Genomic DNA, 253,125 nt, shown 5'->3' on the forward strand with positions numbered 1-253,125 from the left:
CACCAATACTATTCCTGTTCTGCTTTTTTCAAACTCCTTATGTTTGAACACTGTCCACTATTTGCAACACATTATAAAACAGCTAAGACACACTTGTAGTTATTCTGATGCTGCCCAAAAGACAGTCTGTTACTTCAGATTGTAGGAGAATGTCACCTATATCATTAGAAAGACCTTTAACCAATAGGCCTCATCAAAGCTCTGGAAATGGGTAAGTCTCCACCCTGCTTCATTTGCAAATATACAAGAAGTCCATAAACCTTTGATTTGCAATCATATTAACACAGGGATCCAGAGGATAATCTGAATTTGTCAAAAAGTACACATTCCAAATCATCCACAAACCTGTCTCCAGTCTTAGTAATACAATTAGAATAGAGTTGGAAGGGACCTTGGAGGTTTCTAGTCCAACCCCCTGCTCAAGCAGGAGACCTATACCATTTCAGACAAGTGATTGTCCAGTCTCTTCTTAAAAACCTCCAGTGATGAAGCACTTACAACTTCTGAAGGCAAGTTGTTCCACTGGTTAATTGTTCTCACTTAGGAAGTTTCTCCTTAATTCCAGGTTGCTTCTCTCTTTGATTAGTTTCCATCCATTGTTTCTCGTCTTGTCTTCTGGTGCTTTGGAAAACAAGTTGACCCCTTCTTTGTGGCAGCTCCTCAAATACTGCTATCATGTCACCCCTAGTCCTTCTTTTCTCTAGACCGGCCATACCCAATTCCTGCAACTGTTCTTCATGTTTTTGTTCCAGGTAAAACAAAGTAAATAAAACTCTTCTAATAAACAAAGCTGCTTGAGTAGATGCCTAGCATGAGCCATTGTTTATTCAGCCTACCTCAAAATGGAATTCTGACTATGTGCTTTCTCCTATGGGATATGCTGGAGAGCCACCTAAAACTCCAAAGGTATAAAAGCTTAACAGCTAAAAATGCTACTAATGCAAGTTAAACTATGATTACATGTTGGCTTTGTTGCAACAAACACTGTAAAAAACGACAAATAATTAAAATGTAATTAAAAAAAAAATCGAACGGGAGCAAAAATTACTGGGTCTCTCCTGCAAATTCTTCAAGGCTTTTGCTCCTCTCCCATCAGTAAACACTCCGTAAAAGAACAAAAGTATAACTCTTCGCACACGCGCTATGGGGTAACTCTAGAACAAGAAGAAAAAACCACAAGTCCCAATATGCACTTCTCTAAGCAGACGCAATAAATTCAAGTTACGCACCCGTGATGCATTCTGGGATGCTCAGGAAAGCTGCAAGTTTTCACGAAGTGCAATATCCTTCCGCTGAAAACTAGAAAACATATAGTCCCATTCATAAATATATGAAAATATATAGCCTCAGTGTTATATCAAGAAATCAGAACGAAACTTTTTTTTATTTTTGCCGTTAGAAAAATATTTACTATGTCGTATTATTCTCACTCCTCCTGAGAGAATCAAAGAGTTTTGATGGTAGGAGGAAGTAGGGTGAAGTGCTTCCGCTTCGCGGAGGAAAGCAATATAAAAATCCCAAGGAAAGAGCCGGACCTTCTTTCGCCTCTTCACCGTCAAAATGGTGGGTACCGCGCGCTTGAGGGAGCGGGCCGCAAAGGGGAAACGCGTGAGACAAAAAAATCAGTCCTGGAGAACCAGAGGGCGGAATTTGAGACATCAGTGAAATTACCTGAGGGAGGGGAGGTGGCTGTTCCATTAAATCCTGCCCCACGGTATACGCGTCCCATTTAAGCAAGCTTGGCGGAAAGCTAGAGTCGCCCTTCTCTGGTGTTTTGGGGCTCCTGGTACAATCATCCTCCCCCCTCCCCCCCTCGCCCGTCACCTTAGTGGTAAAGTCCTTGTCTCGAGGAGTTCGCGAGCCACGGCTAACGTTCTTAGCTCGCGGTTATTACACCAGGGGGAGGGGGGCTCTCAGGGTCCGTTGGCCTCCTCGCGTGCTGGGCTGCGATGCTGTTGCCAGTTGGGAATGATAATGGGGTTCGCACTCGGAAACATCTGGAGGTCCCCCCGTTTAAGGGAGATCATTCCAGTAGGGCGGGCCGGACTTAAATGGCGCCTGAGACTAAATTGGGTTAGGATTTGGATAGCACATGTTCTTCCCTCCATTCTGGCTTCTCCTGGGGCGGGGAAAAATCCCAGTGAAGGAATATTTAGCGAAAATACTTTATACAAACAAGATTTAGTGTGAAGTTGACAGTCTGATAGATAGTTCAACTGAATAACCCAAGCATCTTTTACGTGGGTTTTTTTTTTTTCCTGGAGTGGCCCAGCCGTTTTCTGAAAGGCGCCAAAAGCACCTTACTCCAATTTAAAAAAAAACGTTTGATTACTTGATTATTAGTAGGATTTTATTTTAAAAAGTCATGTGTCAGAGGTAAATGTTGAGACTGTTTTGCTGGGGTGGACGTTAAGAAATAAATTAAGGTGTGTAGAGATAAGATGTGCATCTTTTCCAGTTTGTGGGTTTAAATACTGGCCTCTCTATTGGATTGTGTGATTTATTGTATTTATAATAATAGATCCCAAGAAGCCAGTGTTTAAACATACTAATTGGAAAAGATGGACATCTTTGCTTATCCCTCATATACATATATGTGTATTTGCTGCTGTTTACATTTGACTTTTTTAACTGGGAAAAAAGGCAGAAATAGTTCTCTTTGAATGTGTACACACATAAAGAATATTGGTGAAGATATAAATTTATAAAACACTACAATCAATCTTTGGAAGCTTGGAAAATATCAAAGCTGTATGCAAAATTTACCTTTGAGTTAGAGGTGTTGAGAGTTAGTGACAGGATAGCAATGCTTCCTGGTTATCCAAGCAAGTACTGTCTGTAACAATATCATTTGCTCTTAGAAGAAGATATTTTCTAGCTTGGTTCTAGAATTACCTGAGCTACCACAACATGTTCTCATATCTATCGCTTTGCTTTGCAGAGTCTGTTCTTCATTGATCAACATTGTTATATATTTTTGTTCCTTTAAAATAGACAAGGAAGAGAAGAAACAACGGCCGTGCCAAGAAGGGTCGAGGACATGTCCAGCCTATACGCTGTACCAACTGTGCCCGTTGTGTCCCCAAGGATAAAGCTATTAAGAAGTTTGTCATCCGAAATATTGTAGAAGCAGCTGCAGTCCGAGATATCTCTGAAGCGAGTGTCTTTGATTGTAAGCCCTTTCTCTTGCTATGCCCCTGGTTTTAATTGCCAATGTAAAGTTAAAATTAGAAAATTTAAGGATTAGGAGAAGACATTACAATGAACAGTCATATCTTCCTTTGTATTTGAGATAGTGTGATGATTGCTGTTATGGCGCTTATTGTACATCTCTGTGTCTGACAGGAAGATTTTCTTAATCCTGTTCAATAGTTGTTCATCCAAATTTTTCATATTTGTAGCATTGTAATTTTGACTGATCCATTAAAAGATAGGCAGGAAAGAACCAAAAGTAGACTCTGGATGAGAGTTCTCTTAAATTTCAATTGGAGTTTAATGAGAAAGTTTTCTTTCGCCATCAAAAATAATCACTCCATTGATTTTAGTGCAATATCTGAAGTACTGTAATAGAATTTGTGTGTGGGGGGGGTGGTTTCTTTCTTTACCAAGACGTTGCAAGGTCTTGCAAGGAGATTAAGTTGTGTTGCTAAAAATATCTTGTTTATAATTGTTCATTATTGTTTTATTTGGTAAAATAATATTAAAGCTTATTTTTCTTCTTCTTTTTAGATTCCATAATTTATTCTTTTATGATAATGAAAGGAACCCTGGGGCAGATTATAACAGATTTTCAGGGGGAATCAGAAATCTGGCTGTTGTGTCTAATTGGATCTTTGTAGTCTTTTCCAGTAATCTTTTGTTTTTCCCTCAGCCTACGTGCTACCCAAACTCTATGTGAAGCTTCACTATTGTGTTAGCTGTGCTATCCACAGCAAGGTGGTGAGGAACCGATCCCGTGAGGCCCGGAAGGACCGCACTCCTCCTCCCCGGTTCAGGCCAGCAGTAAGTATATGATCAACTGCAGATTATTGCATTATTACTAACTAAAAAATTAACCTAGTTGGTAGAGTACGAACACGCCTTTTCTGCATGATTATATAAGTAGTCTTTACAACCACAATTGGAATCAGAATTTTGGTCACTAAGTGTGTTTGCTAAATGACTCAATATGTGACTGAGCCTGATTTTATGACACTTTTTACCATCGTTGTTGGGTGATTCTGTCTTCCTCAATTGATGTTGCTTGTCAGAAATAGGGTAGGGAGGTCACAAATCGCAATCGCATAGCAGCAGGATGCTGCAGCTGGTCATAAAGCAGGTTGTCAAGCGCCTAAATCGCAATCGCACAGGTTATGTATGCAAGGATAGGATGGAAATAACTGTGTAGCTTTGAACCATTGTTACAACCATAAATTGAGGGCTGCCTATATAAGCCAGGGGTGTATAGAGAACTAGGGTGTTAGTTGGTGACAGGGACTATTTTAGAAAGATTTCAGGAGGTTTGGGGATGGAATGATGCCGAGAGCATCTGCATATAGTAGCATGCAGCCACTGGGCTGCATTTTTTATGTTCCTCACACAAGCAGATATGCTAAGGATTTGTCTTTTTAAAAAAAAAAAAAAAATTTTTTTTATTTATATGCTGCCCTTCTCCGGAGACTCAGGGTGGCTTACAATGTGCTCAGCAATAGCCTTCATCCTTTTGTATATTTATACAAAGTCAGCTTATTGCCCCCACAACTGGGTCCTCAATTTACCTACCTTAGAAAGGATGGAAGGCTGAGTCAACCTTGAGCCTTGGTGAGATTCAAACCTGCAGTAATTGCAGGCAGCTGGTCTTAATAACCAGCTTAATAACAGGGTGCCTTAGACCACTGTACTACCAAGGCTCTTTCTGCATTAACATGATATGCTACACATCATGAGGATTGTTTAATTCCAAGTTGGAATGAAGTAATCCTGATAGTTATAGTTTATTGTGCTTTCTGTTATTGGCATAGAAAAAAGCCTAAATGAAATGTGTTTCTAAAAGCTAATAATTATCTGCAGCTTTTTAATTTAATAGGAAATGAAAGATTATAAATAAAAGGATTGAATATTATCAATGAACTGTTGACAGCATTTTGTTGAACTGGCAGAGGCCACAGGTATTCTTTGTTATACAAGGCAGCCATATTTTAAATCTCTGTTGAGATAGAAATGAGAATGTTCTTAGTTTGTTATATTTATCATTAGTAATAACTTTAGATGAATGTCTTCTAAAACACTTCTTTTTTTTCTCCTCCAGGGTGCTGCACCGAGACCACCCCCTAAGCCTATGTAAGGAGATGTTTTAAAAGATGTCAATTCCAAATATTGAGTCAATAAATACATTTACAAGTGATGGTTGTTTGTGTTAACCCTAGAGTGTTTTTAAAAGGGTGGGTCTTAAAAATGATAGGGGTGCAAGATTAATAAATACATTTTAAGTATGCTCCAAATAACTTTAAAAAATAACTTGAGTGATGCAAGTAGCCTTGAAAACACAATTAGTTTGTTCAGCTCTTAGAAACCATCTAGTATTGTTTCATGAAGCAGCTTTGAGAGAGCTCTCAAACTTTCATCAAAACTTGATAGCAACTTTTTTTTCTTTATGGGAGTTCTTTTCATATCTGAGAGAGTGGGCTTGCCATACCCATCCTCTTGCATACTATCAAATCAAAAAGACTCAGTGGTTTGCAAGTATTTTGTCCAGTAAAATGTTTTTAGCATGCCATTCCAAATGCTATAGAATAGCTATTACAGCTTTTAATCATTGCCTTCAAGAACTGATATAACAAGCAGCAATTTGAAAGGTGAACAGCTGGTAGTTATGAATCAAAAGCAAACCAAATATTTTTCTGGATTTTTTTTTCCTCTCATGGAAATGTGTATGAAATACGTGATTCTGTAAGAATAATACAAGTGCAGCATATAAAATTAATTTTTGAAAAGGACTCTGTGTACGAGACATTCTGAGTCTCAGTTCCAATTTATCTTGTGCCAGCCAACTTGGATGATTCCTTATGCAACTCTCTGCTGTTGTGTTGGCACCTAAGAGAAGCTTGTTTACCCATTTGGCAGGAGATGGATTTATGAATATGAACTCATAGTACTCTTACTTGGAAATACTGAAGTAGTTCAGCGTGCACAGATGTTTCAGCCCCTTCCCTAATTATGTTAGACCTGTGAGTTATAGACTAGTAATTTTTATCATTCTCAACTGAATCATAAGGTGTCTGCCTTCCTCCTTAAGGCATACTTTTGGAGTTGTGTATCCATGTTTTTCTATTAATAAGTTCTGTCCAGCTAGTATTAGCTTTGAAAAACTAAAGTTGAATGTAAAAACTTAAAATACAATCAGAAAAATCAGAATTGTGGCTATAAATGAAAAAGATTCCTTTTATTAAGAGCTTGTACTTTTGACACTTGAGATGTGAAAATGAAAGTTTGTTTAAATCAAAATTCTTTGTCCAGTAATTAATATCCTTTTGAGAAACTTCAGCTGCTTTCTTGTGTACATGTAGTTGAAGTAAATGCTTTGTTCTTTGTAAAGGAAGAAAAAGTAAATTAGTTCTAACGTATAATTTCAAATGCTGTTGGTTTTAATCATAATCTTCAAAGGCCTCAGCAGGTGGCAGCACCTGGCTTGTCTAGTTTAGAAGGTAAGGTGGGTCAAATCAAGTTAATTATTGATTTTGGAAGTTCCAGGGAATCAAATTGGTTGTAGTCTAGAGTGGGGGGGTGGGGGAGAGAATGTTCTGGTAGTGGTTAATACAAACCATTTACATTGGCAAGAAAATTGCTTCTTTATTACATCCTTGATTTAGCTAAAAGATTCTGTTTAAATCTTCAGAGTTATTAGTCATAATAATGCATCTTTTTAAAAGTGCGAAAGAAGCAGTTGCAGGCTTCTAGTCTCTAGAACAAAGGTGGGGAACTATGACCCCTTTAAGACAGATCCACAATATGGAGTGTGGATTCTTTGGTGTAGCCAAGGCTTCAGACCTATTGTGGCAATTGCTCCATTATAGTAACTAGCAACTGCAAGATGCTGCCAAAATGTGCCCACTGCTCTAAAAATTTAAATTATCTCTGGATTGGACCTGGAAGGGTGATTTGTTCTTAAGAATGTTCATTGTCCTCATTTTTACCACTTGACAATATGATGGCAATCCTTTTTTGATAGTCTAAGCAGCCGTATAGGGTTTATTACTATAATTGCATCCAGAAAACCATAATGGGGAACAGCAAATGTAAGGTTCCTGCATTTCAGGAGTATGTAGCTGGTGTTAGCAGAAGGTCTGCACACCAAAAGTAGGGGTAGATTCTGGAGTTGGGGGTAAAATCCATGCCTCTAAGCACCTTTTGCTCCTTCCTCCATTGCAAAACAATGACCACATGGTCCCATTTTCCTGAAAAAGCTGAGCAAAAGGTCTGGCAAGCGATGGGTTAAGCCTAACCTCAAGCTGAACTCTTAACAATCCTGTAATTCCTGCTAGCAACTCAAGGGGGCACCAGCAAATAGTGGAAGCAAGTGTCAGTATTATTCATTAAGAAAAGGAGGTAGTAGGGAAGTCAATAGGTTCTCACAGCACATTAGTACCATTTGTGGCTTAGTATATCGGTTGAGATGGAGAGAAATCTTACTAAAAGCAAAGATGTAAGAGGGTCAGTAAGCTTCTAACTGGGGTATCAGATGGGTAGGGTTGTGGATTGAGCTAGATTAGCTCTAAACTGCTTCTGAAAGCTGCTACAATTGAGGGAAAGACAGGGACATTAGTTTTATCTAAGTAACTATTAGATTGTGCTTAATTATCTCCTATCCACCATGATAATGCCAATTTGGGGGAGAAATATAGTGGATTGAATCAGAAATTAAACCTGCCCTTACTGTGATTTATATCAAGGCAGATTATAAGAAAAAACATCAAAATCTTTTGGGTTATTCCATCATAGCTCTTCATCTAATGTCTGGTTTTTGGTCTGTGATTCTTACCTCAAAATGGGATTACCTTGGGATTGGAATTAGACCCTTCCCTTCAGTTCATTGACTTTTTGAGTTCCCTTTGTCTTTCTTCCTCCATTGGAAACATGATTACAGATAAAGAACAGAGGACTCCCTTTGCCAAACAACTAGCTTGTATGAAATCAGACCTCAGTGCTTCCACTGAGTATTGCATGTCCAAGGATGTCTTTGGCTGGATTTCCTCAGGATATTTTCCTTGGACTTAAAATAAACAATTGCTCTTGGTTAACTTCAGAATTTTATATTTTAAAAAAGTAGGACAGGTGCTTCTGTTGCCTTTTCCCAGATGCCCTCTGTGGAATCTCAAATCTCCTCCCATAGCATAAAATAATTCAATTATGTCTGCCTGACACATCTGGCACTCCATATGAAGAGATACTGCAGACTTTGGGGCTCCACCATCATATTCTCTGCATCTTTCACACAGCCATTGTACTGTGACTGGCTCTGTCTCCTGACCTACCCTTCCAAAAAGGAGTGGAGGTATAATATTCCTTTTTCAGAGCTGGACTTCATGTATCTGATGAAGTGGAACAAAATCCTTAAAAGCTCATGGATGATACATTGGGTAATCTTTTAAGGTACCATAAAATTATGGCAACAAGCTGACACATCCCTCCTTGGTGACGTGAAATAATTTTAGGAAAGGCATATTGAGGGCATTTTTTAAAGACAGGCAACGGTAGTTGTCTATCATGGTCATTCTCAGATCTCTTGAATCTGTAAGGAAGAGGCAAGGGGTGGCTACTTCAGACTTGCTCCTTTCTAGTGGAAATACAGCATGCCGCTTAACTTGATTCAAACCATTGATTTGTCTGGCTCAGCAGTGTCTCTGTACTCTTTGGCAGTCACCTTGCAACATTTCCATAATAGAAAGTTTCCCAACCTAGCTTGTCTGGAGATGAGATGATGAAACCCGGGATCTTTTTTGCATGCAAAGCATGTACTTTCCTATCTAACTATGGCTTTTCTAAGGAAGGACATTCCCAACAAGCCCAGTCATGGGAGCATTCTTAATACGTTCTGATTCCTTTTCCTTTTGCATGCTGCTTTTTGCACGTCTTCATGAAAAAATTAGAGGATGAAATGTCCACCCACCCCCAGTAACCCCTCAGAAGTTACAGTCAGATTCCAGTAATTCGCAGAAAGAAAGCAAAGAACACAGTCCTGGTTTGTTACTCCGGCACGAACTGACAATCACCATGTGAAAACAAGGTAAGGGCTAACCACTCAGTGCTGGCCATCACCATTTAAGCCTCTCCCCAACCCTGCCCAACCACCCACACGCGTACTCCACCCATCATACGGAAACCATCAGGCTCCAAATGGTTAGGCACACCCAGCGCGCAGGTGCCCACCCTGCTTTTCAGCTGTGTGGCCACTTCACAGTTCAGCTGCGGATTCAGCAGTGGCAACCGGGTCTGGCCTGTCCTCACCCATCTGGCTGGTGGCAACCGGGTCTGGCCTGTCCTCGCCCATCCGGCCACATTCTGGCGTGAGTCCATCGGTCATGTGAAGTGGTATGGCAGCTCCCAGAGCCCCGCCAGAATGGCAGTCCCGGCCTCTCCTTCCCCCACCAGAATGGCAGCCCCGGGCCACCAGGCACATCAGGGCTGACATACGGCCCCCCCACCACAGAGACGGCACCTGGAAAACAAGGCACAATGAGATGGTTCTTGGCCACTGACTGCCGCCCCCCCCCCCCCCCCCCCGGTTTGGTTGTGTTCTGCCAGTGGAATCTAGCAATCAGCCAGGCTGCTCGCACATCTGTGCTGCGCACCTACGATGCCTCTGATAATGGGTATCCCTTCCACAGGATGAGATATTGTAACTGGCCTCTGTGCCACCCGGCGCCCAATATTTTGTCAATCTCATAACACTGCCCCCCCCCCCCCCCCCCGGCTATGGGTGGGGTTTTTTGTGGACAAATATACCTGTTGCCTGATATAAAATAAGGTTTGTGGACTCTGTTTTTTGTCTGCCTGGCATTTATAGCTCTCATGAGGAAACGGGTGCACCCCGAGTCAAAGAAATTAGCCAGGGCTGCCTTAGGACCAAGGTGCTACGATTTCTTAGTGGCTTTTCATTCCTTCAGAATAGCAGAACCTTTTGGAGGGTCCAGTCATTTCCAACTTGGGGGGCTTTAGGCATGTTGGATTTCGGGTCCCAACACCTCTGTATAGTAATGTCTGAGAACTCCAGAAGTTGTACTCCAATGACGCAAAGCCAAAACAGGTCAGGAAGAGGTGGAGACTTGCACAGAATCAAGTGGTAGGATGTGGCTTTGTGGAGGATGTGGAGATAAATGTCAGCTTTCTCATTTTAGATTCAGCTATGCTCATTTAAGGAGTAGTCTGTGAGAAGCAATTTTCTATGATCCTGCCAAAAGAGCCAAACATGCAAGGGGAACAATTAATTAAAATACTTCAAAATACAAAGGAATGTGTGGTAGAAACAGGCCACCCATCGCTCGGCTGCTGTTAAAAAATGCAGAGTAAAACACGTTTGGTTAGTGGGGAATACTTCCTGCCCAATTATGCTTACTATTTAGTTCATTCCAAAATATCTGTACTGCTTTCTTAAACAACTTTACACAGTGTAAAATCTGTAAAAGAAAAATCCATCCTTAAACTAATAAAGCCATCTTCATAAAATAAAGAATAAAGTAAAATAATAAATCCCTTCTGCACTGAGAACAGCTAAAATAGCCGCCCACTTGTCATTAGACAAAGTATCAAGCATTCCATAGTTTCAGTTATCTTCAAATTTTGCCCCATGTAGAGCTCATTGCAGTGATCATATTGTATAACAATGAACTATGAACTCCATCACCAAGACTTTTTGGTCCAGGTAGAGTCATACTTGGTGTACAGCTGAATTGGGAAAGGGTTCCCTGGCCATGACCTCCACCTCCTATTCAAGTAGGAGCACTAACTCCAGAACAACTTCCACATTGCAGAGTTGCTCCTCCAGGGGAGCATAACCTTCTCCAGAACTAATACTGGAACCAACATTTTTGGGAAGTCCATCTGTTTTAAAGACAAGCTTTAATTTGGTTTAATCTGATTTTTTTTCTCCATCCAGTTTTTCACAAGATGTATAGCATTTCTGGCCCAGCTTGGGATAATAAGGTACAACTGAGTGTCCTTAATGTAGCAATAACATCTCATTTCAAAATTGTAAATGACCTCTCTAAGTAGTTTCATATACATGTAAAATAACATTGGGGAAAAGACTTAAGTTTTGTGGTAGCCCATAATCACAGACCAATTGCTTCTCTTGCACCACTGGAGGAGCTGTGCAGTGTTGTCCGGTCAAGTAAGAGCAGAATCACTGTAAAACAGTGTTCTCTGAGAATACCATGGTCAATAATATCTATTACCACTGAGAAATCTCATAGGGGCAGGAAAGCACATTTCTACCAACTGATGAAGATATCTACCATAAGGAACTAATTCTGTTCCATCTATGTCTGTCTGGGGCTGAACACTGGACGGAAGGGATTGGTATAATTTATATTTTCTAGAATCCTCTCTAGCTGATTCCCCATCACTTTCTCAACAACTCCCAAAAAGAAGACTAGGTAGAAGTTGTCTAATACTGGTGGGTGAGAGATTGCTCTTCAAAGAGAGGCACCCCACTGCCTCATTCAACGTAGGTGGCAACTCAACCTACTACAGTACACAGAGGCATTAATCACCAGCTGCACATTTCACCCATCAGTTGCCTGAGTAAATTAGATTGGGAGTGAGTCCAGTCCACAGATGGTGGAGGTCATACTACAAAGCATATTTTCTACCACCCAGGATCCATAAACTCAAAATAATTCCAGTTCACAGAGAGGTAACCATTACCATTCCCTTTCATAAGTCTGCCCAGTTGGCTAACTCTGAGAAAATATAAATGACTATATTAGCATGTAAAGTGTGTGTGTCTGTACATGTGAATTGCAGCAGTCTTGCCTTCCTCCTCCACCTGCCCATCTTTGAAGGAGTGCACCATGGAATGATTTCTTTGATTTCAGAATTGAGGTTACTTTCAGTGATCTTCAGTAGGAATGGGAAGCTACTTTTAACTCTCCAACATGAGATGCTCCTCTGGACTTAACACATATTCATTCATGCAACCGAGGAACTGATGAATAATCCAGATGACGTTTCTGAGGTGGCTGCCACCAGGGAGGAGCACACACATCCGGTCTCCTTTTATGATGCTAATAAACTCGGCATGTACAGTAATCTAAAGAAAAACCAATTCTTGAAGTCTCTGAAAAGGTACTCCATATTCGGGAACACCAGACACACTCCTGAAGTAGCAGAGCAGGTACTACTGCTAAATGGATGATTTGTCAGACAAATATCTGCCACAGAAGTCTGAATCATACCTGGCTGTGACAGTAGAGAGGAAGGACTTTGCTTTATCATGAGCTGACTTGTTGACATACTGAATGGATTATGCTACAACCCCAATTTGCCTTGCAGAAATAAGGGTGGTGGACAGAGTCTACATTACCTTCTTTTGCTTAGGGAGCATCTTACTTGAATGTTATTGCCTCAGCTTGTATCAGATCTGTCTCGGCTTCTCATGTAAACAGATGCTCTCAGACAGGATGACGATATGCTTCTCGTTCTTAAGGCCTTGGTTCAATCTGAGCCCATTGACGAAACATGGGTCTATTGTGCAGACAAAAATGCCATTAGAGTTACTTGAGGTATCTACTACAAAATGCTTACATTTACAATCTTTTGACCTGCTAGATTGTGTTGAGTTCCACTTGATTTCAGAGCCAGTGACTTCTGAAATGAAAACATTCCAGTCCTTTAACATGCAGGCCACTCCTAGGATCAGATATGCAAAGAAGCATATTTAATATCTGAATACTCTTTGCAGTGAGCGCTGGAAATTTTTCATTTGTTATTGGTTAAAAAGGTCCCAAACCTCAGTTTGATCACTATTATTCGCCACAGTTCTGCAAAATCTCTTCCAGAAAAAGTAAATTCAGGTGTATGTATCTACCATCTATTTTCTTTAAAAGGCATAGATAATTTAGTTAATTTGGGGGCGATCTCCTTATTTCTTTGTCACATCTCCACCTTGGTATGTAAATAGTCCAACTATCTTATGTATTTCTGACACAATTGTTCCATTGCAGATCTTCAGTGTTATATACTTTCCCACATTTTTAGTTTTGAATTTTTTAAAATATATGTCTGCTTGCTTTTGGGATTCTTTTCTGATCTTCTCCTTTGGGCAATCCTCTAACTAGGGAAAATTTCCTCTTTTAAAATCAAATGTGAGCACAGCAGACCAATGTCATCAAATTGCCAAAACAACATTTCAATGATTATTTAAAAGGAGAATGTCTATACAACAATAAAAAATAATCAAGATTAATCAGGTAGGGGGCAAAGGATAAAAATCAATTGAGAATTGTCTCAACAATACCCAATGAACAGAAATTAAAAAGGAAGAGGGGTCCATAAATATTCTAAAAAATAACTACTTCCACATAGCAAAGATGCAGCAAAGTTAACTATTTCTTTTGCATATCTTACCCAGCTGCACTTAAAAATATACTTGAAGTAACCTTGGTATAATTCAGAAATTTGATATATTTTTGTTAGGAATGAATGAACTTGGTACAGTTGCAGTTTTTCATTACACGTTGCACTTTTTCTCCAAGATAGCCTGTACTTTCAGCCACAAGGGGGCGCCAAACGGCAACAGCAGAGTGTACTTCTTCCACCTTTCTAAAAGTCTGTAGATTCTCAGTCATGCAGGCCATGGTTGTCCCAAAGGTGCCTTTTCCGAAGGCAACTGAACTTCCTTGTTTTTTCTTTGAAGACATTTTGCTTCTCATCCAAGAAGCTTCTTCAGTTCTGACTGGATGGTGGGAGTGGAAGGATTTACGTGGAGGTTGGAGGAGACAGATAAGCATCCAAGTGCTTCAATGACCCTCAAAAAAGATGCAAATGACCAGCCCTCTGCAAGGAATATAAATCCTTCCATTCCCCACTATCCTATCAGAGCTGAAGAAGCTTCTTGGATAAGAAGCAAAACGTCTTCAAAGAAAAAAACAAGAAAATCCAATTGCCTCCTGAAAAAGCACCTTTGGGAGTTCCACCTTTTTAGTTTCCTCATTCTTCTCAAATATTGATCTTTCTTTGGTGTTAAAGTAACTATTTGTCATGACTGAGGATGTGTTTCTGTTTTGATTCAGAATAAAAGAGGGGGGAAAAAAACTCCACAGGAGAAGAAACAGTCATTTGGGGGCAAAAATGGAAACTGTTTCAAATATAAAGGATTAAAACCACCTAGGAAGTCTTGAGTAGGAAGTACAGAGAGGTTCCATATTATTTACTAAAGTTTGCCTAAAGCTTGCTGGATTGGCTTCTAGGTCAAGACTCAGCCAGGGGCTCTAATTAGTTAAAAAAAAAATGATCTTTTTTGCTGCCACCTATTTCCGGTGTGATTCACCTTTGGGTGGGGTGGAGAGAATTCTGTCTTTAAAACTCAGCCATGCCTAGAGAAACAGACTCGAGTGGCAGTTTTAGAGTGGTTCATTTCTGAACCAAGTAGGGAGGGCGTTGGGTTCCCCTGCATTAATTCTAGGCCATACCTAGAAACTGCTTTAATTCAAGAATTAATGTAAATATGACTCAAAGCTGCTCATAGCTGTTGTGCCTGTTGGTGAACGCAAGGAGTGTCCCTGAGGCATGGTCAAGGCAAGGTGGCTGTATCAGTGAGGTTAAAGCTTCACCTATTTTTTGATGTGACACTGATAGAAAATGGAGAGGTTTGATTGCACCATGGCAATCACCATATTTTGACCACACCTTGAGGTCACCCCTGCAAAAGCTCGTAGTAGATGTGATGGAAGGTGCACCTGGAGGAGCAGTGAAGGAGACTTTTGGCAACACAAAGTTTTCCCATATCAAGAAACTATGCAGTCCAGAGCTGGATAGGGAGAGGAAAGAAGTTCAGTGAAGCCACATTCTAGAATGTTCAGGCTAGATGTAGTAAATTAGAAGGTTATAGCTTGTGTCTGGCAAGATTCTGTCCATTGAGCAAGAAGCAAGTAAAGGATTGAACTTGATTGAATTTTGAGTGTTGTCTCTGGGCTTGGGGCTGATAATAACCTAACTGAGGGCACGCTGGATTTGTGGCATATCCTAAAATTGTTTGCACTTCTGCTTTCACTGTGATTAAAACTGAGATTGATTATAAGCGGGTTTTTAAGCAGAGGCATTGGCATATCAAGTTGTAGCTCTTATATGCAGTGGGGGATTTTGTCTTTGCCAAGTTTCAGTATCTCAATAAAGCTGAACTACCAACTGACTGGGGCAGGGTTTAATCTCTCCTTCCGCATTTGTTCTTTAAATTTTGTCCTTCCTTCTAGTAGCTACTGGAGTCTGGTGTCAGTTCAATGTTTCAATTTTGGGTGCAGAAAAGAATAAATAAATAAATAAATTCTGTTCTTAATTGCTGGGCAGCCACAAAGAACACTTAATTGCTGGGCAGTTTATTCATGATTATGCTTGGAAACAATTCAGGGAGTTTACAAGCTGTAAAGTGAGTTGGATTTAACTTCTAAACACCTAACTTGGGTGGTTTGAAGCATAAAAACAATACTCTGCACCTTCCTTAGATGATCCGCCTGTGTTGTGTGACTTTTATCATGAGTCTAGAGTCTTTTCAGCAAAATGGTGTATCAAACAGGTGAACCTTAATCTCTTTTGTGGTGTGGAGTCCTTAGCCAGCCAGCATCCGTGAACATTGCTTTCCCTCTCTGGCTACACTGATCTCATTTCCTCCCACTCGCCTTTGAGTATGGCCATTGTTCAGGGCGCCCACTCCTGAATCTCTGCCATCATCTCTGCATCATGTGTTGTGACCTTGCCAATGGGGACACTCTCCCAGCTGTATCCTCTAGCTAAAGATCTTGTGATTTCATAAATATGAGGCACAATTCCAGCCCTCTTGCCAGGATGCCAGAATTCTGAAAGTTTGTGAGCGCCCAGGAGAAAATAGAGGGTAAATTGGCTACTTTTAATTGGCTACTTTCCCCAAAGTTTGGAACCCTGAGCAAAACAACCCCCAAACTTGCCAGATAGATAGAAGGTCAACCAGCTGAGATTGAGCGCCACAATGGTAGAGGAAAACAGAAATATTATATTTTCACACTCAGCAACTCTGTTGCTGACTTCCTCAGATTCCTACACAGTCAACTCCATAGTCATGGCAAGGAGAGAATGGGCTATTGAACCTTTGATCAAATCCATAATTGGGAATGAGATCATCTACTCAATTTAAAAGTCAATATTTCTAATTCCTAGATTAATTTGTACGTAGGTAAGGCTGGTCTAAATGCCCTTCACTAGTTCAGATGCTACTCCCTTGGGGGTTGCATTAGGCAGGGTGGGACTGTTGGAGAGTGGAAAAACTCATGCTTAAAATGAAGAAGGTCCCAGGTTCAGTCTCTAGCCATCTTCAGGTGCTAGAAATCTTGGGATGAAGTTCAACAGTCCAGACAGAATGGAGCTAAGATGGACTAATTTGTAGAAGGTACCTTCCTATGTTTCTTCTAATATGTTCAAATTTCTGCCTCTTCCTAGCTTCCAACTATTAACCCTTTTGGAGATTCGTTCAATAAGCACATTACTTTCCACATATTCCTCCAATAATTTTGCAAGGCAGGCCAAGTTAAACTGAGATAGCAAGCTAGCTACCTAAAATCTTTGGATGAACTTTGTGTGTCTAAGCAGGGACAACAAATGGAAGTGATGGTGGTTACTGTATGATTATGATCTCATGATACACTGGGCGATGAGCTAGTCCACCAAATGTGGATTATGGGTCATCAATTCCATATTAATTGCTAGCAATCAAAATCACATTTTCTCCATAACTATCAGTCCCTAAACTAGTCTTTCTGGTCTTCCAATGACCATTGTAACGAAGTCCAACCACTTTACAGCTGCTCAACCACCTGTTTTTCCCTTCTACCTTTCCTAGTGTTTGGGGGCTTTTTCAGAGTATCACGTATCTGAATTAGGTTACATTAGGAAGGATTCAAAATAAGATCCCAATGTTAGCCTAAGAAATACTGTTGACCCAACTCTTGGGGCTAATGCAGATCAGATTAACTTTAGTAAATATGCTAAATGAATTTACTATGGGGACAGATGTTGAACATTAATTTGGGTGAAGTCCACGGGTGGTGATAGAAAAAGGTGCAAGTGGGACAATGAAAGACACTTTTAAGTCATCCATGAGGAAGAATTCATTTTGAAGGTGGGCCCATGAACGATTTTTGTCACATCCAGTGTGACAAAAATCGCTTTTATTTAGCCCTCCTCCGTGGCTATCCAACTTCAGGGACCAAGCAGTGACTGCTGTACCGATGCATCCTTAATTTCTTTCGGGACAGAGACGGCTGGACGACCCTCCAACAAACTGCTTAGCCGGCGTCGACTTTTCTCTCTCGCGCGCGCGCTTTCTCCTTCTCAAAACAAATCTCCGCTTTTCAGTCCTCGTTCCGGAGTTCTCTGGCTTGTCCTCTGATTGGCCGGAGCGCGGCGCAGCCCCGACCAATGACGCCCGAGTTTCTCGTGAATGAAGTGTGTGTAATTTGTGAGTTGTGCCGTGAGTAAAAAAAAACAGATCAAAGCGCTACGAGCCGGAGTTCGTGGCTCCGGTAGGGGGGAATTGGCCACTTTGGGAGGGGGACCAAAAAAAAAAAAGAAAGAGAGAGAGGCGTCGGCGGATTCGCCAAGATCCCCATGAAGCAGGAAAGAAGCAAGTGATCGCCCCACCACCACCACCACCACCACCCCGGTCAAAGCTGACTCGTCCGCCTTGGCTCTGGATCAGGTGCTTCTCCTTTTGCTCCGTCTTTCCCATCCCAAAGCGGAATGCTGTAGCCCGGGATCCCGCGCGCGTCGCCGGGGAGAAACGGGGAACGGGGCTCTCTCCTCGAATTCACGACATGAAGAAGCGCCAGATCCGAAGCTGCCTGCCCGCCCTAACGCTGCTCCTCTGGTGGAGCGTCCGCTCGGCAGGTTCTCAAGCAGGTAAGCCCCGGCTCGCCTCTTGCGTTCCGCGGCCTCGGCTGGGTGTGAGCCGGGATCGCGCGGGAGGAATGGCCCTTTAACAACCAAGACGATCGAGGATCTGTTTAGCCCCAAACAGGATCTGAAGCTATGGGGCGTGTTGAACGCGGACGCGATGCTGGCTTGCTCGCTCCCCTGGGGATCGGATTCCCCTCGAATCGGGAATGAAAGTTTTCCTCGTGTTTTGCTCACGGTCGGGGAAGGGGAAGCGTGCGAGAGTTTCGCCTCACCCACCGACGCCTTTGAACCTGCGCGCCGCCGCCGCCGCCGCCACGGCGAGGCAAAACCTGTTTGTCTCCCTCCCCGGACACCCCCCCCTCCCCCCACACACACACTTTTCCCGTCTGAGGGAGCGGGTTTAGTTTAGGTTGAGTTGTGCGTTTTTGTAACTTTGGGAAGTTTAGATCGCCGGCTGATGCGGCGGGCTTAGGAGGAAAGGCGGAGTGTCCCCAAATCCCGCGAAGGGAAAGGCGAAACTGAATGGCAGAGGAATTTGGGAAATGTGGTTTCGCCGGCTTCGTTGCCTAAATCGTTCTCGGCGTGAAAGGCGGCGAAGGGCTGGGCTTCGCGGAGTTTTCTTTACCAGAGGTGGGTGGGTGGGTGAGCATAAGTCAAAAGCGGTGAAAAACTCCGGCGTGTTTCTAGAGCCTTCACTTTGAGCGTATGAGCTAAAAATTCATTAGTGTCTCAGAACATGCACAGAGAGCGTTTACTCTTCCTTATATACATAACTTAAATAACCGAAACCTCTTATACTATACAACTGAGATTTGAGGTCTAAAGGATGCTAAGAGCGGTAAAACCTGGTTTGCAAGTGATTTTGAACCTTTTTAAGGATTAAATTTTGTTCAGAACAATTACTGTTGTCCTTAATAAGCTTGTTTTCCAGAATCCTTTTGCCAGGCGCAAACATTTAATTTTTCTGGGGGGGGAACCAAATATCTGCATACACACATACACGCACAATATACAGTATGATATACTATTTTGTAGTATATTCAAACTATAAAAGGTATTTTCAATTGCAGCTTCCATAGGATCTATGTGCCCCCGGCTAGCTGAAGAAGAAAAATATGCTTTTGCTAGGCATCTTTGCTGCTATTAAGAGAGGCAAAAAGAAATTGGTAGTGAGATGGGTTGGGCACTTCCAGGAGGTCCTTTATTCATAAACTATTTAAAGAGTTTTTTTTAAATCAAAAAGCAGTGGCAAACTTTTCTCTCAAGAAAGCAGGAAATTTATTGGATTGGTACTCTGGCATTTCTGTGTCTTTGACAGTCAAGGCAGCTGACATGAATAAAAAACATCAAAACACCATAACAAAAAAAAAAGACAAAAATTTACACATGACAATGAAATATATTCAAACTTAAGAAATGCTTGAGGAAGAAATGCGATGGGCTTTCACCAACCTCCTAGATACTGCCTGGGCACAAATTATGCAGAGGAGGCTTCTGATTAAGCTGCATCTCTTTGTCTGAGGACTTCTTAGAAACTTTTCAGCCTTCCCATCATCCACTGCTGAGTTGCACCACCGAAAGGAGAGGGAAAACTTATTTTGCAAACCCTGACTCAGCCTAAGCTGTCTGTATGTTAGGGAGGAAGGTGCCGATGATAAGAATAAGCAGACACCAGTAAGAGAGGAAAGGGTTTGATTTGCGAAGGACTAAGTCCACTGGGTCTTGTTTTATGGCTTCTTACACCAACCGTCAGTAATAAGGGGGAGGGGAAAATTGTTTAAACAGATACTGTTCAAAAGGTTAAACATGCCTTCTAGGCATTGTACAACTAGGCATTATACAACTTCATAGGTTGTATAAGGTTGTAACTTCTTCTTTAGATTCTGGACGTAAAGACACAAGCAGTAACTCTCCTCCTTTTGAATGTCTTGCTCCCTCTGGGCACCTAAGACATGATTCCCATCATTCCCAGCCACCATGACCATTCTTATTGTTTCAATTTACCTTTCCAGGTTGTAGATGGTTTCTTCAAATTGATAAACTAGCTTCACCAGTCAGTCTCCAGCTGATGAGGATTTCTGAACTAAACCAAGTCAGATCCATTGGATTACCAGATTTTGGAATTGATTTAGAAAAATCAGTTTGATCCTGCCTGGGCTTTGGAAAAACATGTTTTTCCAAAGCCCAGGCAGGATCAAACTGATTTTTATATATTCCAGTTTCTCCAATGGCCCAGAATTTTTCCAAATTGATGTCTGATCCAGTTTGACGGTTCAAACTGTTTGGAATATGTTTTTGGGGAAAAAAAATCAATTCATTGTTTTAATTAATCTTCAGATCCAAATCTCTGAATGAAATAATTGCACAGCCATAATAAATTATGCTTGAATCACTAAAGTATTTCCCAATGAAGCAAAATTTTGTAATATCTACCTTTAGGATGACCAAAAGCCCAGTTTTTCTTTTCAAAAAAGTACAGAAAATAAACCAAAACCAAAGAGAAAATAATTTTCTTTACAATGAAGGAATTATGGCAGATAGAAAACCAATTCCAACATTTCTCAAAGAGGGAACTCTTCCTTTGGCAGAATGAGGTCATGGCTGAGAGGGCTGATCTTGGGTGTTTGGGTTAGAAACTCCCATGTGGGACAAGAATACATCATCAGGACGTTGAGGTTTTTTAGGTACAGATCAGTAATGAAATCCAATTTTTTTTACTACCAGTTCTGTGGGCATCGCTTGGTGGGTGTGGTGTGGCTTGGTGGACGTGGCTTGGTGGGCGTGGCAGGGGAAGGATACTGCAAAATCTCCATTCCCTCCCCACTCGGGGGCCAGCCAGAGGTAGTATTTGCCGGTTCTCCGAACTACTCAATATTTCCGCTACCGATTCTCCAGAACCTGTCAGAACCTGCTGGATTTCACCCCTGGTGCAGATGGTCCTCATTTAGTGACCACATTTGGAATGGAAACTCAGTCATTAAGTGAAGCAGTTGCTAAGTGAAACTGCAACTGTGCTTATGATCCTACATCAGCTTTCCTTTGCTTTACAGATCTGTAAAGGTTGTGGATACAAGAATTGGTTGTGAAGTTATTTTTTCATCGCTGTTGTAACTGTGAACAGTTGCTAAATGAGTTGGTCCCTAAACAAAGACTACTTGCTGCTAGAAAAGGGAAGATGGGTTCTCTTTCAGGTGCCAGAATACCTGAGTGACTTAAGGGACAAAGTACTTAAGAGGGGCAGCCATCCTTGCCTACTCTGCCTCAAACAGCAAAACTTTAATTCTCAAACCAAGACCAGTTTCTCAGAAGGAAACTTTCTTTCTCCTCCTCCTATCTAAAGGAGGAAACTTGAAAGTCCATTTTACTTTAACACATTCCTGGTGCTTGAAATAAAGAAAACAACAATTCTTAAAAAGGAGGGTCCAGAGAAGCCAGCTGCTAGTCTGGCCCAATTTGGGAGGGTTGTGAGTTGAAATGGAATTGCAAGCATTCAAGTTTAATTAGGATGCAAATCTCGGAGGCACTCATCCGATTAGCCCCAGCCTGACTTCCATTGCAGACAAATTGGAACATTTCTCCACTTGCAAAAATGCCCCCAGGAAGGAAGGGGAGGACTGGGGGGTGGGGTGTCACTGAGCATTCCTCCTTTGTCCTGGGCCTGGTTCTCCAGAATCCAGCTCCCTTCAAAACTCATTTATTCCCATCTAACTACGGTATTCCCTTTGGGGGATTGTTGCTGAGGAGTAAAGGGACATTATCCTCCCAGGAATGCCGCCGATATGTTTTTGCTTTCTTAATTTAGGGATTAATGGATTAGCAAACTGCCAAGTGCATGTTCAGCTGAAAAGCAATGCATTAAATCACAACTGACAAACAAGATGTCACTTGGTCGTTGCCAGTAGCCAACTGCCAAATAGGCAGCAGCGTCTGTAGGGCACGGTTGAGTTAGAAGGGCTGCTGCCATCGAAGCTCTGTTTTTGTGTGCGTGTGAAACTTTGCTTGCCCTGTTATGGCAAACATCTTGACTTTTTTGACTGTGGACACCTCAGGTAATGGGAAATGATGAGAAGTGAGAAATGAAATTGTTGGCTTGAGTTCATCAATTACATCAATTCACCATCAATGACTTGAGTTGTCCTGGACTCTCATTTGCATCTGCTGATGGGCTTGTCTATTGTGGTACTTCTTTGCTTCTTTCAGACTGTTTCTAAGAGATGCTTGCTGGAATGGTCCTACCTGTTTGTCCATGTATCAGGCACAGCCCGTCCCAAAGTTGCTTTTACAAAAGGCAATTGGTCTTTCATGGGGTTTTTTTCTAACGTTTCTTTAGAACTGAAGGAGCTTCTTGGATGAGAAGTGAAACATTAAGGGGAAAAAAAAAAAACAAGAAAGTCCAGTTGCATTTTGGAAAAGCACCTTTGGGACAACCATGATTTGGATGATTGAGAATCTCCATAACCAGACATAGCCTGCCTATTAGGACCTCTTCTGATAAACCATTGTATAAATCAGAAGGGAGGGGTGAAATGATAAGAGGCTGATTTTGCTCAAATTGAACAGAAAAATAAAAATAAAAGAATGTATTCCCACAAAAGATTAACTTCCCCTAGTAAAATACCTAATGGGTAAATAAGCTACACATTCCAAAGTAGCAAAACAGCATAAACATAAGATGCAAGGCAGAATAAAACTAGTGAATGGAAATTAAAAATATACAAAGACACAAAACCACAGGGATAACATTCTTTTGTTATCTCTGTAGTTTTGTGTCTTTGTCTTTGTATCCCGTATTAGTGGAAATTCGGAAACGGGGCCCAGTTATCCCCATCAAACAATATCTCTGCTCCAATTCAAGTGCTTCCCTTCAAGCTTTCTAAAGAATACGCAGGCCTTTTAAAATGGGCCTGAAAACTTGTATATGTGTCATGTGTGTTTCTGTTAATGTCTGCACTTTTGAACGCGGTTGTCCTTAACAGTCATCTTTTTTACTAAGCATTTTGCTCATCATAATGTGATTCTTGCTTGTTATTTGATAAGAGTACACCATGAGTACACTTTCTGGTATTTGTTTTTCACCGGAATAATGCGCAGAATCCAGAAGATGGCTAATACCAAGGCATACATGTGTTTTAGTTCAAGCCCTGCAAACAGGTGTTCATTAAAAATAAAACCAGACGTGTTCCCTCCCCTTCCCTATAACTGCTTGATTTGGTATTTCATGTTGATGCAGAGCTTGATTTTCGGTGACATTTTTTACCTAAATCTTTGCCTTGTGCTGTGATACACGTCTGCATCGGCGATTCACCCCTTAAACAGCTAAGTGATTAAGTCATCAGATAGAGAGGCAGCTGCACGTTTAAGGGAAGGCGCCTTTTCTGCGGGGAATTATAATTCGGCTGTGCCTGTTTCTGCAGCCAGCGTTAGAGAGTGGCAATCCTGGTCTCCCCTTCAGAATTTCTTCTGCTTGCTTGTATGGGAATGATTCCAGAGGTAGACTGGCCAGGATAGGTATCTTTGTAAAATCTTCCTAATTTGTCGAAAATCCCACCAATCCTCCTTGGCTTAATTTCCTTCCTTCCTTCCTTCCTTCCTTCCTTCCTTCCTTCCTTCCTTCCTTCCTTCCTTCCTTCCTTCCTTCCCTCCCTCCCTCCCTCCCTCCCTCCCTCTTTCTCCTCCTAATTCTTGTTCTTCTTCTCCCTAGGTTAATGAGCTGGTCTCTTCTTTGGTGGCAGCTGGAGGACAAGTGCAGTGAACTTTGTTTATGTTTTTGCAAACAGGGTTTATACTAATGAGCCCTCTTGCTCGCCTCTCCCTGGTTTATAATAGAGGCCAGGTTTCCCTGGTTGCTTGGAACCAGTTTTGTGTCAACATTCTTGACCTCTGCTAATTGTTTTCCCCTTGTATGCCACAGTGATTGTCAAATGGAGAGAAAAACAAACAGTGCCTGTCGGAACAACAGGGAGGAACCCTCCCCTTCTCCAGTAGTCCCAGTTCAAAGCATACACACACCTGCCTAAGACAAACTGGGACTAGGGAGAAACCAAAGCTGCTTTTAGAGTCCTTGAATCACAATTCTGCTCTCACACAATGGCCTAAAAACTTTCCTTTAACAATAACAAGAAGTTTCACCTGAAACAATATTTTGATAAATACATGTAGATGAGTTTCCTGGTATCTTTCATACATTTAAATGGACAGAAAACAACTTTTTCCAGAGTCGGATTTATAAACTCTCTACCAAACATCATCATTCTAATGCCTTGATGTTTTCTTAGGCTTAACGCAGAATGTGATTTCTTACCCACATTTACTTTGGGAAGATGATATCCAAAAATGATACACTTCATGTGATCCACTTGGGCCTAAGATAAAAGTGGAACACTTTTGAGTTGCGTTAAGTGCCTGCATTTTTCATTTTTAAATGTCCCACCCAGTTGCAAATAAGGGGTTTGGTTATACCTTTAATGCATTGCTTAAGATGCAAATCAAGATACTCATTAAATTATAAAGCCTGACCTTCGGCTGTTGTTTGGACTCATTCTAATTCTTCTAGGTCAGGGGCCTTCAAACTTGGCAACTTTAGTCTTGTGAACTTCAACTCCATGCTGGCTAGGGAATTCTGGGAGTTGAAGTTCTCAAGTCTCAAAGTAGCCTCTTGTCCTAGGTTAAATGTAGCTTCTCCAAGGACATCCTATCTTGATCCAAAGGCTATGAAATCCATCTCAACTCCCCTGGAGCCCTGTCCCAACATCTCCTTAGCACTCTCTTCCACTCAGCATTGCTCTTTCCAGTTATCAGCCTCTCTCTGTTCACACTTCCAATGTGTGTTGTATTCTTTCCATTCCAGAAAGAACATTGTTTAGGGAGTACAACTCTTAAGATGTTTTTGGTTTTCTAGCGATTCCCTGCTCTGTTAATAGACCTAAGCACCTCTGCAAAGGTCCTCTTTTTCAAAGTTCTTGCCCAATGATTGTATCTTAGTTAGGGACACAAATGTACCTGGTTCCTCCCAATTGTGTTTGCTCCAAATTACTTCTCAGCAGGTCAGCCTGCAATCAAACCCCCGAGCAAGAGCAAACAAAATGCACTGGCCCAAGCAAACCCTCAACTCCAATCCCCATCATTAGCAAATGAGTCAAGCCTCATGTCACCAGGAAAGGGAAAGCAAACGCTAAAAAACCTCCCACAGTCTATGGTGTCACTGACTTATGTTACCTTTTCCCCTAGACTAGGCCTGTCAAACTGGCGACCCATGGGCTGGATATGGCCCACACAGGCCTCACCCACCCCAGCTCAGCAAAGGCAAAAAACAGCACTATCCGGCCTGCAACGCAGTGGTGGTTGCCCCCGGTTCGGTCTGGTTCTATAGAACTGGTAGTAAAACCGGCGGGAGGCTCTGCCCACCCGCCACGATGTCATCACCGGTGATCTGCACATGTGCAGAAACTTCTGCGCATGCGCAGAAGAGTGCACATGTGAGTGAGAGAAGCGAGTGCGCATGCACGCTCCCGTTTCAAACTGGTAGTAAAGGTAAGTAGAACCCACCCCTGCCACAACGCTATCGGATTTGGCACCCGTGTCCGAGACTGCAGGGTGGCTTCAAGGGATGCTACTTCTTTTTAGATTTACATCGGAGTGCATATTGGAGTGCAAGATAAGCAATAGTGAAATCTAATAATGCATCTGCTTTCATTTACTACAGATTCAACTCTCTCTCTCTCTCTCTCTCTCTCTCTCTCTCTTCCTCCCTCCCTCCCTCCCTCCCTCCCTCCCTCCTTCCCTCCCTGTGTGTGTGTGTGTGTCCTTTTAAATTAGTTTTGGACTCCTGGAAACTACCAGGACTAGTCCCTGCAGTTTTATTGGCACCATTTTTCAGTTGCCCTTGGCTGCTTCCTAGGGCTGACAGAGAGGGATTGGCCCAAGGTTACCCAATTGTCTTTGGTCTAAAGCAAATCCAGGGTTCATGGCCTTAACTGCTGTACCAAGCTGGCTCTAGAAACTGGATTTCTCAGGCCGAAATGCAAAGGTATGTTGTTAAAGACAAACCGTTTGGCCCAATGTTAAACACAATGGGTGGAATTTGATACCATCATAAATCAAAGACAATCAAACCACATTCTGACTTGGGGTTCTTGATAAGGCACCTCTAAGTTCGGGTTTGTATGTTTGTCTCTTTGTGTGTTTGTGTTGTACGTATGCATTTGTCTGGAGGAGGAGATCTGTGGGCTGAGATGAAGATGTTCAAGAGATAGTGGCCCACAGAGGCAATTATTTCTCAGATACGTTTGTTTCTCATTGGAATGTCTCCAGTTTCTAACTCAGACGGAGTTTCTCTCTCCAAGATTAAAGACCTCTTTGTTGCCAGAGAGTGCCTTTTCTTGTTTGCTAAGTTAAAGAGGACTAAAGATCTTAGCTCTCACGCTTGGTGTTTCATATGAAAAATGGGAAGAGTTCAGTGACTTCACAACGGTAGTGTTTACCTTCACTGGGACTTGATTGTGGATGCCAGGAAGCTATAACTGATAAAATTTAAAGGAATAATTAGCAGGTGAGTTTTAATTCTAATAATTTTTAGAAGTGGGCAACCACCCTCACTCTGCCAGAGATTAAAGCACAAATACAACTGGTTGGAACCGAGTCTTCCCTACATGAACTTCCAAACTCCTTTTTTTGAGGCTCCCAAGTCCTTTCCATCTCCCTCTAGTTTACCACATTTCAGAGCCCAGCTACTTTGAAAAGGGAAGTAACAGCAATTAGGTACCCCTTAAACAGGAGAATCCTTATTTTAATAAGAAATAGAGAAGACACCAATTTCAGCAAAGACCTGTCCCAAAAGAGAACATCTCATTCCCCAGCCATGAGAATGATCCCCATACCCAATACAGAATGTCCTATTTCCTATAGCTCCTGCCCCTACCTAAGGCCAACAAGTAAATGTTGGTCATCCTCTACCTACTGCTTTTCCAGATGTGTCACACCTGTCAGGTATAGTGGGGATGGAGAGAGTAGTAGTGGATCGGGGAAGGCTCTACTTCAGATAGTCTAGGACAGGGGTCTCCAACCTTGGCAACTTTAAGACTTGTGGACTTCATTCTGGGAGTTGAAGTCCCACAAGTCTTAAAGTTGCCAAGGTTGGAGACCCCTGGTCTAGGAGACTGAGTTGTGGCATTGATCGCCTGGCTTGCTTTCTCTGTCATCCCTCCAAATTTTCAGCGGAGGTGCCCTCAGACCAATCTGCCTGGTACAATGGCAGGCCAGGCCAAGGGACCGTGCCCCAGTCCTTCCCTCTGCACAGGGCTTTAGGCTGTCAGAGAGATACATAGCCAGGCTGGGAAGGATGGTCCCTCCCATCTGTATCGCTCATGAAGGGACCTTTCATAACAGGTAGGGCTGGCTGAGTAAACAGCTCCCAGCAGTAACAAGGACTGCTGGCCATGAAGCAAGCCAAACTGGCAGCAAGACAAGAGGGAAGATATTGGAGGGAGGGTCTATTCTGGGGGAAAACACCTGTGATGGGTCCTCTTATTTCTAGCTGGGTTTTTTTTTTTCATAGACAAGTGGTGGAGGTCCTGAGATAGGAAGCAAAGTACTTGGAGAGAAAAAGAGGGAGCTCTCAAGGCCCTACAAGCGCTGAACAGCTCTGGGACATGGTGAGAGTTTGAGCAGAGAGAAACTTTGTGGAAGCTCACCATGGAGGGACTCTATCTCAGGGGTCTCCAACCTTGGCAACTTTAAGCCTGGCGGACTTCAACTCCCAGAATTCCCCAGGCAGCTGCCTGGGGAATTCTGGGAGTTGAAGTCCGCCAGGCTTAAAGTTGCCAAGGTTGGAGACTCCTCCTCTATATTACATCAACCAGATCTGGGCAGCAAAAATCCAGGCAGCCACTAGATGGTAGCAGGTAGTCTGCTTTTTCTGTATCTCTTGGCTGCCAATTGGCTAGGCACCCCAATTTTGGGTGCCCAGATGTGATAACCCTATTTACTCATTGCTGTATTATTTATACACGCACCAAAAAATGACCTATGTTTTGTTTAATCGTGACTTCTTAAATGTCACAATTGGCTGGCTTCCCTCTACATCTAAGCCAAATCAAACAAGCCACATTGAAGTTTAATGTTCTGCGTGAACCCGGTCACCGTCAGCTTTGTTCTCAGCCCGCTTCCCAGAACCCTCCGAGCTGAAGAAGGCTCTTCTAAGTATTTTGATTCCTTGCTCTCTTTCAACGATTTGAGTTTCCTTCCCTAAAGAAAGGTACGTTAGGTCAAAAGAGAGGAAAGCTGCGTTTGCCCATTTCCATGGGAGTAAATTCTGAGCGTATTGAAACAAGGCTTTTTTTTCCTGGAAGAGACACCTCTTCTGCTCCTTCTCTCTTTTTTCTCTTTTATGTTGTGCTAAAATTAATCAGGATCTGGGGTAAACCAGGAGGATCTGAATGCTTGCCTTTCTTTCGGGGTTGAGATGAGAAAGGAGGAAGTGGTGGGGGAGCAACCACCTGTGCCCTCCAGGGCAGCTGCCTGTGCTAATTTTAGACCTTTCAACATTGACCTTGGCCCTTGTAAAAATACCTTCCAGAGTTTGCCTTCTTGGACATTCTTGCACCTCCCTCCTGACCAAGGATTGCCCTTTGCAGCTTAGATCTGGCAGGAAAAGTTCTCCCTACAAGAGAATTGCTATTTTGCTGCATTCTCTTTGCCGTAGGGCCATATTCTCTTCGTTTTCCATTTATTCTCTTTGCCATAATGTGAAAATCCAGGGTGCCTGACACCAACAGACGCTCAGCATTTTATGCTTCTGACATTGCGATGTCTCTAGATCAGTGGTGGGTTGCCCCCGGTTCAGACCGGTTTGCAAGAACTGGTAGTAAAATCGGTGGGAGGCTCTGCCCACTGACCTGGACATCATCAGGAAGCTTCTGCGCATGTGCAGAAGTGTGTGCGGCCCCATTGCGAACCGGTAGTAAAGGTAAGTAGAACCCACCCCTGCTCTAGATAGCTCTGATGTCTAACTCTCCTTTTTGTACAATAGACCCGAGACTTCAAGGGAACGCAGATGAAGTTGAACCAAGGTTTCCAGCATACACTTGGTGTCATGATGAAAGGGAATTTATTATTTATTTACTAATTAATTAATTCAATTTGTATGCCGGCCCTCTCCGAAGACTCAGGGCGGCTCACAATGCATTTAAAGTCATTATAAAAAACATTTAAAAATTAAAAACATTAAAACTCATTCACACCATTCATGGCCGGATCTCTTTCCCTCTCAATTTGGCAACTGCTGAGAGTCCATCACAGATGATTTTGCTCAAAAAACATGGATAAATTCAGTCATTGTTGATTAAAACACTGTTTGACCTGCCTAGAACTTCTTACCTTCTCCATGCTGGAGTGAAGGTGATATTATAACTGGGCTACAGGCGGGTTTTTTTCTTTTCTTTTCTTTTTGAAGTCTTAAGGGTAGACTTAGTGAACTGCCTCCATATCAGCAATAGGTACTGGGTAGAAGTACTCCAAGATGTTTCCATTTGCTGGAGGACAAAACTTGGTGTTTCATTGGGTCTCTTAGCTGAGATGGAGGATGTTGCATTCCTCACAGGAGGCAAATAAGTTTCCGGTACTGGCCTGGAAAGCATTTTTAGGGGAAACCCATGGATTGGAGGGGTCTTGCTTTGTCTAGGGCTTCAGCAAGTTGTTTGGATCCAACCATGTTGTAGCTGGTGGGTCGTTGTATAAAAAGACTCTGGGTAGAGATTAGCGAGAGAACCTTCTGCTGCTTTACGTCTAATTGACGGTCACATTTAATTATACAGGAAGGAACTCCTTGAGTCAACTAGCAAATGACTGTCACTCCTTTCTTGGACTTGAGGAGAAACTTTCTGGTCTGCATGTTAATTTGTTGACTTCTGAGTCACCATGGTGTCACTGGAAAGGGCAGGGTTAAAATTTCAGCCCCTTGTTTGGTGGGGCTGTGTGAATTCAAGAGGCAAATAAGTGCCCTAAATTCCATCAGCCCAATTTGGAGCAGGTTTAGGGAGTATTAAAAGGAAAAACATGGTGCTTTAATTGTCCTCCACCCCAGTATATAAGGATACGGAAATAGTTATTTTTTTTTCCCCAAGAGTCTGCCATCAAAAGCACAGTGACAACGAGGCATGATACAATGCAGAAATGTACGTACACAGACAGTCCCTTCCAAGCTGTCTCTTTTGTTCCTAACAAGCTTACAATTGCATTTCCACCATGTCACTGACAGTGCTTTAAAAGACAGCTGCCTGCTTGATGCTCTAGAGATGTTGAGACATACGTGTCATCAACAGATCTAGAGGGTACCATCAAAGGAAAGCGGGTCAAAGGCAAACTCTGTTTCTCAAGTACTTGTGAGCTGGAGGGACAAACTATTTCTTTACAATCATCACATCTGCACGAGTTCAAAAGTTGTAGGAGTCTTGCCAAACGGACGGTCTGGAACCAGTCGCTGTTTGTTGCCTCTGAGCTCTTATTTTTCAGGCTGCAAAAAACATATTTTGAGAGAAAGGAAGATCTTGGGGGTGGGGGGAAGGAATGGCTGGATATTTACTCAGCCTTTGGTTTTCCACCTGCCTTATAGGAAACTGTTGACATGTTCTGATCACAGTGGGCTCTGATAATGTGGGAAAAATAGAGTGACTGTTAATCAGGTCTCTGCTGCTTTCATTTCCCCTAAAAGGCAGCTTAGACAAAAAGCAAATTCTTTTGCAAAAGTTCTTAGCAATTGAGGCTCCAGCAATGGACCACATGACTTCGCAGAATAGAATAGAATAGAATAGAATAGAATAGAATAGAATAGAATAGAATAGAATAGAATAGAATTCTGTATTGGCCAAGTGTGAGTGGACACACAAGGAATTTATCTTGGTGCATACGCTCTCAGTGTACATAAAAAGAAAAGATATATTCATCAAGAATCATAAGGTACAACACTTAATGATAGTTATAGGCAGTAGTGGGTTGCCCCCGGTTCGTACCGGTTCTATAGAACCAGTAGTAGTGGCGGGAGGCTCCGCCCACCGACCCCGACGTCATCAAAATGCTTCTGGGCATGCGCAGAAGAGCGCGCGCACAGCCCCGTTGCGAACTGGTAGTAAAGGTAAGTAGAACCCACCCCTGGTCATAGGGAACAAATAAGCAATCAAATAATATTAGGAAAGAGTCAATATAAATCGTAAGGATACCAGCAACAAGATTACAGTCATAATTGGGAGGAGATGGGTGATAGGAACAATGAGAAGATTAATAGTAGTGCAGACTTAGTAAATAGTTTGACAGTGTTGAGGGAATTATTTTTTTAGTAGAGTGATGGCATTTGGGAAAAAACTGTTCTTGTGTCTAGTTGTTCTGGTGTGCAGTGCTCTATAGCTTCGTTTTGAGGGCAGGAGTTGAAACAGTTTATGTCCAGGGTGTGAGGGGTCTGTAAATAGTTTCACAGCCCTCTTTTTGACTTGTGCAGTATACAGATCCTCCATGGAAGACAGGTTGGTAGCCATTGTTTTTTCTCCAGTTCTAATTATCCTCTGAAGTCTGTGTCTGTCTTGTTGGGTTGCAGAACCAAACCAGACAGTTATAGAGGTGCAGATGACAGACAGATCCTCCTTGTTTCATAAAGGTAGTCTCTGGAGATATCCTAGGGGACATAGGAGAGAATTATGGGGGATTTTTTGGGGTGGGAGGGGCTCTTCTGTTCAAATTATAGTTGGTCCTTGACTGACAACTGTTCACTTGGTGATCGTTCAAAGTTACAGCATTGAAAAAAGTGACTTCTACAGGTCGCCCTCAACTTACAACAGTTCCTTTAGTGAGCATTCAAAGTTACAATGGCACTGTAAAATGTGACTTATGACCGTTTTTCACACTTACGGCCATTGCAGCATCTCCATAGTCACATGATTAAAATCCAGCTGCTTGGCAACTGACTCATATTTATGACGGTTGCAACCTCCCGGAGTCATGTGATCACCTTTTGCGACCTTCTGACAAGCAAAGTCAATGGGGAATGGGGATTCACTTAACAACCATGTTAATAACAACTGTGATGATTCACTTAGCAACGATGGTAAGAAAGATCATTAAATGGGACAAAACTCACTTAACAACTGTCTTGCTTAACAACAGAAAGTTTAGGCTCAGTTGTGGGCGTAAGTAAAGGACTACCTGTACATTAACCTCAAAGAGATGAATCAAAGCAGAGGTCAGCTAACGATGGGGCTGCTTTTTACCCCGGTTGACCAAAGAAACTTCTCCTCTTATCCATCTGCCTCCTCATCTGTTGTTACCGTGGATGAGAATTAGAGGAATTGGTTTCCACACCCCTAGAGGTTGCTCAATTGGGGAAAGCTGCAGTAAAGTCACCCAAAAGCCGAACCTAAACTAAATGCACCAGGATTTTGGCACTGAAAATCCTGGCTGGGCTGAGAAGGTTGTTGTGGGAAAACCAGTGAATCTCAGAACCCTTGTTGACGGCATGGAAGAAATTGCAGAAAATGCCTGCTGCTTTAAACCAGCTCTTGAGTCTTCCTTCTCATAAATCCCGTTCAGAATCAAAGCGTGTGATTCACAGAGACAAGAATGGTGGTGGCTCCCGGATGGCCCCGCCTGGCCCCATTTGGCACCAGGAGGAAAAAGCATGGCTGGGATTGGCACAGTTTGGTAGTAGTTGGCCATGGCAGAGCGCCAGGTCTGAGGTCATTGGCAGCCAGTGAGTTATAGAAAATGGAGCCAAAGCTTTGGAGACGAGAAGTTAGTCAGGACCTACAGAAAGAGTCAACACCGTCCTGGGCTTGGCCTTGCAGGCAGACTTTGAACTCAGCCTACAGAAGTAACAATCATATTGCATGCAAGACAAACAACCGCTATCATTATTTCTCAATAAACACCTGAAATTTATTGAGTGCCGTGCAAAGGTTAAACACAGGCAGTTCCTGCTCACAGCCTTGCAATTTAATGGGTGTAAGTTAACTTAAGAAGAAAAAGGAAGAGGAGGGAAGAGGAAACAGTCGTAGATTGTTGTGGGCTGCATCAATGAAGGTGGTTGCTTTTTTAGATTGGAAATATGCAGGTCAGGTTTAATTTTGTTTCAGGCTCTGCAGTGTAGAGCTTGAAAGGCATCAAGAGGGTTAGCCTGTTGACTGTTCTTTTTTCGTTTTTTTTATATATGTTATAATTAGATATTGGGTCGATTTGATTATTAGACAGAGATCTCATCTGAAATTTGTTGATATGATTCATTTTTTCTTGTTAAATAAGGATGAGAAAGCTTATAATTATTTGTAGACTCATTATGTAAGGGGAAGAGAATTTATCAGGATTTTTTTTTTAAAAAAAATTTCTTTCCAGGATCCAGCCGGGGTGGATCTTTTTGTATATTCAACATTAGACTTATTTGATGTACACCATTTTTTATTGTTACTGTTGGACGTATGTTTTTCTGTTTTCTCTATTTTGCATTTTATTCCTGTTGATAAAACATAATAAATGCATATTAACGAAGAGGTGCTTTTATAAACTGAAGTATGTAGAGAAGATGTGAGAAAGAGTCCTCACTGTAAAGGGACATATGTTACCATGGTAAACATCTACCACCATTGGAATATCCAGGAATGCAAAGTTCTATGCCAGGATTCTCCAAACATGGCAACTTTAAGACTTGTGGACTTCAACTCCCAGAATCCCTCAACTAGCCAATCAGAGCACCCATATTGATTTGGCATTGATCATGGCAGTTACCTTTAACAGAAGAAGCTCATACAAAACTCAAGAATGAAATGAATGAGTCTTGGGCATTTCAGGCATCCCCTGTGAAATTGGTGCGAAGAACAGAAGAATGCATGATACAGAAATGGTATAGGTTTCCTGCCTGAGCAGGGGGTTGGACTAGAAGACCTCCAAGGGCCCTTCCAACTCTTGTTAGTCTATATTCTGTAGATTTCAAAGCCCAGCTCAACGATCTGCTCTTGGATATGTTCAAGCTCATCTTGTGAGACAAAACAATGCATCTTAAACAAATGCAGGGCTGGTTTTAAATATCCAGATCAACAGAAGTAGAAAGTTTCTATAGGATAATTAAATACATTTTGAAATGGGGAAGAGGGCACAGACGTTGGTTGCACCTTCTCTAAATATTATCCCTGATTGTGAAATTCTTTCTGAAAGAACAGAATCTTTTGCTGGGAAGTTCTTTCCTGTAAGCATTGAAGAAAAAAAAAAACAAAACCTTTTGTGCTAATTTTCATGAATTCAGCCTCTCTTCTTTTTCCTCCTCCTTGTCCAAATGCTTTATCCCTCTTTGTTGAAGTTTTTAAACTTGGCTTAGCCAAGCTTGACCACCTCAGTATGCAGTCTTTTTCAGTCTCAGTAAGAGGGCGAGGGACTGAAAAGAGTCTGGAGACTGAGGCACAGTTTTCCCCCAAAAGGAGGAGATAAAATGTTGGGACAGCAAGCCCAAAATGGAAACGGTGGTGGCGGCACTGTAGCCAGAGGCAGGCTTTGTGGATATGTGTTGCTGGGCGTGTAGGAATGTGGCTGGTGCAGTCCTTAGTTTCACGTGGCAAATACCAGCTCCGCGCAGGAATGTGCAAAGATTGCACTGTATGAGGACTAGAGAACTGGTAGGTTTTATCTAAAAATTGCCCTGGGCCACCTAGAATGTAGGAGGCATTTAGCAGGTGGGCTGGTGTCATTTTTGAAGGTATGACTCAGACTTCTAAAACTTTTACAAATGTAAAGGATGGGTTTTATTAACCTGCCTCTGTGCTCTCTATGCCTTTGAAAGAATGGTGGGCCCTCAAGCTCCACATTCATACCAATTCCGAACTGTGAAAAGCTTTGCCACGTTTATTCCCAATTTGCATATATTTGCATACCCTTTCTTCTTCTTAATTACAGAGAAAGCTTGCATAGATTTGCCTATCTTTTTTTCCCCCCTCCTCCAAATCTGGGGAAGAAAGCTCAAGAGTGCCTGTGCGGAATGGCTCAGGTTTACTCCACTCTTCCTGGGTGCATCCACCTGCCGTCCTCTTAAAGTCCGTCTTTTTACAGCCTTGAGCATCCCTTGGTAAGGCAAGTTGACCCTTCTCACCAGGGTGAATTCAGCCCAGTTCACAAAGCGAATTCAGCTTGCTTGGGCCGTGATGGCAGCAAAGACCCCCCAAAGTATTGCCGTTTGTGCTGTCTCCGGCTATTTCCATCTCACTGCCACCCTGGCAACTTCTCCAGTCGGGAGGGAGCTGTCTTCCCTGCTGAGAACATGGATTTCTCTCCCCTCCCTCCCCTTTCCTCCCTTTTTTAAATCTGGGGACATGGGGCTTTCTGTCTCTGTAGCTCTTTTGTTCCAGGCTTCTGGCTGCTCTGACAAGCCAGCATTATGGAAAAGCCCCTAATGGGCTGCCGCAGCAGCAGCAAAATGAAAGGCAGCCCTACGCCTTTTCCATGCAAGGGCATAAAGGCTCCTCATTGTGTAGCCATGGCAGCCTTTTAATTGGAGGGAGCTCTGGGTCAGGACCCCAGGGCGGCCTGCAGCTCCGAAAAGGCCTGCCTCTTCCCTACTCACCCTGGCTAGACAGGGAAAGCAGAGGCCAGCACTGTGGGAAGGAAGCAGAGCCCCCCCCCCATTTTGGGTTGGTTGCCCCCTCCTTGGAGAGAAGCGGGGAGTCCCTTCTTTCTATGGGAGGAGAAAAGGCAATCAGGAGGTCATTTATTTCAGGCCTGCCCGTCTGGGGGAAAAAGCAAGACAGGAACATGGTCACCCTGACAACTTCCCCTCCATTTTTCCTCCGTTTTTTATTTCTTTATATTTGTCTCCTGCCTTTCTTATTTTTTACAATTAACTCAAGGTGGGGAACATATCTCCAACACACCTTCCTCCTCTATTTTCCCCGCCGTAACAACCTTGTGATGTGGGTTGGGCTGAGTGAATTTTGTCCATCTTTTAAGACTTCTCCGTCCTGTGTCATTTGTTTCTCCAAGAGAGGATTTATTTCTCAGAGCTCACCGGCAAAATGTGTTCCTAAATATGCTTAGTTTTAGGTAGCTCTCTGATTTCTGAATGGTGTTTGGGTAGCTCTGTGAAGACTAGAAACTTGTTTTTGAAAACAAAAATAAAACATGAGATTGTTCCCTCTCACGCCAACTGAGACCCCTGGGAAGTGTGGGCCAAATACATCCTAAGTGTTGAACAGGAGAACTGATTCAAGGGTCAAAATCCGTAGCATGTGGTACTAGGGGTAGGCCCTATCCTGGCTGAAGACACCCAACAGTAGAGACAAGTGACCTGCTATTGTGTCTCCTATAGGAAAGAGTTGAATTTAAATCAACCAATCATCTATTAGATCAGGACTAGGCAACTACAGTCAATTTGCAACCCATAGACTTCAACTCCCAGAATTCCTGAGCCAGCATGGGTTGGCTCAGGAATTCTGGGAGTTGAAGTCCATAGGTCATAAAGGGCCCATAGTTTCCCATCCCCTGTACGAGATGATATATTCTGCCAATTAGCAGCAATGTGAGAAGCTATTAGATTCATTATTTGGCCAATTTAGGTATTAGATTGTCATATTCTTCTTGGCTACGTGGACCAAGAATTCTAGAAGTTGTAGTTTCACACACATGGAAGGTGAAGGCCAGTGGTGGGTTGCTTTTGGTTCTGTCCGGTTCTTGCGAACCGGTAGTAAAAGCGGCGGGAGGCTCCGCCCACCCGCCCAGATGTCATAATGGATGATCTGCGTATCCACACTTTCCTTGAGAACCGGTAGTAAAGATAAGTAGAACCCACCCCTGGTGAAGGCTAAGATAGATTGCCCAGCTGTGGCTCCAGATTTCCCACCTACAAACTTGCAAGGAGCCCTAGGCCCATCAAGCCTTAACCCATACTTTCCAATGAAAAGTCAGCAGTCCTAGGAGAAGAACTTGTCACAGGCACTGACTGTTTATACCCATCAACCAGGAGCTGAAGCTGTGAGATGCTTTCCAATGTCTGCCCAAAGTTTTACTCTTGTGCAGCTAACATGGCTGTTCTGACAACCATTCCAAGCCGGGCTCATCTTCTGAGAGATTTAGAAGGAAGGTGGCCATTGAAACATCTGCATATTTCTGGTTCCTTCAGAAGCCCCCAGGAAGGCACCTGTTCCCTGAAGGGACTATTTCCTGGCTGTTGTAAATAATTTCCTCTGTCAACCTCAGAGAGTCGGCCAGCTTCCTAGCCTCACCGCCTAAAGCCAGTGGGATTTCCTCTGTCTCTACTTCACCGGCCTATTTTCGGTGAGAAGGAAAAGTGGTGGGCAAACAGACAAAAGGAGCTTGCAATCAACTCTCTCCTCCCTCGGTACATAAACTTTCATCTGGTTTTTGGAGAGCACTTAGTCAAACCCTTGGGCTCCCAACATTTGTGTTTTTGCACGTGGGTTGGTGGGGGGTGGGAGCGTATTTAACAACTCATTGTTTGTTACCCTTAAACCGTCTTTTACACTTCAGTGAGCAGGTGGGAGGATATAAATATAAAATGAACAACAAAAAAAGATAAAACCCAGTGCAACCTGCAGTCCTCAACAGATCAGTAACAGAGTTGGAAGGGACCTTGAAGGTCATCTAGTCCAACCCCCTGCTCACGCAGGAGACCTGTACTAGGGATTTGAACTGCCGAACTGCCAACCTTTCTGATCGACAAGCTCAGTGTCTTAGCCACTGAGCCACCTAGTCATAACCTGAGCTATGGGAAAAGCCGGCAGTCAGTCAGCCCATTAGCAGACACCGCCCCCCCCCCCCGGGCATCACATTTTCCAGAGGAAAACTGGGAAGGGTCTGTGCAATTCTATGTCATTGATCTAAATGGAATTACAGAAGAATCTTTCAAGCACAGAGGTCTTGTGTGAAGTTTCCTGTGGCTGTGGCCTGTCCATCTCTTTCCCACCCCCCAAAATGTATAGCCTTGTCCACCTCTTGGTGTGTTAGATGTAAATGCCTTATTCTCTAATGTGTAAATAGTGTATATAAGAACATCAAGAGTTAATTTATTCTATGGTCCCTAATGTATTCATGACTCATAACCCATCTTCATGACTCCACCCCCTATGTATATAAGGAGCTCCTCTCCACAAGCTCCCTGCTTCTATCTATGAATATTCAGCGAATATAGAATGCCTTTGTGTAAATAAAAGGAGTTATATTTGAACTCTTAATTCTTTAATAATTTATTGAGTCTGATCCAGAAAATATCGCAACAATCTGGTAGCAGAGGATGGTTGGATTGACTCAATAAGAACTTAAACATGTCTAAAAAAGATAGGCCCAACACCAGGGCATACAGCAAAGAAATGGAAGAAGATCAAGAAATAATAGATGAACAAAAAGAAAAGGAATTGAAAAGCAGTCCTCTCGGGTCTGAGATATTAAAACTGCTAAGACTCAAAGCAAAAATCAAAAACGTCATAAAAAGCGAAGGAATGACAAAAGGAAAAGAAATTCACACAAATGAAAATAAGGACTCGAAAACGGTGAGCGATTTACCTACAAATAAAATTACAACGAAAGAGAGAAACACTGATCCCGCGCAAAATTTTGAATGGCAGCCATCTTGTTCTCAACAAACTTCCAAGATGAGCGAAACTGAACCAATCAAAGGACAAAATTCAAAATCTCTGGCGCGAAAAGATCCTCTCGATGCTGAAAACGAAAAGGAAAGACTTTATAACTCAGAAAAACCAGACACGGAAATTGAAGAAACACCAACAGAGATACAAATAGAATCAGCAATAAAAACACTCTTTACTATATTTGGGCCAAAATTAAAAATCACCAGGGAATCGCCGAAGAAGCAAGCGAACAAATCGATGCCTCGAGACCTGCACGCCTCCACCCCAACTTCAAGAGCGACGACGCCAGAGCCCAGGGAACCTTGCCGATTCCTTCCTACTCCAAAAACAGAAGCAAGCGACATATCCAGAAAGAGAAAGAAAAGGGCGATCGCAGTTACCAGGACACCAAAAACCGAGCCAGAGACCGACTCATCGGGAGAGGAGCCGAACGAGCAAGCGGCAATGGAGAGAACCTTCCACGACGGAGTCAAGGGCAGAATGAGCAGTGCGCATGCGCGAAGTCAGGAAAACAATCCGGGAAGATTTGAATTCGTAAAGGAACCACACAGACTCGTTGCTGACATCCCTACACCATTCTGCGAATTTCTACACTTGCAAGACCACGAACTGCCTCAGATTGTAAGTAATGGTCAAAATAACACAGGAAACTTGCCTAGTGACTTCCCAAAGTTAAGAATTGATGGTATTAATCTACAAGAATGGTACCAGCAGCTTCAAGTCATTTTCATGAAAGAGAACTTATTATTTTTTATCACTAATCCTCCAAGAAGACCTTGGACTTTAAAAATAGATAGGTTACACCATAGAGCCTTTTTTCTAATAATAGCCAGCATATCTCCTGCAATGTATTATAGCATCAAATCTAATCTGACTGTTTCAGAAATTGTTCAATATATGTTTAATTTATTCCACAGTGACAGTGTAGCCACTACAACAAGGATGTCCAAGGAATTCTTTTCATCTAGAGTAAAACCAGGGGTTTCTATAAGTGAGCATTTAATATGTTTAAACAAAATAAGGGCTGAACTGCATTTAAGGGGAGAAGTTATTTCAGACCAAACAATGAAAAGTGTTATTATTAACTCTCTTGACCCATCATGGGACAATTTCATGTCACATCTTGATACCATTAACTTAGGATATTTGTCAATAGAAAGTTTATCCAACAAATTGATAGCTGAAGACAATTCGAGAAAAAATCGATCTAACAATCACTCAGAACTTAGACCTGTTAGGGAAGTAGCTTTCCAAGAAAAATATAATGAAACATATAGATGCCATAATTGTGGGTCCAAAGAACATAACAGAAGAGATTGTCCCAGATTCTCAAAAGAAAGGCACAGACCAGAATACATGAACAAACACAATCATAGACAGTCTTCTATAGAAAGGCATAGATATAGAAGCCCACCAAATTATAGAGAAAATAGAGGGGGCAGAGAAAACTTAAGAGATAAAAAATCTGGTTCACTAAATGGATTAAATAAACATGACAATACAAAATCCCAACAAAATGAAAATAACAATTGGCTCATCGATTCTGGGGCTACAAATCATACCACTAACAATAAAGATATACTGTCTTCTTTTACAGAAGATAAATTTGTAATAAAAGTAGCCAATCAAGAAAAGGTTCAAGTACTAGGCAGAGGAAATGTGATTTTATCTGGTTTAGGAAAAATAGAGGGGGTATTGTTAATACCCGAAATACCTCATAACATATTGAGTGCCATAAAACTAAGTAAAGACTCTGATATCAATATAACTTTCTCAAAGGGAGAAGCATTCCTAGAGAAAAATAAAAATAAAATAGGCACTGTGATAATTAAAGGGGGCTTGCCCTACCTCATAACAAAAGAAGAATGGTTACATAATATTGATTCAAATGTTAAAGAATGTATGGAAATAGATGATGAAAATGTTAACAATAGTGAGAATGATGATTGTATGATACCACATGATCAGAATGACGTACCCAACATAAAGAAACCAAAGATAGGTAAACCAATCCATGATGAGTGTGCTCACATCTTACATAGGAAGTTAGGTCATGCCAGTTTTCCTGTAGTACAAAAAATGACTGAACACGCAGAAGGTGTCAAAATAAAAAATTGTGAAAATTATTTGGAATGCTCAGTATGCAAGTCTACAAAACTAAAAACTAGCCCTAGACCAAAAAGATCTGCCAGATCAACTAACAAAATTTTTGATTTAGTACACATGGACCTAGTAGGACCACTTACTCCATCAATCACATATAGGAAACGTTATTTTCTAACAATAGTGGATGATTATAGTCGTTATGGTTTTGTTTACACATTGAAACATAAAGATGAGACTTTTCAAAAATTTAAGGAATTTTATAAACGCATAGAAACACAGCATAATATTAGAATAAAGCAAATTATGACAGATAGAGGATGTGAATTTATGTCTAGAGAATTCTCTCAATGGCTAAAGGATAGAGGAATGCTACATTACACTTCCAGTCCATTTTCTGCATTCCAGAACGGAATTGCAGAGAGGAAAAATTCCACACTACAAACTATGATTAGATGTACATTAGAGGATGCTGGTTTAAGTAAACAATTTTGGTCAGAGGCATTACACTATTCAAATTATACACAAAATAGAACCTGGTCCAGTATTATAAATAAAACACCATACGAAGTAATGTATAATAGAAAACCAAAATTAGCACATATGCATATTTTTGGGGTCACTGCAGACGTACACATACCCAAACAATTGAGAAGAAAGGGAGAAAATGTATCCAGGAGACTTAGATTCATGGGATACGAAACTGGTACAAAAGGATATAGATTCATTGATGGCAATAATAAATTTATAGTTTCCAGAACAGCCGTGTTCCATGAACAGGCCAACTGGTCTAAATTACATTTAAATGAAATATTTCCTAATCAACACATAGAAACAAAATATCACAAGGAAAGAACTGTAGATAAACAAAGTACAAATAAACATGAAAATAAGACCAAAACCTGGACAAATAGCCAATACAAAATAAAAACTGATACACTAACAAAAAAGGAAGCAAGATACATGCATGACAACAATAGTAAACCAGAAAGAACAATTAGGAACAACAGGAACAAAATGCCAGACAAATATAAAGATTACGTAATGAATGTAAATAATGAACCAATAACACCCAATACATACGAAGAAGTACTAAAACTTCCTCGTGAAGAAAAAGAGAAATGGGAACTAGCCATGAAAAAGGAAATGGAAAGTTTAAAAGGATTAAATGTATTCACTCCCACAATCGCACCTAAAGACAAAACTGTTATTGGTACTAGGTGGATATATAAAATTAAAAATTTAGAAGGAGGCAATAATCTGTACAAAGCTAGATTAGTTGCCCAAGGCTACGCACAAAAATACCCAGAGGACTATACAGACACATATTCTCCTACTGTGAGGACAGAGAGTGTCAAAACAGCTTTGGTGGTAGCATCAGCACTTAACCTTGATGTATTTCAATATGATATACAAACTGCATACCTACATGCAGAGTTAGATAAAGAAATCTATGTAAGGGCCCCTCACAGCCAATACACAAATAAAAATGAAACTTGGTTGTTAAACAAAAGCTTATATGGATTGAAACAATCCGGTAAAAGATGGTATGATTGTTTGGTAAAGGTGCTCAAGACTATGGGTTTTAGCGCCACATCTGCTGATAATTGTTTTTTTGTCAAAAGGGATAATGACTGTATAGAATTTGTATTAATTTATGTAGACGATATTTTATATATTGGAAAACACAAAGAAAGTAGAGAAATCTTTGTGAACTAGTTGAATGAACACTTTTCCCTAAAGTCTTTGGGTAAGGTAAATAAATATCTTGGTGTACAGATCAGCAAAACAAAAAAGGGTTTCCAACTTACTCAAAAAGATAAAATTGTAGAACTTCTAAACAAATGTAATTTAAATAATGCTAAGACATGTGATACTCCCATGCAGACTGACTTCCTCAGAAATACTGATGAATCATCTCCTGAATTTAAGGACAACACATTTTATAGATCAATCATAGGTTCACTTCTTTACATATCTAATTGGACTAGGCCAGATATAGCTTTACCACTTAATTTACTGTCCAGATATGTCAGTAAACCAACAATGTATCATTGGGAAGCTGTCAAAAGGATTTTGAGATACCTGAAGGGCACTTTAGATTTTTGTCTTATGTTAGAACCAAATGATAACAAGGAACCAAAACTCATATGTTATGCAGATGCGGATTGGGCAGGAGACACATCTTGCAGAAAAAGTACATCAGGTTATATTTTCCTTTTAAATGATTGTCCAATTTATTGGTATACCGGCAAACAAGAACTGGTATCTACTTCAACTACAGAAGCAGAATATGTCTGTTTATCCAAATCTGCTAATAACCTCGTGTGGTTTAATGACTTAATTTCAGAAGTTTGGAAGAAACCTATTTTACCTTTTATCATAAATGAGGATAACAAAGCAGCTATTGAAATCTCCAGATCTGATGCTATTGGACAAAGGTCCAGACATATAGATATTAAGTTTAAACATGTAAGGCAATTATCCCAAGACGGTTTTATAAAAGCTGTGCATTGTGATACTTCTGAACAGATAGCTGATATTTTAACAAAGCCTTTACCATCCAAACAACATAAATATTTAACTTCTAAATTGCATGTATTGTATTGTCCTGAATCTGAATGTAATTGATATTGTATAAATAATCGGCATTTAGAGGGGGATTTGTTAGATGTAAATGCCTTATTCTCTAATGTGTAAATAGTGTATATAAGAACATCAAGAGTTAATTTATTCTATGGTCCCTAATGTATTCATGACTCATAACCCATCTTCATGACTCCACCCCCTATGTATATAAGGAGCTCCTCTCCACAAGCTCCCTGCTTCTATCTATGAATATTCAGCGAATATAGAATGCCTTTGTGTAAATAAAAGGAGTTATATTTGAACTCTTAATTCTTTAATAATTTATTGAGTCTGATCCAGAAAATATCGCAACATGGTGGTTGGGGGGGGGAGAGGAGAAGGCCTTGCTTAGCAGCTGTGTTCTATCCCTCCCCTCTTCCCTGGTGAAATGCCTCCCCCTCCTTCCCCCATCCCTGCAAGCCCTATCAGTGCAGCATGCCATAGATATCATCCATATTCCATACATGCCTTCGTAACCCATAGCAGCCCGGCCTTCTGATAATAGATGACAGCTTGAGCTACTGTTCATTGCCGGACAGCGAAACCTTTCAGCAAATGTCTCTCGGCTCCTTAAAACTTTGGATGGGGGTGAGGGTGGCGGGGACAAGCAGCCTTGCTCTAGGCAGCTGTTGAGGAATAGTAATGGGCCAAAGGGTTGTGATTTTGAGGAGGCTTGCTTCCCCTCCCCCAGGATTGTCCATTAATGATTGCTATTGTGATTTGCCTTTAGAACATCAAAGTTGTTAAGGGTGTGTGAAGAACTTTGCTTCTCATGCAGGACTTGTGACTCAAGTTCTTTCTTTCTTTGAATTGTTATGCCCTCCTTCAAGGAAATATCTACACTGGGCAAGCCCTATGTAAAGTTGTAACCTCAAAGAGTGGAAGATATTTTAAAAAGTACCGTATTTGCCTGGTGCCAAGCAGACGTTAGTAGTGAAGACAACGCAAACCTTGCAGAGAACAAATCCCAATGAGAAGACTATCATAATCAGAAAGAATCTACTTGACCTGGCACCCCCAGGTGCTCATCTCAGATGCTAGAGGCATCTGGAGCAGAGCTTCATTGGATAGTTTCAGTCTACCGACCAAGCAATTCTACTTGTCTTCCAAAAAAGTGAAGTTGATTCTGCAATTTAATGACATTACACAAATGTCCACTCTTTGTTATTCCTGCCCTGTTTATTTCGCATAAGGATAGCTGTGAGGAATAATAAAGAATGACAATTCTTTTTTTTTTCTCTCTCTCTGGGTCCTGGTTCAGCTTTTGTTGTTTCTGACGTTGTTTTCTAAAAATGCCTTCTGCATTTTTAGGGAAATCAATGCTTGCTTTTTGTTTTTTGTTTTTAAACCAATGCAGAGATCTTCTGGATGTTAAATTCCAAACTTGATGCCAAGCTGCCTGCTTGGAGAAGAACACAATAAGCCCCTCTTACTACTGCTTGTTTTGCAAATGAGGGGTTGAATTGCAGGCCAGTGACTGGTCCTGAGTGCTCTATAGTTCTTTTTCAACCGCATCGACCTCATTCTCTTGCTGATTTATTCCTGAGCAACCTATTTATGTGTTCAAAGTACAATAATGCTCGCCCTCTCACATCTTCCACTCAGTTTGAACTATTTATATTTCATTTTGACTGAAATTGCTTTCAAAGGCGCCTAATCACAGGCTCACCGTTTCAGTTGGCAAGGTGCAATTTTGGACACAATGAGTAAAAGTGCATATAGCCTGTTTTCACCTGTCCAGTCCTAGAAAGGCAAATGCCTAAAAGGCCCATTTCAGCCCACCTGAATTTCAGTTCTCGTTTTCACTTCAAACCCTGTCCTGTGGATACATGAGCCCTTTGAGCACAACAAGGAGACTCCTGAATTCTTCTCAAAGCCAAAACAGCTGCAGCCTCCAAAGGGAAGGAACTCCCAGGCTCTTTCAAAAGAGTTAACGTCTTGATCTCTTTGAGGGTGGGAGAAAAAAAAAGAAAAGAAGGAAGGAATAGAGCTGAATTTAGCTCTTTGCTCTTTCCCCCCCCCCAAACAGCTGACTAGTAGCTTTCTAAGGTAAAGGTAAAGGTTTCCCTTGCACATATGTGCTAGTCGTTCCTGACTCTAGGGGGCGGTGCTCATCTCCGTTTCAAAGCGAAAGAGCCAGCACTGTCCGAAGACGTCTCCGTGGTCATGTGGCCGGCATGACTTAACACCAAAGGCGCATGGAACGCTGTTACCCTCCCACCAAAGGTGGTCCCTATTTTTCTACTTGCATTTTTTACGTGCTTTCGAACTGCTAGGTTGGCAGAAACTGGGACAAGTAACGGGAGCTCACCCTGTTACGCGGCACTAGGGATTCCAACCGCTGAACTGCCGACCTTTTGATTGACAAGCTCAGCATCTTAGCCACTGAGCCACCACATCCTTGATTATAGACATGGAACTTGATTATAGACATGGAACTTGAAAAAAAGTTCCATGTCTATAATCTTGGCTGTTTGGAGGACCAGATTGCAGCTGACAGGTAGAGGGAGGGAAGAAAGTTAATATAATTTGGGGAGAACATATGCCCATTTTGTGCCCTTGAAATGCAATGAGAAGAAAGTATAGAATTAACCCTGAATAGCATTTGGACAGATTTACCAGCTGGTAGTTTTAAGAACATGGTAAATAAGAAATGGTGTCCTGAGTTGGCTTTTTTCATCCTCCCTCTTAATTCTTGAGGTCATTGTGGTTTGGAAACAATCTACAGCTTCACTTACGAGAATTAGCCAATAGTGGTAGTAAACATGGCATAACAGTATGGGCACATCAGGATTCAAACCAGAGTTTCTTCATCTTTAGATTAAAGCTGTAATAATCACTAAATCATATTAGTTCTCTGATTTGTTTTTCAACTACCCACTCGAGATCGCTAAACTGGGTTAATAGTTGTTAACACACCTGAGTTAATTTTCATATTAATAGGGAGCTTTTAAAGGACAACAATGTGGCTGTCTCTACACTCCTGACTCCAGGAAATCATTAGGAAAAAAAATGTGTGAGTTATTCAAATGTTAATAACTTTGGGCTGTTGACATTAATGTCCTCAATTGGATATTCTTCTGACATTGAATGATGTGGATCTGCATTCTTGGTTCAAATGGCATTGATACATTCCCCTTTTCAATATTTGCAGCCTTCATTAAAAATGTGGGGTCCATGGTGCTCTCCGAGCTTGGTTGTTGATCGAAAGGTCGACAGTTCAGCGGTTCGAATTTATTTATTTATTTATTTGTTTATTATTATTTATTAGTCGCATTTCTATGCCGCCCAACTCCCTAGGGACTCTGGGTGGCTTACAGCAAAAAACAATGTGAACAATATTCCGTAAAATTTTTTTAAAAGAAAACATTAAAAACCCATACACTCCATTCTATGGCCGGGTCTCGCAAGATCGCCATAACGAGATCAACGGCCCCTGGCCTGCCGGAAAAGCCAGGTCTTCACTGCTTTCCGGAAGGCCAATAGGGTGGGGGCGGTCCGGACCTCAGGAGGTTATTGGTTCCAGAGAGCTGGGGCAGCCACAGAGAAGACCCTCTCCCGCGGGCCCGCCAACTGACATTGTTTAGCTGACGGGACCCGGAGGAGACCAGCTCTGTGGGATCTTACCGGTCGCTGGGAGCTATGCGGTAGAATCCCTAGTGCCGCTCAGGGTGAGCTCCTGTTACTTGTCCCAGCTTCTGCCAACCTAGCAGTTTGAAAGCACATAAAAAATGCAAGTAGAAAAATAGGGCCCACCTTTGGGGGAAAGTAACAGTGTTCCATGCACCTTTGGTGTTTAGTCATGCCGGCCACATGACCACGGATTCGTCTTCAGACAGCGTTGGCTCTTTGGCTTTGAAACGGAAATAAGCACCGCCCCCTAGAGTCGGGAACGACTAGCATATATGTGTGAGGGAAACCTTTACCTTTTACTGATGATGTTACGTAGTTTGGTAATGACTGGTAATGTCTGCAAGAAAACAACCAAGCTCATAGCGCACCAAGGATCTCTCAGTTCAACCCTGAGCTACAAATATGCTAATGTTAAAAGTAGATACAGTAGAATTAAGGACACTGAAAATAATGCAAGGGCTGGATTGCAACAGCACTAAACATTTTTGAAGGGTTAAACTACAAAATTGTAAAGCAGAATGAAAAAAAGCAATAGTTTATTTTGGAACACTAATTATGACTGTACAGGATATAGTTTTACCCTCAAATTTCAGAATTAAATCAGGCAAATTTCTATGGATGTGCTGAAACTCCCTCCAGGTGCTTTTGATATTATCAAAGCCTTTGTGAGTCACCTGATTCTCTGTGAATCAGGATGCAATAAGGCTTAGGTTACCTGGTCGTTGAGAAATTAAGGACCTGGTTAGAGTGAAATGAGCAAAAAGTACTTCAGAAGTGAACCCAGGATAAAGTCCATACTGATAAAATAGTCCGTTTGATAGAGCAAAGGACAAAGTAAAAAGTAAAGGCAACTTTTAATTTCAGTATCTTGCATGTTTCTGGAAAAAATATTCTCTCTTCAGGCTAACAATGAGATACTGTATAAAATACCTGAAATGAAAATGCTTTGGGTGATTGAGAGAAAAAAAATCTTACTATATAGAGACTCGGTTTTATTTTATCTAATTTTTATGAACATCTTAATTGGCAAAGGCCTACCTGTATTTCTATGGTTAGGCTCCCCCCCTCCCCTCCATTAAGAATATTGTTAGATGAAAAATCAACCGATTGGATAGTCCAATTCATAAATTCCAACTTTAATTTGCAAGTGTGTTTTCAGAGTCTGTCCCCGGCTCCCCCAATTCAGGTGTGGCTTCTAAAATGAATCTGTGATTCTCCTTTTTATTATTTCCTATACTCTTCTTTTCCTGATCTATTTTACATAACTTCTTAAATCCACATCTAATATATATAGTCTATTCTATTTGAGAATATATCCCCTGAATCACAGGATTACTTCCAAGTAAATCCAAATGGGATTGTGCTATTAGTTCATATAAATGAAACACATGTGAGTCATGTTTATTCCTGTTATTATAGTCCTTTGCTTTTCATTGTCTCTCCCTAAATTGAATGTTGTTTGACAATGAGATGGACAGCATCAATAAAGTAAAATTATTCTCACATTCTCTGCCCATACTTTGAAGAGTGGTGAGGTAATGATGCTACCCTGTATGTAGCAATGATCCTGCTAACAGGTGGCTTTTCAGAACAGAACAGATTTTGAATTCCAGAGTAACAATTTAACGTAATTTTCCCATCTTGAGTAACAGCATACAGTAATCAATTTATGGATCCTAAGAAGCATTGTAGCTAAAGACATTTCATCCTGTATAGGCTTCCTTGGAAGTAAAATCTTACCCAATGAAACCAATCTCCAAAAAAGGCATGTGGAGAATTTAAGGTTTTATGGGTAAAATTGCAGGCTTACTTTTAATCAAGTTAAAGTTTAATTTTAAAGTTACAGTATTGATCTCCCGCTTCTGAAGTAAACTTACCAAATGAACACAAGGAAGCTTACAAAAAGGCCTAGAATTTTAAGCGGAAGGCTAGAAGGTGAGCAAGGGATGCGGTCTAATTGAGGCTCCTATCACAGCAGGTCTCCCTATAGCTTGGTCATCTTGAAGCTGCGGAGATTATAAGTAGAAAATTGATTTCACAGTACAGGGTGCGCTGTGAAAGTGACATGTAGCTTTCTGGACTTCACAACAAGCCCTTTTGTGGAATGACGGGTTCTCGAACTCTTGGCACACAGCCCAGAAGTTTCCTAATTTGGCTTTGATGAATTTGCTGAAAGGCTATTTTCAGTCCCCACAGGATCAGTCAGAAAACAGAAGCTACCATTCATGTTCAGGTGGCAGGTTACAAATAACCATTTCGGCCCTCCCTTGTGTTTGTAAGGGGGCCTTAAGGTGATTAAAATGGAGAAGAGTCAAATACTTTGTTTATGCCTTATCTTTCTTATGCTCCCAGTTTGACCTTTCTAAAATAATTATTCACAATGAAAACTCGTGTGCAGAGTTGTGATTGTTATCTCGAAACAAGGCTGCTGTGTTTGAGAATTCTGGATCTCCCATCATATGGATGTATTTTTGGAATTTAGCAGGGTGGTTTGGAAGTTATATATCCCAACATGCACACTTTTAACTGGTTGTGCTCTCCAGGAGATGCTAGTTAGTGACCATTTATTTATTTATTCATGGTGAAATTTGTGAAGGGCATTTTGTAGGATATCTTCTAAATTAGGGTTACCGTCCGGCATCTGCAGCTGGCCATAGGGATGCCAAAATGATAAAAAGTGCATTGTGTCATGACAAATTCCATGGATTCAGACTTGTTTTGTGACATCACAATGTTATGTTTCACATTTCAATGTACTTCACTTTCCTGGGGAACTTCTAGTTATCACATAGCCTCAAAATGTCTTTCAATGCTTTACAAGCAGTATAATAAGCAGAAATTCCACAAGAATGTGTTTCTGATATTATTTTCCTTACGGGGTTTTGAGGAGGACAATCTCCACAGTCCGTGATCTCAAATTTATCTGCAAAACTACCTCTGGCTTTCTATCTGGAACAGATGAAGCACAAGTTTCCAACTTTGTCAATCGATGTACTTGAAGCTGTTAACAACTTTGGTGGGTTTCTGATTTAGATCCAAGGTAGTTCAAAATAACTGAAATGTTCTAAAATGCATTAGAATTATTCATGGAAAAGTTGCATCGGTAATGTAAATGATGCATAAAAGAATTCTTCCTGCTCAGATTTCCATCTCTATATATCATAGAGTCCAGGCATTTTCTATCTACTGCATAGCAAAGACAGGGCGGAATTCAAGCCAGTCAAGTCACTTTTTTTTTTTTTTACTGCATCATGGAGTCATATGTACATCCATCCATCCCTCATGCTTTTCCCCTTTGGCATAAGCAAGGATACGCAAAGTACTAAAAAGAGCTAGTCAAGAAATAAACACATGAGCTAGAAAGACGAAAAGCAAATGCAGCTAACTCTACTTTGCAATGCCATTCACTTATTTATTTAGTTACAGTTATATAGGCCACCTGAAGCAATGGGCAAAGAAAGCAAAGAGAAAAAAAATGATATGTGCCCCCTTCCCCATCCCAAGGATGCTGCTAATTATTGAATTTTATTTATTAGGTTTTTATCACGCCTTTATTACTTTATAAGTAACTCAAGGCAGAGAACATACATACTAATCCTTCCTTGTCCTATTTTCCTCACAACATCAATGAGTGTTTTCAGTGGCCTTGTGAGAGTGGAAGCTCCTGGGGCAAATAGAGAGCTCCAAAGTGTGTAGTTCTCCACAGATCATCCCTATTGTCCTATCCAAGTCCCACTGATTTAAGATTTAGGTGAGACTCTTAACAGAACTTCTGAAAACATTCTCATCAGATCCATAGATTCAATACAGGTAGTTCTGGACTTATGACAGTTCATTTAGTGACCATTCAAAGTTACAACAGCACTGTATAAAGTGACTTATGACCATTATTCACACAATTGTGTCAAGAAAAGTCATAAAATATGGCGAAATTCACTTAACAACTGTCTCACTTAGCAACAGAAATTTTGGTCTCAATTGTGGTCGTATATTGTATTGTATTGGCAAGGCAATGACTGATACTTTCAATGCTTGAGAATTGTTCCTGCCTCCAGACTGTTGGTTTTAATACTTGGTACACTGACATTTGTTCTTTAAACTTCTCTCTTCTCTCTGTTTGAAAATCGTACTAACTCCATACACTTATGTCTTTCTCCGTTTTTCTCTTCACCTTGACCCCTTCGCTCTGCTTTTATCCTTTTATTTAGTGATCTGATTCTCAGCTCATTCTCTCATTCTTTATGACAAAATCACTGCATTATACTTCTTTCATACTGTTCACTAACTTTGTATTCAGGCCTCATTCATTTATTACCTGTTCATTTTTAATCCTCTTCTTATTTCACCATATCTACTTGTGGTCAAGCTATTTTTCAACGTTTCTGCCATTATAGCCAACTCTCGCTTCTATATAACCACTTGGCAGAAGCACATTCTTAAGCAGTTATTCTAATTTTTTTCAACAAACAATAATCCCTGCAAAAGGCTACACTATCTGCCTTTCCACTAGCACGTACACATCTTAAAATTCTTTAACTTTCTCCTTTCTAGAAAACACGGAACCAAAACATAGAAATCTACCGTTTATGTGAGCTTTGCAATCATTCACTCTGGTTTCCCTGTCATGTAAAAATACCTTGATCTTTGATGCATTAATTTTCAGATCTACGTGTCTCACTGTATTGCATAGTCTGTCTCATGTTCACAGCAAATAATCAGGTTTCTCAGCCCACCACACAACATTGTTTGCATACAAAAGTACTGAAATATTCACTTCGCCAACACACACATCTCTAATGTCACCACAAGCATTCCTTATATATTTATATGTTTGTACATTAGATATCGGGGTACATCATACATCCAGGCCTTACTTCCTGCGTAACACTAAAAAGGTGTAAACATTGCATTGCAACATACATATTTTACTTTCATCATCTTATCACTCTTGCTGCGTTCAACAGTCAGCTTTCAATTTCATGTTTTTTACAGAAGATTATACAATTCAAACTTATTCACCACCTTACACTTTCTCTACATCAACAAATTTGAGGTAGAGAATTTTCTCACATTATATGTTGAAGCGCTAAAATCTGTTCTGTACATTCATTGTCCAGCAGCAATTCCCACCATATTTTCAAATTTTTTCACATTGTCACTTCTTGTACAGTTTTGATCAAAATACCCCAGTATCATTACCAGTTAATGATTACCAGTTAATTACCAGTTAATGATCTATAGGCTTTGTATCTGCTACTTTTCTTTTTGGAAGAAAGTCATTATTATTCCCCATATATGTGGATTCAATATGCATGCATGTTAAATAAGTTTCTAGCCCCTCCATAAACAATCCACATACATACTGTATTTCAAGATTTGTTCATTCCCACTAGTTAAATTTGCACCCTTACTCTTCAATATTATCGCATTTATTGCTTTTTATTATTTTTCTCATTTTTTCAAGATTTGCCATGACTAGCTGGGTATTGGATTCATCCTGTGTTTAAAGAAATTATATGCCAGCATAGAATGGCAGATGAGAAAATCTATTGTGGAAAAATATAGGGCACAACATTTGGAGCTAGATACATTGAGAAAGAAGCACTTGAGAGGAACACAGAGCAAACACACAACACATGATCCTTGATGAATATCCTGATGTGCAGCCAAAGAAACATGCAACTCACTCCTTCTCTACTTTGAAACTCTTTGAACTCAAAGACGTAACCTTCCTATGCCACAAGGCAAACATTTTTTGAAACTGTGAAACAATTTCAAATCAGTGGTGGATTGCTCCCGGTTCAGTCCGGTTCTATAGAACTGGTAGTAAAACAGTTGGGAGGCTCCACCCACCCACCACAACATCATCATGAGTGATCTGCGCATGTGCAGAAGCGCTCCTGCATGCTCCTGCTGCGAACCGGTAGTAAAGGTAAGTGGAACCCACCCCTGCTTCAAATTTAGTCTGCTATAAACCTGAAGAATGGGGCAGTCAGCTATTAAAAGTGGGAAAAACTTAATTTCTCCTAGACTGTCTCAAACGTAAGAGTTTTTTTGGAACTCCGCTTCTATTTAGTAGAGCTGTGACAGAGAAGAAGCAAATAAAACAACCATATATACAAAAAAAGAGGATATACAGGTAATGCTCGACTTATAACCATTTGAAGTTACAAAAAAAACTGACTTATAAAACTGGTCCTCATACTTACAACTGTTGCATCATCCCTATTGTCAAGTGAACAAAATTCAGGCACTGGGTAACCGGTATGTATTTACAATGATAGCAGCATCTCAGGCAGTAGTGAAATCCTGCTGGTTCTGTCTGGCTCGCACAAGCCGGTAGCGCCAGCGGGACATAGTTCGGCGAATCAGAAGGCTTTGCGCATGCGCAGAGGGTCAAAAATCGGACGTAACGATGGCGCTCACTTCCGAACCGGTAGGGAAGGTAAATAGATTTCACCCCTCATCTTGGGTCCATATGATCGCCATTTGCAATCTTTCCAACTGGCTTATGACAAGCAAAGTCAACAGGAGAAGCTGAATTTGGTTAATCACAACGTGATTCACATAACAACTGCAGTGATTCACGTAACGAATGTGGCAAGAAAGATCATAAAGTCAGGCACGACTCACTTTAAAACTGCCTTGCTCAGCAATGGAAATTCTGGTACTAATTGTGGACTTCAGTGGAGGGCCACTTGCATGATTTGTCATGTCCTTGTCGTAAATTAATTTATTTTAATTTCCAGGAAAGCAAGAATTGGCAAAAGATTGTCCGTATACCATGACTATGGTATTTGACATTTATACACACATGATATTGTAAAACTCAGGGTTCTCAAGTTACATATTTTGAGACTGAGATTTTATTTTTAACTTTCCAAGGGCAACAGCTGTCCAAGTTCTACCTATAGCTATAGGAAACTCAGTCTTCACTATGTAACACATCTATTTGAAAGGCCACATGGACAGAATTTTTGGTATCCCTAACCTAATATTTCTTAACACACCCTTTTGAGGCAGTAGCTGCAATCGAGCACTTTCTCTCATGTCGGTTTAATTTTTAAGAGTTATATTGTTAAAAGCAATTGGATGGCCGCCTGCCTTAGAACAGTAGCTCACAGCAACAATAACAAAAACAACAACATAAAACCATATAACAAAACCTAAAAACTGGTGCGTAAAGGATCCCCTTGGGATGCCCCAAAAATGAACCACAGACCCATCACTATTCCCCAGTCCATGAGTAAAGAGCCAAGTCTTGATGGACTCCGGGAAAATTAAATGGGTGGGGGCTGCCGGATCACCCAAGGGATGTTGTTTCTCAAGGTAGGGGCAGCTGCAGAAAAGGTACACTTTTGGGGACCTGCTAGATGGCAACATTTCAGGGACAGGACCCGAAGTGTGCCTACCCTGTATAATCTGGTAGGACAGGCAGATATTCTCAGGGAGAAGCGGTCCAGTTGTATGTACTGAAATAACATCCAAACTCTTTAAGCTATTTGTGGCAGGGACCTGAAAAGTACCATGCATAGATATGATCCCATCTGTGGTGCAACTGGTTTTTTGTTTTTAGGGGAGGATTTCAGGGAGCCATAATAGTAAGATTGTTGTTGTTGTTGTTGTTGCTTGAAACAAAGGACAAGATAGTGTCTGTCCCCATCTTGAACAGCTACCAAACAGTTTAGCAGCCAAGTCTTATTTCATGGCTGATAATGGAAACAATAGTGCAACCAGAATATATTACCCACTTATAGTACTGTATTAATGTTTATCCAAAATTTTATATGCTTTCCCATCTTGAGACTCTAGCTGGTTTCCAGTAACACAATCAAATAAAATCAACCTCCGTACAGGTTGAAAAACAATGTATGTAATGGAGCATAGCAGAGGGCATGCTTTTCTTTCTGGTTTACGAAGATCTATCGCCTACTTGGGTGTAAGTACAGTAGCATTGTACTGTGGGAAGGAAAATGCATTGTTAATATAAAAATAATACCATGAGCATCGGTAACAGTGGTGGGTTTCAAAAATGTTTACTACCGGTTCTGTGGGTATGGCTTGGTGGGCGTGACATTGCATGGTGGGCGTGACTTGGTGGGCGTGGCAGGGGAAGGATATTATACAATCTCCATTCCCACCCCACTCCAGATGAAGGTTACTGCAAAATCCCCATTTCCTCCTGATCAGCTGGGACTTGGGAGGCAGAGAATAGGTGGGGGTGGGGCCAGTCAGAATTTTTACTACCGGTTCTCCAAACTACTCAAAATTTCCGCTACTGGTTCTCCAGAACTGGTCAGAACCTGCTGAAACCCACCTGTGATCGGTAAGTATATCTGCTCTCTGCCATCTGCTCCATGATTATAAATATTGGGTGTACACTTCTCCTAAAAGGAAGAAAGAATTTTGGGTTAGAGTTTTGGTCCCAGTGCTCTTGTGCGTGCGCGCACATGTGTGCACATGACTTCAAGTCAGTTTCTGACCCCTGATGACTGACTGGACTAGTCCCTGCAGCTTCTTGGCAAAATTTTTCAGAAGTGGTTTGTTTTCACCTTCTTCCCAGGATTCAGAGTGACTGTCCCAAAGTCAACCAGCTGGCTTTGTCCCTAAGGCAGAACTAGAACTCGCTGTCTCCTATTTTCTAGCCTGGTGCCTTAACCACTACACCAGACTGGGCCTTGGAGTACACTTATTAACTCAGGGATAGCTATCAAGCCTCTTTGGAGCTGCCCCCATCACCTGCTACTCTCTGGGTGGGACATTTGGGCCATCCTTAGCTGCACCCTAGCAAACACATGGCATGGTTGCGTCCCTGACTGCATCTTATGAGCTCAAGATGCTTCCTTCATGGGTTTTCTGGCATTTCCCATCTGTCATTCTTTGCTTCAATTTCTAGCCTCAAATCTAAGATGGCTGCTTGATGGTGGGGCTACCCTGTTAATCGTTAATAACAGTAACTGAATGTTTTTATAGTGCTTCTGTCAGGTGCTCCAAGCATTCCTTCACAGCAATGTTACACCTGTAACTGGTTTTTTTTCCTGCCTTGTAAAAGTGGGGTGGGGAGCAGAAGCCGAGCTGAAGAGACCTACATTGTTCCTGAGGAATTCTTGTTAGAGGAGTAATTTCTGTGGAGATTTCCGGGTTCTTGAGCCATTTTCTGTGTCTTAACCATTATTCTTATACTTATACTTTCGTCATTAGAAGGCAGAGTTAAAAACAAAAACAGAATTGGGAAAACAAAGTAGAAGCAGTTGGAATGGAGAGGTATGCACGTAAAAGAATTACGGAGGTGTGTAAACATCAGGGTTGCGTTTCAGGTTGGTTGGGTCAAGGCTAGTCTGTTTGTGCTTTTAATCTGTAAAGGAGCATAGTGGGTGGATAATTATTTACACGGCGATGCCTGTATCCCAGGGCACCACAACATCCAAACACTTCATCGCCAAACTGAAATCATTGACTACCTTGGCAGAACCAAAATAAAAAGTCCTAAACGTGACCCCAGTATTTGGCCGGGAGGGAGGCTGAGAATTGTTCTTATGGTTAGAAATGGAAGAAATGCAGGACAGTTTCATTCTGTCCTCAAATCTTCCATTGGAAGCATAACTTGGAAAGAAAGAAAGCTCAGCCAGAAATCTGCCTGAAATACCCAAGCCAGACTTTGTATATGACTTAAATTTACTCTGATTTGTTGATTTCAGTAGCTACCCACTTAGCTTGGTAGCCCTGTTGCTTTTTGATTGACAGGAACAGGGTTGAAATGGCACAATTTTAATGCTTTTTGGGTAGCTGTGATCTCAGAGATCTCCTGGAATAAAGATGGGAAACAGGTATAAATCACAGGAATGGTGTTTTTTTTCCAGATGTAGAGAGGAGAATCCAGGATCAGTAATCCATGGTCTCTGCTATGTTTTGTACTTGGCCACAAGTGTCAAAGAGCTGCAACCACATTTATCTCCCTCCCAGTAGAATTTTGTTTTAAAATATTGATTTTCCATTTCCTATTAGTGAAGAGAATTCTTCATTCACTCCCAACAGTTCACTCTATATTTGTCCCCATTCAGATGAATAGTGAACAGCTGGATACATAATGAAGTATGTGTTTGTAATATGCAACATCCAAAGTACAGCACACAGTCTTTCAGCAAATGAACATGCAAAGAGGAAGAGTTAATTGAAACAATAGAAGCTGAACAGGTGATATTTTTAGAACCTGCTAGAACATCTTTGAGGGAATCTACCTGTTTTATTGCTGGTTTGCAGAAGATGAAGGAATGAAGGAGTGTTGATTTAGTTGGGGGGAAAAGTAAAATAGAGGAGTAGAAAGAATGATTGATCCCGCAGCATGATGAAGTTACTAGCTTCCTTTCATTGCAGGTAATGAGGAAATGTGTTGATTATTGGACCTGAACAATGTATGTAGTCCTCCACCTGAGAGGCTTTGAGTCATCTACTGGAGAAACAGGGAGTGAACTGTTGGGTGAATTTGGCTTGATGCTATAGCAATTTGTTGATTGAGATTTCTTGTCCAGATTTGCACTTCCTATACTTCAAGTTTCAACTCTTACCCATATTCTGTGATTTCATCTGAAGTGGTGAAAAGGTTGATTACTTTAAAATAATAGATGACTTCATTCTGAATAGCCTTGCCTGAAATGTAAGTTCACTTCTCAAAGAATCATAGAGTTGGAAAAATGTTATTGAGGCCTATCTTTGCTTTGTTCAAGCCTATGGTTGAAGCTGTTAGGATAATGGAGAGTCTACCACTTCTCTGGATGAGTGCTCTTACTGCTAGGAATGTAGTGTTGGAATCTATTTTTCTATCTAATGATTCAATATTCAGTGTCCTGCACTCTGAACGAGACCAAACAAGCCTTGATCCTCTACAAGACACCCTTTTAGGAATATAGAAAGTGCCATCTCCTCTTCATAAGGATAAGCATTCCCAGTTCTATTCTCTTTCCTTAGTTTCTTGCCCTTTGATCATCTTTTATGAACACACTATTTTAGTTCCCTGGTCCTCCTTAAAACCTTCATAGCAATTTGTTAAAAATTATAATCACAATGGTTAAAAAAGTTAACACAAATTTAAAAAATGAAAAGAAAAAAATTGAATGGGCAGAAAATACAATGGAAAAAACCCAGAATGAAAAAATAAAAATAAAATAAAAATATATAAAGAAATTACTTTCCCTTCATCACAAGTATATATTTTAGTAACTTATCATCTTCTCTTAAAATATAGGAAATGATCTCTTCTTCCCTTATCTCATCTGTAAATAAACCCTTAAAACCTCACTGTCTTGTGGTTTCCTCACAAGGAGTAACTGCCTGGAACATTTGTGGGTGATCTCAAGTCCTCTCCTAGTTTGGAGAGAAATTACAAAGAGCTGGTCTATTTATCTCATTCTACTTTGTTCGTCAGTCTACCATTTGTTCTCTGAAAATCTGAGTCCTCTTTAAAATGTGATGTCCAGAGCTGGACATAGAAGTTGAGATGATGTCCAATCAATGCAAAATAATCTATACTTCTACTGATGCAATTGTATTTGTATCTAAAATTGTATCTAAAATTGTATTTCCCTTTCTTGTAACCGTATCACATTTTTGGCTGTTATAGGTAATTCTCAATTTATGATTGGTCACTTAGCAACCATGCAAAGTTATGAAAGATACTGTATCAGCAAGGGTACTTACAACCTGGTTCCCATGCCCACTCCCCTGAAGTCACATGACCGCTTTTCAGGTGCTCAGCAGCCAAACCGCATTTACAGCCATATGCAGCTCCTGTGGCACCTGAAAATGTGTTTTATGATATTTTGCCAAAAACAAACATTTACTTCTGGTTTTCAGCAACACCAGCCCATAGCAAACAATTGGTTCACTTAATGACATGTCATTCACTTAACAAATATGGATTCACTTAACAATCGCATCCATTATGCTCCTGAGCAGAGGACTACTTGTATTCAATTTATAATGAACCACTATCCCAAGTTCCTGTAATCTCTTATCCCATTTCTACATCTGTCATTTGATTTCCATTTATAAGTTAATTTTGTCCCTGTTAATTTTTTGAAAAAGTCTATTTATCTTACCTATCCAGGTGGTTTTAAATTTTTTAAAGTATCCTATTCAGTTTTGTGTCACGTGCAAAGTTAATAAAGATTCTTTCCATGTCCTCATCCAAATCATAAGGATAACTATTGAATAATTCAGAATCCAAGATTGGACCTTGTGATACCATCACTAATATCCTATTCTAGTTTGATTAAATGCCACTGACAAGACTTTTTGAAGGGTGATTTTTGAGCCAGCTATGGATCCATCAACCAATCATTCCATCTAGCCCATACTTAATTAACTGTTAAATAAAATGTTAGGAAGTACTTCCTGAATGCTTTGCTGAAGCAAGATATATTAATCTTAAGCATTTCGACCATGTAATACAGAAATTAAGACCTGAATCAAGCTAAACTCGTGTCTTCATGGATGTGATCATGTAGTTTTCAGGGCAACATTATAGAATTTACTTGCCACTGCTTTTTTTCAGGCTAGCTTTATAGCCCAGTTACCCTTTTTGGTCTCCCATCCAAACAATAGTTTGATTCAGTGTTGCTCAGCTTTCTGAGATCATTCAAGGTGATGGTGCTATCACCTTAATCAGAATATGAGGCAAGGTTAGTTTGGCAAATCTTGTCCTTGACATATCCTTACTGACCTGTGGCAATCAGTGTACGTACAGACTGACATATTTACAGAATTATCTGCTCTAGAATCTTTCCAGTACTTATGTTATGTAGATCCCTGGATTATTTTTTTCTCCTATTTGAAGGTAGGAATATTTGCCTTCCTCCATTTATTTGTCGCTTCACTCATTCTCCAGGATTTTTCTCCAGAAATGTTCAGCCAAACTACAAACAGCAAGCTTCTTCAGTACCCTAGACTGCAATTCCTCTGGTCCTGGAGATTTAAGGTCATTCAAAGGAAGTAGATGTTGCCTGATAATGCTTCTGTCAATCTCAAATTTCAGTACTTGTCCTTCTTTTCACAATTGTCTAGTAAAACATACACCTTCTCCTTAAAGAAGATATGGACAGATAGAATACAGAATAATAGAGAGGACCTTGGAGGTCTTTTAGTCCAGGGGTCTCCAACCTTGGCAACTTTAAAACTTGTGGACTTCAACTCCCAGAATTCCTCAGCTAGCAAAGCTGGCTGAGGAATTCTGGGAGTTGAAGTCCACAAGTCTTAAAATTGCCAAGATTGCCTGTACTAGTCCAAGTGGTTGTCCAATCTCTTTTTAAAAACCTTCAGTGAAGAAGCACCAACAACTTCTGAAGGCAACCCGTTCCACTGGTTAATTGTTCTCACTGACAGAAAATGTCTCCTTAATTCTAGGAGGGAATTAAATAGGATGTTTTCTTTGTGATTTATTGGATTTTGCTATTTTATGCGGTAGCTGACGTACTTATTTTCTTTAAAGATCATTTTCACTAATTCAAAGTGAACTTTCCTCACACAGTTCTGAGCTACCCAGCTTTCATCTCCTAGACAATGCACGTGAGAGCCTTTCTGATCAAGCTATTCATCCTTCAGCCAAACACTTTTCTACCACTTATTATGAAGCACAAGTCCATCTTATACCAGCAGTCCACCATAACTCTCCTGTATAACCAATCATTAGTTTGCAATGGATGACGACACCACCCAATTTCCCAGGTTCTTGAGCTTCCACCCTAGATCTTCAGAGAACAGGGCAACATGTTTGCAGCTGTTTCTTGAAGTATCATTTGTCCTCACATGGATTAGTAGGAAGGGATAATTGGAGTTTATTCTGTCATTTTCCTGAGCCCTGCTCCAGGCAGACAGCACATTTCACAATCTGAAGGGTCCACTTGGAAAACATTTGTTTCAACTTACTATAGTAAAAAATGATCAACTGTTAGTTAGGACTGTTCATTCTCTTATTGCAAGGAACAATAGCATCCCCTCTACTCTTGAAGAAGTTCCCATCCCGCCTCCTGTTTCATAGTGTCTCTTTTTCCTCCTCTGAAAACTCAGAACCGTTTCCCCACCCCCAGCAACTAATTGTCAGGGTCGATGGGAAATGTTACAAAGAATCTATGGATCTAATGGGTTACAATTAATTTCTTCTCCTTGCCTTTTCTTGTTAAAGGTGTGTAGAGTTCATGTTCTTCTTTGTGATAGTTGAAGTAAACCAGGAGTGGCATTCACTTACCTTTGCTACCTGTTCGCAAATGTGAGTGCGCGCACCTCCTCTACGCATGCTCAGAGCCTTCTGTGCATGCGCAGAGGGTCAAAAATGGGACGTGATGATATCCGGGCGGGTGGGCGGAGCCTCCCGCTGCCGGCGCTACCGGATCACACGATCCGGATAGAACCGGCTGAATTTCACCACTGAAGTAAACCCATTTTCCCTGGATCTGCAAAGTGGAACTACAGACTGGAGCAATGAGAAAGTAAAATTTAAACACCGGTGGTTAAACAATTTTGTTTTTACACAACTTCTCTCAATGTACAGTACATGATTTGACACACCCACTCAAGAAGTCAGGGTTATAATTATATTGTCAAAATATAAGTTGATTGTGACCTGCCAAAGGAATCAAAGTTGATTTAGTTATGTAAAATTGCTTTAGTTGGGTCCAGATGACTCTCCAGTGTTCAGAGAATAAATGAGGATGTGTGGATCTTAGTCGACTTCCCTCTTACTTGAAGGATCTTAGTACACATATTCAAGCATATATGGACGGAGCCTTTTTTAAAAAAATGCATGCAGAATACATGTAAGTGAGACTGGCTATGTTCTTTCAGAGCTCCCCATCGACTTTTTATATGCCAAAAGGAACACATCAGTCTTGCTTTTTGTGTGTGTGATTCCTTTGTGGAGCCATGTAGCTGATGGTGACTCACAAGGTTTCAATAAACAGCTTTTCTGGCATTATTTTTTTTAAACATTGAAATGGTTGGGTCCTCTGACTTCTACAGGTGAACCTTGTAGAATTAGAATTAGAGTCAATTTTGCTTAGTGCTTATGGTGCTGGCTTAGAAACCAGGAGACTCTGAGTTCTAGTCCCACTTTAGGCATGAAAATTGGCCCAGTCATTCTCACTCAGCTAACTCACCTCACAGAGTTGTTGTTATGGGGAAAACAGAAGGAGGAAGGAGTATTAGGTATGTTCTCTGCCTTGAGTTATTTTTAAAAATAATAAAGGTGGGATATGAATGGGGGGCATGCAATGGCTCATTCGTTAAAGATGCTGAGCTTGTGCTTATCAGCTGGAAAGATGATAGCCTGAGTTTGAGACCCAAGCACTGTGTGATGGGGTGAGCTCCTCTCCGTGCCCCAGCTTCTGCCCACCTAGCAATTCGAAAGCATGCAAATGTGAATAGATAAAAAGGTACCACTATGGTAGAAGGTAACAGCATTCCATGCGTCTCTGTCAGAGGTGGTATTCAGCAGGTTCTGACCAGTTCTGAAGAACCCCTAGCAGAAATTTTGAGTCGTTCGGAGAACCGGTAAGTATCACCTCTGACTGGCCCTGCCCCTATTTATTCTCTGCCTCCCGAGTCCCAGCTGATCAAGAGGAAATGGGGATTTTGCAGTAACTTTCCCCTGGAGTGGGGAGGGAATGGAGATTTTACAGTATCCTTCCGCTGCCACACCCACCAAGCCACGCCCACCAAGCCATGCCCACAGAATTAAAATAATTTGAATCCTACCACTCGACTCTGTGTATAGTCATGCTGGCCACTTGACCATGAAAATGTTTTCAGACAACACTGGCTCCCTTGATTAAGAAATGGAGATGAGCACTGCCCCCTAGAATTGGACATGGCTGGACAGGGGAAACTTTTACCTTTATGAATAAAATAAATACAAAATAAAATCCTGCATTTCCATGTAAACTTGGCAGTGGCTCTCTAGAGCTCAACCCTGGAACCCTCCAATTCCCAGGGAAAATCAGGGCCTACAAGAAGCAAAGCATGGATCCATTTCACAGTGTGGATGACCTACCCAGTATTTCCAGTGCAAAATTTGAAAGAACACTTAATATATCTGATGACAGTCTCTGATAGGGCATATTTAGTGAGAGTCTCTAGTTTCTATGCCTTCTTTTACAGGAAGTTACTGTTTCCAGCAATGGATTGTATACGTACGTATTAGGAGAGCAATAATTTCCACCTACCAGAGCTAACTCAGGTGTCCTTGCTTTGATAGGACAGAGACCCTGAAATTATGGCAAAGTCTTTGGGGGCTGGCGGAGGAGAAGTCAGTTCTTATCTCAGCCTGGGCAGAGACAAAACTGCTCTTTTTTCTCCCCCTCCACTGCTCAGCTCTGAGTCACGTCTGAGATGTGAATAGCGGCCATGCAAAGGACTTGTCACTATGACAGGGGGACAAAACCCAGTAGGTCTGGCTCCTAGCCCTCGCTGGCTTCCAAACCACTACTTGTCACTTCCTCCCCGCCCCCTCCAGCTCATGCTCAGCATAGACTAAAAAAAAAAAAAAAAAAAAACAAGCACCACCACCCTGGGCCATCCTTGATTCTTTCTTTGTAATCCGTGTCTACGCCATTGAGGCTTGCCACCCAGGGAAAAATATTAGGCGTTTTGGCCTTAAACGCTTAGAGTTGTTCAGAAGGGGGAGTCCGAACGGGGATCCTAGTCTCCAAGGCTGAAGTAGGAAAGGGGGGGAGGGCAGATGATTGAGAGGTAGTAAACATTTCTTCCCTCTTTTCCTTCCACCCCTCTTTTTTGTACCCCCCCCCCTCCTTTGTACTGTTATCTCTTCAGGAAGTGCCTCCATATGTCTGGCTGTGGCCTCTCTCCCAGGCTGGAGCCACTGTCTGGATTAGAGAGAAGGGGTTGTGTGTGCAAAGTTGCCAGTGCTCTCTGATTCTCTGCCTATTTTGCCCACTGAGAGAGGAGGCTGCCAGCAGAATGGACTAGGACGGATGTGTCACTCATGTCTGGGAGTAAGAAATGGACTCTCAAAGGCGAGCTTCCCATATACAACACCGCATCTTCCTCCACAGTGCCAAGACCATTCAACCTCGACTTACAAAGAAAGTGTGTGTGTGTGTGTGTGTGTGTGTGTGTGTGTGTGTGTGTGTGTTAACAAAGCACAGGCAATCCTCGACTTACGACCACAGTTGAACCCAAAATTTCTATTGCAAAGCAAGTTAAGTGAGTTTTGCCCCGTTTTGCCACAGTTGTTAAGTGAATCACTGCAACTGTTAAGTTAGCAATACGGTTGTTAAGTGAATCTGGCTTCCTCATTGACTTTGCTTGTCGGAAGGTCGCAAAAGGGGATCACATGACCCTGGGACATGGCAATCGTCATAAATATTAGTCAGCTGCTAATTGCCAAATTGCCACATGACCATGGGGATGCTGCAACAGTTGTAAGTGTGAAAAATGGTCATATGTCACTTGTTTCAGTGCCATAACTTTGAAAAGTCACTAAACAAACTGTTGGGGTATCACTTTGAGAGATTCAGTTGCATGCTCTTGAAAACTATTTGGGTGTTACAGCTACTCTTCTTGCTTGGCTTGACCAACTCCTGCTTAAAAAAATCTACAGCAGGGGTTCCCAACCTGTGGGCTGCGGCCCACTAGTGGGCTGTGAGGGGTTTACAATCGGGCTGCATAAACAGCCAATGAGCGCACGCACATCCTCATTTGTGCAAGCAGCGGGCAAGCACGCGCACACATTCTTCATTTAAGTGAGTGGCAGGTGTGTGTGCACGCTGCTTGCACAAATGGAACTGCAGATGCACTCTTGCTAGCCTCTCGCCCAGAACCATCCCCTCTCCTCCCCCGCTGGTCCGCAAAGCCGGAAATGTTGGGGAACTCTGGTCTACAGTATATGAGGGAAGAAAAGAACACGGCTGGCCAACCGCAAGGCCAAGGCATTAGTTACAACCTGGTGCACTTCACAAGATCCCTGTGAACATGAATCTACTTGTGAGGACCTACCTGATGAAGCTGTCTTGAGAAAGCAAGTTCTAGTAGATCTGGCCGCTGCTTAGAGGTGAGACTAACCGGAATACCTGTGTGTGCTGCTTTTCATGGATTCTGTGAAAGAAAAAAGGGGGCTCTTAATATGCAAAATAAACTCCAGGCTTTCCAAGGAGATGCTAGTTGCTATAGTGGCACCTCAGGGACTCTAACTTGAGAAAGGATAATAACAACTTTCATTTTCTAATAATCAAATGCATTATATATTTCTGCTGCAGAATGCCTGGACCCGGTCTTCCCTGACACTTTATGATTGCCTTGACCGTAAGGATGCTAGTCAGGAACTGAAGTTAAACTCAGTTGGAGAGTACCATATTGTGGAAATTAGCAATGTAAAGCTAACCGAAGGCAAAAGGATATTTTAGCAGGTTCACTTTTTCTTCTCTTGTAGCATCCTTAGATGCACCTACCAGTCTTTCTTCTGCATAATGGACAGATGCCCGTTTTCATTTCTGAAACGCTAGGATGAGGATAAGGAACCTTTAGCCCATCAGACAATGACTCAGTGTCCCTCACCCTTGGCCATGATAGTTGGAGTTGGGGGGGGGTTTGTAGTTCAGGGACATCAGGTGGCTACCGCTACTCATTCCTGCCCTAGAGCAGAGGTGCCCATTCCTTGTTATCCTTGCACTGTAACTTAAATTTATTTATTTATTTATTTATTTATTTATTTATTTATTTATTTATTGGTTCGATTTATATGCTGCCCTTCTCCAGAGACTCAGGCCGGCTTACAATGCGTTATGCAATAACCTTCATACTTTTGTATATACCTGCTTAGTAGGGCTTTCGCCCCCCCCAAGCGGTGTTCTTTTTTATACAAAGTCAGCTTATTGCCCCCACAATCTGGGTCCTCATTTTACCTACCTTGAAAGGATGGAAGGCTGAGTCAACCTTGAGCCTGGTGAGATTTGAACTTGCAGTAATTGCAGGCAGCTGGTGCTACTTAACAGCACTTTAGTCTGCTGTGCCACCAAGGCTCATAGGATGGATTCCTTCATGAGATTATCAGTCATGTTAACCTTCTGCAACGGAGAGACTCTTGAACCAATTGTATATGATTTCTTGGATTAGCCAGATGACATTAAAATCCAAGTATTGTCTGTTTCTGTGGGTCCTCAAAAAGTTACACACACACACACACACACACACACCCCAGTGTGCTAATTGAGTGGCTGTTGTGCAGCTGCCTGATAGCCCTGTGGGTTCATTGGAAGAATACACCCAACAAAACAGAAAGGAGGGATGGGAGCAAAACCCAAGCCAGTCCCTCTGCAGGGGTGGGGGAAAGGGGGTCCTTTCAGAGCAGATCCACTTCTATGTCTTCTTGTAGCCTTGGGGTAAGATCTTTTATGTCCTTGCTAGGGTGGAGTTCTTAGCCAGGCCTCCAGTTCCGTCCACCTTCCCGTGGATAATCAACCCGTTGTTGTCCAGCCAGGACATTGCCTAAAGCAGCCTCTTCAGAACACAGCAGCTCCATCCAAGGACAATGCAACCCCTGTGACTGGACTTCCCGCTCTTTTCAGATCTGGCAGGGGTTTCTGTCTCCACACCCAAGAGGCCTAATTCTTCTGTGAACGCTTGGACCCTCTGGATGATTCATGGGGTGAAAAAGATTTGATTTACGAGAGCGGACAGAACTGATTTTAAATGATTGAATGGACTTCTAATATGTCTCTCAAGTCAAATTCATCAAGCGGGATCAGTCTTCTAACTTGACTGGAGATGCATCAGAGAAGCAGTTAATCATTAAACAAGGAGTTGCGAACTTCTAGATGTTGCTGAACTACAAAGTCAGGGTAGTGCAAGGGTTAAAGTGCCAGGCTGGCACCAGGAACACGTGGCCATTCAAGCTCACCACTTTGGGTCTGTCTCTCTCTCTTAGCCAAGTTGTCGCTGCAGAGAAAAATTGGAAATGGGTTGAGCTCCTTATCACAACAATAACAATAAGATACGCCAGCATCCTTTCTGACTCTCCTGTCTGGGGCTGCCAAGAGTTGTGGTGTAGCAACATCTGGAGGCCCATTACTTCTCTCCCTCTTGCTCAAGAATTCTCTGTTGTCATTTCTAGCCACAACTGTATCTCTTTGTCCTCGTCCCCATGGTTGAGAAAGTTGTGATACGTGTTTGGAAAGCCAAATCCTGTTGTGTTCTGGGTACCAACCTACCCTCTGAATGTCACGCACTCTAAACTCCTGATTGGTTGAGACTGTTGGTTCAGCCGGTTGGTTAGTGGGTTGTGCCACACTTGGCAAAAGAAGCTGCCCAGCCAGTTTGGCGGTGTGTCAGTTTGGAGGCGATAGGAGGAGAAAGCTTGTGGGCTTAGGAAGGTTTGCATTTAACTCCCGTAAACTTCATAGATGTTAAACAACTGTACACACCCAAGCTAGGGCCTTCAATAGGGCAAACAATTCAATAGTGACAAGCCTAGCATTCTCCCCTAAAAGCTTTATTAATTTCTAGACGTTCCTTTTTATGAATTGAATTGCTATCTTGATTATGTGGAAATAAACCCACTGAACTTAATAGGGCTTTGTTCTGAGTGTAAACAAAGTTCTCCATTTCTTAGTTGAAGAACAAGAAACAAGCAAGATAGGTGTGTGTATACATTTATCTCCTAGAATTTATTTTCTAAGTGTTGAAGAATACAGCTTTTATTATTCAGTGACAAGGCTAAAATATTTTTACTCGTTCTATCACTGAAATTGCTTCTTTACGCACCTACAAACTACTATTTATTTCCTGTATTTGAGGTGGGGTTTTTGGACCAGTAACTTATTTATTAGTTACATTTGTTTGCTGGCCACATTGCTCCCAGGCCTAGGATCAGAGGTCAACCAGTGAAGCGACTGGAAGAATTAGACAAAACAAAAGAACACTTTTTTACACAGTGTATGATGAACATGTAAAGTTTGTTTCCATAAGAATAAGAACTTGGATGGCTTTAAAAGGAGATCCTTTTAAATCCACAGAGGACCGTTGTTTAAAGAGCCATGAGTTTTGAAAAGTCAGTCTTCAAGAGAGCTCCGTGAGTATTATAGGGCCTAGAGACATCAACAATATTCTGCAGAAGCTAATGCATCCCTGCAAATATTTCATATAATGAAAAAATTAACATGGGGGAAAAGGGAAGGTCACTTTTGATGGCTAGCTCTAATTTTTAAGCAGAGTGAAAAATTTGGGGGAAAAAACCCATAGTTTCAGCCACATGTTCTAGTTATAATTTTTGGGGGGAAAGAATGCAGGGGCCTGTTGTAGAATTCAGTGCTCTTTGCTAGTTCTCTTTCCTGAGAGCGGAAACAAATAATTTTGGTGGAGTCTGTAGACATGAGAGGCTGCAGATTGGATGTTTGTTTGGAAAGGCTGGATGTTCAAGTTCTTCTTGTGTCTTCATATCCATCATATGCACTGACTATAGTTTCAATTATGTGATGACTGCTTTTCACGCATCTTAATGTCCCAACCCAATACTTACCCTTCTGAAATTTTGCAAGGTCCCTCCCCTTAAATGCCTTTCTGATGTAACTATTTTTCAAATTGATTGCTAAGGTGCAGGAGGTCTGTGGGTCTGTCTTGGGATGGGGCTGCCAGAAGTGCTTGTCAAAAGCTGCTAGGGAAAGTTGCAGATAAACCAGTTGCCGAGTGCTCTAATCAGATGACTCTGGGGATGTTGTGACAGTTGCAACTATAAGAACTTGTTCAACACCATCATAACTTCAAATGTTTGCTGAATGATGGTCACTAAACGAGGATGACCTGTATCCTTTATCACCATATGTTAACTGGGCCAGTACTTCTGTAACAGAGAAATTATGACAGCCTTAGCAGATAAGCAGATTCCATAATTTTTTATGGAAACATAGTTCTGGAGAAGATAGAAGTAGACCATTTTCTTTCTTCTTAGCAGGAAATCCAACTGATTATGTGCCATCAAATTGTTTTTGACTCTTAACTATCACATAAATAGATTTTCTCCATGATGATCTGTCTCTAACCTGGTTCTTCAGCTCTACTAATGGTGTACTCATCACCACTGTAACTGAGTTCATCCATTTTGTTGTTGCTTGTTTTCTTCTTCTTTTTCCTTCCAAATTTCCCAGCATTAACGTTTTTCCAGAGAGCTGAAATATGGTAGGATAATTTGACCCACAGACCTGTACCTTAGCAATCAATATGAAATGAGAACTCTGGGTTGATTTGTTCAATGATCCATGATTTGTTGTTTTGGCTGTCTAAGTTATTCTCAGGAGTTTTTTCTAATATCATAGTTCAAAGGTGTCAATACTCTTCCTATCCTGCTTCTTTAAAGTTCATCTTTTGCTTTTATAAAGTGTCACATCACAGCATTTGAATATCTTTTCCAAGGCCTTGATGCCTGCTTTAGCAAGTGCTGGTCTGCAGCATATTTCTTGACTAAGCTGTATTCATTGAAACCTTACTTCGCATATTTGATTTATTTATTTGTAAAATTTATTAGCCACCCATCTGAGATTTGATCCCCAAAAGCAGTTCTGGAACTAAGCAGGAAGCTTTTCAAATGTATTTGCCATTCTGTTTGTTGACTATGTATAACAGTTGATACTCTTGCCTTAATGGCTATGAAAAGTTTACAAAAATCGACATCCAGGGACGCAGGCAATATATTACTACAGAAATATTCAAAATGCACTATCTAGCTTGTTTGTCACTCAAATCACCCAATCTACAGATTAGAGACAAATGCAAAATAATGGCCAGTAAGATGGCGGCGTGTGCTCAGCCTGGGAATTTGTTTCAATCCAAGAACAATTCTGTTCACAGAGAAATCTATCCCATCTCCTCCTGCCAAGTTTTCTAGATTTTAATTTGGGTGAGAGAAAATGCTTTTGTTTCTGCTGCTACTGTGAAATCTTTGCTGACCTGCCGTGAAGCTGTATGCAGCAGGCCAAATTCTGTTGCAATTCCCTTTCACTTGTGTAAGGATATATTAGAAATGACAGAGGGTTGATGCAAATTCCATAATTGGGGACAATTTGCATCCTGTCATCATGATACAAATGGTACAAATACATACAAATGATGGAATTTGCATCATTTATTTCATCATGTAGATTTACTCTTCATCTCCCCCCAAATTGGGGGGAAATGGGTTCTCTCCCTCCCCACTAGTTCAATAAAGTGAGGTGTCACTACTGAGGATCTCTGAAGGTGTTACAATAAACAGCTGTTGATGTTGTGCTTTAATCCATTCTAGCCAATTAACAAAGATGGGGTCCCCACCCTCTAGTTATTCCTCCTATAGTGTATTTATATGCAGGAACCTGATTTAAGAATCTATAGTACTTGTGCATAAGAAATAGGAGGTGAGGTATGCATTTAAAAGCTGAACAGGACGTTCTCCTTGGTTATTTATTAACTCTGAATCAATGCACTCATGGAAAACAACCAGTGGGTCAAAGCTCCCTTAACCTATGATTTGTGACCAGAGTGTGGACCTGCAAATACCAAATACTCACGGCTGTACTGTACCTCTGTTTTTAGAGCAAAATAATCCAGTCCAGAACCTTCACTGAGGACTTCTCTGCTTTCTTTTAATATGCCTGTATCCAAGCTGGCCTCTCTTTCACCTTTGCCGATAAACATGATTCAGCACAGTAATACTCCGCCCGTGTACAAATTAATCAATATTGAAACAGCTTTGTAAGTGTTTAGTCATAGTACTCCACCTATCTTCATAGACTCCTTTAATTAAAAAGGCACATGAGTTTAAAGAATCAGGCTTTAAAAATTTCAATTACTGTACAAGGGTGCCTTTTGGGCCTCACAGACCTTCTGTCGGAAACAAGCTGTGGGGAGAATTTGACTGTTTTGATTTACCTTCAGGGAGAGGACACTGAATGTGCGAATGCTCACAATTTTCATTCATGCATGTCACTTAAGACTGGTTGACTTTGGTCAAAGCTAGGAAGTAGGACACCAGGATGACAGTTTTCTACCCCTTTCTACGCTTTTGGTAAGACCTGTTTGTCATCCAGTAGAGCAGCATTTTCCAACCTCACACCCTCTAGGTAGGTAGAGACTGCGCGTTTTAAACATTTCTAGTTAGCATTCATATCTTGAAACTCGGAGGCTTCATTGTAAAAGTGAATTATAGGCCTATGCTCCATATTCAGGGGTTGACCATTCTTTCTTGATGTGATGGATCTTCACATTGTGTGAAACTAAAATGTTTTGGCTTTCCTAAGAAACATTGAGCTTTTTCTGATTGGCTGGGACTCCTACTCCTCAGGGTAAATGTTTAGAAGTTAGGGAGAGGGAAGAGTTAATAATAACTTGTAAGTGGGAAAAAGAGGAAGAGGAGGTGGAAGAGGAGGAAGAAGAAAACAACAACAGGTACAGGATAGGCAGTACCTGACTGGACAGTAGTGCCTGTGACAGGAATCTAGCTGTGCTAGTAGACCACCACTTAAATATGGATCAGCAGGTTGGTGCAGCTGCCAAAAAAGCCAGCACAGTCCTAGGTTGCAACATCAGATAGTATCGCTCTGTACTGTACTAGTGAGACCACATTTGGAATACTCTGTCCAGTTCTGCGTCCAGTTTCCACAATATAAAAAAGATGCTGAGGCCCTGGAAAGAGTGCAGAGAAGTACAACAAGGATGATAAGGGGTCAGGGGGCTAAATTGTGTGATAAACAGCGAAGGGAACTATCATAGGTATGTTTAGCCTATGAAAGGAAGGCTTAAGGGAGACATGATGGGCCGTCGTAGGGAAGAGGAGTTGATTTATTCTCCATAGCATCTAGAGTAGGACAAGAAGCAATGGGTGGAAGCTCATCAAAGGGAGAGCCAACCTGGAAATAAGGAGGGATTTTCTAACAGTGCAAACAATTAATGAGTGGAACAGCTTGCCTCTTGGAGTTGTGGATGCTCCATCACTAGAGGTTTTCAAGAAATGACTGGACAACCGAGATGGTATAAGAACTCCTGCCTTGGGTAAGGGGTTGGAGTAGAAGACCTCTAAGGTCCCTTCCAGCCCTATAATTCTATGAACAATGGAGAATATAAAATGTTCTAGTTTGTACGTCACACACTTGAAATTTCTCTTTGGATATTAGCCAACATTACATTATCCTTCTGAGGAATTCACAGGTAGATGACTATCTCTAATGTTAATAGTTCCGAGAAGGAAGCAAAAACAACAACAACAACAACAACAAAAAAGAATTTGGAAGAGCTCTTATTGGATTTTGTCATATCATCTGATTTTTCTTATCAGTTTAGATTAGCGGCAACCTATTTTAGGAAAAGCCCTTTATGGATTATATCTCTGTTTCTTACATATTTTTGTTTTGTGTATCTTTGTTCCTCTGCCTTGGAAGCATTAGAGTCCTTGGGAAATATTTAAGGGCAATAGATTCTCTGCTTCTTAGCTTTTCAAATGTATCTGAGATTGATGCAGGGTATTTTGGCAGTAGATTTATTCCCAGTCTTCCATTCCTTACAGTTCCTCCTACCAGTTAAAATAACCTAAGCAAAGTGAACAGGGACAAAATTGACCAGAGTTTGAACTGTCAATTGCCTTGAAATGGAAGCTTCCCATCAATAGAAACTATAGAGAGATAATGAGATTTTGCGCAATTACAAGCCCTTGGTCATGATGCCATTGGATCACCTAAGAACTTATTCCATCACAAAGGGAGGATGATTAGACATCCTCCCTTGTCCCAGAAGAATTTTTCAAATAATGCAGGAAGGGATAACAACAATATCTTAGCACCTTCATAAAAATCTAATTCATGTGTTTTTAGATGGAACCCATGACAGTGAAGCTAACCTCAGACTGATAATTTTTTTTTTTGCTTTAATTTATATGCCGGTCTTCTCCGGAAACTCAGGGCGGTTTACAATTTGAAAGAATAGAGCCCTGTAAGAACTTTGATTGGACTGTAACACCTTATCTGCTCCATTCCTGATATTTACTAGTGCCATGCTCTGGTGGAAATGGTTGATCAAAGCAGAAAGTGATGATATATGGATGATTTTGCTTTTTATGATGCAAACTATTATAGAATAAGTACTGAACTATGTTATGTCTGGTGGGCTTCATGAATGATTTATGCATTCCTTTTCTTTTCTTTCTTGTTGCAGTTTGTGCAGGCACCCAAAATGAGCTCAGTGTGACAGGAGATGCCCAGCAACGGTATCAGACGCTATATAAAATGTACAACAACTGTGAGATCGTCATGGGCAACCTTGAGATAGTGCTCATTGGACAAAACCAGGATCTTTCTTTCTTGCAGGTAACTAGATGTGGTGGACACATTTTCCTTTTTTCAGCAGGTGTGAAACTAGCGTAGAAAATGTGGGAAATCTTGGCTTCTTCCATCTACGTTCACCAGACTGAAGTTATCTATTCCAACTTTCTGTTTTTATTAGTGATTGTACATAGACCTGACAAATGATGGTCATGCTCTCACTTGCTCCTGGCAGATTTAAAAAAAAAAAAAAAGTGATAGACTACATCTCACTTTGTTATATTTTCCAATAATCTTCTATTTAATTGGATAGATTGCAGGGAAAAACCAGAAAATGCTTACATGCCCATTCCATTGTGTCTCATCATTCTTTTCCCTTCCCTAATACCTGAATCATGAGACACTAATGATTGTGAATAATTTAAATAATTTATCCAAGGGACATGCCAAATTTTTTTACCCTAAAGAGCTTTACTCAGAAGTAAACACATTTAGGATTAATGCCTCATTATATAATGTTTTGAAGTCAGTGTCAACAATTTCAGTAGATCTTAGATTATGACTTATTCAGCAAAGTAATATTTTTTTTTTATAGGTAACCCCAGATATAGGAAGGAAGTCTAGTTTGGTTAAAAAGAAAAAAGAGGAATTTGTTTGGTTAAGAAAAACATAGAATATGTGGATAGTAGTTGGCTAAAAATGTCTCTGTTGGGTTAATTTGTTTTCATTTCGTGATTGAGGCAGTGGAGGTTTGGATTATGCTCAGAGAAGTGGCTACAAGGGATGACATACCCATCTCTAAATGGCTAGATGGTAACATTAATCTAGACTGAGCTTGCCTATGGAATGCGGGCTCCATGGCATCACCAGTAAAAAAAAACAACAACAATTGGGGCAAAGTGATCAAAGTTAACTTTCTGTCCTTCCAATGGCACAATAATCTGTCAATTATTAACCCAGTGGCTGTTTTCGAAATCTTGGAGGTCCTTTCCGTGCCCATTTGCTGTCTTACAAAAACATTTCCTGAAGGTAGCCAACTCCTGACTCCAATACTGCCACATAGTTAACCAAAGAGCTCATCATGTGGTGAAGATCGCCACGCAATATGGCAGCTGGCTGAAAGAGAACTGGTTACGTATATGGCCGATAGGCCTGTTATTGCATCAGTTATAACAACCAATGTCAAGCCCTGATTATTCACACATTATGTATATCTTGGTTATGTTTAGAATTTTCTGGATTTATTTATTTTACTTCAGATATTGTATTTTTCAAGAAGATAAAGACTTTTACGTTTTACTTATTTCTTTGTGACTTCATGAACCCATCTGTATATGCAGATATATGGGATACGCATGAGTAAAATGCATCTCTTTACATCTACATTTCTGGGGGAAAACTGAAATTTAATCATGATTTCTCAATCCCAAACAAAAGCAAATACTAATAAAATGAGAGAGAGGATAATGGTGGAGGAGATGTGGCAGGATTGATATAAAAAGTCTGAAAACTATTTCCTTAAATAAAGAACTGGGAATATAAATGTAAGCAATTGTAGCAAGACTTAGCTAGCAGTGAGAAATTCAGCACTAATTTTTATGAAAATAGAATGTAGAATATAGAGTATGATATTCTCTATTGGCCAAGTGTGATTGGACATACCAGGAATTTGTCTCCATGCAGAAGCTCTCAGTGTACATACAAACAACAAAATAATATAATTATAAGATACCAATAGGAGAAGGTAATAGAAAAGATGAGAGAATATTGCAAAGAACTGGGTGTGTGCAGCAAAGGAATTATGAAAGTATGAAATGTTTAATATACATTTACATCAGGGGTGGGTTCTACTTACCTTTACTACTGGATCGCAACGGGGCCATGTTCGTGCGCTTGCTTTGCTCGGGCGCGCACTTGCTTTGCTCGCGTGCATGCTTGCGTGTGTGCTTGCCTGATGACATCGGGGTCAGTGGGCGGAGCCTCCCAACGGTATTACTACTGGTTCTATAGAACCGGTCCAAACCGGGGGCAACCCACCACTGATTTACATGTTATAGGGAATATTTAAGTTTTTAGATATGGATTATATCCAAATAACAGTGTAATATAAGGATATGGAGTCTACCTGAAAGCATGGGGTGGGAAATGTTTTTGTCTATATCCCACATAATTTCTGCCAACTATACTGCTTCTCAGACACAGCTGGCTGGGTAAAATTAAAAAATGAATGGTGGTAGCTCTCCAAGATCTAGCCCTCTTTCCTGTTTGGCACATTTCAATCAGAAATCACTCCCCACTCCCTTCTGATTTATTGCTCCTTGGCAGTGACCTCTATTTGAAGATGTGAGTCTGTTTAGCTTCACTCTACTCATTGATCCTTTCCACCAACTGTTCCTTCTTGTAGTTCATCAGAACTGCGTCCAAATGTTTGTAGAGCCCGTGATGCCAATGGAACAACTATCGTATCAAATCCAGCTTTTTTAGGCTGCCATCCATTGAGGAAGAACAGAGGAAAACCAATTACAATCACATACATTTTTCTCTTCCATTAAGTCACAGCATCCTAAGATGGCATCAATTTTACTTGGGAGCCTGATTGATTAACAAAATGACTAGCCACATATTTGATAGTGAATATATGCAATGAATGTTATGATAGTTTTCCCTGGCTTGTTTGCATTTCTGACAATTCCCTGCCAGTATGGTAATAATCTCTGATGGGTATGTTAAGTCTGGCTGAGTTATGGTGAGTTTTATGTTTTCATTTCATCCTTCCTAGACTATCCGAGAAGTAACAGGCTATGTTTTGATCGCCATGAATGTCTTCACTTACCTGCCACTGCAGAACCTCCGTATGATACGTGGGACCCAATACTACGAAGACAAGTATGCCCTCTATGTGGTCCTCAACTATGAAAAAAATGTTACACACGCTCTACACCAGATGGGTTTCAATCAGCTCACAGGTAAGATGATGATAGAGTTTGAGCTCCAGGCAAACTAGACTATGTTCTTTTACATGTGAAGCAAACCTCCAGGTAGTTTGAACAGCTTATAGCATTATGGAGAGTTGTTGAAAATCAGTGGTACATATACAGTCAACATAGGGGAGGTAGTTGCTTTGTGGTCCTCAAGCACACAAGGCCAAGCATTTGTCTAGAGTGGCACAATCAGTGAGAGCTAAGTGGCAGCAGGCAACAAGTAAGAGGGGTGACCTCTAGATGGCAGCAAAGAGTTACAGAAAACTCTAGCTCTTTGCTACTATCTAGTGGTCCTTTGGATTTCTGCAGCCCCAATCAGGCAGTTCCTAGTACTGATGCAACTTGATAGCACAGCTCCACCCATAGAGTGTCCTGAAGTAACACTGCTGGTGTTCCTGCTTAAGAGCAGCTTCTGGACACAGGACCAGAATCCTAGAACAAGTGTAGCCACCGGCTCCTTTAAGTAATGACTGATGTTGGGATGACATCTGAGAGGCTTGTCTTGAGAGATGCTTGAGAAAGGAGCCCAGATTGAGCTACTTCCTTTCCTGATGAAAAGGATTCTCACACCAGAAAGAAGGAATGTGTGAAGGGCACGGTCCTCTCCAATATTCTGAACACATGATACCCTGTTTCCTGAAAACAAGACCCTATCATATCTTTTTGAACCCTGAAATAAGCACTTGGCCTTATTTTCAGGGAGGTCTTATTATTTTGGGGCATGTGGAGCAAGACGGGGCTCCTCTTGCAGTCTTACCTGATTTCCAGCTCTGTCTCCCTAACCCTAACCAGAGGAAATGGTGGGAACTGGCTGGGCATGCATTTAAATATTTTTTTAAATGCATGCACAGGGGTTATTTTAGTGCATGCGCTCAAAAGCCCAATTGGGCTTATTATCAGGGGATGTCTTATTTTCGGGGAAACAGGGTACATCTTAATACAGTCTGTTATGAAGAATACCTTTTACTTAGTAGCAGAGTTAGTAAAAAGGAAGAAGAAAAAGACGAAGAAGAAAAGGGCCCACTGCATTGATCCAGCTTCCTACTTCCCATGATGGCAGCCAAGAGCTCCTGTAAATAGCCTTTTAGCAACTTAAATTCAGCAGCCCACTGCTGGACCTAGAGCTCTCACCTAGCTGCTATCAATGAATTTGTCTGATTACCGTTTAAATAGAAAGCCACCATATGCTCTGATAATAGCATGTTCAATCAATTAATTCTGGATTGTTTGAGGAGATTGGTCTAATTGTATAACTTTTGAATGCTAATATTATGAAAGGAAGAAAAAAGAGGGTTTCCTCTACACCAAGGCTGTCAAACTTGCGGCCCATGGGCCGGATGCATCACACGCTGGCCACACCCATGCCCGGTTTAGCAAAGGGAGGGAAAAGTCCCGATACATCACATGACGCTGCCATGATGATGTGAGTTTGACACCCTTGCTCTACACCATCATATTTAAGAATGAAAAGTATCATTTGGACAATATCCTTGGTCTTGCCAAAGGCATAGCCAGGAGCCATTTAGATAAAGGGAGTTGTTGGGTGCCAAAGAGAAGCCTACAATTTGTCAGGATTAAAATTCCTTTTCCCTCTGATACCTTGATGAAACCATCAACAGGTGAATAATTGTTAGGCTTGTGACTATAAAAGATGTGTACAAAGAGACACGTGCGATTTTAAAAGTACGTGGTGAGAAGATCTATAGGTTACATGTTATTAAGCAGATAACAGAAGCCTTGTATTGCAGTAACTAGACCTGAGACGATGATAAAGCAGTCTAGTGGATAATATCTATAAAAATTCTCAGTCACCCAGTTCATGGTTGTCCCAAAGGTACTTTTTCAAAAAGCAACTGGACTTTGTTTTTCTTTGAAGAGGTTTTGTTCTGAACTGAAGAAGCTTCTTGGATGAGAAGTGAAACGTCTTCAAGGAGTCAATGTCCAGTTGTCTTTTGAAAAAGCACCTTTGATAATGTTAATCATTAATTTTCTATTCAGTAGATGAAGTTCAGTGATGGTTGGGAGTTTGTTTTATTTTGAACTGAATTATTATGAGGCTCATCTGAAATTATCTCATGGACTTCTTCAGGAGGGTTGAAACTTGGAAAAGAAAACTGAAAACAAGAGCTTGAAGACCAGATTGTTACACCAAATGCAAATTTAAGGAATCAGCTTCAAAATAGCTTCCTCCTTTTTGTAATTTGTGAAGTTTATTCCAAAAGAATTCAAAAGGCTCTTAAGGCAGAGCTAGGGAATAATATCTCCCTTCTCCTCACCTTCCACTAACTTGGGCTACGTCTCAGAAGGGACATTGTAAAAGCATTATATATTTATGCTGTGAAAATATATTGGGATTGTCCCCTTCCCCAGAGAACTCTAGTAGAAGTTTTCTACTTTTATAATGAAAGCTTAGATCTCAGAGCATCTCACTGGAGGTCATAGGATTGTTGACAGAAACCGAAACAATTACCCAATATGAATGTGTGTACAGGCAAGATCTTACTTGTGATTTTTGGGTTGTCGTCTTCATTTTTTCTTGCTATCTTCATTATGATTGCACTTATCTGAAAATAAGAACTGAAAGCTGAAAGGAAGTGTAATTGGATCCAAATATTGCCTCAATGTGACAGACAAGTGGGGAGGAGAGAGAGTTCAGATCTATGGGATCTGTTTGGCTTTCTTTTTAATTAAAATCCTTCAGCATAAAATCGTTCCTTCAGGAAAGGAAGCTACATTGACTTCTCCTACCATAGGAAAAAAACACTCTGGACTTACCTGTTCCCCCTGCTGCAACTTTTGTAATTTCAGCAATATAGTTTTGGGATGAGCTCATTCTGCTGTTACTATGGTAAATAGTTGGGTGTCAGAAATTACTGACTTCTTTTAACTCAGCCAGTTATCTACCAGTAAATATCCCTTCGGCCTATTCCAGATATTCAGGAAGGATTTTGAACTGTGTGGGTTTAATAGCACATGCACTTGGACTTTAATGAAACTTGCTAAAGTAGAAATAGTGTACATAAACCAATTCTCAAACCAAAGCAGTGGGACTTAGTGGCATTCTTGATGGGTAGACAACCATCAAACCAGAGTAGACAATGATATTGGAAGGACAGAATTGTAATCCAGCAACATCTGAAAGGCAACACATTCCATGTGTTATTCTTAATATTTATTATTCTCTGTTTTTTCAGTAGCAAATTTAAGTCACTGCTTAATTAACTACAGGTAGTTCTCAACTTACAACAGTTTATTTAGTGACCATTCAAAGTTACAAAGGCACTGAAAATGACTGTTTTTCACACTTACAACCGTTGCAGCATCCCCATAGTCACGTGATCAAAAAATCAGATGCTTGGCAACTGGTTCATATTTATGAGGGTTGCAGTGTCCCGGGATTTTGTGATCAACTTTTTGCAACTTTCTGACAAGCAGAGTCAATGGGGAAGCCAGATTCATTTAACAACTATGTTACTAACTTAGCAACTTCAGTGATTCATTTAAAAACTGTTTCAAGAAAGGTCATAAAATGGGACAAAATTCACTTAATAACTGTCTCACATAGCAAGAGAAATTTGGGGCTCAGTTGTGGTTGTAAGTCGAGAACTACCTCTAAAGCAAAATTTCAAGTATCTGAGTTGTACATTGAACAACAACTTGATCATCTTGAAACTCTCGGACAGACGCCTTTGAGAGTCAACTTCACTAATTCGTTTTAGAATATAGGTAGTCCTCAGGTTATGACAAGTTGTTGCTTGTATCCTTACAATTTATATTGACTGTTTCCTAATATGATTTGATTGCTTATTTGTACCCTATGACTATCATTAAGTGTTGTACCTTATGATTCTTGACGAACGTATCTTTTCTTTTATGTACACTGAGAACATATGCACCAAGACAAATTCCTTGTGTGTCCAATCACACTTGGCCAATAAAAATTCTATTCCATTCCATGACCACAATTGAGCCCAAAATTTCTGTTATTAAGCAAGGCATTTGTTAAGTGAGTTTTGGCCCATTTTACGACTTTCCTTGCTACAGTTGTTAAATAAATCTCTGCAGTTGTTAAGGTAGCAACATGATTGTTAAATGAATCTGCCTTCCCCATTGACTTTGCTTGTCAGAAAGTCATAAAACGGGATCACAGCAAGTGACATAGCAAGTCATAAATAGGAACCAGTTGCCAAGCATCTGAATTTTGATCACATGATCATGGGATGCTTCAAAGGTCGTAACTGTGAAAAACGGTCATAAGTCACTTTTTTCAGTGCCCTTGTAACTTTGAATGGTCACTAAATTAACTGTTGTAAGTCATTCTCCAAACCAATTTTTTAGCTCTCAGAAAATTTGTGCATCTTGAAATGTACTGTATTTGATAAGTTTGTTGGTAACTGCTTCCAGGTTAAAAACTAGATTAGGGCTCTGATGGGGAGTTCAATCATAGTTCAAATTATTTTCCTGTGATCGACATATAAAAATAAAACCCAACAAACAGATATTTAAGTCCATAAGTAATGAGCATAATGTAGCCTTTTTTGGTGATAGAACTTAGGAAACCTATTTGTCACCCTGCCAGTTCTAACAGCTTTTTCAGTCCCAACCACAAGATTCGGAAATTAAACTAAGAGAAAATTCAGGAGAATAGAAAGCGAAAGAGAAATTCTTCAGCAAGATATATAAGATAAGGTGAAAGGGGTTTGTTTTGTTGTTGTTTTTCTGGGCCAGTTTCCATTGGTGTGGCTTTGTTGCAACACAGAGTAGTTGTTTGTGACAGTGGTGGGAGTATTAAGCATGGCATGGCATGGATTCCTCTGTAATTAACTTGTGGGTTTTTTATAAAGCATCCTGTCAGAATTACTGTCAGAATTAGGAATTAAAGTTGAACGTTCTACCTACAGATCATAATTCTAAGATAGCTTTAAGGATGTTTATTGGGATGTTTTCCCATGTTTAACTGGTAGCACCCTGTCCTCTGGGCAGGATAAGTTACCTGCACCAAAGGAATTCAAACTTTGAATTCTGCAATCTATAAAATCACTGGGGGAAAAAAATAAATATATACACACAGGTACATATTTACACAATTCATTCTACTTCTGATCTCCCTACTTCTGGTCTTCCCTTTTCAAATTTAAGGATTCTATACAGGTAGTCCTCAACTTACAACCATCCATTTAGTGACCGTTTGAAGTTACAACGATGCTGGAAAAAAAGTAATGTGACCGTTTTTCACACTGACTCATATTTATGACCGTTGCGGTGTCCTGGAGTCATGTGATCACCTTTTGTGACCTTCTGACAAGCAAAGTCAATGGGGAAGCCAGCTTCACTTAACAGCTGCCTTACTAATTTAACAACTGAAGTGATTCACTTAACAACAGTGGCAAGCAAGCTCATAAAATCAGGCAAAATTCACTTAAGATCTGTCTCGCTTAGCAACAGAAATTTTGGGCTCAATCGTGGTTGTAAATCGAGGACTACCTGTATTTGTTACATTTTTCACAGCTGTCCTAATAAAGGGATGGTTTCATGCTAAAGAAAGAAAACAAGCCTGTGTATCTCTTATCAGCCAGCGAGTCAGGTATTTTAAGTGGTAGGCTACACCCCTGTTCCTCCTATGGCTATCTCTCTGAACTTCTGATTATATCTGAAATCAGATCTCCCATTTGGAGATTTATGAGTGAAAGTCCAATCCTCCAAAAGAATTTATGGATCTACTTCTTAGACAATAAGCTTTTAGGGTTTAACTTAATTGCATTTTTATCAATTTCAAGAAACAGGTTTATCAGCTAGTCATATTATGCTGTCTTCTAGCTGGCCAAGCCTGAAGTTGTACAGCAAGTAAAAGTCTAATAAACAAGAAGCATATACAGTAGTGGCCAAAATTGTGAAAACCTTTTGGGAAAAGTGTATTTTCTAAAACTAGCTAATAACACCACTTTTTTTGGGGAGTAGTACCATAAAATTATATATCAATGGAAAGATAATTTAATCAAGAATGTAATGCAATATGAAGGATTTGCTATTAGAATAGCAGTTATAAAGAAGAAAAGTGAAACGAGATATACAAAAATTATCACCATGTCAGTTAATACTTAGTTGGGTAACCTTTAGCATGAATTGTAGCCTTACAACATCTTCCCATGGAGTGAACCAAGTCTTTTAGTTCTGCAGCTGTTATAATGTGAAACCAAGATTGAATGATTGCTTCTATTAACTGGGTTTTATTGCTGGGTCGCTTCTGACTAACAAGTTTCTTTAGTAGGCTCTATAGATTTTCAAGTGGGTTAAGGTCTGGGCTATTCCCAGGCTGTTCCATCAGTGGAATATGATCATCTTGAAACTCCAAAAAAAAAAAAGTGGTGTTATTAGCCATCAAACCTCAAAATATACTTTTCCCAAAAGTTTTCCATAATTTTGGCCACTACTGTAAATGCCTGATTCAAGGTCAAATCCATAGACAACAGAGTACCTGGAATTCACTGATGAAATAGCTTGATTTGGCTCTATAATTTGTGGACAAAACTTTTAGGAAGACATATACCAGCTAATTAGCTGAGAGATGCACTGCCCCTGCTTGTCTTAACTATGACAAACTGGATATTGTGAAAGATCTTGGGATTAATTTGCAACATAAGGAATCATCAACTATTTTACACAATAAATGCATAACGCCATCTGATTAAGTAAGTTCTAGGGTCCTAAAAGGAACTTTTTCTGATTCCTGCTCGGGATTATAGTATACAGGTAGTCCTCGATTTATGACTTATGACAAAATTTCTGTTGTGAGACAGCTGTTAAGCAGGTTTTGCCCCATTTTACCACCTTTGTTGCCAGAGTTGTTAAATGAATCCCTGCGGTTGTTAAGATAGTAACATGGTTGTTAAGTAAATCCAGCTTCCCCATTGACTTTGCTTGTCAGAAAGTCACAAAAGGTGGTCGCATGACCCCAGGACACTGCCACCGTCATAAATATGAGCCAGTTGCCAAGGCTCTGAATTTTGATCACATGATCGCGAGGATGTGGCAACGGTTGTAAGTGTGAAAAATGGTCAGAAGTCATTTTTTTTCAGTGCCCTTGTAACTTTGAATGGTCACTAAATGAACTGTTGTAAGTCGAGGACCACCTGTATAGCCACATTGGAAGAAGAAATGTTAGCAGTTGATAGGGGGTTTTTTGGGGGGTTTTTTTGTGGGAGGGAATTTTGCATTTCTTGGGATTTGGTAAACTCCTGAGTCTGCGCCGGTATGGAGGTTAAATTTTAGAAAAGTAGAACATTATTTCAAGAAGGCAGCACATATGTTTGCAAATCAGTTTTCTGGCCTTTTGCGAGCTACGGTAGAAGAGTTGGTGAACTGAGTATTTTCAATGCCTGGAACCAAATATGCCTGATACAGGAAGGTACTTTTGGTTTCCTTGTGGACAAATCAAATGGGAGGAGAACACTAAGTCCAATTTCATGGATTGCAAAGTATGTACAGGTAGTCCCTGTCTTATGATCTCAACTGGGACTGGAATTTCAGTCACTAAACGATGCAGCCATTAACTGAGTCCTACATGACCAGACTCAATGTTGGGACCATTTTTACCACATCCATTAAGCCAGTATTTCTCAACCTTGGCCTCTGGACAATGTGTGGACTTCAACTCCCAGAATTCCCCGTCCAGCAGCCAAGGTTGAGAAACACTGCATTAAGCGTTCCGTGTGGTCTTTTAAGTGAAACACTTAAGCCAATCCTGCTTTCCCAATGACTTTGTTTGTCAGATGCTGGCTGGGAAGTTTGCAATTTGCAATCACATGACTACATACGCCACAACCATCATAAGTGTGAGCCGATTGCCAAATATCTGGATTGCTATCATGTGATTCAGGGGTGGGTTCTATTTACCTTTAATACTGGTTTGCAGTGAGGCCGCGCACACACGCTCTTCTGCGCAAGTGAAAAAGCTTCTGTGCATGCGCAGAAGCATTTTGATGACGTCGGGGTCAGTGGGCGGAGCTTCCCACCAGTTTTACTACCAGTTCTGTAGAACTGTTGTGAACCAGGGGCAACCCACCACTGATGTGATTGCAGGAGTGGTAGGACAGGTCGTAAATTGCTTTTTCAATGGCAGTTGTAATTTCAAAATATTGTTAAACCAACAGTCGTAAGTTGAGGACTCCCTGTATTTGAAAAACATTTCAGGAGGATTCTTTCATTACAATTTTTTTTTCTCTAGAAATCATTGCTGCAATATGATATTTGTTCTATGATTCCCTTTTTTAGTGACTAGACAGGATTACACTATCCAGATTCTGGAACAAATGCTAAATAGTTTGGCTGGTTGAGGTTCCAGATCAATCCTTATATTAAAATTGCTTTGTACACATAGAATCCCAAAGATTAATTTATATTTTGCACAACTGTCAAAGGTATAGCTTACCTTCTGAAAGTTTTCTGGTCAGTATTGTTCTTGATCCCCATGCTAGATTAAAACAAACCACAGGGCTATCTCCATGGTGATCAACCTTCTACTTCTGGTGCCATTTTAAGCCTGCTTAGAGATCATGAAAACCATCCTGAGAGTAGGTTTAATTGCCCTAGCAGATACTCAGGTAGTAAATCCTGCTGCAGATAAACTCTTTCAGAAGTTAGGAAAATGAATCCAACTTCTCATCCTTTTTCCCCAAGCAGGCAAATTTGGATAAGGTGATTTAAAATGTGCTTAAAAGTCCCACAAGGGTTCTTGGGTGCTAATAAATTTGTCCCTGTAGCTGAGCTTTAATCTAATTCAATTTTTGCCTTCTGTGGATCACAGCAGCTGCTGCTTCTCTGTTTGTGTGAAATCTCGGTTTTGATTGGTTACCTATATGCATTAGCAAAGAGTTTCCCAAGTCTGGTTTAACATTTAAAAAAAAATTAAACTCAGATGACTAGAGACTGGCTGTCCGTGTTATTGATTAGCAAAGAGTTTTCCAAGTCTGATTTAACATCTCTATTAGTTAAAAACGCAGGTGACTAGCTGCACAAGAGCTCTTGGGATCGTGTCAGCAGAGTTAGAGTAAGGCAGAAAACCTGCAACAGGTCTGTGCATGTTGTAGATTCCTGCCCAACCAACCTGTTTGGTTGATATTGATGTTGTTATTGTTGAGCTACCATGGCACCAGGAGACAACACCTGTCTGTCTGTATTCCCATCACTTGATCTTTCTCTTGGATGACAGAACAGCCTTAGCCGGAGAGATACTACATTATGTGTTTTTAAAACGTAACATTGCTTGTTACATGGAAATACCTTTGAGAATTCACATCAGTGGCTAGTGCTCAGAGTGTATTTCATGTTACCAACAGTATGCTTGATAGAATAGTAGAATGCAGGATGTACTGTATACTTTCTAATTAAAAATTACTTTAGTAATTGTGGGTCAAATTCTAGTCTACATGAATGAAGAATATGCTAACATCTGCTACTTAATCTTGCTGCCAGCAGAAGTGTCTACATTAGCAGACCGAATTTCATGACTCTCCCGCTGGGGCTAAACTACAACTCCCAGTTGCTTCAGCCAACATAGTCAACGTTAGAGATGATGGGAATTCTCCATTCCCACCAAAGCAAATTCCTGCCAGGATTTTTCTAGTCTAGTGGATGTTTCTGCTGACATTTCTAGCTTCTCTCAACCTGAAACCTAAAAGCTTGTGGAGAACAACTAGAATTCTTAGTCTGCAAATTTCAATAAATAAACAACTCGTGGAAGTGGTCTATGTGTTTTACTTATCCCTCCCAATAGGGGGTGTGATTGAGTAGTATATAGAAAGTTGTTACTGATTCTTTTGCAAGCAACCTTTTAGAAGAAAAATTCATATTGGCAGTGTCAATTAAGTGTAAATATTGCTGGCTTTTAATGATACTTGCTTATCTTTCCCCATTGCATATGCATTTTAAAATTATCAAAATATAACCAACTTTAGCAAATAATTTGGGCAATTCGATAGCTATCTGTCTGAAAACTTAAAGCATTCAAAAAGATCCAGAATAGCTTCCATACATCTTTACACAATAATGAAGTTATTTCCTTGGTAATCCAAAGCAATCATTCAGGGAAGCAGTCCAAAGATAGGACTGTGGACCCCATTTGGTGTGATGTCTTGGCAATCTAGATTTTTGTATTTTAAACAGTTAGAAGTGCCTGAGGAACTGTGCCAGGCAGGAACTAAAGTATATCAGTAAATAAGAAATATTTATACTAGGCCTGCCTACTTCAGAAACTTCCTCCTACAGCCATTTTTAGACAACAAATACCGATAATCCTTTCTCCACCTGAAGAAATCCCTGTGGCCTCAAAGATATAGAGATAGTACCCACTCCAAACTTCTGGTGAGGGCAGTGATATATTTGACCTGGATTCAATTAATTATTTCAGTAAGGCTCCAAGAACCAAAGATGCTAATTTAGTGTATATATACAGTATCTATATGTATATAAGTGTCAGGGGTGGGTTCTAAATTTTTTTACTACTGGTTCTGTGGGTGTGGCTTATTTTGTGGGCGTGGCTTGGTGGGGGTAATATGACTGGGTGGGCATGGCCAACTTTTTTTTGTTTTACTTTTAAAAGCATTTTTTCAGCCAAAGAGGTTGTAGAAAAAATGCTTTTAAAAGTAAAAAAAAAAAAAAAAAAAAAAAGCCTCTGATGAGGTGGGCGGGGTAAGTCCTGGTGGCACAGCAGACTAAAGCACTGTTATTAACATCAGCTGCCTGCAGTTACTGTAAGTTCAAATCTCACCAGGCTGAAGGTTGACTCAGCCTTCCATCCTTTCTAAGGTAGGTAAAATGAGGACCCGGATTGTGGGGGCAATAAACTGACTTTTTATAAATATACAAAAGTATGAAGACTATTACTTAACGCATTGTAAGCCGCCCTGAGTCTCCAGAGAAGGGCGGCATATAAATCAAATTTTAAAAATTTTTTTAAAAAAAGCGAGCGGCGACCGTGGCCAGCCAATGTTATTAACAGTTCTCCGAACTACTACAAATTTTTACTACCGGTTCTTGCGAACCGGTGCGAACCGGGAGCGAACTGGTAAGTGTGCATGCATTGATGTATATTGTCAGCTTGAAAAAATACCAAAAGAGGAATGGGAAATGAAGCCAAATATCTGTAATAGCATTTTAGAGTGGAGATGGAATAAGTAGGTATGTATGTTTGTAAGAAGAATTCAGACTGCCTTTTTGTGAGTTCATTCTATACCCTTTTTGATACTGTATTACTGCACATGGAGGAAATCTATGTGACCACCAAGAGCTGACACCAATTTGATGGCACATAGTAACTAAACAGAGAGGAAGATCTATACACATTCATAATACTGTCTGAAAAGAGCCCTTGGATACAGATGTTAGATGCCCAGAGCTTCTGTTTGGCCCAGAAAAAAGTAGGAGAACTTTTTGCTTATATAGAAGTTATTTCTAACTTATCAAATTATGGGAATTGGATGTTCAAGATCCCATTTCCCGTTCTTGTTCTGCTTTCTGAAACAGGCTTGGTGGAGATACCCAACACAGTTCTTGCCTGTCAATAATTTTCAGCAGGAAGCCAGGAGAATAGCAGATATGAAACGGTATCTTATACAGGCTTAGCGCAGCTCTAAATGTATAAGAGGAAATGATTAGAAATAGAAATAGAATAACAGAGTTGGAAGGGACCTTGGAGGTCCTCTAGTCCAACCCCCTGCCTAGACAGGAAACCCTACACCACTTCAGACAAATGGTTATCCAACATCTTAAAAACTTCCGGTGTTGGAACATTCACAACTTCTGGAGGCAAGTTGTTCCGCTGATTAATTATTCTGTCAGGAAATTTCTCCTTAGTTCTAAGTTGCTTCTCTCCCTGATTAGCATCAATTACAATTTTTGTTTTTCAGAAATCCTCTCTGGGGGCGTCTATATTGGAAAGAACAAACAGCTATGTCACATGAACACAATTGATTGGGAAGACATCATCCGAGATCCAGAATTCCATGCAGTGGTCCATGACAATGGGGAGAAATGTGAGTATTGGCCACCTGTTCACGTCACCTCTCGCTGGCCTTTCATTTATACAGGAGATTTTAAAGATTGTGTGCTTCTTCTAGAGCAATGGCTTAGTTTTACCCAACCTGTTGTTTACCAGATATTTTAGAATGGCAACTCCTAAATGTAGATTAGTGGATACATTGCTGGTTGGAAATTTTTAGAGTTGCAATACCAATATCGGTAAATCCTGAAACTATGAACATTTGGTCAGCAAAGTCTGGTTCATTAGCTAAAAGAAAGCATAGTAGAAGAATAGGAACAAAGGTTGGAGAATCAGAAATTAAACAAGAAAGAGCTGTTTTATTTAAGAATATAAGTTTTATTTAAGTGACTTCGGGCCAGTCACTCGCTCTCAGCCCAACCCACCTCAAAGCGTTGTTGTGAGGAAATTAAGATGAGAAAGGAGTATAAGATATGTTTGCCATCTTGAGTTGTTTAAAAAAAATAATAAAGGCGGGATATAAGCTAAATAATCAATAAGTAACTTAGGACAGCAGTGAATGAAAGATAGTTATGACTGGTCCTTGGAGTTCCAACCATCACAGCACCTGTGTAGTCACATGACCACACGTTGGGTGTGTGGCAACCAATTTGCACTCACAACTGGTTGTATGGCCCCATGATCATGTTTAAAAAAATTTAAATTAACCTTTCGTAGATTTTAAAGGATTCAGCCTAAAGTTCCAGAAGTGTAAGAACAGCCTGTTGGTAGAAGGCTAGCATTCATCTGGCATGGTAACCCTGCTTTTAATCCATCAAGCTCATTATCTCTCTTGTGATGCTGCATGTCTCCCTTCCCCCACCCTCATGCAGGTACTCCATGCCATGAAAACTGCAGTGGCCGCTGTTGGGGGCCTGGTCCTGAAGACTGTCAAAAATGTAAGCATTACAAAATATCTGGCATAATTCAGCATAAATCTTTAATTAAAAGTTGGGTGTCAGCATTTTTTAGCCCTTTCAGGGCATTTTCTAGTAGCAGTGTAGTTCTATTGTGAATTCTCCAATGAACAAATGGCATTGAATCCGGAAGCTTGAAATCATGATCCATTGCTGCCTAGCCCCATTGTTGTCATAAACAGGAAAATTTCCTTTCAAGGCAATTGCTTATAGGCTATGCAAAGAATTTGAAAGCTGTGTTTCATGAAGCATCTTAGCATAAGTGTTGGTCACTGCCCAGAGTCACTTTTTGTGAGATGGGCAGCTATACACATTTGATTAATAAATAAATAAGTGGCATGTCCCCTCTTGAGGCAAGCATCTTAAAGCAACTGGGGATGGCATTCAAAGCAGCCACATCATCTTTGCAAAGGATGGGACTGCTTTAAAACTTCAAAAAGATGTTCCACTTCTGCTAACTCACTTTCAAATGCTTTGCTCAGCTCTGGTCCCTTGTGGGGAAAAAAATTGTACAAGCTTTGCCTCAGCTGAATCACGGTTAAAGAAAAGGGGGAAAAGACCAAATATCTGACAACTTCAACCCTTTTTTTTTTATGGCTGAGCTACTGTGATTCAGAAAGGTGTCAAGAGTCTGCAAATAAACTAGGCCAGATCAATTTAAAGTGAAATCAGAATATTTGGGCAACAAAACAGATGATTGTCTGAACATGCTATTAAAAATAGATTTTAGGTCTGAGACTTCCCAACCAACATGGGCAGTTGTAATGCTACGTGGGGATTCTGGGAGTTGTAGTCAAGTGTTCAGAAAGTTGATTTTTCATTAGCAAAATTGCCCATGTATAGATAGAAACAAAACCCATTTTGCTGTTTCAGAATGGTTTACTGTGTAGAAAACTGTTGTTTATTTCCTTTAAATTACCATATATATGTTTTCCACTTGTGGAAAACCAATGCAAAGTCATCCTTTAAAAAAAACACAAGCTGGAAATATAGCAACCTTCCCATTCCCATTCATGGAAATTCAATGTTGTTTAAACTTTGGGATTAGAGTTTGCTAAAGTTTGGTTTTTTGTTTTTGTTTTTTTAAATTTGATTTATATGTCGCCCTTCTCCGGAGACTCAGGGCGGCTTATAATGCGTTAAGCAATAGCCTTCATACTTTTGTATATTTATACAAAGTCAGCTTATTGCCCCCATAAACTGGGTCCTCAATTTTGAGCATCATATCAATGATGGCAATAGCAGTAGCACTTAGACTTATGTCCCGCTTCACAGTGCTTTACAGCCCACTCTAAGCAGTTTACAGAACCAGCCTGTTGCCCCCAACAATCTGGGTCCTCATTTTACCAACCTCGGAAGAATGGAAGGCTGAGTCAACCTTGAGCCGATGAGAATCGAACTGCCGAACTGCTGGCAGCCGGCAGTCAGCAGTAGTAGTCTGCAGTATTGCATTCTAACCACTGCACCACCACGGCTCTTAATATATGATATATATGATAACATCCCAAAGGCTTGCACTTTTCATTTTTATTTAGAAAGCTTCTGTGTTAAAGGATCAATATTAAATGTGTTCATGTAGATACCCAAAATCCTTAGATTGGAGAGAATGAGTGACTTTTAGAGGGCTACCAGGACACTGATCAGCATTTTTTTTCTATCCCAACCTTAGTGACGAAGACCATCTGTGCTCCTCAGTGCAATGGACGCTGCTTTGGCCCCAACCCCAATGAATGCTGTCACGATGAGTGTGCAGGAGGTTGCACTGGGCCACTCAAGACAAAGTGCTTTGTACGTAACCAGGACCGGTTTACAGGCTGACCTTCACAATTGCCATTACCCTGTTTACCCCAAAATAAGACATCCCCTGATAATAAGCCGGATCGGGCTTTTGAGTGCATGGCAATAAGGCCAAGTGCTTATTTCAGGGTTCAAAAAAATATAAGACAGGTCTTATTTTCGGGGAAACACGGTACCTCATCTATCAACTCTGCCTCTTTTTCTCCATTAGGCCTAGTTTCCTCATTTCTACCCTTGTGCTAATTCTTCCAAAACGTCATACCGTCTCAATCCTACCACTTTCTTTTGATTTCTGGAGCTTTGTTGCCAGGGTCTGCCAGCCAACACCATCCTCCTCCTTGCTAAATCTTTGCATTTGTATCTTTGTACAGTCTGGCCATCGCTAGTTCTTGAACTTTAAGGCCTTTTGTTTTCATCCCAGAACCAGCGTATCCTGCCTTTCTGCCTTTCCTGCGTTCCTTCCCACATTTTCTGTCTCTGGTTTCCCTTGATCTACCATCTTTTGTGAGGTGAATTTGAAGCCCTTGTTGTGCAATATCCATCCTAAATCTTGTCTCCTTTTCATTTGTTCAGGTTCTGTGGTATGCTATCAGGAAGGGTGGGGGAGACTCCCTCTTTCATTAGGAGAAAATTATCTCAGCCTGGGATGATGGGGACAAAGTCTATTTCAACATCTAATGACTTTCTTTCCTCCACTGCAGGCCTGCCGTCACTTCAATGACAGTGGAGCCTGTGAAACCCTCTGTCCTCAGCCAATGATCTACAACAGACTCACTTTTCAACTCGAGCCCAATCCTGATGCTAAATACCAATATGGTGGTGTGTGTGTCAAAAATTGTCCACGTAAGTCCTAGGTCATGAAGACAGTGATGTACTCAAATGAAACAGAGATAGATGAATTCCTGAGGGCTTTTCCTTCTGCTCCATGACTTTTTACGTTCCCTTTCCAGAGATGTTCTATCTCCCAGCCTTTCTTTGATTCGTAATATCTTACTCTCCAGCTACCAATTTCTTACAATTTTGTTTTTCCCACCCTTTGTTTTGCCTCCTCACAGATAATTTTGTGGTGGATCGGACCTCCTGTGTCAGAACCTGTCCCAACGACAAAATGGAAGTTGAAAAAAATGGCCAGAAGATCTGTCAGCTTTGCGAGGGACTCTGCCCGAAAGGTATGAATGGGAACAAGCACTTCTGACTCACAGACTTTATATGGGATTAGTGGATACATACTTGAAAGTCTCATGCAAGTAGTTTGTTAATCTTAATGATGTTAATGCACAAAATTCTTCAAATTTAAGCATTAATAATTTAATTCCCTTTGAAAGATCTTCCAAAATTAACTCCAAATCATCTGCAAAAGGTCTTAACTTTTAAGTCCTTTTAAAAATCTTTATGCCCTCAATCCTCAAATGAAACTTAAATTTGTCAGTAACTAAAACATCAAAGGTGCTTTTTTTTTTTTAAATCATCCTTTGAAATTGAGCAGGATTCATCCGGCTTCTTATTGGTCCAGGTGAAACCAGTTTCTAAATTACTAATTGGCCTCAGATGTAATCTTCCAGTTGGTGTAACTTTAATTTTTGATTCTCCCAACTCAAATTATTTCCTGGGTGAAGAAGTAAAAAGAAAAGCCACAATCTCAAGGAACCTCTCAGTGAAGTTTGAAAAACTAAATCTGTATATATGTTCTGTATGGGGTGGAGCTGTTAAAAATTATTTCAATGTACTATCAACTTTTGCATGTCAGCTTGAGCATCCAGCAATGAATTAAACACTACTCTTTATTCTATTGTACTAAATTAAGGGGAAATGGGGAGGGGGAATGAAAGCCATCTACAATGGCCACCCTAACCACTGATTTTACCAGGATCACTATCTATCATATATCAGCTATCCCATTCAGTTACTCCAGATGCCCTTGACCGTACATGGCTTGTGCATGACAAATTAGCTGCATATTATTTTAGAAAAACTTAAGTGGATTTACTGGGAATGCAAAAACAGACACTCTGGGACTTTATACTGTACCATAGTCCTTGGAAATATGCATGCTGATGATTACAGAGGGTAAAATTGTATGACCCTAACTTGGAGCCACTCCAAAACCTGGGAGAGAACCCAATCCCCCTAAACCTCTCCTTTTCCATTAACTTCATGGGGATATATGAAGTGGAAGGCTAAATTAGAGTCATTTACCAACTGATTGTTGAGCTCATATTTTATGTTCTCTACAGCTTGTGAAGGGACTGGTATTGGAAGTAAATATCAGACAGTGGATTCCAGCAACATTCACCGATTTATAAACTGCACCAAAATCTTGGGCAATTTGGATTTTCTTATCACTGGTCTAGAAGGGTAAGTACGTGTCTCTCGGTGTTATTTCATATTATGTCCTGTCTTTCTGGCACTTAAATATGCAAAGATGGTGTCTCATTCTGAACATAGCTATAGTTGTTGAATGGGTCAGTCTGAGCTTGAGTTGTATTCTCATATCTCTGGATCCCAGCAAATTGGAATGGAAATAGATATAGCACCTTTTTTATCCTTCCTTCCTTGTCCTCCAGTTGCTACCATTTTTGTTGGAATTTGGTAATTTCCTGGTAACAAGCATGAGGCTATCCTTGAACTTACAGAATATGGAATAACAGAATTGGAAAGGACCTTGGAGGTCTTCTAGTCCAACCCCCTGCTAGCAAACCTTTTTGGCACTGAATACTGAAAAGGTCGTGCGGAAATATCGCACTCCAGAAAAGCCAAACTTCCGGGTTCTAGCGTGCATGCACGTCCGATGATCAGCTGGCCGGCGCACATGCGCAGACCAGTTTTTGGCACTGCTGCACATGCAAAGGGAACACACTCTGGAAAAACTGAACTTCTGAGTTCTGGCACACATGCACACCCGACAATCAGCTGGTCGGCATGCATATGCACGCCGGTTTTTGGCACTTCTTTATCAGTGAAATATAAATTTGGTATAAAATGGTTTGTCATCAGTGTGACTACTTGAGGGCTCCTGGATTGGAGCTGAAAGGCGAAAGGGATGCAGTATGCTCCCTCCCACATGCTGGGGTAGACCAGGTGTCTCGATAGAAAAACACATATATATATATATATATTTTCCTATAATGAAATTCTTGAAGAAAGCAGCTATCAGATTCCTTCTCAAGGTGTTCCACTGGTTCTGACTAGCTCCATTCTTTCTACAGAGACCCTTGGCATAACATAAGTGCCCTGGATCCAGAAAAACTCAATGTCTTCAGGACAGTGCGAGAGATCACTGGTGAGTTGGCGTGCAGAAATCTTTAGAGAAATGTGGAATATGCACAGTAGCATGTTGTGTATAATGCAGGTGGTAAGGACAGTGCTTTTTTATATTTTATCTGTTTTCTGGTGTCTTCTTCCTGGTGTGAAACAAGCTTGAAGAAAAGCTGGAAAGTTAGAGAAAGTTATTTGGAAAAGAGAGTTTGTAACTCTGAGGAAGATTATACTTTGGGGTTTGGAAGAAGAAAAGCCCACATTTCTTAGCTGCTGAGTTCCACATTTCTCTTGTGAGCTTTGAGCACTAGGTTGACAGAAAGATGGAATACAAATAAAGTAAAATTCAAATAAAATAAAATGAGATGTGTGTATGATGTAATAAAACAGACTCAGACCCATGCAGGTCACAATGTACCACATGAAAAGTACAGGTTGTCTATTTGAAAGGAAAACTTGCATAATAAAGACTATTTGGGGAGGTGGTGACCTATTAGTCATGCAGCCTAGTCCTTATGGGAACTTTCTGGAGAGTACCAGAAAGTCAAGCAAGGCCATTCTGGAAGTTAGAATAATAGTACAATTTACATGCGGAGGTTTGAATTTTGGAGATGGCCTAATAGTAGCTCCCAAAGTTTGATTCCTAATATTACTAAGCAACATATGCGATGTTGGTTAACCATTTCACCTTACTTTTGGGGATTTTCTGGACTAAGAAACGGGATGAAAGAAGCATTGATAGGTCTGTAAATAGCAAAGAACAATGTTGCCCCCTTGCAAAATTCTTTGAGTGAGGCAGGTCAATTGCATGGTAAAAAGTCTTTATTTGGAGGCAACTGGAGAGAGGGAATGTGCAGCAATGATGGAACAAGGTATAGGGATTCAGAAATTACCAACTTTGTTGTTGTAGGTTACTTGAACATCCAGTCATGGCCCAAGCACATGCAGAATTTCAGCATCTTCTCCAACCTGGTCACCATTGGTGGGCGCAGTCTATATAAGTAAGCACTTCCCCCCCCCCTTTGATCCACATGTTTTACCTTTGCGTTTGAACTGTAGGAAACTTTAAGGATGGCGATTCCTCCAATTTGCCTCTTCTGCTGAAGAGAAGTTCACAAGTTTGAAAAGCTCCTACAGTAAAGGCTTTGCCATAGTGGGTTCCAGTAGAGCAGGGATGGGGAACCGTGGCCCTTTTATGACTTGTGGACTTCAACTCCCAGAATTGGAGAATTCCTGAGCATGGCTGACTCAGGAATCCTGGGAGTTGAAGTCCACAAGTCATAAAAGGGCCACGGTTCCCCACCCCTGGTGTAAGGTTTGCACCTTCATGCATATGGAGACTCCTCTGTAGGTGATCCAAGGATGGATTTGAAGACATGTGTTTGGATTCTGCTCTGCCAGTTTCCCACACTCGTTTTGCCTCTGGTACTTGTGAGTTTGAATGAGTTGCTTCCATTCCTCTTCTGAGCACAGTTAACTGCTCTGTGCTTTTTCTAGCCGTGGATTTTCCTTGCTGATCATGAAGAACATGAATGTCACCTCCTTAGACTTCCGTTCCCTTCAGGAGATCAGTGCTGGCCAGGTCTACATCACTGAGAATCGACAACTTTGCTATTATCACACCATCAACTGGACACGTCTCTCTCGCCGGCGTCCAGATCTTAACATCAGGAGTAACAAATCTCCCAGGAAATGCAGTAAGTGAGGATAATAGAAAAGGGAGAGAGGCCGTGGAGGGATGCCGTCAATGAACAGAATTAAACAGCAGCAGTTGTTTCTGTAGCAGTAATACAGGATGTGGCTAATTGCTGGACTAGAAATTATTTTTCAGATGTGAGCAAACATACAGATGCGCATTACATAAAGCTACTCACTCAGCCCAACCTGCTGCCTTCCAGATACGTTGGTTTACAATTCCCAGAATTTGGGGACAGCATGAAACACATCTATCCCATAGGTCACTTTTCCTCTCCAGGACTAACCTTACAAGGACATCCTGGAGTGCTCTCCTTTTCAACTTCCTAGAAAGGGAGCACTCTCATTGGAAGGGACGTTACACTTGGATCTTGTTAAGCCCCCTTTGCTTCCAACCTGGGTTTTCCAGACGGGTGTGGCTAGAGAAGACAAGAAACAGACCAGTGGTGGGATTCACATTTTTTAACTACCGGTTCTGTGGGCATGGCTTAGTGGGCGTGGCATGGCTTGGTGGGCGTGGCAGGAGAAGGATACTGTAAAATCTCCATTCCCTCCCCACTCCAGGGGAAGGTTACTGCAAAATCCCCATTTCCTCCCGATCAGCTGGGACTCTGGAGGCAGAGAATAGATGGGGACGGGGCCAATCAGAGGTGGTATTTACCAGTTCTCCGAACTACTCAAAATTTCCACTACTGGTTCTCCAGAACTGGTCAGAACCTGCTGAAACCCATCTCTGAGCTGAATCTATCAACAGTGATGAAATAATTAGGGGTACACACATGCAAATCAGTTTCAACTACTGAGGCATTCAGGTTCTTTCAAATATACAGAGACCCAATGGATTTAAAATAGCAAAACTTTCCTGGTTACAATGTAAATTCCCTGTCTCTCTTCCTCTCCCTCCCTCCCTCCCTCTCTCTCCTCTCTCTCTCTCTCTCTCTCTCTCTCTCTCTCTCTCTCTCTCTCTCTCTCTCTCTCTCTCTCACACACACACACACACACACACACACACACACACACACACTCATCCACCCACACTTACACAGTACTTCTCAATTAGGCTGCCAGTCACTAGCTAGACTAGAGGGATGGAAGCTGCTAAGTCTGGATGTAGAAATGACTCCAGGAGTGGGCAGCTTCAGAACCCCTTTTTAATCTTGCTTTGTTAATTAGCTAGGATAGTGTTTTCCTCAGGCCCAGCTTCCTTATCTGCTTCAGGTAACATTTCTTTCTTTGTTTCCTTAATAAATTTGCTTCTTATCCACCTCCCAAATGTATCTTTTAGTCAAGATTCCTAGCTTTTTGCCCTCTCCTGCTTACTTGCCTGGTTCATCTTTAAATTATGGCAGCTTCATGCTTATGTGCCAGCCTAACCTCATAAGGGAAAATGATTTGATGAGACCCACTCAAGACAACATACATTTTCCACACTTGCATTGTGCTTCTGCTCCTCAGTGTCCTTATAAAATGAATGATGTGAATCTGCTTTCGACGTGCAATTGTTTGCTGGTGGTGAGACCAGTCACGGGTCTTTCATACACATCATTCCCATCCAATTGCAGTGAACAAAACTGCAACCCCATAATATCCATACTCTAAAAATGCTCATTCTCTTTTGCCCTCAGCTGTCTTGGCCAGTGCAACTCATAGATCTTCCACTGACATCCCGCTACGATGGCCAATGAGAGAATGCTGGTTGCTTGCAGTAATAGTGGTGTTGTCCAGGGACAGCAAATGCTATTTATCAAATAGAGCCATCAGTGTTTTCAAAGAGTTTTTATTAAAACATATAATCTTAAAATGATTAGATTTGATCTGGTTTTCCTCAGACAGTTCAAAATGAACCAAAGGGGCCTTGACAGGTGGCTCCCATTTGTGATCCATTCTCTCTTCCTATCAGCTCAAGAGGGGAAGGTCTGTGACCCTCTTTGCTCCATTGATGGCTGTTGGGGGCCTGGCCCAGACCAGTGTGTCTCTTGCCGAAACTACAGCCGTGAAGGGGTCTGCACTGTCTCCTGCAACTTCTATGAGGGGTAAGAATAACAGCCAAGGGCGCTTGCTTGCTTCCTTCCTCCCTGGCTTCCATCTCAGACCCGTGTTTCTAACACGTCCTTTTTTTCCCTTGGCTACATGAAGGGAGAGTCGAGAATTTGCTCAAGGGGACGTTTGCTTGCCGTGCCATCCACAATGCCAGAAGATCGAGGGAGGCCTCACCTGTAATGGACAGGTATGATAGAACACAATTTTTTAAGGAAGCAGTGGGGTGGGAGGTGGGGGGAGGGATTAATTTTAAATTACTTCTTCATTTAACCGCACTGCATTTTCAGAGGTAAGAGGCAGTTTAAAACATCTAAAATAATTTCCAGGAAATGTCCTGGGGCAAAGCAGCTGCTCCTATTTCCTATCCTATAACTGCTTTTTCATAAACAAATGTAGCCTTTCCTGAAGGCTAGACAGGAAGAGCTGAGAGGTTCCTCTCTTGGGAGGTAGCTTTTGGAGGCAGTAAAGACCCTGTTCTTTGTAGGTGACAACATGGTGAAGATGGGAAGACTGATAACCTTATCTTCTGAACTGTCTCTCTCTCTCTCTCTATATATATATATATATATTCCAGTTTAATATCTATCTATCTATCATGTTTCCCAGAAAATAAGACCTTGTCTTATATTTTTTTTGAACCCTGAAATAAGGGTTTGGCCTTATTTTCAGGGACCTCTTTTGGAGCGCTTGGCGCAAGACGGGGCTCCTCTTGCCGTCTTACCTGATTTCCAGCTCTGTCTCCCTAACTCTAACCAGAGGAAATGGCGGGGACTGGCTGCGCATGCGGTTTAATATTTTCGGGGAGGGCTTATTTTGGGGGGGGGCTTATTTTAGCACCTGCGCTCAAAAGGGCCTGGTGGCTCAGCAGACTAAAAGCATTGTGATTAACACCAGCTGTCTGCAATTACTGTAAGTTCGAATCTCACCAGCTCAAGGTTGACTCAGCCTTCCATCCTTTCTAAGGTAGGTAAAATGAGGACCCAGTTTGTGGGGGCCATAAGCTGACTTTGTATAAATATACAAAAGTATGAAGGCTATTGCTTAATGCATTGTAAGCCGCCCTGAGTCTCCGGAGAAGGGCGGCATATAAATCAATTTTTTTTTTTAAAAAAAAAAGCCCAATTGGGCTTATTATCCGGGGCGGTCTTATTTTCAGGGAAACGGTATCTATCTATCTATCTATCTATCTATCTATCTATCTATCTATCTATCTATCTACCTACCTACCTACCTACCTACCTACCTACATACATACATACATACATACTTACCGACCTACCTACCTACCTACCTACGTATCCATCCTTCAAATAAAACTGTCATTCAGTAGAAATTTAATTGATAACCTTAACTTCAGAATTATCTCTATACTGGGTATTGCCTACCTGCTCTGACTTAAGGCTGTACGTTCATCGTCCCCTTCCCGTATACAAATGGTGTCCTGTTTTCCTCTTCAGGGTGCTGATGAGTGTGTGACCTGTGCAAACTATAAAGATGGGCCCCACTGTGTTGAAAGCTGCCCATCAGGAGTCCTTGGGGTGAAGGGACTAATCTTCAAGTACCCTGATGCCAACAAGGAGTGCTGGCTGTGCCATGAGAATTGCACCGAGGGGTAAGGGCTAAAAACAGCATCCCGATTGTTGCCATCATGTTTTCTCAAGCAATATCCCTCATTGAATTTAGTCTCTCCTGCTGGTTGGGAAATTCTGGGAGTTGAAGTCCATACAACTTCAAGTTGCCAAGGTTGAGAGACACTGTATTATATCACACTTCTGTTGGTAATATTGGTTACTACAGCCTTTTATTGATTTTAATTGCTGGTACTGTAAAGTCCTCGCACCCCCCCCTCCCCCAAAAGAGGTGTACAAGTGTTGTCTGGGCAAGATATCACATTTGTAAAAAAAATACAGGAGAAGCTACAGACATATCTATCAAAGTGCCTGGAAAAAACCAACTTTTTCAAGTGTCTTACAGGAAGAGGGCACATTCCGAGATGCTAAGTTTTCTGCTTCCCAGCTCTGAGCCCAAGGCTTAGTGATTTCAATTCAAAGTGTGAAATTAAGATCCTTTAAGTAGCACTAAGAACATGATTTCAGATAGTTACTTGGCTAAGATTCTTGCTGACACTGTTATGACTGCAGCCATAACAGTGTTGTATTGTTCAAATGTCAGGAATACAGCCAGGTGAGGAAGGCAATGGAAAACTGCATTGGAGTTAATATAGGCAGTACAGTTTCTTCCTGGAGAAGCTGCAGGTGTATTTGTGGGGTAAAGGGACCACAGTCCTTATAATGAAAATAAGGCTGTCCAAATCATTTCACAAAGAACAAAACAAACAATCATAGCCTTGCAGGCTTGCGAAGAAGGGGAAAAATATTTGATTGATAAAAGGATATAAGGATGCAAGAGTTTGAATTCTTCAGACTTTTTCATTGGGCAAAGTGATTCTGAAAGCAAGAAATGGGGGAAAGTCCAAAAATTATACCTGATGCTTACCCATATTTGCGGGCACGTGAGCCGTTGCCCTAGGTCAGCTCCAGCGCGTATGCGTGCACTGGCCAGCTGCTTTTTTCCTGGCTCCGCCCACACCACCCCTCCCCTCTCAGGAGTCTCCACATGGCCCATTTTGGATGCCAGGTAAGTACAGGGCTTGCACGGAGGCTCTGGGAGGGCGAAAAATGGGCCTCCCGGAAGTCCAGAAATGAGCCATTTTCGGCCTGCGGGGGGCCAGGGGAGGCCATTTTTGCCCTTCTGAGACTCCAGGAAAGTCTCCGGAGCCTGGGGAGGGCAAAAAAACAGGACTACCAGGGCTATCAGAAGTTTGGAAATGGGCAGTTTCCGGCCTCCGGAGGGCCTCTGGGGAAGGCCGTTTTCACCCTCCCCAGGCTCTAAGAAAGCCTCTGGAGCCTGGAGAGGGCAAAAAACAGGCCTACCAGAAGTCCAGAAATGGCACCCGAGGAAAAAAAGGTTCGCCATCATTGATCTATAGAGTCCCCTGAGGGCAAAATTAATAGCCTCCTGATGTTGGAAATCTACAGGAGAGTCATATTGGTAATATTCTGTGTTTGTCAAAAAAGGAGAGCATTCCCTTGACCTACCTAGTTCTTCTGTAAGAAACATATTGACTGGGTTCTTATCTCATCATTCACTGTGGTTAGTTTTCGGTTTGGGATGTTGTCTGAATGCAGGAAGTTGAATTATTTGAGTGAATCTGGGTTCAGGTAAGCAAGCTAACCCTGTGCTTCCATTTCTTGTAGGTGTTTTGGTCCAGAGATTGGAAATTGCTTCATTGTGGAACTGCCTGGCCCCAGGTACTTGTCAGAAGCTATTGGGGAGTCTGGGGGAAAAGGGGAGAGGATATAAAAAGAGAAAAGAGTCTTTGTGATTCTTCCTGTGCTCCCAGATTACTACTAATATTTGAAAGAAATTTTACCCTTACAAAGCATGGCTGGGAGAATCTAGAGCCACCTAGATGTTACATCACTATATCCTTGTACCCAGAAAGTCCTAAATTCATGGGTGGGATTCTACCGGTTTGGACTGGTTCGGGCAAACCGGTAGCTCTGACGATCAGCTGGGAGCGAACCGGTTCACCCCGACGATCAGATGGGCCCACCCACCCACCCATGCTATTTTCCTACCTTTATCTTCTCAGCTGATTCATGCGGCAGAGCAGATTGCTGCATCTCAGCTGTGTTTCTCCTCCGAAGAAACGCAGAAGTGAACATTTCTTCAAACTGTGCATGTGCGTGAAGCACGCGCGTGCAAGATGCACCATCACCAAACCGGTTGTTAAACCGGGAGGATCCCACCACTGCTAAGTTCCATCTCTAGCATCTCCAATCTTGCCATTTGATGATGATTTGAGTCACTTTTCTAAGTATAAATCACACCTCGACTATAGACAAACACTCTACTTTTCTCTCTGTCTTCCTTGAAGACAGTAGTGGCTGTCCTTTAAAATGATTGTAAGGCTGATAGAGGTAATAAATTGGACCCAGATTTATTCATATTAGATCCATAGGATTGAAATTATCATAATCTAGGTAAAGCCACTGAGTTCACTCAGTTTATAAGGAACACTGGAAATAGATAATTTATTTTGTACTGTGATTATTACTTTGCTCCTCCATGGCACATCTTTTTCCGACAGCTAGAAAGTAACTTTGGCAGTTCCTGGTTGTGGTATATAATACTTTATATTCTGCCCCAAAGCATACTGTATGAACAACTGGTTGAAGATAACAGATTACAATCATTTTGTAAGAGTTAAGCCCTCCTTCCGTTAAAACCTGGTTAAAAATAAATGCTTTTGCTTCCTTATTTTGACAATTTTTTTTTTTAGCCAAAGGGCTCCTCTTTCAAGTTCCTTTTCCAAATTAAACTGTAATTGTGGCATGGATTCTCTCCAAGATTAACCCCTTTCCAAGACAGTGGGGCTTGAAGGAGCACTTTGGCACACCTGTAAAGGAGGCTTCCATGGGCCAAGACAAGAAAACTGGCCAGGATCACAGCCTCTTCTCTCTATTGGCTTCCCCCTTCCCAATGTTGTTGTTTTTATTGTCTTTCCATCTAAGGCAGGCACTCCTGTTTTAAAAAAAAATAGTTTCACCACCTGAGTTCTCAGCTCCCTCATACAGAAAGAATCTCAAAATTTCAAATAGGTGGTAGGAGGGGAGGATTAAGAAGAAATTCATATATTGATTTGAGTATCACACGTCCACCCTAGTGCAAAATTTCTACCTCTCCCAGCATTGGCTTAAAAGGGTCCTTCTTAAGAGCCACCATGGCGCAGTGGTTAGAGTGCAGTACTGCAGGCTACGTCTGCTGCCTGCTGGCTGCCTGCAATTTAGCAGTTCAAATCTCACCAGGATCAAGGTTGACTCAGCCTCCCATCCTTCCGAGGTGGGTAAAATGAGGACCCAAATTGTTGAGGGCAATAGGCTGACTAAACCATTTTGAGAGGGCTGTAAAGTGGTTATATAAGTCTAAGTGCTATTGCTATTGCTGTTCTTCTCATCCCATTCCCACTTTCTTCTGCTCTATTTTCAACCTTCTTTTTCCCACCAGTGCCCGTAGTATGCCTGGAGTCCTTCATGAATGGCATGGGCCAGCTACTGCAGGTTCTGGCCTGTTGCCGGAGGGCGAAGAGCATTCCATTTTGATCTCCTTCCCACGCACCTGTTTTCTCCCGTAAGAAGGGAAAGGAAGTTCCCACCTTTTTTTGTGGAAGCTCATTTCCCTTCCCTTTTTTTCTCGTGCTCTTGAAACAGAGCCAAGAATGCAGGGGAGAAAGTCATTAGAGCAATTGTGAAGAGGATTGCTGGAATTAGGGCTTCATGTTGGCTTGGAGCCCAGTTAGGTAGCAGTACTGTGGCTGGTCTTGAAAAGCTAAGTAAGGGCAAACGGGGTTAATGCTTCAATGGAGGAACACCAGGAAATTAGGCTAGCCTGGGAAGTCAGAAAAGCCTTCCAGAAAAAGGGAATCCCATTGTTTATTTTTAAATTTATATGCCACCCATCTCATCATCAAGCAAATATTTATGTGCTTATACCCATAAACTCACTCTAAGAGTTCAGTTTCATTCAAAAGAGCTCTTGTTGTACTTGCTTGGAAAGAAACTTCCAAGTTACTTCTAGAAACTTCTAGAATTGGGCTGACTTGGCAAAACACAAAACAAGTAGCCAACACTCTCCCCAAGCCCCCTTATTATGGGCGAGATGCAGTTTCTTGATGGAAGAGATTATAAAACAATTTGGCTCAAAGCTTTGAGGAGCAACAGATAGTAAAAGGGGTGCCAGAGATGGAGGCAGTTAGGAGGAATTGCTCGCAAACTTTTGCTATTCAGGTTGCCTTCTACCCTCAAATTTGGGACCATCCTTGCTGTTCCATCTCTGTCTCTCAAAGGACTCTAGAACTATGGCAAACACTTTGATGCTGGGCAGCACTGGTGCCAGTCACCTTTCTTGATTGTCCATCTGCCAAATGCATCACTCCTTGGCTGAAGTATTTCCAGCGTCAGGCATTGATATACTGAAAATGATTTATGAGCAACCTTCTCAAAGAACAATAAACATGATCAGTGGGGGATTTCTTTATATGAGCATTCTATTTTAGAACATTCATCATGTTCCACTTTCATTTTCTGTGGTAATTCTTAAAAAAGATCTGAGAGGCTGAGTTTTTTTTCCTTAATCTGATACAGATTAAGCCCATTTGCTTATATTTGCCCATTTGCCATTTATTCTGCCTCTATCCCTCCCTCAAGAAGCATCTTACATGTCTGCCATCCCACTACTGAAGCTGAACTTGTACGGCCTTCTCATTTCACCTGTTTCAGCTTGAGGGCCAGAAACTTGTTTCCAGATAAAGGCTAGGATGTTCAAGATGTTGCTGAAATCTTTCTCTCTCTCCCTCCCCTCTCGCCCCACCCCTTTCTTCCTTACTGTTTTTTTTCCCATGCCTGTGTGGAATTGTGATGCATGCACGGTCCTAACATACAGTGCTTCTCTTAGGAAAGCTCCAACAATGATTGCTGTGATGGTTGTGGGTTGCCTCTTCGTCTCCTGTTCAATTGTTTTGCTCACCTTCTTGTACTGTCGTGGCAAGAAGATTCGGAAGAAGAGAGCCATGCGCAGATACTTAGAGAGAGGAGAGGTAAGATGATACATCTGGGATATGTTTGTGGATCACCAGTAACCAGTCAGATTTGGCCATATGGTAGAAAGGGGGCAGGGGTGAAATCTACTTACTTTCCTTACCGGTTCGGAAGCGCACGCGCCGTGCATGCGCAGAAGGTAAAAAACACATTACTTCCTGGTTAAAACCAGGAAGTAATGACACCTAGGCGGGTGGGCGGAGCTTTGCTCCACCATCGCTCCCGGATTGCCGAACCACTGGCCAAGATTGCTACCGGATCGGGCAATCTGGTCTGATCTGGGAGCATTTCACCCCTGGAAGGGGGAAATTTTATTTATTATTCAAGACCCGATCCTGATCTCTTTATGTTGGGGGGCGGGGGGCAGTCTATTAAAGCTGCCCTTTTGCCTGGGAGTAAATCCAAATTAAACCCAACCAGGTTGCTTTCAAAGTATAGAACTGAACTTGGCCTGAAGTACAGCCAACTACCTTGAAATGGAAAATATCACACTAGAGAAAAATGAAGGAATATTCCCTTTAGGGCTGCCCTAACGTGCACTGATAATTGGAAAATATATATTTTAAAGGGTGGACTTCAGTTGCCCAGTTGGGCCTGCCATTTGACACTGTTAATACCTCCCTTCTCCCCACCTTACGGACACCCCTGGGCCCATCAGTAGCTTTGCTTGATGGAGGTAGTGGCGATGGGAGATATTGTGCCTGTGTTTGAGGATTATGAGAAATGTCTGTTCCTAAAAGAAATATCGGTACTAAAAATGCCACTGAAAAATGCTGGCATGATGGGGAAGAATTTCAGTTATTTGGTATCATCTTGGTTTCTAGAAGCTGTGCTAGAGATAATAGCAGACGAATCCATAAAATGGATGCCGTAACAAAACAAACCATTTGTGAGATGCCTGTTGCTATCCTAGTGCTGTGATTTTTGTAGATTGAAGTGAAGCTTATTTTAAAAATCTTGAAAGTTTTGGTATATTTGAGAATTATGATGCTACTAACACAGGAATAAGCAGCACTGTGCCCATAGGCACAAATGTGCCTAAGGTTCCTTGCTCTCCTGATTTTAAATATTTGTTTTAACAAAAATAAATGATTAGAAAAGTGGTTGATTGCAAAGCGAAAAATTGGCTCTTTACATCAGGGGTCTTCAACCTTGGCAACTTTAAGACTTGTGGACTTCAACTCCCAGAATTCTTCAGCCAGCTGACTGAGGAATTCTGGGAGTTGAAATCCACAAGTCTTAAAGTTGCCAAGGTTGAAGACCCCTATTCTACATCATATTTATAACTCGGTGTCATATTTTTACCCAGCAAAGCTTTTGAAAACCTACAAAAATCCCATTCGGATGACAACAGGCAACTTGAGAAGGCTAGTTTTTTCTTGTCACAAATGGCTGTTTTGTTATTGCATCCATTTTATAATTAGGCAGGTTTCTTGTGCTCTTAGCCCCAAAAGTTGCCCACCCCTGCCTTTTCCAAGAAGAATACCGAGAAAACAAGGAGTCCCTGACCTGTTTTTGTTTTCCCTATAAGAGTTTGGAACCTCTGGATCCCAGTGAGAAAGCCAACAAGGTCCTGGCTCGAATCTTCAAGGAGACAGAATTAAAGAAACTGAAAGTTCTAGGATCAGGCGTGTTTGGAACGGTGCACAGAGTAAGTTGGAAACCTGGAAGGAAGAGCTTCTGTTTCTGTGGAGTTAAAAATGCTCCATGCTGCTTCAAACTGCAGTGTAGCAAGGGGCAGAAAATATTGTGAAGAATAATTTGCAGCTAGACAATTATATCTAATACAACTGGGGAAGTTGGAGAATGAGATAAGTAAACCTGTTGAATGGGGTAAGACTGCACTGGATGGTTTTTGTTTCTTTATAGCCCTGCTGATTCTCTACAGCAGTGTTTCTCAACCTTGGCCTCAACCTCAACCTTAGGACATGTGGACTTCAGCTCCCAGAATTCCCCAGCCAGCCATGCATTTGAAGTTGAAGACCACACATTTTAAGGTTCCCAAGGTTGAGAAACACTGCTCTACAGCATTTTACTCATATCTGGCCTCCTCCAGGTATGGTGGAACTACAATTTCCAGAAGCTGACTAGGCATTCTGGAAATTGTTACTTACCAACACATCTAAATGTTAAGCGCTCTTGAAAAATGAACCAGTTCCTTTCAGAGGAAGGGCTAGATCTTCCATTCTAAACTAGTTGCTTCTCTTCCTAATATTTTTCAAAGAAGAAGTCAGAAGTGATACCTCTTGCCTTGTTTATTGTCACTTTTCATTCAGCAGCTGGCTCTAGAAAGCTGTGAAAACAAGGTGGCCCCTGGAATGTCCTCTACTCTATGGTGAGGGAAAGAGGCTAGTGTACCAACAATCATAGAGCTGCAAGGGGCCATTTAGGCCACCAAGACTAACCCCTGCTCTATGCAGCATCCAAAACAGATGGCTGGCTATATTCCATTTGAACACCCCCAGTGAATTAGAAGCTACCACATCCTGCATAATTGGTTCTACTGTCAAACTGCTCTTATTATAGTGACTTTTATCTAATATTTATATAACTAAATTCTGTGTCCTGAACCCTGGAATTAGAGTATAGATAGAATACTTCTAGGTATTTGAAGGGGGAAATGATTAAGGGGGCAATGCTGTCATAGTTCTCCTCAACCATTTTTTTTAAGGCTAAGCATACCAAACAACTTCAGTATCTCTTCATAGGACTTCTCCCCTGATCATCTCCACTGCTCCTCTATGAATCTCTTCAAATTTCTCTGCCAACTTCTTCAAGTGCAGTGCCCAGTTCTAAATCTGTATTTGAGTTGTGGTCGGATCAAAGCAGAATAAAAAAGGAATGATTGGTTTCCATGATTTGGTTGAAATGTTTTTGTCGCTGCAGCCTAAAACTGCAGTTGCTTTGCTTAGCAGCTAAATCTCACCACTGTCTTACATTCAGTTTATGATCAGCTACAGTTCACGAGTACTTTATCAAGTCAAGCATCCTTCATTTTCTACATTTGCTTTCTGTTTCCTAAGTAACATTGCATTTGTCTCTCTTAAACAGAGAAGTGACTCAGCTCAATATGCTGTGGGGTATTATATAAAGAGCACCCCTGACTTTCCGCTTTGGCTAAAATGGAGTGATTAAAAATTCTGATGATGGGCAAATCGGAGCTATCGCTGCTCCTTGGTTAAAAGTTTAGACTAATGGAATCCTCTGTTTCTTGTTTTGTCTGAAAAGAGAAGCAGATAGGAAAAATTTCACCTGGAGTTTGCTGAATGACAGACTGGATAAGATAGATAAGATAGATAAGAACTTAGTGATTCCTCAACATTTATTGTTTTATGCATGGTTCCTCATTTTAAACAATTACTCATCCCCAGTTTTTCTTCTTTCTAGGGGGTCTGGATTCCAGAAGGAGACTCTATTAAGATCCCTGTAAGCATCAAAGTTATCCAGGATCCAAGTGGTCGACAGTCCTTCCATGCTGTAACTGATGTAAGTGCCACATAGATCACAGGCAGAGAAGGCGCGATTGGCCTCCACAAATTCCTTCTCGTGCACAGGCAGGCAGACAAGAAATTAATAAGATCATTATCTGCTGATAAATTTCTGGGTAAAGTGCAGTAAATGTCAAAAGGCATCGGATTTCCTGTTTTTCAACCTGCAAGGAAATCATCTGGATATGAATTGCTTGCTTTTGACTGAATATTTATTCAACCTTGCTGGTCACTTTTAATTGTGATGGAATTGCTAATACTGATATGGTGAACTTCATCCCTGAGCAACTGTTTTTTTTTTAATTGGTACACCTCAGTATTTCTGTAAGACTGAAGACTTTGCATCTGTAATTACTGATTATGGCCCTCATAATCATTCTCTTTGTAGTCCTAATCAGAAACATTTTAACATGGAAAAGGGAGAGGAGTGTCAAACATAAATTGTTATTTATCCCACCTTTTAAATATATATTTCAAGGTGTGTGAACTTATCTAATGTTTCCGCCTCTTATTTTCTCTACAACCACCCAATTCAATGTCAGCTGCGAGCAAAGCTTTACCCTGATGCTACCTTTATTTTTCTTTTGTGCAGCACATGCTAGCTATCGGTAGCCTGGATCATGCATATATTGTCCGTCTCTTGGGCATCTGCATTGGCTCTCAGCTGCAACTTGTCACCCAGCTTCTACCATTGGGCTCCTTGCTGGAGTACGTTCGCAAAAACAGGGATGCCATTGGCCCTCAGCTGATGCTCAACTGGTGTGTCCAGATTGCCAAGGTAGGTTTTGTACAAGAACAGCTGGAATCCTTTTCTGGGTCAGTTAGGATCTCCCATTGTTTGAGGGAAAGAATGCCTTCTATTCTACTTCCGGCATATCCTAATTCAGGAATTGAGGAATCTTCTCTAGTATAATATGAGATATACACCAGGGCCACCTGCAGGATAGATGAACTGCAAAACTTTAAGGACACAGGATATTTTGTAGAAGCACAATTACATTTTCACTGTCATAAGTGGAGTTGGAGAAACATCCTTGAAATACATTTTTATATTCCATTTAATTTACCTCACAATTATGCATGTGTAAAAGGGTGTTGTTCTTGGTTGCTCTTTTGACTCATTCAGGGCAGCCACATGCCTAAACAGATCTAATCTAACATGAACTAAGTGTACATCCTAAAACTTATTTTTTTAAAATGATGTAATATATTTTTATAAGTTCCACAAATGTTCAACCGCCTTCAATTTTTGCTCTTCCCCAACACATTCTTGGATGGCCTCACAGATGAGAGTTCTAATAGATCCCAGGATCTGCAGTCTTTTCAAAACTCACAGTCAATTGAAGAGATAGAGCATGAAATGAAATACTTGGTTTATATTAGGATGAGCTGAGCTAACATGTAAGGACAGGGTTAGCATAGAATATTATGAATCAGATGCTCCAACCATAATGAGTCCAACTGTCTTGAGCTTTGGAATACAGTCATTCATAAGAAGACTGATTTTATCATGCATGGTGGACTTGTGAAAAAGCAAAAAAACAACAAAATCCAGATAGAAATCATAGGTGATACAAAGAATTCTAAAGTTTAATAAACAGCTGAAACCAGAACTGTTCTAACTTGGGATTTATAGATAACCAATTAGAAAAGACTAACGGAAGTTTGGTTTTGTATATGGTAACTGCTTCAAGACTTCTATATGCATGAAGATGGGAAAGTAATGAAATACCTATAATACAGGAATGGGATGTAAAGATGATGGAATTCATGGAAATGGCAAAATTGATATCTCCTTCTTAATATTCAGGGTATGTACTATTTGGAAGAACATCGCATGGTACATCGCAACCTGGCTGCCCGTAACGTTTTGGTTAAATCCCCTAGTCAAGTACAAGTGGCAGATTTTGGCATTGCTGATTTGCTCTACCCAGATGATAAGAAATACTTCTACAATGAAATTAAGGTTAGTACCTCTTTCAAGGAAAGAGAAAGGAAGGAAGGAAGGGAGGGAAGAAGGAAGGAAGGGAGAGAAAGGGAGAGAAAGATAGATAGATAGATAGATAGATAGATAGATAGATAGATAGGTACAGTAGATGAATGGATGGATTTGTATGTATGTGAGAGCACTTCTACATGAGTGTTTTGTACCAATTTAAATACAGCTGTAGATATTCCTGAGTTCACAATCAGACATTGGGGAGAAAAGTTCATTATTTGTACCTCTGCACTTGGTCATTGAAACTGGAGCAAAGCTATCTTTATATTCCAAGTGGCGATTTTTGTTGCTCCACAAGCAGTCAGATGGGTCAGGACACCAATTGAATGGTGCTCTTCTCACACTCTTGGTTGGCTGGAAGACTCATGATTGAATACATGACATGTCAAGGTTTTATTACCAAGGAGTTTTGAACTACAATTCAACAAAAATATATCCTTTAAGATTTAAAGTACCACTTTATTTCAAAACTTCCAAGGGAAAGGGAATCGCATTGCTCAATCCACGAAGAAACTTCTACCAGTGTTTCCATGTATGTGTATCTACAGGTAGATCAAATTTGTTCTTAGAATGTTCCTTTCTTTATGTTTTTCAGACACCAATAAAGTGGATGGCTTTGGAGAGTATACACTTTGGAAAATATACACACCAAAGTGATGTGTGGAGTTATGGTATGTGTCTGATTGTTCCATCTATTAAGAATTTGACTGCAGCTACTCAATCTTGGTTACTGTTGTAAATTTCCAGAAATCAAGACATTTTTAGGGATCCTTGGTGCTCTGATGATGTTACCTAGTTTGGTAATGAAACATCTGCAAGAAAACAGTCAAGATCAGAAGGCACCAAGGACCCCTCATTTCATTCCTGAGCTACAGATATTTTACTCTTATTGGTACTTTTGTTTTACTTGATCTTGCTTAGTTATAGCTTGGTTTACTTTCTTGAACTTCATATTCATCTCTAATGACAAAACAAGCATTTCAAGACAGAGAGACAAATTCGGGCTTTGAAATATTACATTTAAAGATTGAATTTAAAGATTTCAGTTGAAGATCTTTTCAAACTGAATCTTAAAATAAATGTGTTGAACTAAATTGAAGTGAATGCTATCGAATTGACTAGTTTAATCAAATTAGCTCAATCTGACGATTTTATTTACTTATTTTTATTTATTTAATTATAAAATTTATTTGCCGCCCATCTCATATCCAATGACTGGGCAGTTTACAACATCAAAACATTAGAAGACCTTACAGATAGTCCTCAACTTACAACAGTTCGTTTAGTGACCATTCGAAGATACAATGGCACTGAAAAAAGTGACTTATGACCATTTTTCACACTTACAACTGTTGCAGCATCCCTGTGGTCATCTGATAAAAATTCAGATGCTTGGCAACTGACTCAAATTTATGACGGTTGCCATGTCCCGGGGTGATGTGACCACCTTTTGCGACCTTCTGACAAGCAAAGTGAATGGGGAAACCAGATTCACTTAACAATCATGTTACTAACTTAACAACTGCAGTGATTCACTTAACAACAGTGGCAAGACAGGTTGTAAAATAGGGCAAAATTCATTTAACAAATGTTTCGTTTAGCAACAGAAGTTTTGGGCTCAATTATGGTCGTAAGTCAAGAACTACCTATACAATCGTCAATTACAAAAATGACACAGCAGATAAAATCATTAACACAAGATGGAAAAGAGAGAGCCGGACTAGACATGGGGAAGTAGGAGGGAGATTAAGTTTTCATTAGTCAACCTCCTCCTGTACGAAGCTCCCCAATTGGGTCCTGAAGCCGTCTGGCAGAGTCAGATTTTAAGGCTTTTACGAAAAGTCAGAAGGTTGGGAGTCAATTTATTTATTTTATTTATTTATTGGTTCGATTTATATGCCGCCCTTCTCCAGAGACTCAGGGCGGCTTACAATGTGTTAAGCAAAAGCAATACTTTTGTATATACCTGCTTAGTAGGGCTTTCGGCCCACCCTAAGTGGTGTTCTTTTTTATACAAAGTCAGCTTATTGCCCCCACAATCCGGGTCCTCATTTTACCTACCTCGAAAGGATGGAAGGCTGAGTCAACCTTGAGCCTGGTGAGATTTGAACTTGCAGTAATTGCAGGTAGCTGGTGCTATTTAATAGCACTTTAGTCTGCTGAGCCACCAAGGCTCTTTCTTGGTTTCACCTCAGGAGATGGAATGTTCCAGAGAGCAGGAGCCATGGCAGAGAAAGCTCTTCTCTTGGATCCTGCTAGCCAAAATTCTTTGGCTGACAGGATCTGCAGTGTGCCCCCTCTGCCAGCAAGGGTGGGGCAGGCTAGTCTCATCGGGGTGAGACAAGTAGCCTGGATCCTATGCCATGCAGGGCTTTATAGGTGATGAGCGACACCTTGAATTGCACCCGGAAGCAAACAGGCAAACCCGTGCAGCTCGCGAAATAACACGGACCATTCTAGAGGCCCTAAGCACTGCCCATGCCACCACCGCAGTCTGTGCCAGCTATAGCTTCCGAACGCTCTTCAGATTTCATGGTTTGAACTGACTCATGTTGTTGAATTATTTAAATCAGATCAAGGGTGATTCCCAACAGCCATAGTAGACCTGCCTTCATTATGCTTTAAGATACTTTGAGATCTTTGGTGAAATGATCCTCCAGTAAGAACTCAGAGATACTCTAAATATTTTTATCAGTAATCATCAGCTTAAGAACTGTGAAGTGCTTGTCCTCCTCCTGCATGGGGAAAAGGGATCTGTAGTCTATAATTTTCCTCCTTCCAGGTCAAAACATGCAGTAAATGAGAAGAAAGCAGGAACAATCTGCCCACACTCTTGGCAACTGTTTTAGTCCCCCTGACAACATCCCTCTTGCTTTTTAGGAATCTTTGTGCTAAGTTATTAAGTACTGCTGCTTGCCGAATAGTGGTTCCCCACTCACGGCAATACAGGTAGTCCTCGACTTACGACCACAGTTGAGCCCAACATTTCTATTGCTAAAATTTGTTAAGTGACTTTTGCCCCGTTTTGCAACCTTTCTTGCCACAGTTGCTAAGTGAATCATTGCAGTTGTTTAAGTTAGTAACACGGTTGTTAAGGGAATCTGACTTTGCTTGTCAGAAGGTCGCAAAAGGGAAGATCACATGACCCCGGGACACTGCAACTGTCATAAATATCAGTCAGATGCCAAGCATCTGAGTTTGGATCACATGGCCATGGGGATGCTACAATGGTTGTAAGCGTGAAAAACAGTCATAAGTCACTTTTTTCAGTGCCGTTGTAACTTTGAATGATCACTAAATGAACTATTGTAAGTCAAGGACTACCTGTAATCAGCTCTGCTTCTGAGGTTGTGGAGGTCTTCTGGCTTAGACAGAAGAACTGTCTACATACAATGTTGGGGGTGCCAGGAGACTTTCTCGTTTCATGTTCTAAAGCAGGGGTCTCCAACCTTGGCAACTTTAAGACTTGTGGACTTCAACTCCCAGAAGCTGGCTGAGGAACTCTGGGAGTTGAAGTCCACAAGTCTTAAAGTTGCCAAGGTTGGAGACCCCTGTTCTAAAGTTTAAAAAGGCTTTCTAACCTAGGGGTTCCATGGATAGATTTCAGGAGAGTTGTGAACTTGGATGGAAAAAAATAGAACTCTATTTACTCATATATTACAGGTAGCTGTTCAGCTAACCATGCAACATCTAGTCTGACCTATCCACTCACATTTTTCACCCTAACAGGAGTTACATTGTGGGAGATGATGACTTTTGGAGGCGAACCTTATGCTGGAATCCACCTTTCAGAAGTTCCTGACCTACTGGAAAAGGGAGAACGCCTCTCACAACCCCAGATCTGCACCATTGATGTCTACATGGTGATGGTAAAATGTATGTATATATATTTTTTATACTCCTGCTTCACTAACACCTTCTAAAATAGGGGTGTCAAACTGGCAGCTTGTGGGCCAGGTGCATCACATGCAGGCCACGCCCACCCCGGCTCCACAAAGGCAAAAAAAAATAAATTGTGATATATTGTGATACGTCACGTGACACAATCAAGTTTGACACCCGTGTTCGAAAATAATGTTCATTCATTAACTAATCAAGAACCATAGGCTTTATGATGTTACCCTAAACCAGGGATCGGCAACCTTAAACACTCAAAGAGCCACAAAAGTCCTAACCGGAAGCCCCCCATTGAATTATGGAGCCGACCGTAAGTCCTGTTCCCCCCACTATAGGGTCTCCTCCTAGCGTGGCGTCCTTTTTCCTCTGCCGACCAGAAGTCCAGTTCCCCCACCATAGAATCTCCTCCTAGAGTGGCATCCTTTTTCCTCTACCTGTCCTAACCGAAAGTCCTATCAATTGTGGAGCCGACCAGCGACAGGGAGCCGCAGCAGAGGGTTGCTGACCCCCGCCCTAAACCTAGGGTGGAGATCTATGGCCCTTTTGCCCAAAAGTGCTTTTTTTCAAGAGGCAACTGGACTTTCTGTTTTTTCTTTGAAGATGTTTTGCTTCTCATTCAAGAAGCTTCTTCAGCTCTGGGACAACCATGACCTGGATGACTGAGAATCTCCATAGACATATGGCCCTTTTATGACCTGTGGAGTTCAGCTCCCAGAATTCTTGAGCCAGCATTGAAGTCCACAAGTCATAAAGGGACCATCCCCCACCTCTGTCCTAAACTATAGGAGATGTGGTATTTGGTGCTTATTTGAATTTTTTTTTTTTTTTTGCCTTTTCTAACCTTACAGGCTGGATGATTGATGAGAACATTCGTCCCACCTTCAAAGAGCTAGCCAATGAGTTCACACGAATGGCCCGTGACCCTCCTCGCTACCTAGTAATTAAGGTCAGTTGTTGTTGAATTCCTTTCCCAGTTAAAGTTACACATTAAACTAATGGGGACCTTACAGGTGTTAAATACTCAACGGTTTGGTTAAGCATGCATTTGTTACATCCATGAGATGTCCTCATGCTTTTCTTCTGCAGTCCTAGTTGGTCAGTAGTTACATCCTGCTTATTAGACAGCACCTGGTCATGTTTCACTTTTCCAAGATAGGCAAATGGAAAGATAGTTTGTGTGAGACGTAGGCAGGAAGTTGGGTGTGGCATGCTGGGACTTATAAAAAAATAAAAATTTTCCTTAAAGGAAATACACTGTTGCATAATAAAACATTTCCTATGTCAGTTACCTTATCAGAAAGTGGCTATGTCCCATTAATCAGAGTAGTCTCATAAGTTCTCATCTCATAGCCGAGCCCTTTGGCATGGCATAAGAGGCCTTTAAAATCCCAAGGCTCACCATGGAACCTGCTTGAAACACAGGTATGATTCCATAGTACAGTGATGGCTAACCTTTTTGCCATCGTGTGCCAAAAGTGGGGGGAGCGGGTGCGCGCGTGCCCACACCCATAATTCTATGCGCCCCGCCCCCATGCATATGTGCACGACACCCCCCCCCCCGGTGCTTTCTCCACTTTTGGCATATGATGGCACAGTGGGCCCGGTAGGCCCGTTTTTCGCCCTCCCCAGGCCTTTTTAGGAGCCTGGGGAGGCTGGAAACAGCCTGTTTGCCAACTTCCAGTGGGCCCAGAAGGCCCAAAAATCAGCTGACCGGCATGTACATGTTCACCAGAGCTGAGCTCGCGTGCCCACCAATATGGCTCTGCGTGCCACCTGTGGCACACGTGCCATAGGTTCACCATCACGGCCATAGTATATTGCTTGATATAGTAAGACAGGGGTGTTGAACTCATGGTGTCACATTGTCGTCACATGATGTATCGTGACTTCCCCCCCTTTGTTAAACTGAGGTAAGTGTGGCCAGTGTGAGACGCATCTGGCCCACAGGCCACAAGTTTGACATCTGTTAGTAGGAGAGAAGGTAATTTTGGTTGCAGTTCATCCCTATGCAGTTTGGATCTTCTTTCTCATCGTGCCTGGATGTTATAGAAACCAAGACCTGAAGGGAGCGTAGAATGGACTTCCAGGATAATTGGAGGCCTATTCCTTCCCTTTCTTCAGTTCTACACAGAGGCCTCTTATCCTGAGATGAAATGTTCTGTTCTCACGATGTTCTTCTCAGTGATGTTTAATGACAATCCTCAACCAGCTGTATTAAGAAGTTTGAAATTTATTTATTTATTTTATTTATTTTATATACCGCCCTTCTCCCGAAATAATGTTAAAAGGCAATTCTTGGCCTTCCCCACAGAGAGAAAGCGGGACGTTATCTCCAGTAGAGCCACCTTCACTCAGCGAAAAGGAATTAGATGAGATGGAGACACTGGAGATGGAATCTGAGTTGGAGGAGGAGGAACTTCACAATCTTTTTGCCTCTCGGCAATGGGTGGACTTCACGCGGGTAAGAAGGTTCTCCCTTACCATAGTCTGTGTGACCCTGCTCCTCACGGCTACTTTAGAACAGAATCGGAAAGTTGGGGCCGAAGCTGTAGAATAATTTATTAGATTTACACTTAGACTATCACAAATGTATATCCGTACTGTTTGGGACAAGTGAGATTTCTGACGTTGGGCGATTAATTAGAGGACTACGCCAGAAGGGTCTGTTTTACTTGGGAGAACACTGGCCTTTCAGTGTTCTGCTGCTCTATCTCAGGGGTCCCCAATGCCCGGTCCCTGGACTGGCACCTGTCCGCGGCATGCCAGAAATTGGTCCATGCAAACAAGCAAAGCCCCATCCGTGGGATGCAGGCAGCACATGAAACCACGCCCCTTCCAGTCTGTGGAAAAAAACCCTCAATGGAACGGGTCCCTGGTGCCCAAAAGGTTGAGGGCTGCTGCTCTAGCTGATTGGAAGAAGCTTTGCTTTCAATACTACCTTATTAGAGTCACATTGGTTAGAATGCAGTATTGCAGGCTAATTCTGCCGACTGCCAGGAGTTTGATCTTCATCAGCTCAAGGTTGACTCAGCATTCGATCCTTCTGAGGTTGGTAAAATGAGGAGCCAGATTGTTGGGGGCAATATGCTGACTTTGTAAGCCACTTAGAGAGGGCTATAAAGCATTGTGAAGTGGTATATAAGTCTAAGTGCGATTGCTATTACCTTTATTTCTCCCACTTAAAAAACAGACAAATGTAAGATGGCCTAATACACAGCAAAATGGTCCAGAGGCAACCTAGGGATAGGCAGGAAGAGCTGTAACTGATTCTATCAGGTCTTCAATGGGAAACTGGGGCTCTCTAGAAACTGCCAGAGAGTCAACCTGGATCCTCAGCAGAGTGTTAGCCTGGAGACCGGTGCAGCTGGAGGAGCTGCCGCTAGACTCCCTTTGCTGCTGAGGTTTAAGGGTGGGCTTCCAGTCGGTGCAATCCCAGAGAATGGAACATGCAGTATTCCTCTTCCTCTGCACTTCCTACAGCCTCTACCAACTAGAGTTTGGTAACTGCGTTCCTCAGGGGAGAATGTACAGATGTAGGATTAAGACGCATTTGTAAACAAAGGTTAACAAATGTTAATTCTTGTCTCATTATATAATATTATAATTGAAAACCTTCATTGAAAGCAGAATAAAACCATTCAATGTATATATTAAGGGGAAAAAAACCCACAATTGATATTCAACACTGAGTGTTTCTTTTTTCAAACAAATCTACTCCAGCCTCCAAATCTTCTGAACTCCTCTGCTGGATACATCCCCATGAATCAAAGCAGCCTCAGTGGAAGTCGGCAGGTACGGATTTCTTCTAAGTTTGTACGGAGAAAAAAAGCTGGAGTATAATAAGCCACTATAGGTCCACCACTAGTAGGGGGGGAGGGAGGCAGTGAATTAGGAGGGTGTTATTATTGGTGGCGGGAAAGGGAAAGCCTTAATGCTCTTCAGAAAATTTATCTTAGCTTTTCCTAATGCATCTCTAAGTGAGTCGCACTATTATTTCCAGATAGTGCAAGTATTGGGTTATGGTAATAAGGAAATATGGGAGCTTTGCTCCAAAATATCTGGATTGTGTCAGGTTGGAGAATGCTACGTTAGAAGGTCTGGTGTCTACTATTAAAGAAGCTCAGGTAGAGACCTTCCAGATAAAGGCTATCCCCCCCTTGGCCATTCCTCATAATTTGTGACTTCTGAATGTCACTAGCCATGTATTTGTACGTGTTAGGCCCTTGACAAATTTCCTGATTTTTAGTTTCTGAGCTTCTGATGGACTACCATTGACAACCAAAGGTCTCAGATTTCTTGGGTGGTTTCAAATTGGGCAGGTCTACTGTAGAGCACGACTGAATAACTCTGTATGTTTAAAACTTTGGGACAGCATTGTCCAGCCTAGATATCCTCTGGATGTGTGGAATTCAACTTCCAGAATTCTCATCCGTGATGAAGCGGGCTGTAGAATTTTGGAAATAGTCATTTGTAGGGTATCATTACCGCTTTTAGTAATCAGAGAAAATGGGAGCCTTCCAGGCCTCAGTAAATCTTTTATCATTATCTGATTTCTGATTTCCCTTTTGGATCCAGGGAATGGGACTCGGCTCCCGGCAGACTTTGCGCATAAGGCAGGAATCGATGGGCCGTACTATATCGGAGTCCTCTGAAGGACGAGGCACAACCTCAGATTATGACCTCACGGAGGATCTGTCACTGTCTGGAAGCTTATGCCGCAGCCTGCAATCCCGGGGAGACAGCGCTTACCTCTCTCAGCGGGAAAGTCTCATGCTGCCCGTTGGCAATGCTGACGGAGAGGAGGATGCCAACGGCTACGTTATGCCAGATCGAAATGGCAGAGGTAAGAGCAGCATAGAAATGGCCCTGCAGGGAAATGAGATGTAGTTCGTGCCCTTCTCCTCTATAAAGAATTGGATGTACCCATCCCATGATGGAGAAACCAGGGTTATTATCAGATCTGCCCTATAGAGATAGCCTTGGCTCTCTTTTCACCTTGACTTGCTCCAGTTGTTGGCCAATAATTGGCCCTACCTAATAACTTTGACTTACTTACTCTGAAGTGAAGACAGCCACACTGAAATAAACAAAAGCTATGATTCAAGGCAATTGCTGCTATTTCTTTCCTTCTCTTCCTCCCTTCCCCCACTCCTCATAGCAATGGAATTATCCCAGATTTTGAAACTGGCATGGCCCTATAATGGAGTTGCAGGTACAGCTTCCATGATCTCACTCTCTGTAGTCAACTCAGTTTTGAAACATTGCACCTGAGGTTGTCTTTTTGTTATTTCTCACCTTAACCCTTAGAATACAGAAGAGTCAATATAAACGTAACCAGGGGTGAAATGCTCCCAGTTCGGACCGGATTGCCCGATCTGGTAGCGATGACCGAAGAAGTTATAGAAAAAAATGCTTTTAAAAGCCTCTGACGATCCTAGCTGAGTTGCCTGATCGTCAGAGGCTTTTAAAAGCATTTTTTTACAACCTCTTTGGCTGAAGAGGTTGTAGAAAAAATGCTTTTAAAAGTAAAAAAAAAAAAAAAGTTGGCCACGCCCACCTAGTCACATTAAACCCTCCCCCACCAAGCCACACCCTCAGAACTGGTAGTAACAAATTTTACATTTCACCACTGAGTGCAACCCTACCTGCTTTCACACAAGGCAACACTAGACAGTTTCCATAGATTCTCTCCCCGCCCCCCTTTCCATAGTTCCTAGAAGCAGAATGGACTACAGTGCTGAATTTACTTACTGCACAGATGTATCCCAATTTCAGGGGGATTCTTGTCTCAACCTTAGCAATGGTTGTTTCTTGTTCTAGGTGACCACAGAATGAAAAAACCTTTGTCTTTATTTTTTGGTACAGAGCGTGCTGCTGGCATTACCGCTTCGCTGATGCGTGGCTCCATCCCTGTCCACGAAGTGGAGGAAGAGTATGAGTACATGAACCGGCGTACTCCACAATCCTCACAACCCCGGCCAGCCTCTTTGGAGGAGCTTGGCTATGAGTATATGGATCTTGGCTCAGAGCTGAGTGCCTCTTTGGGCAGTGTGCCAAGCTCCCAATTGACTACACCTTGCAGGGAGGATGAAGACGAGGAAGAGGACTACGAGTATATGAACAAACAGCCCAAACTTAGCAAGTCCCTGAGTAGCATCCGCAGTTCTCAGGGAGACTATACCGATATGGATTCTGGCATCACCCAGAGCTCCCCAGATGAGCAGGGATATGAGGAAATGGGTGCTGTGTTGCCCCCAGTCCAGTATCTTGGCTGCGAGAGTCCACCCTGTCCCAAGAACGGTTTCATGAAACCCTTGCGCACACTGGACTCCTCAGATTGTGCCTTCGATAATCCGGATTACTGGCACAGCCGGATGTTCAGCAAAGTTGATGGTCAGAGGACATAGCTGGGGGCGGGAAGCTTTTTCTGACTTCACGGGCAGCTAAAAAACCCTTAACGCAATCACACTTTATGCAGTTCACTTTATTGTGAACTGCAAAGGCAAACTTCTATTCATCTGCAAAGCCTCTGTGATGTTGACCATAGTTAGCAAATGTATCTAGACGGATGATGAGCTTCTGAAGAACAACTGCCTTGCAGTTTTCCCCGTCTTGCACTGTGCATCAACAGCTGTCTTCGATTGGGTTTCTTCGGTTCGAAGGCTCTGGACCTGCAAGACAAATAGGACCAGTTGAGGAAGCACAGTTCAAACTGGAATCCATTCCTGTATGCAAACGGAGGGATGCCTACTTTTTGCAGTGTAGGGGTTTGAAAGAGACTTGCTAACAGCTGCTTCAAACCAAAGTGCTCTGACCACAGATGGACGACACTGGAAGCAGCTCAGATACAGCCAGCCTTCTCGGCTGCCTAGGGAAGAGTTGCGCTCTGTGACAACCCTCTGTCCATTACAAGCAGAGGGGCCTTAATCATGAACCAAGCATGTGCTGAGCCTTACAGTTGGCCATAAGGCTGAAGGGACAAACTTCTTGAGAAAAAGGAGGCCGACACGTGTTATATATTCCTCTAGTAATATGTATAACAGTAGAGGAGTTGATTAATCCTCAGGGTGGATATGAAGGATAATGGTACTTTTTCTCTCAGAACTTGTGACAAGCAACCTCACTGAAGAAGCCAATATGGCCATGCGTGGGCTATGAGATGACTAGGTTTTTGCTCCTACCTCTCAATAAGACCTTTGGCACTCTTGGTTCTGCCTATGTAGTGATGTTTTGCTGTTAGGAATCCCCATATTATAATGAGAAGAGTGGATATGAACAAAGCCTGAACATGCAGGAGGCCAATTTCCACTTTGGGCATTTAGATGTTCACGATTAAAAGCAACTTTAAATATTCTTCTTTCTTGATTGTGGACGATTCAGCAATAATCTCCAATACCTCCAAACCACAAGCAATCAGGAGAGAGTGCCAGCTGTTATAAGGAAATGGGAGGAAGGAATCTTTCTATGGTCCTATGTAGAAGATGCCAGAGGCAGAGACTTTTTGGGGTTTTTTTTTGGAAACGCAGTAAATTTTATATTTCCTCCTTTGCTAGAAAGGAATATGGGGATGTTTGCCAGATTAGGGACCAAGGAAAGAGACCAGCAGCAACTTAATCCTTCCTACAAAAAAATTGATAGCAGGAGGGAGGGAGATCTCCTTATTCCTGAAGTTAACTAATGTACTTTTGTTTGAAAGGGCATAAAAACACACTGAGCTTTATGGCATTATTATAATTCTTTTGAGTCAAGCTCATGTATACAAGAGCATGATATGGGAACAATTTTCCCCCCTTTTCTCACCATCACTCCTCCCTATCCTGAGGGCTTATTACAGAATATACAACCTTGACATAGCTCAGGTGTTCCGGATTCCACCAAATAAATAGGCAGTTAGAAAAAGCAAAATTCCATCCCAATTTGGGAGAGGCAAAGCCTGTGATTTGCTTTAAAAACAAAAAACAAAAAAACCTTGATGGCTTCTGCACAGTTTGAACAGCATGTTCCTCTCTTCTGTAATTGGTCACTATTGTAGCCTAGTGCAGAATTTACCGTGCAGCATTGTTATAGTCAGAGCAATTATCCATATTGTTTTAGAGCCATCCTGCTGGTCCCCGGGTACTCCTTGGAATTGCCAATGTCTGAGTAAAATGTCAGTGGATATTTCAGAAAACCTGTATGTGTGTGTGTGTGTGTGTGCATGCAATCAGTCTGCTTTGATGGTTGCCAGCCAAGCTATTTCCCCCCCCCTCTGAATCACATTGAGTGAAGAAAAAAAAAAAGACTGTGATATAAAAAGAAATTCGATTCTTTGCCCACGAGAGCCAGGTTGCAACCATGATGGTGTATTTTCAAGTGTACATTCTTGAATTGATGGTTGAACTCAGTTGGATTTAAACTGACCTTGAGTTTCAAGGGATTCTGGGCCGTTAGTGATATTTTGCTACTGCTGATTTTGAGAAACACAAAATGCTGATTGAACAAATCAGTTCTGTTCCTGCCCAGATCAGAATTCCTTAAGGTATAGTCATACCTGAAGGGCTGTAAACCGCCCAATTCATTCTAGCTCCTGCCAATTAGAAATGCTAGACAGCCATAGAAGAGAAGGATGCTATGGACGCTAGTAGGCTGCCCTCTAGTGAGTAAACTGCATAAGATATCTTGCTTTGTGACTGGACTGAGATAGAAATTCATTGAAACGAAATCTTTGAGGAAATGGAAAATATAAATTTGTTCTCCTTGTTCATTAAACAAACACAGCTTTTCCCATTCCTTCTGCCCTTCATAGCAGAACGAATCTGGGTAAAAGAAAAATAATGGAGTAAGCCCAGATGAAGAGAGTAGAATTTACTTTGGAGAAACAAACATAGATTTGCTATATTCTAAAATCAAAATCCACCAGTGCTGTGTGTAATTGCAAAAAAATTCTTGGCTTGATTTTTGAGCCAGAAAGTTTTTTTCAGCTTTTTTTCCAAAGCTACTTTCTATTCTTCCAGAAGATCACAGACCTCTAGACCAGATGCTCATTAGAAATATTTTTTAAATTTTGATTAGACAAATTAGTGCATGTTCCTTCAAGAACGCCCCACCTCCACCCCTGAATCCAGTGAATTTTGAAGGAAAAATTCCCATACAACAAAATTGAAATTAGAAAAGCAATTTTAACAAGTTCTGGTTTTGAATTATTTGGGCCTGGATACCTGCAAGTGTAAAGAAGCAAAAATCAAGATAATATTCTTGTAGACATAGGTATGCTAAAATTTGATGTGATTCATATTTTTCCCTAGAGTTTTCCCAGGAGTGCAAAGTCTACTTTTTTCAGATCAACTGAATGTTGATCCATTGGTTGTGACAGAAACTGAGCTGTTCCCAAGCCTGAGGTTTTGGGCTGACAGAGAGTGACTGGCTCGAAGTCATTCATCCAGCTTTCGTGCCTGAGGTGGGACTAGAACTCAGTTTTCTGGTCTTGGTGCCTCGTGACTAGACCAAAGTGGCTCTCTGTATATTAGCATAAACCAATATGTTACTGTTTGGATTTCCAGACTGTCTCCAAAGGCTGCAATCCAATTTATTTATTTTTTGTTCCAGAATATCCCTGGCAAAAAACCAAATTGTTTGGTGTGCACTACTTATACTTACGATAGAGATCATTATGAAGAAACATTAGCTAAAGCTTTCACAGCATAAAAATAAATAGCGACTAGGGTCAGTGCTCTTCTATGCTTTGTTTAACAAGTCCCAATTGACTGGGTTCACTCATACAAACCCCAAATTAGGCAAACAATATTATTACTTAGCATGAAGGATGATCCCTAATTACTATCACCATCACTTTGCTACAGATCAAATCCGTAACAGAATGAAGAACTACGTAGGACACTTTCAAATCTAGCAAATCTATGAGAGTTTCACCCCCGAGAATTTCTTTTATCCATATTAGGGTTGACGTTGAGAGGAAGAAAATATTCCCAATTGTTAGTCCTCCCTTCACTTACAGCATTTACTAATCACATTTACTGAAATGCTGTATTTTATTTTGTGGAACCCTACAACCATAGTTTTGGCACATTTATTTGGTTTTAATGGTTTTATTTGTAGGAAAGAAGTTTGACCCACCCTCACTTTAAGGAGAGAATTAAAATAAAGGGATCCATGTTGCTGGGATTTTGAAATGAAGGTGCGCTAATCCCTACACTTACTTCAGATGCTGTTGCTTTTCTCTTCAGTTACGCATTGGTGCCATATAAACAACAGCCAACATCAGAGATAAGGCTTTCATTGAGGTACAAGTAGATGCCAATTGTTTCAGGCTATGGCGAAAATAAAAACATGAAAGCAACTCATTAGAACAATTGTTTTTGTAGGATAAAAGTACCACTTTTAATGTTTCCCTATTCTGTATATTGTTTGTCATAAAACTCATGTTGGATTGCTTTGTTTTACTTCTGCCTTGCTTTGTAACTGGTGAAATGAAGGTTTTTGTCTTTTTTTATTTTAAACCAAATTGGAAGGAATCCAAATGTTGGCACACTTTGAATCGCTCAGTACAATGTTCCAGCTTCAGAGTAACAAGGAATAATAGTGTTGTTTTAAAAGCAAGCAAACAAACAAACAAATATGCACTGTCTCTATTGTCACTGGCTATGATGATGGGAGTTCTTTCCTGTGCCAAGATGGAAGCAAACTGCAAGAATAGAAACAGGGACGGGTCACATGCGGAGTTATGTTTAGAAGGATTTACAGGGCACCACAACTTTCTGCTTCCCTATCAAAGCAGTGCTGATTCAAAAATCTAACAAGGTGACAGATTTCCAAGGTTTGGGGGGCCCAAATTACTGTGATTTTATTGGGAGCCGAATATGAATTATTACATATATCCTCAGACTTAGAGGTCTATTTCTTGCTGGGCAAGGACTACACATTTAACCATTTTCAAAGAAAGGATGGTTTTCCAGACAGAGGTACTTCCTGTTGCTGAAGACCTTACAGAAGTTTGTATGTATGTGTGTGTGTGTATGTTTAATACAAATATCAATAAAGCACAATGTTTATATCTGTGTCTGTTGATGCAAATTAGTAGGGGATGGCAGAGGTAATTTTATTTAACACTCCTCATGATAATGTATTTCAAGGATTGGTATCCTTCCTCTATGCTATGTGAATAATAATGAGCTGAGAAGTTAGGTGTGGACATTTGATGCTTGATAGGCATGATGCCCCCCCCTCTTGAGGGGGAGTTGCTGCAGAACAAAGACTGTTTTTTACACTAAGCAAGTGTAAAAAAGACAGCTTTCCTCATCACTGCAGTTTGCATTGGAGAAAAAAAATACTGACTTTCTGCCAACAGAAGAGCTTTAAAAAGAGGCAAATGGATTGAGAAGGCATGATTTGCCTTAGCCCTGATTAGTGGTTTATTTAAGGCACAAAATCTGAGTTATGGTGCCATAAAACATAGTTTACAAACTGCAGTGGTTAGTGTCATTTAATCTGTAGTGTCAAACCTAGACCAATTACGTGACTTAATACAGTTTGTGAACCCAACTGATGATAGCAAGCCAAGGGATTGTCAAACTTATTTTTTGCTCAAGCGACTTTCCATTCAAAGGCCTGGAAAAGTTTCACATTCCTTTCACAATAGCATCTTGGTTGCTTTTAACACAAGTGACCCCAGCAGTCCAAGCCAATAACATCTAGGAATTCCTGGAGGAGGAGATTGAGGCTGCTCATCCCATCCTTCCTCATGTCTATTCTAACCACGGAGGGTTCCTCAGCCCAAAGGGGTCAAAAAGCATGGGAATGTGCAATCTTTATGTTGGTGTAGACTGCATTTATCTGTTCTGTCCAAGCCTTGCTCATTTTGGGGGGTATGTGGCACCAACAATATATAAGCACTTGGTCATTCAACAGGTACCCTGAGTGCAGCAGAGGTCATGGGGCTGCTCCAATTTTATTTTTGTTTCTCTGTACCCAGCAGCCTACCTGCCAGGCTACCATGTTCAAGACGGGTATCATCAGCCTCAGAAATAAGTATATGCCTACAGCACTAAGGGGCAACGCATAGCTTTTCATACCCTTAACTATGATGCTGACTCTCATTGCCCTGCACTGTAATTATCCTTATGTGCCCTATTCAACTTAAATCTGCACTCTTAAAAAAATTCTTTTGGCATGCGGAGTAGCTAAAAGTTTGATTTGAAGGTGGCATGAGATATGGTCTTTGTTCCCATCTCATGGCATGAGAGTTTCACAGCTATCAAGCGGCACTATTTCTGAGCTTAGTACAGGCTATTATCAAGTCAGGAAAAGGCCTCCTGGAGCCTTCCTGATGTTTCTAACCTACCCCCAACAGGCAAAGGATTATGAAAACTACAGTTCACAATACATGGAAGGCATTAGGCTGTCTATCTCTGGCATTGTGTCAGGTTAGCTTGTCTTGTCAATGGCATCATTCTTCATCCCTTTCCCCCTAATTTCCCATCAGCTTCAAGGGGAGCCTTTTTTAAAGCAAAGCTGCTCCCTCAACTGAGAGCTAGTATTCATCACAGAATCTTTTTTGTTCTCTAGTGTTATTTTTCTGCAGAAGCATTGCGCCTCTCTAGCACAAATTTATATTAATTTATTAAAAATTATACTAATTTGTAATTTTTTATATTAATTTATATTCAATTCAATTTTTATTAAATTTTCTATTATCTAGACTGGTCCTTCATTACCCATCCTATGCTCACAATTAATGCAACAAACGTTAACCTGGGCTTTTTAAAAAGTACTCTTCCCAACCTGATGTAGAGATTTCGAGTGCAATTTGAGCATTTGAGTCAGTCATAATAAGGATGATACTAAATTTCCCCCTTTCCTGATACATCAATCTCTCTGTTTTGTTTTTAAAGCGGTCAAATAAAAGCAAAAGGGTCTTTCAATGGATCTTTGGCCGGAAGGACTCAAAATAGCCGATGTGGACTAGACTGCCTGTTTCCTCCCTGTCCCAATCCTTGTTAAATTTGTGATGCTTGTTAATTATTCTTTTTTTTTTTTTTTTTTTTTTTATTGAAAAAGTTTTTCAAATACAAATTTTTTCCCCCTTTTTCCCCCCCCTCCCCCCTCCCTAACCCCCCCTCCCCACCCCTCCCCCCCTGTGACTTCTTCGTAACAAAAAAAAAACCCCTAATTCATAACAGATTACTTACTCCCTCCTCAAAATACTGACCTTTACTTACTAAAAGTATTATAAATCCCCCTTTATCCATACATTTCAGAAAAGAAGAAGAGAAAAAAAACAAAAAAAAAAACAAACACATTATACTATAACTATTATAAAATAACTTCTAATTTAGCATAATAGTGTTTTATATCTATACATTATTGCAACAATTCAAAACCACCTTCCACTTTAAAACTATACGATAAGTCCTACTTTAATAACATTTCAAAGCGGGCTCCCCATAAAATCTAATTTAACATTTATTCCACTCTATCCATTTCCTCCACTCCCCTACATGTATCACTTAAAAATCCCTTTTCTTAAACTAATCAGTCTGTAGCTAGCTTATTCACCCACTGTCTTACAAATTTACCATACACAACAATTCTTGATATCTTTAATTCACTGCCCACACTACTTAAAAATATATATATATATATTCCATTATATCTAAATAAAAAAAGAAAAGACAATAACTTTAAATTTATAGTCCATATAATATCTTCTTGAAGTCTTTCCACTGGATTGTTAAAAGCAACATCCATAATAGGGTAACATAGCTTGCTGATGCAACAGTTTATTCAAGATCTCCAATCATATCTGCCCCCATCAGTAGTAAACATCTTCTTATATATATAAAAGTAAAAACAACCACCCGAGTGACATTATAATTATATTCCATATAATAATAATTGTGGGTTTCATCAGGATTATTAATTTCCATCATCGTATTGGGTAACAACCCGATCTTCTGCATGACCCAACGTGATTCTCTTGCCTTATAATTCAAGATAATTGTAATATATTTATCAACACAAAAAGAAGTTTCAAAGTAGATAATTCAAAACCATCAATTTGAGGCTCTTTCCATGTCCCAAAATTACGGCAATGCAGAGATCTGCCACTATCCTCAGGATGATATTGACCAATACGTCGCCTCCTCTATGTTTTCACATAATCATTCATATTTTAAAGTCACTGGCTTCACTGTTGCTTGGGTTAGAAATTTCTATTTTTGTACAACCTATTTCTTTTTTGGTTTTCTTTTTGTGGGTTTGACTTCCATCCTAATTTTTTGTGTCTCGCGTTTCTCTTTTATCCCTTGTATATCCTCTAATTGGTTTCCATGCTTGTCCTTGCCTTGATAAGTCGTCACATTAAAATCAGATGGCACTTCTCTCAAATTTGTAGATAATCCAGCTGGGGTATCCGATAAATCCAAAGGCAATTTATCTGGTACAGTCTCTGTCTTTAGTTCCAGCTCCTTCTGCTTATCCTGTATTATATCTGAAGACATTAAATTCATTTTCAACCTATTTTGATAAAATTCTTCCGCTCTTTCAACAGTATTTAATTGGTATCTTTCTCCTTGATATCTCAATATAATACCAACTGGGACGTCCCACCGGAATTGAATATTTCTCCTTTTTAATTCAGACACCAAAAAGCCAAATTTCTTCCTTTCCATTAATATCTTAGGTGGGAGTTCCTTGTAAATCCAGATCTTTCTTCCATTCAATTGCAAATTAGAATTGAAGGAATTTTGCACAATTTTATTCCTAATTTCTTTATCTGAAAAATAGATTACCACATCTCTAGGCAATTGCCTTTGCTTGGCAGTCCAGGAGTTTATTCGATAAGCTCTGTCAATCCTACAAAACACTTCCTCAGGTTGAATCTTTAAAATCCCAGCTAGAAATTCAGAAGATATTTTCCTTAAATCATCTCTGTTATTTTCCTGCAAACCTCTAAGTCTTATTGCATATTCTGTGAAATTATATTGTATCTTTAGAACCTCTTTTTCAATCCTCTGTTGCAGATTTTCTACATTACCAGACTTTTGATCAGCATCCATTTTAAATTTTTCTTTCGAACTATAATCCTGAATATTTAACAAATCATTTTCAATTTTTTGAATTCTATTGTCCAATTTATCTTGAATTTCATCCATTTTTGACTCTAGTAAATTAGTATTTGTATCCAGCCGAATCATGAATTCTGATGCTTTTAAAATTTTTTGGTGCAAAAAGTCAAACTTGGATTTCACCAATTCCTTAGTTTCCTGCTTAAATTTTTCAAGTTGCTGATTCACAATCTCATCCCTTCTTTCAATCTCCTCTAAGAGAAATTCTATTATATTAAAATCAGGTTTCTGAGACTGAAGAGTTAAAACTTGTTCCTTTAAATTCTTAGTGGGGGAATCCCCCCCACCTATTTGCTTGTCTGACTTCACAAGCCTCAGTGCCATGTTTTGTTAGAAGGAAAAAAAAAAAAAAAACAATACAAAAGACTTCCAGCCAGCAACAATCAGGCCTCCGGGGAAAAAGAGAAAAACAAAAACAGGAGCGGAGTTTGTCTACAAATGTAGCCAGTGGTATTTATTCCGCTACATTGTAATAATAAAAAACGGAAGAACTTTCCCTCTCAAACTCTTCTCCAGCCGCGGCAGACGCCATTTTAAAAAAAAACTTTTTTCCTCTTTCTCTTCCTCTATTCTCTTAGGTAATTTTTAAAAGATAAGTAAAATACTTGCGCTTCAGTATTACAGGTCCAGCTCACATTTTCTTTGAGTAATCTGTCAAATTCGCAGGCTTGCTTTGAACGCCTGGCTCTGCATTAGCAGAGGTCTCCCAAAGCCCGGAGCAGCGGCTGGGGATATGGGGCATCTCATCCGCTCCATCCCAAAAGTAAAAGAAAAACTTTTGGGACTCTGCAGAGAGTTCTACCCACCCCTACCGGCTCTATCTCCATTTCCTCATGGAAACGGAGTTTTTTCGAGCCGCCGTTCCGTTGTGAAGGCGGCTCTGACAGGCAGTGGAAGCTGACGATCCCAAAGGAACGTCTGGCGGCGGCCAACAGCAAACAGGAAGTCGTACGTTAATTATTCTTGTTAATACCGCTAGAGTTAATATAAACAATAGTGGCGATAGCGGGCACCCTTGTCTCGTATCTTTCTGAATCTTAAAACTTTGTGTCTTTTTCTCATTTCCTATGACTCTGGCCTCTTGATTGGAGTATATTGCTTTAAACACATTTATAAACTTTTCCCCGAATTCCATATATTTTAGCAAAATTCCAGTTCACATTATCAAAAGCTTGTTTCACACAACTTCAAGGCAACCTTATAAGCGAGTTTATGCAACAACGCCTGGTGCACCAATTGCGACCCTACTTGGATCGGGAGGCTCTACTCACAGTCACTCATGCCCTTGTCACCTCACGGTTAGATTATTGCAATGCGCTCTACACGGAGCTACCCTTGAAAAGTGTTCGGAGACTACAGTTGGTCCAGAACGCAGCCGCGCGAGCTGTCGTGGATGCACCTAGGTACACCCACATTACACCAATTCTCCGCGAGCTGCACTGGCTCCCTATTGGTCTCCGGTCACAATTCAAGGTGTTGGTTATTACCTTTAAAGCCCAACATGGCTCAGGGCCAAGCTATCTTCGAGACTGCCTTCTGCCGCATAGCTCCCAGCGACTGGTAAGATCCCACAGAGTTGGTCTCCTCCGGGTCCCGTCAGCTAAACAATGGTGGCTGGCGGGCCCACGGGGGAGGGCCTTCTCTGTGGCTGCCCCAGCTCTCTGGAACCAATTACCTCCTGAGGTCCGGATCATCCCCACCCTATTGGCCTTCCGGAAAGCGGTGAAGACCTGGCTTTTCCGGCAGGCCTGGGGCCGTTGATCTCGCTCTTGTGATCTGGCGAGATCCAGCCATGAATGGCGTGAATGAGTTTTTAATGTTTTAAATGTTTTTAATTTTTCAATGTCTTTTTATAATGATTTTTTAAATGTATTGTGAGCCGCCCTGAGTCTTCGGAGAGGGGCGGCATATAAATTTAATTAATTAATTTCATTTAATTATTTTTAAAAATTATTTTAACTTTTGTGTACAAATGTTTTTACTTTGGCTGTTCACCGCCCTGAGTCCGAAAGGAGAAGGGCGGTAGACAAATCTAATAAAAGATAAAGATAACGATAAATTTAATTGGCATTCACACAACCAAGGACCGGCATTACTAGGTTAATTCGCAAGAGCAGAAGAGCTCACCAAACGCCACGGGAAAGTCGCCAAAGTAAAAGAGAAAAGTCAGAATAAACGTCAGAGAACCAAGAGGGAAGAAAGAGCCCGCCTGCAAATCTCGTCCCCGGCCATTCAGAGGCGCTAGTTCGGAAAAAAAAAAAAATAAAAAAAAAATAGAGGGCTCTTTTTTCCCGTCGTGCCTCGCCAACTTGCTTCGTCCTCGGCCCGACGGGAGTTGTAGTTCTTTCGCCGCCGACGGAGTGGACTCGCTACCCAGCGTGCCCCGCGCAAAGCCCGCGCGCTCGCTCCCTTTCCAGCCTGTCTCGCGTTCCGTCTTGGTGAGGCGAGGCGGTGTCGGCGAGCGCGGCAGCCACCACCACCACCACCACCACCAGTACCGCCACCACCACCCGCCCCTCTTCTTCTTCCTCCTCCTCCTCCTCCTCCTCCTCCGCGGAGCGTGGAGAGGGAAAAGGCTTGAGGCGAGAGGAGGAGGCGGCGGCGGCGCGGCTCGGTCCGACCATGTCGGGCGAGGAAGAAGCGGCCGAGCTGACGATCGCGGAAGACGTGGTGGTGAACAAGTACAAGATGGGGGGAGAGATCGCCAACCGTGAGTGCGGGCCGGCGTTGCGGGAGGCTGGGACGGTGGCCTGGGGTGGAAGGGCGTCCCCGAGCTGTCAGGGGAGCGCAGGAACCCTGGCAGGACAAGCGGGGGTGACAAGAGAAGGGAAGGTGGGGTGGGAGAGATCGCGGGAGTCCCGGGGGCGTATCTCGCCAGGCAGGACGGAAAGAAACCGGGTGCAAGTCGGGCTGGAAAGAAGAGAGCCTTGGATCGGGGAAGGAGGTGTGGGGGGGGGGGAGAAAGAGAGAGAGAGAGGGAGAGAGACCCATTTGTGTAGCTGTCCCATCTAGGACTAGGGCGGACACACACACACACACACACACACACACACACACACACACACAATCTCTTGGGGCGATTTTCCAGGAGGAGTCCAGCTGCCCGTGATCCTCGATCTCTCTCCTGTGTACTTTTTAAATATATACACATATATATTTCCCCCGTCTTTTATGTTCTTTTTGTCTCCAGCTTTAGTAAACCCCCCCCCCCCAAAAAAGAAAAAAACCTGGAAGGGAAATGTAATAGTTTTACTTGAATTAATCCCCCTTGGCTTGGCGTGGGGGGGGGGACTTTTCGCTTGCTAACCTCCGACTCCTTTGGTAAATATTCTTAAAAAGAGGAATGATATTCGTCCTTTATTAGGTGGTGGGATTTTTGGGGGGGGGGCGGGAGGATCCTCGATCTCATCCCCCCCCCCCCGTTCTCCGGAGTGGGGGGGGGGGTGTTTGCTGAATGGAGACGCCGTCCTCCGAGAACTGCAAGGCACATGGTCTGGGACTTGCCATGTGCTGCTGCTGCTGGCGCTCGCTCTCTCCTCTCCTTCACTATCTTCCGACGTCCTGGCGGCCTCCCAGGTTTTCCCCCCTTTTGTTTAAGGAAGAATGTCTGCTTCGGATCAGATCACCTTAAAACACACACACACACACACACACACCGTATTCTAGGAAGTCGATAATTAGGCCGGCGCGGAGATCGGCAAAGGGAAGTCTTTTATTACAGCTCAGCCATAACTTATGCCTCTGTTTGGAGAGATGGAGGCTTTCCCTTTGAGCAAACCAAGTATGTATATATAGCACACTTGACTGTTTTTTTTTTCCTCTCCTCCTCCCAACTCCAATGGTCTTTATAGTGCGAACAAACAGGCACTGACAGATTGAGTAATCAAATACCTGGCTTGCTTCATTAGAGATATATCTAGCTTATCTTTTTTTTTTTAATGTATTTTTGCTCTGGCAAGGAGCAGAAGCTTCAGACTTTGTCCGCTTTCGGATAAACTGCTTGGTGCAGATGCGCCATAATAAATGTTACTGGGAAACATTCAGAATCTAAAGTAAGGATGGAAGGCTTAGCTGCAGATGTTAGCTTTACATTTGCTCACACAGTAAGAGAGAGAGAGAGAATAGTTTATTTCTCAATCATAATTTTTCCTGGAGGTGGGGTTTAACAGTCCTTTCCATGCCTTTTTAGCAGGCATGTTAACGTAACATAAAATAGATCATAACTTAACTAAGAAGGATGATAATTATTTATGCAGCCAACTGAGATCATCTACATTGTTTTAAATTGTGTATTAACCTATATTTACTGGTTATATTTCACCTAAAATAATTTGGACGATCACAAAAAAATATGTATCTGGCATTGTTTTTTACTACCAAATATAAAATGTATTATCAAATGTGTTCAGTTCTGATTCTCTTGTGTTTTACATAAATTAATTACGTGTTCTTATTGGTAGATGTTGTTAAAACATTTATTTTATAGAGGTCTTATTTTAATGGAAATAAGCACCCAAGAATTAACTAACCTGCAAAAAATAAATTACTTGCCTACTGGGAGAGACTAGAGGAAAATAGAGAGCTGTTCTTTACTGGGTTTAGAAGAAGGAATTTTCCTCTTGTAAGCAGTCTGTTGGGTTTTTATAATTGGGCATGTATGGAATTTCATGCACTAATCTTACTGCAGCCCCTGAGAACCTATGTAGCTACTAAGATGCTTCTTAAATTCACAGAACTACAAAGGCCCTCAAAACTGTAAGTTTAAATTGGACAGGGAGTTTCTTGAGGGCAGAAAGATGCCAGACTGGAAAAACTACCATAATGGGATAGAGTGAGTTCTTAAAGATTTCACCACCCTATGCATGTTTAATTAGAGTTCTGAAAACATTTTTTAAAGTTTTTACAGTGCTTTGACATAGCTAGGTTCTCTTAATTCAATGCATACTAATTTGCATAAAGACAGAATTTGATACATTTTGACTGGGCAGTTTTTTTTTTTTTAATTTGATTTATATGCCGCCCTTCTCCAGAGACTCAGGGCAGCTTACAATGCGTTAAGCAATAGCCTTCATCCTTTTGTATATTTATACAAAGTCAGCTTATGCCCCCACAATCTGGGTCCTCAATTTACCTACCTTAGAAAGGATGGAAGGCTGAGTCAACCTTGAGCCTGGTGAGATTCGAACTTACAGTAATTGCAGGCAACTGTGTTAATAACAGGGTGCTTTAAACCACTGTACTACCAAGGCTCTTTTGACTGGGCAGTTGATGTAGACATACTGTCTAATCTGAATTCAAATGTTAAAATTATATTATGCTGTCTTACATATAGTCTTAGTGGCATTGTATATTACATTTTGTGGCTTTGAATGTCCCTTGGGACTGCTATTACCAAAATTCTATTGGAATCACAGTGCATTTCAGGATAGCATTATGTTGCATTTTTTGAAAAGACTGAATGTTCTATTGCCCAAGTTCTGACATAACCCATGTAAACTTACTTATAATAATTCACTGGCCAAAGATGGGCCAGTTTGCTATTTGCTCATGAGTACAATCCGAGATGGCTATTATAAGACAGCATGGGTTTTCTTTGTCTTTTTGAATTGTATCCTAATCAGGTTTGGGTTGAAGGAAGTTTTACTGATGTCAGTCATTTTTAAAAATAGGATGTATGCTTAAATATGAATTAAAATGATGTACTGAACATGTGGACCAGTATCCTTCAGTTAGAAGGAAAGAAAGGATTTTCTTTCAAGCAGACTGTATGCTGCTGATAATGAGGTGGATGAAAAATAAAACAACTACTGATTTGGTGTATCAAAATACTATGAAATTTTAAAATCCATTAACATTAATTTGTATTTTTCTGTTGAACTTCAGGTGTCTTGCGTACAGTGGTAGAGGCAGCTAAATCTGGAGTATCTGTCCTCAGCTTATGTGAGAAAGGAGATGTCATGATCATGGAAGAAACTGGCAAAATCTTTAAGAAAGAGAAAGATATAAAGAAAGGTATTATGCAGCTACAATGTTTTTTTTAACATATCAATTATTCCTATTTAAATTCTATTCATTATTTCATGCATTAAAGTATGTCAAGGTGTTGATATTGGAATTACTGGAATATAGTCAAAAGTATTTACTGCTGCCAGCAAAGCTCAGCCAGATTTCCATCTCTTAACTTTCTTTGTGGGGTTTGAACTAGTTACTAGGCTGTAGAATTGAAGGATAAAATGTGATGTGGAGCGATGCATGCAGCCTCTTTTCTTAGATTTGCATGGCTGCCTTCTACAACTGATGTGCAGTGCCAGGAAAAGACACATTTGGCTCAAGGTAGAAGTGTGCACAAAAAGAACAATGGTATTTTTTTTGTTTCAAACTAGAAACAAATCATATTCTGGGGGTTTCTTACAAATCACAAATTACAAAACATTGAACCCTTTAATTTTTCCAAATTTTGTCTCAAACAAAATGTGGAGGGATCCCACGGTAATTTTATCAGAGAAGTAAACGATTGTTGTTCCTTTCCCTCCTTCAAAAGAAAAGAGCAGATTTTTTTCAAGGGCTGCTATTGCCATCTGTCCATCTGCTTCTTCCTTCAGTGGTCCCAATAGATCCCAGAGTAGCAGATCCAACTGATGGACTTTCTTTGATTTTCCTAACTTTCCTTTTCATTTACTTTTCCTCATTTGCCATCCCTGCTGGCCTCATGGTGAAAGTGGGGGCTTCTGCACTACATATGGCCCTCTTCAATGTTCCAAAGGCCATGTAAGCAACTGGCCTCTCTTTATTCACCTTTCACAACTTGCCATATTACTGTTACTGATACAGGTGCATGTTGCTGTAAAAGAAATCTCTCAACTTTGGCTTTCTCTTTCTTTTAAATCCCCCCTTGCAATATCTCTCCTTAAAATAGCACTTCAGATCAGTGTCTGGAGCAAAAGAACCTTATTTTATCTCAAATCAACACATATGAAACACAGATCAGGCCAGACCACTTTACGCTAGTTGTTCCTTATACAATACAGTAATTCACAATTATTATTTTTTTACATATCCCTGGTTTACACAATTCCCAGCAGTTATTGTGTATGCTCTCATGTGTACTCCAAATCTTATTTTGCTTTTCAAATCCATATTTTTGCACAGCCCTGGTTGTTTGTAAGTTTGTTAACTTCTGCGAAGCCTTGTCTGTGGTGCTGCTCATGTTTCTAGAAGCCTGTGATATCTGGTTAACTGAAAACAGTGAATTAAAGTTTTGTTTGTTCTGTCCTAGTGGGTGATTTGATACTGTGAGCAGCTGGTTTATCAATTTTCCACTTCCTTTTCTTGAATTTATGTACTTTGAAGCGTTGCAGAACTTCTAAAGTGTTAGTTTATTTGTTTATTCCCTGGGCTCATAGGCAGCTCTGAGCTGCATACCTAATTTATACCTAATGCATACCTCTGAGCTGCATACCTAATTCAGTAATTGTATAAAAACATACAATCTAAAATATCCCAGAGACTAATACCATGACTTACATCTAGATACTGCTAATCAAGAGGAAGAAGATACAGTATGTCAAAACACGAAGGCATGATGAAAAAAACCTTTGGTTTTTTAAAAAAAACAGGATCATGGCTACTGATCTAATCTTTGGGGAAATGCTGTCATAGAGACAGACATTGCTCAGAAATTTCCCAAAAATTTGCAACTTCTTGGAAGGTGACATTCCATGCAGGAAGGGACCTTCCAAATCTTGGTGGAAGGGCAGAGACCAGTGGAAGTTGACTGTCCTGGAGATACTCAGATCTTAAGACATGAAGAGCTTTAAAGGTGATAATCAACACCTTGGATTATGCTCACATATGAAAACCAAACCACATCAACGTTCTTAGGGATTTTAAAGTAACATAAATGTTGTCAGTCTTAGCGGTAAAGAATGTAAGCCTATTTAAAGATTAATGGTATTATCTGGCCTATGTATTAGGAAGTAATCGGAAATGGGGTTCCTGATTTAAGTCAGTATCTTGAATGACTTTTCTTTGGTTCCAGAGAATAATATATTAGCTACATGATGTGTTTCAAACCAGTCCACACTTGGAAGATCACCCTATTGAACAAACCAGGGTTTATTTCCATCTGAGCATGCAGTAAGATTACAGCAGTAGAGTGGCTGAATTCGCCTTCACCTCTTGACTGAGAAGTAGCTTCATCACATGCCTTGTAACTTTTGGGAAGAGTCTGAAAAAATAGTTTATGCCTCTTTAGCTATTCATGGTTACACCTTAAGTGTCTCTAAATACTGACCAAGCCCAAAGAAGCTGTTGTTACAAGACAAGTTTGTGCAGCTTTAGTAAATACTGTATGCTCACAGTGTCAGCAAAAAGAATATAATTCAAATGAGCAGTTTGTGGGGCAGGTAAAGTTTCTGAATTATATGAAGATCCAGAGTATGACTCCATTTATTTCTGTCTTGATTTAAAAATGGATAACAAAACCTTCCCACCAAAGGCGATCCTTATTTTTCTACTTGCATTTTTTACGTGCTTTTGAACTGCTAGGTTGGCAGAAGCAAGACCAAGTCTCTTAATAGTAAAGTGATAAAATTTGTATAGTCAACTAATATATTTCAAGTTGGGAGATGTTACAGGACTAGTGTGAATTCACTGCTACTCCCTTTTTTGTGTAGGTATTGCCTTTCCCACAAGTATATCGGTAAATAACTGTGTCTGTCACTTCTCGCCCTTGAAGAGTGACCAGGATTACATCCTTAAAGATGGTGATTTAATCAAAATGTAAGTGCCTTTGATTAATTTTTTTTGTGCTAGTTTTTTTACTTAATTCCTTTACTGAACCGAGCTACACAAGACGAGCCTCTATGAGATTCAGAAACGTATCACTGACATACTGTGCAGGACTGCTTTTGACATAATGTGGATTTCTCATGACAGAGGCAGAATAAAGTCAGTTGGCTGTGCCCTGCTTACCAAATTGTTGGTTTAGCTGCCAGGGTGTGGACTGCCGGTTTTACTATAGTATGTTTGAGACCCTGAGGACAAGTAACTTCTACGCACAACATTTAAACCTTAGAATGTCACAAGAATCATCCTGGTTTCTCATTTAAAAAAAACAACATTTTAAACCTTTTCCCCTCTGTGTTGCAGTGACTTGGGAGTCCATGTGGATGGCTTCATAGCAAATGTAGCACATACCTTTGTCATTGAGGCATCAAAAGTAAGTGATTTGCATGCAGCTTTGAGAAATCACAAACAGTCAAAGTGGATTTGTTCTAGTAGAGGGAATTTATATAAACAGCATCCCTAAGTAGAAAGGGCTTGCGCTGGAGTTCCAAATAGATGGCCACAGCAGTGGAAATGCCCTTGCCTTTCTCTCAGGTGTCTCTTTTTTAAAGGGCCTGCCCAGGAAAGGAATGGGAGATGGCCTTTCAAAAGGGCTGAGCTCAGTAGTGAGTTTCACTTACCTTCGCTACCGATTCGGAACTCTGAATGCGTGCAGCGCTTCTGCGCATGTGCAGAGCGTCCATGATGATGTCCGGGCAGGTAGGCAGAGCCTCCCGGGGTGAACCGGTAGAAACCCACCACTGGCTGAGCTACCTTAGCCTAGGAAGCAGCAACAGAACAGAGGAAGCCTATGTGCAGGCCAGAGGAAGAAGTCAGAGAAGGCCAGAAAGAGCATGGCAGAATGATAGTGTGGGCAATAGCCAGAAACTCTAGCAGACACGAGGAAGTGGGGTGACCTGAGAACCCGTGGAGGGATCTTGGAGAAAACAACAACCCAATTACTAATCCTGTTGTCAGGAAAAGAAGGTTGAAGGCTTGCCAGGGAAAGCTAAACCCAGTACCACAGGAGAAGACCAAGGCCAACGTCACTTAGCAGAAAAAGAATCTAAAATATAATTAGAAAGGCAAAGAACACAGTGGAGCTTTATGTACCTATCGACAATGAATGCTCTTAAAGACCCAAGACATCAGCGGCCCTCTCTTGCCTTGCTTTTTGGCAGTTGGGTTAGAAGAGGCTGCTAAAGAGGCAGGGAATGAAGCCAAGATCAAGTATGAAGCCAAGGACAAAAAGAAATGCATCAAAGTCAAGCACAGAACGTGGAAGGGTTTCTAGACTAAGTCTCCTTTTGACTCTTCCCCCTGGCTCAGCCAGTTTCTAGCCTCCTAGGTATTTTGGAAAGGTAGTTCATAAACATGATCTGAGATCAAGCTGGCTTAAGTGACTGTATTAAACCGTGTTGTAGGCATATGAAACCATGGCTTTCAGGTTTTCTTTTGCTAAATGTCCATACTTAAGGTTCTTATTCAAGCAATTTGCTTTTAGTGACATTTCTTATTGAAAATGTTTATGCTCAGTGAATTTGCCATCTGCCATGGCTGCCTCTATTAATGTGAGCGGTTGAATCCGTGTATAGTGTTGATATCTATCACTGCTCAAAAGAGCAAACAGCTATATTGATTGATCAGATCATTATATATTATTCACAGCTTTTTGAAGGATTTATCCTATTCAGTTTGACCAGGGCAGTCAGGAAAAAAAAAAGATATCAAAATTATTAAAACCACTGATAGGACAGAAGATGGTAATGAATAATAAAAGATTAAGCATGAGTCATACTGTGTTACATTAAGGTGTCTTTTGTTCTTCCAGTCAGTTGCTGCAGATATAGCAATAAGGGCATCTCTGAATTCATTCATTTGTTCAAATTTATTACAGTCATCCAACTCCAGTGGGCTCAATGAAATAATTGAATTTGTCTAATAAAGAATAATGGCCATATGGATTATTATTTCTCTTTTTTGGCAATTAAGATTTTTGAATCATAGGAGGTATTAATCTGGCATCAGAAGGATACTGGGGAAAATAATATCTCGTGGACCCCAAATGTCTTGCAGGTCTTATGTGGCAAAGCATCTGGGCCTAATCAAGATAAAGTTTCATATAGTCAGGAAAGGGAAAAAAAATCACATTTAGCCAGGTTATATCTTTTATGCACAGTGCAGCTAAATTCTGAACAGAATATTTAAATCTGATAAGTTCTAAGGTTTATTTCTTACATGTTGACTAGAAAGTTCTCTTTTTTTCACTTTTAAAATGTATGCTTCTGTATTATTATTTTCTCCCCATTTCAGGAAACTCCAGTGACAGGTCGCAAAGCTGATGTCATAAAAGCCGCTCACCTCTGTGCCGAAGCTGCCCTGCGCTTGGTCAAGCCAGGAAACCAGGTAATAATAGGCAGCTACCTTTTCACATGGACTGTGGCAGTTTGAGAAAGGTGGCCAAGACTTTCCAGCTCCCGTTCAAGCTTGAAATAATTCTGAATATACGAATAAGAAACTTGACTTTTTCTGAGAGGAGGTAATGTGAGAAATCTAGAGTGTAGTCTAGACTGAGCTGTGAGGCCTTCTTCATAAAAGTTTGTTACGGTTGCTTTCAGACTGCAGAGCGAAGATGGCCAACTGGCCTCTCAAAACTCAGCCCTGGCCAGCATAACTGATAGTCTGAGAGGACAGGGGTAGCACTTCAGCAATAGCTAGAGAATCGCACATTGCCTTTAAAGGGCTTATAAATATCCAGTCAGTATTTAACCCTTTGCTTAACAAAAAGTTGAGTGTCCTGGAAACACCTTGATGTTCTGGATGTGTTTTCAAAATGGTGGCATAAATACTCGGCAGCTTAAAATTTTTTAAAAATGGGACTGACCTTTCTTTCTTCCATTTTATTAATCTATCCTTATCTCCTAGGTTTTGATAAGCTTAGCTTTTCCCCTTAGCATCTTGCTCTTGAATTGGAAGCTTTTTTCCCTCTCTTGTAATACAGAATAATTTTTGTGTTACGGCTTTGGAGTTCATATTATTGTGTTACGCTGTTCACCCTTTGTAATTGATTGGATCTTTCCGAGTTTGCACAAAGTAATACCTCTTTGCTGGTCATTAAAGCATAGGCATCTTTTGCAGTTTTCAGTGAGGAACTAAAAAAATCACCTGTGCTTTAATGAATATTATAAATTCCTATCCTATGTCATAAATTTCTAAAAAAGTGAAATAGGAAATAGGGTATGAGGCAGTTTTTAATTGCATATTTGAATCGTGTCCATATTCTTAACAGAATTCACAAGTAACAGATGCCTGGAACAAGATTGCTCATTCGTTTAACTGCACACCAATTGAAGGTAAGAGTTGGCTGGATGAAGAATGATGCAGAATAATACAGGTGGTCCATGACTTAACAACTGTAATGGAGCCTGCCCTTTATGGTCATAAGTTGTAATGGTCTTTGTGATTGCCTTCCTTAATGACCCCAAGCCCAACTCTCTGGATTGCAGTTGTTAAATGCCTGTATAGGTCATTAACTGGAGTACAACGTGCCTTGCGGGAAGAGGCCTAGCCCAGCCCAGCACTGCAGCATGTCCCCAGCTTACATGTGCCCTACTCCGTCCCCCACACTGAGATGCACCATACTCCTTTCCGCCTAACTGCATTTCCTCAGGCCTTGGGCCTGTTTCCCACCTCTTTGGGTCTCACAATTATGCTTACTGGAACGGGTCACTTACTGTAAATCTCTTTTGGGAAGTAACCATTCCACCATGCTGCCTCCCTATGTTATATATACTATATACAGAGACCATACAGTGCCATCCTGGAAGCAGGCCTGATTTTGGGAGTGGCTGCAAAGAATTGTTGCCACTCCAAAATGGAACCTGCTTCCAGGATGGTACCATGTACTTAGGGAAGCTGCCTGGCAGATCAGTTGGCTTTCCTTCCCAAAGTTTTCTTCACATTCTTCTGGGTCTCACAACATACTCCCCACTCCCCCACCCCCATTATCAATCAGTTTATTTACCTTTTATTATAGATCTGGAATCAGCCACTGCGCCATGCAACCTTCCTACAAAGCTCTGGAGATCATGTTGAGAAAGGAGAACAGGTCGCTCTGCCCCTCAGCATCCTCACAGGCTGTGTGGTTGTCCCAGAAACAGACACAATTTTGGGAGCAGCCACAACTAATGTTGCCTGCAGGGACCCTGTGGAGCAAGAAGCAGAGCATGGGGTGCCTTAGGGAGCGCGGGAGGCCTTGGGAGACTCGGGGCAGGTGGGCTGCACCTGTACTAGGTCTGCCAGAATTTTCTGCATAGCTGAGGCACTCCATGCTCCACTTAATGACTGCATCAGGGATGGCAGGCTTCAATACAATTGTAAATAGAGGACTAACTGTATAACTTGCTCAGTGGTAACTTTGAACAGTGGCTGAATGTGGGATCATAACCCAAGGACCAACTATAACATGTTTAGAAATGCACTCATTGTAACAGTGAATATAGTCAGCTGCAGATTCCTATTACCATGCAAGGTATAGAAGGACCATGTTAAAAATGAGCACGGTGCATTATGTTTACTTCACAAAAATGCTACATAAGTGGCATGAAGGTGACACGAACAGCATGAAAGTGCTAAACCTTGTGGAGACAATGCAAGAGAACAAAAATGTGGTATAAAATATTATTGAATACGAGTAGAAAAAGTGTGAAAACATTAGGATGTGTGAAGCACCTGAAGACTGGGAGAAAAGAGGGAAGTTAAGGCAATCTATCTTAACAGATGTGCAAACATCACATAATAGAGGTTGTGGCTTCCTTTGTAACAGTGTTAGACTTGAGTTGTGTATCATTTAGGGCAATAAAATGTAAAGATGATCTCTGAATAATTTTACAAAGTACAAAGAAGAATAAAATTACAAAGAATTTTACGGCCAACTACCAGTAGCAACAATATCACATTTTCCTGCTTTGATAATGAATATAACCAGACATTAAGCAAAAATGTATTTATGGTATTAGTTTTGATTTCAAAACACAGCATGCCTTAAAATCTTAGCATGCAAGTCTCCCTTACAATACCAATACTAACATAAGCTCTTTTCTTGTTAGGGATGCTATCACACCAGCTAAAACAGCATGTGATAGATGGAGAGAAGACCATCATCCAGAACCCTACAGACCAACAAAGGTATGAAACAATTTAGAACCGATGCTCACCCGTTTTGAGAATGATTTGCTGTTTTTTTTTTAAAAAAAAATGAATTTTGATGGAAAAGGAAATGGAATCCACAATTTTCAATTAGCGGTTTATTATTCTGCAACTTTCCAAACCCTATTTAGATGGAAATGGTCTTTATATGTTTATTCCTTATCCAGAAAGGACCATGAAAAAGCAGAGTTTGAGGTTCATGAAGTATACGCCATTGATGTTCTTATCAGCACTGGAGAAGGAAAAGTAAGTCTGTTTATATCTTACCTGTAAGTGGATATTCCAAAGACACCCAACCTCATATAATATAATAAAATATATTCCTGATTGGGTTGCTTGGCCTGATGTCTTGGAAAATCCACAAGTTGCTAATTCCTGCAGAATTAATGAAAGTTAACAGAGTGGTTGGTTTCTGTGGTGGATTCCCTCCTGACATTGATCAGGAGATTCAGATGCTCAAAGTCTGCTGTTCTGTTATAGTCCTAGTGTTTTAAGAAAGACAATAAATTTGATCCTGCCATATTTCCATACAATATTTAAATGTTACTCGTGATATGGTTGCTATACATCTGCATGAGAAACACACTGATTGGCTAGAATAGCAAATCTTGGCTGAAGAACAAGAAGCTTCAGAACAAGTTGAACAACAATAGATCAAAGTATTATTCTAAGTCATAAGGTGGAAGAATAATTCTTTCGTTCTCAAGATACCCTTGATGCCACTTTTGAAATTTGCAGCCAGCTTTTGATTCATTATTGTGAAAAATATTAAATACTTATAGATCACTGTCTTATTGCACTCATAGCAAGTAGAGGATTTTTTTTAGGCTGCAATTTCTACTCTAAGAAGAGGCTGCATCCTGGCCTGTTTTAAATTTAATCTTTATATCCACTCCCTAATTCAAGTTCTAAGAAAAAATGGATTTTCTGCCCAGTATCTGTTTTGGTTTATGCTGATGACACAGTCATTCATTTCTAAAACAAGTTGATCTTCAATAGAGCACAAGCCTTAAACACTTAGTGCAGGGAAGAAAAACTAGAAATTAATTAAACAAAAGCCATACAGTATTCACAAAATTAGGTGCAGATGACCTTTATGAAGAGAAAGTTAACAGCAATCAGACTGAGCAAAACAAATCCTTTAACTGCATTGTGTTAAATGTTTCAGTATCTGGGATTACTTCATCACACACAAAATTTCCAATGCAGTAATTAGATTTGCCACACAGCATAGAAATCACAGAGGCACCGGCAAATCATTTTTTAAATATCTTGCCAAGAAAACTGCAGGGACTTGTCCTGGCAGTCTCTTAGAATGAAACATGACTGAATAGAAGAGTAAAAAATTGAAATAATTGTGTTTCCTCACAATCATGCTTTTGGGGGACAACATACTGAGCTTGTGGTGCACAAATCTATAACGTGTTGCAAAAAATGGAGGCAATTCAGTCCAAGTTCTTAAAAGCAATACTTCATGACCCTCGTAGACCAGTTAGGTTTACGATTCTAAATGAATAAACTGGAAAATTCACTTACACTGGGAATGATTCTATAAAATCAAAATTGTATTTCAGAAAGGTTTTTTTCCCCCCTCTTCTCTTGCCATATGGCTGCCCTCACAACACAGACTGTGTTGCTGAAACTGTTATGAATTATCCTTGTTTGTTTTTAGGCCAAGGATGCTGGGCAAAGAACTACCATTTACAAAAGGGACCCTTCCAAACAGTATGGTTTGAAAATGAAAACTTCCCGTGCCTTTTTTAGTGAGGTGGAGAGACGATTTGATGCTATGCCTTTCACTCTCAGGTTTGTATGTAACGCTCAATAGCAGGCCTCCACTTGGCTACTCATCTGTTGAACAATTCTTGCCACTGAATAGTTTCTGCTCAATCTAAAATAATATCTTAAAATAGTAAGTTATATTGTAAAAGGCAGGGTTTTTTTAAAAAATTGCATAGCTCAGGGATACGAAGGTTGATGACACTAACTTTTGGTTAAGAAGTATAACAGCATGCTGAAGGAATCTAAGAGATTGTATAAGGGAAGTACACTGACTAGGTGCGCTCGGTTTACTAAACTTGAGTTTGTGTAATCATGAATGAACAAACTGATTGAGTACATTTGCACAATACCAAAATAAACTACATTGTGACTTAATACAATTATGAACCAAGCTCTTTACAAATTAAGAAGGAGTCTAGTACTCTATTGAATCCTCTTTCTGGCTTGTATGAAAACTTCCAGTCCTTTTTTTAGTGACATGATGGCAAGACAATTTGATGCTATGCCTTTTACTCTCAGGCAGTGTCCAAATCAAATTTGCAGTCATAAAGGCTAGAGAAGGTAAGGTTCCTTTGGAGCTAAATCCTGTGGTTGGTGCCAAGTTGTTTACTTGGATAGATGCTGGATTCTTTGCAGTTTGGAGCCAGCTTATTTTCCTGAAAAGACTAACATAATTGTTGAGTAATCAGAAAATCCCAAAAGATGAATGGTTGGATTCTGAATCTGTTATTCTGTTTCCCATAGGGCACTTGAGGATGAAAAGAAGGCCAGGATGGGGGTAGTAGAATGTGCCAAACATGAGCTGCTCCAGCCCTTTAATGTCCTCTATGAGAAAGAAGGTGAATACTTGCTGCCGAATGTCAGAGCTATTTTTGTCTTGCATCAGGCTAGACTGTTTCCCTCCAGAGGCAGTTGCTAAGCATTGCATTGCAGGATGAGAAACCACTGGACTTTCAGGTGTTCCTGGAACCTTCCAGTATCCCTAATCACTGACCAAGCTGCTTTGGAAAATAGGAAAAGCGGAGGGTGGGGGGGACTAATTTGTGAGAGCCCTGAAATCCAGTGTAACTGCAGGACTTCCGTCCCTCAGCTTCCAAGCCCGGCAAAATTGGAAGAGGCTTGTTTTCGTAGTTCAGTGAGGCTTGGCAGATTTTAAAGCAAAAGGGCATCTTAAGGCTGGGATAATAACCCCAGTGATAGAACTTACGACTGTAGAGGAAGGGGCAAAGTTGATGGTAGTTACAAGTTCTAATTGGGCATTTGCCAGCAAGGTTGTGGCTTTTGGATCAGGAGCAATGATATCTCAGGCCAATAAGACAAGAAAGCTGCTGCTCAGATAGGAACCTGCACAAAATGCTGCCTTGGATTAGATCAAATTTTAGAGGCATGGAACCGATTCATTTTCCTTGTGGGAAGAGATGGGGCAGAACGAAAATAATGTGATCTTTTGGTGCATTTCGTTTTCTTGCTGTGCATTTATCTTGTTGCTAATGGTTGCTTATCTTGCTCTGTTGTCAATCATCTACTCCCCTCCCCCTGACTAGGAGAGTTTGTGGCCCAGTTTAAGTTCACGGTGCTTTTAATGCCCAACGGCCCCATGAGAATAACCAGTGGCCCCTTTGAGCCTGAACTCTACAAATCAGAATTTGAAGTTCAAGATGCCGATCTGAAGGTCAGTAACAACTACTGTGCTCTTGTAAGAACAAAATTTGTTGTAGTGAAGAGAATGGCTTGACTTTCCTATTCTGGTGGTAAAAACACTGCTATAAATATTCATTATTGGATATGTTAAACGTATTTAACATGTTTAACATATCCAAATTTCATAAATGCAGAGCAGTAGGCATATCTCTGGCACTATGCCTAATTCAGTGGAACTGGTGAAAATTGTTTTGAATTAAAATTAAACATTTTTCCTGTCTTAAGTTAGTTTATATTGTGAATTATATAGCCATTTTAAAAAAGAGAGAGAGAGATTGACTTCTAGCTTTTTCTATGCAATAATTCTCTACAAATGGGTGAAAATTGAAGCAGCTGGCTCCAAAGGACATGTGGCCCTGCTCCTTTGTGATTCCAAGTGTTGAACATTCTACCCTGTTTCCCCCAAAATAAGACATCCCTTGATAATAAGCCCAATTGGGCTTTTGATTGCATGGCAATAAGGCCAAGCGCTTATTTCAGGGTTCAAAAAAACATAAGACAGGCTCTTATTTTTGGGGAAACACAGTAGGGCTGGTTACATTCCTATAGGGCTGGCAGGAATTTCTTTATTTGTTGTCTTAGAATAAAGAGGAATCACTTATTAGGTATCTTTACTCCGGATATTTTTTTCCCTTTTTCTAGGCGCTCCTACAAAGCTCAACAAGCCGTAAAGCCCAAAAAAAGAAGAAAAAGAAGGTAACTTGGCTCTGGGATATATGGTGATGTAACTCAGTTGAGCTGCAAGTAGTGACAGCTCAAATATTTTTATGCCTTGGATCATTCTTACCAGAGCTGCTTCCTCTGAGTGGATTGTTAAGTGTAATATGTAATCCATACAGTTTTATGTTATATAATGTTTAGTTCTGTAGACCTACTTGAGTGAAATGACTTGGAAGATGGGGAAAGCTTGCTAACTCCAGGATAAATGGGGTATAATCATTTAATAATCTCTAGCAAATTAACAATATACTTAATTCTGGGACAGGGCTGTCAAACTCATGGCCCGCAGGCCGGATGTGCACTGGCCGCACCCGGTGTAGCAAAGGAGAAAAAGTTGCAATACATCATGTGACGACGCTGTGACAACATAAGTTTGACACCCCTGTTCTAGGAGGTACAGTTGAAAAGAAATGATTCCATTAGATAAGTTTTAATATACTTGGATTTGCAGAAGTGTAAAGTGGTAGGACCAGTTGCACAAAGAGAATTCCCAACTCTAGATGGATTGGGGCTTTCCATCAGCAGGTGGCAGCACGCAGGTGACCCTTGGCCAGCACCAAAAAGCTAAGATGGTTTGAAAGATTGATAGGAAATGTCAGCTGTAGACTAAGACTAGAAGAATCCCAGAAGACGCAACCCATTTCCATATCATGCCAGGAAAACATGGATGCAGTCCCGTAATCCACCAGGAGTCCAATTTGTTATCTGTCTGGGTGTGTGATACAGTCTCCCATGTACATAGAATAACTCACATCTTTGGGATCTTTGAATCTCACCAAAGGCGGGACTGCTTTAAACTTCATACAGCTGCCTCTCCCTTTGTTTTTCCAGGCCTCCAAGAATGCGGAGAATGCCACAACAGGGGAAACAGCAGAAGACAATGAGGCTGGCGACTGAATGGTTCTGCTTTCCTCTGCCTCACACCTGATTCTTTCTCTCACATGCCCCCTTCTAACAGGAGAAACGAGCATCCCTTCATGGCTGTTTGTCTCATAGGACCACAGGACAAACAGCCTGGACTTCCCACAACGTGCAACCAGCTGAGATTGACTTGGCCATTAAGGGAGGAGTCTCTTGGCCACTTCAGAATACTTTTAAATGTGTGAAATAATAAAATCAGGAGTAAAAAAACAGTCTACATTCACTCTTTCTAGCCTTTGATACTACTTGTGCTCCTTAGAAGTGAGCAAATGCAGTTCTCAGCAAGAGTGGGAGCTTTCTTCTGGCTCCACCTCTCTCTCCTTCCCTCTTAAAGGTACTTTAACTCTTCTGAAAAATCCTTCGACATCTTTGCAACTAATTATACATGCAAAAACTCAATTCCTGACTTTAGAATTGTATTACATGCAGCTAGTATAACTTGCACGTCACTGCTTTTTCAATGTTTAGGCAGTTTTCCCCTCTTAAATGTCTAGGATGTTTCTTAAGTTACTAAGGAGGGGTGTCTTTTTTACAAACCCCAACAAGATATTTTAATTTTTGCAGACAGGCTCTTCGAAGATTATTCTATTCCTCTAGGCAGCGTCATTGTGTGTCAACAGAATTATTTTTCATTTGGTTATATACTACTGTTGGTTTAAATTATCATCCCAGAACAAAAATAGGTTAATTGACCACCTAGTAAAATCCTTTCCAGGCTCCAGAAGTAATAAAACCCGATTTAATGGGAGCTCTTTGATGTTTGTTTGTTTTTTTACATTTTTTGTGCATTTGCCTTTACTTATCCTACACACATTTGCCTTTTCATTACTAAAACCTTTCATTGTATTGATGTACGTGATACATAAAACAGGATTTTTCAGAAGAATTCCCCTCTATAATTTTTACATGAATGAATGGTATGCTACAGAAATGGTAGGACCTGGAATTGACTCCATTTGTGAGAATCTCTTTTTTATAGTATGTCTTTCTAAATTGTCCATTTCAATTGTATATGATTGTGTGGGATGTTTTTTTTCTATGTTATTCCAAACCAGGTTCTTGTCTACACCCTTAATGTAGATGAATGGATTTCTATAAACTTTTGTGCTGAATGGCAGGCAATACCCTTCCGTCCAGTATACCTGGACTTTAGCATTTAGCAGTCTCAGTTACTACCAAAGTTTAAGACCATCAAAGGAATTTTAGATGTGTCTTTTTTCTGGTTTCTTTTTTTTCTTTTTCTTTTTGTCAGTCTCTGTAAACTTCTACTTAAGTTTCTAGAGTGCTTGCCTGTTTTTGTAAGGATCACTCTCAATGCTGATTTTGGAAAGTACAGTGGGGAATATGTTGAATGGAGATTGAATTATACAGAAGTAATGAGCTTGGAGGGGATCATGCACAAGACTTGCAATGAACTGCCAATTTAATTCTAAACTGCTCCCAATTGTGAACCATGAATTTAAGGGAGGCGGGGTGGAGGGGGAAAATACTATTTGTTCCTAGCAAGGAGCATTTTAGCATTTATAAGAAATGTATTCTTATTTCCCTTCCTTTATAGTTCAGCCACATTACCAGTTTATAAACCACTAAGGTTGCAGTTTATTTAATTTTTCATCTTTCTTTTGAAAAACTATAAAGCAATTGTATCCCTTGGTTTAAAAAAAAATGCAGTTGGAAATTTTGGAAGAAAATTCCCACAAACTGTTCTGTAACTTTGTTTTTTTTTTTTCCAAATAAAATTGATTAGTGATACCCATGGATAAATTAATGGGTCTGCTATGTTGAAGGGGTGGAGGAGTCTGAAATTTGAAATATACTTGAAGAAATGTCTGCTTTTATGCACTTAAGTAACTGAAAACATGAAGAGTTGATTACTCTTATCTATTACTACCTATCAGATTCTTCCCATTTTTGAACATCTGAAGATGTGTAATGCTAGGTTTCTTACTCAAGCATTATGTTTGATTCATTGCATATTCTATAATGCATTTAAGAAAATAAGCTTATTTTCCTCCTATTTAAAAAGTTTCCTTTTCTGATATTTTGCTTGCTTCCCCCCCCTTTTTTTTTTTTTTTTTTTTAAGGAAGAAAAGAGCAATCTTTTAATTCTGGCATTAGGTACAGCTGTTCTTTGCTTTGGCTAATTCTGTTTGCAACAAAATTCTTGGTCCTGACCATACATTTTGTCATACATCAACAATAGAACTCAATGGGTCTTACATTTCCACCATTAGATCAACTAACTCCTCAGTAGTTACTAATCCTAAAAAAAAGCAATGCCAACTTTAACATAACTTATGGAAAGAAATCATTTTAGTCCTATGCTATAAATTTGGTTAAGTGTTGCAGTGCACAAAATCACACGATGACTAACTTACCAGTTAATTACACAAATGTATTGGTAAGTGGCTACTTCCAACTTCTAATAACTGCCAATGTATAAGGAAGCAGCCTGATTCTTTGACAGCTCTTATTGTTCCTGCTAGTCTTTATTTTTCACAATTCCAACCAAAGGGCTTAATAGCACAGTTGAATTCAATGCACCATAGAGCTGTTCAATTTGGTTTTAATGCAGGTCAAATGAAGACCTCTGTTGGGAATCTGTTTCTAACTTTTAAAGTGCCTTTATGAGTCTTGAATAGAATGTAATTTAATTACTGACTTGTTTCTATACAGGAAATTGGGAAGCTCCCAACATGAATTCTGTTTTGGGTTATCAGCCAACCTTACTGTGTCTGTCTTGAATATCAGTGTTATGATCACTAGGTTTAGTAATAATATTTTCAAGCTCTTTTTGACTGCCCTGTACTAGAAATGTAGATTTCAATAAAGCACTTCATTGTAATTGGGCTTTAACCCAATGAGCTATGTTATTTATTTGCTCCTTTCCATCTCTGATTGTACAAGGCGGATGCTATATCTTAATGTTGAGCTTTATTAGATGGCCTAAAATCAATGGGGCTGCTAGGCTTTAGCTATTATATTTCTCTCTTTTCACAAGCTAATATTTCCTCACTCTGGTTCATCTTTGCAATAACCCTGTGATATAATTGATCTAGTTATTGACTGGATTCACATTGTAGTTTGGATTTCAAAGTATTCTGTTAACTCTGCCACTTTAAGCCATAATATAGCACATGAACCCGTTTTCCCAGAAAGCTTTGTAAGTGAGTAGCAATTTAAACTCAGATCCTGAGTCTAGCCTATTATTTGATACTGCATTATATGTTCGATATCTGGATTCTGATTCCAGGTTGAACCGTGACTTGTGATGTGATTTGAAAGATCTGATTTGTTTCATTTGCACCCTGAACCATAAACAAAAACCATGCTTTCCTACGTGAACCCAGCCCATGGGTTATTTGCTTTAATGTGATAAGTGAACCTCTCCTCAAAATTGATCTAATTCAATGTAATTAACCACTTGTAAAAGTAAGGAACAATTAAATTTGAGTAGGATTGCAGAGATGCATAGTGAATAAGCTGCCAACTATTGTATTTACAGTATTTAGAAGTTCTACGGATAAGGAACTCATTCAAGCTGAGAAATTTTGCAAAATGGAACTGGGATTGTGAGTGTGGTTCTAACTGAGTCTATACCTTGGTCATAACTCTAGTGGGCAAGTCACCATGGTCGGGCAAGTTTCTAATTACCCATGGAATTAAGCAGGTTATTGGATCCCTCCTTCAACCCAACCAATTGTGTTGAGGAGAAACATCAGAGAAAAAGCAGGGTACAAATAACCAAAATCATATTAATATGAATTCAGAATAGCAAGGTCAGTTAATAGCTGCCATCTGCATGGAAGCTGTCTACAAGCTTCCCCCTAGCTCAGCACTAGATTGTATTGCGGTGAAGGTGTTGCGATTCAAGGTGTTGGTTACCACCTTTAAAGCGCTCCATGGCATAGGACCCGGGTACCTTCGAGACCGTCTTCTGCCACCAATAGCCTCCCACCGACCAGTCCGCTCCCACAGAGAGGGTCTCAGGGTGCCATCAGCCAAGTTATGTCGGCTGGCGACACCCAGGGGGAGGGCCTTCTCTGTGGGAGCCCCAGCCCTGTGGAATGAACTGCCCCCGGAAATACGTAAGATCTCCGACCTCCGGGTGTTTCGTTGCGCATTGAAGACCCTGTTGTTCCGCCAGGCCGGGCTATCAACATAATAATTTTAAATTGGGGTATTTTAAATTTTTGGGGTTTTAAATCGGCCAAATCTATTTAATTATTTTAATTTTTAATCATTGTTGTGTCTTGTGTTTTTAAATTGGCTGTACACCGCCCTGAGTCCTTCGGGAGAAGGGCGGTATAGAAATAAAATTATTATTATTATTATTATTATTATTATTATTATTATTATTATTATTATTATTATTATTATTATTATTGAGGCTCTTGGCTCGGCTAGAGCAATTAGTATGACCCTATTAAGGCCTGGATCCTGAAGCACAATATTGTATCAAATATATGAAACAGACAGTGCAACCAACATTCCTACAGCACTACCTTGCTTGTCAACCTACTAGGTCTGGGGGAGAAATAAAGTAACCTATTGAGTTTAGTCAGTGTGGATGATGAGATGTTCATAATGATACCTGCCATATTACTGTCTTCCCTGGGGTTCTGTTTACTTGAACACAAGCTCCATTAGCGAATACCATTGCTGAGGCATTGTGTTGATTTTTCATACATTAGAACCCTTTATCTCTTAAATAGCTTTCTCATTAAAAAAAAAGGGGGGGTAGTAATAGCAATGATCTTAGTCATAGCCTTATTCTCCAAATTATTCTCCAAAGCATCAGAGGGCAGCACAAGAAACAACAGATGGAAACTAAACAAGGAAAGAAGCAACCTAAAACTAAGAAGAAAATTCCTAACAGCGAGGACAATCAGTGGAAGGACTTTCCTTCAGAAGTTGTGGGTGCTGCTGCTTCATCATCACTGGAGGCTTTTAAGAAGAGACTGAACAGTCACTTGTCTGGAATGATAGGGTCTCCTGCTTCAGCAGAGGATTGGACTAGAAGACCTCCAAGAGCCCTTCCAATTCTGTAATTAGTCGCTCTACAGGATGCTATTGTGAATGTGTACAGTTTAGCTTTAGTGTTTAGTATGTAAAGAATATTTTCGGAATGTAATATTTATCAAGGCTTAAAACAGTTTTGATACCTCCCGATCTTCTCATCAACAATTTGTGCAATTCTCCTGTATAAAATAACAGCCTCATCTGTTCTTAAGTACTCAGCTTTCTTAAGTCCCAAGACAGTAGTTTGGTAAATATTGAATTAGTAGGTTTTAGGTCCGAGGATCTTATGGGGTTTGCTAATCCACCGAGTCATGAAATGAGACCATATATTAATTTAGTAAATAATCCTAACCCTCTCTTTAGTTAAATACAATAATTTGTAAAATGTAAGGGTTGCAAATTTTTAAAAAAATGTTTTGTTTATTTATTTAGTTTATTATTGTGCAGGGCAGTAATGATTTATAAGATTAAGTAGGTATTTAAATTGATGAAGTATTTCAGGAAGTACCTTCTGTACACAAGTAGGGGCAGATTGTGCTGGACACATAGCAATTCATTGCTGGAAGAAAAGTTCATTCTGCTCTATTTGTTCACTTTTAATCATAAGCTGTTTCCCCTTGAATGAATTGTGCTTGGCTATCGCATCTTGATATTTAGACAAGAATTCGAGTAAAAGTTACTTTAAATTCAAAATGGCGGAAAACGATACAGACTTAATCGGAAAATGCAGAAAAAAACCCAAGCGCCTTTACGAATGCGAACTACATTTCCCATCTTGCAACGCGGCAGGCACGTCCTTACCTCGCTCCGCCCTCTCACAAAGCAACCTATAAATAGCAAGCGACGGTCTTTCGAGGCCTTTCTGGTGTTTGGCGACGGCGCCATTTTGTTTCTGAGGCGCTTGGTGGTAGTTGGCGCGGTCTTGTCCATCCGTTGCCATCCATCCGTAGCCTGGCCATCTATTTCTAGGGAGTGACCCCAGGGGCCTCGCCCCACTATGAGAGCTAAGGTAAGTTGTGTCTTGAGCCCGAAAATGTAGGTCGGATTTGAATTTGTTTGCTTCAACACTCCTTTCGATGGGTGGCCAAGAAGTAAGCGAGGGCCTTCATGTTAGGTGACGGAGGGGACGGTTTGAAACAAACTGAAAATACTGGTGGAATGGCTCTGGCGGAATAAAGCTGTTTTGAGCCTCTAGACTAAACTCGGGGTTGAGGCCTCGATTACTTTAAATAATTTTTTAAAAAGGGAGCGTGTCGTATGCAGCACGGAGGAATGACAGTAAAGCATGGGAGGTTTTTTAAAGCCGTCTAAATAATACTTTAAACATGGGAACTCGTCTGAAAAAGCTTTCATTTAAACGGGTATGTTCAGTTTTTAGTTTCAATACCTTCCCCTCACATCCTTTGATAATAGCCCTGTTGAACTCTGTGGGCCTCACTTCTGATGAAGCATATATTAATCGATCGCTAACTTCGGAATGGCTATTACGTATAAGTAACTCTTGCTCTGCAGTAGCATGCAGTGCAAGAGGCTTTGTAGACACACTGCCTAAATGTATAGATGTATTGCGTAATATTCTATATCCACCATTTTGATTTAAATGCAGAATTCATTTTCATGCTGAAGAACTTTTGCAGCTTTTGGCTCATTTCTACACTTATCAATTGATTTACACCTTGATGAAATTTTGCAAAACGTAATTTTAAATGTGTAACAATGTTCTATTTTGTATCATCGCTGTAAACAAATTCTAATGTGATTTTTTTTTCTCCCACAATTTTTAGTGGCGAAAGAAGCGAATGCGCAGGTATGTGAACATGTGTTTTTACTTTATTGTGTTTGCTTTCTCTAAAAAACTATTAGATGTTCTTAACTTTTAATCTCTAATAAGACATTTTTTATTTGTGGCTTGTTTAAAATTAAGTGGTAGTTTGTCAAAGCTCATGGTTGAATTTAGAAACTAGGTGACTTGAACTATGAACCTGTCTTTATGTAAATTCATATTCTTTTGTACCTGGGATTGCAACTGACTACCTTGAAGCAGAGATTCTTACTATTGTGCATCCAAATGTGAAAACCTTTGTCAAATAATTGATAGCAGAAATATAACTGTATTGCAAGGTCTATTCTTGAATTGGTAATAGTAAGCAATGGTTAAGACTATATGGAGTGCTAAAAGCAACATTCAAGAAAAAAGGGTTACTTCAAAACTAGTGTCTGTAGTGCCTATTTTATCCAGTTTCTTATTACTGTGCTGTTTTAAATGAATAATCTATTCAAGATGTCTGCACAGGTTAAAAGCTTAAGACTGAACATTTCAGGGGCCAGCAAATGGATATCATTGTTTCATAAATTCAGGAGTTTTAAGGCTTGATAGCATAAAGAAGCGGAATGTGCCCAAGTATACTTCATACATTGTTTATTAATGTATCTGTATATTTCTATAGGTGGAAAGCTTTAAGGGGTTAGGACTAGTTTGTTTTTTTAACACTTTAAATATTTCATAAGAGCATAAGTTGCTTGGATAGATAAAAATAAAAATTGCCATGAGACAATTTTTGTATCTCCTGGTATTAATTCACGGATATTTATTTATGAGAATAATATAAAGACGGTGACTTCCCCAGCTGGCTGATTTGGATTGGCTGGACCAACTGAGAATTTCTGGGAAGCCACTTCAGTAATGCCACCAAGAAAACTGAATCAGTAATCATCAAACCTGTATATGTTGATCTGGAAATTTATAATGGATTTGCTTTTTTTCTATGCTGTGGAAGTTTCTATTAGAAGAAAAATAGCAATTGTTAAACTAAATATTCCAATAATGGTTATTGGAATTTCTATTTGATGTCTCCTGAAATGTTCAATCTTAACCTGTTCATCAGAAATTGATCTGGAGATATGAGTAAGTTCTATATGTCAATTTCCTCATCCTATACGCTGTCTTCAAAGTTCTTTTTTTGCAAGCATCTTGTGTTTAACAGAAATGCCCTGAGTCTTAATTTAAACTGTTAAAATAGTGATATTACTTTAGGATTTTCAGTTAATATTATTTTTTCTAGGCTGAAGCGCAAAAGGAGAAAGATGAGGCAGAGGTCCAAGTAGACATCATTCACAGTGCTACTGAAGCTGCAAAACAGCATGGAAGGGTGGAGCCTTGGGAAGCCAACTTCCAGATAATGCCTTCTCTTTGCTGCTGCTAGAAGACTCCTTATCCTATCTTCAGGAGATTCCATCTTCAAGTCTGGGAGCAGTGATCCTTTGAGGATGGCATCCCTGAGCTTTACTATTCTGGACTGATCTTGTCCTTGGTGGCTTGATGTAGCAACTGTATCAAATAAAAACCCCTTTTGGGGGGAATTCTACATGTTTTTTCTTTCTAATGTTGATTTTTCAGTAAAAAGATTTTGAAATTGTGACACAAATGTGTCTAGGTGATTTCAGTTTCACTGTGAAAAAAATCATTTATGGTTTTCTAATTTCATGGTGTATTTCTCAGTTTGGTAAACCATTCTACATAATGCAGCTGATGTTTTGAGTTGTGATAATTATATAATAGAGTAAGATATAACAGTCTTCTGGTATTCAGATTTTTGAAAGATGCTTTTGAAGGAAAGGCATTCTGCTTAGAATCTAACTAGCACCATTTCTTCATTTTAAAAAACCATAACTTTCAGCTCTACCAGTTCCTTGGGTATTTTTATACTAGACTAAAGTAGAGGAAGCAGACTTCTCTTAGATTATTATGGAACCTATGAAATTTGTCCCATATTTTTTACTAAGGTCAAATGAGTTTATGATTATTAATTGCAGAACAGATAGGTTGCATTTATTTACTATTCAAAAGTGGCATGACTAGAAAACTCGAAAAAGTATGTTTTATTGTTTGTTTTAGTGGCCTGATTAATCTTAATGGGTATAGTACTTATAAAATTTATTGGCTGCCCATCTTACAAGATAACCGTGTGGCTTGCAGTCATAAAAGATATAGATACCTACACACACTGCATGTATTAAAAACAAATTATATTTTATTATAGTAATCGGGTCTGGTAAATAGAATTCTGATATCTCTGTGGAAGTAATATCCACTATAAAAGAGTGATGGTAACTTAGCGCTAGAAAACAAAGACTGCATAAGTGACCTGAAGTCAAATGCATTATAATTGACCTAAGCCTACTTGGATGTTACATTGAGATCTCCTTAAAGTTTGATCTATAGCACAATTATGCATATCAATGATTTCAAAGCCTATATCGTTTGAGAAAGAATGTATGGCTATAATATGGTTTTAGAAAGCTTAGTGATTTCCAAAATGCATCTAAATTGTTTATTGCAAACTTCCACTTTAGAAGGTAACAACCATTCAATAGAAAATTGTGCCAGTTTTGAATCTTACCAATGCATGCTTGCAGTATAGTACATTTCATACATTATTCAATGGTGGGGTTTGGAAAGAACATGATCCATCAAGTTTCTTGTAAATTTACTGATGCTCAGAAATGTAACTTAATTTTATCTGAAGGGTCATCGCATGGGAAATGATTTCTACTGTTACAAACGTAGTATAAATGCCTGGAAGTCACTATCTTCCTTTCCAAAAATAATTGATAAATTTCTGGTTTTGTTAAAAATTGGTTCATAAATAGCAACCACAACCCCCTACGGCACTACTTGCTTGTGGGGGTGATCTCCCAAGTTCGAGTTAGTAAAGCTACTGATCAGCCTTTTAGACGACGATGGCTGACCCCAGATAGGATTTTATAAAAGCTCATAGGAATACTGGACGTTCGTCTTTCTCCCATTTGATGAAAGTCGCGTGTCTCTCCCCCCACCCCCCACGTGCTGTTCATTCCGCGATCATGACGATCACGTCGCAATAATGACGCCGTCTCCCCTCGTTGGATTTGGTCGCTGACAAAAAGCGAGAGTAGCAAGCGTTGCTTTCTCTTAAAAGACCGTAACCGAGCGCCAGCCACAGGGAACAGGCTCTGCCCCCGGAACTTTACGCGTAGGGGTTTCCCGCCACGAAAAAGTCCGGAGTCGGTAACGGAGGCCGACGAGGTTGTGTTTCCCGCCGCCCTTGGCTCGCGACTCCGGTCGAATTTACCTCAAGTAAAGGGGCGGAAGCGGAGGAAGAGAAACTCGTCGCTATGGCAACCTTGACAGCCGGGAACTTCGGTCGACGGCCCTGCTGGAGAACGAAGCATAGAGTACTTCCGGCGGCGGCGGCAAGAAGGGGGGGAAAGACTGTGACCGGAAGGGGTTGCGCTTTGTTTGGAGCAGAAGAGGTCGGAGTGAGGGTGAGTGGGTGGAGGTGGAAGTGTGTGTGCTGGGGGGCGGGGGAAGGGGGGGGATCGTCTCCCTCGTGGGGCTCCATTCTCCCCCATTTTCCCCTAGAAACGAAAAGGGCCTCGGGAGCCCGTCCTGTCGAGCTCCTTCCCGGGGCCTCTGACAGGGACCCCCAGCTTCCCTTCTTGTGGTCCCAGCAGGGCCCTTTGGCCCTTCCCCAAAGCAAACCCAGCTCTTCCTCGGCCTTTCCCTCTCGGGGAATTTGTCTTTAATTTTTCAAGATTTTTCAAGGAGTTCTGTATTCAAGATCTTTTACGAGATAATTGGATAATGAGCGAGAGAGCTCAACAATAAACTAGAAGAGAGTCAGAACCCTGTATCGCCCTGTTTCTGCCCTAAGCAAGATGCACCTTCACCGCTGAAAGCAAAGAGCTTCGTTTTTAAGAAATATGCAAGACTTCGGTGTATGTCCTGTCATCAGCCATTTGATTCATTCCATCAATAAAAATTGGATGGGGTTGTATATCTCGGCTTTCTGCTTCTTGTCCTGGCAAGAAGTATATGGGACACTGTTGTTTTCATTATGCTGTCAAAACTATAAAAGCAGTATTTTGATATTATAAAAAGTATACAACGGTGGCATGAAAAAGTAGGTTGGTGCTTTTAGATGTTATGTTTAGAGGTTAAGGGATTTCCCAAAAGTTTCCTAAGATTTCTAGATAAAAATATCATTGATAGGCTTGCCCAGGGATGCTTTGCTTTCCTCTGTATAAGCCATAGAAGGAAAACTGAACACATAGAAGGAAAAGCACAATCCTTTTCAGTTTGTGTGAGATTAGTTAAGAACAAGCGTGATACAACAAGCACATCAAGAAAATTAAAGCATTCTGTTCTCTGCAATACTTGAAGACTCAGTAGCAGATTTTCAGGTATTCTCTGTCAAATTGGAAGCTGAGAAGCCCCGGGAATAATTTGAAACATTGAGACTAGGATTGTGTAAGAAAGTGTTGATCTTTCTCTCACACTTAGTTACATAGGCACAAGCACAACATTGTGTATAGAAGGATTTTCATGTCTTGCTTTTTTTGCATTTCTTCTCTTTAGGTCTTGGGGCCATAAATCATTCTGGAATGCCTTTGAAAAATTTATATCACAAAGGTAAAATTCCAATTAGAAATAAGCGGCTAAATATATCTGTTGCTAATGAAATATTAAATGTTCTTAGTTTAATGGAGGAGCCTTAAATTCAATTTGCAATCGTGTCATGTTTGTAATTTGATTTCTGGACTGAGTATGAGAATTTCCTCACACAGTTTTTTCCAAACAGTTTGAAACTGGGAAAAGCATGATAATTTAAAAAAAAACAAAATGCTCCTCCATATGTAGGGTTTTGTACCTATTTTCACTGTTTGAAATTGTGCCATTTGAGCTGACACCTCTTTCCCCTTCCTACAGCTTCATATAAACAGTGGTATTGTGACCTTAATGATAGATGATAGAACAAGCACTCAAATTATTTTTGCTTTTTATGGTGCTGATATAGTACAGCTTTGGTTTCAGATAACAGTTGGAGGGAATAGGTCTTTAGATGTAAATACATGCAAAGTAATTTGCATAATTATATATTTATGTAATTAAGGTAATTATATCATTTATATGAAGTTACATTTACAAATGATGCTATGCCAATGATAAATTGATGTCATTTGCAAAAGAATGCAACATGTTAATGCAAATGATGGAATAAGTTCAATTACATAACTATGTGAATGATGTAAATTAAGTCAATTATCTTGACTCCTTCAGAAGCAGCAAACCATGATTTGGAGGTGAACTAAATTTCGGTTGGTTGCATCCAGAATTTGCTGAATGAGGCTGATCCAACTGAGTGTAAAATTTAAGTGTATTGATGGTTGCCAGTTCTGAACTTAAACAGTTGTGACATTTGGAACAGGATAGAGATGCAAAGGGGAGCCAGATAGGTCCGTGGCTCACCTATAGAATGAATGTGAAACCTCTGGCAGCATTCTAGCCCAGTTCTTCTAACCTGCAGAGCCTCAAGTCAGGCTCAACCTCTAATGCCCCATCCTTGCAAGAAGTCTGCCCCCTCCTTGCACGGAGCCTGGATAGCTCAACAGACTAAGCACTGTAATTAAACACCAGCTGTCTGCAATTAAAGTAAGATTGAATCTCGCCAAAGTTGACTCAGCCTTCCATCCTTTCTAAGGTAGGTAAATGGAAGACCCAGTTTGTGGGGGCAATAAGCTGACTTTGTATAAAAATATACAAAAGTATGAGGGCTATTGCTTAACGCACTGTAAGCCGCCCTGAGTCTCCGGAGAAGGGCGGCATATAAATCAAATTTATAAAAAAAAAAAAGTCTTTCTTGCAGTCTTTTCCAAGTGTGAGTGGAATGCTTAGCCTGCTTTCAGATGAAGTACCACTCATCTTATGCTGCTTCATATCTTAACCTGGGAATTATGAGTGGCAGCAGCAGCAGTTAAGAGCTGCAACGCTGAAAGCTCCCCACAGGTCCCTAGAAGTCTGTGCTTAAAGCTGTCTGGTGGGAGTGCGTTCACTTGCCAGCTCCCAGGGAATTTCTTCTTTACTTATAATGCTTGAAGCTACTTCAATTTGAATAACATCTGTAGGGATGAACGATGTCCACTCAGCAGGAGAAAGGCCTGTTCCCCCTCTATTCTTTATTTTATTCTTATATTGCTGTTGGCTAAACCTAGCCACTATAGTTGAGTCATTCTGGAAAATTATGGAGTAGTTATATTATTCCAGTGGAAAGATGTATACCATAGTCTTACTGCAGGTGGATTGTGATTAGTGGAGTATTTGACTTGGTGGAAATTGTAAGTTGATACCAGGTTGCAATTTGTGAGGCAAAATTCAGTTAGTGCGAGGCTAGTATGCATGCAGCTGAAGCTAGTCCATGTGCAGTTTCTGCTGGCATTTTAGATGCTAATTGTCATATGTGCAAAATAGAAAAAAGGAAGGTTCTATTGGAGGAAAGCTTAAAAAAAGGAGAGGGTCATTTTGGAAAAGTTAGAGCAGAATATAGGAATCAGCAGGTGTGCTTATCCTCCAGCTTCTTTTTTCTTAAATATTATGAAATCTATGTCCTATTTTCTATATAGAAAATGGATAGGAATTATATTTAATTTTTCTTTCTATAGCTATAACAAATACTGCTATAGTTTGTAAACTGTACGGTACAAATATTGCAACCACCCAGTTGATCGTTTATGCGACATTTTTAAAAGGTAGGTTAATGCAATGTATGAATCTAACTACAAATAAATAAAAATATGAGATCTGTTCATGGCCTCTTTCCCCTTTCATCCCTTATTTGGTCTCCTGCACAGTTGCTTGATTGAAGGACGCAGCCGTGACAAGAAGATGCCTGACCGTGACACCTATAACGGTAGTGGTAGCGATGAGGCAAACGCCAATGCCGACGACATCTGCCGAGACTTCCTGCGCAATGTCTGCAAGCGGGGCAAACGTTGCCGTTTCCGCCACCCTGACATGAACGAGGTGACCAACTTGGGGGTCAGCAAGAACGAGTTCATCTTCTGCCACGATTTTCAGAACAAGGAGTGCGTCCGCATCAATTGCCGCTTCATCCACGGCACCAAAGAGGACGAAGACTGCTACAAAAAGACCGGGGAGCTTCCCCCGCGCCTCCGCCAGAAAGTGGCAGCCGGGCTTGGCCTGTCCCCGGCTGACCTCCCCAACAGCAAGGAAGAGGTTCCCATCTGCCGTGATTTTCTCAAGGGGGATTGCCAACGTGGGGCCAAGTGCAAATTCCAGCACCTGCAGCGGGATTATGAATACGACGCCCGGGGCCTGACTACCCGGGAACAGGGTATCACCACCCCTGTGCGTCGCTATGACCCCTATGACCCAATGTATGACTCTGACCGATGCTATGATGACCACGACCCTGTGCTCAAAAGGAGGCGAGTAGACGGGCTCCACTTTGAAACGTATGAGTACAACTTCACTAGTCCACGCACGGTGGAATATCGTCTCCTGGAAGAAGAAAACATCATGCTCCGCAAACGAGTAGAGGACCTCAAAAAGCAGGTCAACAACCTCCTGGCCACCAACGAGGTCCTTTTGGAACAGAACGCCCAATTCCGCAACCAAGCCAAAGTGATGACCCTCAGCTCCCCGGCTACAGCCACCGAGCAGACTCTGGCTCCGACCGTGGGCACTGTGACCAACTATAACCACAGCATTGCCCAAACTCACACGACTCTGAGCAGCCAAGCCCTGCAGCCACGTCCCGTCTCCCAGCAGGATTTGGTAGCCCCCGCTGGAGCACAGGCAGCACCCCCGAGCAACGCAGCCCCTCCTATGAACCCTGAAATCACCCCGCTCTCAGCAGCTTTGGCTCAGACCATTGCCCAGGGGATGGCTCCCCCTGTATCCATGGCCCCCGTAGCTGTATCGGTAGCGCCAGTGGCTGTGTCGATGGCTCAGCCTCTGGGGGGCATTACCATGAGCCATGCCACTACTCCCATGGTGACCTACCCCATAGCCTCCCAGAGTATGAGAATAACAGCCATGCCTCACTAGCCCACGTTCAGGGGAAGTGCCATCGTTCAGTCTATGCCATGCTGTTCCTAAGTCAAAGACGGGCACAAATCCTGTTGAAAGTCAAGGCAAAGAGAACGATACTGATCCCAGAGGTGGATCTTGAAGCCTCTGGAACGTTCATGGGGAAGGACAATAACCTGGGTTGGCATTTTGTCTGAAGCAGGCATAGGGGCTGTCCTTTCACAGTGAAAACAGAGCCCAGGCATAACAGAAAAGCAAGCAACAAAAGCATTTGGAAAGTACAGAGGTCTCAGAAGTTTTTTCTCTGTATCTTATTTCTGTTTTGCTGTTTGTCTGTTCTCTTTGTAAGTCCTCCAATTATGCTTTTGAGTATAAGAACTGAGCAAATTTTCCAGCCCGTGGAGTACAGTGTCTATTGTGTGGCTGAGCAGAGGGAAAATAACAGTTCCTTCCCTGGTACTGTGCAATTTTCCTTAGCTCGGTCTGCCGAAAGGGCAGAGGCTTAATAAAATAGCAGCTCAGCAGACTGAGCCAGCCTGAATTTTTGCACTCTTTTTCTTGGTGTAGAAAGGCAGGGATCCAAGCACCTGGAATAAAACTACTTTAAATTGTGTTGGTTTAATAGACAATGAACTGGAAAAAGTTGCAGCAAATAGAATGTCCCTTCCTTTGGGGTAGATTAGCTCTTAGTTCTGGAAAGGACAGGTTCAAAGCACGTACACAGCACTGATAGCTTGATAGTTTGGGTAGTGGAGGCAATTGCATGCGTTTGCATACGTGTGTGAATCTACACACCTCGTGGATGCACAACACCCACATAGATGGCATCTCTTTACAAGAATGTTGAGGTTTTCAAAGAGTCCAGGGTTTAGTGACAGGATCTCTTGCTGCTGAACAGCTGGATTTCTGGTTGAAACAGGGATAGGCCATCTTCCAAACTCAGAGGAGTTCATCCCCTTTTTTCCAATTGCCTCTTGCTTTCTGGCTGTATTTTGTGTCTGAATTCCCCTCACATCCAAGGACTTTGTGGTAGAACCCTACCTGCTGTATGTTACTTCACTTTTTGTTTTGTTTTTCAAGGCACCACTTTTTAATTATATATATATATATAGATAGATAGAAAGATACCTTCCCTCAGTGTGAGTTGTTCGTTTTATTTTCTGGGAGGTGGGAGGGTATTTTTCTTTTTTCTTTTTGTTTTTTCTAATGTGAACTTCAGCTCCTCCTTGAGTCTGAAGTAACTGTATTAAAACGATTTGAAGGAAATGAGAAAAATGTTTGATAACCCAGCTGTTTCTACAGTTAACAGTATAAATGTTTTCAGCTATTAAAACAAATGTACAGTCCTCACCTATATTCATCCCTGTAATGATTTTCTAAATTTTTTTTAAAAAAAAGATCCTCTTCAGTCTTCTCCCAGCAAGTCAGAGATTTTGACACCCTTGGTAAAAAATCCGGTTCAGGTCTTGTTGAAGCTCTTTCTGCTTTGGAGCAGAATGCATCTGCTTCCCAAAATATTGATCATGGTTGCAAGGAAGGGAGAAAGGAGACTTCAAGAAAAATCCAAGAGTGTTCTGCCCCAGCTCCGGATTTCCGAGGATATTGACACACACCAACGGTCCTTATCAAATTTATTAAGTAGCAAGAATAAACAAGACCGGCAAAGGTTGGCAAACAGCCCAGAAAACAAGATAACGATAAACCAAAATACTCTGATAGTAAATACGAGTTGTTTCCAGCAAGAAAGCACTAGCTGCATGCGACTTAAATAGGCTAAGGGAGTGGCCAATTATCCTCAAGCCGTACTCTCGAGTAGACCTCCTCCTCCTGAGTAGCCACTCCTGCCTTTTAGCAGCCATGCGTGCTCGAGCATTGAGGAGAGGCTCCTCCACTTCACTATCTCCACTGGAAGGAGCCTCTGGAGGTTCTGAAGGCCTGGCTGAGTCTCTGCCTCTGGCACCACATCCTCTTCAGCCTCCTCGCTGTCCGACGTGAGCGCCAGTTGCGCAGGCTGCTGGCACGACACCACACCAGCCTCTTCTTCATCGGGATCAGTCACGATCTGCGCAGGCTGCTGGCGGGCCACAACAAAGAGGCTTCATTCTCCTGAATAAGTACGGTGGTGGATCATCAGCTAAGAGGAAGACCCCAGGACACTGCAACCGTCATAAATATGAGTCAATTGCCAAGCATCTGAATTCTGATCACGACCATCCGGATGCTGCAGTAGCTGTTAAGTGTGAAAAACAGCCATAAGTCACTTTTTCGGTACCATTGTAACTTCAAAAGGTCACCAAATGAACTGTTGTAAGTCGAGGACTACCTGCATACATTCCAGATTTGTCTTTACATCACATGTGCAACGCCACAAATCTTTTTATGGGGCTCAAACCCTCTCCTGGGAATTTTATCAGTGTACCTTTAGATAATTGTATAAGGTACATGAGGTCCTGGCCCTGAATATGCAGGGAGGGATTTCACTATACGGAGGCAATCCAAATGGTATGCATAGTCCAAATTCTCTTCAGCTCCCAGACCAGAGAGATTCAAAAGTGACATACCTCCCACCTTCATTTACAAGGTTTTATCTGACTCTCACCATTCTCTTCTGAGAAGGTGTGGGAGGGAGTTCTAAGAGGGAGGATGGAAGTCATGTATCACAAAGCCATAAAGCCAGTTTCAGGCAGGTCTTGGAAAGAGATTACTAGCTGTTCCATGGGAAGTAGCATTTGCTGTGCAAATTCTTCCCTCCCGTCCCCCAAAAAGAGATGCAGCAAAGAAATGATTGGAAAGAACAGAAACTGGAGTTTTGACTTTTGCTCACTAGCAGGGGCCTTTCTGCCCTTCCCCTTATTTTTCTTCTTCCCCGGCCTCGGGACCGGAGTCAGCCAAGCAGGTGAGAGGTGGGACCAAAAGTTGTCACAAGTAGTCCTTGACTTAACGATCAAAATTAAGCCAAAAATTTCCATTGCTAAGCAAGACAGTTGTTGAGTTTTGTCCCATTTTACGACCTTTCTTGCTACAATGGTTAAGTGAATCACTGCAGTTAAATTTGTAACATGGTTGTTAAGTGAATCTGGCTTCCCCATTGACTTGGCTTGTCAGAAGGTCGTAAAATGTGATCACATGACCCCAGGATGCTGCAACCCTCATAAATTCAAGCCAGTTGCCAAGTATCCAAAATTGGTCATGTGACCACCAGGATAATGCAAAGGACATACGTGTGAAAAAGTCATAAATCACAATTTTTCAGTATCGTAACTTTGATAACAATGTAAGTTGGACTATCTGTACTTAATTTTATCATTTCAGCTGGAAGTCGCAATGGTCAGGGTGTGTTCGTGTGCCAAATCAACGTGTTAATAAGGAAATGCACAGGCCTATTTAACTCCTAGGAATGTCTGGCATGATATAGCAATAGCACTTAGACTTATATGCCGCTTTACAGTGCTTTACAGCCCTCTCTACACAGTTTACAGAGTCATATTGTCCCCAACAATCTGGGTCCTCATTTTATCGACCTCGGAAAGATGGATGGCTGAGCCAACCTTGAGCTGGTCAGGATCGAACTCCTGGCAGTGAGCAGAGTTAGCCAGCAATCCTGTATTCTAACCACTGCTAAGCTTCTCTTGCACCTTTACCATAACCTCTAACCCTAACTGGATTTTCATCCAAATAGGATTATTTCAATGTATTTTACACAGAATAGAAAATATATTGGATTTTAAATGCTAGATGCCTCCTAAACATAATGATCATCTCTGAATCTTTGTTCTGATCCAGGTCATGCAAGCAGCACCCGGTATACCCCAGTAAAGCACTCCTCAAACTCCTGAGTTCAAGTCCCCAAAGTTGCAGAAGTGTCGGCATCTATTCCTGCAGGCAGTTCAATGAGCAAGAGCAATAACACTTAGACTTATATACCGCTTCATAGTGTTTTACAGCCCTCTCTTAAGAGGTTTACAGAGTCAGCATATTGCCCCCAACAATCTGGGTCCTCATTTTGCTCACCTCGGAAGGATGGAAGGCTGAGTCAACATTGAGCCGGTGAGATTCGAACTGCCAAATTGCAGGCAGCCAGCAGGCAGCAGTGGTAGCCTGCAGTACTGCACTCGTAACCACACTGCCACCACAGCTCATGCAAAAAGGAAACAACTCGCTAGACACATACAGGAGCAAAGCTCCGATGAACAGTAAAGGGAGGTAAACCAGCAGATGTTTGCCCACAGATGGACCTTAAAAAGAGTTCCAAAGCGGCACAACTCATAAGTCTCACCAAGGAAATCCAGGCGTGAGAAGTCCTGACATGATTCCCCAAAGAACAGCAGTTCCAACAAGGAAACCCACGATGCCCAACGCAAGAGTAAAGAACGGGAAATGTAAATCATGGAGACGAAGACATTGCAATGGGAGAGCAAACAGTTGTCTCTGACAACACCAGATCCCCAATGCCTGGTTAAATAAATCCAAGCCCAAGGTTTCTTATTAGAAGGGACAAGGCTGTTCCTTGCGAGTAGCCTCACCAATTTCCTCTGTGCTTCTCTTCCTTCTGCTCTCCATGCCTGTGGATTGGGCCGGAGTGGTAACTGTTCCTCATCAGATGCAGCCTGCTTTTCAGAGCCGGCCTGTGGTAGCCATGCCCATGCCTCCCATTCTGCTTGCACAGGCAGCTGTCCATCTGGTCAGTTTCTCACTCCTTCAGGCTTCTCCACGCCAAAAACTTTTGCAAAGGAACGCAAGATCTCCTCCAAATTCTTTTGTTCATTTGCAAAAGGTTCTGGTGTGGAGAAGTGAAGCGTTTGTGGGTGCAGTCTTGTGCTTCAGACTCAATGAAGCTGCCCGACGCTTCAAAAGTGGATCAGGTGTCCAGCGCAGGCAGCCTTGGTGAGTCAGGGAAACTGAGCATGGTATGCTTGTCCCACTCAGTCTCTGCTCATATATCTCCGTCTTTGGAGCATTGGGAGCAGGCAGCTTGGTGACCCAGCTGGACAGGGGAGACGGAAACTGGCTGCAACTCCACTTATACAAGAGGGAAGAAAAACCTTTGGGGTGCTGTTTGTGTGAGTGGAGCTGCGTGTATCAGCCAGCCCGCCGCTCACAGCCTGATTCCAAATAGGCTGCAGCCCACTAGTGTACATAGATCAGAAAAACAACATAATTATTGATTTATCCTTTAACCATTTGTTTCAATCTTGAAGCTTGAAGTTATGGCTAATTCCGGTCAGGACTTTGGTTTGCAAAGGCTACGTAGATAAGAATGTTTTTCATTCATTCATTCATATGGAGGTACTACAAAAGTGTAGGGGGGAAAAGGCTTCAAAGCCTCCATTCAGATGAAAAGGAAGCTGTGCCCAGAAACTTGAAATAACGGAGAATATACAACTGTTTCAAAAATCTACTTTTATTCTTGATTTGTGTGAAGCTCTTATTCAGAAGAAATATAAAAGTCCTGTACAAATAGAACTACAAAAATATGATTTCAATTAAGTTAGGTTAAGACTATCATTATTTTCAAGCTTTGAAATCCTGTAATGTTTCTTCTTTGGATATCTTACCTTTATATTCATTGTGTATCCTAAAACTAGGGGGGGGGGGGGGAACTCCCTGTAATATAAAGCCCTAAGTAAACAGGACAAAAGACAAAGCAGAAACCAAGTCCCCATATTAATGCCCGATCACACAATTAGCCATTAATAATTTACTAATTTAAGACTCACAACAAGCACAGGAATGTAGATTAAAAACCACATCTTAAAAAACATTTTTATCCAGATAGAACGAAAATGAACAAGTCAATGGAAAAGATGCTTTCTATGGATTTCCTTCTTCATGTTTTTTTTTTTTAAAATCAATTACTACCCTGAAGAAGGCTTTGTTTTTATTTATTTATTAGAAAAAAAGAGCAATTTGGCATGTTTCACTTGTACCATTTTCAATGCGGTACTAACTTGTGATAAAAATTAAATAAATATAAATACACAAAATAAATATTTTGTAAAAGAGCATTACAAATAGGTCAACTTTGGAGCACACTGTTGGGGATTCTTATTTGTTCTGCACGTATAAAAACCACACACCCTAGTTTTAAAGATACTGGAAAGGAAAACCAATCCTTCAGCATGGGAAGCAAATCCATCCATTTAGCTTCCCACAAGAGCCTGTGCGTAAAGAAAAAATGGGTTTGAATGACCTAACAGGATCCCCAGTAACCATGTGCCTGGTTTCCCTATACTTTTTAAAGGGTAATTTATACCCAAATCTTTTTTCTCCCTACTAACTGTTCATTTGGGCGAACATCTTACAGTGCAATCTTATACTTGTCTATTCAGAAACAAGCCCCATTGAATTCAGTAGCACTCCCAGGAAGAGTACAGAGTTACCGTCTTAATCTGACAAACGGAATGAAGCACTTCTGTCAATTCTTGCATTTCAATTACACAGCTAACTACTCACATTCTTGAAAACAAACCTGAAATAGCATTGGAATAATAATTTCCTCCAGCTATGTAGAGTTTAACGTTACGATTCCATATCTGCAAGCTAGTAGCTCTGTACAGAAGTTGTACATGTTTGTGATTTCAAGGACAAGCTGAGTTCTGCGCAAACATATTTGGAGACAGAGACGGGGGACGGAGGACGGGGCGGATGACATGTCTGTATTGGACCAGGCATGTTTGATCTAACCCACATGCCCTTTCCAAATTATTTCCTATCTGCTTCAAGTACATAAACTGGCAGTGGTACAGAGACAGCATGCTACAGTTAAAAGGATTCTCTTCCTGAGATCCAAAAGGTGCTTGGCAATGTTATCGTTTCAATCCTTTTTTAAAAAACAACAACAACAACAAAACAAAACAAAAACAAAACCATTCTGTGCAGTAAAAAGGCCTGAACGCCAGTATTAGAAGACCCTACAGGACAGGGGTCTCTTTGAAACCACAAGAGAGATGGGGAAATACCCCACCTCATTTTTTTCCCCTCTTGGGAACTCCTTTGGACTGCTCCTGCTTTAGAAACCTGGATCCTGATACCGTCCCGTCTCCCTTCACTTCAAATTCAACCTGGAATTTTCTTCCTGAGTCAGAGCAGGCAGAGTACAAGGCACGTTTGAGACGTCTGTCTCTCAAGAGTTTGCTTTGGTTTTAGTTCACTCTTTTGCAGTCTGTCAAGTCACCCTGCTAAGGCAGGCCGAATGCCTCGGCCCTGTATTGTGCAAGACAACTCCAACCGTCAAACAGCATCTCCCAGAAACCCCTGCCTGGCCGAGTTCTGCATGTAATAAGGCTGGAACAGTCTTTCCAGGCAGCAGATGCGCATCGCGTTGTAAGTGTGCAGCAGGAGATGAGGAAAACGCGACGTAAAGTAGGCCACAAAATCATCTGGGACAGATCCCAGAGTCTCCTGTACCTCCGGAGGCAGTTCTCGATAGTGATGTTTCTGTAAGAAGAGAAAGAAAGGGATAAGGGTAGTCGGCATGTGCTCACTTACATTGATAAGAAATCCATATTTTTAAAATGTTGTCATTTGCCTGCCTGCATAACTATATTGAGCATTTTCATCAGATCAAGGTATCCAAGATAAGAGAAACCTTTGATTTTCCTGAGATTTTTTTTTTTTTTAAGAAACGCAGCTCTGCTTGATTTTTTATTGGAAAAACAAGCCTTTATTTATTTATTTATTTTGGTCCATTGTCATTTTTATGGTCTAAATTAGATGTTTGCAACTGTTATTTACCCTGATAAGAAAAAGATCAATGTTTTCTCCATTGTCACAAATAGCAGCATGGGGGAAAACTGATCAGGAAACAATACAGGTAGTCCTTGGCTTACAACCCTAATTGAACTCGGAATTATAGTCCCAAATCATGGCAGTCATTAAGTGGGTCACCATGTGACCATGCCCAATTGATCTTTTTTGCAGTGTTTGCTAAGCAAATGCTATGAAGCAATGTGGCAGTCATTAAGCAAGTCTGTTTTCCCTAATGGGTGTTTTTTGCTGAAAACTAGAAGTCAATGACGGAAACTGCCCAAAACATGCAAAAAATCATGGTTTTCATGTGATTGCTGGATTATTTATTTATTTATTTATTTAATATAATTAATATGCCGCCCTATCTCCATAGGACTCAGGGCGGCTCACAACAATTAAAACAAACCAATAAAACATAAAATACATACATAAACAAATATTAAAACCCGTTAAAATAATCGAAAACCCCCTCAGTCCAGGCTAGGCACTGCGAACAGCAAATGGCTGCAAATGCAAGCCGGTTCCCAAATGCCCAAAATGCAATCAAGATGTGCGTGTGTGTGTGTGCGTACAGGTGTTGGAACTTCAAAAACAGGTTGAAAGTAGCTCTGGAGAGGTCTGTTGTAACTTGGAATGGTCACCAGTCATTAAGCGAGCACTACTTGTACTTAATCCTCTTCTCCTAGAGCTGTTGCTCACGGTCACTTCAGGGAATTGCCTTTCATATTGACATTCAATGTTGGAAGGTCTTTTAATCCAGCGATCCCCCAACCTTTCTGGCTATGCGGACCTGTGGGGGGAGAGAATCCAGGAACAATTTCTGATCATATGCTTTCTAAAATTTGTGTTTGAACAGAGTGGGGCTAAATAAATAAGCTACAGAAGACTGATTAATTAAAACCGGGGTCCCCAACCTCCAGGCCGCAGCCCAGTCCTGGACCATGGCCTGTTGGGAACCAGACCGTGGAAATGGTGGGCGAGTGCCAGTGCAGCTCCCTTTGCAAAGCGGTAGGCACGCACTACTCACACAAATGGAGCTTTGCGTGTGTGCTTGCCCGCTGCTTCCACAGTCTGGTTCCCAACAGGCCATGGCCCAGGACTGGGATGCGACATGGGGGTTTGGGGATCCCGGTTTCAATTAATCAGTCTTCTGCAGCTTATTTATTTAGCCCCACTCTATTCAAACACAAATTTTAGAAAGCCCATGATTAGAATTGTTCCTGGATTTAAGTGGCATAGTAACTGCAAAATTGCAATTGATGTGAATATGAGAGGCAGCTGTGACAATGAATCAGCATCTCAGCATGATTCCCCATATTTAGAAGCCAGAGGCGCATCTGAGAAATAATCAGCAATCTCAAAACACACATACCTTGTTCCTCATTGCCCGCAAGAGATCTCTTACTGAGCCCCCTTTATAGGACCGGAATTTTCGAAGGTCTGCAAAGAAATATTCAAATTAAGACTTTTAGAACTAACTAGAGCTATTTTTGGATTTTTGCTTTCGAGATGAGTAAAACAATATACAGTAGTTCTCTCTGAAAGTAAGGAAAATAAAGTTGAACCTGTCTGAAGCGGGACGGTTATGTGCTCTCTCCAGTCCATCTTCACCACAGCTCTTCCTGCTCTCTCCAGCTCCTTCACTATTGGACCATCTAGAGATTCTTTTTCTATCCGGTCACTCACGTCCTACAATTAATATCAGACATTTATAGCCCATCAAGTTTGGCTCCAGCTTACATGGGCTCCCATCTCAAAAGCTTCTCCAATGGACAAAAGAAAAATATGCTGTGGTTGTTTTCACTATTTACCTGGGACTCCCACTGCATGACCCATGCAACTTGAGTCAACTGGGACTCCCAGGATTGTCATTGCTAAGCAATGCGTTCACATGACATCCAGTTTTATGTCCGCATCATTTAGCAATGGCAATCCCGGTTCCAATTGCTATTAAAATCTCTGTATTTCTGAGTATAACGTAGGTCAGATTTATAGCACACAAAACTGAATAGTTCACAGAAAAAAATCCTGACCAACCTGGAAAAATTGAAGCTGCTTCTCTAAGCTCCAGAAAAAAGGGTGCTTCAGGACACAATTAGCCGAAGGTCGTTTCTGAGGATCCATATTTATCATTTGCTCTATCAAGTCACGTGCAACAATGTCCTCTGTGGGGGAAAAAACCAAAAACAAATTGGAACATTCAGAGCCTTTTTACAGAGCTAGTATTTGTCTCCCTTAGGAGATAGGAAGCCAAAATCTACAATCCCAGTGCCTGAAAGAAAGAAAGAAAGAAAAAACATCATAGGTTCCTGCTATGGCTGATCTGGATAATATATGGATAGATCCTAATGGCATTGCCTGCCTTTTGTTAACTGCTCCTGCAGGAAAAATTGATGGTACTGTCAGAGTTGCTTGGTCCAGAATGCTGCTATATTTATCAGTAAACGAAAGTATAGTTTGCTGTATAATCCAAATGTAGTCCAATCCACTTTTGGTGGGAATTGCACAACGCACCCAGAGTCACTTTTCAGAGTGAGATAGGTGGCACATAAATTTAAAAAATAAATAAAATGCACTAGATTACATTGGATTGGATTGGATTGCTGTAGTTCACTGTTTAGGAGCCATTATCATCATCCCCAAAGTGGAAAATTAGACTGTAGGACAGGATAAAAAAATTAGATTCTGATATGAGTAATTTAAACAACTTGAAAGACCAAAAAAAGGAAGAATCTAAAAATTAGGATAAGCCTAATTAAGCCTAATTCTGTTTAGCAACAGAAAAATGGAAGAAACTTTGGAAATCATAAAGCAACAAATAATAGCAATTGTAGGGAATATTGAATGTTAATGAATCATCCAATTTAAGCAAAATCTCCCATCTCAATCAGACCAAAGGTGATTCTATCAAAGAATAAATGGCAGTTAGCAATTCCAAAAATGGAAAACCAAACAAAAAAGAAACAATCCAGTTGTGGAAAGATCTGTAGGAAAGTCAGAAAGATTATAAGAAAAATGCTGGATGGGTAAAAGAATTTGAAGATGAATTTAGTAAAAATCACCAAATGGAAGAACTAATAACAACAGCATAAATGGTTAAAAATTGAGTTAAAAGAATTAAAAAATGGATATCTCCTGGAAATGATCAACTGCATAGCTTTTGCCTCAAATAACTGATTAGTTATTTGAGGCAAAAGCCAATTACAGCTAAACAGCTTAATGAAGCATTGCATAAAGGAAACATCAGTGACAGATAAATAAGTGGCAAAACTTAACTGAGTCAGAAAGACCCAGCAAAAGGGACAACATCAGAAAACAACAGGCCAGTAACGTGCTTGCCTACAATATTTAAATTGTACACCAGGGGTGTCAATCTCACGTCGTCACGATGTCATTTGACATAGCACGACTTTTTTCCCCTTTGCTAAATCGGGCGTGGGCGTGGCCAGTGCGTGACGCATCCGGCCTGTGGGCGGCGAGTTTGACAGTCCTGCTGTACACTGTTTAAAATAGTTGTTCATTATTATGCCTGTATTATGTACAGGCATAATAATGAACAACATCCAATATTATTTAGAAAAAATAACATCCTTCCAGAAGGAAATAAAAGGAAAAGCAGAGGTACAAAAAACTGACTTCTGATTGATAAAATGGTTTTGAAGAACTGGAAAAGGTGAAAAACCAATTTACATATAGTCTGGATGGATTGTTATTGGCGGACAACATGCCAAATCCACTCTAAATATTTGGCTGACTGAACAATCGATTATAACTTTGAAGAAATCAAGTTAAGATGCAAAATGTTGAATTCAGCCACCTTCTACAGAAATCAGTGAGATTCTATCACTCCTTACATATATATAATTCACACAGAAAATTCTTCAGTACAAAATATAACCCCAACTCAACCATCAGTTTTCACATGTAGCCTAAACACCTGTGCTGGACATATGGAGGTATGCATGCCACAAACATCATCATCATCATTAACAATCACTAATCCTAGCCTGCTTACCATGGATCTCTAGATTTAGGAAATCCAGACTGTATGCGCCCAGTAAAATGTTGGCTTGCCGCTGCAGGGATTTGCCAAACGGATGGTTGCCTTCTGATATCACGTAGTAGAAAACACAACCAGCTGAAAAAATATCCACTGTATGGGTCTGCAAGAGAACCATTTTCAAAAAATATTACTATACAGCATCTAACAAGATTATAAACCACTGAGCAGCTTTTGGGAGTTGAACAGCCTTAAAAATCCAGTGTGTCAGGTTTCGTTGCTATCTTAAATAAACTTCATTTTCAAACGCAAAGTCTCTAATGAATCTTTTTTTTAATTTAAGAATAGAGAACGACATTTCTGAACTCTTTTGCAGCCAAACTGGCCCCTCCTTCCAACACCCTCCCCTTCCGCTCTCCAACCCCAATGTCCCATTGGCCATATTAAAGAAAGATAAATTTCTAAGATATAAAAAATATGAGAATTTCAACACGATTATTTATTCTTTAATTTAATTTAATTGTTTTTAAATTGGTTTTATAATTGGGGTGTTTTAAATCTGGCCAAAGTATTTAATGTATTTTAAATGGTTTTTAACGTTTGTATTATGTATATTTTACTTTCTGGCTGTTCACCGCCCTGAGTCCTTCGGGAGTAGGGCGGTATATAAATTTAATTATAAATAAATAAATAAATAAATTCTAAAGATAGTAGGGTTAAATATAATTTACAGAACCTGTGAATACAGAGGTCGTGTTGCATAAGGCAAATCTTGCATTTAGCTGAATACATAATAAATAATAAAAATTTAAATCTATATTAATTTCAAAATAATATATGATATTCTTGTGTTGGCAGTACATGTTGTTTGACACAAGGGGGCTTTCTTGAATGCCTTAATTTTTATCCCTTTTTCATAAACTACTTTTCTAAGTGTGCTCCCTTATTTTTCGTTCAAAACATATCTGAAACATTCTCTTTCCTCAGCATTAAAACATACATTATTTCTCATCGTGCAGCTCTAGATACGATACAACTCTACACAAAGGAAATAAATAGATTTAGTTTAAATCAAATAAAATCATAGTATGGTGCTCTCTTAAATTGAAAGATTTATCTAATAATATTAACAGCTATTCATCCTTGAATACTGCATTAGAACAGTTGCCTTTGATTTCAATGCATTAATTTACTCTAAAATTGAAATCTATAGAACCTAAGTGGGTTTTGAAAGACTTTGAACTTTGAAAAAGACAAGAGACTGGAACTGTAAAATATTATTTTAAAAATCCAGCAATTACAAATACTGTTATTCACCACTGTTTATAGCATTTTGCTGAAACCCAAAACAAGATCAGATTGCTGATGACTTGACAAAGGAGGGATTGGAAACATTCCTTCCTTGCCCATTTTCTGTGTTCTTCATTCCAAAAGGAATTTCTGATTGAATTCCAAAATCCACACTTATCTAAAGAGAGCTAGGCTGGTCTAGGACCTTATTAAAGATTGACTTTATCCTAAAGAGGGATCAGATCTTTCTTTCTTGTTAGGAAGGAAAACTCTGTCCCAGAGGTGAATACTTTCAAACTTCTGCAGGATATCCTACCCTGCTTCTCACCTTCATACGAGAGAAAGGAAAAAGAGGCCATCGCATTAATATGTGCCTTATTTCAAATCACTGTTCAAGGAAACCCCAGCAAAAAAAGATTCAAAGCAAACGAGCAAAATGCTTCTGATTTACCGGATTCTCTTTGCAGTCCTCACTCAGTATCTCCGGAGCAATCCAACCTTCGGTGCCTGGGACTCCAGACCGGCGGCTAAAACTGTGCCTGCCGACTGCAAGCTTCTTGCAGAGGCCAAAGTCGGAAATCATGGCTTTTACCTTGCCATGGGCGTTCGGCATAGAGATGAGGATGTTGTGGGGCTTCAGGTCTCTGTGGACTGAAAGAAAGGCATAAAGAAGACCCCGAATGAGAAAAAAAGCCAACTTACTGCTTCAAGATGCTGCTCTCCTCTCAAAAACCAGTCTGATTATAGACTTGGGTTATTTCCATACTGGTGATTTGTGGCATCATCTGTCATCTTTGAACTGCTGTGGTATCACCGTAAGAGTCCCAGGTATAGGTTTTCTATTCTTATGATGATGGGTAGGGGATGCTACACAACAGCTTCTTTGTAGCAATCCCTAGCCATTGTAACGATATAAAGTCACTAATGCAGAAATGACCTTCTATACTTCATGGGGTACAAAGCTCACCAAAAAAGATGGTCCACTCTTTAGTTTTCCCTCATTATATATTTTAATTCCTAGATTTTTATCCCACCTTTGTTATGCTGACCTCTCATCTTCTCATCAACTTCCAGCCAGATATATAACGTTGCCATTACATAAAACAGTAGCTCTGGCCTTAATCTGTTCATTTTCTATCTCACAACCCCAGAAGCTTCCTCGATTTCCTGAAAAATGCTATCCTGCCACCCCAAACTAAGCCTCTTGTCCTTCCCTCAAAAGAGGCAATGGGAGAGCTGCCCATTAAAATAAAAGATCTTCTTACCTATATTGAGAGAGTGAAGATAAGCCATGCCAGACATGGTCTGCTGTAAGAGGGTGATTGGCTGCAAGTCATGATGACCAAAGTCCTTCTGTTCCACATACTAAAATTACACATACACAAAATCAGAACGAGATTAACGTTGCAATGCTATGTAGTCTCTCTAGAAAGCAGACCAAGCAGCCATTTGTTTCTGGGTAAACATGCATGCCATTGGGCTCTGTAACTTCTGTAGGAGAGCCCAAAGGTGCTTTTCCAAAAGGCAACTGGACTTTCCTTGTTTTTTTCCTTGAAAACATCTCATTTCTCATCCAAGAACCTTCTTCATTTCTGACTGAACTGAACCATTCAGTCAGAACTGAAAAAGCTTCTAGGATGAGAAGGAAGAGGAGGTTTTTTTCACGAAAAAACAAAGAAAATCTAATTGCTTTTTGGAAAAGCACCTTTGAGGCAACCGTGACCTGGATGGTTGAGAATCTCCGTAGATGTGGTGGACGTGTCCCAAGGTAAAACAATATTGGAGTAAAATTAGAATATATTTAGAAGAGATAACCAGACAATGTATAGAGATGAAGCCAGAAATATTTTTGTTAGGATTACTTCCAGTCATATATGACAAAAAAATACAATATTTAATTGTACATATTACAACAAGAATACAGCAAGAATAATATATGCACAAAATTGGAAAAATAATAATACACCGACGGAAGACAATTTGATTAGAAAAGTTTTGGAGTGCACAGAGATGGACAAGCTCATAAAAAAATATACAAGAAAAGGAGGAAACAGAATACTACAGAGGAGTACGTATAAAGGGCAAGGAAAGAGTACATGAGGAAGATATAGGAGTTGAAATGTAGTAACAAGTGGAAATGGAACGGACACAGAATGTATGATTGAATTTGAGTACATTGTTATCCTTATATATATAAATCAATATTAGAATCATATGTATAAATGGTAAATTGAAGAAAGGGAGAAAAATTGATATGTAAGAAATGCTGAAAAGAAGAAAATTGTAACAATTTATTTTTTTTTTGTTTTTTTTTTAAAAAACCCTGTTTAATAAAAATTATTTTTTAAAAAAGAGAGAGAATCTCCGTAGACTTCTGTAGGAGAGGTAACGAAATGACCACCTGGTATTTGGGACTACAATTCCCATGAAGTGTGTAGCTCAGAAAGTAATAGTAGAATTGGGAAATGAATGGTATAAACAGGTTGGGGCTTGCCCTGAAACGTTTGGGTATGAAAAATTGAATTACAGAACCCTCTAATTGGAAGGAGGAAACGGAGGAAACAAGATTGTCTTGTGGGGCTGTAAGTTCAGGAATTCCACCAGGTAACAGCAGATGGGACATAGAGAGATGCACATAGGGCGACTGGAGAGGAGAAGCAGAAGATCAGCCTGGAGGCATTGGGCAAAAGGAAGAAGAGGTAGTCTAAGGAGATAAGGGACCTAGGAATTTTTAAGGGAAGACTTTAAAGGAAGAAATATACAAAGTTTACTTGACAGCAAGAGAAATAAGAGGCAAAGCCTTCAAATTAAAGGAGAGCCAGAAAGATTCCTGGTGAATGGGATGCAAAGGGGAAAAAGCCCAGAACTGTATCTGCTACCTACCAGAGGAAGAGACAGTTTGGGGGTGCAATGGGATTTGTTTTGGTTGGCACACTCAGTCAATGTCCCAAAGGTTCTTTTTCAACTGGACTTTCTTTGTTTTTCCTTGAAGATGTTTTGCTTCTCATCCAAGAAGCTTCTTCAGTTCTGTCTCATTCAAGAAGCTTCTTCAGTTCTGGAGTTTCTTGGATGAGAAGCAAAATGTCTTCAAGGAAAAACAAAGAAAGTCCAGTTGCCTCTTGAGAAAGCAGTTTGAGATAACTATGACCTAGATGACTGAGAATCTCCACAGACATTCAGCCAATGGGAATAAGCGGGTGGCGAGTTTCACCAGCAGACTGGATTTGAACCTGAAAGCAAAGGGAAGGGTCAAGATGTCTTTATGTGGTGGATTTTAATGACATAAGCTGCCTGGAGTCACCTGTGTGCGAGTTGGTCAGCCATATAAATTTGTTCAATGATGATAATAACAATAATAATAAACACACGAATGATATATAATTCAGGTTTACCTCCTGTAAGGTGGCAGCACAGAGTTCCAGAGCAATGTATTGGAACTGGCGGTCCCTCTCTGTGCAGAAATAGCGGATTACATTAGGGTGTTCATCAGATTCACGCAGCAGCTGAACCTCCCGGTCGGCAAAGCTGAAACATTCGGGGAGAATTCTCTTCACAGCAACATCTCTGTTGTCAAATGTGCCCCTGTGAATATTCCAACATACAAGGGGGCAATGACTTAGCATTCATCATTGCAGTCAGTTAGGATCTCACCTCAAATATGGCGTTAAGAAGCTTACAACAGTATTTCAAGAGATTTTTAATCTGGTTTAGAAAAAATATCCTAGGCTGTGGATACATTTATTGGGGGTGGGGGGTGGGGCGGGGCTCTTTATAGTATTGCGAAGAGGACCCGGCCAGAGGATAGTGTATTTTTCTAAAAGTAAAAAAGTGACATGGGTAGCAGAGAGGTGCACTGTGCAAAGTTCCTAGTATAAAGTCACAAGGTAAAACTTTTTCTTGGTCTCTGGAAGAACCTTTCTGCTAAGGAAGCATGATGGGAAAGGCAGCGAAAAAAACTGTCAGGGCTACAATAAACTGACAGTGATGCCACCTGAGTCCCTCCTAAGATCGAATGAACAGGAAAGGCAGATTGCATCATCCACATATAATTTCATAGCATCCCTAAAAGGCACAGAAGATCAGAGCAACTGTGTGCATTTAGTAGCACTTTTCAAGTACCTGAAGAGGCATCATGAAAAATTCAGATTCTGACTGAACATTAGGCAAAGCAGCTGGACTGTGGGATTAGTAACTCAGAAAAGTGAGGGTGGACAGGTTCTCTTCAGGTGGAGGCTACTCAGCCATACTTTAAGTTCTTAAACTGAGCCACATTTCATGGCCTAAAGCAGGGGTCCCCAATCCCAGGTCATGGGCCAGCACTGGTCCGCAGCCCGCTAGGAACCAGGCCTCTCCAGCAAGTGAAGCTCCATCTGCATACGTGCAAGATCCAGGCAGCATGCGAAGCCAGGCCCTCTCCCCAGTCCTTGGAAAAACTGTCCTCCACAGAACTGGTCTCAGGTGCCCAAAAGTTTGGGGGCTGCTGGCCTAAAGAGTTCTGTTCTTACAATTAGTAAAAAGGCAGATCAACACGGATTTTATGCTATGAAGGAAAATTTAAGAAAGGCTGGTCTCTCTCAACAATATACAGGTAGTCCTTGACTTACAACAATGGAGCCTGGGATTTTGTTACAAGTCATTGCAGTTGTAAGTCAAGGTACTATGTGAGTAGACTTGACTTTACTACTGTTTTTACAATGGTCCTAAGCAAATCACCATGGTTGTTAAGTGAAATATGCTGTTCTTAAGTGAATCATGCGATTGTTAAACGAAGCCAGCCTATTGGCATTGTGGGAAAATGACAACAACCATAGCAATCATATGACTGCGGAAGACTGCGACTGATCATAAATGGGAATTGGCTGCCAAGCACGCAAAATGCAACCACATGACTGCAGGGGAGGGCAGTTATAACTTTGAGCTTGGTTCATAAGTAACTTCTCTTAAAATCTGTCATAACTTGAAAACAGTCATTAAATGACCAGTCATAAATTCATGACTACCTGTACTAGAGCTGCAGAGACATTTGTCTGGTTATATTAATTTGTTACAAATGCATCAGTGAAACATTAGATTATGGAATATTTTCTGAAAATATGTCTTTTGCTTTACCTATAAACAATTGTCCCCTCGGCTCCATGTCCAAGGACATCCTTCGGATTGAATGAAATCTTTCCAACCACAATGGTGCCCGAGTTTCCATCTGAAAAGCCATGAAGGAAACAGGAAGAAAAAGAACCACACATTACATTTTTCAGTAGCTGTTTAAAGTATCAAGTCCAAAAGTCAAGATAAAAGTATTAAAAGGAATTAAGAAGTTTCTTCTGAGGCAGTCAAGACTTCAAAGGTGACAATGGCAATTCAAATATACTCAAGAAATCAAATGCTAAAGTGGTATCAATAAGGTATACGGGCAGCAGCTCATGGACCTAAGATTTTGTTAACCTGCCAGGCTGCAACATACTGTAACTTCCCTAACCTGGTTTAGTCTAGAGGTGCTGGATTTCAGCATGGCTATTAGGCATGATTGCTAACAATTATGGGGACTGAAATCCAATCCAGAAAGGATTGCTGATGAATCAATTTTCCAACCTTTCAACCCTGAAGGTAGCAGATCCTGAAACGTTCGTATAAGGATGAGAAACATTGAATGGTGGAGGGCCTGTGCTAGAGAAAACTCTTTACACACCCTGGTTTAGTGGACAATTGTATGAGGTTTTCATCTAGTGTTTAAAAATCAGATTACATCACATTAACACAAACCTGAACTTAAAAAATATCACAGATACGGTGGACAAGCCTTCAGCTCTGACCCATTAGGCCTGATGGGAAATATCATTAATCCTAACCCCACTGGGAGAAAATATATATATATAAAGTTGAGTTTTAGCACCTCCTTCAGGTTCAGTAGAAAGGCAGCTTCCAACATCAGAGGCAGAGAGGTTGGAGTAGACAGAGTGGTTTGATGTCTTTGGCGACGTATTCGGTGAGCTGGTGGCCGAGCCATCTTGCCTGACACAAGGACCCTCCAGAACTTCTGCTTCAGGAGGAAGGTCTAGGGGAGGCCTGAAAGGCTGCTGCTTCAACAGCCGCAGCTTCTCTTCGATCTGTTTCTGGAATTGCTGGTGCTGGCGCTGTTGCTGATGGTGCATGCTCTTCAAAGAATTTTTAAAAAAGTAATCTTAAGCAAGATGAATGAGTTTAAACGAGCTCATAAATCCTTCTCCTTCCTTATGCTTTCAATTTCATACATAGTTAATTCTGGGAAGTGTAATACGAAGAAGTATTGGTCTGAGGAAAGCTTCTGAAAAGACTCAAAAATATCACATTCACGGAGACAGGAGTATACTATGTAAGGGTTAACTGTATCATTTTTGGCTTTAATTTTCACACCACAGTGCCTAACTGCATAGAAGCCTGATTTCATAAGTTTTCAGTGATGTAGAAAATTCTTGGCAAATCCAAAATAGCATTTTCCGTATTACAAGATTATTTTATTTATTTTTATTTTATTTTATATTAAATTTGTATACCGCCCTTCTCCCTGAGGACTCAGGGCGGTGAACAGCCAAGTAAAAACATCAAATACAAATATTAAAATAAAGTTAAAAAATACAAATATAAATTTGGCCCCGTTAATTAAAAACAATAGACAAAACACTTAAAAACACTTAAAAAATTAGGCCAGCCCGGCTTGCTGGAAAAGGAAGGTTTTAAGGGCACGGCGGAAGGCACTGAGGTCTTGGATTCTCCTTATCTCTGGAGGCAGTTGGTTCCAGAGGGTAGGTGCCCCCACAGAGAAGGCCCTCCCCCTGGGGGTCACCAGCCTACACTGTTTGGCTGATGGCAACCCGAGGAGGCCCTCTCTGTGGGAGCGCACAGGTCGCTGGGAGGTCGTCAGTGGCAGCAGGCGGTCTCGAAGATAGCTAGGCCCTATGCCATGGAGCGCTTTAAAGGTGATAACCAACACCTTGAATTTATTTTTCTTTTCGCATAGAAAGCAGAAATTGAGTGACCTGGCATGTCTAAAAGGGTTCCTTGTCAAAAAAAACGGAACATGTCTATACCTCCTTATCCATGCCCAACCATTCACTATTGTTATATTATTAAGACATCCCTGGCTCAAGACTTCATAGAATATAATTTGAGCATGAATATTGCTTTAAAACGATGGCTACACACATACCATGGGGTAGGTAATAACGAAGGCTACCCAGCCAACAAGCAGGAAAGTGCTCAAGAGAACTGTGGCAAAGTCCTTCAGGATGGAATCAACTGGAGCCTCTGTTCGGGTTGTAGTTTGGCTGGTTGTCTCAGCGGCATTCTCTGGAACAGGGTGCGGCAAATTCTTCTCGGGACTGCCAGCCATATTAATTGCCTAAGAAGCAAGAACTGCATCAATTTGAATGATCTTCTCTCTGCTACCACAGCTTAGGGTTTTTTTTGTTTTTTTGAACAATTCGAGAAAATAATGCAAAGATACAATTTTCAGCCTTGCTAAGAGGGAATGAAAACTGGCCCGGGAAAAAATATACTACTGTATTTTTCGGTGTATAAGATGCACCTTTTTACCCCCAAAAAGGGGGTGAAAATCTGGGTGTGTCTTATACGCCGAATGTAGCCCCGCCCACCCACCGGCCCCCACCCTTTGGCCATTTTTGGGCAATTCCAGGCGGCAAGGATCTGGGTTGGGGCACAGTCTGAGAAACAACCCTCTTCGGGACTGTCGGGGGGGGGGAAATCTGCCCAGCAGCTTCGGGGAACAAGGTGGGTGCCACGATTTGCGGCTGGTCACCCCTCTGGCTGCCCAGCAGGCAGCTTAGGGCAGGCAATGGCCACAATGACTTCACTCCCCTGCAATGTAGGAGCTGCCGCCTAAGCCCTCTGCGCTCAGGAGCTGAGCGAGCTGAACGAGAGCTCCTAAAGAAAAACGCCCCTCCTGGGCGCAGAGGGCTTAGGCGGCAGCTCCTACATTGCAGGGGAGTGAAGTCATTGTGGCCATTGCCTGCCCTAAGTTGCCTGCTGGGCGGCCAGAAGGGAGACCAGCCGCAAATCGTGGCACCCGCCTTGTTCCCCGAAACTGCCAGGCAGATTCCCCCCAGACCGTTCCAAAATGCTGGTAGGCAGAGGTAAAATACTTTTTTCCTTGTTTATCTCCCCCAAAATTAAGGTGCGTCTTATACTCCAGTGCATCTTATACACCGAAAAATACGGTATATATAGTTTTCAAAGATCAAGTTTAATGTTGATAGTTTGACATTTCAGACTTATGGGGGGGGGGGAATTAAATTCTAAATTCAATGTAGAAAGTAGCCAACTCCTCCTGGTTGATCTGTTTCTTCTGTCTAGATTCAAAGGTAGGCTACCAATATTTCTCAATCAATATTGAACATTCCACTCTTGCATAGAGGGCCCTCAGTGAACTCTCATGCAGAGATCAGGCATGCTTAATTTATCTTCTGCAGGGCTCCTAACCTTTGAATATATATCTGGGGTCCTTACATGTTACACAGGAAGCCCACGCACACCCTTGGTCCTCTGTTCCTCTGCAAGACCTATAAAATTACTGATTCCAGCCAACAGAGCTGCAAACTCTTCCTGTGCATCTCCTAGTGAATGAAATGCAATGATTCCATTTTGAATATGGTGTAATTGTGTAGAAAGATATAATTGGGAATTAGTTCCTCAGTGGCAAGGTAATGGCCAAACCATTTGAGGTAATCTGAGGAATGATTTTAGTCTTAAGGACATCAACAGGGCCTATTAACACGCCTTTAAATGGGGAATGCATCGTGCTGGAATCAATTGTTATATTACCGGTATATATGGCATATTAAAATGTGTATCAAAAAACCCTCTACTGTTCACATCTGCTTTTAAGCAGGTTAAATTGAATGGTTAGGGTTTCTAACTGATCTCTAAGTAGGAATTTTAATTCTAGTACTTTATTGCTGATATTAGATAGTTTTGTGAAATTCTGGAGATATTAATATTATTTGATATTTGTGTTTATTTTTATTTTGCAAGTAAGCTAATTTGAAAAGGCTGTTTGGCCTTTAAAAATGACATAAGCTCCTGAAAAACAATACATGAATAATATATTTGCTTGGAGAAATGTGTTGACAATATTTGTGGGTTGAATCTATTTAAGAAAGACTGTTAAGGGAGCTCATCCTGTAATCTGCAAGAAATTGCATCTAAGATCTTTATTATATTGACTTCCATTTATGTACATTTATTTTACGCAAGTGGAATATTCTCTAGTAAATTTGTTAACTAGGTTTTAAAAAAACCAAACAAACCTCTTCAAAAGCTTTTTTGTCTGAATCTGCTGGGATCACATTTTCCTGACGTTTCGGCAAGTTGCTTGGAAATTTCTCCAGGATCCTGGTTGAGGCTGATAATGGGGTCTCATGATGCCCTTCAAATAGGAACATGGTTTCTGTTATTCCCAAAGGAAAAAAAAATGTCCACGAAACAGTTTCACACAGTATACTTTCATTTAAATGGCTCAGAAATATGAACAGTCCCAGTTAGATGATCAAAGGTTAATCTAACTCAGAATTCAATTTCCAATAGTGACCAATTTCTTGGAATATTGCAAACAAGACAGGAAGCCAATAACTGTCTTTCCCTGTTATTTGTTCCCAAGGCTGGTTGTGTCTGAGGTGCCATTCAGCTATCATAGTAGCAGTCACTCATCACTCAGAAGTTGCCTTCTAAGACTGGAATCTATTTGGCTCCAGAGGTTGGTTGTCATCCCTTCCCCAGAACTCCTTCTCATTGGCCAGGCTGGCTGAGAATGCCTGGAGTTATAGTTCTGCAAATATCCAGAGCCAAAAGTTCTTTACACCAGTCTAAGAGTTTACCCAATCTCACTTAAAAGAGAAAACATAACAGAATAACCGAGTTGGAAGCAACCTTGGAGGTCTTCTAATCCAAGCCCCTGCTCAGAAAGGAAACCCTATACCATTTCAATCTCTTCTTAAAAACCTCCAGTGTTGGAGCATCTACAACTTCTGAAGGCAAGCCATTTCATTGGTTTATTGTTCCTACTGTTAGGAAATTTCTCCTTAGTTCTAGGTTGCTTCTCTCCTTGATTAGTTTCCACCCATTGCTTCTTGCCTGCCTTCTGGTGCTTTGGAAAATAGATTGACCCCCTCTTCTTTGTGCCAGCCCCTTAGATATTGGAATACTGCTATCATGTCATCCTAGTCCTTCTTTTCACTATAGACAAACCCAGTTCCTGCAACCTGTTCTGAATTCTGTTGTGGAATACCTCTGTGGAATAGTTGCATATTGTATCCTTTACATTAATACCCAGGATCTGAAAAGAATCACATTGCTAGTTCATTAAAGTTTCAGTTCTGGGTTTCAACTTCCTGACAGCAAATGAACTCAACAAGTCAGGACCGCCTATGTAATTCTGGAGCATAGTTTTTGTACTTTATAATAACCTTATTATATTTAAAATGACTTTTTCCCTTCCAAGTTCTCCTTCCTGATATTTATTTTGCAAAAGCCAGAAACATAAAGAGCTTTCTTTAAAACTTTAAATTAAACCAAGTATAATATGGTAGCAACTGACTGGCTTCTACGAACCTGCTTTTTTGTGCATTATTGTTAGTATATTCATAGAAAAGAGAATTTTATTGTTTTTCCATCTCTTGTTTATTAAAAAGCCATCAAAAAGGAAATGGAAAAGCAGCTGGATTTACTTGGACGTAAATACTTATTTTAATTTTCCATTTTGTTCACCAGAGGGCAGTATAATGTAGAAAAAGCCTTTCAGTTACCTATTAAAAGCCAGTGGTTCCTCAGATAATGGAGTCCTTTCTTTGATTTAAATCCAGGCTGAAACCTTAGATCAGTACTTGGGGTGATCACACATTCTTCAATGGTGATTCCTTGTATTTTGGGGCCTTCTATCAATGGAATGGGACTTCCCCGTGGCTAGGAACGATGACAAAAATGTGGAATCTTTAGGTACAGGAATGGAACATTTAATACTTTATAAATGTACACAAAATAAATTCTTCCATGGATTTAAACATTTCACATTTATGCACAGCTCTGTGGCATTGACATAGCTTTTCCATTTTTTTTGTTACTCAATTTGGGGATAGGCAGCTTATGCTTTTCAGAAATTTGGAACTGTAATTCACACAAGTCACTGCTGCCAGTCACGCTGGCAAAGATTCTTAAACATGGAGTCCAAAACATGTGGTAGCTTATGTTGGACTTAAGAAATCCAAGTATTTTTTTTCTTTAATTAAACCAAATAAAAGAAACTAAACAGAATTCATTAAATATACTGGGTGTACATCCAAACTGTGGTGGAATTGACAAAGAAGAGAAAGATCTGATTTGTAGGTTGCATTAGCTCTGCACACTTACCATAATAGCCACTCCTTCGTGCACCATTGATGGCGAAGCGTATAAGCCGGTAGAGTATTTCCCTACATAAAGTGTTGGCCTAGAGGAAGAACATTGGGAATCAGGAAGAAAAAGTTAATAGTGCCATGCCTGTATTATCCAGCACGCCCAACAGGTACAGTGCCTGAGGCTTATACAAATGTTTTACGTTAAGGAAGATTGCGAAAATAGGGAAACGATGAAGTAAACTTTGCCTTGAAATTGCCCTTGGAAAATAAACAGAAACGGACCCTTGAATTTAACCTATTATTATGGGTTCTCAAATAAAAGAAGGAACTGATTGAAGAATACTGTACGGGCAGTCCTTGACTTATGACCACAATTGGAACCAGAATTTCCATTGCTAAGCAAGGCAGTGGTTAAATGTATCGTGCCCAATTTTATGACCTTGTTTGCAATGGTTGTTAACTGAATCACGGCAGTTAAGCAAATCATGGGGTCATTAAGCAAATCTGACTTCCCCCATTGACTTTTGCTTGTTGGGAAGCCGGCTGGGAAGGCCATAAATGGTGATCAAGTTACGAAATTTTGGATTAAGTCCAAAATTTCTGTTCTTAAGTGTAACAGCTGTTAAGTGAGCTTTGCCCCATTTTCCCACCTTTCTTGCCACAGTTGTTAAGTGAATCACTGCCATTGTTAGGTTAATAACACGGTTGTTAAGTGAATCTGGTTTTCCCATTGACTTTGCTTGTCACAGGTCACAAAAAGTGATCACATGACCCTGCCACCATCATAAGTACATGCCAGTTGCCAAGCATCTCAATTTTTTTTAATTTTTTTTTTTTTTAAATTTTGATTTATATGCCGCCCTTCTCCGGAGACTCAGGGCAGCTTACAATGTGCTAAGCAATAGCCTTCATACTTTTTGTATATTTATACAAAGTCAGCTTATTGCCCCCACAAACTGGGTCCTCAATTTACCTACCTAAGAAAGGATGGAAGGCTGAGTCAACCTTGAGCCTGGCGAGATTCGAACCTGCAGTAATTGCAGGCAGCTGTTCTTAATAACAGGGTGCTTTAGACCACTGTACTACCAAGTCTTGATCACGTGACCATGCTGTAACGGTTGCACGTGTGAAAAACAGTCATAAGTCCCTTTTTTCAGTGCCCTTGTAATTTGAATGGCCGCTAAACGAACTGCTGTAAGTCGAGGACTACCTGTAATGGGAGACTGTACTTGAATCCCATACTGAATCAGATTGATTATTGAATCCCTGCAAGAGCGCGACTGAGCTGATTTGATAATACTAAATGCACAATTTTTGACAAACAACCAAATAGGCCATGATTTGGGGGTGGGAAAGCCTCTCACACTCACATTAGTTTGCTTTTGGCCTCCGTTTCTTTGGGAAATGGATATTTCCATTTAGTGATGCGCCCAACTTCACCGGACATGAACGTCAAGTATCGCAGGGTTTCCACTCCCACATTGGTGTGCATTACTTTCCATAAGCCTTCCCGCTGCCAGATGTAAAAAGCTACAACGGGAGAGCCGTAATTCTGGATCCACAAGACATCCCCGGACTCACTGTCCACAGTCACCACTAGTCCGTCTCCATTAGATGCAAAGTGAGACATTTCTGGAACAGGCACAGATAAAAAAACAACACATCTTCATAATTAGACACAACCAGCAGTCTTCTTACTACAACCTGCAAGTAGGATTAATATTCTTACTGTATTGGGCGTCTTCGTCAGGCAACGTTGCCGCGTAATTGAAGTAAGTGGCATTCCAGCGGAGTTCCTTACTCTTGGTATCGTACATGGTGATGGTATACTCTGTTGAAAGGAAAACGACGTTGTGTGAAGGAGAAAAAAAAATAACGATGGGCTTTGAGTCTCTTTCTACTAGCATCCAGAGCAAAAGTGTACTGTGGAATGCTGGGAAATTCTTACCAGCCTCTGCTTGGCTATTATTGGGGGGGGGGGGGAGATTTGAGTCTAATCCAGCAGAACTCTCGCGATCTTTATGAAATCAGATATTACTAAGCAGTTTTCTCATTGGACAAAGCCTCAGCATATTTCACTGAATATCAGCAAGCAGCACTGTCCCATTGTGAGTAGGAAGCTAATCTGATCTCTTGGTGTAAGGCCTTCATCTTTATAAAGCAACCCTATCTATGAGCATGAAATATTCCAATGATAAGCAGGAGTGAAGAAATGCTGTTTCCTTTTCCTCCACAGGGAGTTCTAAAACACACATGCATGTACATACACAAACACACACACACACAGAATCCAATTCACTAAATGAAGGGAACACTCATAAGCTAACTCTGGAGCTGATATGGATTACCTGTGGAAGCCTATGAGTCCTGCAGAATGGCAAACCCCATTTTAGTTTTTTCAACACTGACACGAAGGAATGTGGTGGCTCATGAGGTTAGAATGCTGGGCTGATGTTTGAGACCTGTTGCTGCCACGGGGTGGGGTGAGCTCCCTTCACATGCTCCAGCTTCTGCCGACACAGTGGTTCAAAAGCAAGCAACTGCGAGCAGATAAATGGGTACCACTTTGGTGGGCAACGGGGATGTGAAAGGAGCCCCCAACGGGGCATCCCCCAGGCAACGGTGATGTCACTGGCAAATCCTTTCACCACAAAAATACTTCAGTGCTTTCAACACAAATGTATAACCCTGACACAAAGCCATCTCAGAGGCTGAGGGGCAAGAATGTTCACCCTGATCTCTGAGAAATCAGGATGGGTGCCCTCCTAGGGACTCCAGGATGGCAGGAGGACTTCAGTAAAAGCATCTCCCTTTTCCAATGGCTTGGCTTTCAAAACTTTCTTACCTGTTCGACCAAGATACAGCAGTGATGTAGATGGGCACAAGCTTTCAGCAAATGAAGAGGTTAAAGTCTGCTGTTTTTCTCCTGTTGCAAGGTCTACTACATACCAGCTGTCTTGCTTCTTCCCTAAGAGTAAACATCAACATGAGTATAATTAAGCTTGAAGGGAAGTAGTGCAGTTAGTCCTCAATTTACGACCATTTGTTTAGCGAGCATTCAAAGTTACGTTGGTGCTGAAGAAATTACTTATGACCAGCATTCTCATATTCAGGTAATAAGAATAAGAATTCTTGGCAACCAGTATCTATTTATGATGGTTGCAGTGTCCTGAGGTCAAGTGATTTCCATTTGTGACCTTCCTAGCTAACTTCCGATTAGCAAAGTCAATAGGGGAAGCTGGATTCACTTAACAGCTTTGTGACTCACGTAACAACAGTAGCGATTCACTTAATAACCATGGCAAAAAAGCTCCTAAATACAAATTTAATAAATAAAATAATAAAAAAAATGGAGCATGATTCACTTAACTTAACAATAGCCTTGCTTATCGATGGAAGTTCCTATCTCAATTGTGATCATAAATTGAGGACTATCTGTATTTTCAGAACTAGTTTCCTGTCTACTAGCCACTAAGATATATGCTTTATCATCCGGATCTTCTATGAATATGAAACAACGGAAGCTCACAGCATTGGCAAAAATCCAGCCAATGAATTAACTACTGAAGATTAAATAAAATTCAGGTAATCCCAAAACAAACAAAAAGCCCAAAGTCAAACAAGCAAAGAACAACCCTACACAACTGCAATATGGAGACAGTTTTTGGTAGTCTGTCAAACATAATATTGTACCCAGTACTCAAAATATTTCTAAATTAACTTCAGTTCATAAAAATGACAAAGTAATCTTTGGGTTGTTGCGTCAGGAATTATAAACTAGATTTAAACATGAGAAAATACCTTGAGGGCTGTAATGAAGGAAATTTCTATGCAAGTGTTTTATACACACATGGAAAATACATGCAAATGTTATTTTTCAGTAGGAAATGGAACATTACCCATGTATAGAATTCCATCTGAACTGCGGCAAGGGGAGGCCTGTACAAGCTCTGGGATGGTGAATGGCAGTTTCTAGAACATAAATATTCATGTTAGCCATCTTCACTTCATAGCAAACATTTAGCGAGGATTGCAAGACAAAGGCAATTGACGAATCCCATTTCAAAGCAGGTTGTTATTGAAGGGGACTGCCAGATTCGAGTTGTTTCATTGTACGTCAATACCAATTAGCAATATCTGCCATCTGCATTTGCCTTGCGTCACACAAAACGACAAAGATTTATATCAGCAAGTAACTCTGTGGTATTGATTTTGGGTCATTGCTACTTTTTCAGAGAAGAGGTGTCTGTAAGTCTTAGTTTCTGGCCTATTTACTCTTGCATCTTTTTTGCTAAATATATGGTTTACCTCCCTTATTTTACTACTAATTGGAACTTTGTTCACATTCCCTGGGGAGCATCTTAAAGTTTCTATTTTGAGAAGCAAGTCCAGGAAAAAGAAGCAGGTGCTATTTCTCTATAATGCACAATTCTTTAGAGCTTTGCTCTAGACTTGCAGTGAATGGTGGGACTTTGGGGGGAAAGTTGGAGCAATAAAGGGGAGTTAAGCCTTTGTTCCGGCTGTGTTGCTTCTGTGCTCTGGGTCATCACAGGGTAGTACAACCCTCTGTGTTTTACACTCATGATAACCTTGAGAAGCTAAGAATCGAGGATCAGCCCAAAATGAATCAATGGGCTGAATGGTCCATCTTGACCTTCCCAATCAATAGCCAGTGCTCCTGCTTTGGATATCTCTAGAAATGCAGTAAGTTGAGCAGTGAAAGCCGAAGTGTCCACTTTTAGCACTGACTAATTGTTCTGCTAACAAAGCTAAGTGCAGAACGTAAAATTCCACATGGTGCCCAGGACTGTGATCATTTGCAAGAACATACAGTGCATTCATCCAGTTTATGTGATGTTTGCTCACTGTATACCTGTTTGCAGCACCTACCTTATCCTCACACCTGTGTATCACAAAACTACAACAGACATATAGCCTGTACCCACTATAAAGATGTTGTATCTAAACTCAAGCAGGGGCGCATGTGCAGGGGTGCATGCATGCATTGCATTTTGGGGGTTTGGGCACACATGCATACATTTGTGCACACGCTTTGGGCAGTTGGTCCGGAAAAGGTTAGCCATCACTGACCTAGTTCATATAGTGAGCTTTTATGTATGTACAGTACAGTCAAGCCAGATTGATCAAAATTATTATGGTGCTTGAATGAACAACATCAAATAGTAAAGCAGATTTGGCAGACAAAACCGTACAGTAATAAGACGACACATATTTTGCTTTTAGCTTTTTTTTTTTTTTTTTGGTCCCTTTGAGTCAGTGTTGACTCTTGTTGACTACATGGACAGGTTCAGGCAGTTTTCTTGGCAAAATCACAGAAGTGGTTTGCCATTGCCTTCTTTTTCCTAGGGCTGAGAGATTGACTGGCCCCAAGTCACCCAGCTGGCTTTCATGCCTCAGGTAGGATTATAACTGACAGTCTTCTGCTTTCTAGCCAGGTGCCTTAACCACTATATCAAACTGGCTCTCTTAGCTCATTAATCTTTGCCAAATAATTCATCCCAGAAGAAAAAAAATATTGCAACCATTTAGGAAACAGTTAAATATATATGAATAAATAATTCAAGTGCCCTGATAGTAAAGTATTACAAGGAGAAAGCAATACAGGTAGTCCTTGACTTATGACCACAATTGAGCCCAAAATTTCTGTTGTTAAGTGAGGCATTTGTTAAGTGAGTTTTGCCCCATTTAACAACCTTTCTTGCCACAGCTGTTAGGTGAATTACTGCGGTTGTTAAATTAGTAACACAGTTATTAAGTGAATCTGGCTTCCCCATTGACTTTGCTCACAGGTATCAAACTCACCGTGTCACGTGACATTTCACAATGTTTTCCCCATTCATGGAGCTGGCTTGGGCGTGGTCTGTGCATGACGCATCCGGCCCATAGGCCACCAGTTTGACACCCCTGACTTTGCTTGTCAGAAGTCACAAAACATGATTACATGACCCCAGGACATTGCAACCATCATAAATTTGAGTCAGTTGCCAAGCATCTGAACTTTGATCACATGACCATGGGCACGCTGAACCTGGTCGTAAGTGTGAAAAATGGCCATAAATCACTTTTTCCAGTGCTGTTGTAACTTTGAACTATCACTAAATGTACTGTTATAAGTCAAGGACTACCTGTGTCCAGTAAAAAGTATGAGATGAAACATGGGCTACGATTTCAAGAGCTTCAGCACAGCAAGGGGGGGCTTCTAGTTTATAAGGAACTGCAGTGAAAATTATTTATCCCTCAGGCATAAGTGTAATTGTGTTTCTGGGATGAGCTTAACTGCCAAAAATAGCAATTTTGACCTCCCGTATGTATGGAGAAACATTAAAATTAAAAAATAAAATAAAAAGGCATGGCCAAAAAGTTCAAGATCACAAAAAGTACTTCACGTTCTGTATTTCAGGTCTGTGGGCAGGAAAAAAAACATATTTCCTGTGCTGAAGTAGTACAATAAATATGCTATGAAGCAGATCTCAATCTTCCAAAGAAATTGGTGAGAAGGTACTAAACCACTTGAGTAAAGTGCATTTTAGAATTATTTCTAAACACAATGTGATTTCTACTTTCTTGTGGGAAGATGAAAAGTCTAGCGAAATTGCCACCTTCAGGACCACAGTGTACTTCAAAGATCTAAAGTAATGCCTTCTTAACACTCTAAAGGCTGCAAGTGCTAACAAAACAGTGTTTAGAAAAGGTTGATACCTACACAGAATGGAGAAAAGGTGACTTATACCGGGAAAACCTTTTTCTTCGCTTCCTGCTGCCTATTGCAGCCTTTTCCAACTTGCTGCTTTTCAAATGTCTTGCAATTGCCATTCAAAACCCGGAGAAACATTTTCCCCATCGGTTGCTATCTTCTTTAATTTCAGATGCAAAAGTGATTGCTCTTTCCTCTAAACTAAAGAAACTGTTACCACTGTGCCTTTAGGGCAATTTGAGAGGAAACACATTTCCCCCCCCCCCCTCCAAAATTGTAAGAGGAAGTCATAACAGTTTCAGGAAGAAAAAAAAAACATTGTCGAAAGCCAAATTTAATCTCTATTTCATCACAAAGCTGCTGTTATTAAGCAGAAATCTCATCAGTCCTATTTAACCCTTACATACTTTGAAAACAATGACAGAGGCACTATGGTCTAAAGTTAATACTGGAACCAATGCAGTTATCACAGACATCCATTTTTTTTCCTGGAATAGGATGGATTTTTGTATGATTGCTTGTCTGATCGCCTTGAGACTGTAATTAATTGCCTGGCTCTCTTCTTGCTTCATCAAAAGATGCTCCCAAGTCCAATTAATCTCTTTCAATATTGTACATGTAATGTAATTCAAAAATAAGCTAAAGCGTTTATTAGGCTTATTACAAAGCCAAAATCATTTTCCTTAAGGCAACAATGAACATTTTAAATTCAATTTTCCCTGCTTCCAAAGAAGGAGCCTGGGCATCACCACATGCCATTCCTGGAATTATAAACCTAAAGCAGGCACCAACAGATAATAAGCTTCCAAGACAATTACCTAATCTGTACAATATTTTCGTAAATGCAGACTGGATTTTATTATAGATTTTAGTTGTTATTTATTATTTTATACTAGAATTTTTAATTGTATATTTACTGAATGTTTTTATTTGTTCTGGTCTATGACTATAATAAACTGAATTGATTGATTGAATTGATAAATGAAAAAGTTTTATCAGGCGAAAACCAGTACCGTATCTTTCAGACTATAAGATGCACTGGTGTATAAGACGCACCAAGATTTCAAAGAGGTAAATAAGAAAAAAAAAAGGGGGGGTTGCCCTCCCTGGCCCCCAGGAGCACTCTGCAGGCCTCCCAAACCCTCTGTGCACCCTGTTTTTGCGAAAAACAGTCCCATTTTTTGCAAAAATGAAATGAGCGGGGCAGGGCCTCAGGAGGCCAAAAATGGCTGTATTCGGTGTATAAGACGCACCTACATTTCCACTCTCTTTTAGGAGGGAAAAAAGTGTGTCTTGTACTCCGAAAAATACGGTATTTCAGAGCATATAGAATAATTGACAACTTCAGTACTATGGATCTGGTTTGCTGATTGGAACAGAAAGAACTATAAATTTAGGAAGAATATATGTGCCCAGTGTAAAAAAGATGCTTAGGATTTCCTATTGTGACCAGCAGGCCTTATTTAGGTTGCGTAAATATCTTACATCCACATTGCAGTATCTTTTAAAGTATTTTCCAAATAAGTATATCTGCAACCTTCTAGTAAGAAACCTAGACCATATATATTCCTAAACCATAATGTGGTTTGGTTTTGGCTTGACAATCTTATACCAAGAAAGGAGCCATAGTTTATGAACCACAGTAGATGAAATTGTCTATTGCCATATATCAAAAACCATCTTGTTAGTGAAATTGATGAATCCATGTTAGTCAAATCTCTGCATTCTTTTTGCTCTTCTTCCAACCAATTGCTGGATTTGCAATTGAGTACCATAACTCAATATTTTAAGAGATTAGCTTTTGCTAACTCATACTGCAGATAGTCCTTGATTTACAAGGACTACTCAAAGCTACAATGGCAATGGAAAAAAGCGACTCATAACCGACCCTCACACTTAATAATCATTGGAGCATTCCCAAGGCCACATGATTAAAATTTGGATGCTTGGCAACTGGCAGAATCCTAGGTTCATGCAATCACCATTTCTGACCTTCCTAGCTGGACACAATCAGATTTGCTTAATGACCCCATAATTCAGTTAACAACTGTAGCAAAAATAATCATAAAAGCAGACATGACTCATTTAATGGCACTTTGCTTAGCAATGAGCGATTCTGTTCCCAATTTGGGAGCAGTTGAGGACTGCCTATATAGGCCCCTGAATCTTGTATAATGTGACACATAGAAAATTTCAAAACAATGATTAATATAGAAGAGCTCTCCCAGATCTGAATGTTTACCTTTGGAGATAAACCATTTTGCAGTTGTTTTACAGCTTCCTCATTTTTCTTAAAAATAACTCCAAATGTTAGTCAAATGAGGGTTTGTTTATATATAACGGGGGAAAGAGAATTTTTTTTTTTGTTTGGGGTAAAAATATATTGAAAGTTACTATATGTAGGCTTTTTGTCTAGTGTTATTCCTTATAAAATCAGAATTTTACATACATTGTCAAAAGAGATCTCCCTTAAGCAGCAAGGCAAGCTAGATAAACCTGCTTTGTTCATCTGAAAAAGCTGTGTTTCCCATTTAGTAAGAACAAAATAATTACTTTGTGATCAAATTATACGTACAGTTAAGCCTTCGTTATTCTTGCCACCAAGAGTGTAGAGACTTCCATCATTGGGATCAGGAAGAAATGCCGGCCTAGGACTGAAGAAATGATTAAAACAGCTATTACCGCATCACATTTGTGAAAAGAAGAGGCAGCAGAGTTGTGGTCAGTGTACATTTTCTTGTGAGCATGGCTACATTACAAAACAGACGTGGTGGATTTTTTTAAAAAGTCAAATATGCATTTTTAGTTAAGCAGTCATTTAAACCCATGGTTTTCGTACCACCAGCCTCTGAATTTGGACGGATAGCAAACTTTCAAATTACTTGATTTCAAATTAATTTTAATCTTTCAAACTACATACCACTTTTCAATTTGGAAATTAATTATATGGGTTCATTTTAGTAATAATTTCTAATCAGCTGTTCTGGTAAAACAGGGAACAAGTTGAGCAGATGTTGCTGAAATACAAGCTCAAGCAGCCATTTGTCTTGCAACCAGAGTTACCTTGCCTATTCCTGCTGAAGATCAATGTACCGGTATTTGTTAGCTTACGAATCAGCATGCCTCTTTTGAAGCAAATACCACACTGAACTGCTCTTCAGTCAAGAATAGAGCTGTGATGTGCAAAATAAACTTCAACATGTTAAGTTCATATTAAAATAAATGACTTCCAGTACATACTTCAACATAATTTTAGACTGACATTTTGATTTTTTTCAGAAGTCATTCTGGGAGTTGAAGTCCACACATCCTAAAGCTGCGAAGGCTGAAAAACACTGCTCTTGTGCCCAGTGTATAATTTTATTTATTTAGGCTTTAACTCATTTTTCTACTGCCCGCTGCAATCTACAGGGATTCTGGACATTAAGAGCCACAAGCTCAATTCAAAATGATATTAAAACAAAGAAGTCATTTAAGCCATAAAGTTTTTCAGGCACCATAGGAAACTATTAGGGGTATTCTGAGGGTGTCAAAAAAGTGAAGATGGCAGCCATCTTCCTGCCCCCCTTTACATGCACTGTACAGCATGCTGGCTAGAGAATTCTGGGAGTTGAAGTCCACACATCTTAAGTTGCCAAGGTTGAAATAGACTGTACAAGAACATAGCATTCTCTAACCCTCCTGTTGTTGGTGGATCATAGAGCTCCCCAACTTTCCTCTTTTGTAGGAGACAAGTAATTATTGATCCTCCCAGCCTTTAAAGTATATTTGAGGTGTCTTCTGAGAAGGACTGCGACAACTCATCATAGCCAGCTCGCCATGGGACAGCTCGCCATAGGCAATTCAACAAATACAAAAAATACATTACTTTTGCCGGAACCATGACCAACAATAATAAAGAAAGTCAATCCAGAAATACAAGAGTTACAATAATTTGCAAGTTGTACTGCAGCGAGTTGACCATGGCGTGTTGGCCAAAGTAAGCTGTCCTAGACCTCTTCTGAGCGTCCTGCACAAACTAGTTTGTGCCAGGGTCACAGAGGAGAGGGGCCAAGCAGAAATTGAGGAGCACTATCTCTTAGGATCAGTAGTGGGTTTCAATTTTGTATGCTACCGGTTTGCTTGTGGGCGCGCCCGTGCGATGCTTCTATGCATGAACAGAGACGTCCAGGCAGATGGGCGGAGCCTCCCGCTACTGCTTAGGCTTTATGCAATTTAGCACAGACTTGGATCAAGGTCTTAATTAGTACCACATGATCTTGAGAAAATACACAGATCACCTTTTACAAAGACAGCTCCTAATTTTCCCACATTTCTTTCTAAAGTTTGGTGTACTAGAATAGTTGTTAACAGGTACCTAATAGTTGGGTCCGGTAAAAGTGACTGAGTTGAACAGAACAGATATTAAAGTTTTGAGAACCGCGACAGGTCCCCTGAAAAGAAAGAGTGAGTGAATCACTGGAAATAAGAGGACACTTGTCCCTTGGAAAAAGAAAAGGATTTGTGCGTAGCCCTTGCCTGTCCAGAGACAGGAGCTCAAAATGCCGAATGGAGCCAGGTCTGCACAATGGCTGGTAGTCCTGTCCCCAATGCCATTTGGAAGAACCTATATTGGCGTCATGATTTACATCACCAGTCGACAGCATGATCAGTCAATTGATACTGATATATTTTGGGAATTGCTGGATGTCTTCACAGTTTTACTGCAGGACCAGGAAAATTGCAGTTCAGATGTTTTCATTCACTTTCCAGGCACTCGGTGGTAGCCAGCCTGCGTCTGGATGTAGAACTAGGTTTTGAGGCAGGATGTCTGGGCTTTCCATGTGGTATCCTGAGTGCTCCTATGTCATTTCTACTAGGGATTGTACATGTGGCCTTGTTCCAAAGGTCCTTTAATCTGGATCTGCCCTGACTCTGTAATGTAAACGGATCATGCTGCTGTCTACACCAGCAGGTGTCACACTTTCACCTGATCTGACAATACTCTTAGAACCAGTCTTATTGTCCTCAGCTCCAGTAGGTTAAGCAGCAGTGAGTACCTTTGAGGAAATGCACCAACTTATTTAGATGTGAGTTCCTCACACCACCAGGTTGGTATCTGGGATCTATGTCCGATTGGCATTCCCTGCACCAGATTGGCTGAGAACCATTAATATAACTACTTCCATATAGATGAAATATGGTGGTAATTTGGTCCTGGATTAGGAGAAGGACCTACCGTAGTACCTCAAACCATCTTCCACTATAATTTTACCTCAGCTTCCTTGACACTAGGATCTCCTTTACAGTCTTTTGGAACTTGAGGGTCTGCCGCTAATATATACCCATTTTTCTTTCATCTCTGATGGTGGAATCCCAGAGACAGAATTTGCTTCAAAAAAATGTGTATGTTCTTGTCTTGCATTTCCACAGACAGTGAAGCCTCATTGTGACATTACTCATTGCTATCTGCATATAGGTTACTTTGATACGCCTGGTATCTAGTTCACTGGAAAGAAGTTGTTCCATCCTGTTGCACGGTAAATAAGCACAGTGACGGTGTTGCTGAGGCTGGCGAAATTTCCTCTCAATTTGCTGTGCTGCCCCTAGGCCTTTGCTGCAGTTTGGCCTGGTCAATATGGCTGGTTGATTGGAATGGCTCCAATGCTCCTCCTCTCGTTGGTCTTATTTTTTGGCTGGCATGTGGCCTCTTGCCTGAAGCTAGTGCCTTAGTCAGCTGGTTCATGCTTGCAGGGCACAGCCTGCTCAACTACATGTTTGTTGACATTACTAGTATTTTCTCCTATGTTTTTTTCCTCCTCAGCTCTCAAACTGCTGGGGAAGCCACTGCTTCCTCCTAGAAGGCAGAGCTAAAGAATGAGGCAAGGGCTGCTCCACAAAGCAGGAAGAAACCTTAAGATAGGCTTTTTACAATGAAGTGGTGTTATTAACCCTTTCCCTTCTGGTTTCATTTTTAAAGACAGAAAATGAGGTTTTCCTTCTTGCTACACCCCACAATGCCCCCGCCCCAACTAATACAGAGAGGTTTCTGTAGAGATTTCAGAAGAATAATAATTCTGGAAGAAACAAATAACTGTACTACTCATATAATCAACCATTTTGATCTATCTTACAAAGCTTGCACTGTAGAAAGTGCTTTCATTTTAAAAGCTTGGAATTGTGTTAGTTGTTGTTTTCCAGTGCAATAAAAAAAACCAAATAGGAACTGTAGATCCTGAAAAAGTAGGGCAAAAAGGAGAACTTACTCTTCCATGTGCAGCGGCACCTGAAGTACAGGATCTGCAAACAAAAAGAAAAGGTCAAGGTACAAGCAATTAAACATTCTGGCCTCACATCAAGCTTACAGCCTGTTATCCAGCTGGCACCTGAGAGGGTTTGTAGTTTGCAAGAAAAGTAAGATAAGGAGTTTGCAAGAAAAAAGTTCAAACAGAAAAATGCAGTGGAAGAGTAACCTGATTAGCAATTATATTCCAATTACTACAATTCAGGGACTTGCCAAAAATGAGGTTCCTGAGTTGTCAGTTAAATGAGAGTTTATAATCTGCAAAACCTTTCTGTTCTGCTCCTTGGGAGTTTCGGTTCTTCATTAACATTCTTACTGTTGCGATATTTTTCTGGATCAGACTCAATAAATTATTAGAGAATTAAGAGTTCAAATATAACTCCTTTTATTTACATAAAGGCATTCTATATTCGCTGAATATTCACAGATAGAAGCAGGGAAACTGTGGAGAGGAGCTCCTTATATACACAGGGGGTGGAGTCATGAAGATGAGTGATGAGTCATGAATACATTAGTAATCAAAGAATAAATTAACTCTTGATGTTCTTATATACACTATTTACACATTAGAGAATAAGGCATTTACATCTAACAAATCCCCCTCTAAATGCCGATTATTTATACAATACCAATTACATTCAGATTCGGGACAATACAATACATGCAATTTGGAAGTTAAATATTTATGTTGTTTGGATGGTAAAGGCTTTGTTAAAATATCAGCTATCTGTTCTGAAGTATCACAATGCACAGCTTTTATAAAACCGTCTTGAGATAATTGTCTTACATGTTTAAACTTAATATCTATATGTCTGGACCTTTGTCCAATAGCATCAGACCTGGAGATTTCAATAGCTGCTTTGTTATCCTCGTTTATGATAAAAGGTAAAATAGGTTTCTTCCAAACTTCTGAAATTAAGTCATTAAACCACACAAGGTTATTAGCAGATTTGGATAAACAGACATATTCTGCTTCTGTAGTTGAAGTAGCTACCAGTTCTTGTTTGCCGGTATACCAATAAATTGGACAACCATTTAAAAAGAAAATATAACCTGATGTACTTTTTCTGCAAGATGTGTCTCCTGCCCAATCCGCATCTGCATAACATATGAGTTTTGGTTCCTTGTTATCATTTGGTTCTAATATAAGGCAAAAATCTAAAGTGCCTTTCAGGTACCTCAAAATCCTTTTGACAGCTTCCCAATGATACATTGTTGGTTTACTGACATATCTGGACAGTAAATTAAGTGGTAAGGCTATATCTGGCCTAGTCCAATTAGATATATAAAGAAGTGAACCTATGATTGATCTATAAAATGTGTTGTCCTTAAATTCAGGAGATGATTCATCAGTATTTCTGAGAAAGTCAGTTTGCATGGGGGTATCACATGTTTTAGCATTGTTCAAATTACATTTGTTTAGAAGTTCTACAATTTTATCCTTTTGAGTAAGTTGGAAACCCTTTTTTGTTTTACTGATCCGTACACCAAGATATTTATTTACCTTACCCAAAGACTTTAGTGAAAAGTGTTCATTCAGCTTGTTCACAAAAATTTCTCTTCTTCCTTTGTGTTTTCCAATATATAAAATATCGTCTACATAAATCAATACAAACTCAATACAGTCATCATTCTTTTTGACAAAAAAACAATTATCAGCAGATGTGGTGTTAAAATCCATAGTCTTGAGCACCTTTACCAAACAATCATACCATCTTTTACCGGATTGTTTCAATCCATATAAGCTTTTGTTTAACAACCAAGTTTCATTTTTATTTGTGTATTGGCTGTGAGGGGCCCTTACATAGATTTCTTTATCTAACTCTGCGTGTAGGTACGCAGTCTGTATATCATATTGAAATACATCAAGGTTAAGTGCTGATGCTACCACCAAAGCTGTTTTGACACTCTCTGTCCTCACAGTAGGAGAATATGTGTCTGTATAATCCTCTGGATATTTTTGTGCGTAACCTTGGGCAACTAATCTAGCTTTGTACAGATTATTGCCTCCTTCCAAATTTTTAATTTTATATATCCACCTGGTACCAATAATAGTTTTGTCTTTAGGTGCGGTTGTGGGAGTGAACACATTTAATCCTTTCAAACTTTCCATTTCCTTTTTCATGGCTAGTTCCCATTTCTCTTTTTCTTCACGAGGAAGTTTTAGTACTTCTTCGTACGTATTAGGTGTTATTGGTTCACTATTTACATTCATTACGTAATCTTTATATTTATCTGGCATCTTGTTCCTGTTGTTCCTAATTGTTCTTTCTGGTTTACTGTTGTTGTCATGCATATATCTTGCTTCCTTTTTTGTTAGTGTATCAGTTTTTATTTTGTACTGGCTATTTGTCCAGGTTTTGGTCTTGTTTTCATGTTTGTTTGTATTTTGTTTATCTACAGTTCCTTCCTTATGATATTTTGTTTCTATGTGTTTATTAGGGAATATTTCATTTAAATGTAATTTAGACCAGTTGGCCTGTTCATGGAACACGGCTGTTCTGGAAACTATAAATTTATTATTGCCATCAATGAATCTATATCCTTTTGTACCAGTTTCGTATCCCATGAATCTAAGTCTCCTGGATACATTTTCTCCCTTTCTTCTCAATTGTTTGGGTATGTGTACGTCTGCAGTGACTCCAAAAATATGCATATGTGCCAATTTTGGTTTTCTATTATACATCACTTCGTATGGTGTTTTATTTATAATACTGGACCAGGTCCTATTTTGTGTATAATTTGAATAGTGTAATGCCTCTGACCAAAATTGTTTACTTAAGCCAGCATCCTCTAATGTACATCTAATCATAGTTTGTAGTGTGGAATTTTTCCTTTCTGCAATTCCGTTCTGGAATGCAGAAAATGGACTGGAAGTGTAATGTAGCATTCCTCTATCCTTTAGCCATTGAGAGAATTCTTTAGACATAAATTCACATCCTCTATCTGTCATAATTTGCTTTATTCTAATATTATGTTGTGTCTCTATGCATTTATAAAATTCCTTAAATTTTTGAAAAGTCTCATCTTTATGTTTCAATGTGTAAACAAAACCATAACGGCTATAATCATCCACTATTGTTAGAAAATAACGTTTTCTATATGTGATTGATGGAGTAAGTGGTCCTACTAGGTCCATGTGTACTAAGTCAAAAATTTTGTTAGTTGATCTGGCAGATTTTTTTGGTCTAGGGCTAGTTTTTAGTTTTGTAGACTTACATACTGAGCATTCCAAATAGTTTTCACAATTTTTTATTTTGACACCTTCTGCGTGTTCAGTCATTTTTTGTACTACAGGAAAGCTGGCATGGCCTAACTTCCTATGTAAGATGTGAGCACACTCATCATGGATTGGTTTACCTATCTTTGGTTTTTTTTTGTTGGGTGCATCATTCTGATCATGTGGTATCATACAATCATCATTGTCACTATTGCTAACATTTTCATCATCTATTTCTATACATTCTTCAACATTTGAATCGATATTATGTAGCCATTCTTCTTTTGTTATGAGGTAGGGCAAGCCCCCTTTAATTATCACAGTACCTATTTTATTTTTGTTTTTCTCTAGGATTGCTTCTCCCTTTGAGAAAGTTATATTAATACCAGAGTCCCTACTTAGTTTTATGGCACTCAATATGTTATGAGGTATTTCGGGTATTAACAATACCCCCTCTATTTTTCCTAAACCAGACAAAATTACATTCCCTCTGCCTAGTACTTGAACCTTTTCTTGATTGGCTACTTTTATTACAAATTTATCTTCTGTAAAAGAAGACAATATATCTTTATTGTTAGTGGTATGGTTTGTAGCCCCAGAATCGATGAGCCAATTATTATTTTCATTTTGTTGGGGTTTTGTATTGTCATGTTTATTTAATCCATTCAGTGAACCAGATTTTTTATCTCTTGAGCTTTCTCTGCCCCCTCTATTTTCTCTATAATTTGGTGGGCTCCTATACCTATGCCTTTCTATAGAAGGCTGTCTATGATTGTGTCTGTTCATGTATTCTGGTCTGTGCCTTTCTTTTGAAAATCTGGGGCAATCTCTTCTATTATGTTCTTTGGACCCACAATTATGGCATCTATAAGTTTCATTATATTTTTCTTGGAAAGCTACTTTCCTAACAGGTCTATGTTCTGAGTGATTGTTAGATCGATTTTTTCTCGAATTGTCTTCAGCTATCAATTTGTTGGATAGACTTTCTATTGATAAATATCCTAAGTTAATGGTATCAAGATGTGACATGAAATTATCCCATGATGAGTCAAGTGAGTTAATAATAACACTTTTCATTGTTTGGTCTGAAATAACTTCTCCCCTTAAATGCAGTTCAGCCCTTATTTTGTTTAAACATATTAAATGCTCACTTATAGAAACCCCTGGTTTTACTCTAGATGAAAAGAATTCCTTGGACATTCTTGTTGTAGTGGCTACACTGTCGCTGTGGAACAAATTAAACATATATTGAACAATTTCTGAAACAGTCAGATTTGATTTGATGCTATAATACATTGCAGGAGATATACTGGCTATTATCAGAAAAAAGGCTCTATGGTGTAATCTATCTATTTTTAAAGTCCAAGGTCTTCTTGGAGGATTAGTGATAAAAAATAATAAGTTCTCTTTCATGAAAATAACCTGAAGCTGCTGGTACCATTCTTGTAGATTAATACCATCAACCCTTAACTTTGGGAAGTCACTAGGCAAGTTTCCTGTATTATTTTGGTCATTACTTACAACCTGAGGCAGTTCGTGGTCTTGCAAATGCAGAAAATTGCAGAATGGTGTAGGGATGTCAGCAACGAGTCTGTGTGGTTCCTTCATGAATTCAAATCTTCCCGGGTTGTTTTCTTGACTTCGCGCATGCGCACTGCTCATTCTGCCTTTGACTCCGTCGTGGAAGGTTCTCTCCATTGCCGCTTGCTCGTTCGGCTCCTCTTCCGATGAGTCGGTCTCTGGCTCGGTTTTTGGTGTCCTGGTAACTGCGATTGTCCTTTTCTTTCTCTTTCTGGAGATGTCGCTTGCTTCTGTTTTTGGAGTAGGAAGGAATCGGCAAGGTTCCCTGGGCTCTGGTGTCGTCGCTCTTGAAGTTGGGGTGGAGGCGTGCAGGTCCTGAGGCATCGGTTCGTTCGCTTGCTTCTTCGGCGATTCCCTGGTGATTTTTAATTTTGGCCCAAATGCAGCGAAAAGCGTTTTCATTGCTGATTTTACTTGTATGTCTAATGGGTCTTCTTCATTCTCTGTTTCTGATTCTTCTGAAGTATGTGTTTTTTCTTTTTCATTTCTCATATCGAGTAGGGCCTTTCGCGCCAGATATTTTGAATCTAGCTTTCTGATTGGTTCAGTTTCGTTCATCTTGGAGGTCAGTTGAAACCAAGATGGCTGCCATTCAAAATTTCGTGCGGGACCGCTGCTCTCCCTCTTTGTTGCATTCTTTTCTGTAAGCATATCACTTACTATTTTTAAGTCTTTTGATTTTTTAGTAGTGATGTGCTCCTCTCTCGCTGCTCCGTTGTTTCTTAGAACATTTTGGAGTTCCGCGACAAGATTCTCATCACTCTTTTGGCTCTTTAAGAGTTTTAGTATTTCTGACCTGAGTTCGTTGTTTTCTATTTCGTCTTCTTCTTGTTCATCATCTTCATTTATTATTTCCTCATCTTCTGAGGTATATTCTTCAGGTTCTCTCGAAATTGCATTTGTGGATTCATTTATTATTTCTTGATCTTCTTCCATTTCTTTGCTGTATGCCCTGGTGTTGGGTCTATTTCTTTTAGGCATGTTTATGTTCTTATTGAGTCAATCCAACCATCCTCTGCTACCAGATTGTTGCGATATTTTTCTGGATCAGACTCAATAAATTATTAGAGAATTAAGAGTTCAAATATAACTCCTTTTATTTACATAAAGGCATTCTATATTCGCTGAATATTCACAGATAGAAGCAGGGAAACTGTGGAGAGGAGCTCCTTATATACACAGGGGGTGGAGTCATGAAGATGAGTGATGAGTCATGAATACATTAGTAATCAAAGAATAAATTAACTCTTGATGTTCTTATATACACTATTTACACATTAGAGAATAAGGCATTTACATCTAACACTTACTTTCATCTTAAAATTTGCCACTCTCTCTACACCCCGAGTTTAATGTTTAATTTGTCCATTCTTTAGACTACGTATTTATTTATTTATTGCTTAAGTTACTCTGTGAAGTGTATGAAATGAATTGTAGTATACAAACAATAATGTTCCTTGCACTGGAATGCAATGATCTCTCTGCCCCTTCGTGGCAGCTCCCACATGACATAACAATGCTGCAAAATATTGCTGTATTATGACCAAGAGCAGATTGGAAGACTTGTAAACCTCCAAATTCTGCTAGCATCCCAGCATCTTAAACCAGTACAATCAATGATACAGAAATCAAAATGAGTTTTGTCACTCTTGCTCTAGTTCTTACTTTTACTCAGAACTGGAAAGACTGCAGTGTGCTTTATGCATATTTTCTGCATGCAAGCGAGAGAAGGTAAGACAAATATGTTGCAAAGCTTAATAGCTATTTATGAGAGCAGGGTTGGGTCACGCATGGTTACTCAACACCAGTCAGTTTATTGTGATTTTAAAAATTTCTTAAATACCATTTTAATCAATATAGATTGATAAATTCAGCAACTGTGCTATCATGCCTCACACAAAATAGAGCAACAAATACACAATATTAATGAAGTGATGAATTAAAACACTTCAATGAAATACTTATATGAGGAATATAGTCCATTTACACAAAAATTCAGGAGGATTTATGTGAGCATTTGCTCCTTTAAAAAGCAGATTACTTCTTGGAAGGAAAACAAACCTATACAGCAACACTGCCTAGTGCTACAAACAATTTCAGATCAGCTTCTTCCCCACATAAACAAAATGATGCAAGAGCAAAGAAATAAGAGGATGGAGTCCTCTTACAGGGAAACTTGGCACTGCTTTACACAAAACCATTTTTCACATAAACAGGTCACTTATCTTTGACAAAAACTGCTTAGTCAGTGAGGTTTCCCCATTACTGAATGCTATGACCAAAGAAGCAAACTTATTGAATTGTTGCCTGTTGTGTTATATTTTTTAGGCACAGAAGTCTTTCCAAGAAAAGGATAAATCTCAAACAAAATTTTCCCCATTGTATCTTCCATTATTTGTCATACGTCAGAAAATGCATTCAACACAAAATAGTTGCAATGTCTTTGGACCGGTTATGCTAGAAATCTTTCACCTCGACCCAGGTCTTACTTCACTGTTGGACATCTGCCTGTGAACATTAATGGTGAGCAGACTATGCATTTATTTTGTCATGTGCCTTGATGGCATTCACTCACTTTTCAGTATGGGGAAAAATAAAGAACTATGCTTTTCTCACATATTATGAAGCAAGCACCATTTTTATTTACGAACTAATAGTCCCATAGGAAAAAAAACTTACTGATTTATTAATATTTTCAGACCCAAGACTTACTTTTTGCTAATTGTCATCCAAATATTTAATTCTGGCTATGTCTTTCCTATTCTTCTTTCTTTATTCTTCTACTCCTTCATATACTCTTTTTACCAAATGATAACAGATTACACTATATCTATCTGTCTGTCTGTCTCTCTCTCTCCCTCTCTCTCTCCCCCCCTCTCTCTAAACAAAACAGTATAATCAACTCAGAGCCTCTTTATAAAGGAGAACCATACAAATTGCAGTAATTAATAATCAGAAGGCTGTAGTTTTATACATTTTCCAAAATACTAAAACTACAACTTTCTCCTTCATTACGGAGGCACCAATACAAACTGAGTCATAGTCCTCTTCCAATTTTTTCTAAGAAAATAAATTGAATAAATAGAATACTCATATACCCAATATTTCACAAAATACCTCAATATATATTTATTTTCTGCTATTTCTTTGTGCTGCCCTACAAAAACAGCCAAGTTTCTTTCACAGTTTCATAACTTTCATAACAGTTAACAAGGATAGCCAAACTTTCACATATTCCTCAATACTACCAGCAGGAAGTCCTAGGATTTGATGGCATGAGACCCTGTCCATTTCCAGGCACACATCCAGATTAATTTGTCTGTTTATAAAATAATATTTAAATTCTGAAGTGTGCCTCTCAAGTAAATTGAAGGTTTCTTTTTACTTCCATTTTGAATGTGGAATCTTTAAGAGATAAATCATACAATGCTTGAGCTATTGTCACCCTTGGGACCATCTTCTGCAGATAATGTTGGATGGCCCAAAGGAGTCGGGCTGGAAGAGGATGCCTGCTTGTGATCGGTAAACCATGTTAGCTCTTTGCAACAGATCAGGTCAAGAAACAGAAGCAACATGGATTCTAGGAATGCTCTTGGACATTGTAGGGCAACAGAATCTTGAAAGCTAGTTAGAAATTCTGTCTGCCTTATTATACCAAACAAAATCAAGGAGGGCAGGGCTTTTTAAAATTTCTTTCTTGTGCTTTCTATTTTCTTAGGACTGAGTTGCTGTTTTTCATTTCTTAATGGTTCATTGTTCTTTTGCCTTTTCCCAAGGCCAGATCTACATTCAGACAGAGACCTAGAGAGACATGTTCTCACCGGCATGTCATTTACTTGGAAACTGCTGGCCTCCATATTCACATTGGATCTTATCTTCTGTCCTTCAGGAAAACTGGTGAACACTGTTTTCTTACACAGAGCATTCAGAGACTGAGTGCATCAATAGATTTAATGCTGGAATGTTTTTTTTTTACGGAAGTCATCAAAAGTCTTACAAATAAACAGTATACAAATGTTAGAGACAAGTGTTCAGATGGAAGCTAGTGAAACCTTCAGCAAAATGGAGGAATCCCAAACAATCTGGCAGGACATTCCATCCCAGTCCCTTTGACCCCTGACCTCAATAGAATTCAGTGTTTGATAGACAGGAAGCATTTTCCCTCTTCATTGGGTATTTTCTAGAGGACGGTATCATCCCCCCTGCTGATATTAATCTCCTTGGGTTTGTACTCTGCCATTCTCTTTTTATTTCTTTTTTCATTTATTTATTTAAAAGGCATGGAATCAAGAAGAAAAGAAGGGGGGGGAGAAAAGCAGGAAGAAAAAGAGATTTATGAACAATATAAAAAGAAAAAATTCAATGTACCTTAAATTAGTGCTGCATATTGAAAAAAATCTTATATCAACTGAAGACTTCAGAAGATTATTGAAGTCAAATTGATGCTCAATAATTAAAACAGTAGCTGCTATAATATGAATTATAAATCCAAATTAAGGATTAACAAAGATTTCGATCTCATCTAAGAATTCTTATTTGATGAATCAAACAGGAATTGATATATTAAAATATCTAACTTCAGATGCAATACAGGTCATATGAACAATTGTAATCCATGCAGAGTTTACAAGTTGAATTAAATTCTCCATCAGACTTTTTCTTCAAATATGAGAGCACAAAACAGTAATTCAGTGGTGAAATCTAAAATTTGTTACTACTGGTTCTGTGGGCGTAGCTTGGTGGTGGTGGGGTAATGTGACTGGGTGGGCGTGGCCAATTTTTTTTTTTTATTTTTAAAACCATTTTTTCTACATGCTTTCAAAATACTTTCAAAAGGCTCTGACGATCCCAGCTGAGTTGCCTGATCGTGAACACCCTCTGCTGATCAGGCAACTCAGCTGGGATCGTCAGAGCTTGGATCGTCAGAGGCATTTAAAAGAAAAAACCTTTTTTTCTTTTAAATGGCTCTAACGATCCAAGCTGAGTTGCCTGATCAGCAGAGGGTTTTTTAAAAAAACTTTTTTTCTTTTAAATGGCTCTGACGATCCCAGCTGAGTTTTTAACCTTCTGCCGATCAGGCAACTCAGCTGGGATCGTCAGAGCCATTTAAAAGAAAAAAAGCCTCTGATGATTGCACGGCTCAGCTGGGCATGGGGGTGGGGGCAAGGATTTTTGCTACCAGCTCTCCGAACCACCCGCCTCCATCGGGTGGTTCGGGCGATCCGGTCCAAACCAGGAGCATTTCACCCCTGACTTAATCTCTTTATGAGGATTTCTGTAAACGTCAATAGAGAGAGATACATTTCTGGGCACAGGTGGATTATGGACTTTTTTGTAAATCAAGGAAATAAAACACTTGATGTGAAGGAGGAAGAACTTGATGTTATTTAACTCATTCATTACCTGAGTTAATGGCTTAATGAACATTTCCTGGAAGATAATATCACAGAAAAACCATCTGGTCTTGAAGATTTTCCAATAACAAAGAAAGGAGATTTAACAGTGTGTACAAATTATTATATAATATCCTTATTTTCATACACTAGCAAAATAATACTTAGGACTATCCAATGCAGATTAGAGTCCTACATGAAAAGGGAGAGGCTAGATGTTCAGGCTATCTTTAGAACACAATATTGCTGATATAGGCTGGATAATTAAGAAAGTCAAAGTCAGCTTCACTGATTGTAGAAAGGCCTTTGAATTGATCATGTCAAGTTGTGGTATGTGCTTAGAAAAATGGGAAACCCAAAACTTCTCATTGACCTCATATGAAACCTATGCATAGGTCAGGAAGCAACAGTTCAGCCACAGCACAGTGAAATAGAATGGCCCCAGGTTGGCTTATTTATTCAAATTATATGTGGAATATATAGGGAGGGAAGCTGGGCTTATTTATTCAAATTATGTGTGGTATATATATTGAGGGAAGCTGGACTGGAAGAAGTTGAATGTGGTTTTAAAACTGAAGGAAGACACATCAATAACCCCTGCTATGCTGTGCGCTACTCTTAATAGTTGAAAACGCAAAGGATCTGTAAGGTCTATTGATAAACGTCAAGGAGCAGCAGTCAAGAAATACATTAACACTTGGAAGAGAAGCAGTGAAGGCCCTGGGAATAATATTTAGATGTCAGTATGTGTTTATATCTACAAAGCTCAGAATCATGGAGGAAGTGGTTTTCTCTGTGACACCCTATGGAAGTGAAAGTGGGACTTCTAAGAAGCAGAACAGAAAAAAAAGTATTGATGCTTTTGAACTTTAGTATTGAAGAAGACTCAGAATCCCATGGATAGCCAAGAAGACAAACAAATGGATCACTGAATAATAAAGATAAAGGTAAAAGTTTCTCCTGTCCAATTGTGTCTGACTTTAGGGGTGGTGCTCATCTCTGTTTCTTAGCTGAGAGAGACAACGTTGTCTGAAGACATTTCCGTGCTCATGTGGCCAGCCTGACTATACACCGAGGTGCATGGAATCTGCTATCTTCCCACCGAAGTGGTACCTATTTATCTACTTGCATTTGCATGCTTTTGAACTGCTAGGTGGGCAGGAGCTGAAGAAAGTAATGGGAACTCACCCCATCGCGCAGTGCACAGGTCTCAAACCCGGGCTTTTAGCTTTCCAGCTGACAAGCTCAGCATCTTTAACTGCTGAGCCATCATGCCTCCGAATAATATAAAACTATATTTGTATAATATATCACTTTTGCATTTGCTCTTGAATAAGATCCCTATGTAACTGTTGACTGAAGAGAAGCCCAACCCACAAAGAAAGTGTCAGCCCCTGGGTCACCAGCCGCGCCGGGGCTGCCATTTGGGGCTGCCATTCATGTCTCTCCTAAATGCCGGAACGTGACAGAAAGCTGCAGTCTGATAGACAAAATCAGACATGCTAGACTTCCAGGTTTCATATATATTATTCAGATGCCTGAATTCCATGTTTCCGTTTTATTCAGGAAGAATTGGGCAAGTTGAAAAACTTCTTTAACTGCTGGAAATAAGAGACTATATATTTGTTCGTACATTTTTGAATATGGCAGTTTGTTGAGGTTGAGATTTAATGCAGATTAAGTTAGAAAGAGCTACCTCCAAATTTAGTGAATTTTTAGGATGTGCAAAAGGCTACTATTTTAGATGTCTACTGCACACACACAAATTTGCTTATGCACATGAAAAGAAATCCAGCAACCAGCTATTGCATCAGTGGAAGGCTAGTTTTGTTATTGTTTTGTAATAGGCATACAAGAGCCATAATAACCTTATTGAGCAGGGAAAAAACCAAGTTGTCAGATTCACATGTACACATGGCAAAACTTGTTTGACAGCCAATATTTTATAGGTTTAGCAACAGTCATATTGAGGCCAAAAAACTTTATAAGCACATTCTCTTTCTATTTTTTATTCCCTAAGGTTTGGGTGAACAAAGAACACTTTCTTAACCCACTGCTGCATTTCAGGTTTTTCAAGGACTATTATGGGGAAAGATTTAACTGCTTTTTCACAGCAGCGGATCTTGTAAAATATGGGTTAATTTTTATAGTGCATCTTGTTTTGTCATTGTTAATAATTGCTGCCTTTTAAAAGGTTATAAAGTAAGGACCATTGCTAATATTCCCACTCTATCCCTGCTAATTTTTTTTCTTAAATATTTTAGAAAATTGATATCCTATTATTATATTTCTGCTCTTATGATTCTATTAAGTAACAAAGGGAGTGTTCTTTTCCATAACAAAACCAACTCCCAGCCTGTATTCATTGTCATCTTCATGTCAATTCACTCAGGGGTTAGATATTTCAAACAGATCAATATTACATAGAAAAGTAAATAACAATGTTCATTCAAAGGAACCTCTGTAAACAAGACATGAAGTGTTCAGTCTAAAGATTTGTTTTTGAGTGTGTGTGTGTGCGCGCACACACACACCTTGACTCAGTTTTTTTTTTACTCCTGGTGACTGCTTACACTAATTCCCACAGTCTTACTGGCAAGGATTTTCAAAGTGGTTTGCCATTGCCTCCTTTCTAGAGCTGAGAGTGAGTGACTGGCCCAAAGCCACCCAGCTGGTTTTGTGCCCCAGGCAGGTCTAACACTCATGGTCTCCTGTTTTTTTACTAGTATTATACATTTCAAATTAAGAAAAGTATTAAGAGAAAGAATAAAAAAGCAAGCCCTTCTGACACTTTACAGTGCAGTAAAATATCAAACCCCTTTTGTTTTACATTTCAAACCATTTCTATAATAACAAAATCACTCTAAGCACCGAACGTTTTATTTATTTATTTTTGCTTCGAGCAAAAAGTGCAGAAGTGGTTTCCAAGTAGAGTCTCTTGGTTTTTATCCCAGTGCCTAGACCACTACACCAAACTGGCTTTCACAAGGAGCTGTCTAGTCCAGCAATATTTTTCAGAGATTAGGGCAATCTACTGCTCTAGGAAGTTTTAAATTATAACCATTATCCATCAAAAACTTAGCAGCCTTCTCCTCTTTCGCTGAAAGCAACTGGTTTTCAAAACTCTATTGCTTTACATTATTTAACTATCATTGGTAATAAGCAGGGAAAAACCTAATCTTATAAACCTACAGATTTGTCTAATTCCATATCTATGATTCCTAGCGGTAAACTCTCCATGTTAATGGACTCCCTTGTGAAGATATACTTAAAACTTCCCTAAACATACCACTAAGTAGGCCATGACTTCCAATATTACGGAGGACGAAAGAAAATGGATAATGATTCATTTTTTCCAAACCTATCATAGTTGTATTAACGGCAATCCTGGTCCTTATTGTTATTGCTTTTCTCAACTCAACCCAGTTCCAAATGTTAGCTGTTCCTCAAATCGGGCAAACCATTTTGGCTGCTTCTTATAGTATCCTTTCTGAGAAGGCTGTTTTCAGCTGACTGCGATATCCAGACCCCAAAGTGGTACTTCATATTTTGTTTTCAATTCCTTTCCTAAAGATTAGACAAAAAGGCCGTTTATTATCCTTGGCTTATTGAGGGCAACAAGCAATAGGGGTTTACAAAGCTTGTTATTATTATGGTTGGCCACAGTCATGCCAATGTTAGTTTGGATTTGGCATTTTTGTCTATCTAAGAAGTCCTTCCCAAGGATGTGGGATAGACAGATGTTGCTGAATAATATTAAAGGTCCTGTTGCAAGATGTAAGCTGTTCTAAGTGAAGTTGCAGGTCTTTGCATTTTGTGATTATCATTATCCAATTAATTGTAGTTTCTCTATTCTCTACTCTCTGCCTGGTTTCCCTCCACACAGAGCTGGAGGAATTTACTAGAAGGATGAAGCTATAAGACTTCCAAGAAGTCCTTTTCTTTAAAATGCGGTATTTCAATATAGTCACTTATGGCAGCAAAATTCTTGATAGTTTTGTGTTGGTTCTTTTGATAGAGAGGCTGGAGGAGAGAGTGGGCTGTCCCTTTTCTAAAGCTGGGGAAGCCTGCATTGGCTCCTTGTTTTGATAACTGATCAGTCTGAGAACTAATTCATATGCTATCTTTTGCAGGATAGTTAAATATTGGTCTGAGCAGACTTTCTATCTTCTAAATTCTGTATTCAGAATATGTGGACCAGAAAATAGAGCAAAAAGGTACTTATATGTGGACCAGAAAATAGAGCAAAAGGGTACTCGGCATTTGTCTATGCCTCCTTAAACCAAAGATATACTTTCCTTGAACAGTCACACAATCCTGAAAAAAGATGCAGCAGACTTAAGGAAGTACAGACTGATACTATGGGATTGCCCCAAGTACTTTATTGGCAATGACTCTGAAGCACTACAAGTTATACCAAATCTCTCCTTTTTTAAAAAAATATGTTTTTTATCTAGCCACTGCCTTCATGGCATCTGCTGTTACTTCTTATGAGTATTTTCTCAAGATAAAACAATACAATAAGATCTCTACAATTGCAGTGCATTTATTTACTTATTTATCCACCTTTATTATTTTTATAAATAACTTGAGGGGGGGACATACTTAATATTCTGTCTTTCTCCTATTTTCCCCACAACAACCCTGAGGTGGATAGGGCTGAGAGTTGACTGACCCAGTTGTTTTCATGCCCACAACAGGACTAGAACTCCCAGACTTCCAGGTTCAAGCCTGGTGCCTTAACCACTAGACCAAACTGGCTCTGTTATATTTTGAGAATATGTTAATATATTAAATTATATTTTGAGAATAAGCTCTTCTGCATATTGATGTTGTAATTTTTAAATTGCCATAAGCCACCCGTCTAATTTTTATAAATAAATAAACCCCGATGTAGAGTTTGTCATTTTCACGTTCAGTCTTTTAACAAACAGCTGATATTCTCTTCAAGTGAATCTTTTCATGTTAATCCTAGCCAGATAAGCCATTATCTACCGATATATGAAAACACTTCTTGAATATCACTCCATTTTGGGTTCATTAGATAATTAATTTTGAAGAATATAGTCCTTTCTATAGCCTGAACAATTTAATGACACTTGGAAACAAGATCAAAATTATAGCACCAAAGCTAATACCAATGTCGGCTCACTTTCTTCCCTTATGAAAACTGTTTCAGTTCTTTGCTTTTTTACCCATTTTTAGGCCATTTGGAGACCCTCAGATTTATCGGAGCCATTGATGGGTGAACTATGCTTCAGGAGGTTTTTGGAAAACCAATAACCATATGTATTAGATAATCTTTATTAGAATTTGTTGGACAAAGAATTCTAAAAAGCTAATGAGGCATAAATTTTCTTAATGAAAATGACATGTATTCTTCTGCAGAATCTGTTTTTTTGTATTTTTAATTATTCTAATTTAGATGTTGTTTTCCACAATGTTTTCTGGGACTGAATTTAAGTTACCGTGTCTATTATTTCCAGACAATTCTCCTGCCAAATGGATCTCTCTTTTTTTAAATTGACCTTACATGATTTTGATAATAAGTTGCATATCAACTGGAAAATCAACAACTGCACCTTTGAGTTCTTTAAAAACTCCAGGGCCTATGCCATCTGGACAAAGTAACTTGTTAATTTTTAATTTGTCAGTTAGACCTAGAAGAGTGTACACACACAAACACAAATATAAATATGAAATAGGAGTACTGTTCTAGGTCTGACAAATTAAAAATTAACAACTTTGTAACTAATTAATAATTAAAAGTCTGTGAAGTCTGATGGAGGATGGGGAGAAATCATTATATTTTCTCCAACCCATAATGCATATTCTGCCAAAACATCAAATATGGCTTAATTCTAATCTTTGCTTCTGGACAACAATTTTGTGCATTTTGTTTTGTGCATCAATAAACTCATTTTACCTGCATAGCCCCATCTTTGATTCTTGGTCATACCAGAGCAGGATAGGCAATTATCTATCTATCTGGCAATTATTGTTGATACACAGATCAAGTAGAAACAATTAGAAAGCAATACATTCAATATTTTATTTCTCCCTTTTGGTCTGATATGAGTGGAAGAAATTTTGCAAATATTGCAGGGTTTTTTTTGTTAGGGTTCTGGAATTATGGAATTACAGTCATAACTTTGATAACACAAACAAAAGCGTAGCTTTAAATGTCTAAGACCAGGGGTCCTCAAACTTTTTAAACAGGGCCAATTCATGGTCCCTCAGATTGTTGGGGGGCCAGACTGGCTGGGTGGGCATGGCTAGGTGGTCATGTGACTGGGTGGGCTTGGCAGTCCATTAAACAATACACACAAATTAAACTTTGTTATGCTCCTGGGGGTGGAAAGCAGATTAGTGAACGGATGTGGCTGCCTTGGGGTGTGTGAGAAACTTCTGTTTGTGTATGTGTGTGGGTGTGGGTGTTTGTATGTCTTTCTCCCTCCCTCCCTCCCTCCCTCTCCCTCTCTCTCTCTGGAGGCCGGGAAGTGTCCTATTTTTGGCCTCCTCGGCCTCCAGAACCACTCTGCCATCCAAAAACGGGCCTGGTTTTGGCCTCCTGAGGCCTCTGCGCATCCCATTTTTGGCCTCCTCGGCCTCCAGAAGGTGGGTGGGGACCGGCGGGTAGGTGGAGCAATGTGGGTGGAGCAGTCTGGTGGTCCTGCGCGGGCTGGATTAATGGCTTCGGCAGGCCATATCTGGCCCGTGGGCCGTAGTTTGAGGACCCCTGTTTAAGACTCTTGAGTGAAGATAATGATCAGTCTTCTTCAGAAACAAAGTCCATCAAGCTTTTCAGGGGTGGGTTCTAAAAATCTTTACTACCAGTTCTGTGGGTGTGGCTTATTTTGTGGGCATGGTTTGATGGTCATGTGACAAGCAATTCTTTAGGATTTCGCAGAGGTACTGGTCTACCAGGCTTTTAACTGCTTGCAGAGCCGTACCAGTCTACTCATTTGTTTTTGGAGCATACCGGTCTACCCATTTGTTTTTGGAGTGTTCCTGTCTACCCATTTGTTTTTGGAGCGCACTGGTCTACCACCACACTGCCTTTTACTCTTTTACACTGCTGTAGGGTGGCCCTTTGAAGCGCCGCGGCAAGAGTTTAAACAGTTTTTTGCCGCTCTGCCACCATCGAGAGCATCGGAAACCGCTTTCATGCAGCTTGGCCTCAATTGCCAATCTACCACCACCGAGCAGTTTACAAGGAACGGATCGGTTCTAGCCGATCAGTTGGGAGGCTTCTCGGCTTCTCAATTTAAAACAAAGGTGTTTTTATTCCTCTTCTTTATCAAGTGAGCCCTGATTTTTTCCTTCTAGCCGATCAGCTGGGACTCAGGAGGCAGCGAATAGATTGGGGACGGAGCCAGGCAGAGGTGACATTTACCGGTTCTCCGAACTACTCAAAATTTCTACTACTGGTTCGTAACCCACCACTGAAGCTTACCTCTCCAATGACAATTATACAGCAGCTGCTCCTCTAAATTGTGGCAGAGGTAAAGTTTAAGATCATATGGTGTTAAGAATTGGTATCTGGGTTTTCTTGTATTCCCCTCAACTTTTGTTTTTTAGGCCTGAGATAGGAGTTATCCCTTTACATTCTTGTAAAAATCTTGGAAGCTTGTCAATCTTTTATATCAGCCATTCTGGAATACAGTCTAAACATTGGAGCTAGTCTAATGAAGGAAATATTTTCCCCTAATCTGCCTTAATGTTTCCAGATTGATTATGTTTACCGCTTCCGATCAAAAGATACTGTGCAGATTAACATTTTTTCCTTCTTCTTGTTTTAAAAACGTAAAAGTAGTACACTGAATTGTCCGGATCTCTTCTAAAATGGACAAATTGAAGCATGGCAATTATATAATAAAAGTCTTTTTCTGATAGTCTAATTAGTAGGAAAATGAGGATTCTTTTTTTAATTATCTTTTCCATCTACAACTTTATATATTATTGCTTAGGAAGGTTTTTATGAGGTTTCATATGTTACCGGTACTTAGGAAACCATTCCTGATTAGAGCCTTAGTGTGTTAAATTAACCATATTGTAATATAATGTATCTGAATGATTGAGATGAGTAGCCTTAGCAGTGAAACTATAGTGAACAAATTTTGGAATTAGAGGCTCCAGACATGACATAGAAATATGGATTCTTTTTCAATACTGCTTGTCTTAAGCAGATTGGGTCAAATTATTAACCAAGTCCTTCTTGTTTTCTTCTAAAATTTTTACTTAAAATTTGAATCAGAAGTATGTAGATGGAATACAGAATAAACTCTGTGTGTGCATGCACACGTGTGTGTGTGGTTAGTTTTTTGTTTTGTTTTTTAATTTGATTTATATGCCGCCCTTCTCCGGAGACTCAGGGCGTCTTACAATGCGTTAAGCAATAGCCTTCATACTTTTGTATATATTTATACAAAGTCAGCTTATTGCCCCCACAAACTGGGTCCTCATTTCACCTACCTTAGAAAGGATGGAAGGCTGAGTCAACCTTGAGCCTTGGAGAGATTCGAACCAGCAGTAAATTGCAGGCAGCTGTGTTAATAACAGGGTGCGTAGACCACTGTACTATCAAGGCTCTGTTTACTACTGTATTGAACTCAGAACACTCTAGCAACAACTTCCAATAATATGAACAATATTTACATACATTTCTTATGTAAATAAATAGATAGCAAATATTAAAGAATTCTCTTTATGAACTGTAACAGATTCAGGTAAGAAAATAAAAATTGGTTCAAAATCCATTTTGATCCAAGAAGAGATGAAACAAGATTTAATTAGGCTTTTACCAGAATTGCTATGGTCAAAGGTATCTCATAGTTTTGCATTAAATATCAGTAGCAAGCTTATTTCACGCTGTATCCTCAATCAAGAAATGTCAGAACACAGAAATGCTTTTAAAAAGAGTTTTAGCATAATTACCCCATCAAGATCTTTTTCATGCACAAAAATGTGGCTTTCTTGTATATGGAGCCAAACTAATAGGCATTAAGTATCTTACAATACATCAATTGAGAAGGTTGTGTTCAGATACGGATCTAAAGGAATATTTCAAATGCAATAACATTTTAAAATAAAACTGGATTATCCAGTCTGACTGTTCTGATCAACCAAAGACATTTTGCAAGACATTTGCTTTGAAACTAATGGTTCCTCTGTATACATGTCAATGTACTTCCCTGTTTCCATTCATCTTACCACACTTCTCCAGGAAGACTGATAGTTGGTGCTGGACCAGACAGAAACACAGGTTACTTTCTGTGCTGTGAGTGCATGTTCTGGGTTGGGAAGAAATGGCTCTTGCATTCCTGTGTGCTGCTTTTTCCCAGCCCCCAAATAGCAACTTCCTGGATGGAGAACAAGCAAGAGGCAGCATTTTCTCTGCTGCAAGGGCTATATAGACAGCCCATTCCCCACTTTTCCTTTCCCCACTGAGATTCCCTCCTCCAAATTTACACTGGAAGAGGAAGGGGTCAGCCCTTAGAGGTAATCCAGAGAAGAAGCACCAACCATGAGTCCTAACACTGCCTTTATTGTAAAATTACAGTAACAGTATTTTGCAAGTCTGAAAGTACAGGTAGACCTTGGCTTATAACAGTTCATTTAGTGAAATGTTACGACGGCACTGAAAAAAGTGATTTATGACTGTTTTTCAGTTATGACCTTTGCAGCATTCCCATGAACATGTGATCAAAAGTCAGATGCTTGACAACTGGTTCACATTTATGACGGTTGTAGTTGAGGTCATGTGATCCCCTTTTGCAACCTTCTGACAAGCAAAGTCAATGGAGAAGCCAGATTCCCTTAACAACCGGGTTACTAACTTATCAACAGCAGTGATTCACTTAACAACTGAGGCAAGAAAAGTTGTGAAATTGGGGCAAAACCAGGGGTGAAATTCAGCAGGTTCTGACATTTCTGGAGAACCGGTAGCGGAAATTTTGAGTAGTTCAGAGAACCGGCAAATACCACCTCTGGCTGGCCCCAGAGTGGGGTGGGAATGGAGATTTTGCAGTATCCTTCCCCTGGAGTGGGGTGGGAATGGAGATTTTGCAGTATCCTTCCCTGCCACGCCCACCAAGCCACACCCACAGAACCAGTAGTAAAAAAATTTGAATTCCACCACTGGGCAAAACTTACTTAACAAATGTCTCACTTAACAACAGAAATTTTGGGCTCAATTATGGTTGTAAGTCGAGGACTATCTGTACATTTCTCCCCACCCACACCTTTAAAGCTCAAGAAACTAGGGATGATCCTTCTGAAGCAATAACCGCACCCCAGTGGTGGGTTGCCCCAGGTTCGCACCAGTTCTATAGAACCAGTAGTTCTATATGCTTCTAAATGCTTCTGTACATGCGCAGAAGAGCACGCAGCCCTGTTGCGAACCGGTAGTAAAAGTAAATAGAACCCACCCCTGCCACACCCCCATTGCTTCTGTGGGCTAAACTGCATCTTATATGACTCTGTGGTTCTCCTTTCTCTCAAGGAAATTCTCCCAGACCACTATTGAAGATGTCTGCTCACTGCTGTTGTTTCATTCTTTCTTGTTGCAAGCACTGTGTCCAGCTATTTCTTTCAAACCTCTCTCTATCCCTTCTAGTTCTTACCTTTAGGTTTTCTGGAAAACTGCTGGATCCCAGCAGACTGCCAGGCCACGGTGAACTTGCGGTTCAAACAATGAAAACTACATAGTAAACTCTGCCCTTTTTGAAAGTGCACTGTGACATAGCACAGAAGGATAAAAGGGGACAGAATTTGCTCAGTGTTTTCCTCATTTGGGCAAATGCTTTAGATTCTAGAAAAGCTTTGGGGGTGGGGGTTGGATTTCACTTCCAAACTCTTACTGCTCTTGATGTAAGATACTTACTATTGTCTTAGGGTCACTCATACTTACATTTTCTCAACTCAAAGCTAATTATGTTATTTTGGCACAGAGGCAATAAGTCCCAGAAGCATCCATATCCATATGCAATAAGTCAAATTAGCAGCATTTTTCTATCGCTTCAAGATATTGCAAATTGCAACGTGCTTTTAGTATTCATTGTTAGCAATAGGTTCAAGAGGTTTTCTCAGTGGAATCCCTTGCCTCTTATTCTTTTTCAGCACAGAAATAAAACCAGGAATATCCAAATTGCATCTGTTGTATAGTGAGTAGATAAATAAGTAATATATTATCTAACAAATTAAGCTATTTTCATATATCATCCTACAAATCCAGCTATTTCCAGGAGAATTACTTCTGGAAGAACAGATGACAGCATGACTATTTATTATAGCTTTATAAGCAAGAGTAGTCTAGCTCACTAATCAATACTCAATAGAGTAGCTTGGCACTCAAAATTATTAAATAGTTTTTAGCAGTACTCTGAGACTGTGCTAACAAATATCTCTATAATACCTGCATCAAATGCTTTAAACTTTAATTCTCATGCTTTAAGAGCAGGCCCACAAAGTTGATGCAGAGGTGGTATTCAGCAGGTTCTGACCAGTTCTGGAGAACCGGTGGCGGAAATTTTGAGCAGTTTGGAGAACCAGTAAATACTACCTCTGACTGGCTCCACCTCCATCTATTCTCTGCCTCCCGAGTCCCAGCTGATTGGAAGGAAATGAGGATTTTGCAGTAATCTTCCCCTGGACTGGGGAGGGAATGGAGATTTTACAGTATCCTTCCCCTGGAGTGGGGTGGGAATGGAGATTTTACAATATCCTTCCCCTGCCATGCTCACCAAGCCATGACCACCAAGCAATGCCATGCCCACCAAGCCACGACCATAGAACTGGTAGTAAAAAAAATTGAATCCCACCACTGGGTTGATGGCAAGGAATTGGAAGGATCAAAATACTGTATGTGGAAGAGCCATAATTCCCTGTTCTTATCCTATTAATAAGATGGCAGCTTGTTTTCAGAAATTCTGGGTGGTTTTTTTTTTAATCCTTAAATATTTATGAAGAAAATGTTGGTTGTGGTATATTTGCCTTGTAATGAGTTTGTATTGGAAAAAATATTATGTATTTCCAGATGAGAAGTTATGTGCAAATTACAACACACAGTTTTACATATTTCAATTCCGGATTAACTTATTGGAAACTAAGGATCATTAAAGTCAGTACAGATGACAGTACAGTACAGATAGTCCTTGACTTACAACAATAAGTGATTCTTCAAAGTTACAATGGCACTGAAAAAGTGATTTATGACTGTTTTTTACACTTAACAACCATTGCACCATCCCCATGGACACATGATCAACATTTGGATGCTTGGCAACTGGCATGTATTTATGGTGGTTGCATGTCCTGGAGTCATGCCTTTTGTGACCTCCTGATAAGCAAAGTCAATGGTGAAGCCAGATTTATTTAATAATCATATTACTAACTTACCAACTGTAGTGATTCACTTAACAACTGAGCCAATAAAGTTCGTAAATGGGGCAAAACTCACTTAACAACTGTCTTGCTTAGCAACAGAAATTTTGGGCTCATTGTGGTCATAAGTCAAGGACTACCTGTACTAACTACTTCTGAATAATTGTATCCTTACTTTCTACTTTAGGGTGGTATCCATTTAATAGACCCCAAAACCGTATAGCAATTTTCTTCCTCTCCACAGTCTCCCTCAGCCACATGTGCTCTGCAAAATAGCTCCGGACAGATTTAGGGAGTTACAGAGATGTGAATTTTATGGCATTAAATTTGTGTCCTTCATTTAAAACCATAATAAAATATGACAATGTTTCTCTCTCTCTTACAGCCACTCACTCACTCAAGACACAGATATGCCCCTCTTTTCTATAAAACCATTTGTCAATACACACATCTGGCTGACTGAAGTGTCCTTTCACATTCCCAAACAGTTTTGGGAAGCCATAGGTATAGTTCAGTGCAAACTTTATCTGCATGACAATCCCTTCAAGAGGAGCTCAACTGTTTTTGTAGTCTAGAGCATCTGCGTGATCATTACACATTCTAAGTGTCACTTAAATACATTCCACATTCAAAAAAATAAATGGAGAGAATGGGATGGGCAATTTATTCTAACTTTTATCTGTAAACTAATTCAAATGAAAAGCCTGCTTACTTATGGGAACAGATCTACCTATCCATTACAGATAAAACTATTTCTATCTGAGAAAAAAGGGTATTGTGGCACATAGCATTTTCTGTTTTGTTGAGCAATAACTGGTCTGGACATACATAATACACTTTATCAGGTTGAATCATAGCATGCGGTCATTGCAACAGGAGAAGAAAACTCTGAAGTTTTGGAAAAGTTCACCCAGAGCCCGGAAATAGCTTGAATTTCTTAACAAAATCATGGCACATTTTAATTAAGGGTAGATGTAGCTTTATGGTGGCATGAGCCTCCCCCTCTCCCCCATATCCTACATACTGATTCCACAATTATGCTACCACCCTTTTAAGTAATCTGAAATTAAGACTTTGAAGGCAACTATTAAAAAACAGTTTTCCAAGATTCCTGAAGATAAACAGGCCTGAGAAATTGATAGATTTGGCATGCACTGTACTCATGCCACTTGAATTCAGCAGGAGTTTCTTTGAATAGTCATGCCTAGGTTTATTCTCTTAATTTGCAATCCTGTGTATTCTAACTTGGAAATAGTGTAAGTGTCATTGAAATCATAGGATCACAACCAAATAATAAGCAACCTTGCACAGGCTAGTAGGCTCTTCAGAATGTGATTTTAAAAAAACCAAAACTGATTCTGACATATATTAACTTTGCAATTACAAGTTAATGAAGAGAAGGGCAATATAGCATCTCTTATACTCACCTTCCTTTAAAGTCCATTTAATTGACCCCGTTCTCTTGCTAACTGCATGTAAACTCCCATCAAGAGTTGAAACGAACAATAATGTCTCTGGCAAAGTCACTGAATTGGCATTTCCACAGTTCTAAAGAACAAAAAAAAGAGCAGAAGCGTTAGATTTATTTTGTTGTTAACTGAGGAAGGTGAAGATTTGATAAGCAGGGTAAAAATGTATATTCTGCGACATAATGACCAGTTTCTCTTTCTTGCAAAATAAGTAGGCTAGTTAGCACAAGCAACCCGAGCAGGATTATACTATTTTAAACCTGTGCTTTTTAGTAGCTTTCCTACTATTGCTACCATATATTGAACGTTGGGCACTTTAGATGTTGAGCTAGTAGGAAAAGAAACCATGGTACATAATCATCCTTAATCTGAAGAGCACACTGTGCTAGTCAGGCCACAGTTTAGATCAGAACACAATCCACCCACTGCACAGAGAGAAGCAAAACAATCAGTATTCGTGAACTTGATTTGCCCTTTTTCTGTTTTCCTTCTGCTGTGTGGGCATGAGGAACAGGGAATTTATGGATTTTAAGATGCTGCTGAGCTATCAGCCCTCACCCCATAATGGAGGATGGTAAAGGATTCTGGGAGCTGTAGTTCAGCAGCAACTGGAGAGCCTTAATTTCCCTACCCTTAAAGAAATTTGGGAGAAAGAGAGCAAGGATGGCAGTGATAATGAAAATCATGTAATGCCATGTCACACAAAAAGATGAGATTAGGATTTTCTCTATTGTCGTCATCTCTTCAAGTTTTATTGGAGATATTTGGCACACATTTTTAAAACAAACCTTTGTTTTACTATTTACATTATAGGTTTCATATATTTGCTACTTCAAAATGATAGGAACTGTACTGTTGATTTGGGGAAAAATACTACTAAAAAGATAACCTCAGAGATTACAAAAAGGAAGGCCTCAATTTACCTATCTTTGTCATAAGACTAAGAAAGGGGAGCGCCACTAAATGCCTACCACTTATATAATTCATAAAGCTTTGGAGTAAGGCATGCAAAGCCCTGAGGCAATGCACTGGGACTCTATAGGTAGTCCCCGACTTACAACCACAATTGAGCCTAAAATTTCTGTTAAGTGAGACATTTGTTAAGTGAGTTTTGCCCCATTCTACGACCTTTCTTGCCACAATTGTTAACTGAGTTACTGCAGGTGATAAGTTAGTTGTTAAGGGAATCTGGTTTCCCCACCGACTTAGCTTGTCAGAAGGTCGCAAAAGGTGATCACATGACCTAGGGACACAGCAACGGTCATAAATATGAACCAGTTGCTAAGCTGACTGTGGGGATTCTGCAAAGGTCATAACTGTGAAAAACGGTCATAAATCATATTTTTCAGTGCCATTGTAACTTTGAACAGTCACTAAATGAACTTCTGTAAGTCAAGGACTACCTGTATTTCTTAGGGAACTGAGTAACAAAGAACAGAGCGCAGCCAGTGTCGTGGTTGATCGTAATTAAGGGTTAAATTCTTTCTCCTTTGGAGGAAGAGAAGGGAGAAGGTCTGAAGAAAGAGGGCTGAATGTTGGGACAGTTGGAAGTTGGGTTCGTTGGCGGTTGACAGAGGAAGGAGGAAGAACGGCCAGACAGATATTTCTAAACATCAGTTTCCATGAATGAAAAGACAGCAGGACCTCTCTGAGTTTGCTCAGGGAGGAGAAAACCTCCCATTAAACCCTGTAGACAAAGCTGCTGCCTCAGCAAGGCACCTGTAAACTCTTGGTGGTATCCTGGCCAGAAAAAGGGGAGCCAGGGAGGAAAAGACAGATCCTGCCTTTCTAGAGTCAGAAAGTGAAAGAACTTGATGAATTTTGTCAGGTAAAACAATGGCTTAACCCAGAACAAAATGTTTTAAAAACCTACTAGCATTTTTTCTTCTTAAACTCTACCAAATAGAAAGAAAAAAGAAAAAGGAGCTCTGCCTGTAGAGATAATTGCCCCAGGCTGATTTGGGACACCACTTAAAGTTGCCAAAAACAGACAGGTCTGATCTCTGAGACAACATCTTGTGACAAGGTCTCATGGAAACAAGCAGATGAAACTGCATTGTGTCCCATGGTAACCAGGGATAGAAAAAAAAAGGCACTTCATGTCCCAAAATAGTTTAGGAACCTTCATTGCCTCAAATGAAAATTACTAATAAAATAGAGGAACATGTAAATTAATTTTATTTCAGGGGTTTACCCACAAACTGGGGTTCTCTTCAAAGCCTTTCAGGTTTTTCACATTCCATCAGCTGGGCTCTGACCATGAGTATTTTTGCTGTAATTCTTTATCTTAAAAACAACTGTTCAGAAAGAGCATTTGATTGTTTAGCCACCTGCCATTGCCTGAGAAGTTTCAAAAGTATATTTAGCACTACTGTTAGCTATATGAAACTCTTAAGGCCTGAAATGACATATCTGGGCATAGGATTGATGTTTTCCAAAAGACAAAAAACTGACTGATCGGAAACAAAGATGTTAACCATATTGAATTATTTTACACAAAGTGTTTGGTAAAAAGAAAGATGCAATTGGTTTCAGAATAGGGTTTGTTATTTTGAAAAACCGAACGAGCATTTCATTAACTGTTGAATTACCTTCTGTCAAAACAGAGCTATATTTGTACGTGGTAAGAAAATGTGCTACAGGATCAAATGAGTTACTTTATCCAATTCATATGATCTCATAAGAGATTTGTTCCTCATACAAGAAATGGAGGTGCCTACTTAGAAAAAAACTGAGCCCTTTTCAACTTCCTTATTGGGAAATCCAAAAGAGCTCACAGAAATATTTCTTTTGCAGAGATATTTGGTTTGCAGTTTACATGTACTGTTGTTTTTTTTTTTAAAAAAAACCACAAATGGGAAACTGTTCCTCTAACTGCACCTGTTAGTTGAGTACTTAGGCTCCATTACCTAGAAGCACCTTTTCTTTGTAAAAAAACAAGTATTCTCAGATACAGATTATTTTAGGTGAGTTTCCTGGAGGAAGATTAAATCAGGATATTTCTAAATAAGTGTATTAATTTTATAGCAGGCTTCATATACCGTATTATGATAATTTATTTCATTAATTTTATGCTACTTGTTTATAGCACCATATAGTATCAGTGCCATATTTTAGATTTTATAATTTTTTACCAATAGAGATATCGTTCTTATAATTACATCTTAATGTTATAAAGTTCTATTATCCTATGCAGCAAACCTTGTAATTATGTGATATCTTAAATTGTTACTTCTGGAAATGATTTTAAATATTTTCTACTGTTTTAAGACTGAATGACTCACTGATTATATAATATTTTTCGCATTTCTAACTCTCCCTTGAAAAAAGAAGTCGGGACTTGAATAAATGCTTGAACTTAATTGGGACAATTGTAAATACATATCTCTTAATTTATTACATCAGATTTACGTCATGTGCTTAGTGTTCTTCAGCCCCATTAAAAGAGGGATAAAATTTAAGATGATTTCATTTTCATTACATATGAAGTTTTGTCCTATAGTAATATCACATTGCATATAGTCTTCATGTTTTCCTCTTCACAATAGGCGAAATCTAAAGATAATTTTCTACTTATTAAAGTATTTCAGTCTGTGGCTCACCAAGGAAGAAGATGCAACTTCATTTTGCACTCCCAAATGTGCTCCAATGGTTTGGAAGATCCCTTAGGACAGATTTGGAGGTGGAATGAGACAACTCTCTATGACCAATTTGCCACAGCTAACTCATCACAGCCAATTTGCCACGGTCAATTCGCCACAGGACAACTCACCATGGCCAACTCGCTGCGGGACAATTTGCCGCAGAACAATTCAACAATTCAATTTAATTATTTAAAATAATTTTAAAAATATAATTTTTGTCATTCACATTTCATTTTGTCCCTCTTTTGCCATCCTGTCCTTAATTACTATATATACCACAATTTCTTCGATATTAGTGTAATTCTTGTTCTGCCGCAAATTATCCTGCAGCGAGTTGGCCCTGGCAAGTTGGCTGCGGTGAGTTGTCTTAGACCCATTTGGAGGGTGCAAAAGGAGCACAAAGTCCAATCAGTGGACTTTAAAATCAAGGGGCAATGTTAAGCTTCATCCTTTAAAACTAGATGAAATGGAAGTACAAAAATTATATCTTAAATTAGTGAAATAAACTTTGTTACAAAAATAATTACTGAGTTGAATAGGAGTTTCCTTCAGTTAATTACTACTTAATCAACTAATTAATTACATTTAAAAGACTGCAACTTTTAAATATGGTGCAGGATGAAAATAATTTGTTTTTCTCTTCATCGTCTTTAAGTGGCATATATCTAAATGAAACACTAAGTTTTCAGAGGCTGTATTTCCAATGACAGAATTGGTGGGATGCTTCAAACTCAAGCTCTAAGCCAGAGTTCCCCAACCTTTTGGGCTTTGTGGACCGACCGGCCAGGGTGGTGGTGGAGGTGATGGTTCAGTGTGCATGGCGGGAAAGCACGCACGCATGCGCAGCTCCATTTGCGCAAGTGGCAGGCAAGTGCAGCCGCTGCCTGCACAAATGGAGCACTCTCGCTTGCCTCTTCCATGGCCCAGTTCCAAAAGGCTCCAGGCCTGGTAGTGGGCTGATCTGTCCCCGTCCACACACACACACAAACACAGCCAGCTGAGGGTTAAGGAAGCACTTGGCACACACCCAGGTCTTTATCTCCAACTTGGCAGCGATATACACACCGTCTGCCAAGTGCTTTTATTTCCACAGAACAGAAAGATAATATACTCAGCGTACAAGAGTCCAACAGAATAATATTCCTCTCAGCAGTTTCGGACGATGCTTTAGTGACTATCCAAGGTTTATTTTTGTTCGTCACAGGGATCACTGGCCACCACCCTCTATTATATAGTCTCTGGGGTGTGGTCCAGTGACTCAGTTCTAATCCCTAGCACGCCTCCTGAGCTGCTGCAATCGTTTATCACGCCTTCGGAGGCGTGCATCCAGGAATGACGTCTCTCCTCCACTCTCATCCGAGACACCTGTCTCCCGGCTAATCTCCTCTCCCTCGGCCGGCTCCTGAGACAGTGCCAGACTCCTGGCTGACTCCTCTTCCTCATGCTCGGAGCTTTCTTCCTCCGATGGGATAGGCTCAGAGGGCGGGGCCACAACAGTGGGCTGCAGCCCGGGGGTTGGGGACCCCTGCTCTAAGCAATGACACCATTTGCTTAACATCCTGGTCTTGCAATGAATATCAATATTCTGTAGACCAAGAATGTTGCAGAATAGCCTAAAGACTTCTGAAATTCTATGAAATTAACAGAACAGGAACTGCTCTATGGGATAAGGAATAGAGATTATTAAAAAGGGACAATATTGTAAGCACTGTAAGAATTGGACAAATATTTCTTCAGAAAAAATGTCAATATGTTTTTGATTGACTGATTGCATTATCAGTATAGAAATAATTTACATATTACAACAAGCCAAAAAGAAGAAAAGAAACACTGTTCAACCTTTAACTGTTTGCAGAATTGTGCAATTTGCACATTCTTTTTTGATGAGTTATTAGGAAATTCACAGCCACAACCAATAAAAGGGTGGGCACAAGGATGATCCAATATTTGCTTTTTATGAAAAAGGGGCACTGGTATTGATTAGCTTGTAGCTTTGGATATTATTTTAGGTACCGGTAGTCCTCGACTTACAACAGTTCATTTAGTGACTGTTCCAAGTTACAACAGCATTGAAAAAACTGACTTATGACCATTGTTTCACACTTATGACTATTGCAGCATCCCCATGGTCACATGATCAAAATTCAGATGCTTGGCAAGTGGTTCATATTTATGATGGTTGCAGTGTCCTGGGCTCATGTGATTCCCCTTTTAACTCTTTCTGACAAGCAAAATCAACTGGGAAGCCAAATTTGCTTAACAATTTTGTGACTAACTTCACAACTGCAATGATTCACTTGACAATTATAGGAAGAAAGGTCTTAAAATAGGGTAAAACTCAATTAAAAAATGAAATGAATTGAAAAAAGATCAGAAATCTTGGCTGTTAATTATTTGTTTTCCAAATTAAAGTAAACTTTATACACAGGGTTAATTTTCAAAAACTTGATATTGATCCACTCAAAATAGTTTTTTTAGGTAGGTGTCGACTTACAACAGTTCGTTTAGTGACCATTCGAAGTTATAATGGCATTGAAAAAGTGACTTATGACAGTTTTTCACACTTACGACCATTGCAGCATCCCTGTGGTCACATAATCAAAATTCCGATGCTTAGCAACTGATTCAGGTTTATGACGGTTGCAGTGTCCTGGGGACATGTGATCATGTTATGCGACCTTCTGACAAGCAAAGTCAATGGAGAAACCAGATTCACTTAACAACCAAGTTACTAATTTAACAATTGCAGCGATTCACTTAACAAGTGTGGCAAAAAAAAAAGTCTTAAAATGGGGCAAAACTCACCTAACAAGTTTCTCATGTAGCAACACAAATTTTGGATTCAATTTTGGTCATACGTCGAGGACTACCTGTAGTTCACTAAGATTTCCGTATTTCCTGTGATACAAGTACACATCTTTCATTTTAGTATTACAGCATTAATACCTTAATGAAGTACAGTTCTGTCCTCTGAGCAACTGAAATTTTGAAAGAACTAATCAGTTTATTACATAACTGAGGCATAGGGGTAGTTCCCGCACAAATGAATGAAGAAATAGATGACATTTGTCCATTCACGTCTGAAAAGAAAATGTCACTCGGTAGTATTTGCTTTGGCTAGAGACTTCAGCCTGAGATCTAACTGACAATATTTACTGTCAGAAACAGAACATATGCTTGTATTTTCCAAGAAACCTCTTTGAAGTTGAGTAATATTTTAACTATTCAACTATTCTTTAATAAACCGTTGAAAAGCACATGGCATCAATAATCAAACTGGGTAAATAATTTATATGTATATAAATATATAGTTTTTCCGATAAGGCATACACATTTTTTCTGATAACACAGAAGTATTCTAAGGACAGTTGTACAACATTGGAAAAAGATAAATCTATAAACATTTCAGTGTTAAAAAAGAAAAAGAATTTACACATTTACTTAGAGGATTAATGCAACTTTCAATATCTCATTATTATATATCTAATTCATATAATTTGTGATCTTCTACAATTTATACTGAAGGTCAACTTGGCTTCATGGTTAAGATTCCAGACTAGAAACTGGGAGGCCATGAGTTCGAATCCTGCCTTAGACATAAAGCCAATTGGCTAATCCTGGGACAAGTTCTCTCAGTCCTAGGGAGAAGCCAAACCTAAAATCTCACCAAGAAAACTACAGGGATTGGTTCCTGGCACTTGCCAGGAGTCAGAATTGACTTGAAGGTGCACAGATAAACACAATTTATAGCAGATAATTGGTTTGTGGTGTACTTCACCAGTAGTTGCTAATGTTCATAAAATCCAGACACTACTGGAGAAAACAGTTCTTTAAACTTGTTCTCTTTCTAGTCAATAAAAAGAATATTGGATTTCTCTCTTTGATCCAGATCTTCTAAATATAATTTCAGAATTTGCAAGTGAAAGTTTGTGTGATGCAATATATTACTTTTGCTCATCAGTAAAATGAGTTAATTATTACTCATTAGTAGTAAAATAAAATGTTCAGTAAAGTTTAACTATTTCAGATTATTTAATCATATAATCATACAAGAAGTTTTGCATTATTTGTTTTGACTTCGCTGCTAGATTAGTCACAAAAATATGTCCCTTCTTCTTCTCCCAATCTGGGCTGAGAGAGAGTGATGGTTTCAAAGTCACCAAGATGACTTCTTGGTAGGACAAGATTTGGGTTTCACCACTCCTAGCCCAACACCTTTACCACCATGCCCCAGCAATTCTCAATTCTACAGATAGAAACCAAGAAGAGAAATGGTTTTCTAGGTTTTAAGATTAATTCAGCTATGTACAAGGTAATTTTGCTTCCAAAGCAAAACCTTGGTTCTATTGCCTGGTTTTGAAAATTATCTGGAGGATATGGAGACATAGGCATACATGTGAAAAACAGAAGAGCTTATCAAAAAGATACACATTGTATGCCAGGTGTATCTGTACACCAGGCATCATCATGCTTTCAAAAGGAAAAGTAGTAAGAAGGGGATTAATTGGGTTTAATGGGATGAAGAATTATAAGGGAGAACGCACAGTTAGACTCAAGAGATTTATGCTCAGAACAACAGATTTCTGCTACAACGACCGATGTAGACATAGGTTGCTTAAGCAAAACTAACCCATATGTATGTGTGTCTCTCTGTGTGTGCGTGCGTGCATATACAGTTGCTATTCACAGGTAGTCCTCGACTTATGTCAATTGAAGCCAAAATTTCTATTAAGTGAGACATTTGTTAAGTGATTTTTGTTAAGTGAGTTTTGCCCCATTTTACGATCTTTCTTGCCACATTTGTTAATTGAATCACTGCAAATTGTTAAGCTAGTAACATGGTTGTTAAGTGAATCTGGCTTCCCCACTTGCTTGTGAGAAAGATGATCACATGACCCTGGGACTCTGAAACCATCATAAATATGAACCAGTTGCCAAGCATCCAAATTCTGATTCCATTACCCTGGGGATCCCTCAACGGTCATTAAGTATGAAAAACAATCACAAGTCACTTTTTTCCAGTGTTGTTAACTATCATTAAACGAATGGTTGTAAGTTGAGGACTACCTGTATTCAAACTTGGTCAATCATTGCCTAACACGATTGTTTCTAGAATCATTTAAGTGACTATTCAAGGGGTCAATTTTCCCATTCTATGCTGAAGAATGAACTTTCAGCACGAGACATGAAAAGCTGCCTCTTCTAAGTGGTACGGGAAGGCAGTCCTTTTAGACTAGAGGATCAAAAGAAAAGAGATCACATCGTTCCATCAATATCAGGGAGCATACTGTAATCTTTAATAAAATACGTTGCTTAATGTTTTAACAGACAAAATAGGTTGTTCAGCATCTGTTCTTTGATACTGAAAGTTCAGACTTGGAGAAATGCACAGATTCATGGCAATTCAGTCCTTGGAGAAGGCCCAGCATGAACATACAGTAGTAGTGATGGCAGTTGGTGTATCTTACATCTTACAGTAGGGATTTGCAATTTTTTGCCAGTCAAGGCAAACTTCTATAGTTTTATGAGGAAGAACTGTAATATATGAGGCTACATCATACACATGGGTCTTTTCGGTGGGTGAATTGGGAGTCTAATTTAGGATTTATTTCTCCTCCCACCTGCCTAAAAATGGCAAGAAGCCATTCTACCAATTTGGTAGATGTGGTCAGAAAGGAACACAGTAGCCACACAAAAAAGTTTTTTTACCATTGCCTCAGGTTGCTGCCTCAGAGGAGCCCTGAGTAAGGAGATCATATCAGAGAAATGCTGTAACTTCTCAATGTTGAAGTGAAAGGAGATGGTTCTGCTTTGTGGATATACGTAAGAGCTCCCTGCAGCTGTCTGTTGCAATCCGTGTTGAACTTTTTCTCTAGACTTTTTAGCCGATAAAAGAGCTGCGAATAGCTTCGGAATGGGAGATGTGCTGCTTAATAACCTTTTATCTCACTGATAAAAGGAGCTGGTGGAGAAGGAGGACATCCCTAAGACAAGCACTTTAGAGTGCAGCCACAGCTTGCCAATGGCCGCCATCTTTCTACTCACTGGCAGATGGGAAAGGAAGATAGCCGGGATCCCAAATCCCAACTTATTCTAGTTAGATTTTTTTTTTTTTTTACACTAACCCCACTACATCTACCCTTTGGGCAAGGGGGGGGGTTGCCTTGAATTATTTGTCCACTAAGCCTCTTTATGTGATCTATGAGCCTCCTCCTGCCTCTGTGGGCGGTTAAACCTGTGATTTGGGGAAAGGGGTGAGTGATACAATGGAGAATTACAATTTCTGTAGTTGCCTAAATTTTCCGTCTTGCCTGGTGCAGCACAGCCTGTATTGGATTAAAGGATTTATGGTTATAGGTTCAAGGAATGGAAGAGGAACCAAGAACTAGCTGAAGTTTCCAGCTGTTTTGTTCACGGCTGGCTGGGGAGTTCAGGGAGGTGGAGTCCACAAGTCTTAAAAGTTGCAAAGGTTGGACAACCCTGCTTTAGAGAATAAAATAAAATGAAATAAGAGAGATGTTTTTAAAAGGCCAGTTTAAACAAAATAAGCAGGAAGAATTTTTCCCTGTTATGCTACAATCCTATACATCAGCCTTTCACAGCATGGTACCTTTCAGATGTATAACTGCAGTTCCCAGTATAGAGCCCATACTGGAGTCCAATACAGATTTGTTTCAGAGGAGACCAATGATCGGATTGGTGATCCTTATTACTTTGTAACTGTTGTGGAACCTCTGCTAAGGATCACCAAATCGCACATAATCACTTCTTCATGTTGAAGTGAAAGGAGATGGTTTTGCTTTATGGTTTTATGTAAGAGCTCCCTGCACCTGTCAGTTGCAACCTGTGTTAAACCTTTTTCATCCTATCTCACCTTTATTGTTTTTATAAATAACTCAGATGGTGAACATACTTAATGTTCTTTCTTCCTCCTATAAGAGCCTTGATGGTGCAGCAGACTAAAGTGCTGTTAAGTAACACCAGCTGCCTGCAATTACTGCAAGTTCAAATCTCACCAGGCTCAAGGTTGACTCAGCCTTCCATCTTTCCGAGGTAGGTAAAATGAGGACCCAGATTGTGGGGGCAATAAGCTGACTTTGTATAAAAAAGAACACCGCTTAGGGTTCAAAAGCCCTACTAAGCCGGTATATACAAAAGTATGAAGACTATTGCTTAACGCAGGGGTGGGCAATTGTGGCTCTTTTACAACCTGTGGACTTCAACTCCCAGAATTCCTGAGACAGCTTGGCTGCCTCAGGAATTCTGGGAGTTGAAGTCCACAGGTTGTAAAAGAGCCACAATTGCCCACCCCTGGCTTAACGCATTGTAAGCCGCCCTGAGTCTCCGGAGAAGGGCGGCATATAAATCGAACCAATAAAATAATAAAATAAACAATAAAACAATATTTCCCCCCACAATATCAACCCTGTGAGGTGGGTTGAGTTGAGAGACTATGTCTGGCCCAAAAATCACCCAGACAGCTTTCATGCCCAAGGCCAGCGGTGGGATTCAGCCAATTCGCACCACTTCGGGAGAACCGGTTGTTAACTTTCTGAGCAGTTTGGTGAACTGGTTGTTGGAAGAAATCATTAGGGCAGAGAACCGGTTGTTAAATTATTTGAATCCCACCACTGCCCAAGGCAGAACTAGAACTCACCCCATAATTGGGTCCCAGGCCAGACTAAGTTGGGTCATGCCAAGGTTACTGACTACTTTTGAAAACAAGGGATTAAAACAGATAAATGGGGGCAAAGGCAAGAGGGGAAAAAGCAGCAGGCTTGCCAGATCATTTCCAAAGTGTAAACTGATTAGGCAACATGGTGCCTTTCAGGTGTTTTGGATGTTATCCATGCCAGCTGGCTAATGCCCAGAGACTGTAGTATTTTTAAATCAATGCATCTGAAAAGCAGTCGGTTGGCTATCCCTTGATTGTTGTCTAGCATGTTGATATTAAGATGTATGTCCAATGGAATGGACATACATCCATACTCCAGATCCCATCTTTAAAGCAATGCCATCTGATGGACTCAAATGGTGTGTTTTTTTCTATTGCCATGTTTGCCCTCTTCAATTGTAACATTCGCCCATCCTCAGTTTGAATATCCCTGACCTGCTGTCCTTTAAACAGGGCTTGGAGACCTGGCTCTTTCCCAGGCATAAGGTTAAGTCAGGTATCTGTCCACCTGAATGAGATTGTTCTGGATTCTGTTTTTAATTCGTACTGGTATGCCATCCGGAGCTGTTGTGAGCTGGGCAGCCTTACCAGACTGACAAAGAAATACTGAAGCAAGCTAGATCTTTGCCTGTACTGCAAACAAGGATCTCATGTCCATGTATTAAACAGGCATGCAGGGCCGGATTTAGATGAAAAGAGGCCCTAGGCTATTCCACTTATGAGGCCCTTTCACCTATAGTGAAAGTGTAATTTTAATTTTGCTAACAATTTGAATGTAGGCCCCTCTTGATCTTGAGGCCCTAGGCTGAAGCCTAGTTAGCCTATAGGAAAATCCGGCCCTGCAGGCATGTAATTTTCATCACTCTTCCACTTTTCATCCAGCTATTTAAAACGTGCAACAATATTGCAAGGAACAATTGCAAGCAAAGTTTATAAATCTATAAAATGAAAGAGAGACACAGGATGTGCAAGTAATGCCAATTATTTCAATAAGTCATCTCTGAATGGGAAAATGAATATCTATGAGTCATAATAATTTCAACTATCCTCTTTGACTTATTTCATTTCTGTGTATTTGCAACTTATTTTCAGTTTTAGTCTCCAGTTATTTATTAAATTTGAAAGAGAAATAGGATTCTAAATTTAACATAGTTTTTTAGAAAGGACCAAAAAAGGACACTTATTTTATTCCATTATGCCTCTTTTTCCAAATGTTTTTGTGTTCAGTAGCAAGGACTCCTTTAATCACAATATTGACTAGAATTCTCAGCCATAAATAACTGTTACTCACAATATAACTGACTTTTTTGCCCTGCGTTATCATTACATTACCTACATGAGAATTTTGTAAGAATGTCTTGCTCACTAATTAGCCAAATATGCATTATCCAAAACTTAGAGACCTCTCTTATCACCCTCAAATTAAAACGAAAGAGCCAAGAAAGGAAATGAGCTTAAGTGGTAAACCCACTACTGACCTCTTTATTTTCATTTATTTTTAATTGAAAATAACATATTTTTCTATTTTGCTTAGGATACCCTTTCCTGTACAAATGCTTTAGCACAATAACTATCTGTGGCCAAAATATTTAGATGGTGATTTACGTTAGAGGTATCAAATCTAGGCTGCAAACCTCCAGACCACTTTTAAGTGGGAGCTAAGGTTGTCCAATTTAGCCACAATTCTTACAGCCAACACTCTCATAACGCCGTTTCTTTTTTCTTCTTCCTATGTCAGCATATTAGTGATATAAATATTTTGTTATTTCTGCATTTTGACGCGTGCAAAATAAAATATTATATGTGCTAAAACCCAAGTGACTTTCAGAAGCAAGCCAAAACTTCTGTGATTTGAACATTTTATGCCTTTTATCTAATTATTATGGAACACAAGAAAATATTACCTTTTTAAAACCACTGCTTCTGATTATATATAGTTCCTGTTTATGGTTTAACAGAGCGTATGTTCAGAACAAGTTGTTTTCCACAGCTCATCAGAGGCAGCACATAATCCTATGAGACTAAAATCCTATGCATGCTTATTTGGGGATCATATCACTGAATGCAGCGAGACCTGCTTTGTGCTAAATGGCACAGGGCTGTGTTGTGTATAAAACAATATTGATCACAAATGTCTTTAAAAAAATACCCAAAGGTGTAATTTTCGTAGAAATGTTTTATACCTGAGTGGGAATTACTCCCTAAAATAGCATAGAATTAATTCTACCATTGTGTGATTCTATGATCTGATACCCAGAGGGACCCCAAGTAAATATGCCCAATATTGTGCCGTTAGAATCTCTGTGCTGGAACCTGAACATTCTAAAGTCTTCCATATGTTTTCAGTTTCATGGTTCCCAGTTGGGCATCGGGAATTAAACAAACTGAACAATTAAATGAACGACACAACAATCAAATCTGCCTGCCAGACTTCAGCAGTTAAAAAAGGATATAATGGACTAATTTTTGCTTAAAATAAGTTTGTTACATTTCTTTTCTATACTATTACAAAATGCTTGAAAGAATATCATAATTTAACTAGGTTGTAACAACTGTTCCTCCTAAACCATCCCATCTGCCATTCAAATAATGTAGGTTTTGGTATCTACGATAGGAACTTTCCACTTTGCTAGAAATAATAAAACAGAGTATAAGCGAAAGTTAAAAATTAGGGATAAAATAAATTCTAAAATGAGATTAAGGATTAGAGAAAGAGATGGTTTTCTGCAGACCTGCTAAATCCTGAGACTCTTAAAATAGTTGTCCTTTATTGTCCCATATTACTATTAATGTAATATAGGATAATAAATATTTTTATAATGTGTAAAATCATTTATATAATAATTTATTATAGTTTTATAATGTATAGATACTGTATTACTATTATCCTTCTCATCTTTCCTATTACCTATTTCTTAGCTTCTTATGACTATAACTTTTTGTTTGTATCTTATGATTTATGGTGATTATTTCTATTAGTATCCTATGACTATCACTGAATGTTGTATCCAGAGGTGGGCTTCACATACTGTATTTTCTGGTGTATAAGACGACTTTTTAACACATGAAAATCTTCTCAAAAGTCGGGGATCGTCTTATATGCCGGGTGTCGTTCTCCTGTAACCAGGCAGACCAGCCCGAAAGGCTCTGACAAGCCTTAAATGACTCTGGTGATCCAAGCTCTGACGATCCCAGCTTTGCCTGCTAATCAGGCAACTCAGCTGGGATCACCAGAGCCATGTAAAAGGAAAAAAGTTTTCCTTTTACATGGCTCTGGCAATCCAAGCTCTGACGATCCCAGCTGAGTTGCCTGCTAATCAGGCAACGCAGCTGGGATTGCCAGAGCCATGTAAAAGGAAAAAAGTTTTCCCCCTCCAGCTTGCTTACCTTAGCTGCTAGTCGCAACGCTTGCCTTGCTTTGCTTGCCTGAATCCATTCCATCAGCAAGCCACTCCCTGCCTGCAATCAAGCAGGCAGGGAGTTGTGGACTTCAACTCCCAGAATTCCTCAGCCAGCAAAACAAAGCTGTCTGAGGAATTCTGGGAGTTGAAGTCTACAAGTCTTAAAGTTGCCAAGGTTGGAGACCCCTGTTCTATTGGGTAAGTTTTTTTTCCCCTTTGGGAGCTTTAAAAAAAATAGTCAATTGGGGTTTTTTTAGTTGTTCTTTTTTTAGACCTAGCCATTTAAAGTTTAGGAAGTTTTAAATTTAGCTGCTTTTATATAAAAATAAAAATAAAATAAAATAAAATAATATTTGTGCAGCTTTCTGAGATTTAGTGTGTTTCTGTAGTGTTTCACTCTAACTACACAAACACACAAAATCTCACAAAGCTGTATGTGGATTTTTTTTTTTTTTTAAATTTGATTTATATGCCGCCCTTCTCCGAAGACTCAGGGCGGCTTACAATGTGCTCAGCAATAGCCTTCATCCTTTTGTATATTTATACAAAGTCAGCTTATTGCCCCCACAAACTGGGTCCTCATTTCACCTACCTTAGAAAGGATGGAAGGCTGAGTCAACCTTGAGCCTTGGCGAGATTCGAACCCTGCAGTAATTGCAGGCAGCTGGTCTTAAACAGCTTAATAACAGGGTGCCTTAAACCCCTGTACTACCAAGACTCTTTTTGTGCGTGTATTTTGTGGGAATTTTGTGTGTGTGAAGTGTGAAAGTTGTTTGTTTGGGCTTTTTGTGGCTATGTGAGGTTCCTGCTTGTTGCAGGGGCCATTTTGGGTCTAGCACAGCTGCTTTTACATTGTGGGCGAGCCAGTTGATGTTTTTTAATTTTTATTTGGTGTGCGTTGGAAGAGGGGTAGTCTTATACGGCGAGTATAGCCCAAACTATTTTAACAGGAAAAGTCGGGGGTCGTCTTATACGCCCAGTCGTCTTATATGCCGGAAAATACGGTCATTTAACAACCGGCTCGCCCCAGCACCAAAAATGTGAGCGTGCAGCCTTCTGCGCATGTGCTTTGCTCGCACATGTGCTTGCATGTATGCACACAGCTTAAAAACCGCAGCTAAATAGGACGGCATAGCACCGGGGCAGGTGAGTGAGCCAATCTGCCCACCCGCAGTTCACAACTACCGGTTCACCGAACCGATCCAAACCGGCTGAATCCTACCCCTGGTTGTATCTTATGATTTATGCTGATTGCATTTTATGATTATGATCATGATTTATCACTTGTTGTTTGCCTATACACTGAAAGCTTACGCACCAGAGACAAATTCCTTATGTGTCCAATCACACTTGGCCAATAAAGAATATTCTATTCTGGACTGTTGGTCTGAGCTCTGAGCTTGGCAATTTGGTTGCAAATGTTTCGTCACCATTTGAAGAGACATTGTCAGTGCGCTTTGAATCGTTCATTTTGTTCAAACAATTCAAAGTGTAATGAAAATGTCTCCTCGAATGGTGACGAAACGTTTGCAACCAAATTGCTAAGCTCAGACCGACAGCCCAACTACCAACCCAAGCTACTTATATTCAAACACATTTCATATTCTATTCTATTTAGCCCACGAGTATGATATGAGGAGTATGTTTTGTGTATTTTGTGTATGTCAGGTTGTGAGGGTTTGGTAGCTGGTTTATCTTCAGAGGAGCCTTTTCTGATGATCTTAACCACCTGACAGATTTGTAATAAGCTAATCAGTCTTAAGCAGTTTAGAGTTAAAAGGTTGGTATCATCATCTTAAATTGTGCCCAATAAATAACTGGCAGCAAATATAATCAGAATAGGCATCATATGATCCATGCAACTTGCGATGATTAGCAGCATGGCTGCTACGTTTTTTTACTACTGCCAACTTTCAGACAATTGTCCCAGAGCACTTTGCATAGTCAAGATGAGAAATAGCTAAGTGGATAACCTCTGCCACATCTGACTGGTTTGGGAACAGTTATAGTGGGCACACTAGATGTAACTGTGTAAAAGGATGCCTTGCCATGGTCGCTAGCTGGGAAGCACTTCCAGACAGTAAACCTGTTTATTCAAAGGAACATAACCCTGTCCCAAACAGAATAAACATCAGTTCCTTACCAACAGAATCTCCATCTTGTCTAGATTTAATTTTTAAAAAATTTGATTTATATGCTGCCCTTCTCCGGAGACTCAGGGCGGCTTACAATGAGTTAAGCAATAGCCTTCATACTTTTGTATATTTATACAAAGTCATCTTATTGCCCCCATAATCTGGGTCCTCATTTTACCTACCTTAGAAAGGATGGAAGGCTGAGTCAACCTTGAGCCTGGTGAGATTTGAACTTGCAGTAATTGCAGGCAGCAGATGTAAGTGGATGTTAATTAGTCTGCTGAGCCACCAGAGCAAATTTAAGATTTATTTATGTATTTATTAAATTTATAGGCCACACATCTTGTTTCAAGAATGAAGGTGATTGTTTTGAGATTGTTCTTGTTCATCCATTGTCAAATTTGGCAAATGCTCAGGGAATTGGATGGTAAGGAAAAATAGAATTGAATGTTCACAATATATTGATAGCACTCCACTTTTAAACTCCAGAAGACCTCCCTCCTCAATGGCTGTGTGTGTGTGTGTGTGTGTGTGTGTGTGTGTGTATCTATATATCTACTGTGTTTCCCTGAAAATAAGACCCTGTCTTATATTTTTTTGAACCCTGAAATAAGCACTTGGCCTTATTGCCATGTGCTCAAAACCCCGATTGGGCTTATTATCAGGGGATGTCTTATTTTGGGGGAAACAGGGTATATCTATCTATCTATCTATATATATATATATGGAGGAATATAAGGACAGGATGGTACCTGTGGGACATAACAGATCTTGTTGTTGTGTTGTGTTGAACAACAGTGTCCTATCACTGCCTTTTCAACACAACCTAACAGAAAACACTAGGACTACAAAATGAATGCAAAATAAAAGTATGCTGAAGGCCACTTCTGTGAGTTATCAAGATAGTTATTGCGAACACTCTCACCCTTCCTGTTTAACATCTATATAAGGCTGCTGGGTGAGGTCAGCTGTCAGTTGGGGTCTGATTTCATCAGTATGCTGATACCCACTTATATACCTCTTGGCTCTGGGAAATAATGTAATGCTGGCAAGGTCTTGTTCAAGTGCCTGGAAGCTTTGTGAGTCTGGCTAGGGAAGAAAAGACTTAGGATCAACCCTGATAAGATGCAGTGGCTGTGGGTGTCAGAGTCTGGAGTGGTTTCCCTTTTTAGCCCTGAGTGGGGACACTCTTCCGCCTTTAGCCCTGGTGCATAATTTGGGGGATTTTTTGGACTTCTGGCTCAGGCAGCAAGTGGCAGCTTAAGCCTTTGCACAAGTTACATGCCTACCTGGCACATGGACTTCTTTACCTTTGGCGACTTCACATTTTGATTATGGCTATGCCTTCTACATGGGGCTGCCCTTGTAGACCACTTGGAAGCTGCAGCTGATGTGCTGTGGTATGTCCAGATAATATCTCTTCTCTGTGAGCCATATTGACTGCCAGTAGTCTTCTGTGTGTAATTCAAGGCACTGGTTGTGTGGCCTAGGAGCTATTATTTGAGGGAGCACTTACTTTCAGTAGTTTTTCTGCCCATCCTATTTAGTAGAGTTGATATGGTCCCATTGATTGAGTGGTGTCATCTGATGGGACTCAGGAAGTGGGATTTCTCTGTCATGGAGCCTGACCTTTAGAACGGCATTCCCTGATATTCCTGTGGCCCCCAACCTTATTTAAAATGAACTTTCAAAACCTGACCACTCCCTCAGATCTTAGATTAAAGTTATGCAATTCTGACAATGAAAACAGTTTGCTACCGGCTGGAGGAAATCAGTAATTCTGACTGCTAGCATGTAAAGACAAAAATATTATCCCATTGATCCTGATTGTGTGTTACATGAATAGATATAATGGGATGGATGGGTAAACCAGGCATGTGTGTTTGTGCAAAAGTGTGCACCAGTGGTGGGTTCCTCCCGGTTCGGCCCGGTTCTCCTGAGCCAGTAGTGGTGATGATATGACGTCACCGAACCAGTTCTGCCTGCCCCCTCGCCCCCCCGCGTTATTTTTACCTTTTATTTGGCCCCACCCCCAATCTATTGCTGCCTCCTGAGTCCCAGCTGATGGCTAGAGGAAAAAAAACTGTTTAAACTCTTGCCGCGGGGCTTCAAAGGGCCGCCCTACAGCTGATCAGTGTTAAAAGAAAACAAATGAGTAGACCAGTGCCTGCAAAAATACATGAGTAGATCAGTGCCTGCAAAAATAAATGGGTAGACCAGTACCTGCAAAAATACATGAGTAGATCAGTGCCTGCAAAAATACATGAGTAGATCAGTGCCTGCAAAAATAAATGGGTAGATCAGTGCCTGCAAAAATACATGAGTAGATCAGTGCTCGAAAAAATAAATGGGTAGACCAGTGCCTGCAAAAAATAAATAGATAGATCGGTACAGCTCTGCAAGCAGTTAAAAGCCTGGTAGACCCGTACCTCTGCTAAATCCTAAATAATTGTCACATGACCATCAAGCCAAGCCCACAAAATAAGCCACACTCACAGAACCGGTAGTAAAAAAAATTAGAACCCACCCCTGGTGTGCACCTACTGTATGTCTCAATCCACCAGCTAATACACACGGTAGTCAGATGCTATGTGAATCTTATCCCCCTCCATAAGATGAAATAGGAATCCAAAAGAGGTTTAAGGGGAATAAAATTAGAGGGGAAGGGGATTAAAACAAGATTCTGCCTTGAACTATTTTAGTATGTTCTACTCTAAATATCAGCCAGCACTAACCAGGTAGTTTCTACCATAATATGCTACCACAATGATAGCAATGGCACACAAAAAAACCCCAATCTTATTTCCTGAGTGTGAAAGTAAATTCTAAAAAAGATGTTTGGATTTTAGGAAATTATGATTACAGAAATATGTAAAGCAGAATTGTATGCTTTTGGTGCACCAAGAGACTTTACGTTGTTAATAATCAGTATTACTGTCTACCATTACCAATAGCCAGCAAGAAAGTCTTCCTGATACACAAACATCTGGTGATATGCTTGTTGGATTTATTAATTCTTGATTAAAATAATAGAGTATATCAAGAGTTAATAAACCAGACAGGTAAATCATCTGGATGTTTATGTTCCAGGAAGACTTTCCTGCTGGATATTGATAATGGCAACCTATAATGCTGATTACTATGAACATTAAAATAGCAATGTTCAAAGTGTCATACAACTTCAATAAGCCTATGCCAGATGCAACAGATATAAATTAGGAGCCAAGAACTTATTTCTATGAAGAACGTGGTTTATGACTACCACAGAAAAAGCATCAAGCACAATTTCCTATAGAGGATGTTGATCGTATCTCTGGTAGAAACGGATGCTTTGCTGAGAAATTAGAAGCTATCTGTCTTTGCTTATCCTAACTTCATTGGTCAATTGCTAGGCTGGTGGGCGATGAGAGAATACAGTTCCAAGGCGAGAAGTGTCTGTTCCAAGAACGTTCCTGAACTTTTTATGTATTCTCAAATTGATTACCTGGGAAAAGCATGAGGTTTTGGAATTATTTCCTAATGCCTACAAATGCATAACCTTTTGGGTCTGATCCCTATTAAAGAGAGAAGAGGACATGGGATCCAAGTCTCCTTGCTTTGCCTTTTAGGTAACTCCTTGAAAAGCCATGAATGACTAGAACTCAGACCCTGGAACTAAAACCGACTTAAGATATAGGCTTTCCTTGATCATGAAAAATAAAATGTATTTTCTTGGTAAGTTTACTCTGGTTGAATCAACACAATCTTTTGTTTAAGTGAAACAAGGCCCTCCCAGTCTGATTATTTACTTATGTTCAGAAAGCAAATGGAAGAAAGAACAGAGAAGGAAGGTACATAACTGATATAGGAGACACAATAACCCCACAGGCCACTCCCAATGCTGCCTTAATGCAATCATGATGAAGAAATATTGGTGGGGTCCTTCTATTAATTAATTACTGTAAGTAAAGAAATATGCCAAATGCATTACTTCGTATTATAAGTTTGATTGTGTTTTGTCTAGGTTCCCAGGTATACTGGACAGAAGGTAGGGTCAGAATGTAGGTTACCTTTGCAAATATTTTACTGAACTTAGTCTCTGATCCTGCCTCTATTTTTGATGGCAACACAATTTTAGTTCTTTTTCACTCTCTCTCTCTCTCCCTCTCCCTCTCTGCCCCTCCCTCCCTCTCTCATTTTATACATAACTCAAGGTAGCAAACATACCTTATGTTCCTTCCTCCACCTATTTTCCCCACAACCACCACCCTGTGAATTAGCTGAAACATCATTTGTATTTCTGAGAACCTGCCTTGGACATCTGGGCAGGCAAATATTTAGGACAGCTTCCGCACCACAACGCAAGCAACCAAGGTGATCATCCTGGATGCCCTATGATTCACAGAGCTTATTTTGTCAGCTAGTGCTCTAATTACATTGCTAGGCTACAAGATGATAGTGTGCGTGCGTTTAAAAAACAACTCACTAGAATATGTTTAATGGAGAAGGAGGAATAGTTATTTTTATAAAATAATTTATGTTAAAAGGGGAGTGGGAGAAAATATGACCTATGTCAAACAAGAGCTAAAAAACATTTTAATATGTTTAAGCATAAAATAAGGCTTTCAATGCTTTCTCTGACTTTCTACTCCTGTTCAGTATGATTTAAAAACTCCATATTTATCCTGCTCTTCCACAAGGAACGTCTTCCATTTACCTTCACCGAATCAGGCCTGATTACAATAATCTTGCCTGCAGATTAGATTACTGGATTGAAGAGGTTAACTTTAAGGATCTTTGGATAATGCAGTTGCTCCAGTAAACAATCTACATTGCATTATATTCGGCCTGTTCAGCTGGGAGTGCATTGGTTGCCCATTTGTTCCTAAGCACAGTTCAAAACACTGATGATGATTATGTTTAAAGCCCTAAAGCAATGATCAGGAATGGGATCAGCTCTTGAATTTGAGAAGGGCACTAATTGAAAAAGAGATACAGTAAATGGTGATCTGCAATTCCCAACATACAGAGAAATGTGAGTAGGTAGAAGACCGAAAGAAAATTATACCGTCTCTGAAATGTTAATGATTATCCTTCGTTAGTATATGCTAAGACATGTACATGATATAAATATTTTCTTCCATTCAATCATATCTGATTCTTGGAGACTGTCTGGGCAAGTACCTACAGTTTTCTTGCAAGAAGTGATTTGCCATTGCCTCTTTTCTAGGGCTGAAAAAAAGTGATTGGCCTAAGATCACCCAGCTGGCATTGTGTCCAAGGCAGGATTAAAATTCACAGTCTCCACAGTTTCTAGATGGATGCCTTAAGCACTAAACCAAACTGGCTATCTTAGTTCTTTATAAAGCTTATCAATTCTCTCACACAAATTATGGAGCAACACTGATGAGCATACATACTGTATAATGTGGCAGAAGCACCTTGCAATTGGATTCATATACACGAGTGCCAAGAGATCACTCATAATTAGTGTGCTTAACTTTATATAGCAAGAAAGTATAGTGAAATCAGAAGTAATCTTCCATTGCAACCTATTGCATAATTTTCAAGACAGCCCTAAATATTTGTCAACTTTACTCATCAAAATTATTCTGATTTGCCTCACAACTAAACTCTTGACAGCCTTTCAAATAAGACTGCAAACACAAAGAGCAAAACAACAATAAAAGGTAGCCATAACACCAAAACTACGGTATATAATTTTCTAAATGTTTTTAATTTAGAAAATGCATGAATATTTGTTTTGCGGGGACAGAAACAATAATAAATATAATGCAAGCAAATTAGTACAGCACTTTTAGACCTTCTGGTTCATGACTAAATATAAACATTGTTTTTTAAAGATGAACATCTAGCCAGATATTTTTAAAATGGCAAAACATTTTAATGAAATTAAACAAATATTGTATGTTATATGATAATGTTCTATTAATTCTGAAATGTGTAAACCCCCCCCCATTTCTCAACTTCACCAAAATGACAGAGAAAGAGCTTTCTTAAATTATTTTTCCACATTTGCTTTATTAAATTTGTATGTTATAGTACAAGCACTGCTGTACAAATAACAGCTTGAAACTACTGGGTCCTATCTTTATAATGGTTATAAAACCATCAGGCACAGGCATACTCTGCTACCAAAATATGTGACAGAGACTATGGGATGGTTGTGTTGGTGGCTGGAATGTTTTTTACCTGGGATGCTAATTGATATTTATTGTGGTATCATTTTAATTGCTGTTCCCTGTCTAGAATCATATGGTTGAGATGGGTGGCCATAGACCCTGAAATAAATTTCTAATGATGTAACACCTCAGTTTGGGAATAGGTGTTAGCATCAATAACTATACCAGTACTGTGTATTTTATTTTTAGGAAGATAAGCAGGATTACAGTTACATATCAACAGCTTTGCATTCCCACATTTCTAGAACTGTCCATCAGGGACAGCAAAGAATTGCAATTAATTTACAACTTTATAAATTAAGATGGGAAGTTGGGCCGTGAGAGAAGGGATGGGAGGAGGGATCCACAGGGCTTCAAAAAATCCTTGTTAGCTCAGTTGTCGAGCTGTGAATTTATAAAAAGTGGTGGGATGATCTGATTTATCTCTATTAAGCAGGAGCAAAATTTCTCAGAACCCAGTCTTTAATAAAATTGACTCACTAAAATTGTGCCAGCTACAAAAAAAATAAATAAAAATCACTGGCAAAGATAATGAGCAAAACAGTTAAGACGTTTCCATCCAAGAATTATCCCCCACGCACAGACACACCAAGGGAAGCAAAAAAGCATTAGAAAAGCCCTGATCCATCAAGTCAATGGTTCATACTGTCCAGTGTTCTCTGGACCAAGAAGTGCCCATAAAATGAAATGGATGAGAAAGTGTGAACTTCCCTTGCTATCTTTCTGAGTAGACCCTGCAGCATAAAGCCATCACGCCTAGCAGAAACTGATATCCTGATCTTCCCATAAATCTGTCCAGTCAACCTGCTCAAACAATCTTAACATGAGAACATCATCCCATCCAGCCACAGCAGATTCCACAACTTTAGATAAGCCTTTGTGTGAGAAATTATTGTGTTATTGGCTCCAAATTTCCCTATATTTTGCTTTAACAGACGGCCCCGTGTTTAACACTAAAAAGTGGGAGAAAACCTTTTTTCTGTCAGGGTTTTCCAAGCTATGTTGAATTTATACAGAGCTCCACCAGGTCTTCTGTATGGTCCCAAGCCTTGTAGTCTTCCAACCAAATTTTTCTATGCTTGAGCCAGACCTAGCTTCCAGGTTGTTGTCTTTCATCCCTAGGGCAAACCTTCCAAACTCTACCCTTCAAAAGTACCTTCATAGCATCACCCTGGCCACTGATGAAGTGATATCAAGTCTGTCCTCGTTGGTGTTATTTTCACACACAACAATGGCTGGATAGTTGACCCCAAAAGACATTGTTAGTCACTTGCTGGGAAATGATCACAGCCTCAGTGCAGTAGATAGTGCAAGAAGATGCAAGATAAATGTGGCATTTTACATTCACCCCCACCCACCCCCCTCAAAGTTCAAGGAGGAGGCAGAACACAGTTTGCAGCCTTGCCATCAACAGAAGAAGAGCAAGAATGTCATTTTATTTCAGGGAACAAGAGCAAAGGAGAATACAGGGCTTCCTTCAAACAAAACTCTAGTTTAAATCAGACCAAACAGCAGCACTCCTAAAAGTCAGGAATTACTTTATATTCTATATGCTTTATATTTTAAAGAAGATGGGAGAAAACCCAGGAAACATGATTAGACTAACTTTCCCCCAAGCTGGCGCCCTCTACGTGAGCTGGACGTCCACTTGATTGATTCCCCCGGCCGGGAGGCAGCAGCGTGCTGGACCGGATAAGATCCGGAACCAGCCCCGGGATGGTCTGTTCTGCCTCCATCCCCGCCCGAGGGCCACCGCTGCTGTTTGCACGAGTCTCACAGCTGCAATCACAGCTGCTCGGGACGCGTGGGTTCCCTCCGCCGCCCGCTTACAGCAAGAAAGTCTCTGAACCCCGGAACTTAACTTCGCCCTTTCTTGGCCCGTCCTCAGTTGTGTTTGCGATGTCGCAACCAGTTGTCACTTCTTTCCCTCCCCTCCCCCCTTTCTGGGAAGCCCCCGAGAGCCGGACGCCCTTCTCTCCGCTGGCCAGCCCTCCTCGGCGCCCCTCTCTCCTCCTGGGACCGCGACGCCCCTCCAACCCGCTCCTGCTCGTCCTTACCGCGGGCCCCGGCAAGAGGAGCAGCAGCAGCAGCAGCAGCGCGGCCAGCCGGAGGAGATCGCGACCGCCAGCCGAGCGCTCCGGCGCCCTCCGCTCCATGGCTCGCCCTGGCAGCCAGCACCGGGCCCGCCGCGGCGCAAAGCAGAAAGCCCGGCCCGCTCGGCGATCGCCGGCGCCCCTGCCTGCAGCGTGTCCGGCCCTTCCTTCTTCGGAGGCGGAGCTGAGCTGAGCCGCAGGGAGCTTTCCCGGCAGCCACGCACCGGGAGGAGAGCCGGGCGGGGGAGGCCGCGAGAGGGAAGTGCTGCGGCTGGGGGGGCTTTTGCCTCGCCGGCCTGGCCCTGCCTGCGCTGCCCTGCTCCGTCTGCGAGTAGCAACGTGTGGACGCGGCTGTCCTAGGGTAGCTCTACAGCCCCGGCTGTATAAATAGAAGAGGAATCTGTCCCCAACAAGGCTCCGCCTCTGGCAAGCCAAAGATTGGATTTAATCAAGTCTGGAAATGGATCGATCTGTTAGCCTCCGTTCGCACCTGCCCCAGGTGTATGTGACATCTGAACTCCCATAAATCTGAATCAACTCTCCTGAGGACATGCTGTCTGGGGATCTTGAGTTATATAGTCCAAGATACTGGCAGAGATCTGGATTAGGAAAACCGAGGGGCAGCTTCTGGAGTTTGGTGCGTGTCTTAGGTTCCCACATGATTTAATACTTAGCTATTCATTCTTAGCCTGGTTTGATTGCATTAATCTTTGTACTGATGAGATGGCGCATCTGCATGCAAGCTCCAAACTACAGGTGAGGGTTTAAACGACTCCTCAAACCGCACAATTAAAAGAGATAAATATATTAACGAGGGTCATAGTATCATGTCAAATATCATAGTAACAATTTCTAACTCCCCCTGCTTAGTCATATGAATGGAAGTTACTCTGAAATGATACATCCCCAATGCACATTTCTTTGCTATAGGGTAGAAATAGCTCACTATTGTTGATAGGGCTACCAAACCAGCCTGCAGAACTGTTAGATGGGAGCAAAGATAAGGATTTTCTATGTCTCTTTGCTGTCCTCTAGTGGTTACCTAGATTTTTGCACCCTAGATCTGATAGCTTTAGTAGTAAAATATATTTGTATTCTCTCTCTCTCTCTCTCTCTCTCTCTCTCTCTCTCTCTCTCTCTCTCTCTCTCTCTCTCTCTCTCTCTCTCATATAGATAGATCAGTGTCAAAGGACATACAAAAGGGATATAAAAATGAACTCAAAACCATAAAAATATTGGATGCCAACACTGGAATTTAGGAAATTTAAGGGCAGGATGATAAGCAGAATAAACTATCTCTAAACTTGTAAGAATTGCCAAATTTAAAGCAGTCTGTGCAGAATGTTTCATAAATATAATTGTGCAAATTTTTCTCTATGAAAACCACTTGAATAACATGGGGCTCATTTTAAAGTTATTGTGCTTTGAACCTGAAAAAGATCTTCCTCACTTTCCCACAAATCATTAGTCATTGGCCCAGTTTACACATAATCCTTGCTTTCTGATTTGTCAATAGAATAAGCTGGGGATCACATTTTAGATAGATTGATAAAGAAACACAACTTTCCAGTTTTAATAGCCACTCAATTGGCAGGAGGAACCTGGATGTATTTTATAACGTGTAGGAACATGCTTGTTTCATAGGGTTTCATGGCCATAGCCATTGCAAGCAAACACCCATAATTCTTTCTCACTGAATCAATTTACTCTACAGGGATAGTATTTATTAGATTTTACAAAAATAGAAAGTTAAGAGTAATTGAGTATCTTCTTTTGATGGGGGAAAATGCTTGATAAAATAGAGGGCTGAATTCCAGGGTACTGAAATAAGTTTTAAAGAGTATGATAAAAGCTTCTATAATGTCGTTGCAATTTTGAATTGTGGATCAAGTTAGTCCAATGAAAAGTATGTTTGCTTTGCACATTGGCAGGAAAATTAAACAGGAAAAAGTCACTCTGACCCTCCTATGCCTAAGTGCATTTCAGCCGTAATAAAAACAGAACCCATGCATTTCTATTAGCTATTCATTAGTTCCAAAGGTCCTTGAACAAATACAATGGTGACCAATGCTGCCTAGCAAATGATTTTCATGAAGGCTCCTATTTAGTGTTTATATTCTATGCTGCATTCATCATTCCTTGATGGACCTCATTTTCTGTAATCTTTCATAAGAACAAAGCAAATGCAATGCTGTCCCTTTATAAATTGGTGCCTCTGTAGCCAGAACAGCAGACAGTAGAAGGGGGAAAGAAAAGAATCAGCAGGGTGAGCCAGCCAGGAATTTGTAAAAAGAAATAAAATAGAAAATAAATTTATATAAATCCTCAACTAAAACCAGAACCTGTATTGTTTTATGAGCATGGTAGGTTTGTTGGGATGGAAATTAACATGCATGGAATTAAGACTCTGATCATGGGAATTTATGTCCTAAATGAGGACACAATATTGTTTTCTAAATGATTTATGGAGAGATTAATAGGTTTCTCCTATGAAAGTTGGTATTTGATGGAGGACTGGAATGAAATAATCTACCCACAACTGGACAGAACTTCTGAGAAAAATATTAGATGACTTATCTAATAGATGAATATCTAAAGAAACAAAATTTACTAAGGATTGCAGAGGAAAAGAGACAGGATATGAATTCACATATAATAAGGGAACATTCTGAAGCTATAAAAGAGATTAAATTAGGAAAAGTGTGTGGACTGGGTGAATTATCAGATGCTTATAAATATTTTGAGGATGAACTTTTACAACCTTTATAAAATATGATGAATGCTATCCTACAGGGAAGAAAGATACCAGAGTTGAAAAAGGCTACTATAGCATTAATGAGGGACAAGATTTGACTTTAACAAAAAAAACCTGCAGCCTATTATTATTGAATAATGATTACAAGTTGTTTACAATGATTATAGCTGATAGACTGAAAATAATTTTGCAAGAATTTATTCAGAAGACCAATGTGGGTTTTTACCAAAAAGACAGTTAAAGGACAATGTTAGAAATCTGCCGGAGATTTGGGAATATTTGGAGTACCATAATGAAAAACAATTCACATTGATTGTCTTAGATGCAAAAATGGCCTTTGACAATTTGAACTGAGCTTTCTTGTTCAAGGTTTAGGAAGATAAGAATTTTGAAGAGAACTTTATAAAGTGGGTAAGATCGATATACACCTCACGGAAAGCAAGAAGAATTGTTAACAGAGAT

At 40.4% G+C, this 253,125-nt stretch overlaps 5 protein-coding genes and 1 long non-coding RNA gene across 9 annotated transcripts; 5 read left to right on the forward strand and 1 right to left on the reverse strand.

Moving 5' to 3' along the window:
• The first annotated feature begins 1,252 nt into the window (after positions 1–1,252).
• On the forward strand, positions 1,253–5,383 carry RPS26 (ribosomal protein S26). 2 transcript variants are annotated; one of them, XM_034412601.3, is made up of 4 exons: positions 1,253–1,563; positions 2,995–3,172; positions 3,872–4,002; positions 5,288–5,383. In XM_034412601.3, exons 1-4 carry the CDS (start codon positions 1,561–1,563, stop codon positions 5,321–5,323), a joined length of 348 nt encoding a protein of 115 aa, XP_034268492.1. In that variant the 5' UTR covers positions 1,253–1,560; the 3' UTR covers positions 5,324–5,383. The 2 variants fall into 2 exon arrangements, with proteins under 2 accessions (XP_034268492.1, XP_034268491.1); XM_034412600.2 differs by lacking the exon at positions 1,253–1,563 and adding an exon at positions 1,960–2,073.
• A 12,069-nt stretch (positions 5,384–17,452) lies between these two features.
• ERBB3 (erb-b2 receptor tyrosine kinase 3) lies at positions 17,453–125,193 on the forward strand. Its single transcript, XM_034412602.3, has 28 exons — positions 17,453–18,120; positions 73,275–73,426; positions 76,161–76,347; positions 88,266–88,391; positions 89,230–89,295; positions 90,983–91,101; positions 91,812–91,953; positions 92,166–92,279; positions 93,345–93,465; positions 94,317–94,390; positions 95,276–95,366; positions 95,863–96,062; positions 97,961–98,093; positions 98,197–98,287; positions 99,558–99,712; positions 101,358–101,411; positions 104,617–104,758; positions 106,291–106,410; positions 108,147–108,245; positions 108,840–109,025; positions 110,058–110,213; positions 110,842–110,917; positions 113,976–114,122; positions 114,992–115,089; positions 116,455–116,604; positions 117,864–117,935; positions 118,719–118,986; positions 120,009–125,193. Exons 1-28 carry the CDS (start codon positions 18,036–18,038, stop codon positions 120,548–120,550), a joined length of 3,966 nt encoding a protein of 1,321 aa, XP_034268493.2. The 5' UTR covers positions 17,453–18,035; the 3' UTR covers positions 120,551–125,193.
• Positions 36,837–44,626, forward strand: LOC117662895 (uncharacterized). The gene is made up of 2 exons (XR_004590544.3): positions 36,837–37,468; positions 44,197–44,626. It is a non-coding gene; the product is annotated as an uncharacterized LOC117662895 (long non-coding RNA).
• Positions 125,194–131,532: 6,339 nt separating the features above from the next.
• Positions 131,533–151,284, forward strand: PA2G4 (proliferation-associated 2G4). Its single transcript, XM_034412603.3, has 13 exons — positions 131,533–131,975; positions 135,149–135,277; positions 137,941–138,046; positions 138,416–138,485; positions 140,405–140,497; positions 141,381–141,444; positions 143,200–143,278; positions 143,467–143,545; positions 144,972–145,105; positions 145,826–145,920; positions 146,626–146,753; positions 147,425–147,478; positions 148,334–151,284. The coding sequence occupies exons 1-13, from the start codon at positions 131,888–131,890 to the stop codon at positions 148,397–148,399; spliced, it is 1,185 nt and encodes a 394-aa protein (XP_034268494.1). The 5' UTR covers positions 131,533–131,887; the 3' UTR covers positions 148,400–151,284.
• Positions 151,285–154,290: 3,006 nt separating this feature from the next.
• On the forward strand, positions 154,291–164,667 carry ZC3H10 (zinc finger CCCH-type containing 10). 3 transcript variants are annotated; one of them, XM_087886991.1, is made up of 5 exons: positions 154,291–154,454; positions 155,230–155,252; positions 156,508–158,749; positions 159,843–159,896; positions 162,113–164,667. In XM_087886991.1, exon 5 carries the CDS (start codon positions 162,147–162,149, stop codon positions 163,329–163,331), a length of 1,185 nt encoding a protein of 394 aa, XP_087743117.1. In that variant the 5' UTR covers positions 154,291–154,454; positions 155,230–155,252; positions 156,508–158,749; positions 159,843–159,896; positions 162,113–162,146; the 3' UTR covers positions 163,332–164,667. The 3 variants fall into 3 exon arrangements, with proteins under 3 accessions (XP_087743117.1, XP_034268498.2, XP_087743118.1); XM_034412607.3 differs by lacking the exons at positions 154,291–154,454; positions 155,230–155,252 and adding an exon at positions 161,924–162,010 and having other exon boundaries at positions 158,393–158,749; XM_087886992.1 differs by lacking the exons at positions 154,291–154,454; positions 155,230–155,252; positions 159,843–159,896 and having other exon boundaries at positions 158,433–158,749.
• A 4,031-nt stretch (positions 164,668–168,698) lies between these two features.
• On the reverse strand, positions 168,699–250,339 carry ERN1 (endoplasmic reticulum to nucleus signaling 1). The gene is made up of 22 exons (XM_034412608.3): positions 249,873–250,339; positions 224,737–224,857; positions 200,694–200,727; positions 197,024–197,102; positions 191,633–191,705; positions 190,579–190,701; positions 189,463–189,564; positions 189,104–189,365; positions 187,747–187,825; positions 187,146–187,302; positions 185,652–185,791; positions 183,536–183,727; positions 182,243–182,504; positions 181,462–181,552; positions 179,745–179,934; positions 177,618–177,717; positions 176,804–177,003; positions 175,078–175,225; positions 173,100–173,227; positions 172,628–172,751; positions 172,435–172,502; positions 168,699–170,750 (listed from the first exon to the last, which is right to left on the reverse strand). The coding sequence occupies exons 1-22, from the start codon at positions 249,969–249,971 to the stop codon at positions 170,544–170,546; spliced, it is 2,979 nt and encodes a 992-aa protein (XP_034268499.2). The 5' UTR covers positions 249,972–250,339; the 3' UTR covers positions 168,699–170,543.
• Positions 250,340–253,125: the final 2,786 nt, after the last annotated feature.

The sequence above is a fragment of the Pantherophis guttatus genome, chromosome 2 (genome assembly GCF_059756535.1).
Source record: "Pantherophis guttatus breed Tessera chromosome 2, ASM5975653v1, whole genome shotgun sequence".
Lineage (NCBI taxonomy): Eukaryota > Metazoa > Chordata > Lepidosauria > Squamata > Colubridae > Pantherophis > Pantherophis guttatus.

Coding starts and splice junctions, on each gene's coding strand:
- ERN1 (XM_034412608.3), bottom strand. CDS start 249,971: ATGGAGCGGAGGGCGCCGGAGCGCTCGGCTGGCGGTCGCGATCTCCTC. Junction 185,792..187,145: donor GAACCACTGGCTTTTAATAG/GTAACTGAAAGG, acceptor TGGGAATAACAG/AAACCATGTTCCTATTTGAA. Junction 172,503..172,627: donor AACCGTCCCGCTTCAGACAG/GTTCAACTTTAT, acceptor ATTTCTTTGCAG/ACCTTCGAAAATTCCGGTCC.
- ZC3H10 (XM_087886991.1), top strand. CDS start 162,147: ATGCCTGACCGTGACACCTATAACGGTAGTGGTAGCGATGAGGCAAAC.
- RPS26 (XM_034412600.2), top strand. CDS start 1,969: ATGATAATGGGGTTCGCACTCGGAAACATCTGGAGGTCCCCCCGTTTA. Junction 3,173..3,871: donor TGAAGCGAGTGTCTTTGATT/GTAAGCCCTTTC, acceptor TTTTTCCCTCAG/CCTACGTGCTACCCAAACTC. Junction 4,003..5,287: donor CTCCCCGGTTCAGGCCAGCA/GTAAGTATATGA, acceptor TTTCTCCTCCAG/GGTGCTGCACCGAGACCACC.
- ERBB3 (XM_034412602.3), top strand. CDS start 18,036: ATGAAGAAGCGCCAGATCCGAAGCTGCCTGCCCGCCCTAACGCTGCTC. Junction 91,954..92,165: donor GTGTGTCAAAAATTGTCCAC/GTAAGTCCTAGG, acceptor GCCTCCTCACAG/ATAATTTTGTGGTGGATCGG. Junction 115,090..116,454: donor CTCGCTACCTAGTAATTAAG/GTCAGTTGTTGT, acceptor CCTTCCCCACAG/AGAGAAAGCGGGACGTTATC.
- PA2G4 (XM_034412603.3), top strand. CDS start 131,888: ATGTCGGGCGAGGAAGAAGCGGCCGAGCTGACGATCGCGGAAGACGTG. Junction 135,278..137,940: donor AGAGAAAGATATAAAGAAAG/GTATTATGCAGC, acceptor TTTTTTGTGTAG/GTATTGCCTTTCCCACAAGT. Junction 143,546..144,971: donor TCAGCACTGGAGAAGGAAAA/GTAAGTCTGTTT, acceptor GTTTGTTTTTAG/GCCAAGGATGCTGGGCAAAG.